The sequence below is a fragment of the Aythya marila genome (genome assembly GCF_965140915.1).
Source record: "Aythya marila genome assembly, chromosome: 15".
In the NCBI taxonomy this organism is placed as follows: domain Eukaryota; kingdom Metazoa; phylum Chordata; class Aves; order Anseriformes; family Anatidae; genus Aythya; species Aythya marila.
In genome coordinates, this window is record NC_139056.1 from 15,176,065 (window position 1) to 15,463,786 (window position 287,722).

The following is a 287,722-nucleotide window of genomic DNA, read 5'->3' on the forward strand; positions in this document are numbered from 1 at the left end:
TAACACAACCGAGGGGTTCGCGAGGGCTGAAATAGGAAATTGTAAATGTTGGGAGCGCAGCAATAGCTCGGGTGGCTGGGGGAGCCCTGTTTGGACACAGCATGCTGCAGCACTGGCACTGCTGCAGGTGCCATTGGAGCTCCGTCCAGCCCAGCAGAGCTTTCCTTGGGCTGTTGCATTTAACAGTCACCGATGCAGCTTCGTGACCCGTTGGAAACCACAGCGTGCTCCGGGGCTGGATCAGGCAGGGCTTTGTGCCCCGGAGCAGCACAGAGCTGGGGGCTGATCGCAGGATGCTGGCTTGGTGCAGGATTGTTCCCCAGCCACGGTACCAGCGAGACGCCTGGGGATCCCCTCGTGCTGTGCCTCGACCACCCGCAGTGTTTTCCTCCACAGGTAATCATCCAACACGTTCCTTGGGTCACAGCGGGGTGGGAATGTGGAATCTGGGAAAATCAGACAAAGTGGGGCTCTGGTTGGTGTAACAGCGTTCGGCCTGGGAGCCCTCGGTCTGGTCAGGTTGGTGTTGTGCTGGGTGGTGGTGGAGGTAGGTTTTCTTCCCTTTTTTTTTTTTTAAATGTGTTCAGCAAGCCTGGCACTAACTGTAGTGATATTCTCGGAGGTGAATTTGGGTACTTAAATATCTTGGCCTGAATAGAGGTATAAAAATAGAAGCCTACAACAGTTAGGTGCTTCTGCTAATCTTCCTGCTGAAGGACAGGAGACCAAATTGTTTGCACCCAGCCAGGAAAGCCGCCTGCTCTCACCATACCCTTGCACCACAGCCCCCATCCTGGGGTGCTCAGGCCTGGTTTCAGTGGCCAAAGGATGCTTCCTATCAGGATTTGTGCTCCCAGGACATGCTCAGCCCAGTGGTGGGAGCCTGTGGCAGGGGCTGCAGTGGGGTCTCCAGCCTGGCTGGACTGGGGGGGTGCTCAGGAGGGCTTCACGGTGCTCCTGCAGGGGCTGGGATCCTTTGTGATGGGCTGAGAAGCTGCTGGTGATGAGACCAAGTAGAGTCGGAGCTGAAGCTCTGACTTTCTTCAGATCTGGCTGGTTTGTTCCTCTGTGGTTTTCTTCATTCTTTTTCCTTCCCTTTTTGGAGCGTTTCACAGGAGACTCCTGCTCCTTAACTGCCGGGGAGCAGTTGTCAGCTTGAATTCGTCTGCAAGACTCTAATTCTCAGATGGAGATAATTTCTGGCTGCTGCAATACTCCCGTTGCAAAGTAACCTCGGCAGCCTGAGGACAAAGGCAGCTTCTTGAATGCTCGCAGATGCCCAGATTTCTGGCTCAATCCTGCTCCCTGCAAGGCAGCTCAGGTGGTTCCTCGCACTGGCAGGTGTTTGCCCCGGGGTGAGGAGCAGCAGCAGGACAGCTGGCACCGTTGTGCTGAGCAATTTTCCACGTAGGAACAGGAGGGATTTGGGTGTCCTTCACAAAATCTTGTTAGCTAATTGTTATTAGCAGTCACCAACATCCTCCTAAGGGCTGGAAACTGCCACGAGAGGGCAGAAGCTGTTGCTGCTGTTCCCAGTTTTGGTAGCAAAGGCTGCAAATACCAGTTCCTAAGGGTTTCCAAACAATTTTCCTTTTCCTGACAGGAAGAGGACACTGTTCAGATCACGTCCTTTGCTGCTTCTTCCCAGGTTGGCTCCCACCCCCATGGCAGGAAGGCTCTCTCACAAGGTCTGTCTTGAGCCCCTTCCACCTCAGCCACAGGAGCTTGTTTCCAGGTGAGATTTCTGCCCATCATGGCCTCTGCTCTGCATGGAGCAGCAAGAAGGACTTTGGAGAAGCTCCATCCTCCCTTTTTTTTGGCATTGTTTGCCCGGCAGGCACAGTGGGAGCTGTGTTGTGATCTGCACCATCACCCCAAATCCCTGATACTGCTGTGTGAAGTGACAAAAGCCAGTGTGCTAGCACTCACAGCCCTCCCACGATGGCCACGGCCTGTTTGCTCTGCTCTCTGGAGCACTCCCTGCAGTGACATGATGATCCTGCTCCTCTGTCACCTCTGTCCCCGTGCTCTTGTACACAAGGCCACCTGCTGCACGGCCACCAGCTGGGGTGACACCAGCAGCTGGCTGCATCAGCCCCTTTGTGTGTGTCCTGCGAGGTGGCACTGCCAAAGCTCCTTGAGACCACGCTGGCAGAGGAGGGAAGGCTGCTGCAATGTCCTCAACTATCTCAGAGGCTTCGTTTACCCCTAACAGGTCTCACCCGTTGCGGTGGTGGTGATGTGTCTCCTGACACACCCTATGGCAGCAGAGCAGCAGGGTGCAAGTCCCAGATGAAGAGTTTTTCCTGGTGAGTTAGGAGGTTCACAGCCAATTTCACTGTCTGGGAGAGACTTAAGCGTAACAAACGGGAGCTGCCGTGCCAGCTGACAGCCCCGTGCCACCATCTGTGTTACAGGAGGTGGGGAACTCAGTCCAGTTGTGAAGTAAAAAGGAGAATGATGAACTAGTAGATGAGTAGGGCGGTAACAGCTGCTGTTACTTTGGGATTGCACTATGGTAAGACTTTATTTTCCCTGGGTCTTCACTGTTCTTTAAGTATGGGCTCTTTAACCTTTCATATATTAACAGTAACTGCAACAAGCGCTTACAGATCGTTAATCCCTTCTTTCTTAATGTCACTCACCACAGCACAGCATCGTGTCTGTCTTTATTCCTTTGTCATGAGAGCAGAGATTCTCTCCAGTGTGAAACAGCTGCAAACCCTCTGCCATGCCCGAGTTCCAAGACTTAAAGCTGAGACAGTTGTCCAGAATATTGTAAAGGCAGCAGCAGCAAGCCTGTCTCTGGGAGAAGAGCATGTTTATTAGCTCTATCAACAGTTGCCTTGCTGAACAAACGAACGGCATTGAACTCGGGAAACAGTTATTGAAAACATCACCCCCACACCTGCCACTGTATGAGGAGCAAATTGTGTCAGGTTGAAAAGCTCCTGCAGCAAAACACCCAGAAGCCAAACACGTTTCAAGGCCTTGAAGAAGGTATGGGAGATTCTTAACAAATGTGCTCAAAACGCTTACGAGTCGAGAAAAAACAGACAATAGGCAAAATGCCCCAGTAATACAGGCAGCAGCGTGGGGTCAGCTTGGAATCAGATGGTCTTTACTGCAATATTGTTTGTGATTTCTTTGAGCACTGCTTTTCACTAGCTTTTTTTTTTTTTTTTAACCAGTTTTTCTGAGGGTCCTTGCACCTTGGCTCTGAATAATGAAGCTATGCACACACACGTGTTGGTTTTGATCAGGCTCGGTGTGGTAAGCATCCAACTACTCATTTCAAACAGGCAGCAATTCAGATTGGCAGCAGGAGCACACTGTAAAGCTGTACGTGAATAAATTCACTGCATCCCTCTGGGCATGAAGTTTGGACTTTATCTGGGTTTAACAGGTTTTTCATGACTAGAATCTCTGTTGTGCAGTTTTGCTCTAATTAGAATGGGGGCAGGTAAATGTGCTCAAGGGAAAAAAGATATTTAACCAATGGCAGGTTTAATGTCTGGGTGTTTCAGGTTTTTCAAATACAGATATCTATCCCGCTACTGTAGCTAACTGCTTCTCAAATACTTTTAAAAAGGAAACAAAATTCCTTGCATCTCTTCTGAGCCAACAGGAAATACTTATTAATTTGGATTCCAACATGACTCAGTTGAGAGATTACAGCAGTTGCCAAAACAACTGGTGGAGCAGCTTACTGGAAGTGTAAAACCAATAAAAACCATGACAGGATAAAAGCAGAGATGAAAAAAATCTGTAACCATGTTTGGGAAAGTATTTATAAATACTACAAAAGATGCTAATGCACAGTGATCACAATATCTTTTTAGAAATTACATTTATTTATTCACACTGCTCAGTACAAAATAACTGTACCTACTGGATACTTTACATCTGTACTGGAGGCTCTGCAGTTCAATACTGTGGTCATTATTCTTTATCTTTATAGTTTCAAGGTCTTGGTAGTTTACTTGCAGGGTGGTATCATGTTAAGTCTGTCTCACAGTTCTCTCTTGGTATTTGCAGTCAAAACACATGAGATTACATGCCCAAATTTAAATATGAAAATGACTAAGCAACTAGTTATTTCACGGTAGTATATGCTTTGTTCTTTTGTACCTGTAAGAACAGCATATCTTGGATGATTCAGGACTTAGAAACATCCATGCTGGCACAAACAAATAAAAACCCTGGGCAGCAGAAAGACAAAAACAAAAATATTTAGACAATTGGGTTTATTCATCCTAAAGGAAGAGCGCTAATGTTAACTTAGGGGGGTATTCAGTGAAAGGCCATGATAAGACAGCAGAAAAGATGTTTAGACCGGGGGCCAGCTTTGGGTCATCGTGCTGAAGACATCTGAGAATAGCAAATTAGCTTCAGAGCCTGTGTTACACTAATAACAAACAACATTGTTTCGGTCATTCTCTGAGGTTATGCAATGGGAAAACCTAATTATAGCTGACATGAACATCAATATGTTGCTTTTTTAATGCCTTTCTTCTGATAAGAAAACCAGCTAAGGAAAGCCACGGTACATTATCTCCGTAAACAACCATTTTCCTTGCACGACATTCTCTCTTCTTTGAACCCGTACTACCACACATGATCTGATTATATTGGCAGAAGCCTGCTAAAATTGTTGCAAGTTAAAACCTCGGCTACCCAAAGCATCAACCATCAGGCTCTGCTGGGCTGGAGCGACCTACTTAAAGGAAGAGATGAGGTCGTTGCTGCTGCTCCTGACTGTTGTGTACAGCTCTGGTAACATGACTTGAAGCTAACTACAGTATATGAGTTGGTTTACTGAGACTCTGTGTACTTTCATTTCAGCTCCTTCTCTAAGGCTTATTTTTTTAGTCAACAGCTGCACTTAAAAGTCAAGTTGTTCTATCAAAAGTTAAAAGCACACAGCATGCATATACCTAACACTACGGTCTCTCAAACTCCTGTAAAATAAACTGCTGTCCTTTTTCTTTCTCCTGAAGCTGGATGTAGAATAAAATCTACACAGAGTCACAGTCTTGTTCTTAAATGCAAAAGCCTCGGTTGCTTCACTTAAAAATGGGGAAGGGTTTGTTTCTACAGTGCATAAACTATTTTATTTAGTTGCACAAACTCTAGAGGACCATGGGGGACAGTAACAGATACCTGCTGTGATTTTGCAGAGTGAAGCTGGTAGCACAGAGAAGGGTGTGTGTGTTTCTAATGTCTCCTTTTCGGAAGGTGCAATAATTTCAATTTCCCATTTCTGTCACAAAAACATCAGTACAAATCCAGTCCTTTTTTTTTACTAATGTTTTAAACAAAGGAAAACTACTACAACTATAAGTTGAAGTATATAACATATAAAAAAAGAAGCTGTTATAAAAATTCTTTGTAGGTCTTCTCTTGAGAAGTCCAATATTACACATAAAAATGCAAAATAGAACTGATGATATAAATTTACAATTTTTAAGCTGTGTACTTACTGAAAGAATTATACTCTAGAAAATTACTCCAAAGCCCCAGGGGCTTGAGTTTCTTTTTCAATAAAGGTTTCACATGAAATTTTCTTAGTTCAGTCAGATGCTCGTTCTCCGTTTGAAGAAACAAACAGTAAAAGCCTGTTAAACATTTAACTTCTATGTGAGCCTTTGCAAGTCTCACTTCTGAGTTCAATACTTATGAATCCCCTCTGTAATAGGCACGCAGGAGGTCTGCATGTCAGTCGGGCTCACATCATAGCCCAGCTTCTTTATATCTTTGGTCACTACGTTGAAGGAAATGGTCACAAAGCCTTGAGATCGCACCCTCGTTACTAGAAGAAAGAAGACCAGAATAACACTGGTTAAGACAGGATTTTGAGTTACTGTTGAACTCTTCACATACCTGGGTAGGACTGCCTTGTTGCCAACAGGAGAAATGGGTGGCCAAGCCACGGTCTGCTGCCATGCAAGGGCTGCATTCGGGAGTCTTTGGGGCCTTACCTTCTCTTCCTTCCCCCTGTGCTACCACTTTGGGGTCAGTAAATTCTGGACGTCTCCCTGTGAACCAACTTGAAGAAGAAAATAGAAAATAAATAACTGGATACACATGGTTGCATTTAGATTTGACACAATTTATTATATGCGATTTTTTTTAAAGAGGGGTAATAAGTCTCCCAGCTTTTGTTCACAGCATAGAGTTTTGGACACTTATTCACTTTCTTTATTGCTATTCTACTTTGATCAAAGATAAATTTTCCTCTCTCTGAGGGAGAAAAACAAAGAAACAACTTTCATACACGTTATATTACATTCAAGCTATATCTGAGCTAGACAAACTCTCTCTACAGCAAAGCAGTTTCAAGACCAGTCTGATTCAAGGCCTGATTACCCAAAGTAACAGAGAGGCTTGGATACTTCAGGTACATCAGAAATGCACTTAATACAAAGGTAGATAAACTAGCATGCAGATTCTATGAGAAGGAGATCATAAGCGAAGAGATGGACATCAGCTGAATCCTGTCTGTGGGGCACAGATTCCCACACCAGCTCTGACCCAAACCAGGCTCAGCTGGTATATGCAATCCACAACCTGATAATCAGCTCACAGGTCAGCAGCCCTTCAGTACAAGAATTCAGGTCTGCTGTTAAAATTTGTTCTTTTTCAAACATGAAGATGACAAGAAGACAAAGCATTGCGGCAAGCAGAGAGTTAACACGTTCTGAGAAAGCACTTCAAAAAACCCAGACACCTGAAAATGTGTCTTTGCCTTCAAAACCACCTGGTTATGATAGAAAGTGTACACAGATATGCATCAGTGAGTAGCTGGATGGACATCTGCAAGTAAGAGCAAAACTTTAAAAATAAGAAGCCTTTAATCATTACCTTGTAAACTTTTGCAGCCTCGATGTGGACTCTGGAACAAACATAGCAATGGTTCTCTTATGCCTAAAACAAACACGAGAGGTACAGACCTTCAGAAATGAAGCAAACAGCACTGGCAAGTCTTATATTTGTGCAAGCAGCGGAATTTCAGACACGTCAGACCACTGAACACCTCAAAGTAAAACAATACTTTCCCTTTCACAAAGAAAGTGTTTGCTTGCACAGGAAGAGCATAATTTCAAGCGGCAGGAATGAAAGCTTAGCGTGTGCTGAGAGAGATGGGGAGAGAGTGATGAGAGCTAACATACTGCACTTCATACTTGGGTGGTCTTTATAACAGTTCTAACTTTAAGGAGTAGCTTACGGGATTGCCAATAATAATAATAACAACCAGAGACTGCTGCTAGAAAATCCACACCCTTTGTACCAAACGGACAAGTCATGATAAGCAGATATAGGGACAGTTTTGTCCCTGCAATAAAACTGCAACTTGGAAATTAATCTTTTAGCCCTGAAAGATGGCAGGGCTGTCTGCTCACCTTCCAGGTGTGAAGGGCACGTGAACAGCTCCGTAACCTCTCACCACGTCGTTTCCAAAAAAATCAGGTCCGTAGACGCTCACGACAATCTGCGGCCCTGCCAAAGAAGCGGGGATGAGGGAGGCACCTCGGTGTTGAGCATCCCCCCCTCCCCAGGCACTCACAGCCGGACGGGTTGGTGCTCTTGAAGGTAATTTCGATGGGGAAGTTCCAGATGAGCGTGGTGGGCGAGACATCGCTCTTGGAGGTGATCTGCGAGATGCCCTCCTCCAGGCCCTGTGGGGGGGAGAAAACCACATAAATGGGGCCCTGCCCTACGGCTGCCACACACGCTCAGCTGCCCGGGCAGTGCTTCAGGGGCAGGCAGGGAACCCTTACAGCGGTGGGAACCCAGTCCTGGCCGTAGACGAAGCAGAACTTGCAGTAGAGATCATCAAACCCGGGGAACTGCGGGGAGACGGGCGGCGTCAGCGGGACGGGCCCACGGGGACCGAGGGCCGGGGCGAGGCCGCGCTGCCGGGGCTGGAGCCGAGGCCGGGCCGGGGTTGAAGCCGGGTCCGGGCCGCCCCTCGCCGCGGGTCCCCCCTCACCTCCCCGCTCTCGATCTGGCCGTTAACGGCCACCAAGAAGACCCCGGGGCCGCCAGCACCGGCCGTCATGGCGCCCGCCTCGCCGCTAGGCCCCACGCCCCGGCCAGTTGCCATGGAGACGGACGGAGCGGCGCGGGGGACAAAAAGCCGCAGCGGGCGGCGCTTCGCGGGGGTGCCCAGGGTTGCCAAAAAGCAAGGGAATCGCCCCAAAACGCCGGCAGTGACGTTCCCCTCGTTCAGCACAGCGCGTTCTCGTCACCCCCACGGTCACTGGGCTGAGGGGCTGGGGCTGAGTCCTACAGGAACCTGCCTTCCGCTGCCCATCTCCCCCTTAATCCTTAAGCCGCGTTGTGTTGTGAATTTTATACATTTTTGTTTTACAACGTTTCCATAAATCACTCCTGGTGAGCTCTTTATAAGGCATTCCCAGCCCGTGGGAGGGAGCAGCACACACCGAGGAAATGGCCACTAGATGCTGCTGCCGGCCGGGCTGTGGCGGCTGCACCCGCAGGGAGCCCCAGGACTGGGGTGCCCATGGGGGAACATTTGGGATCGGCAAGGATGGGGGCACCCGGCAGCTCTGGTGTCCCCATGGGGTCACAGTCACAGCTACACGAGGCCTGTTACAGGCCATGAGGTGTCAAGTTTTAAGGCTTTGTAATTAGCGTCGTGTAATGACATATTTGTTTCCCTGGCCTGGCGGGAGCAAGCTGCGCCCCGATAAGTGCTGATACCTGGATGCGACTGCACGTCCCGTGGGAAGGTGAGGATATGGGATTGTGCTCGTCTGATTAGCCTGCTCTAATTAAAAGGGGAGTGAATTCTGTCTGTCTTTTTCAGAGTTGAAGCTGCTGACTCTGGCCGTGCTGCCTCCCTACAGAGGCCATGAGGTGATGGTGCCGGGAAGCTTTGCCACTGCCACAGCCGCTCACCCCACAATGTCATTCTCCATCTCAGACCCTGCTGCCCTGCCTGAGCTGTCCTGGGGCATTCAGTCAGCACTGGGCTCTGGGGAAGGACGTGAGGAACAAACAAAGCTCTGGCCACCAACTGTTTGGTTTTCCCTTGCTGCGACAGCAAGGAGTTGGAGGCAGCCTCGGTCCCCATCAGCTCCATTTTGCCTCCTTTTTGGCAGCCACCCTGCGAAGGCTCGCGTTGCTGTTCTGGCTCTCTGCAGTGCCACACTGTGGACTCTTTGTTTCGAGTGTTTTTCCTGAGGGTAAAGGGGCATCCTGAGATACTGCCTCTTGCCTTGTGAGGGGTGCTGTGTGTGTTTGGGCTGGACTGAGAATAAACTACTAAATCACTACTAGCTGAAAAATGCCTTTAATGTTCCTGTGGATATATTCTCTGCCAATCTTTATTTCAATTAGATTTGTCGAGTTTTCTTTGAGTTTACTTTTTTTCTTTTTTAAACATTCAGCAGACAAAACTTGGCCAACAGGGGAATGGGAGAAAGGCTCCTGGGATGGGAGGGAACGACTGAAATTTTATCCTTTCTCCCCTGCCCCTCAGAAATGCTTCAAAGCAAATCACTTATTTCAACTGAAAATTATCCAGGGGAAAAATAAAGCAGCTCTCAAACAACTGCCCTTTGCAGCTAGCAAGGCCATTTAATTAACACTTTTTTTTTTCTTTTTTTTTTTTTTTCTTTTTCTTTTTTTTTTTTTTTCTTTCCATTTCCTTGGCTACCAGCTAACTCAGATCTAGCTAAGAGCCAATTTAAGTGTTGTTTTTTTCATGCCTGGCAAGTGATATACAGCTGCTGGAGGAGTTAATACCGGCACCAAGAGATTTTTCCCCGTGACAGAGAAAAGGCAGCGGGGTTATTCTACAGCAATGAGTCATCTGTACCTGCCTGTGGAAGGCCTCTGTCCCCTTCCAGTTGTAAGGAGACCTTTCTCCCCCCCGCCCCCTTACATGCCAATCTTGTTCTAATTAGCTGCATTTCTGCTCTTTATGATTAGAATGAAATCCCAAGCAACGAAGCAAAGAAAACTTAATTAACGGTCCATCAGAGATTTCAATTTTCAAGCGTAATGAAAACTCACAGATCAGGGCTATTCTGTGGGTGTTATTTAATGATGTTGGCATCTCTCTTGGCCAAGTAAAACATTAGTTTTTTCTTCCAGCCCTGTCCTGGTCCTGTTGTTTGGTGTTCCCTGCGTGAGGCACTTTCTGGGAACCTCCCCGGGGCATTTGGGGCACCCAGGGAAGGAAAGTGCTCACCTGATGCTCGCTGGCTTGCCATTGTGTGCGGGACAGGTCCCATCTCTGAAAGAACATCTCCTGCTCTAGCAAGCACTGACCTCTGTGCACAAGGCATTAAACAGCTAAGGGAATTGCATTTTTTTTTTCACTTCCAGGAAGAGCCAAGGCTGAGAAAAATCTGTGCCAACTCTCCCAGGCTCATGTAAAGGACATTTTTTTTAGGCTCCAAGCTTCCAGGAAAGTGCTTTGGGAGTTGCTGCCACTTGTGATCCAGCACTCAGTGCGCGTAGGTGGATGTTCTCACCTGTGGCAAAGAGCATCCTTGTGGGAGTGCGGTGGAAGAAAGAGGCTGGCTAAGAGAAAATGGGGTTGCACGGGGCGAGATTACAGTGAGAAAAAGGAACGTCTAAGGCAAAAGGAGCCTGTGCAGTCCTTCGCCTCTGCCAGACACAAAGTTCCTCCCTGGGGGAGCCTGCTTTTTGGGAGAGGCACAGGAGAAGGGCTCCTTTGCAGAACTGCATAATTGCAATAGTGAGATGGAGCCCTTGGTGCGAGCAGCAGGCCCAGGTGCTGCTGCTTGCTGCTACCCAGGTGAGAGAGTGCTTTAAAATCTGCGCTGGAGGCTGGTTTTTTGTCACCATTACATTTTCAAGTATGATTAAACCAACCCCGAGGCTGATTCATCGCTTCCAAAAGGCACTCAGGGAGGGTGGGTGAGAGAGGAACGACAATACAGTGGCACAACAGAAAAGTTTATTTTTAATCCCAAATATTTACGATCAACACCTGCTAAATGGCCAGTGAAATACATTTTATGGTGTCATTAATCTGCAATAAACCAGCTTTATTTTTAGAGTGTTTGCACAAAGTTGCCAGTCTGACTCATCCCTGCCTGCATTTTATCTCTGCGAGGAGGCTACAGAGAGCTTCCCTGCCCTTTGTCTTAGCAGCCTTTTTCTTCTGTTCGTAGCGCTCTTCCCACCCGCTGTTCAAATCGAAGAACGTGGAAGTACACGGAAAAGCCTGAGCCCAGACAGCGATATTCTTGCTGTAATTCTTGCTGAATGTATTTACCCAGAGATTTAGTTTGGTGGGAAAGTAATTGGGCGGCGACTGGTGGGGTGAACTGTTCTGTTACGTGCTGACTTGCTGTGAGCCAGCCAGGAAACCAGTGCGAGGGGCTGCAGCTGCCCCAGGAGGGTCCCCAGCACCCCGGGCACTGCGGAGCAGTGGCTTTGCAGGGACTGGGGGGGACACACTCCAAAAACCTAGGCCATGTGTGACTGCAAGGAGACTTGCATCATCCTCAGCCCAAGCACAATTTGGCCTAATCCCCCTGGAATAAAAGAGCACAGCAAAAAGACAAAGCAGGGGTGTCAGTACCCAGTGTTCTGCCCCTCACCATTACACTGGGTGATTTATCAGGTTGGGATCCAGCCCTGAGGCCAGTTGCAGAGCATCACTGCGTGCACGAGGTGCTATTGCCAGTGGGCTGTGAGATGTCTGGTCTTCTATGAAAAATTAATTTGTTTTGGAACTTGTTACCATTTGTTAGATTTTTTTTTTTAATTTTTATTTATTTATTTATTTATTTTTGGTTAATGAGGAAAATTAATTAGTGCCTTGATCTGAGCCAGTCGGAATAAATTAACATGCAGGCAGGAAGGGGGAGAGGGCGAGGAGGGCTGGAGGAGCTGTGTCACAGCAGGGCCATCAGGTTTGGGAAGGGCACGAGGAACTGGAGGCTCTGTGGGTAGAGGGGGAGGGAAGGCGAGCTCCTGCCTTTTCCAGACACGAAGCCCTCCTGCTTGTCGGCCACCGTGGCTGTATTTTGGGGGAAGACAGGCTCAGGTGGGAGAGCCTCTGCTTGGGCATCTGCAGCAAACCCGGGCAACATCGCAACAGCCCTTCAGCAGTTTGTGCCTCTGAGCGGGCAAAGCTGAAGCAAGAAACATAAGTTGCTCTTTTTTTATTTTTTCTTTTTTAATCAAATAGTTTAATAATTAATCTGGTTTCTTTCCTGCGGTGTTAGATAATGAGGGTTGCTGGCGCTTTTCCCTGCAAACAGATGTTTTCCCTGTCTAATCCAATGGCCACAGCTGGAAAACCCAACCCCTGGCTGGCAAGTGCATGAGGGCAAGTCGAGGGGTCCTGGCACGAGGCGCAGCCCCGGCTCAGCCCAGCGGGGCCACGGACCCAAACCAGGGCTGAAACCCCCCTGGTGACATCTCTGTGAGCAGAGATATCGATCAGGGGTGTGCTTATGCCACCGCATGTCCTGCAGTCACTGCAGAGAGCCCACACTAGGGCTGCACACACAAAAATAAAAGGGTTGAAAAAGAAATCATCATCAAGCGGGGCTGCCTCTGTTAACACCATTTTGTACGAGGACTGAGCACCCACCCGGTGCGAGCTTGAGTTATCACGGGGCCTGAGTGGGGTTGCAGCAGATAGCCACGCTGAGCTGCTTGGAAAAAAAGAACGTTTGGAGATTTCAGCCCCTTGGCCCCCACTGCTGATGGCTGAGGTGCTGGTGGGAGGCAGTAAAATTTCTAATTAAGGCCCCATAAGGAAGAGGCGATGGCCCCAGACATTAAAACAGCCATGTATTTAATGCTTAATTGGGAATGTTTAATGGATAAAATCAATTTAATTATTCAACCTAAGAAAGCTTGTACAAATATCAGTCCTTATTAGTATTCATGCCACCTGTATGATCTCACAACATTGGCAGATTAAAGGTTGTATCTAATTGCGCTGAGGATGGATTCAGATTAGAGACTTTTTTTTTTTTAAAGCTTTTTTTTTTTTTTTTTCTCCCCAGCCTAACAAAGACAATTTCACATTGATGCCATCTGCGATTCGACCTTGAAGCAGAGACCAGCTGAAGATGCTTTGAGGTGGTTTCCTCTGCCCCTTCCTCCACGCGCTGCTGGCAGTTCTCCTTTATCCCCACTCTCCAGGGCTGCCCGCAGCAAGGCCAGGCTGATGTTCCTGCAGGCTCTGCTGCAGTGGGGAGAGCTGGGGCAGCGTTGGGCTGAGAAATGCATGTGAATGAATCGTCATTTAAAGTGCAAAACAGAAATAAATCTGGTTAAATGATTTGCGTTTGTCTGGTGCTTTCCACTTCTAACCTCGAGCGATGCCACCCTTGCAGGCAGCCTGGTGGAAATTGCTTAGCATGATAAGGGCTCAATCAGCAGGAAAATGAACACGGCTTAACGAAGTTCGGCTGTTTCTCCATGCCGTTGTTAATGGCCAGGTTGGGGGCCTAAGACCCAGCTCTCCTCCATGTAACGTGTGGGTTTTAACAAATTGCTGCATTATAAAGGAGCTGGTTCATAACACAACCCCAACCCCCAGCACTCGCTGCGTATTTTGGGTGATTTCCATCGCTTTGTCCTGTTTCTCCAGCTGCAGCTGTGCTGGGTTTCTGGCTGCAGTGGAGCACGAGACGCCCGTCGTGTCCCATCCTGCTCCTACTCCTGGCCGGGTGGCAGGCAGAGGCACTGTCACCTGCACGGCTTCTTTTTATTCCCTTCACATCTTTGCTAACATAAAACCAAGTAACCCCTGGGCTGCTTTTTGGCCTCCTGGAGGCTCACTTCATGTGCTCCAAGCTCTGCTTCCTGCTTCAAAATTAAGGCTTTGGTACTGGGATCCTGATACCCTGAATATTCAGCCGTCTCCTATGGATGCCTGACCCTGGCCCACAGCTCAGAGCCCCTTTGGACGCTGCCTTCCCAGCAAAGCTCAGTAACAACCGCAGCAATCATTACCTTTATGGTGTTTTTCTGGAATTCCCCACTATCCCACCGAGGCGGAATAATTACAATAATCCTGAACGACTTCATTGTGGCGGCACAGGTGCTCGGAGGCAGCTGGCACCAAGCCACTCGACACAGAGAGGCTCTGGGGCAAGGACTCAGCGGGCAGCACCTCGGGGGCCAAACACGCAGTGTCCCCGAGCCCCCCAGGGCAGGGGACATCTGGAGCCGGGGCTGTGGCAGCGGCGTCCCCGTGCCGCGGCACAAAGTCAGGCCACGCTTCCAGTTTATACAGTTTAATACATGTGAAACAAGATACATTTCCTTTTGAGTAATGGATGCATAAATAACAGAAGATATATGTGAATGCATAAATATGAGGCGGCATGGAACGAACCAAACAAAAACGGTTGTTTTTTAATTATTATTTTTTTTTCCTGCATGTCTTTTTTGCTGCTGTTGCCCGGCGCTCGGGTTGACGTCGGCTTTCCGTGGTGAAGCTGTCCCGCGGGGAGGGCCTGGATGAAGAGTGGGGAAGGGGCAGGGAACGGAGGCTAAAAACGAAAAATCAACCCCAAAACTGAAAAATAAAATAATTAAAGTGGTGTTGACAGGTGCCTCGAATGCCTCGAGAGGCTTCTGGGTCTGCGACGGCAGCAGAGGGGCCTTCGGAGGGCAGCGGGTCCACGTGGGTGCGGGTGTGCGGAGGAAGACGAACAGAAAGAGTGCAAAGGGGAGGTTTCGGCTATCACCGAGCTCTCAGAGGCATTCTGCGATGAGAACAAATCATTAGCTTAAATGCTCACAAAGAACATCACCTAAGACAGCTCTTTATACCTTTACAGACTGTATCAATAATTTACTCTGAACTGCAGTAAACAAAATACATTTCTTAAATAACTTACTATTTATTTGTTTTTCTATCTCTCTGTAAATTTAACTTTTTCTTTTTTTTTTAGTCTTTTTTTTTTTTTTTGCAATGCAAGAAACCTTGTTTGTGCACGTTAGTTCAGATTATTGCGACATTTAACCTGAATATCCATTAAAAAAGGAAAAAAAAAAAAAAAAGCAAAAGGACAATTGTACAGACAAGAAGAATGAATAACTTATTATTGCACTGGCTACAATTCAGTAGTGATTTGTTTTTTTTTTTTTTTCTGTAGTTAGGACAACCTCTAAAGTACAAAAGAAAAATGAGAGAGACGGCTAAAGCATCAGCTGTGAAAAGAAGCTGCTAGGATGATGGTGGAGGAAGAGAGGGAGGGGAGAGGGGAAAAAAAGGAGAGCAAAGAAAGAGGAGAAACATTTGGAAAACGCATGGCCGTAATAATTAGATCCACATAAAACCCAAGGAAACACCACCCAGTTGCGGAGTCACATGTAATGCAAAAAACAGTATCGTTTCTGTATAAAAATATGTGCATTATGAAGAGAGAGTTTTCGTGGGTATATATTTTTTTTTGTCTTTTTCCTTGTTTTGTATCTCACAAATACATTATTTCTATTTATATAACTGCTGATATACAGACAATGTACAGCTCCCATCTCCTGGGCACTCCCACGTAATGTGACATCTCCAAAAGGTGCCTTTTTAAAAGTTGAGCGTCTTTTTTTTTTAAAAAAAAAAGAAAAAACAACAACAAAACAACAAAACCCAAAGAGAATCCCCCAAACCCCAACCGCCACCACCTCGCACCCGAATCAATGTGATCGAGGCCACGGAGGGCGGCGGGGGGACCGAAGCCACCCCCCGGCCAGCTCCACCTCCCCTTTAGAAAAGAAACCCCCCAAACCCCTCGCAAAGCCGCTCCCCCCGCCCCGAAACACCCGTCACCGTTTCGTCCAGCCGTTTGTTTGGTTTCTTTTTAATTTTTTTTTACGTTTTTTTTTTTTTTTTGTTTGTTTTTTTGCAAACCTCCACAGCGCTTAAGAACAAGTGACTGCGAGAAAGGAGAAAAAAAAAAAAAAACAACAAAAAACGAGAGAAGAGCGGCCGCGCACCCGCCGCCGCTCAGTCCCTTCGGTTTCAAAACCCACATTGGTGTCAAGCCCTTAAGACCCCCCCCGTTCCCCCCTCCCAGAAAGCTATACTGGCTCGTCGATGTCTTCTTCTGTTGCGACAGTCACGGGCCCCAAGTCCTGCTTGCGGAGGGGGCTCTTGGCGGGGCCGAGGAGCTCTTTGCTTTTCTCAGCGCTGCCCCACTGAGTTTTTAAGTGATCCGCTTTTTTCAGTTCGGGGGCCGCGGGGTCCGGCCGGGAATCCGGCGTGGATTGCCCGCTGTCCAGGAGATCCGAGAGGCTGCTCAAGGAGCTGCCGTCTGACTGCTCGAAGGAGAAGTTGGGGATGGCCAGGTGCTCCCCGCGGCACGGGGGCTGGCCCCGGCGCTCCGTTTTGGAGGCCGGTTCCCCCCCGGGCTGGCTCTCCGCGAGCTCCAGGGACTCTCTGTAAGCCGGGAACTCGCAGGACGGGGTCCTTCGGCGCAGCATGCTGTTCTCGGAGGGTTTGGTGCGCGAGGCCGCCCCGCCGTCGTCCTCCATGGGAGGATCTATAGAAATGCAGGGCGGGCTCATCTTCTTCTTCCTCCGGGCTCCGTGGATGTACTCGGACTCCGGCTGGATGTGGGCAGGGGACCGCTGCTTCTCCTCGGCAGGGTCCTCAAAGCTACAGTCTCCGTCGCTGACGGAGGGGCAGATCTCGATGGAGTGCCGCCTTTGGTCGTCTGCCCAGCTGGGCTTGTTGAGGAAGCCCTTTGTGTCGATGCTGTAAAACTTCTTCAAGTCCTTCTCCTTGCCGCCTCCCCCGGAGAGGCTGCTTGTGCTGCAATTCTTGAGGGGCACCGGCGACGGGGCCGGGGAGATGAACGGCGAAGTCGAGCGGCTCCCGGCCTCCGAGTGCTCCCCCCAGTCTTTGGCTGAGCTGTTGATGTGGCGAACCTCCTCGTCGGCCAGGTCGGAGGGCTCCACGAGGCAGCCCTCGGGGCTGGGGGGGCTGTCAGCGGGGCTGCCCGGCCGGCTGGGGACCCCACGCTGGCCGCAGCCGTGCTTCCGAGCCAGCGTGCCGGGGTGCCGATGTGGGGAGGATGGAGGGGAACACGGAGGGGTGGCCGGCAAGGATGAGGCTGTGGGGTGGAGAGGGCTGGGGGTGAAGGTGCTCTGGGGCTGCTTCGCTGATGGTAGAGTCTCTCCCGGCTCCGCTTGCAGGCTGTCCTTGGGATCCGGCGTCTGCACGTCCACGGAGTCCGTCCGAACGGCCTCCTGGAAGGGGAGGAGAGAGAGATGGGAGCGAGAGCCTGGGGATCTGCCAGGCTGGTGGCACTTTTAGGGTGAAAGCTGGCCCGTGGCAGAACAGTTGGTGGGTGTAATGATTCCCTCACCGTCCCGTCTCCACCCCGCAGTGCCAGCCCCCATAGGACCGCCTCCAGACAAGTTTTGCAACCAGACCTGGGACCTTTTTGTCCTAAAAAGGGGAATTCTGCTCTCAACTCCAAAAAAACAAACCCAGGAGAGGACTGGAAAAGAAGAGAAGGGCTGAGGTGACCACAAGGGAGTTTGCCTCTGCAGGCTCTTGGCCTCTTACCTGCCTGCACAGCAGCTTGTTGAGAGTAGGAGATCGAGGAACGACGTGGGGGGGAAGGATCTTCCAGCGGTGCCGGCCGTCGTGGTTGGGAGAGCGCACGGCCAGCTGGAGGGACTCTGTGGGGACTCTCAGAGAGGAGGAACACGCTCCCACGGGCTGGGAGCGGATGGAGGTGATGGACCCTAGGAAACAGAGAGGGAACAGTCACCACCATGGGGCTGAGAAGTCTGGAGGCTGGGTTGGTGCCTGCAGGCTCCAGTGTAAATGCTGGAGAGGAAAGGAAAAGCCTGTCAAGTCCAGCTGAGATCCCAAACCTCACCACAAGCCTTGGGCAGTGCCAGGATTAGAAACCAGGTGCCCCTTGTCCTGTCTCCTGCCCTAAATACCTGGCCACACCTCATCAGGAGACGAAAGAAGCCTCCTCTGCAATCCACCTGCATCGCATGCAGCTCTGCCCTCCCTGGAATACCACCCATTACAAACTTCATGCTCACAGCGTCTGTTTTCTGTTCCAGGCAATAGAAATTTTCTCTCTCAGTGGCCGTGACGCTCAGGGTGTATGGCAGCCACCAGCCCCACACAGCAGCAAGTGAAGGGCAGGACCAGGGTTGCATTGGAAGCCTGGCCATTGCCACTTTCCCAGCAGCACTGCCTCAGAGGGGTTTATAAAAGGACTTGGAGAAGGTGGCTGAGGGGAAATCTGGTGGCTGGGCTGTTTTTTCCTGAGTCCACCTGCAGGGCTCACAGCCCTGTGCTGCTTTGCCAGGGGAAGGCGAGAGCAGCGCTGTGCCACCGCCTCAGAGCCTCCGGAGCTCGCCTCGCCTTGTGCAGCCACTTCGCCAGGAGGAGACACTGCTGGCATGCACAGGGCAGTTTTTCCATTTCCTACAACGCAAATCCTACCCCCGATATCTATCCACGAGGCAGCCTCTGGCTGATCCACAGCACAGAGGCAGCTTCAAGTGCTTTGAGAGTCCCTGAGCTCATGTATCAGGCAGGGAGTGCGCTCTTCCTGAAGGCTCCCAGTCCCTCTGTGGTGCTGCTTTACTGCATTTCTGTGTTGTTTGAAAGATCTTTTGCTTTTTTTTATTTTTTTTTTTTTTGGCTGCAGGATTTATTGTCCTCATTAGCTTGAAACCCAACGTCTGTTTCTACATTGCTGCTCCATGTTAAAAACACAGCTATCCATCACTTCAAGAGATCTCGCCCAAAGGTCAGGGAACTTGAACCTATGACAAAAGCCATCCAGACAGTTTGCAGTTTCATTTCAGAAAGAGATTTGTTGTTGGGGAGAAAGAAAACTTAGCGTTTAATCATTTTTCTTTTGGAGCTTTTCTCCAGAAAGCTGCGGAAGCAGCAGAGCAGTGAGGTTCCCACCCCACAACCTGCCCCACTTCTCCCTCTTTTGTTTTTGGGCTCTCCTACAGGCAGAGTTTCAGGCTGAGTCTGTGCTATTCATTGTGATAATCCAGGCTTTACGAAATGTTTTTTATGATGCAGAAAAATGTTGTCATAAAATCTTTTACAAACACAGTCATAAAATCAAAACCTTACGCTTTCCTCCCCATCCGTAGCTGGAATTTCCTTCTGTTGGAAACTTTCCATCTAGCTGTCCTATAGGAAACCAAAAAACCCTCTTAACTGCATGGTCAGGAACCCTGAAGGGAGCCAAATATCCCTGGATTTGTATGTTTTTTTCTTGTTTTTCTAACAAATCAGGAAACTGCACCTAAGACCAAAATAATACAAGACCTGGTCATCTCACATTTTCAGTGTGTAGACACCAAAATGTTGGGAGAAGAGCAGACATCCTTAACTGACATCGAAAAGTCAATGACAGCACAAATGCTAATGCAAATCTGTGTGTGTAACTTGTGGGACTGTCACAAATCGGAGTTTGGTCAGCTCAGGAGCAGCACAGCTCTGGGTGATGCTCCTTGGATGGATGCACCAGCTCAGAGAGAAGGTAAGCACCTGTCATATCCATTACTCGACTGTTCCTGGAGAGAAATTTGGGAAAGATGAAAAATCCTTGGCCAGTTCTACCCACCTCTGCCAACATCACAGCAGTTTTATACTAGCATAAATCCTGATTTACACCCACTACAGAGATGAAAATCATCCCCAGTAGTCCAGCCATGAAACTCAACCTCTGTTTTCTTTGCTTAGCAAAGAATTTGCAGGTGAAATAATAATAAATACTGAGCAGAGAACATTAACGGGTATCCAGACAGCTTAAGCAAATAGAGAGTTACTTCACCCAAGGAAATCAGAGCAGATCTTGCCAGCCCCACCAGGGTCTGCAAACCCACCACTCCTCTGTCCAAGCAGTTCTTGCATTTCAAACAGCGTTGCATCAAAGGAAACCATACTGGTAAGTTCTTGGGAGCCACTCAAGAAGCACATGTGCTTTTAGGGAGGCAGGTATTTTCTTTCTTATTGATTTCCCCTTCAAACCAATTTGCGCAACAAAGGAGAAAGAAAGGCATTTTAGGGGAAATGTATTTGGATGCAGTTGGGTAAATGTATACTCCAAGGCTCTGTGTAGCTCGTGATTCCCTGGCTGCGGGGTCTCTCCACAAGATTCATTATAAGGCCAGGCTACAGAGGCACTGGAGAGCGTTTTCTAATCTTTATGCTCCCAAAGAAACTCCTCCATCTGTGAACTCAATGTACTATGCTAAAACGATAGTGCTCTGAGACTGAAGACTGCCTGAAACAAGAGCTGTACAGGAGCTCTGTCAGGAAGCAACGCCGACGCCAGCTTTTATTCATGTTGACTTTATTGATTTGTATTCCTGATGTCAGGGCCGACCATTTCAGAAGAAATGTGCAGCTAATACCCTTTTCCTTGGCTACCCGCCTGTGCTCTGTGCCTCTCGCACTGCTCGGGAGCCCCACTTCTCCCCAGTCAAACACCCAAACCGCCCACTTGCTCCTGACAAAACGCAGTGACGTGATGAAAACACAACACTGCAGCCCGTGGGATGGTATCAAACCAAACAAAGCAAGCCCTAGCTCAACCCACACGCGGCGCTGGCTGCGTATTCCCCATCTAACCACACGTGTGCAGGCAGGAGTTACTCTGCTCGGTTTTGGCTGGCTGTGCGAGGAGGAAGGGAAATCTCCATGAGTGGTAGGTACCTCGCTGGGATTTGCAGGGATACGTCTCCATCTCCACCTCGTGGAGGGGGAAGGGGGCTTTGGCTGGCATGACGGGCCGGAACATGTAGCTGTCGTTGGGCAAGGAGTGCATGCGGGACACGGAGATCTTGCGCACCGTCAGGAGGTTTTGAGAGTCCTGTGGCCGTAGACTGGCCGTGCCAACCTGCAAAGCAAGGAGACAGGGAAAGGGGTCACTCAGCATCTTGGTGAATTTACAGTGGTCTCCTTCACGTCTGTTTTTTTGTTTTAAAACCCGGGCAGATGTTCCTCTTGGCATCTTACAGGGAGTCAGCAGCCCCGGTGACTGCAACAGAACACCAAAGCCGCAGAAAGAGCTCAAATTGCGGCTCGAGTAAAACGAGGCATCAATGAGCCACCGCTAAGCTGATTCTTGGACACAGCAGCTAAGGAGTAAGGTCCAGGAAAATGGGGCCCACCCTCCGAACACAGGAGAAAGCCAGCATTTCTCACACTGTTCTGATTTTCCCAGGGATGTTTTCAGCCCAGCCTGGGTGGTGATGGGACAGACGGACAAAATCAGACAGTCCCTGGCCACGTGGACCTAGGGTACCAAGAGCTTCTGGAAATTCATGGATTGTCCCCCCAAACACACACACACACACACACACACACACAAAGGCAGACGTTTAAACACACACCCACGTTAAGACCACTGCAGACCCTGGGCCTCTCCCTTACAGCATGGGGCCTGTTGGGCACCGCTGGCCCCGACAGGTGGCAGCCCCACCACAGGGGGCAGAGGGAAGGAGAGGACATCGTGGTGTGGCACTGCCTGGGTGTGGAGCCTGTTCTGGGGAAGAAAAGGGATTTTTCTGTGTTTGTATGGCCTCTCTGTCAAACAGGGCTCTGGTTGGAAGTGCCCAGACAGAGCATCTCCCATCACAACCCTTAAACCGGAGCCCTCACTGCTTCTCTGGGGCTCTCTTCACTTCATCCACCTTACAGTGAATTCATCCCAGGGTCTCAGGAAGCTTTATGTCCCCAACAATGTCCCCGTGGTGCTGATGGAGCAGCGGTGAGAGGTGGTGCTGTGACCAGGCCAACCGGGCTGCGGGACCCCTGCACCTGCAGCCTGGCTCCCGGCCCCAAGGTTTTGGTCCTCAACACCTTCCCCTTACAATTTACCACATTATCTAAGGTACAACTAATTGCCCTGCTTTGCCTTTAATGTCAGCCTCTCAGTGACTGATTGAAAGCATTTTCCCAGCTGCATGTCTTAAATTAAACGTATTTTGCTTCACTCCACTGGACTGTTTTCCCTCTGTGCTAGCAAAAGCTGGGCCCGAGATCCCTTGCTGGATAATTTGGAAGTCACCAAGGATCTGTTTGAAACTGTTTTTTCCATACGTTCCTTGCTCATGAATTTCTTTCCTCAGATCCAACAGAGATACATCCTGAGACGAATTACTCAAGGCTTTTACCCTCTTGAACTTGGCTGAGAAGCCGAGGGGAGCAGCCTCGGGTATTTACAGGTAGCTGGCATCCCGAGCATCCCTCCGGGTCTACCCAGGCCTCTCTCCTGCTATATTGATGCAGCGGCAAGGCGGCTGTGCCAGTTGGCCTTTGGCCATTGCAGCTAATGAGCTACCAGCATCCCGGCACCTGGAGCAGAAGGTGGGCAGGCAGTTGTTGAAATCCTGTGCCACACGGAGAAAAAAAGGCCTCACCCTGCTGTCTCAGCAGACTAACAGAAGGAGCACGGCATTTTTCTATTAAATCCCTGTTCGTCGCTGAGGGATCTCATATCAATCTGCTCCGGCTGGGACAAATGGACAGAAATCCCCTCTTGACACAAACAACGGTGATTTTGAAGGTTTCAGCTATTGAGACCCAATTGACTGAGGGACTTGGGTAAGTTCCAGATGGCTCAACGCCACCGTAAGAAGTACTTGAAATATGAAACGTGTGCAAGAAGTTTGCTGGCTCACACCTGGCGAGCTGCTCCTGACAGCTAGGAAGGCTTGGAGACACAACACCGTGCTGCTCCTCCTCTGTGCTGGGAAATGCACTCAGGAACCAGACCCCAGGCCTTGGAAATCAGTGAAATCCTTCTAAACCCATGAAAACCCAACCTGAACAGCACTGCCAAGGCTGTGCGTGGTGACCACTGCCTGCACCAAAGCTCTCCGACAGCAATAAAATGACCCCAGAGGGCTTTGGGGATGCAGCTCAGAGGCTTGGTTAAACATCTTTAATGAGTGAGCACAGCTATCTCCTCTCGTGTCTGGGAACTGGTAACCTGCTGGAGCTCTGATTTTGTTCTGGTCCAAAGGGAGCTCGAGAAGAAACAATCCTGCAAATACCTCCACAGTGCATGACCCTTCCTGGGTGATTAAACCAAGCCTAAAGCAGATTCATTCTGGATGGCTGCTGCAAGTTGTCTGATGGCAGAGGATGTGCTCCCCTGTGCAGCACGCACAGCTTCGTGGCACTGCACCTCCTCATTTGTGCCAAATGCCTGCAGCCCATCCAGCAGCACATTGATTTAGGAGGGCACATTCCAGGTTTGGGCCCGAGAGCTCCTGCCAGCTGAGATCTGGGGCAGGGTCACTCCTGCGGGCACATTTGGTTCTGTGTGGTCTCAGTAGGAGCAAGGTGGAGAGGTACAGCACCTGCAGCTGGAAGAAGGGGTCTCTAGGAGGCAGGATGAGTGAAGGAAGAGATGGAAAGATGCTCACCAGCTTGCTCCATCATGCTTCTAACTGGGGACTGAATTTCAGGGCAGATGACGTGCAGCAGTGCATAGAGCATCTCCCGAATCCACAGCTCTGGTGCTTGCTGAATGCCCAACAGGTAAATGTGCTGATCTATGCACACCTTTCTGTTTTCTCAATACTAGATCATGAACAAGGCCTTACAGTAACAGTAAGAAAACCAAGCTGGGCCATGTTCTCTCCATAAACCAAGAAAAGAATCTGCCTGTCTCCAGCTCTCGATATATGATTCGAAGACAGACAGCTTACACATCACATTGTACATTAAATATGAGACTCCTTTTTGGCTAAAAAGAATATTTCTCTTGTGTTCCAGACAAGACTGCAGGCAAAATCAGCTGGGACACATTCCCTGCCCAGCTCCTGCACAGGCAGAGGCAGTACAGAGGACAGAGGATGGAAACGACTGTGGCTGTGAAGCGACAGGCTTAGGACGACCCGGACACCACCGCCAGCTGCACAGCACTAAAGCACAATGCCACAACGCAGAAGCAACGGCGCGGCGTCATTCACCTCAGCCTCGTGGCCTGGGGGGTGGTGGGAAGGAGTCAGGACATGGTGGGAAACAGAGCAGGAGGACGGGATTTCCATCACGGGAGTCTCTGCCCCCTCCAGCGTGTCTGGGATGGCTAAAGAGACATTCTCACAGCTCAGCGCTTCCTTAAAATCAGGGAGATAAAAAGCATCAGTAGCAGAGCAAGGTGGTTTTAGTGCTCCACACAGACCAGGGCAATATAGAGCATCCTGTAACACCTTCCTGGGTGCCTGTGCCACCATCAGAGGCAGGATTTGTTGCACGGAGCCCTGTGTATTTAAGCCCCTCAGTGCTGGCAGGTTTCTAGGGCTAAGAAGAGGCTCTGCACATGAAGTGAGCAACCTCCCGAGGAACCTGTGGCTCCTGATCTGCTCAGGAGCTACTCATGGATCAGGAAAACTCAAGGAGAGAGAGCTCAGTTTGCAATCAGAGCCTGTGTAAAAGGATGTGCCCTCTCGTCTCCAGCTGAAAAAAGCAACCTGGGTGTTTATGGTGCACTTTCCTGCAGAAATCTCTATTAGAAGCTCTATTTAAATAGTGAATTCCCCATCGCTATGTAACCAAATTCCTTTTTACTTGATTTAATAGAGTCTGATGGATTTCACAAAAATCTAATTTAATGTAATTTAATCGGAACCCCTCTCATTGATTTTGCAGTAGATTTATTTGCAATCAGAGTGACAAAGGTACTCCATCTTCACTCTTAATCATACTCTGCTGACATGGGATGAGACAATTATCTCATGCCCTTCCTTTATTTCCCCCTACTTCTGATTGCCCTCATTTTCTAGAGGACTAGTAAAACTCAGATAGAAGGTAGCTTCTGGAAAATCAGCCCCAGAAGCACCACTTTCTTGACAGGGGACCTTGACAATTCCCAGGGCCGTGCCCTGAGCAGAGTGTGAGCCAGCAGAAAGCTGCATGTTTACAGACAAGCCCTTCTGAGCTGCATGCTACAATTTGCTTGAGGCTTCTCCGGAAATCCCCAAATGGGGCTAAAAAGAACCTGAGCAGGATTTCTGTGTCTGTGTGAAGGGAATTTGTGCCATCCCTTTCGTACGTGTCAGGGTTGTCAGGGCCAGAGAGCCCAAGGCTTTAGGAGATTGCTCCCTGGTGCTGCTGCTTATGCTAAAATGACAAGGACCAATGTGCTGCCTGGGGAACAGGACAGGGACATGTGGCTCTATGCTTCTGAACTTAAAATTCATGATCTTTGACCTTCAACTCTTCCCTACAACAACAATCAGGACAGTGTTAGCCCTGGAGAATGTTTCTAGTGGCCTTCCTCCTCGGGGAACCCTCCTGAGATGACTCAAGGTGTGGAAGTAGTGGTGACATCTCTGCTGGAGGGGGGTGCAGGAAAGCTGCCTTCCTCCCACTCTGCCTCATCTCCCGCCTGCTTGGCTCGGTGTCACTCGGGATCAAACAGCAGTGGCTGGCAGGAATTGTCCCCTCCCTACCCCAAGCACAGGAATAGCAGACACCTCGTGTGAACCATTACCAGGGCTTGGTGCTTCGCCTGCACTGCTGACTCCGACTTCACAGCCTCCTGACTTCTGTAGGGTGCCCTGCTGTCCGGGGCCACCCCTCCTCCCCTGCTCCCAGCAGTGGCCGAGGTGGTTGCTCCTCTGGACATCTCCAGCTCGATCTCTGCATCCATCTCAGCATCCTCCTTGGCCTCCTTGTTGCTCTCCTCCAGGTGCTTCATCAGCACTGCCACCACCACGTTGACCAGGACGAACTGTGCGATGAGGACGAAGGTGACGAAGTAGACGGGAGAGATGACGGGCAGGTAACTGAGGCAGTGCTTGTCTTCCCGGGTGCACTCCCGGAGGGTATCCTGAAACAGGGAGCCAGCGGTGAGGGATTAATGAAGTCTGGGGCTCCAAATACAGAAACAACCAAAGACGACCAGAAAAACATATAATTACATAACCCAGACACAATGACTTGTGTGTACAATCTAAATGAATGGAAGGAAACATGGACACCATGAATTACAGCATCTACAAAGAGGAGGATCATGTTATGTCCCAAAGGCACAGGGCAGAGTCCATGGCTACTTCTCCCAGCTACAAGAACAGGCACAATTTGCCTGAAGTATAATAAATCTTAAAAAAACTAAGCTTCAGGTTGAGCAAGACTTAGGCCAAATGATTATTTGAAAATATTTGACTTTTAAATGGAAAAGTTTAATTTTTATGTTTTAAAAGGAAGCTTTTTTTTTTTTCCCCACACAAGAGGTACCTCAATTTGTTTGAAGTTTGTAACTATATATCTAGAGAGAAAAGAAAGAACCCGGAGAGAGCTTGCACACACCTTCATGATGCCATTCCAGTTGTCCCCCGTTGACACCCTGAAGAGGGTGAGGAAGGCCATGCCGAAGTTGGTGAAAGTTGCATGCCGGCTCAGACCTTCGCACGGATTTTCTTCACTGCAGTCTGCAGGAGAAAGAAGTGGAAGCACGTCAGTAAAGCCAAGTTTGGCAGCGCTCCTTCAGAACTGTACCCATGGTCTGCAGCAGCAGGGAGGATGGCTGCGTGGTGATCCCACGGTGGTCTCGTGCAGCCACACTCGTCCTGGTGCAGGCAGATGAGAAAATGGGTGGTAACACAGTGTGGCTTAAGAGGTCCAGGCTGACATTAGGCAAGGTGTTTTTACATGGAGGGAGGCAGGGGAGCTCCATCCTTGGTGTTCAGGATCTGGCTAGACAGATGAGGCTAGATGGAGCCTCAAGGAGAGGATGGCTGGGGGCCTCCAGAGGTCCACCAACATTTTCCTGATTCTCTTGACTTAGCCTGAACAGGCAGAGCCAACACAAGGTGATCTAACAGGAGGTGGAAGCAAGAAGGCTTTTGCTGGGGTGTCTCAACAAACACTGCCCTATGGTACACTTTGTCTGCTATCCTCTTGATTGCATTCCTCGCCTTGATTATTTTTTAAAGGGCACATCTACGGCAAGGGATATTTCTCTGCAATAAAGTAGAGCAATTTTGTATTTTTTTTCCTGAGAGTTAATATACTAATGAATGTAAATTGAACACATGAAATATCCCTCTTTCCATAAACCACAGGTTCATTATATTTTCATGATGACAGGCAGCAATGGCTCCTGCAAGGGAGTTTCACTACTGAGCGTTTATTTCAGAAGCAAAAAAGGAAGGAAAATGAAAAAAGCAAATAGGAAAATCCCCCAAAAGACCAGTCCTGGAGGAGTGAGTGCTGATGGTTCTTGCAGCTGACATGCACCAGCAGTGATTGGGGAAAAAAAAAAAGAAGCAAAAGTATTTCTCATTTGAAGTCCGGGTGGGAAGCAGTGTGCTGACTGCCTGCTGTTTGCCCCAGACACAATCAGGGCTTTCCCAGTCTCTGACCACGTGCTGTGGTTACCCGGGGGCTGGCACTAGCAAGGTGTGTGCGTGGAAACACAAAGACAAAGAGGACTCAGAGCAGCAGAAGGTGCCTCTGTGAATAAGACATTTTTTCAGCTCTGTGGCTGAATAAATACATGCCCATATATCTAGACACGCAATATAAAACATACAATATTTCATTTGGGGTGGATGCTGAACTAATTTTTTTTCCAGAACCTGTGGAGACTTAAAAATAATTTGTCTTGGGTTGAAAGAAATATTCTGCTTTCAGGCATTTGTAATCTGAGCATAGGGCTGGACTCATAAAGGGGATTAATGACAGCCATAAAATCACCGCGGAGGACGGGCCCTTCTGATGCTACCAGGGATGTAAGCATTGAGGAGGCTGCAAGACGGCAGGCATGTCTCCTCTGAACAGCACGTTTAAAGGCAGTGGCTGCCTTGCCCAGCTCATCCAGGTTCGTAGTGTTTTCTCTCTGCCTCTGCCTGATGTTTGGAGTGGTGGACACACGCACAAGTGGCTCTGCAGCATCCTTGAGCTGGAGGAATAAATGATGCCGGACAATCAGGAACCAGGGGATGCTTCCTGATTTATGCAGAAAAAGGAAGGTGATGCTGAGAAGAACAATGGACAGACAAGACTTGGGCAGCTGGAAGAGCAACGTCAGCCAAGTGCAGAAAACTAATAGAGTGTAGTGGAAGCTCTGAGGAGGGACATGTTTATGGTGGCATCCCTCCAACATGAATCTGACTACCATCCAGCTCTGCAGGCTCATGTGCTGTCTTAAGTAGCAAACTTCCATCTTTGTGAACATAACCATGCTAGACAATTATATTTAAACAGTAAATAGTTCCTCTACAGCCAAGAGTGGTGTTGGACAAACCTCTAAATGTGTGTGCACATTAGGCAGGTTCTGTATTACATCCTTATGTGTCATCTGCGACCCTGAGATCAAGAGAAAGCTTTAATCTTCAGAGTCCGAGCTGTGAAGCTAAGTAAGACCCAAGAATAAGAGAGAAGAAAGGAAACAGCTAGATATCAAATAAATATCAACCGGATGAAATAAATCGTGTCAGGCACATTACTCACCTAGCTTGCCAAACAATTCCACTCCCAGGGCAGCATAGATAAAAAACAGGAGCATAAAAAGTAGGCCAAGGTTCCCTACCTACACAAGGAGAAAGCAGAAGAAGGGTCAGGCAAGTTGAGGTCACAAATTAAATTGCTCCATCACATATTAAATATAAGCAAAAGAGGGACACTGGTAGCCAGAGGCTAATCGTTGTCTCCCCTGGCTTCCAACACCCTGGTCTCCTTCCACGAGTCTGCTTTAAGAGACCCAGAGAAGCCTCCTGAGTGGGGAAAGGAGCAGAAGCAAAGCTGTTTCTGTGCCTCTCCATCCTGCTTGCACTTACCTGGGATGCTGCATGCAGTTGTACCGTGGCCAGCCTCAGCGGCACTCAGCACCGCACGTCAGGACGTGGCAGTTTAAGTGTCCTGGTGCTCTGGTCTGAGCTTTAAGGCCTCACCCTTCTGCTTGCCAGGACTGATTCTGAGCACGAAGGCAGAGGGTTTCAGTACCGTGACATTAATGAGACACGTCTCAAGCCACAGGAGGAGCTGCCTGGTTTTCTAAGGTTTTGCTGGCCTGGAGGGCTTTTGGAAAAGGAATACGTGCAAGAAATTTACATCTTACTCTAGAGTAAGATGCCTTGCAGAGACATTTACAGCTTTTTCTCGACAACTACCTGAATTTTAGCTTTTGGTGTCTCAAAAGAAAAACCTCATTCCACATGCTACCACTCAGGCACCTTGCAGTCTGAGCGCTGCGTGGTGTGCTGCCATTAGGTATCCACATGCATTTGCAAAGTGGCTGAAGGGGATGGTAATAGAAGTGCAATGATACTAAAGGGAACACAAAGGTTATTAATAACAATGGCATTACAGTTATCTGCACTGGAGTCTAAGCCTTTAAAACATCTCAAAGAGCAGATTAGGAGTGATTCAGGCAGAGAATGTGAGGGGCAGAGTGGCCTGACCAGCTAACTACCTGCATTTTACCTGCAACTAACTCTGCCCCCATTTACCTTTCCTGTCCCTTTTAAGTGTCGTGTGTCTATTGACTCGTAATGGAGGTAGAGTGATTGCTCTCCCATTAGACAGGGTGTCATGAGCTTCATTTTATCTCTAAGGAAAAATGATCAAGGTGGTGATTCAAGTAGAGAGGCCAAGGGATGGATGATCTCTAAGGTATCTTCTAGTGAACTCTTCAGTCAGAGAGAGCTTTCTTCTCTAGGGCAGCACAGCCACAGCACTGATGGTTATTTTGACCGTGTTGCTTAATTTCATTATTGTGGTTATCAATACGATATCAGTTATTATCAAATTAACACAGCTATCACTTTTATTTTTTATTTTTCTTGTATTAAAGAAGTGGCAATAGTGAAATTATCCAGCGGAGACTGTAATTGCTATAAAGTCTAAACTGTCTACTACACATAGAGCTTTGCAATTCCACTAACATTATTACCATACTCCAGGGAATAATAGAGATAATACAGTGATGTGGATGGCTGGTCTGGATTATTTCTTTGCATGTACTGCCTTCTGGAATAACGCTTTTTAGCTCAAGCCTGCTGGACCACTGATGGTTTGTACGACATTAGGAGGCAGTCTGCAAAATGACTGCAAATCAGAAAATATGGGAAAACAGGCAGAGGCACAAGTGTACACACACCCTGCCAGGGAGGCAAATGAGCAAATAATTAAAGGGAAGGAAATTAAAAGTGATAAACAAGTTTTCTAGGTTGAGCGTAAATTAAAGCCTGATGTTGTAGCACTGCAGAAGAGGGTCTTGGATTTTTTTCAAAGCAGCCTATAAGCTGAATATTTTACTGCTATTTTAATGTTTAATAAATCAGCCTGCAAACTTTTGGCATTGATGAAATTCCAAGGAATTTAGACTAACATCAAAGTTATTACCAGGTTATCAGTCAAAACTATTGCCTACCTCCCCACATTCAAAGCATGACTGCCTTGCACGCATAAGTACTGATAACTGGTAATTCTGAACTAAGCCAACATTTGCTCATAAACAATTTGCCTTGTGTGCATTTGGAAAACATTCTGTATTTAAGACTGTGACTACGTACTTTAGTGAACCAACATGTCTCATAACTAGTCCTTCAAAGACCAGTTTACACTCATGGGGCTGCTGTACAGGCTGCTCAAGGCAGCTCAACCACAGGCATGCTCTAGAAATGCTTAGCAGTGTGTCTGTAAGTGTGGTGTTTGCTGCTGCTTGAGGTTGCTTCTGCCCTTGGCTGAGAGCAGCCCCAGGGGCAGTTTCAAAGCTTGGCTGATGCACAGGATCTCCTGGGAAGTGACTGAAGTCTGACACTGAGGTGGAAACGTGGCCACGTGGAAGAGAAAGGTGGGAGGTAGAGGCAAGTGAAAGGCTGGTGGCACCACGTGTACTGTCATTAAACTCCATCCCACCTTGCACCAGACATCTGGAGCTGCTCTGTGGTGTAAGGCAAGAAGCAGGTTGTTCCCTTGTGCCCAGGAACACCCTGCTGCCCTGACCACCCCTGCAGATGTAACAGCCACAGGGATGTGTGGGCAGCTCGTGCCTCCTGCAGCTGGACAGGGCACGAGCTTCTCCGCAGCACAAGAACACCTGATGCTCAAGAGAAAGAGGCTGAGCAAATGGCTTACCTCTCAGGCACCCCAGCAAAACCATTTGGTCTGTTTGTGCAGCTCCTGGCTGTGCTGAACCAGCACAAGTCAGTGCCAGATTTAATATTTTGTCTGTCTTAGCCTGTGCCTTTCTGGTACTTGTCCCTCAGGATGGGAAGGGAAAGGAAGGTTCTCTTCAGCCCGTGGCCTTCACCAAAGCATGAGCATGGAGAAGGACCCAAGGCTTGCTCCCAGAGATGGGCTGAGGCAGAGGCAGCGAGGTCAGCCAGCGGCTGCTGAGCCGCCGAGAAAGCAGACTGCATGTGTGTCTGTGACCTTGAGTGAGTCATTCCCCTCCTGTAACTCGACGTACCCATTTGTAATACCCTTGCGGATAGGTAATTAATGCCTGTAAAGCACTTTGAGATCTACTGAGACCAGACAAGAAAAAGATTGCGTGTGAATCATGTTGCTGTGAGGAACGGGAGGGAGCAGGAGCGCATCCAGGCTCTCTTCCCCAGCATCCAAAGGCTGGGATGCCTGTGCTGGACTCTCCATCGGGGACAGAGATCCAGCTCTGGTCAGCAACCTCAGCTTTGGCAGCCAGGCAGGCTCTGAAAAGTGGTTCTGCTCTAGCAGCTCCGAACAGGTCAGCCCATGCTCTGTTTATCCATCAAACTCCCCCTGACTTGGGCTGGTGCCTTTGGCTGGGCAGAGAAAACTACAAATAACCCCTCTCCCTGTCAGCCAGGGGCTATCCATCATCTGCCATGGCTCCAGTGCTGGGGGGAGGCTGGGGCCCATAGGGAGTGAAGCAGAGATGAAGAACGTCTTGGAGATGTTGTTGGTGCCCTGAAGTACCCCAGAGAAGCCACTGCTGCAAAAGACTTGGAGTAACCCTGCTTAGCAGTAAGGAAAGCAACTCCATTCTCCACACATCCAGCAAAACCCTTTTCCCACTGCTCCTGCATGGTCTAGGAGGCTGTCTCTGCCTTAGCTATTGCAGACTTCACTGCCATTAGCTTTTTGCCTCTCCCTAAGGACGGCTGCAGTAGCGAAGCACCACCACATGTCCCATCAGAGCCCAGCCTCGGACCTATGCCAGTAAAAAACTGGTATCTGCAGACACAGGAATGCAGAGAAACTACAGCAGGTTGTGTTAGCTTGATATGTAAAGTGTTGTGCCTCCCAAGTGATAAAAAACTGATGCCAAGCTACAGGAGGTGTGATGTACGTTCCCTCTGGGCACAGGCTGGTCCTGCTGTCAGTGGGATGTATAAAGGATGAGATCTGCATGATTCTCCCATTTCTCAGCTTCCCTCTGTATTAGATCACACCGCTGTGAGCAAGGCCGTTTCCCTTGTGGATCACCGTGCCCCTGCTCCTCATTGGAGCATCACACGAGGCCAGTGGATCTCACCCGCTGTGGGAAGCCTCTCGGGATGCTGAGATGCCAAGGGCTAGAGGCAAGTTACTGCACTTGTTATTAATGTGCTGATCACGTACAACAGGACGCCAGCCACCTGGGCACCATCACTCCTCTGTCGCACTGTCAGCTGGGCGATCCTGCCCAAATCCCTCAAGAGCCTGCTGTCCTCTGCTCTCCCTGCTCTTGGAGAGGCATTGATGAAATACAGGTCTGCTGCTGTCCTGCTCCTGCAATGGCTGGCTGAGGCACACTACAGTTCTTCTTGTGCCTCTTCCTGCTCTGACATCAATTATTTCTGCATCGCTGGCCCACACCTTGGCATTTCAGTTGTCCATGCAGGCAAAGCACACACAGCTCCCTGGGATGCCTGTCAAGAACAATTTCTCATAAAACTAAGCCTCTGCCAATCCTTTCCAAGGACATGAGTCCTCCTCATCTTCCTTCCAGCACTCTTGAGCCAAAGCAATAATCTTGGAAGCAAGAAAACACAGGGTAATTTATGCATTAAACCCAAGAGAAAATGGGCACGTTTGTCTGCTTGGAAAACAGAGGCCATCTGTGTGAATCCCAGGACTAGGGGAAAGGGCCAGACAGACACCCTTGAGGCTCAGATCACCTTGTTGGTGCAAACACAAGGCCACTAGCTGACCTGAACCAGCTCCCCTTTCTGTGTATCCCTTCAGCCCCACAGAGACCAGTGCTAAGAGCCAGCAGAACAGTGGTTTCTTAGTGATTTCTGTTTCCCTTCTCTGCTGACATCTTGCAGACAGCTCTGCAAAGCTCTCTGGTGTGCAGCACAGCACACACCTACCCCTCTTCCAGAATCAGTCGCACCTGAAACACTTACTGGTAAGACATTTCTATTCTTGTTCTCTGAGCTTTGCAGTCATTGTGGGTTTTCAGCATCTGGCAAAAGCAGGCTATTGTTTGTGTCCCATAACTGCTGTTAGACAATGCCAGAATATGTCTTCAAGAGCTGGAGATAAGCACAGGAACTGCACCACCAAGAAGAGCTAAACTCCTGGCTAGGAGCAGATGAGAGACTGTCCTTCAAGGGACTAATAGGACGAGGAGTTCTTCACTTTTTTTCTTGGCACAGACTGTATGTGGGGGGAGTTCCAAGCTTTGAAGACAAGGAGGAGGTATACTGTACAGTCCTGCATTTAATTAATGTGCTGTCCACAGACCAAGTGAGAAAAAAGAAGAAGAACCCAGATGGTTTAAATAGATGGGCTGGATTTCACTCTTAGTCACAGGGGTGCAAAGCAGGAGTCACTTTAACAGAACTGGAGTGGTGCAAATGAGCATCAGGAAAAAGAGGATAAAAAACTGCGCAGACCACCCTGCAAAACAGGCTCTCTTCAGCTGTCAGATTGTGTTTTGTCTTTGTAAATGTCTCATTTACTTTAGAATTAAAACCTCCTTTATTTGCTGAAGTGAAATCATAGCATCAAAAAGGCTGATGGAAAACCAACACGCTTTGCTCACTCTGTGTTTGCTGCTATTCCTGCTAATATGACTTGATGGGAAAAGTCCACATTTTACTATGGTTGGCCCTGCACAGTGAGGGTGGCAATTGGCCTGGATTCCTCTTAGTCCTCGCTGTCAGGAGCAGCACTGGCAGCTCAGCACTGGCTGTAGGCTTTCTTACTGGCAATCGATACCAGAAGTGCTGTGCAGAGCGAGCGAGGCTGCTCAGTACAGAGGATTCACTTACACAAGGAGCATTTTAATCCAACCAAACGCGAAGTTGCAAATCCAAGAGTCAAGTGTGGGCCATGCTACAGAAAAGGTGAATTGTACTTTGGAAAGTAGGGGATGTGAAAGAGACTAAAGGATTACTGTCGAATAGGAGTCCTCTGGAGCAGACATTGCTTACAGAACTGATGTAACCACCAGATGTATAAGCAAGTGAACAGACAGCTGAAGCATAAGGGTGGTATAACTCATTACACAGCCTTAAAGGAGCCAGAGATCATAAAGAGGAGGAAAAAACTTGAAACAGATCTTGAAAACCTGCTTGATACTGAGAGATTAAAAGATTTCAATGTTCTTCTATTTGTGAGAGTGCAAGAGATTATTTTTTCTCTTTATTACCTCCACAAAGGAGAAGTTCTAAAAGAAAAAAGCGAAGTGACATCCAAGGAAAAAATAAACTTGGCTAATTCAGACCAAAAACACCACATTTTTTTTTACCAGAAGGAATAAACACCTACTGGAAGAATGTATTTCATCAGCAGGGGATGGTTGATTCCTTAACACTTCCCCTACTTAAAAGAAGATGGGGTGGCTTTTAAGATGTGTTGGAGTTCAACCCAGAGCTCTGGGGCTTGTGTTATGCTAGGAGCAGGCCTCTGTGGTCACAGGGGAGATTTTGATCTGTGAACAGCAGGACTGAACTGGCTGAACTGGGCCTGGCAATTTCTAAGCGATGAAGTCAGAGCTGGTCACGCTAGCCCAGCTCTGTTTTTAGCTGCTATGTTTAAATCAGAGGATCTATTTCAAGTTTACACCAGTGCAACAGATTTTAGCACTTCATGCTTTAGAGCCCCTGACAGGTTTCTTTCATCCTCCAGAAGGGAACACCGTGGTTCAGAGTTGAGGCTGATGGTGCCTTTCTGGGTGACCCTGGCCCCACTACCAGGTCAACCAGCTGTGAAATTAGAAAACTTGTGTTCCTGTTTGAAAAGGAGATACTGCCTCAAGACCTTACAGTAGGGGGTAAAAGAACCCACACAGCACAAGCGCAGATGGTCTATGGCAGGAATGTGATGATTCCTTCAAACTATCCCAAATGCTTGCTCGGTCTAAGAGGGCATGGAGATAGTGGACAAAGACGGTGCCATTTTGAGACCTTTCCCTGACTGTTCTTTCTATCTCTCTTGCTTCTCCTTTTTTTGTACTCCTTTATTCCATTTCCTGATTTTCAGATACCTGGTGAAGGAGAAGATCACTGTGAAGGGGCAGACACCAGGTTACTAGACAAGAAGGCTACAGTAGGGTAGGAAGTCCTCCTGCACTGAAAACAGAAGCTTAAGGTCAGCCTGTATTCCAAGAGAGGGGGCTTAGCCTGTACTGTGACATCCTCAATATTGGATCAAAATGCTAACATTCCCCAAGGCTGGCGATAGTTGGTTCTCTAGGTGTTACTCAAACTCTCCCTGCTGCTGAATAGAAACAAGTAAGAAGCTGATGAAGATCACCCAAAAGAAAAAGAAAAATATGTGCACTGTAATGACTATCTTATTATGGTAAGCCCATAAATGGACATTCTACAAACACCAGAGAATGTTTTTCTTTTTTTTTCTCCCCAAAAGTTAATGAATAAACATGGAATTCAATTCTGTCACTTAGACACATTCAAGGAGGATTTTCCAGCTGTGGCTCTAGGCCGCTAAATTAATTGCAGTAGGAACTCTTCCCCTCCCTTTGAAATGAAAACTGTAGCTTTATGAAAAGTGATCATTGTGGGAGAGGTGTCCCCAAGCTTCCCTTCTTATCTTCTGAATTACATTGAGGGGCAAAGTGGCATTTTTATCAGCACAAGATCTGTTTGGAATATCCCTCAGGATTTCCCTTTAAAAGAGACTTTAGTTTGAATGTTAACTGAAAAAACACCCCAAGGAAACAAAAAGCCTGGCCTGCAGCCACCCTATTGTTTTTGGATGAAAAAAACAAGGCAAAAGAGAAAATATGCTCTATAATCACAATGCTTTCGAAAGAAAAATAATAGACACAAATCAAATGCTTTTTTGAAATGCCAAAACAGGGGTCAAGTTGGTAAATTCCATACTTTAGTCTCAGCCAAGATCCTTCACTGAAAAGGAGATATGAATACCAAAGGGCAAATGTCTCAGATTAGAAACATCTTTATGGCAGTGATGAAAAGTAGATAGGCCTTTCCAAGAAAAAGAAATTCCCCTTGTTTCCCAGTTCATTTTCAATAGATCATGGGCTTCTTGTACTCAGCAACTAGCTCACAGAGGTATATTTGGGTAATTACATACACTAGTTCTACTAATTCTCATGTGGCCTCTCATATTCTGGAAGAGATGTCTACACGGTGTGTGCTTTTGGCCAAGCCTTTGAGATGTGATCCCTCTGCAGACAGCTGAAGCTCATCAAGATGTGACCACCCACCATGGTGTGCTGCCATCTCCTCTGTGCTGATGGGGCTGTGCTGGGGAGAGGGGAGGCCTGACTCTCCCAGTCCATCCCAGGGCACACCACGCTGGCTTTTACACCAAACAGAGCAGGTCCACTCATACATTTCCTTCCAGAACTTCCAGCTGTGAGATGTTCTGGATGGGTTGAAAACTTAGAACTTGTCTGCCCATGCTTCTTGAAGTGTTGCATCTGAACTGCCAGCTCACAGAAGAACACCGCAGAGTTCCCCTGCCTGACCCTCAGTGGTCTGGCACCTCATGTTGCCAGCCTCTTCTGGGCAAAGCAGAGAAGTATTTCCTTTCTAATCTCAGAGCATCTTGTACAGGGGTGAGTGAGTCCACAAGAATCTACAGTCCCCAACTCCAGTGCTGTCTGGTTCTATGTGAAATAGGAAAGTGTAGGCAGCTGAGCTGACTCTGAAGACTGAAAGATTAAGAATCAGATCGCAAAACCACAAACTAGCAGAACAAAACTTAAATAGCACAAGATTTTAAAAACAAAGGGGCCCTAAACTTGGAATTCTTCTATGTGCTTTAGATTCTTTTGGGGTAAGGGTACAAGTCAGCAAAATTTCTATCCTTCTCTTTTCAAATAAATTGACCCACATAAAAGTGGTCCCAGGAACTGAACACTTGAAGTATCCTATTAATTATCATTAAGATTGGCAGAATCTTTCTTCCTCTTGCACCACATGAGAATACAGTGATTTGAGACCCCACTTCAAGCTTTTAACACTCAGAAACGTCTCTCCTATTTGGCTTTTAAAGTCTGCAGCTCCCCTGTCAATGCATGTCAATAACTGTGGCTGCTCGTCTCTCACAAAGAGAACTGCTGAGCTGGAAGCTATCTACTTCCCGTGCTTTCACTAACAGTTTTCTCATTCTGTTCTGGTGTTTCCCAAACTCTCCAGTGAATTCTGCATTTTAAAAGAGCTCTATCTACAGCAATATACTCTCTGTTAACTCTTTTTCCATCATCCTGGTTCTCCCATCTAACACAGGCTATGTGGGCAGGATGTACCGTGCAAAACTTCTCTACCAAAGCACTGGTGGCAGTGGAGAAAGCTGATATCCTCCCCAGGTGGCTTCCAGTGCCCACCAAACACCATGGCACAGAGCTATCCCCAGGCCCAAAAGGTGCAGTCCACCAAGAGGAACAAGCTGGGCATGGATAAAGTCTGGAGGCTTACCTGGGGAAGCGCTTGTACCACTGTGTCCAGGAGAGCTCGCATTCCGGTGGCCATTTTAAGCAGTTTCAGCACTACAACGAAAACCAAATCCCGGTCAGCAGGGCTGGGAAATATCTCAAGCAAAACCCATAAAGGAAAAATACAGCTTCACATCTTGTAAGAGAGGGCTCACATCTCTCTTGCATTCGTTCACACAGATGGCAAGCTCACTGCACCCTGGTAGGGCCCACAGAACATCCAAACATCCTGACTACATCCCACACCAACTAATGTTAATGACGTAAGTAAAAGAGATTAAAAGCCACAGAACTCCAGCATGCCCTAGCAAGAAACTAGGCGACTGATGGGGAGACACTTCCTCAGGGAAAAGCATCGTTTTTAACTCTGATCCTCCCTTCTCCACCAATTCTGATCTCGTCTAGTGTCAGTACAAAAGGGCTGTGATCCTGGGTATGAATCAGAGACCAATTTGAGACACTTCAAACACCCACAGTACCCCACCTAGCTGGTTTCTGGTTTGACATTCTGCAGGCTTATCTGCTAACTGTTCTCAAATCAAACTGAAACAGCAGGACTAGAAGAACAAATGGCCAAACCGTTTCCTGACGTGTCTGGAGGGATGGCTGAAGACCTATGGAGCAGGCCGTACCTCTTGCTATTCTCAGCACCCGCATGATGCGTATTATTGTGGGATTGATAGGCAGTGCAGCATTCATCTCAATTTCCTCCAGTGTGATTCCCACAATTGATAAGAGAACTATGGCCAAATCCAGCTGATTCCACCTAACAAAGAGAGGAAGGACAATAAAAAAAGAATTGTATATTGACAGACATCCAAGAGCAGAGAATTAACTGTTAAAAATGATCACAAGCAAATTCCAAATTCCCCTCTTCTGTCAGATCTTGTGTGTGGGATAAAATCAACTCACTGAAGCTGGCACAGCCAGTCCTTAGCTACAAGCTGCTGCTGGCTCGGATTGTACTCTGGGATGTTCCACTTCCCAGTCCCTATTGTTCCCCCATATCCAGTTGGAGCCACTTTCAGGGACAAGATACTAGCAGAGGAACCTTTGATGCGATGCAATACAGCTGCTTGCATGTTATGTCACCTGCCCCTTCGATCATTCCACTGGAATAACTTCACTGATTTATAGCCTAACAATCGTAGAGGTCCTTCTACAGCAACACTGAAAGACAGTGCGATGTAGAGAAACCGAGTGACTTTCCTACACAATTTCCCCATTAAACAATCCTGCTCATAGCAGCTTCCAACTGTTCAGTCAGGGTAAATGAGGCAAACATGCTGGTTTTCTGGAAAAGCATCTGATCTCACCCTGCTCCCCAGCAAGTTGCCAGACCGCAATGTGCTCTCACATGCAACCGCTTCTGGCTAACTGCGTGGCAGAATACGATCTGTAGGTCTCTGAAGCTGGGATCTGAAGGCAGTGGGGCTTAACACAACTACCTGTACCTTTGCCAAGGGCCTTTACAAATGCAGCAGTCTGTCAATGGACTGGTTTGGTCCACTGGCAAAACAGATTTGCTTTTGGGACTAAGTTTGTGAGGTTAGGTTGCCAAAACTAATCTTCTGAGGACTACATTGATATCCAACAGGAGAGCTCTAGGCTGAGCTAGTCAGATCTGGCAGAGAGACAGATACTGCCAGAAGGAAAGTATCTAGAATTTTTAAACATTTCCTGAATTCCCTCTGCAAAGCAGTACCAGCAGTTCTTAGGATTTTTAGTTCCTACACAATAAAGTTTGCACCTATGGAGAGACAGCCTTTTGCTCTCTCCTGCACACAGTATGTGGTACTACTGTAGTGATGCTACATTTACTCAGCATCTGGCTTTGAAACTGGGTCAATACAGCTCTATCCCAAATGCACAGGAGTTTAAAATACTCTTACCTGTCCTTAAAGAACCTTCGAAAACCAAATGCCACCAACTTCAGAACTGCCTCAAACACAAAAACTATGGTGAACACGTAGTTGCAGTACTTCAGGGCTTCATCCAGGGACTGAAAAGAGAGGCACCAGTTAGACCAACCACACTGTCCTTTCCAAGAATCAGTGTAGAGGGACTGGCAGAAATAAGGGTGACATAAGCACAGAGATGTAAGAAGTAAAGTCATAATAGATTGCAGAGCTTTGTAACAAAATTGCACTAAATCACACAGCAAAACTCAAATAAAAGATTAGAAACTGATGTAAACAAAAACTTCATAAGCACTAATAGTTGTTGTGCTAAAAACAATGAGAGCCATCTATTCTCCAACTTCACCACATAAATTGTTCAGGGTCTGGGGCAGAAAGAAGGCTTTACCCTTTCCCCATCTAATCAAGTTTACTTTTTCTGAACTGTGTAGCCTTGGGTAGAATAAAAGACTTGATGGATGATTTCTTCATTCCAACATGGCAATCCTGAGGACAATGGCTTTGATTAAAACACTCAGAAAAATAAATAATGTTGGGAATGGATTAAGTCTTGCCTTCTTGAAAAATGTTACATCTCTAGAGCTAGGCAAAGTATATCCATATTTGGTGCAATGTTCACTCTCTCTATAGAGCTGCTCTCGGAAGTCAGGAATCCACAGTGTTTATACTTTAAGATGATGAGTGTTTATAATGGATTTTGTTGGAACTGGAGGCCAACAATAGCAAAAGAATCTTGCTTGGACCTTAAAATAGATAGTTGCAGAGTAAAACAGCTCGTTGGTTGAGTAGGGATTTGGAGACAGAGAGGGAAGGGAAGGGAAATTTAGTTAAATGTTGGATAGGTGTATTACAATAAAAAATGACAACAATAAACTTCAAAATAGACACTGGAAGAAAAAGCTTTTCTGCTTTGTTGACAGAAGAAGCCTCAGGCCATAGGAAAGCTCTCCTTTTCACATTTGTGGGTCAGTCCTAGTAAAATTTTAGTTCATACTCCATTAGCCTTATTCATTTGTTGTTGTAGTTCTGTTTTGTTTTCATACAAGAGCAAGGGAATCAAGCTTTTGGCTGTGGCAAGTGACTGAATGGCAGAGCTGGCCTGTTGGAAGATGGATGTGTGACACTGAACCTGGAGCCTGCTGAGGGTCTCAAACAACAGGCAACGGTGCCAGGGAAGTGGGGTTGGCTGCAGACCCCCACGCTGCTGTGTTTCACAGCCCACATTTTGCTGGACGGCTCTTACCTTTGGCTGGTTGTAGTGCTCCATTGACATGGTGATGACGTTGACGCCGATAATGAACGTGATGAAGAGGTCGAGGTAGTGGCTGGTGCAGAGGCTGTGGATGTACTTCCGTGCTGGAGAATAGTCTGCATAGTAAGGCCTGCGCTGGGCTTCTGCAGGAAAAGACAAAAAGGCAACGCAATGAGCGCAGGCCCTGCTGCTCGGTTGGCAGCCGTCACAACCACACCGTGGCCTTGCCACGTCTTATACACACACGGATGCAGGGCAAAGTCCCTGGGAGAACTGCTTCAAGCAGGCCATGTGCAATGGCCAAGTGCTTCTACCCAGCAGCAAAGTCTTCAAGAACCATGGGGGGGTTATCAGGCTGAGCCAAACCTCTTGTGCCTGCAGAAGGGACCTCCACACCTTTGACAACCAGGTCCTCTTCTCTCTCAAGTGTTCTCTGTTCTTACCACTGTCTCAGGCTAGAGGACAGCCTTTTCACATAATGGGCCTCTGCCACAAACCAGGAAGGGTGAGAAGTGGGATGGAAATGAGAGACCCAAAGCTCCAAACCCAGCAAAGCTTCAACTCCAGTTTTGAGAAAAGGCCCAGAGTAGGTCTTGTCAGGCTGGACTCTGCCACATCTCTTCTAACCCAGCTGATGTCAGGTATGTTACATATAAGTAGAACATAACCTGAGCTCAGCATCTGCAAGAGAAGGCTTTTGGTGTGTTACAGAGGTCTAGAGAAAACACAGCGATGCCTGTGGCAAAGTAGGGCACATGCGTGAGGGTTACGAGCACACGGGGTAGCATCAACGGCGATGGAGCGGGGTGCTCAGCACTTGGCTCTACAAAGACTATCAGCACAAGCTCCTCTGCAAATATAAGGGCATGATTGCATCTAAAAAATATGTGGGCTATGACCACATGAATTTTGTATCTCTGCCTCTGGGCATGACTCCTCTTTTCTTCTCTTTGAAATAGGGAAATTTCTGCACATGACCAATTTTCCTGGGCTGTTCCAAGGCGAGTGTTTGGACACTGCCCTGTGATTCAATTGTATTTATTGCATGTGTCTCTCTTAAATTAGACTGACCACAAGATAGCCAAGGGCACTCTGATGGAGTCTAATTCTTTTCAAACTTAAGAAATATAAATATTCAAAGAGGGTACTTAAGGCCAAACTGAGCATTACTGTAGATTTTGCAAGTGCAAGAGACAGGTCACACTAAGCCAGGGTAGGATTGTTCTGTATAAAGAGTGTTTTTTTTTTTTTTTTTTTTTTTTGAGCAAATTCAGCTTTAAATGCATTAGGAGTTGGGAAAAAGTAGTTGTTTCACCTTAAAAATAAGGAGGAAAATAAGTTCAGAAGTACTCAGTGCCCTCCTGAAATACATCTTCCACTCCTCTCATCTTGTTAATATCTTTCAGATGGAGTGACTCTTTTAATGTTTTTTTCTTTTTTTTTTTTTTTTTTTTTTCTTTTCGGTAGTGCAACTAAATGCCAGATTAGAGTCCAAGACACTAAGACACTAAAATAAATTGGATAAAAGGAAACTGAATCTGCTGCTCTCTTTCAATGGCTATTTTTTTTTTCCTGGTAGTTAAAAGTGGAGTGAAGGCATTTTGAAAACATTTCCTTCTGATTGGGGTCACCTGGCCTTATTTTTTTTCTGCTAGTGGGTGTGGAAAAACAAGATGAAAGGAAACGCAATTGTCTTTGAATTCATTTCCATGTTGCTTATGTGCCTAAGTCCTACCAGTCATCTTGGACTGATAATGCTGTCTTTGCTACTGAGCTCGGCTCATCTTCTGGTATGTCTAAAAAAAACAATAATAAAAATGTTGCAGTAAATATTACTAAAGTCTGTACAATGTGCTTTCATGTGTATTCAGGATTATGACATGCTCTTCTCTTTTTGCTGGAAATGTCTTCTTGGGAATGCAAAAGAAAGCTTCTGGGAAGGTCTGAGAATACCCTAAATGGCCAAACTTTAATATAAAGGCCTATTTATTACGGACTAATGATCGATTAACAGATCTCAGAACATTAGCAGTGACGGGCAGTGTGTGAAACCTGGCTGCACAGTCAGTGACTGCAGCTACTCTCTAACCTGTACAAAGGCAGCCAGTGATTAACTATTGAGTAGCAGATAGATGTTTATTGCCTTTTGTAGGCTATATAAAATTCTAAAGAAAAATCCCAAGAAGACATCTTCCACGTAAAGCTGCTGAGCAGAAATCCTTCTGCACTGCCTGTCAGCAGCACAGCTCCCTTTTTACTTGGACTGGACATTCAAACAGTAAAGAGGAGCCACCCAGCCATATCAGAGTGCGTGCTTTATTGCATTAAAGTGTCTCGGAGGTCCGTATCTCTACTCTGTCAGGGCTTAGTGCTGGCTATGTCTGGTCATTGGGTCACTCAGAAAGCTTGTGACAGGTTTAGCTTGAGCCAGGATGAGGGAGCTCTAGGAAATTTCTTTCTTGGTTAGTACGCCCTACACCCCTGAAGCCAGATTAACAGATGAAGAACAGGTCTCCTTGGGGGACACATACAAGGACAGTCTGGGATAAAGTTGACAACGCTTGGAAACACATGCAACAACATGCGGAGTGCAGCAACCCATGCAATGTCCATTAGAGGAGATGCTGCTCATGCGAGGCTAACGGTAATGAGCAGGGGTGTGCAGGAAGGACGGGTGAGCTTCTGCTCTGGGTGATGCTGGTGTTAGGCTGGGGCCATCCCATGAAGGCACAGGGTTTGCAGCAGGGTGAAAGCAGTGAGAGACCAGCCACACAGCTTCACTGCAGCTCTGACCTCCTCTGAGAAGGAAGGGGGGCTGCATTTCAGAGCTCCAAGGTTCCCCAGCTCGGCTGGGTCACTTCATTCCTGGTCCCCTTAGGATCAGGAGCTTCACTTCAGTTGACAGCACAGCAAGTAGCTCTGGCCTTCTCTCAGTTCAGACACAAATTTGCACCACTTATGAGATTATACCATCTTATTCTCACCAGTTTGGGTGTAAGTGTTCACTGCACACACCTACTGCTATAGCCTGCTCAGCCAGAGACCTGGGCTTGGCAGGAGAACTGTATGAGGAGAACACCGGACCGTGGGGACAGCAAACGAGGGAGATAGAATGCATCCTTAATTACAGTAGGCAGAATGCAACCTGTGCCTGGTTGCTCCAGGGAAATGGTTCCTGGGATGAGACTCCAGTCAGCCAACTGGCAGACATATATCAAACACAGACGAGCATCCTCTCAGCTGCAGCTGACAGTTTGAGTTGGTGGAAACACGGGAGGCAAAGGAGACACCATCAAACACAGACAAAAGGAAAACCACAGTCCTGTCTCGCCCCCACTTCTGGATGCTGGCTAATGCTTGGATCTCACCTCTCTGAAGAATATTTAGACTTCTTTGCTTGTGATTTTGCTGACATGAAAATGAATGAAGCACTGTCTCCTAGCTAAAAAGCATTTAGGTTGGCATTACAATTGCTAGCTAAAGCTCCTCCATTATTCTCCTCTGCATGAAACATTAGAAAGCCCTAATGGGTTTATAAGCATGCTTGGCACAGAGTAGCTCTGTACCTGCAGCTGCCTGGAAAAATAAGCAAGATGGTTTGATAATTCCCTAGTTGGAAATATTAAACACTAAGATATGCAGCGCCTGAATTTTTAGTTACAGCTCAAATGTTTCTGCTGGCTACAGAGATGGCTGTGGCATTGAGAGGATGGGCTAATTTAAATACCACTGTGTGCTGCCCATGATTGCTCATCCCCAGAGAGAAAGGCTTACAGTCAGTGCTCTGACAGGCAGCTCTGCTGGGTCTTAAAACAAAACCAGCCTCTTCCTTCTACAGTGCCCAGATGCTCAGCTCTGTGTTGGGAAATGCCACGGTTGGAGGAACATGGCTGTGGCCACACTCTTATATGGAGTGGAAATCAGGAACTTTCTCAATTCTCAGCTTTTGGGGTCTTCCCATGAACCCATGACCCACTGTCAGTCCTGCAAGACACTCTCTTCTCCCCAGTTGGGGCCCCTCTGGGCTGTGACAGATGTCTGGAGTTTCCAGCACTGTTTTCAGCATGCAGTGTCACCCAGACCCCACTCACAGCCCTTGAAGCCCAGGGTACTGCCTGCATCTGACCTGACATCAGCGACTGCTGGCTTCCCAGCAGATACAGGCGGGTTGGGTTTGGCCCCGTGTCCTGAAGGCAGAGAAGATCAAGCTGATCCACGTGGTTTTAATCAAAAACTTTAATCTGGGGAGGCTGCTTTCAGTCTGTGTCTTCTGAGACCTTCATTAAAAGGTTAGGAGCTGCAGGATGATTAAATTACAGTTCACTTATTTATGCGGTAGATTTAACTGATGGCGGTAGTGACTGTGTCAGAAAAATATTCTACTTTATCTTCAATTTTTACCTTCACAAGAAAAACTATGCCATGCAGTTCTGCCTTTAAAAACACATCAAATACATTTGTACAGCATATCCTACACCCTGCCCTCCTTTTTCATGTGATCACAGTTAACCTGACAAACCCACTGCCTCACTGCAGTGCTGGAGTGCTATTTTATGTTCCTTGCACACCAATGGTGCCTGCAGTGCGTGGACTGCAAAAGCAAATTGTGCTAACAAAGATCACTTGATGCTCTCCTTGCCACATCACTGCAAGAGGAGGGTGGGACAGGGACTGAGACACCCACGTCACCAAGGAGCACTAAAAGGGCACTGCCAGGACACAGGTAACAAGCAGTGGGGCAAGCCAAGGGCACCAAAAACTGAGAGTGTGACTTTTTGACTGGCCAAACCCATGCAGTGCGGGGCTGTTTGGCCATGCCTTGCTGCTGCCTGCTCTTATCACTGGCCTTGGCTGCTCTCAGCTGGGTTTATCACGGCCAGGCCATGAAAGCTGGGCCACGCAGCCCAAACCAGACACAGATATAAGGGACTTTTGATTTTTGAGCTCCACAGGCCTGCTGCCTCTGGCTGAGGATAGACTGAGCACTGTCTGCTCTCTGACCCTGGACCAGACCTTCACAGCCTATGATTCCTACCTTGGATGGGGCTCTCAGGGCACTGACAAGCTGAGGTTTAAATCATTTCCAGGCCTGAGCTGCAATCTACTTTGCCTAAATGATGCATTTCTCTGTGTGGAGGTACCTATAGATGCCCAAAGACCTAAAATACAGAAATGGACGGGGTTGCTACACACACAGGACATCATTACAGATAGGTGAGAGGACAAAACGACAAGGTGCCAGGCAGACAGAGAAGTCCAGATGGGTGGATGCTGCTCAGATGGTAAATTTGCTAGCTATGCTGGATTTTACTCCTGTTAACACCCTTATTTCTTCCTTTCCCTATGGTTTCTTCAGGCTAAATGCTAGAAATGATAGCTGAAGGAAAAGCACGGCTTTCTACTAGGCTTCCAACTGCAGTTTCCTTGCTCCTCCGAAAACCACTTGTCTCCTGTGCATCATCCTGTCCCACAGGATGGTGCACCCATCCCTCTCGCCCACTCCTCCATGTGGGTGATGAACACAGCGCTGGGGCACATGAAAGGCTGCCCAGCATGCCCTGTGTCACCACAGCAGCACGCACACACCAACACTCCAGCAGAGACTCACTACCACACATGGCACCAACCATACCTCCCATCTTTCTGAGTCTGCCGCATTATTTTATTTTATTTTTTTTTTTTTACCAAATCCAATCGTTTTCTACACCACCCAGGAGGTGAAACACCCATTTAAACAAACAAAAACATTAAAATGTAAATAATAATCCTCAAATATGTGTATCTGATATTTGATTTTGCCCTGCTAACAACTCAGGTTTGGATGCCAAGCTATCCATGGTGAACAGAGGCAGGTAGGAGACAGATGCTCTGAGGTAACCTCCTGGAAGCCCTGCACTTGACCAAATGTTTAGACTCTCATTTGCTGAACAGGACTTGATCACCTTCCAGAAAGCTGTCCTCCTCCCTGTGTGCTCTCAGTGAATTCCTACAACCCACATCTGTGTAGTGCCTGGGTCTGCAGCCTGAAACACGTCCTTGACTTGATCCTATCTTTATCTAGCTGGATAAAGAGGGACAATGTAACCACGTCCATCACTTCAAGAGGGACTGGCTCTGTTCGGTGTCTGAGCAGTGAGCCACAGACAGGCTTGTAATAAGATTTACTCACTAATCAGGAACAGCAATGAGCTGTGGTTAAACTACCCCTCTATACCTGTGCTTCAATCTATTTCTTCTAAGGATGCTTCATGTTCTCTGTTTGCATATAAGTTATTTCTTTGCATATAATGTTTGAGTTTATCTGAGCATCTTCTCAGGTCAGCACACTGGGGTAGAAATACTACACAAGCAGGAGAACTCCTGAGAGCCTGAAACTGATTTCTCTTATTGTGCTTGAAATGCTGCCTTCAGGGTTTCCACTTCTAATCCTAGCTGGGACTTCAAACTCAAAAAATGAAACGGGAAAAAGGAAATTAAATTGCATTTCAACTCTTCTAAATCTCTGAAGAGATTCAATGTCTGTTTGCAGCTGGATAGTTTGATCTAGGCTTCATTTTAACCCACCTACTTAACTCACAACTAGCTAAAATGAAGTGGGCTCGGCCTTTAGTCTGGTGTCAGGTCAGTCAGTCATTAAGGCCCTCTGAAGACCAGGGTGCCGACATTGGTGCTGAGGTCTCCCATGACTCTAATAAAAAGGAGCACAAGAGCAGAAGTGGAGCTGCAGGGGACACAGCTGCCTGCCTTCTGATTCGAGTGTGGATGGATGGAGGAAATTGGCTGGGGATGAGGTTTCTACCAACAAAACCTCTGATTGCTATGTCTTTACAGCCAGACAAAAGACTATTCAAGCTAACTGCAGTTTTCCCTGCTCAGAATGGATACCTAAGGCCTGATGTCTGGGAGACAACCAGCCATTTATCACAAGGAGATATTAGGTCCTTACAACAGATTACACAGAGCAGCACAGTGCTAGGCAAAGAGCCACAGGGCTTATGTGGCAAGTGGGGCCAGAAGTACTCAGGCCCCCATCCCTGACTAAGCTCAGCTTTGATCACAGTGGCTAGGCTGTGTTCTCTTACTTACTTCTGCAAAATACTTGCCAGCATCTAACACCAGCCATCCCTGTTTGCTAAAATGGTCTGGGAAGTTACAGTGGCTGTTTTCCTGGCAGTTCCCCTGGGAATACCCATGAGAGGTTATAGGCCTGTTCTTGGTGAAGCCCACCATGGAGCAGTGGAGGTGAGAATCAATACATGAGAAACTCTGCAAAGGTTTGGGTCAGGAAAGGAGCATATGCTCCAGTGTTTCTCTGGTCTGGCTTGAGCATCCTACTGGGTCGGTCCCAGCACACTGAAGGGCTCCCCCCAGCCCGTGATGGGGCAAGCATCTCTTGTAATGGACATCTTCCGAAGAAGGCTTTTCTGGACAGCCCCATCTCAGGGCTCAGTTCCTTTCCCCAGGGCTGCTGGTATGTTCATGCCCTCATGCATCATGTTTGTGGCATGCGGGGCCATGCGCTAGGACTCTAAAAGGCATCGCAACTACTTGGGCTAAGAAAAGAATAAATCAAACCACCACCATCCTCAGATGCAAGCGGCACATTAAGCCTCAGGGCTACCCTCAGGACTGGCCTTCACGTGCACGGCAAGCATTGCAGCTGTTTACTCACTGCATCCCTGAGCCGCACCATGAGCTCCTGCTTGGTGCTGGGGAACCTTAGGGACACCTTTGCCTTGCAGAGCGCGTTAGTTCCTGCTACAGGACTCTGCTACAGGAGAGGATTTGCTCTCCAGCCAAGTAAACAGGTAATGCTTTACGTCAGGCTTGTAGAGGACAATTCCAGGGTGTTGGCAACCCGAGACTTAAGGTACCGCCAACAAGGTAACGAAGCAAAACAGCCTCTTGAATCCCATGGAAACAAAACCAAAGGAAAATGAAAGTCTTGCTTTGGGAGCAGGCAGGGCTCAGAAAGATTTTGGTTTGTAACACAGTCTACCGACCAGACAGGTATATCTCCTTACTCCTGCGCTTTTTCTCCAAGCGTCTCAGACGCTTCTCCTCCCGACGCCGGGCCTCCTCTGCCTCCTGGTGCTGTCGGCACTTGTGGAAGTTCTCCACCACCACCCCCACAAACATGTTGAGCACGAAGAAGCTGACGATGAGCAGGAAGGAGATGAAGTAGAGAAGCATCCAAGGGTTATGGTTCTGGATGGGCTGGTGAGGTGGAGAAGAAAATAATGAGAGAGAGAAGTGGCACAGATAAGATGTGTATACATCAGGATATTTGGCACTGTGTAACAAGACAGCACTCTACACTCATGTGGAGAGGAGGAGAGGGCTGGGAGGAGTTAGGAGATTTTTCTCAAAACAGTTTCCTCTCATTCATTTTCTCACTAGCTACATTTTACTTTTGTTGTGAAACCTGCTGTAGTCCCCATAATTTGGCTTATGGGATTTAATTATTTCAGCATTTATTTCATAGCTTAAAATAAATCTCAGTGGATCTGTATCATCCCACCTGGGTTTTAGGTAAGGAAAGGCTCCAGCTTATTTTTTTTTTGAGATGAGCATTCATTGTTTCTCACTTGTTATGAGATCTTGAGAAGCAGAAGAAAATTAAGCGCAAAGTGTTACTATAGCTACAATGGGGTAACTACTACTCATTTAAGACTCTTGATTTACCTTTGCATGTCTCACAGCACACAACCTTAATGTCTTTTTCATAACAACCCTGATTGTTTCCCTTCTCATGTGGGTTTGCTCGTATTCATCATGCCTTCCACGGAGTTACAGTGCAATGGCACACATGGGCCAACTCAAGTGCCATTATTTTGAGTAAAGTCCCCATCAGTAGCTGTGTACTACAAGGGGTGCAGCCACTGTAAAAGCTACTCAGTGGAGGATGGAAACACTTGGCAGTCTGGTGGGCAGTCAGGACCTCAAGTAGGCCCCATAACTCTGCTTCTCCCTGGGACTTCAAACACCGATCAAGTATGGGATTACTGACAGCAACACTTCTAGACTCTGCAGTACATTACCTGTTGGTCAATACCCACAGCATCCAGACCATCATACATGATGTTCACCCAACCGTCTTTGGAGGAGAGGACAAACAAAGACATGAGGGCCTGTAAATGAAAAGCAGAGAAGACTGGTCTTGCATTTTCCCAGAGAAGAAACTACTAACAGGCAATGCTCAGCAAAACCGATCCACAGCTCATAACACATCATCTGCCCTGGAGTTGGTGAAGAAACACAACATGTGGTTTGATTTACTTGTTTGCCTGTGGCTTAAAACTAGAGCTGAGCAACCTATGGTCATTAACAGTCATTTTCCCTCGCATATAGGCTCATTTTTGCTCAGCCACATCAGGCTGTCTGGTCACCTAAGCATGATTAAAAATCAATATGCCAGGCTGGACAAATGTCATGAGGTTTAATAAAGTTTAACAGATCCCAGCTCCTACTATGGACTGTCTCACTTTTCAGCCAGTATAAAACACCTCTTTTTTTTTTTTTTTCTTTTTTCTTTTTTTGGCAAACCTAACAGCTAGCAGCCAAGAGATTCAAAGTGACAGTTGAGCTCCATACACAAGGGATCACATGCAAAAGCAGTGTTTTTAAGACAAAATTCTCCTACAAACAAGGAATTGTATAACCCTAGGAAGTCTGTTTGCAAGACACATTGAGAGGTGACCTGATACATTCTTACCCTAAATCAGAGTTGTTTCTGATAGATGAGTACCTATGTTCTTGGATGCTTCCTCTGATGGAGGTTCTACACCCGCTTCAAAGAATATGTTTCAAATGCTCATTCATTAAAAACTGGTAAAGAAAATTCCTGCAACGAGGACTTTACCTGTCCCAAATTGTCAAAATTGTACTTCCGTCGAACCCATTTGTAGCGTGCGTTAGTACAGTCAGTCTTCGTAGTGATGTTTTTCACATCAGGGCCATCACAGTAGTAGAATTTGCCTTTAAAAAGCTGTATTTGAGAAGCAACAACAACAAAAGAAAAAAACAAAAAAGGAGCAGCTATGGAAAGTCTGTTCCTCTGATTTATCTTTCTGTCCCTTGGTAGAGTTTTTTTCCATGTTCAAATTCCTTTTCTTTCCTCCCAGCTTAGATACCTGTCTTAACACACACAGCAGGAAACCACCTCTGGTGAAAATTCAGGTACTGAGACATACGTGCTTATTGCCTCAGATACAACAGAAGAAAGGCGATCCTGCAGGCCTGCTCTGTCTTGATGGGAGGATGAGAATCTCCCCTATAGAGGAAGAGCTAACATAGAAATCCCAGCACACAGAGACATGAGACTCAGAATTTGGCTTTTCCTTCCCCTTCCCAGGGAGGTCTGTTATTCTAAACTTGTGGATCTTCTATTGAGAAGATGTCAACCCCACCCCAGAGCATCTCTTCTAGAGCCTGACTCTTCTTTCCTAACAACTAACTGAAATGTTCCCCTGGGGAGACTTAAGCTCATTATTTCCACCTTAACACCAGGCGGTGAGAAAAACCTCTCTTTTGCAGCAGTTGCTTATATAAGGCAGTGGTGAGGGAAATACTCTACCTGCACCCCTAAAATCCCAAAGATAATGAAGAAAGCACAGCAGATGAGAACGATATTCCCAATAGGCCTCAAGGAAGAGATCAAGGTTTCTACCACCAGCTTCAGACCTGGGGCTCTACTGATGACTCTGAAAAAAGCCAAACAATAAAGCTTTTAATTTTTATTAAAATTTCCTGTTACTATATGGTTGCTTTTTCACCTCTGCTTGAGCTTCAGTGAAGATACCAAAATCCCCCTCTACCTGCAGACAGCATTCAGAAATGATTACTGACTTATTTAGACAATCAGAACATCCACAGTTAGATGGAATTAAACATTTTAAGACATCCTGTTGGTAGGCTGTTGGGCAACTGCTTACTAGCAACAGTGAGGAGGGAATACTCTGTATGGGTAGAGGGTCATGGAGGTTCCCGCTATAGGGCTGTTTGCTCCTCAGCCAAGAGGGCTGGGCCCCTCTGAGGTCTCTGTGATCCAAGCAGAGGGACACACTCCATGCAGGAGCCTGCTTTCTAACACAATGAGTGAACAGCTTTGCAGTGGCACTAGAGAGCATGTTCTCTTGGTGTAGAGGTAGAAACGGAGGCACAACTGATGTCCCTGAGAAGGGCTCCTTGGAAAGGCAGGTGAATCGCAGGAGCCGCGGCCCTCAGGGAAACAAAGCCCTAAAGCACGTGTCTGTCTGCCTTGCCATCAGTGGGATTACACAATCCCACTCAAAAAGTAAGGTGTAAGTGCTCACCTGCCCTGCTGGCCTGCGCCCTGTAACATTTCAAACAAAGTAATTTCAGTTTGTTTCCTAATTAGTTCCTGAACTGACTCTTTGCCAACAGGGACTTGCGACCAACAGCTCCACAGCCAAAGGGTCATCCCATTAAAGAGCAGTGGTGCTTGCTTGCTGTAAGGCGATGAGAGGCCAGGCATGCTCTGAGCACAGCCTGAAGCAGGTTTTGGGTATTATGGAGAGCAAGTGTTTCCCTTTTCTGTTCAAGTGCTTGGAGAACAGCTCTCCCATGGGTGTCTGAAAAATGTGTTTGCACACAGAAGTGTAACTAGCATGAGCAAGCTTTTCTGGGAAGCTGTGTGTTTTGACTGAAAAACATCAATTTTTTTTTTTTTTTTTTTTTTTTTTTTTTAGGAGGGGCCTGTAGAGGGGAGAGAGTACAAATCCTTGCAGATAGTCTGAACTTGCATGGCTAATGAGGCTTTAATGCCTGCCAAACAGAGAAAATAGCAGAGACGTATGCTGCAGGGACAAAAGGTTTCAACAGGGTCTCATTTGGCAGTACGTAACGTGGCAGTCTGAACTGCACCTACGAAGTGTTAGGAATGGTCCCTGGAGGAATCCTAGGAGAGGCTGTGATAAGTGAAGCCAATGTGAGGGGTGATGAATTCCCCTCTATTAATAGGTTCTGCCCTAGTTATTCTGAGACCAATTCCCCTTTTTTCCCTTACGTATGCTTATGAGCTGCCCGTGCCCTGATTTCTGTTCCCAGTTATGTGTGTCAGACAGATGCCCCGAAGCCCTGCCAAGCCATGGCTTGTCCAGGGTGACCCAGAGCAGCTCCATTGAGCCAGCACTGCAAGGGAACCCCCATGCCACCAGCAGAACAGTGTGGGAACAAGAAAGAGGACAAACACTCACAAAGCTACTTGTCAGCAAGGAAATGCAGAGCAGCAGACAAATAGCTCTTGCTCTGGCAGTCATAGGCCTAAATAAGATTGCCTCTTCCTATTACTCTCATAAGCAAGCAGCAAGTAGCTTTTCATCAGAAAGCCTACAGGCCTCTGGAGGTGCCTATCTTATTTCCACTGAAATTTCATGAAAACAGGCTTGTGTTTCTTGCTGAGCGGGATAGAAATAGAACAGGAGCCGTGAGCTGATAAGAATCCCCCAAGCATTAACATTCTTTGTTACTGCATCATTGTAAACAAAATACAAATTCCTTTTCTTTTTCTCAAATAATGAAAGCATCTTCCCATCCTCTTCCTAACTGAGAGCTAAATTGTTTTGCAATGATCTTAGATATGCAGGCACGGGAGAGCGGGTATAGACGCTGGAGCTTATCAAATTATCATCAGCACCTGTTCAATTGCAAATTCTTTCTCAGCCAATACGACCTCCTTGCTCGGGAACGACTATGAGGTTGCACAGCTTAACAAGGAGCCAGACTGATTTGTAAAACGGTGATAAAAATGCAGCGTGGAGGAGGCATTCAGTGCACTAACTGCCTGAGTGTGATAACACCACTCGCTCCAAACTCCATCCGCTCTTCTCCACACCGGAGAAGACAAATTATATTAGAACTAATTTCACTCTTTTCAAACAGTTTCACTAGATAAAAGCTCCCCAAAGATGATTCTACCCATACCGTGTTTCAGCTTTTTGTGTTATTAAGCAAAGTCTTGAGGGATCATATGCATTTTTTCAAATTCCTTGATTTATCAACACAAAATAAAATTAGTCACCCCATCCATGAACATACCGGAGAGGTCTCAAGGTCCGCAGAAGTCTCAAAACACGAAGGACACCCAGGATCTTAGCTCCGCCTGCTGATGCCATGGAGACAATAATGTCAATGATAGATACGAAGACCAGGACTCCATCCAGAACGTTCCAGCTGCTCTGTAGATAGGTGTTCTCCCCAGAGAAAAAGCCAAGAGCTACTACCTACAGCCGGGAGAAGAAGGATATTTAAATCTGCACCCAGACTGTAACTATGTCAGATTTTCAATCTTTGTCAGGCCTCACCGTGTGTCATAGGATGGAGATATAATTACCTTAACCATCATTTCAGCCACGAAGATTGCAGTGAAGATATAATTAGAAACACTCAGGAATATCCTTTCCTTTAAAACATAAGCAACAAAAAGCAGCATGTTATGTAAAGAGGTTAGAAAACAAACATCTTTTATTTTACAGGGTCTTGCACTGACAAGACTAAGATGTGCTTATGAGATCAAGGAAGCAAATGACTCAGGTGCTCACCGTGCTGTGTGGGTCTATGTCTGGTCTCTCCAGCGCTATAGTGATGCAGTTGAGAAATATGAAGACCAGCACCACATGATCAAACATTTTGTGGGCAATGACCTTCTGGCACATCACTCGGAACCTGTAGATATGGTGGAGAGAGATGCTTGGATTGGCAAGAGACTCCCACCTTAATGGCACGTCCTTGAAAGCCACCAGCATCAGCCCAGGTAGTGAACAAGTCTCTCTCTACAAGCACAGGCTTCAAGCATTACTACCAATGGCTAATGTAAAAAAGATGTAATAATGGCTATTATTAATGATGGTTAAACCATCCTACTTCCCAGACAGGCATAGAGTGACCCTTGCAACAATTCTGCCCACAACTTACAGAAATGTTACTTAAAAATCAGGAGTTAAGATTTCTAAAGCTCTCAGTGCTTCTGCATCAGAGGGATCTTTCCCAAGGGAAGGTCAACTAAAAATGTAATATTCCTTTACTGCAAAACACAGTGGGCTGGCCTTTCCCTAGAATTTCTTACCGATTCTGTGGGGAAAACAAGTAGAGGGACCAATCTTCATGAGTCTTGCACCACTCTGGTTTGTAGGGCTCGAGGACTTTACGAATCCGGTAGCAGTAACTCTGGATAGAAAACAAGAAACACCTTTTCTTCCTCTTTTATTTTCCTGCCTCTTCAGCTTCCACAGTTTTTCTGTGAAAGGGGGCAGTACCTGGCATTTCATAGTCACAGCATTTGGGACAGAGACAGAGCAGGCATGGTAAAGGGTTGTCGTATTTTTAGTGAAACAGGGAGAAAAGGAGTGGAAGAAAGGGGCTGTTTTTACAGCGAGATAGATATGAACATGAGAAATCAAGACTTCTAGCAAGGTATCATTTTGAGATCTAAAGTTTTGTCAAAACCAAAAAGGCCTCAAGCAGTCAAAAAGTTAATAGTGTAGATAACACTCTTTCTATACTTTCAAGCTTTCAAGATACCAGTTAGCTCCTGTGAGCAAAGACATTAGCTAGCTTTTGTGACCTACAGCTAATTTTTGTAGGCATCCTGACAAAGAAGACAACCTCAGCCAGTCAAAAAAAAACAACAGGCAAATGACTGCACAGCCCCTTGCAGTTTTACTTTGTTAGAGACCAATGCAATGTAACAGACCACACCATTAGCTTGAAAGCCTTTTGGGAACCAGAGGCCCTTCCCTCAGGTTTAGATTCATTTTGTTTATACCAGCCATTGGGCACAAAGACATCTGAGTCTGAGCTGGATTTTTAATCCGCCTTACTGGAGTGGAAAAGCCACTTAATGCATGAGCACCCAATTTCCCCTCAACTCACATCCTCCATGTCATCCTCATAGTCCATGGCCTCCTCCTTATGGCCATCGATGCGCAGGAAGAACTCGCTGGGGACGTGCACCATCTTGCCGTTGCAGTCCTGGTACTCAGCAGGCAGAACAGCCATGGGGCTGATACTGAGCGAGTGGCGCATGGTGGGCAACTGCAGCAGCTCAGGCAGGTCCAAGGAGCTGCGGTAATCCAGGGACTCTGCCCGGCGATGCAGGGAGGGTCTGCTGACCGTGCTGGACTTGGCGTCGTCCGAGTCATCGTCTGTGCTGCCTTTGCCCTCCCCGGAGAGCAGGGACTCTCTTTCTCCCGACTGGTTCTTCTTCTTGAGGCTCGGGGCTCTGCCCAGGCTGTTCCAGCTTGAGCGTCGGCTGCCCCAGTTGCTGCTGGTGCCCCAGTTGGCACAAGGGGAACTGCGGAGGCTGGACTGAGAGAGGAGAAAGACATTTGAGGGTGTGCTTGCAGGAGGAAGTCACAGAGTATGGCATTTTGCCCAGACTGGAAGACCCTTCTTGTTGCAAGGCATGTCTTCCCCTTCCAATTTTACTGCTCCAATTTTACCATGCCAATGCCTTGAGATGGGAGCCAAGCACCCAGCTGTGCCCACACTGAAGGCACTCTTTGAACTACACCCGTAGCACAGATACCAATCCTCTGTGCTGCCTGATTTCCTGTTGTCCTGTCAACATCAATTTTGCATAAAAACCGAACCCAAAGACACTAAACACCAAAGCAGCATTTTCTTTCCTCGGGTCCAAGTTGTTTCAGGACACAACTTCCCTGGCTTCCAAAAGGGTGCTGGCACCTGAGTCACCCAAGTGTCTGTTGGAAACTGTGCCCAAATTCACATTACTTTCTCTTCAATTTGCTGCACAAGGAGGTGGAATGAATGTCTTTCTCACAGCAAATTTCTGGCAACGATCAGTGTGTCAATGCACTTTGGTTGGCAGGTGGTTGCCACGATAACAGCACTTAAGGTCAGAGCAGAAAAACTAGAAGGAACACTCTTTTTCCCTCCATGGCTTCCTCCTAGCACAGAAACAAGGCAAACTGCCTTCCCACTCCCCAGTGCTGGCCAGCTTTCCTTTGATTGCTTCATCTTCCTTTGGCTGGTGGCACTGACGTGCTCTCAAAGAAAGAATTCAAACCATGAACCGCCCTCTCTAGCAACTCACAATACCATTAAACCCCAAGGCAAATAACAGTCATCTCTATTTTCTTTTCAAAAGCATTACCTTGACTAAGCAGCTTACCAAAGGGGATAGTGGCTCTGTCTCTGTGTGAAGTACCTTCACGGTCCACTGCCTTGATTTGAACATGATATTGCAGTTACAGAGCAGAGGAATAGGATAGATAAGCAGCAGCAAAAATCCACTTTGTCTATTAAGTCTGCTCCCTCTGTTTTCACAGAGCTGCCCTCCCGCTCCCCTGTTGCAGGCAAAATGCAATCAGTTGCCAAAGCAGGCAGTTGCAGCCAGATCTCTGCTCCGTGAGCTATGCCTAGTGGCAATCAGTCTGAGTAGTACCAGAAGCACCAGCAAACATCAAAAATCACTATGTATATATGTATATAAATGTATACACACGTCACTTGTGCTGCTTGCAGGCACTCGAGAGAGAGTTGTTAGCCATGAACACCTACCAAGGACTTCTGATCGTAGCTCATGGGATCTATTGAAGCGTTACTCCCTCTCCTTGAGTCCACGAAAGTGTGCACTGAATCCATGTGTGGGGAACACTTTGGCGTGGGCATTGGTGTGGCAGCAGTGCGCATGATGATAGGAGGTGGCATGCTTCCCCTGCCCTCCAGGTGCCCATTCGGGGTGACGGCAAGTGAGTACATCTTCATCTCTGGACAGAAAACACATGGCGAATGTAAAGCTAGAGCTACAGAAACCACTCTTCAAAACAGACATTACTCCTTGGGACATTACTCCAGACATTACTCCTAGGAACTCTGCCAAATGGGGATTAAATTTTGTGGGCAATACTAAGATTAGCCCATCACTTTGAAAGGCATAAAGCAAATGTCACAAACTTTCAAGAGGCTTTCAGCCCTGCCTTCTTTTGCTCAGTCTTTCTGGGGATTAGGAGATTGGAGTTGCATTTTTTGGGGTCTGGGAAAGAGTTTCCAAGGAAAGGACACTGAGGACTGGCTAAATTCACCTTATGAAGTTAATCTCTTCTCCTTGACATAGCCTATTGGAAGGAGATTTTTATGTAGTTCTGATGTGCTCTGAGTTCTGTCATGTGTCAGGCACTAAGCAAACATCAGTCACTGTCTTTAGTCATCTGTTCAGAGGATGGGAAATGGAAATGGCTTCTAAACTTCTACATGCCTAAAGGAGTAAATCTGTAACAGAAAAATGTGATGACACAGCTCTGTGGCAACTGGAGAAAGCATCTATTTTAGCTGTATGGCAAGTATGGACCACAGCAACTGCATTCTAACTGAAGACAAACCAGATGTAATGCCTGTAGCTCTATGGATTGCAGTACCACCCCAAACCAAAAGCCTAGTTTCATACACATAAGTTAAGCTGAACTATCCTCAGTGTTACCGGGCTTAGTGGATTCTAGTTTAATAACTGCAGAATCACAGTCCTAGGGAGGGGAAAGGATGGGACCATCTGTGATCAGCAGGAAAGATGAAAGTCTGCAGTGAGAAATCCAAGTAAGCACATTACCCCTGCTATTTTTCCTCCACAGGCTGCTTTTGTAATGCAGCGTGCTTCTATTGTATCATCTGTTTAGTTGCTGGCTTGGGCACAGATATCTGAGCTGCACCACAGAAGTCCCTGGGAACATTGCCACTCACTTCGAGGGGTGGAAGATCCAGCTCAAAATTTGCTAATCTGCAGTACACGTTCCTCTTGCCAGTGTATCTGTTTACAGACCAGTGGCAACGTAATAGAATTGTTAATGTCCGTATGCTCTCCAGTCACCGGTTGGCACCTAGGAGGCTTATGGAGACACAAAATTATTCAGAGACATTGACTGACAGCGAGCTCAGCCCTGTTTTCTATTCTTGTACTATCTGAGAAGGTGAAAATATTTCCTTCCCCTAGAACTCTGTTATTAGTTGAAATTGTCCAGCATATAGTTGGTGCAGAGGAAATTTAAGCTGTGGATTTTCTTGCCAACTATTTGCAATGGATATTTATCTTGTCATTTGGTGCTTGGGATTTGTTGCTTGATCTGCAGATCCAGCAGCTCCGTCACCTTCCTGTGATCTAGCTCTGTCTCATCTTCCTCACCAAATCACTTCTGCCCCTTCCTCAGCTGAATTCCATCTGCTCACCACAATCAATATAATTTCCTTAGCTGAAATGAACCCTAGTTGGGAAGCATTTAAAGTAATCCTAACAAAAGCCCAAGATGAGAATAAAAATACAGAGGAACTAAACTGGCTCTTGTTTACCATTGTGCCATTCACTCTGTTTAAATATCCAATCCCTTCCTTTCCCCTACCTAACTGCAAACTCTACAGAGTGTACAGCTTGTCACCTACTATTCCATGCTTATAATGCAGTAGTACAACGTGGACTTATATACTATCAATCATCAGGCTCGCCTGTAACACAAATAAACTGCAACACTTCCATCAATCAAACCTCACCTAAGTGCATTTGTGTGAAACCAAAAGAACAGATGAGAAAATGACTGATTTGAGAAGGAGACTTTCTGAGAAGTCGTGTGAGAATATTGCTGTCAGCAAACCATTCTGTGGTAACGATGATACAGAAGAAACGATGAGACATAACTAAATATTGTACTATAGCTGAAATTAGAAGAACATCTGTTTAAAGGAAATATCAGTGCTCATTTAGCTTCCCAACACATTTTGCGTAGTGACTCTGTTAACATAGCTATCAGATGAATTCTGAAATGAAAGGTATTCTTCTGATTTCTCCCATAAATTTCCAGGAAAGGATGATTGCAGAGGCCAAGTGGTAGCAAAACTCAAATTAATGAGAAAACACAGGACCAAAATCCTACCAGTTGCTCGGAGGTCTTTCAGCTTCTCAAAATCATCATCGAAGTTGGCAGATGTCTTATCCTCATCTGTGTCTGACCTATTGGCATCCCCCTGCAGAGAGGAGAAAGGAAATTAACAGATCTGATTCATTTACACTTCAGCACAAAAGCGTTTTGGATTATTTAGCAGCTCAGATATACCTCTGCTTCTCATGGGTAATTAGAGCATGGCCCAAGACCCAGGAGAGCAGAATGCAAAATTCCCTCTACATTGCCCTGGGGAATGACCCCAGGTAAGTTCTTCTACTTGTTTAGTTTTGTTTTCACACTTAGACGGAAAGGATGATGTTGTGATTGCAACTACTGTTCCTGCAGTGTTGTTGCACTTCCTTCCCTGTGCCCAGCCTCACCAGACAGTGTGTCCCAGGGGAGAACATGAAAGTGCAGATGCAATCAGAAGAGTGACGAAGCAAAATGGCATTGTGGGGTTCCATATCTACTCTCTCCATGATTCCAGATGGAAGCACCTAGGTTTTAATGTCAAAGGATGAGAAACAATTTCTCTTCTTTATCACGTCTTTGTCATCACTGTAAATTTGACTGAGATGTGAAAACCCAGCCCTAATTTGCTTCCTTCTCACTGGCCAGTAATTGAGATTATATTGGGAAATCTCTTGGCAACGTTGAAGCTGGGGTAGAAGGGAATGAGGCCAGTTTGCCTGGAAGCACAGCATCATCTCAGGACAGACAACAGCCAATAGCCCAGCTAGACTGGCTTTCCTCCTGGAAGCTCAATTATGTTTCTCTTTTACAAGTATCTGCTACCAAAAATGACCTAAATAATGTACAAGCCTGGGACAGAGGACCTATTGTCAGGTTCTCCTCTGCTGATGAGTCTGCAGAGAGAAGGGATTCCAGCAAGGCTATTTGCATGACTGGCTTGAGCCATCAAGACTGCAGAAAAGCTGTGCAAACTGGTAGCAAACGGTTGGACTAAAGCAACTGGTCCTAGAAGAAGCAGAGTTCCTTAACTGATGCCTGAACAAATCACCACTGTTTCTAGAGATACAGTGCTCAAGTGTCAGCGAACTTAATTTCATCTGTGATGTATTGCTGCCTGGTGCAGCCAAACAGACAGGATGACTGAAAGGCTTGAGCTCCCTTATCCATCTTCTCTGTTTTGGAGCAGAAGCACTAGCACTGAGTAGCTGAAAGATTTGCATAATTTTGGAAGGTTTGTTTGCTTCTCCGGAGCAGCTCTGGGGTAGATTTCAAAATGACATGGGAACAATGTAAACACAAATATGCAATTATAGTCCCCTTTGAAGTCTGGCTGCTTGTTGTCCTAAGCACAAATGAGGAATAGTCTGTACTAAAAATGGTTCTGTGGCCATTTATGCCTTTTCTTTTAGGGATATGCCTGCCAAACTTGCTCCACAGGCAGCTTGGAACCTGAGATCCAGCTGAGACTGTGTACCATGATTCACAGGATAATTTTTACTGTCCTTGCTGAAATACTGCTGATGGTTCAGAGCTTCAAGCAGCTCTAATATACACCCTCTTAGCTGCACAAGTTTCCCACGAGTTGCTCTCCATCTAAATGGAATGAGCACCTGAGCAAAGGAAGGAGTAGTGCACACCAGTGCCTGCTCTACCCACTAACAGCATCATCTTGCAGGAGGGAGAAGTCAAAGAGGTTGAAACATGAATTTCTGCCATATTCCCAACATACAAACAGAACCAGGGATGACAAAAGAAAACCCAGCTCCATCAAGCTTCAACTTCTTCCTGGGAGTTCTCCAAGAAGATTGTAACAGTCCTTTGTTTACAACCAGAGCTAAGTTAGGCATTTATAAGTGCAAGACTTGAACCAAGACCTCGTAGCTGAAATACAGCCCCGAAAAGGGTTTTCTGTGGCACAGCTGATACCTCACTATGAGACATTTGACAAGCCCATAGGCTTGATGTCAAAATATAAAATAAATGGTAGTGGAGAGCAAAATGTGCTCTGCAAATGTCATGCCTGTGGTTGCTGGCCTTTTCTGAGGCAGCGCCGAGTGAATAATACAAGCTTTTGAAAAGTACTGCTTACACATATTTAAATCATGCTCCATAACAGCTCCAAAAGGAGCCATCAAGCCTAAGCAAGAAAGTGAGAGCTAGCTCTGTAATCACGCACTCAGAGAATATTGCACGAGGCTGCCAGTTTCTGGCTTCACATCAGCATGTGATTCAGCCTCCAAGAGGGCAGGCAAGGAATGGGTCTGTGCTACGGAAATGTACCTGCAGGCTGCCAGGTCGCTGGATGGAGAGAACTTTTTTCTGCCCTAAAGCACTCAGTGACAAACTGCTCCTGCGTGTAACACAGCAGCAGGGCACTCTGCAAGGGTTCTCTGTGCCTAAATGCAGATTGCTTGAGCTCCAAAAGAAGTCTCCATGCACTAAAGAGGCACAGCCAGACATGGGAATGGATGGTAAATAAGAGAACTCAGATCCCAGATGTCTCCCCTCCGCTAAAAGCACCAGTGGTACCGGCAACAAGAGGAGCAGGAGCAGTTTCCAGTCATTCAAGTTGCACTCGATGGTTATCTGTTTGGGTTTCCCTGGCATGTCCTCTTTTTCCACCCAGGTTTGGTGGAATCAAAGGATATCTGACACGTCTGGCCACTGAAAAGCCTCCTCCCTTAACAGCCAACTGCATCATTTGCTTCTGCCTTCAGTGGAGGAAAATCTACTACTGTAGCACAGACTTTGTACAGTCAATGTATTTACAAAAACAATATATTTACAACCAATTCTGCCATGGCCTGTGCTGTTTACCGAGGTCAAGCACAACCACTTGGCACACAGCTAACAAGTCTCTTGGAGGAAAACCTCTTCTGGTTGGGAAGGCAGCCACTACTACAGAGCCTGCAGGAATACTGGTAATTCCTTGAATTGGTCTTACTACGTTAGGGGCTAAAATGTCCACCTCCATCTGCCACGGGCTGCACCAGCACAGGAATATGGCAAAGGGGTGAGGGTACCCAGAGGAGAGCCAGCAGATGCTGAGATTGATGAGACTGAGAAAAGTACCCAAGTTTGGAAATAAACAGCATCAGCTCAAGGCACTGCCACATCGAGTGTAGCTTGGAGAAGGACCTCCCTGCTCTTTGTGGTGGATCTTCAGGGCATTGGCACCACTGGACAAGACATCAGGATGTCCCTAATGCAGGGCAGAGCCATTCATTTTGAAAGTGGAAAGCTGGACTACTCCTATCTTCTCTGTGTGGGCAGGTGGCACTCACTGCCCCCAGGATCCATGAAACAGCCCCAGGCAACGTACATCAGGGTTGTTTTTCTCCAAACTGGGCCTTGGCTCCTGTTGTTTCAATTAATTTTCCTCTACTAGTGCTGTGAGGAAGCTAGGAGGGATGTTTTAATAATGAATCTATGCAGACATCCTTGAAGGACATAATGTGGCTGTGCTGGCTTGAGAGAAGGGAATTGTTGGTCCATGAATATTTCAATTATATTCCATGGTCTGTGATGGTTTGTCCAAGTCTGATACAAACATAGCAAATAAGAGCATGATGCCATTTCTGGGGAAAAAATGAAAAGTGAAAAAAAAACAACAAAAAACAAAACAGTATAAAAATAAAGTGTTTCTTTCTCCTCTTTCCCTTGGGAGCTAAGGCGGTGAAAACTGAAACCATTTTCTCATTTTGTTTCTTAGTCTCTGTGTCTCTGAAGCCAATCCAGCACTAAGCAAATTTTCCCCTTCTTGATGGTTGCAGAAATAAGAAGTAATAATTAAAAAATTCCAAAGCGTGACATAAGCCTTTTTGATACCACTACTCCTAGCTTCAACTAAGTCTGGATGATTTTTGTTAAATCTCAAATTCATTTCCATTTCCATTTGCACTGGGACTTTGAAAAAAGTCCCCCCCTTTTTTTTTTTTTTTTCCTTCCTGGATAATATGTATGTGCATATATATCAACGTATTTACAACCAAAATGGATCGTCCTTATTTAAAATAAATCTCCCCCAGATGGATCTGCTGTGATGAAAGGAAGATGGTGAAGAGCAGGATAGGACAGGGGATGGTGGGTTTCAGCTACTCTGAGGATACTGAAAGCAGATCTGGAATGGACTGGAGGGAGAGGGAAACTTAGGGGCAAATTCCTTGCTCACTGACCTATTACAGACATTAATTTCAGGTGTGGGCAAAAATCTCTTTAGCATTTATATGCCCTGTATCATCCTAAGTTCCTCCAAATTTAATTTTTGTAACCTTGCAGTACAGTTTTTCTAACAGCTGTGCTACCAGCCTCAAATAGCACGTAAGGGGCAGTCTCCAGGAAAGGCTTGGATTGAGCCAGCTCACGTCCTACCAGCTCCGCATGACAAGTGTTGACCAGACATATGGTCTTTATGTGGTGGGCCCTCCATAAAGAAACAAAACACAGGACATAAGTGAGATTTAGGCAAGTGAAATCCATCCTAAGTGATTTCCTCAAAGTCACACTACACACTCTGCAGCAGATCATTCCAAGTGCTGATCACCCAAGTCCCAAAGAGTCCAGGGGACCTTATGTGCAAGGACAGAGCTTCACATGCCCAACCCAGCTCATCTGCACCTCTTAAAGTCAAATTTAGGGCTGCCTGCATGGCTGGATGTTTGCACTGCTGCAGACTGGTCTGTACAATCTTACCTACACATCACAATTTTTTCCCTCCCCCTGCTCAGATCTCTTACCTCTGCCTGGAAGCCTTCTACCAGAATGGCAACCAGAAGGTTGAAGAGCACGTAATTGCCAAAGGTCATCAGGGCCACGAAGTAGAGGGCTGCCCATGAGGATGTAGATGCCATCCCATTGTACAGGACCACGTTCCAGTCCTCTTGAGTGAGGATCTGCAGAGAGGTGAAGGGCGAGACTCTGATTACTCCACTCCTCTCATGCATGGCAGCTGCATTCAAATCCTCACTGACATACTCATTTCTTCCTCTCCTTTTGACCTTTTCTAAGCATAATCATTAGCAGGTCTCATGAGATAAGACATCAAAACATTCCTTTATTCTGAGCTTTGCACATGAGAGCTCTCTCCTGGCCAAACCTCCCCTCCCTGCAGGAGGATCTAGCGCACTGCTGCCAATAAAAATGACTAGTTCAGATCCTAGATATGGCAATGTAAAGGGTGTGCTGGACTAGGTCCTATTATTTGGTGTGTGGGGGGTATTGTCTCCTTTGATAACCATCAGTAGATAACAGACCTGAGGCCAGGGCTGTTGTCCCCTGTGGAGCTGCTCTTTATAAGGCATCTGGACCTGAAGAAAAGGGTAGGATACATTATATTTGACATGATAAATGCCATAGGGTGGCTTAAGAAACTCAGGGAAGCAAAACGGTTTCCATTGGGTAAAAGTACTGACAAACTGGGCAAAAAAAAATACACTTCTTCGCAAAGCCTTACTCTAAGGGACCTTCCTAAGGGATTTGCACTCTTCTAGCTTCACTGGAGCTCAAAAACCTAGGGGCCTATGAAAAACAGATGACAGATGCATGCTCCACATTAATTCAGGCTTACAACGAAAGTGGCTTCTAACCCTCCTGAAAACAAGGTAGCTTTGGGGATAGGAATGCGGTCGGCGGCACCGAGCCGTGTCTCTCATTAACCTTCATGGGATGCAGGGCTGAGCATTTGTGCTCTGTGCCAACTCTATTTCCCGCGGGACTGTTAGAATAAATGCAGAAGTCTGTATTTATGTTGGAAAAAAACCATATGAACCTGTGAGACTAATGCTGATTTCTCCTTGCTTCTTTGTAAGAAGGAAAACTTTGCAAGAAGTTATATTCGTCCCACTGAAGACTCTGGACTGCTTTGTACCTTGAACAATACTGTGGTGAACACCTACTCTGCGCTGAGAAACTTCCCTTAACATTGTTTACACTGTGCTCCATTTGGTGCACTTAGGCTGTAAGGACTGAGCTTTTAAACAGAAAAGCCTAATCTTTATATTTAGAATGTCCTGGAAATAGCAGCTTATTGCTCCATTATGGAATAGCCAGTAATTTAAAATATATAACAGACCTTGCCTGCAGAGGAAACGTAACTTTTTACATAAAGACTTTCCCAGCATATAGAGCCAGCAACTCCTGCTTTGATTTGTGAAACTATTTTGTCACTCCCCGTTAAATAAAATTGTTTGGAAGTGCATTTTTGGGGCAGTAAAAGCAGGAAAGGAGATAGAGACTCACAGAATAGGAACAGAATGGACAGTAGACCGTGGGTCTTGATCTTAATGACTATATGAAAGGAAAGTAAGAGCGAATTTCCAAGTCTTCCCAGACTTTACTTTTGCTAACAACAGATAGGTATAGGGATGGTTTTGAGTAGATTTCTCCATCAGTGTTTGTAGAGACCAACTAACTGACAAACACAATCACTTTGCCCTAATAACTCTGTGGTGTGGTTTCAGTCCAAATTTGACACCTATTGGAATGTTTTTTTTTTTTTTTTTTTTTTTTTAATAAAAGTGAAATAACTTGTCCAGGTGCTCTATTTTAAAACTTCACGGAGGACTCAGAGCTTACCTGAAACACTGTCACAATGGCCCAAAGCAAGGAATCAAAATTCTTTCTATCTGGAACTGTGTCTCCTGTATCAGTTTTCAAGCTGAACTTGCATCCAAAAAGATGCATGCCGAGAATACTAGAGTAGGAAAAAAGGGAGATGGAAGAAATATATTATTGCATGAAATACGGTTGCAGTGAGGACTGCAGTGATATTTGGGATACTTTTTTTTTACCCCAGTGTTTTGTGTGCCAGTGGTATCTCTCAAGAAGATGGGCTCTGCACTACCATTGATGTGACCACTGATCAAATCCTGCCATTTAGTTCTTGTGTGTCATGTTTCGTAATAATTGTCTACACTGAAGTCAAATCAGGGATCTCATTTTTCTAGAAAACATCAAACTACATTGCCAGCTGCCTAATCCATCTGGTTTCCAAGATCAGGATCCCAAGGAGCATTATAAGGTCAAGCAGACAGAGGTCTTGGAAATCTGTATAACCTCCCTCTCAAATATGAGACCGGTAGAGTCCTGTTTCTGACAGCTTACTGAGACACAGCTAAATGAGCCTCCCAGGAACTCCAGAACAATTGTTTGACTGTTGTTGCCTGTCTGTGTTTTTCATTCACCTACAGAATTACAGTATCGCATGAAAAACTGAGGCCGCAAAGAAGTAAATCATCTGTTGAGCGTCTGCTTGTCAGTCTATTGTGAGAACTTCTGTCATGTAGGCAGCCTAGCAAACACGCTGCATTGTTATTCTGATCTATGGATTATTTAAGCGAGCCGAACGATTAATTAAAGGAGAGAAGCCGCAGAAGCCTCTGGTACCTGAAGATAAAGATGAAGAGCATGAGCAACATGCAGAAGGTGGCTACGTTGTCCATTGTCTTCATCAGGACCACCAGCTGGCGGCGGAGGGCAGGCATGAAACGCACCAGTTTCAGCACCCGGAGCAGCCGAAAAGTTCGCAGCACGGACAGGCCTCCGTCTGACTGGCCGATGATCTCCCAGACGCTGCAGGATGCAAGAAAAAAGCTATTAACAGCAGCGCTGCACTGTGAAAGCCCAGAGCAGGCAGGCTTCTTACAGGATATCACACCATTTAAGCCCTAAAAGGGTTATTTGCTGCTGCTTTTGAAAAACACCTCCGCTTCCCAGTTGTGCAGGGCCATATGCTCGTGCCTAACCTCTAGCCTTTACAGCTGGTTTCCTAATTCTTTAATTCCCTTACTTTCTGTGGCTCTTCATAACACACCATGTCTCCTGCTAGGCTGCTTTCACTATAGGCACAAGCCTAGCCACAAAAAGTGGATCGCAATTTTGTACCGGGCTAATATCCAGAGGGATTTACATTTGTGGGGATGGGCTGGTTTGATCAGTGTTTAATATTTAACAAGCCACAGACTGGCCTTTGTTTCCGGACCTTTTCCCTGTTTCTCCTCACTTGTCTGCGGCAAAAGGATGGGCCAAGTGAAGCCAAGAGAGCTTCTGTGTCTGCCCCAAATTACTGACCAAGGGCTGAATGGTGTTGCTAGAAAGAATCCCAGCCTAGAGAGGAGCTGCATGAGCTGCTGCCATGCACGTTGTGACATTCCCAGCGTAGGCTGGGATGGTGGTGCCTTGGGAAGGGACAGCAGAACACGGCCCTCTCTTCCCCTCCAGCTTGCCCTGTTCCATGTTAATCTGGGAGAGGAAGGGCACGCTGCTGGGATATGGACACTCACAGTACTCTTTTCCCAGGACCAGCCGTTCTGCACTTCAGTGGAAAATTGTCCACCGTGCCAGACATGTGGCGTAAATAGACCTTGCTCTCCATCTGCCAGGTCCATTTACTTTGGACGGCCCTTCTACTGGGGGGAATCTAAAAGGCCGGCGTAATTATAGCCCATGATAACCAGCGAGCCCTGGATTAACGCATGCCACGTCATTCCTGCTCCCCATCCCACTCCCCAGCAGGCCTAAGCCCTTGGCAGAAAAGCCACAGCGGAGAAAAAACTGGCAGTGACCTGATGACAACTATGATCCCATCAAAGATGTTGTACGGGTTCTTGATGTAGCCGAAGAGGCCAAAGGCAAGGAGTTTCAGGAGCATCTCCAGGGCAAACATGCTTGTGAAGACGATGTTACTGATCTCCAAGGCGTTGGTCAACTCATCCGGCTATGGGGCAAAAAAGGAACATGGTCAAATAGATGTGCAGAGGAAATAGCCATGGGCTGGTGTGTTCCTCCCCCTCTGGGATTTGTGCTAACAATGCACAAATGCTGTGGCTTCCTGCATTCCTCCTGAGAGCCACAGAGGCAGGTAAGTGTCTGAGGGGGACAGCAAACAACCATCACAGGCAGTCCCCTAGGAGGCTTACTGGAAATACAGAATCCCAGCCCATTTCTGGAGCAGCTGCAGAACAACTACACCAAATATGTGCGCCCAACAAATTGAAGCTACACAAAGAAGAGCACTTGTGCATTTTTGCAACAGCAACTACCAGGGGTAGCATGGCTTGTAAGTCTTGTGTTTAGACTTGCATTGGTCAGGCTGTTTTTATTGCAGAGCTTTATGTGTCCTGCTATATCCAAAGCAGGAGCACTGTCAACACAGCGTAGCTTTATTCACATACAACGAAAGCACTTTTCCTGCAGACATCTCTTAAAAGAATTAAGAAAACAAATATCTGTGAAAGTCAATCTGATCAATAGTTTTATCTCCCTTGAGTGCCTTTGGAAATCACCCCTGAAAACAAAACAAGATGATTTCTCCTCCTGGAATCCTGGTCAGTGACTTACAGCAAATCTTGTTAGAGTGACAGCAGTACGGCTCCAGGTGTCAGGACTCCCTCCGGGATGGGAGTGGGTTTCTCTGGTTGAACCTGTCTGCGCGCAGCTTACCTCTAAGATCTGATCTTTCCATTCCTCTCCTCCATCAGCAGCACCAAATTACCTTGGGCTACAACCCTGTGTTTCAGACACAGCCCCTGAAGTTCCTTTCCTGGGGAGCACAGCGATGTCTGCCCAGCACCTGGGCTCGATTCATGCAAAACTGTGGCACAGCAGGACACGCACAAAAGGTGGGCTGGGGTTTGCTACTTACTCGAGCTACTCCCTCCGACACCACCGAGCTCTGCAATGCGCATTTCTAATGCTCACGACCCATTCCTTTGTAAAAGAAAATGAGTCTTTTTCATTTCCTTGGTGTAATAATATTGTCTAGAAAAAAAGGTGTTATTTTCATATCTGACTCATCTCCTGACTGATAATAGCTTCCTTTATTCCCCATCCGTCATTAGACGCTATGTTAATAGATGGCAGTTTCTTGGGGCTGTTGCTGCATTATTTGTGGCTCTGAAGGGACAAGACCATTGTAACGCTATGGCACAGCCACGTTTAACTCCACACCCTGCAAAGCAAATCCCCAGCAATTGAAGGAGAGGGGGAAAGAGTTAACTTGAAGCCAGGAAGAGCCTGCACATCCCCTACTCGGCAGGGACAGTCTGTGGGCTGCTAATGAACCATCATTCATAGGCTAAATTACTTTATGCAATAGACTGTCTTGTGCTCAACCATTTATCCTAGAGAAAGAGCACTAAGAGCCTCAGTCCTCATGATTATAATCCATATACACTAATTACTAAGGGACACCAGGGGAAGGACTGTGCAATTCGCAGTTCTTTAGTCGCTAGCAAAGGGTGGCCCAGACGGCTGCAGGCCCCTGGGCTGCTCTCCTTCCACCTTCCTGGCTGCAGGGACAGCAATTCCCTCTCCAGCAGGGATCAGCCCATGCCCGTTCCCTGACAGTGCCAAAACATCCCAGGCAGAGGGCTTTCCTTCGCAAGGGAAACCCAGCTGAAGGAGAGGACTGCTCAAAGATGGCATCTCCCCAGCTCCCCAGCGGAGACAGCTCCTGAAATAGCCCCGCTGGCTGCCAGCCGCCGGCCCCGCTGCAAGTGATGGCGGTGACGGGACACCGCGCTGGCGGCATCCTCCAGCCGTTTGTCAGCATCATTATTTTTGTCAGACGTGGCTGGCACGTTCGGTTTCCCCTCGGCTGGGGTTATGCAAGAGCATTCTCGACAAGAGGCAAAATAACTTGCTAAATTCCTGCGTCCCTCCCGGCAGCAGAAGGAGCCTCCCTGGGACGGGATGTGCACGGCAGGCCAAGGATGGCTCGTTAGAGGGCTGAGGCTGGGAAATTAATGACAATCCACAGCAAGGAAGATGCAGCTGGGGCAGCTTTGATGGGACAGAGCGGTTCTGTAGCCCTGATTCTATCCAGAAACACAGGGAACCTGCCCACTGCTCCCTATGGTACCTTGCAGCCTGCAGTACGGTGGTTGTCTCATCTGCTAGAGCCAAACCTGATTCTGTATTCTCCCAGTTCTCCTCGCTGCTGCCAGATGTGCTGCCAAGAGGCACAATTTTATCATGAAAACTGGGATACTTTGGGATCTTTTCAAAATCCCTAATCCTGGAGTTATATGAGTACAATGAGACAATTTTGGGAGGCCTTACAAAAAAAGTTCAGTGTCCAGCCTGAAAAGCCCAAGTTGGACAAACCAAAAAAACACCCTCAGGCAAATAAAAAGAATTTGCAAGCTGTTATGCTCTAAACCATCCTGTTCTGTAATCCAACCCCAACATTTTTGTGGCCTGTTGAAATACTGGATTGCGACCGGTTAATGTATTGATAACTGCGTAATTGCTAGAACTGATTTGCCAATTTCCTTCAACAACTCGGTGTCCTTACTGCTTCCTCCCCAGCACCATGACTTTCGCTTCATATACGAGTTCAGGGAGTGCAGAAGAAAAGCTGCAGCGATCTCTCATGGGCAGTGAGAGAGGGCACGAGGAAGAGGGAGAGGAGAGGACACGGAGGAGATCATCCATAGCCGTGATGAGAGGCTGATCCCACGGATCAAGAAGGATGACAGGGCAAAGCCTGATGCTGCAAAGCCTCTCGTGCTTCAGGCGAGATCTTCATCATCCTTTAGTGCTCCCATTTGGGGTAAGGCAGAACTAATTTGGTGACAAGGACTGCTGTAACGTGGGATGTTTGGAGTGCAATCCCGCCGTGACCTGGAGGCAGGACTCACTGGGCAGAGACAAGGATGGATAGCCCTGCACGCTGGGCGAGCTGCTGATGTGAGCTTTTGTGTTATTAGAGTGGAAGCTGAACAGCAGACGAGCCAAACATCCAGTGATGCTGCCTTCAAATGTAATTACCTTCTTTCAACACCAACTGGAGCCTAGAAAACAGCCTGCCATGGATATTTTTATAGCTTATGAAACGGTTTGTTGCTCAGAGCACAATTCATTTCCCACTTTTCTCACTCCCCGATGAGCGAAGATCGAGGAGGAGGGTTAAGGAAGAGACACTTGGAAGCCAAGATGGATTTGGCCATTCCCCTGGAGTCAGCCACTAGGAGACACTGTTGTTTTGTTCAAATTCAAGCCAACCCCAGAGCACAATTTTTTCCAGGAGCCTTTTTCTCTGGGAAAAACAAAATGTTGATTTGCTGAAAACAAAACTTTTCACGGCAAGGTTTATTTTCTGTCAAACTTCCTGGCTGGAAGAAAATGAAGTTGCAACAAAGCTTTAGAAATGCTGTGATGTCTTGTTTTGACCTTCTCAGAAAAGGAAATTTCAGGTTTTCTGCTTGAGATGTGGTTGTGTTGTGAAATGCAACTTCCTTCCTTCCAAGGCATGGCTAACAAAGGTTGACATCAAAATGATGCACATCCAACAGAGTATTTCTAAAGCGGGGTTTTTTGCTTTTTACCAAACACTTTCTAAGCCTTAACAACTCTGACAAGGAAACTACTTCCCCACCTTAGGGCTCCAAGCTGTGTTAGTGAAATGTTCCTTTTTCAACAGCCAGTGAGGGAGCATGACCCCTTGTCAGCTTAGGATTTCTCCACATTTTTTGCTGCTGCAATGTCTGACCTTTACAACGGTCCAGGTTTCCAGAGACAGGCCAGGCCAAAGCATAGCCAGAGAGAACCCAGATGGCATTGCACGATGCCACAAAACGCCCAGGAACCCCTGCAATGGATGTGATGCAGGAGATGGTGGGCAGTGAGGGACATGAGGGACCACAGCACCAGTCCGAGAGGCTGGGATGGGAACTCGCTGGGGACATTCAGCAGAAATGAGCCCAGAGGAGGGTTTAACCTGCCCCTGCCACCATCAGGTCCCAGGCAACATTCATACAGGGTTCAGATCTGAATAGAAAACTTACAGATTTAAGATGCAAATGAAAACTCACACTGCAGGAGTAAGGTTCCCACCATTAAAGAGGACAGAAACTCTATGGGATCAATTCGCAAGATTTCAGCATCTTTGAATCGAGTTTAAAGTAACAGCCTTGACTCCAAGCAAAACACGTCCCAGGAAAGCACGACCACCTCTGCTCACTTTTAGGCCCTAGTTATGCTGCAGAATATTTCAGTGATTCAAAACCGTGTTTTTATTAAGGAGAAACCTCAAACATTTCAGCAGTTCACTCCAAGTTCAGATAAACAGACAAAAAAATCCTTTTCTAAATAGTTTGGGTCTAAAAACCTCGGAAGACTAGTGTCTTTCTGAGAATCTGATACTTCTGGTTTTAGCGAGATGCAGCACAACCCCAGAGCCTTCCTGGAATCAGGAGAAAAATCAATAAAAGAGAAACCCATAATGGTCAAATTATTGATGGCCCCTACAAAGAGAGGATGAAGAAGAACAGGAGTAGGGCTTTGCAGCCTTAGATTGTCGTAGTGCAGCTGAATTACCGCATTTCTTCAAGCAAGTCACTCTATCTCTTTGTGCCTTTCCTTATCCTCTTGCCCATATCCTACCTTATCTCTCTCGACTGCAGCATCCACAAAGACCTTATTCCACGTCGCTGAGGTTCAGCCACCAGCAGGATGGCACCGTGCCGTGGCACCTTGGAGCACCTTTTTGCTCTGATACTGAGAATAAAACAATCATGCCTGCACCACGCTGGAGAAAAGGGCTGTTAGACACCTGGTCCCTCCTGGTGAACGAACAGGGAAGGAAGTTTCTGGAGTAAAGGATGTGCTTTGCTTCAGAAATCCCCCCCCCGCCCCGAGCCCAAAGCAGCCGTTTGACTCCTGAACAGGGAGAGCTGGGGCTGGCAGAGACGCAGAGGAGTGGTAAACAAATCCAGAACATTTAGTCTCATAAACATCCTTTGCGCTTGTGTTGTTTTTTCTCTAGTCCTGGGCCTAAAGCTGTCAATGGGATTTTGAACACGTGCTTATCTTCGCTTTTCTGCTCTGTATTTTTAAGCTCAGTCTGCAGAGACTCCAACAGGAAGAGGAGACATCATAAACTGTCAATTTACCTTTTGCTTCTGGACACGCTACATTTTCTTTCTTCACCCCATTTTCAAGGGGCTGTCATTTTCCATCTACCAGCTACTGCACTGCAATGGATCTCACCTGCCTGCAGGCTTTGGCATCATCCTCATTTCATGGAATTAAAAACCAAAGGGAATGCAAGAAAGAGACAGAGAGCAAGGGAGAGGAGGATTTCAGGCTAACTATGACGAGGTGGTAGAGAAAGGGAAAATCCCACCCACAACTTTTTGCATTAATAAACCCAACCCAAGGCAATCAGTGCAATCCGGGATAACCCAAGCAGCACTAAGCACCGTTCCTTTTTTTTAACACGTCTGCAAGTTGCAAAAGCACAGTCTCTGCCACAATGTGACCAGCTGCAAAAAGGCAAGAGTCCCAGGAAAACCATGCAAAGGGACAACAACCCAGTCCCAGGCTCCTCTCACTGCCTGGCCTCTGGCTCCAGCCTCCAACCTCCACCACGAGGAGCACTGCGACCCTCCAGGCTTCATCCCTGCCACGAGAGCTGTGAGGAGGAAGGAAGCTCTTTGCATCCCATCGATCGCATGCCACAGAGCCATACTTGAGCCAGCTTTTCCTCTACGGGGGAGATTAAAGCCTGTCTGCTTTACGCACAGAGCCACGCAGCCTCCTACATAACTAATCTGTTTAACTGATGGATTACTGGGCTCCATATTACATTCGTACAGTTTATGTGCCACTGTGAAAGCAATCACGAGATGAAAGTCAGTTTGCTGGGACAGATTAAAGCGATGGTTGGGAAGGAATTAGTATTTTTTTAAATACGAAATAATGTTCAAAAATGGTGGAAAACAGCTTAAATGAGTTTGAAGCACAGACACCGCAGGAGGGGAGCAAATCAATGAAATTGCTAAAGAGAGCTCAAGATTACAATATATTCCTCTAACTTTTTCTGAGAAAGCAGAACATGTGGGAAACGTCTGTACAACACTAGTATTATGGGTGGACTCCCACAGTCAGCACCAGCCTGGACCCATACGCCTTCCAAATATATAGGGAGAGGGGTTGGGTAAAACCTTGCGTGGTGCTGCTGGAGGCTGGGTGTAACCCACGGAGCGGTGCTGGGATCTGTGAGCTGCAGCCTGGCTCCTTTCTTTCCTCTGCTCGGAGTTTGCTGCTGATCCCAGCACCCAGCGCTCCCCATCCTCCCCGTGCACCACAGCTCCCTGCACCCAGCATCATCCCCACATCCTCGCACTCCCACGAGCTCAGGTTTTATGTCTGGGACCCTCAATTGCATTTCTTGCACTCTCAATGCTTCGAAAACTTGCATCAAACACCAGTTTCTTGCCCAAAACCTTTTCCTACAGCAGGTTCAACCAAGGAAGAGCCCCAGCCTCCTCAGACAGGCTCTGCTCATGGACCAGGAGCTATAATAAACAGCCACGTCACAGGCATTTTGACATGATACAGAGCAAATTTTGGCCAAAGGACACACAGACAGCGGCAGCATCCTGCATGAGGGCTAAGCACTGGCAACACCTTCACTGAAAATCAGGGCATGTACCCAAGAGGCTGGCAGGATTAGGAATAAGAGCAAGAGTGATCGGGCCCATGCACCGAGAGCAGATGTGGGTGCTGCTAAAAGGCAGCCCTGGCTGGGCTGGGCTGGGGAAGGTGCTTCACACACCAGTGATAAGATGTAAGGGTGTAGCATGGCCGAAACGCAAAAACCCTAGCACCAGAAATGGGTGAGGGAGGGATGCTGAGACATCTCGCATGCCAGGAACCCATTCTGCAGCAGAAGAGACGAGGTTGCCCTAAGCTCCGCAAGCTGTGCGTGTGTTTTTAGTTACAGCTTTCACTCCAGTGTCTATAAAACACTTTGGGAAAAGGACCTCTTGGAGGGGGTTTGAAGAGTGAGGAGCTCGCAGCTGAAGCAGAGAGCTGTCAGGGAATGTAAGTGACATCTCAGAAAGCTCCCAGCAAGTGTGAAGGCTACGTTTTGACCTTTTCTCCCCTTTATTTTTTTTTTGCTTGTCAAAGACCAAAGTGGATAGTACTGATATTTCTAAGGTTTAAAAAAAAAAAAAAAAAAAAAAGGAAAGCACTTCAAGACTTGGCTTCTTTCCTCCTCTCCATTCCCTGCCCTTAATTTGACCTTAAAAAAATAGGAAGAATAATGCAAGTAGCAATTGAATTTCTGCATTTGAAAATATTTCTTTTATAAACTGTTCTGATGTAGTTTATTGACCACAGCATAGGACTCTTATTGTATTACCATCAACTTCAAACCAGCTTAATTGATCTAGACTATGGCACAAACCACGGAAATTGCCTTACCTTCGTATGACATAGCTTCACTTAGTAGCAAAAATGGTTCGGTTGGTGCTTTCCCATGCACACAAGTGCAGATGCAAGCTATTTACGCTCTCTGGCCTTGGAAAGAGACCAGGGACTTGAACCAGGATGCCCCAGCTCCAGAAGTCTGCGCTGGTCACCAGGATGTTTGCTATTCTGGTGTGCCTTCTGCCCTGCGTTTGACAGCCAGACATCACCACCTCGCTGAGCCAAAAGCCCTTCTCTGGGAGGGCTGCACTGTTGTTAATGTCTCTACTAGAAGCTGGGACTTCAGTGAACTTGTGCTTTCTGATGAAAAAAAATGTTTTGCTGAGAGATTCCCAAATCTACTACTTAATCCCTACTTAAAAGTAGGCTGGAAGGAGAAGGAGAGAGAGATTTCTCCTCCTTGTGTGTCCTGATGAATGTTCCCTCTCTGGCTTTGGAATTAGAAATGGCGAATTTATTCTCTTAGTCACCTCCACTCTCAGGTTTTATGCCTTCCCCTAAATGGGATCCTTCATGTGGAGCGATAACAGTTTAATTGAAGGTAGCTGATGGTAATTTTTCTTCCTTTCAATTGACCTACTTGATCTCCTAATGCTCCATGGAATTGCTTTTACCTCTCTGCTCTGTGGCATGAAAGTCACTGCTAATAATTACTTACCCAACTGCATATGGTCAGACATGCAAAATGCACTGCTCCTTTCTGGGGCTGCGCATGGGGCATCAGTGGAGGAGCGAAGAAAGCTGCACGCGCACCTGACGTACTCCAGTATTCCAAAAAAAATGCCATTAGAGCCAATGTTATCCAGCAATAACCACAGACTGAAGTCATAGACACTGGGCCATTTGTGTGAATCCTTCATGGTCACTGGGTACTGACCCCTGGGCATGCTTTCTACAGAAGAAACCTCGGCTGCCATACTTCTGTCTCTTGCAACAAGAGCTTTGGATCAGGGTGGTTTTGTTCTCTGGGATAATCAGCTCCTCTCTGTGACCTCCTTATGAAGCTTCCCAGGCCCAAGGTCCCACATGGCACAACAAATTTGCTGTATTACTTTCCCGTTTCTCACTTTCATCCAGCAAAATGCAATTTCACTTCAAGTGGCATAAACGCCAAGCTGGATTAGATCAATTGCTGTCTTCTCCACCCTCAGGAGGAAAGGACCTGGGCGATCTGAAACGCTATCAGCAGCCGCATGCAAAACCACTGCTATTATCACCGAAAAGTAGGCCAATCAGCTGGATTATGTCTTGATGGAGGATCACTTGGTCTGACAGATGGCTGAAAAGATAAGACTTAAATGAACTAAATAAATAAATACGCCCCCCCCCCCCCCCCCGCAACAAGGCCAGAAGCGTCTAGGTTTAGTTATTAAAGGAGAAGCCTCAAGTGGTGATGCGTGAGTCCCACCACACATCAGGAGATGGCTCTAGCAACTTCCCGACATGTCAGAAGCAAACCTGCTACTTCTGCCCCTTCCTTCTTCCCTTAAGCAGCCGTTGAATATCCGCAGGGTTCTCTCCAGGAGCAGGCTGCCATCCCACCCCACGTCGGCTTCGCTTCTCAATGAGCGTCTGGCGAAAATCCAGGGAAGTTGTACGGACTGAATCATCCCCATCCATATGCTGGTGGAGACCTTCAAAGAGCCAGCAGATCTGCGAGGCGTGACATCGCTTTGCAAGCCCTGTGTTGACTCTCATCCAATATATCTGGCTTATCCCTCGCCATAAAAAAAATTATAGCCGCACAAGGAATTATATTCACACAGTTCTTGCCCGTTGCAAAGCTTTGTGGTCTTGACCACTGTCTGTGCTGAAGGCAACAAAAAATGGCCCAAATTCATCAGCCTAATGCCCCAAATTGACTTCGCTGGATAATCACAAAGCATACATTTAAAAAAAGATAATGCATCATGGATACCGATTAATTTATTAATATGTAGGCATTCCAAACCCTTAATTAGAAAGAAGAGCTGCATTCTACAGTTTCCTTCTGGATATAAACTGAGTCACAGGATTTCAGGAACTAGAGAATTTAAGAAAAAAAACACATGACATTGTAGGACATGCTGTAAAAGGATAGACGTGAAGAACATGGAAATAAGCTACAACCCCTCAGAGACAAAAATGGACATATAGGCTCTGCCTCAAGGAGTCTGCATAAGAGATCAAGGTTGATTTTATTTGCTAAAGTCTTGCAGCCAAACTGGAATTGTGCGTTTTTGACTGTGCACAGAGACTCTGGTTATAGAGTGTTCATCAGGGAGGCTCTGCCCATGTCCATTAAAGGTGGTAGAAACATGAAGATTGAGAGAATAAAGAACCGCTTCCAAACAATTTGACTGTACTGCAAGAGGCACCTTTCGCAATGATTATATGATCTTTTCCCACATCCCAGCAACAGGCTTGCTCTCTGATAACAGAGAGATCAAAGGCCTTTGGGTTGTCATTAGCAGGCAAACTCAATAGAAGTTGTTTACTTCACCCAAGCTAATGGCACTGGAAATATTTAATCAAAAAATGGACACACTCTCTCTATTACTGCCAAGATGATTCAGAAGGGGCCACTTAAATCTATTTTGTCAAGCCATTACTCATCCCCTGCTAATAGACCTTTATGGAGAGTCCCTTTGAATAATGCACATTCGTGATTTGCGGGCTGTGTACTGGTATTAGGAGACGAGAAAACACGACAGAGGACTGCTGATGGGAAGAACAGGACGGGGAGTATGTTTAGTCTACAGCTGACACAGACCTTGTCGCTGTCATCTCTTAAGCCCAAGGAGAGGAAACTGAAGTGGACTGATGGGGAAATATGCTCAAGGAGAGGATGGTTCTCCAGAAAAGTTTGAGCAATCTGCTGTAATTGACCTCTGGCAGCTGAGTGGAGAAAGGAAGGATGAAGGAGATGAGGAGAGCTTTTCTACAGAGGTTCAATGATCTTCATATAGAAAAAGAAAACAAAAATGTTGGGTGGTAATCAGGAGAAAATGCGGTGGTGTGGCTCCCACTACAGCAGGGATTCCTACTTGAACCTTGATTCTTGGGGTCACAAAGAGAAGGTTCAATGTCTCCAAGATGCCAAATGTTAGGACTCCCAAGCTCTTCTCCTAACTCCTAGCTTTGTAACTGTCCTGTTCCTCACATGGTCCTCAGCATGTATCGGACATTGGGGCACAGGCAGTTTGTTCCTCAGTTTGTTAGGATCCAGGCCACCGATATTGTGGGAGCTACATCTTACTGCTCGTTTTGTATGCTAATAAAGGTCTATCCTCAGGGACATTTTATAGGGGCAAGAGAGTTAGGGGAACCTCCATCCTTTTTGTTTTCCAAAGCAGAACTGTGCTTGGTACAGACTCAGTTTTGGTATAATTTCTCTGCAGCTTCCAGAAACACTCATGAAGAGCTTAAGATTCAAAACCTTCATCAGCATGGAAATGATTATCTGCAAATCCACATCTGTAACACAGGCAGCAACTCCTCTCCTCTCTGCATCAAAGACATATGCTGGGAGCTAGCAGAACAAATTCAGGGAAAATCCACCTTTCCTCCCTTCTAGCAAACCTAAAGCAACCCAGGCAATTGTTACAAGCTTATTTTTGTCCCTGAGAACACAATGCTGCAAGCAGCCCAGGGTGTTCTCGCCTGCAGCCAAAGCAGGCAGATGGGAACTTTCGAGCTGCCACACTGTTCTTGCAAGTGAATTATTGATACATTCTTCTTAGCCATGAGCATCACGCTAAAGTGGCAATTAAAACCATCTACGATGATCAAAACGAAAAAGCAAAGATGGGAAGGTACAAAACCAGAGCCTGTATTTGCCAGCAGTCTGCAGTGTGCTATTCCAGCTAGCAAGGGAGGCTTTGGGTCCTGCTCTTTCTGATAAGTTTTCAGTAACAGCCCACATCAGGACCAGTGAGCAACACAACACTGCCATTCCTGCTGGAGGCAAGGGCATGAGCTGCTCCCGGGAGCTCACTGCCCCCTTTTAGCTTACACTTGTGTGCAATACGGACCTTCAAACTCATACATTTAAAAATAACAATGACAATCACCTTCATCCCTCTTGCTCCCTGACACAGCAGCCCTTTGTTTTACAAAGGCAAGAAAGGACACACGAGGTCAGAAAGGAACTACGAGATGGAGCTGCCCTTCAGCATAGCAGCATCCCTTGGACATGGGATGAAGAAAAGCTGGGAATTACTGAATACAAGCACAAGCCAGCTGGAGAGCTCAGAAACTCTCAACCCTCTTCACATTCACTGTTTCTATATTATAGATAACTATCAGATTTTCACGTGTTGGAATTGCTCGACTTCAGTGGAACCACCATGGAGTTTAAAGTTTGTCCATGTTTTCACCTTATTGACAAAAAACAACAAACAAACACACCACAAAACAATAACTGTAATTATATTAAGCCATTACTGATTTTCAGAGATGTCCAAAGAAAAAAATTCACTTAAATTAACCGTGCTGGCTTTACAATGTGTAGCAATATTTCTATTTAATACTGGGGGAAGAACACTCAAATCTGGAAAACAAGACTTTGAAAACAAGGAGGTGACTTTCCATTGAATTTTTCTCTTTCCTTTTACATGAAGTATGTCTTACACGCTGTCATGCCCCAGATAAACAGTATGTTCTAGATGATCTTAGAGATCGTTTCCAACCTGAATGATTCTATGTTTCTATCTTGATGGGAAGAAAATGATGCGGAAAAAAAAATTAGTCATTCTGATAGAATATAATGGAATAAAATCATTGCTAAAATAGAGAAATAACAATTATATTAGCCCTAATAGCAGAAGCACTAATTAAAATTATTGTAACTCACTAGTTTTACAAGACTGCTGTGCCAAGCTGCAGATGTAGGGCTGCTGAGCACCTGAGAGCAGAGGCTCTCCCCCCAGGCTGGTGGAGTGGATGCATTTGGTTTTGGAGGTCGTTAGTTCAGCCTTGATGCGTCGGGCAAAGGGAACTGTCACGCTAACGCTAATTACAGCGCTAATAGCAACAACAACAACACCTCTCCAATCATCAGCACTGATGCGAACGCCGAAGCGATGCAATTATGCACGGCTGTTGTTTCAAGTGGAGCTGCGAGGCAGAGAAAGCAAAGGTGGAAGAGGCAGCAGACGCCTCCTGATTTACCATCTCGCAGCACTTGCTCTGTGGAAGATGCTTGGTCGGGGTGAAGAGCCAGGCAACGCTTTCCCTTCCTCCCTCCCCGTGATGCCACGGCCGTGCCTGGCCCTCAAGCTCTGCGCAGACCAGGCTCTGTGCTGCTTTGCCCCCAGATTGATTCCTTTGCTGTGTGCAGGAACAGAGTCAGGAGAAACCCTCCAGGCGCAGGAGATGAGGTGCAGCTCAGTGACCTCCTGCTCCTGAGAGCACTGGGGCAGCACCAACCAACCTCACAGCTCTACCGAGCTCCTGCCCACCACCACGTTCACCTGGGGGAGATCTGTCAGACCGAGCGACAGCTCAGACGAAGCAAAACCAAAATGGATTTCGTTTGCAACCTGCCTGCGTGCCACATGCAAGCTTTCCTCCTGGCAGTGTTTGGCATCCTGCCGTGGCTCTGATGAGCAGGAGCGACGTTCCTCCTGTAGTGAGAGCCCTGAGGAGCGGGTGGATGAAGTCTGCCCTGACCTGCTGCCATAGCTGGGGTTTCATGGCCACACCGCTGCACAAGGGCTTGCACCCACTGCCTGCCCTGGGAGGATGGCCGAGCACCCCCTGCTGAAAAAACAACCCCAGGAAAAAGCCAAACTGATCCGTATCCTCTGAACAGCTACGTCAGCTGTCATCTGAAGCAGGCAACGCAAGGCTTTATTTGCAGAGAGTGGGAGTGAAAGAGAATTTAGATGCAATCTCCAGCGTGGTGGCTTTAATAAACGAGCAAAGCTAAAACAACCATGTGCAAGCGGAGAGCCCTTGAGAAAGCAACGGAGCTTGCAAACATTTCAGCCCCAGTGGAAATCCTCCTCCGGCGTTTCCAAAGCGGATAGACCATGGCGAAAGCTGTCAAATTATTTTATTGCTTAGCCCCCCAAAGAGTCCAGGGGTGAGATACACAGTGGATCTCAAGCAATTATTTGCTAAACATCAGGACTTGCTCAAATGCTCTCGCTGGAGAAGGTGGCGAGTGTTTCCATGGCAATCAGCTATTGCCTTGGTGACCGCAGACCCGGACGGGTGCTGCTAAACCACCGCGACCTTTGGACATCTGAGCACAGCGAGGAGTTTCCCCCTTTGCTGTCTAATGATGATTTTTTTTTTCACTTCGGAGTTCAGCCCTGTCTAAAAGCTGCCTGAGGTGGTTGTGCTAGAGACGGAGAAGGTGCTGGGCTCTCCCCGTGCCTGCCTCTCTGCTCCCCAGCCCCGAGCTGCCTTCTCCAGCAGCCGGGTGGACATCACGCCTGGGTGCAGTGCCAGCTGCTCCTGAGCTGGCCCTCTACCTATAAAGTTTAGGATTAAGAAAGCAGAGAGGCTCAGGACTTCGTTAGCCCAGGCATCAGCAGTACACTAATCTATAATGCATTTAAACCTTTTAAGGGAGGTCAAACGGGGAGGCAGCTGGGTTAACACGGGGAAGGAGTGGACCTGCACATAAAAAGACAGCTTTACGCAGAAACTGGTGCTCTCCTAGGCAAGAAGTTCACCTGGATTTTAATGTAAGAGCAAAAAAAATATGCGTGTCTCCCTCTAAATGAACTTCAGGTAAACTTCACGCTATCATAAAACGTTAGGTTGGGCTGAAAAGCAGAAAATTGTTGCATCTATGCCTTTGAGAATTTCCACTGGTTTTCTTCCCGTTTATCACTGAAATGCACACTCCTTCCTAGCGACTGGCAGCCCCAAACCCGACTGACCTGAACGATTACATTAGTTTCTTGTTAAATTTCTATAAACCCCGCACCTTGCAACTCCAAAGTGGTTTCTATGGTGACGCTAAAAAAAAAAAACAACACAAAAAAACCACACCACAGAATGACACCTTCTGGGTGCTGAATTTGGCACAGCAAAAACTTGGGTGAGCAGTGAACGTGGGGTGAGAGGAGTGGGTTAGAGCCCCGGGACCGCAGGTTAGGGGGTGGGTTACTGCTCTGGCTGGCAGGCATTAACCAAACCGACACGCGGCACTCGGCATCACGCAGAGTTTAATTAACTGCAGGCAATGGGGCATCAGCACGGGGGAGGACAGCCTGCCCAGCCTCCTTACGGTGTGGACGTGATGGGGAGAGGCAGGGACGTGAGCATTTGCAAGGCAGAAGCGATTCTCCTGCGTTCAGAGGTTTCTGGGAAGCGCACCGAAGCCGCGTCTGGCTGCCTCGCAGAGCAGCTCCATCCCCTTCATCTGCAGAACTGGGCAGAGGAGTCCAAAGCCTGCAACTTCCTACACAGTCTATTTTAGAGCCTTAAAAACAAAAACAACGCACAACAGGAAGGATGTGATTACTAGAAATGTCTGAACTCTCCCACACCCTGGCCCCATCAATCTTGACAGCTCCATTTGCTCCGTTAGAGCTTTCCCATCCCACCCAGCTGGTCCTGCAGGAGCAGCGCGCTCTGCTCGGCGGCGATGCCCAGCTCCCCCAGCACCCATGCGAGCTCCCAGTTTGGCTCTGCCCCGCTTTTCCCAGGCAGGCAGACACGGAGAGGCAAGCAGCATAGCTGAAACATCCCTTCCTGTGCTGGCACAGCTGCCCTGAGCCACGCTGAGCCCAAACCTGAGCGCAGAGACCCTAGAGAGAAACAACCGCGAGCCCTACGGCTCTAACAAGACCTTCTACACCTAGCACACTATGCCAAGCACATTTAAGACACCCAAAGTGCTGCTTAAAATGCCAAAAGCCATTCTTTAAGCAGATCTCTGTTAGAATCGAGCAAAGTTCAGACTTCAGCCCGTGGACACGCAGCAGTACGGAGCATGCGGCGGGCAGGGCACCGAGCAGCGTGGCGTGCCCTTGCTCCTCGGAAGAGAGGCAGAGCACCTCCAGCCACGGTAATTGGGACATCTGTTTTGAAATGAGCACAGAAGAGATGGCATGTAGCACTGTCTACCTCCCGGTGAGCGCTCACCCCTGGGATTTGAACATATGGCTGCACAGAGTCTGGCTAGTGCCAACCTGAGTCTTAAACTATTAAGCCATCCCCTCAGGCTCTGTATCCTGTGCTGTCTGTGTACATTGTACAAGGGAAAAAGAATTTGATTTGGGGTTTCGAGAATTTCAAACAAGGACATACAATTAGAAAAGTATTTGCTTCGGATGATGATAAATAACCCAGGACTGGAGAAACTCAGAAAATGTCTGTTCTTTGCTCTGGTGTGATGACATGAAGCCCTCTGCACTGCTGTTTTACATGCTTTCCCAAGAGCCCAAGCTTGTTAACCTTCATTCTACTGCATGTTGTCAGAGGAGTGACAGCTGCAACAATAAATATGGTATTCAGATTTCATGCTATAGTTAAAAAATCAAATATGTATGAACCCCTCTGCTATCACACACTGCCTAGCAAGGGAGAAAAAGGAACAGGAGGAAATCTATAGCATTAAATCATTTCTGAAACACAAAAGGACTTCTGCAAGCTCAGGTGGGAAGCGTCTGCTGCAGGGTCAGTATCTGTTGGTCTCAGCATGCCCATCCATCACTCACTCACAGGTTAAACAGCCTCAGGAACAGGGAGAGTGTGTGAATGAGTAAGGATGGAGCAGAGGCAGGTCCTCAGCCATCCAATTCCCTACACTAGAGCACGGGAGTGATTCCTGCTACTTTGGGAGGTACCTGTGTGTGCTGGCACTCTGGCAGCGGGAAGGAAGGCTAATATGAAATAACCTAAGTCCAGCCTGAAGCTTTGGAGATCCCAGTGACACCCTAAAGAGGGGACAGAGCTAGGGAAAGAAGAAAGGAGGACAAGAGGAGGAAAGGGAATGCTCTTTCGGTTACCTTTGCAAAGTGTCGTGCCAGTGAGCTGTCCCTGCTCCCACCTTTGGCTCTAGGGGCTTTCAGAGGCATTTGCAGCTCCCATTTGTCCTCGGCATAAACTGGGATTTCTGGCATTTTATCCCCCTGCACTTCCATGCTCTGCAGCCCAGTCCCTCGTACCTTGACAACAGTAGCAGCTGGTACCTGCCAGCATTCCGCCATACCACATTAGTAGTTCTGTTACAAGACATTTAAGATGCTGATCTCTCATCCTGGCAGCTTCAAGAGACCTTAGCACAAGTGAGAAATACAGCCCCCTTAGCACAGGCCATTGGCGAGAAGATAATTGCCCGGCAACCCACACTGCTTTCAGGCTCTGGCTGAAACGAGTTTACACATATGACTTCAAGCTGTGTGCGCTCCCCGGCAGTAGTGACCAGAGACGAGCAATGGTAACAGGGCTGATGGCTCCGAATCCTTCACCAACAGAAGAAATAAAAAGCCTGATTCTTTCTGACTTACTTCTTATTGATTGGATTTGGGGCAGGTTGGAGCTGGGAATTTTCTGCCTAGCTCTGAGAACAAGGGGCACAAGGGGAACTCCAGGTGGGCACAATCCGACTCCAGAAGAGCATTTGTCACCCAACAAAAAAGCCTTCCCAACGGGGGGAGTCACACCATCTACTGCAGGGAACACCCAACGTCGCTGTGAGTTATGTTTGAGCCAGGTGGTTAAATGCGAAACGTGAGCACAACCCCAAATTTCCATAGGTAGAGCTGCTAGGAGCAGCCAGCACACTTTCTTCCCAAACCACCTCAATCCAACCTAATTTTAAAGCGCAGACAAGCCCATGTATAGTCATGCCTAGAGCCAGAGAACTACATGATCCGTCTGTCTGCAGCAACCCCAATTCCCCTCGGAGTACATAAAATAAATAAAAGCCTTTTTCTCTCTGCTGCTTGCTCCCAGAGCACTATGGTAAGAAGTTTTGGATTCATCTGCGCATGGGACAGGAACAGGCTAGGGGGAGAGGATGTGTTCATTTGTACGAGCATCAGGCAGCAGAGACAGCTCCTGAGAAACGAAATGCCTTCATTTCAGGGTGGGGAAAGGAGCCACGGGGTCTTCCTGCCTCTGTCCCCCTCGATGGTAGATCTGTGGCCGTAGCAAGCCCCTCCACCGGTGCTACACGGCCCGTGCACAGCGTTTTTCCCAAATTGGGAGCCAGGCTGTCTTTAAGGCTGTAAACCAGACAGAGCAAACAAAAATAGAGCTCTGAAAGAATGCACGCAGGCATGCCAAATCTCCCTTGTTTTGGAGTAACAGTCTCACTCCTTTCAGATGCAGCTTTCTCCCCCCACCTCTCCAATCCATTTATAAAAAAAAGCCTCCTGATCTTGTAACAAAAAAAAAAATCAGGAGGAGGTTTCAAGGAGACATTTAAAGCTTCATTCATAATTCTGGATAATCTCACTGTCCCAGCTGGAGAACCCTGGTTAAAACCTGAGGAAAATTCATGACTCAAGTTGGCAGCAGCACTAAACATACCTGTTTAGTTCCTCACAGTGATTCTCCTCCGGTGAAAGGAGATAGACTTCTACCCTGGGCATCTCTAATCCTCTGCCCGGGCATCTTTAACCCTCTGCCTGGGAATCCTCAGCCCCGAGGACCCAGGCAGTGTACAGTCCCCTTAGCAATACTACTGGATCATCACCCAGAACTCACAGACTACATTGTCAGCATTTCATATGCACTGCCCAATACTAACCTCACTTTTCTCTTAGGTGTGCACGACTGTCTTCTCTACACCTTCCTAATATTTTCTCAGCTAAATGTATTTTTGAGTCTTTCTCTATTTTCCAGATCTACACAGAAAGCAATCATCCACAAGGAGTGGTTGGCAAGGCACAAAGATATTAAATTAAACAGGACCACTTCTTTTGCCTCCTGACAGTTGGGTACCACCAATCGACACGCACTGCCCACCCTCTTCTCTGCACATCTCCTTGTGCTACACTCCTGTTGTATCTGCTTTGAATCTGGGCTGTAAACTCGGTTTTGCAGGCTCTATCTCCAACTTTCAGGCATAAATCCTGGTGCTGGGAGAGGCACAGCGCTGTGCTCCCATTCCTGCTGTTATTATGACTTGTAATCACATCCAGCAAGCCCTGCCCGGGAGCCCCACGTGGCTGGGCGAGGTACACAGAACAAAAAGCAATCCTTGTCTTGTGGAACAAAAAAATCCAAGAAAAGAAAAGATGGATGCAGGCAGAATGGGGGAGTGGAAGGAAGCAGAGACAGCCTCGGCTGATGTGGGAGGTTCCTGCAGACAGTCGCATCTTCCCCAGAGCTCCTGGGTCAACCCAAGCTGCTCCTTGCTTCCTGCCCTTCTCTGAGCCTGGGAAGTGGTGGCAGAGCCAAAGCAGGTTTCCTGCCCCCATCAAATGTCTTGCTCACTTACATTTTCTCCCCTGCTGCTGTCCCTGCAGCCCGTCTGCCTTTCGTGGAGGCAGCTGGAAGGATGGCAAGCTGCTGCATGCTGTACCAAGACCAGGGGGCTGCTCGGGGGAGCCTGCGCTGGGCTCTGCGTGCTGCCTGCAGGCACCACGACCTCTCCAGAGCCACTGATCACAGCTGCCTCGAACCAGATGCTTGAGCTCATCCTCAAACCTGCCTCTTGCTGTCGCTCAGGCAAAGGACTACCAGGTACGCCTGCTTTGGAGCACAGAGCACTCTCCCCAGGGCTCACTTAGGCGACGAAAGCCAGCCTCCCTCCCACGAAACCCACTCCCAGATGAAAAGCATTCGCTGACAGCCAGCGGGAGGGCACAGGCTCAATGCAGCGCCACGCTCTTTGTTTGTGAAAGCCACCTTCTTCCCTCCAGGCCGTCTCTCGTTGCAGTTTCCCTTTGCAGAAAGCGAGCACCGCACCGTCCAGCTGTGTCAAACCTCCCCGCCTCAGAGCACATTAGGGCCATTGTCAGCCTAACATTTGAAGCCAGCCGCCCAGGGCTGTGATTTACGCGCATTTTTTGTGATGAAACGCAGCTGGCAAGTGCGCTCTGCTTTCATTCTTGGGGCTCCATTACACTTGGTTTATTTTACCTGCCAGTCGAAATGCAAACAAGCTGTCCGCTTGCTATATATAACCACCCGCTGCCATCAGGCGTGCTCGTGAAGCGTGAGGGTTTCATGGGCTCGGCCTGGGAAGCCTCGGAGGGCACCGTGACCGCCTCAGCTGACTCGCTGCGTGACCCAGGTGGAAGAAACACAGCCCCTGGGTCCTGCCTCCTCGTGACAGCTTGTGCTGGGAAGCACGTTACTGTCACCTGCTTACGAAGTTTGTCATCCCGGCAGGGAGCGGAGGGGATTTATACGGCCAGTCCCTCCCCACGCGGAGCAGCTAACGGCGTGAGGGGAAGGAACTGAGCCATTGGTGGTAGTAAAACGTGCCTACAGCTCTGTGGGGAATATCCTAATATTATTCCCCAGGCCAATGAGCACATCCATCGGAACCAGATCAGGCTGCAAGCTCCCCTCGGCATGACTGGCTCTGTTGTTCTCCTGGCTCTCCCCTGGCTGCTCGGCGTGTCAGCACTCCAGTGAGTTATTACACTCAGTTTCTGCACTGGAGAGGTGCTGTTCCTGTCTGGTAGCAGTCAGAGGAATGGAAGGATCTCTAGTATGCTTTCCCTTATATAGTAAAAAAAAATATACCAAGAACATACAATCCAACAGAGGAAAACAGAGCAGCAGAGGAGTCGGTTACATTACAGAACGGGGTAAGTAAAATCCCCGTGAACACCACTCACGGTAGGCTCCCCATGGAGGGATGTGATTTACACCCTTTGCCATGAAGGCTGCCGAGGTCCAGCAGATGGATGTAGCCCTGAGCCAAGACTTTGGGCTGCCAGCATTTGCCATCCGTCACGTTATGAAGTAGCACCTCACTTCTTGCCTCTGGTCCTCAATTCCCTCCAACACGGGAACAAAAAATCCCTTTGCCAGGTGTATGTGCTCACCCAAGAGCTGCTGCTGGCTCTGAGCAGAAGCCTTGCAGCCTGAAGCGTGCAGAGGGGACAACAAAGCTGGTGGCACTTTTGGGAACGTCTTGGCAGAGTGGACCTCAGAGGGGGAGCAGAGACCCCCTGGGCTGGGGGAACCTGCTTACTTCAAGCCCAGCCAGTGCATCAGTTTTTAAAATTGGATCCAAGTTTGAGGAGTGACCAAGCTTTACTAGTTGAAAGTGAGAATCACAGATCAGGATAATATTTTATTGACACACAACTCAAAAGGAATTTAAGCAATTTGCTTCAAACGCTTCTGAAAGATTCACCTCTGCTTTCTGAGTAAGTGCTGAGCTTTCCAGGCCAAAACAATTTTTCAAGACAAAATCGACAAACGCTGAAATAGAGCGTCACTAGAGAAGCCGGTTGCTACCTTAAATCACACAGAATTACTTTTACTCCAGAATAATAAAATGTGCTACTCAAAACCAATACTTCTCATATGCTGATAGGCCACGGACCACTGGGTACCACTAAGGTCAGCTCCAACCTACTCCAAAGACAGCTGCTCTGAACGAAATGTGCCATGGGTGAGAGATCTGAAAACCAATTAAAAGCTCTTTGAACAGCAATAGCTTGGAACAAATACTAATTTGTACTTCTCTTCTGAGAAGTGAATATAAAATAGCATTTCTAGTGCCATTTGATGTAAATTGAGCCTTTTATGTGGAATCATTACAAGTATCAGCAGCTACTTCTGCAAATTCCTCGGGGAAGCCAAGTAGGGGTCTCTCCTCACAATTTAAAAACACCAGAGGTCCCTGGGGATGAATTCAGAGCTCACCCTTCTGCAAGGATATCACCAGCATCTCTCTTGGACAAATGAACAGGACTCTGTCCTTGTGGGACAATTGGGCAGCTGGGAATTGAGCTCTCCTAGCAGGAATAAGCTCGTCTTACTCCTTCATGGCCTTGATGGAAGGATTTGAGTCCACCACCCTCTAGCAGGGCTGAAATAGCCCAGCAGCAGAGGCTGACTGACGACGGGAACAGGACTTGTCTGTGACAGGCACCACTCCAAAGGCATGGCAGAGGTCGTGCTTTTGGAGAGCACTGCTCCTGTGTGGTTGCTGCAGTACCATGGCACATTCTCAGACACTCTGGATCTGTCAGCTGCAATGAATGCACAAGAAAATCATCCATTTCTTGAAACTGCCTGGAAGATTAATGCAAGGATTGCCTTCTTCTTTGTGCTTGGCTTTCCTCATCTGTGGGAGTGCCTATTTGTGCCTCGGATAGACAAATGCATAAAGCATAAGAGGAGGGGAAGAAAAAAAAAGGAACTCCAAAGCAGCCAATTAACCTTTGAAATACAAGTTGTGCTGATGCTAACTAAGAGCATCCTGTAACCTCCTAATTACCAGCCATGTACGACCTGGCAGTTGGAGGCAGTGCTGGCTGGCAAGCCGGCGGATGCGCTGTGCGGGAGGATCCATTCCTGCTGATGACTGAAATCCCAAAGAAACTCGCTTGCCATCATCAGCTGCCTCCTGCTGCGTGATTCTCCAGCCACAAACTGTCTGTGCTGCCATGAAATCCCCAGTCTAGCTCTGAGAAGAGCAGGCCTGCTAAAGGACAGCTCTGTGCAGAGGTGCTCTGGCATCTCCTCTTCCTCCCCGTGAGTCAGCTGCTGCTGCCTCAGCTGTGCCTTTAGCCACGGGACAGGATCCCTGCCTAAAAGAGTGTTATAAATGGGCTGCATGCATTAAATGGGGTGGTGCCAGCCGTGTTAGCCAAGAGCAGTCAGAGTAATTGTGAGAGCAGACTGCTGTGAGCTTCAAATTCCCCTAAAAATGCATATTCAAGCCTTGGGGGGATTTGGATGTGGACAGGTCGCTCTCAGACATCTGGAGGCAGCACCGTGGGCTGCTGCAGTGCAGACAGAGCACAGCTGAAGGATGCTGCCAAAGCACTGCCCAGCACAAGCATCACCTTGCCCCGCAGCTGTGATGAGGGCCAGCAGATAAACGCTGAGAGCCGTCGGGTTTTGCCTCCAGCCTGGCACCTTGCAACCTCGATTCCTCATCCAGAAGTTAGGGACAATAATGCTTGCTTGCCTCAAGAGGGCTCCGTGCGACTTCTCCGCCGAGCCCTGCCATGTCCCGGGATGAAAGGCGAGGTAACACCAGGACTAGTGCCGCTCTCCTCCATGCCATATGTTGCTCAGCACCCTCCTTCCCTCCCACGCACACAGGATTGATGCCTTGGCTTTCAACAGCACCCCGAAATAAAAATGTATACGGTGTGACCATCTATTTGCAAAGCCACCGATGTCCGTATGAAGTCTGAGAAGCCAGAAAAGAAAAGCAAGCAACCGCTAATGATTTTTTTTTAAAGGGGATTGGGCATTTCCTTACAGATGGTGAGGTCTGGGGAGGGCTTCCCTGTGGGCTGTTGCAATGATTGCAGCCCAGTTTAATAAAACCAGTTGATGGCTGTTCAGCAGAACAAGCAGCAAGAATCACGACCAGGGAACTTGCTTGAACTGTTCCATCCAGAGCAAATGTCTCCATGGTCGGTGATTTTTTTGCAGGGCTTCAGAGCCCATACTGCTGTCTGCAGGCACAGAGGGCAGGAGGTGTCCCCATGAACCTCAGGGAGAGAGTAAAGAGGATGAGAGCCAGGAGAAAAACAGAGAGTAGCTAGCAGGCTCCTAAAACCTTGGGGAAAGGCAAAAGGAGACAACAGTAATGCCCGTGCCTGGTTAACAGCCTGGGGAAGGCTCACACCTTCTCGCCTTGTAATGCCTGGTCTGAGCAGAGGTGTGCTGTGACTGAGCAGTGTCTGTCACACGGTAACCAGAAAGCTGTGATTAAACGTTTTTTCCTGGCGTGGAGCATGGCATAACCAAAACGAGCCTGTCTCACCTCCCACCATCCCAAAACCATGCTGTGGGTTCGTGACAGCTTTGCCCAGGCATCTGCTCCTTATCTCCGCACAAGACCAGCCCCCCACCACGAGCCTTGCAGCCAATTCTCACACGAGGGGGTCTGTGGGTTCTGAAATCGCCACGCCTTGCTTGCAGAAGCCCCCAGACTTTCATGCCAAACAGTTTGGGAGCCCAGAGGCTTTTTCTTTTGCTTTCGGATGGTGTCTCAGACTTGGGCAATGCCCGGGAGGTCATTCTGTTGATAGGAGAGTGCTTGCACGAGGTGTTTCGAAGCTGGGCTCTGACAGCTCCATGGCTCGTTATAGCAGAGACACTTTGCAGTCAGGCACGTGGAGGAACTTTTACAAGTTTCACTTCAAAATTCCTCCCTTTTTATTGGGCCCAAGCTGGGCCATGCCTGTGAGCAAAGCTGGCAGGAGTCTGACGTTCCCTAGCCAAAAGCCTTGGGATCTGTATTGCCATTGGCTTTGAGATGGTTTAAAGCAAATCTTTTACAAGGTAAAATTCAATATAAACCTGCTAGCTTGAGTTTTCCTTTGTTAGCAGCAAGGATGCAATTATCACAATTTGCCTTTGTACGAGTGATTGTGGACAGACTCCATGCGATCCCTGGGCTTTCTTGCTGCAGCCTGCCTAAAGTTTTCCCCCAGCACCCATCAACGGCAATATCCAAGGACTGACAAAGCTGTATCCGCCTGACAAAAGAGTATCCATGCAGAAACACAGCCGCTGTGAGGAATGAATGGTCTATTCAAAGGTGACCGACAAGGTGTATTTCCTAATTTTAAAACTTGTTGTGGAACAGCTAACCAGACAGAAAGCTGACAGCGACAGCTCTTTCTTTGTTGGGTTTGGACCCTTTCTGCTGTAAACGTGAACTAATTTATTGTTGTACAGCCGAGGTTCACGTGTTTTAGCTGAGTACTCGCTTTTCTGAAAGAAAATATGCCTCAGACAGCATAGAAGATGGCATATGGCAGTACAAAACACCTAAGTGGGAAGAAAATAGAGGAGTAACACTTTGGAGGATTGTTTGCCATAGTTCTGAGAAGGACTGAATCCTGGGAAATGATGGAGAAGAAAATGCAGAGCTTCTTGTCCTGTCTGCCCTTCCTCCTGAGTAGACAGACTGTGGCACAGAGAGAAGGAGTAGCTTTATAAATACTGTCTTGTTCTTTATTCTGCAGGGGAGATTTGGGGGAACGTTGGTGAACCTTTGGCCAGAAAATCAGTATGAGGATCTCCTGGCCCTTCTAGGAAGCATTTTCCGAACCCAACATAGAGGCAGCATGAGAAACTCCAGAGCACATCTTCAGGAAACGGTTGAAAGTAACCAATTTTTCAGATAAAAAAGCATAGCTTTCCCCAGAGTGACCAACTGGAGCTACCAGATGACTCACCCCTCTCTCCCATCCTACAGCCCCTTGGCTCCCATCAGCCCACAAGGACAAGCTGTCCTCCGCTGCCAGCACTGCTTTCTGCCATCACCACGTTCAGACTAATATTGGGAACAGCATGATTTCTCTTTCCTCCCTCCAAGCACTTAAAAGAAAGACCTACTTGCACCCTAGGAGATCAAATTAAACAGTTTGGAGCCTCCAGGGAGAAACTCAATTTTTTTTTTTTCTATGTTGCTTTTAGCATTGCCTGACAGTTGAAGTTTTTATTTAAAGGTCCAGGATCAAAGGAGAAACTTCGACATGGGTTATCTGCACAACGAGGTGCAGCTCCTGGGGAGGTCAGTTTCATGCCCACATACCACCATGCACCGCCACCATCGGACCAAAGGATCTGACTTCCCCTAGAACAACTCACGCCTGTATGAATAATTCACAGCAAATAACTTACACCGTCGGGCTCTGAGCTGCCAGGTCCTAACACACACATTTAAAACTCTCCACACCTCAGTGGTGCTGACAGCCGCCTTCCAGGCTTTTCACACACAGAACAATGCTTCTGCTCAACACACGCCATCAGGATCAGCCCCTTGATCCCATTTGGTGCTTCCCACCTGTATGAAAACCTCTCACTCCTCCTCTGGCATGGCTTTGCTGGAGCCAGCCCATGCCACCATGCGAACAGGGAGCACCCCAGGCACTGCAGGGAGCCAGCACACAGCGAGCACCCAACACCACAAACCCACAGGGCTCTCGAGGCCATCCCCACAACTCACCTGCTCGTGGTACTCGATGCCCATGCTCAGCGTGTTGATGAGAATGGCGATCATAATCCCCCGGTTGAAGTACTTGCTTTCCACGATCCTCTTCAGCTTGCTGCCGAACGCCTTCCACAGGTGGGTGACCTTGTTCCTCTCCTTGGGCTTCTTCTTCCTCCTCCTCCTCCTGCTGTGCTGCTGCTGGAGCTGGTCCCTGTGGTCGCCGTGCCGCAGGTCCTGGGTGAACTCGTAGACGCCGTTGCTGTCGGAGTCGCAGCTGTCGGACTCGCTGAAGGCGAACTCGGGATCCTCCAGGAGGCTGGCGCAGAAGGGGCAATCCTGCAGCTCGCAGGTCAGCGTCCCCCCCGGCGGGCTGGGCAGCGGGCAGGCCGCACTCAGCCCTGACAGCCGGCTGGATGTCCGCCGCAGACCTGCAAGGGGAGATGTGCACCGTGAGCCCTGCACACCCACGGCCTCCCCTCGACATGGTGGACAACCCTCTGTGTCCCTGCACACCCTTGACATGGCGGACTGCCCTCTATCCCCCCACACAGGTGGTGCTGGTCTCCCAACACATGCTCAATTACACCTAATAAACCCTTCTAGCACTCTATCTAACCAAGCAATTCTCATTTTGCCTCAATTTTCCCTTCCATTCCACTCTGCCCAAGCCCTGCCAGCCACCCTCTAGCCCCCTCCATGGCTGTGGGGCTGAGGGACCTCTCTCCGCGCAGCATGGAGGCCGTTTTGTGCTCTGCTGCTCAGGGAGGACTGACTGGCACACCTCTCATTTCCAATTATTTTTGATTATATCTGACCAGGCTAATGTCATTAGTGGTGATCTGAGCACTATCAAGCTGTTACAAACGATTTAGGTAGAGCTTCCATTTAGATAGTAATGAGGTGGGAGAGGGAGAAATGGACCAAAGGTGGCTACAGACCACGGATCACAGCTCGGAGGGTCACGTAGTCCCTTTAGTCTCCTTCATCCCTCCTTCAGCCTTTAATAAAGCTCAGGTGTATTCGTTGCTTGAGGCACATGACTGAGTGTGCAAGGTATTTTAAAATCAAACAAACACATTACCACATGGTTTGTGGTGTGAGGAGAAACGCTGGCTGCCGTCACAGAGCCAGGGCACACAGACGATGTGGCCAAGTGTAATGAGGATGAGTCAGGTGGAAATGGAACCAGATTTTGTTTCCTCATATTCAGGAACGAAATTCCTGATTTCGTGATATTTAGGAACCAGATACTAATGACAGGGAAAAAAAAAAAACAAAAAAAAAAAAACAGGAATGTAATAAACACCACTTGAATGTGATCCTTCCAACAAAATGCCATCGAACCATTAATGAACATCTTCCTTGATGGAAAATAAGGTGTAGGTGACACTTTTCCCCTGGTACATGCCCCTGCCTGGAGGTTGGATGGAGATACAGACACATTTTGGGGGGGACCAGGCACAAAGGCAGTCAGTGCTCCTGGCTCTGGGCCCAGGAGCTTGGAGCTCACCCAGCAGTAACACTGCTGATTTCAGCCACTCCTGGCTGACACTCGAGGACATCTTTAAAGAGAAGGCAGCAGCAAACAAATAAAGCACCTTGTTAGATTGAAAGCTGGGTTCTGACAGGAGACAAAATATATTTTACTTGCCTGAATGTCACTGAGATATCACTGGCTTTCAAAACAGTCTCGCAGGAGAGAACTGTCCTCCTTCTGGTCTTTACATCAAAGATACCAGGAAAAATATTTGCCCCCTTACTCAACCTGCAAGCAGCAGTGGTCAGCGCTGCACACCAGCTTGGTGTTTCTGATTGGGACCGGTCAGATGAGGAAACACTGGAACATGGACCCAATAGTGCAGATGGCAGAGGCAGTGGGCTTGCCAGATGTCCTGAATGCTATCAAAGTGTTAAAAATTATATGAAAAACACTGGCGCCGCAGATGTCTTCAAAATACCAGAGTCTCCTTGGCTGCCTGCTAAAATAACCTCACAGCATTGCAGGGCACGAGAACGTGGAGGAACAGGCTGTACTTTGTGCTGTTCAATTCCACAACAAAAGAAGGGAAGAGAATACTCTCTCCCACAATTACATCTTTCCCAGCGGACACCAACCTTGCTTCCAGCTGGGCCTGAGAGTGCCCTGGCTGCTAATGCCTGCTTAATGCTCTCAATTATCACTTGTGTGCTCCCCTTGCACAAATCTTGCAGTGAACAGACTCTGCTTGTTGTCTGGTGAGAGTGGAGAGAGAATTAAGCGAAACGGCCCTTTGTTTGCCCAAAGGGGCACAGGAGGGCTGGGGGGTGCTTGTGAACCCACCTCACCTTCCCTGTCTAGCACAGGGTGGAAGGGAAAGGCTGGGCATGGACACATTGAGACAGGATCTCCAGATGGATTTGGCCAACTTGCTTCCCATCCTAGCCCCTGTGCTCCTCAGGGTGCCACATAAAGCTGCTGCTCACCAGCAAAGAGCTGCTGTGTCCACCTACTTCCTCTAGATAAAACCACATTTCTGAGAGAGACAAAAACAGTTTCAGGAGATTTGTTTAAAACATTTTGTTATCCTTTGGGCTGAATTGCCTCTGTGAAAAGAGGATACTATAATTGTGTTATTAACAGCAATTCCATCTAACCTCAAGCTTCTGAAGAACCACCAGAGGCCACGTGAAAATCTCCAAAGTCACTGGAGTGGCCCTGGGGTGTTGCAGGTGTGATTGAGATCTGGGGCTTCCTTTGCTGGGATGAGCCCCAGCAGCAGATCCCCGTGAGCACGGAGAACCAAACCTCTGACTTGAGCGCTGCCTTCCAAGCAACAGCTCTTCTGCTCGTCCTTGGTTTCCCAGTTCCAGACTTCTGTGGAGCCTGGGCTTTTATCTCAAGGTAAATACACAGTCTCATAATAACCTTCATTAACTTGCATAGTTAAAGATGTAGCAGTGATTCATATAAAGCCCTTGCTTAACAACGGAAGAACATTGCAACTAACCTTGCCCCTCCTGCCCTCCTGCTAAGCTTCCAAAAGTACAGAAATGTCTGCCGAAGGCAATTTCTCTATAAACAATCCACTTTACCCTTTTGTATGGTCACTTAAAAAAAAATATTAACAAAGACAAGCCACCCAACCTCTTTGGCAAGCAACCTTTACTGTGACCTCCCTCAAGCTAGGCTTGGTATTTTTTCAGCACATTCATCACTAGGATAAATATTTGTGTCCATGCACACACAGATAAACAGTTTTGGAAAACACAGGCATTGATAAAAACAGATGATGAGTTTGGCTTAAAGAGATTAAAAAAAAAATTGGAAGCTTGATCTTTTTGACTTTTTACTGTTTGAGGGCTTAAAACTATTTTTTAGGTGTTAGCTCCAGCCATGAGGACTGGAAAAAATTTGCAAAATAGAAACCTAAGTGTTGCATGTAATCACTACACCAGCACTGGATGATTTATATGAGAACAGAGATAAAACTGCACTAACTAGCAATGCTGATGTGGCTGCAGTCTGTACAGATAAGAATGGGACAGAGAAACACGAGTCCCTCACATGTTTTTCATTCAGTCAGACTGAAGGGAGATCCAAATCTGCAGTAACACTCAGTTCTACATTTCTTCTGCACATGGTGAAAGAGGAGAGGGGAAGCATCTAATGGGAAAGGAGCCTTCAGCAGTGGCCTAAAGGCACTCATCCTGCATCTTGCTTTACTCAATGACTGCAAATACAAGGCTAGAAGGAGCAGAGCTCTCAGTCCCTCAACCTGTCCTACTTTTGGCTTCTGCGCTTAGCTCAAACATCATTCACAAAACAGCTGCCACCTTCAGCACACTCCTTGGCTATCATTAACCCCTTAACTCTTGAGCTATTTGCCCTATGCCCAGTTCTCCTAAGCAAAAATATCTGCTCATTTGTCCTTACCATGCTCTCCTACCAGTTGCTGCAGCTTCCCATAAGAATCCGTGCCCAAATTTACAGGGCTGTTAACCACCGCCACAGGTGAGTTGCCGTTCTTCTTTCCTTTGGGAACTGGCACAGAACTGCCTTTGCTCGTTGGAGAAGGCAGGATGGTAGGATAGTTGCTGCCATGGTTGGAGAGTCCGGCAGTCAGTTTAATGCTTGCAGGGGCATTGGAAGACTTACAGTTCACCTGTGGTCCTTCAACGTGACAGTCTGCGTGGTAAATGCTGTGCACAGACTCTGAATCTGGAGGAGGTGCGGGGCTCTGCAAGTTGGGTGATGAGGAAGGAAGCATCAGTTTGCCTCCGGGCTTCATGACCTTGAGTTCCAAGTCACAAATCTCAGGGTTGGAGCGCGGCCCCCGAGGGCTCCCGTTGCTGATGTGGTAGTGGTGGTGATGGTGGTGGTGGTGGTGGTGGATGAGGTGATGGATGGAGGTGATGCGCTTTTTGCCTCGGCGGCTCTGCCCATTCGTGGTGCTGTTTGGGTTCACTTTTTTCCTGCGCTTGCTCTGCCAGTTATTGTACAGGCGTATTGTCCGCCGTTTCACCTTCCTGAAGATGTGGCAGATGTACTTGAGCAGCTCCTCGTAGCAGCTACCTGGCTCCGAGAAGCTGGCGATTGTGCTGTCATTGGAGAGATAACGGGCCCGCTGCTCCTGCATCAGCTGGTTCTCCCGCTGCTTTGTTTCAGAAAACTGTGTTGCTATCACAACCAGGCACAAGTTAATCATGAAGAAGGAACCAACCTGGAGAAAACAAAACAAAAGGAGTTAGCAGAGACTCTACGGAGCAACACGTGCGCTTCACCACCACATGCTGTCTGGACTTGAAGCATTGTTCTTAGAAATCCCGAGATTTCCAAATGTGCCAAATCTCAGGGTCTGCTCACCAAATGTTATGTCAACATGAGCCTGAGCTGCTAAATTTGCTCCTAAACCACGTTAAATTGTTCTGGCGATGGTGAAGAAAGCTGTTAACAATAGCCTTCACCACTTTCCTCCCTTCAGCGGTGATGACATTTGCCACTAACGCAGGGTGCATGAAACACAACGTGATCAGTCACCACAGCAAAACAGATTACTAGGAACCACCCGGCCAACCCACAAGGAAAGATGGCCTGCAGTCCTGCTTGTGCTGAACTCAAACTGCCTCCTCCTCCAGCACTTCACGCCCTGGCACAGGCACCCTCATTTTGAGGAGGACAGTCAGGGTCCTTGTGTTGGTACTCTTGTACCAATCTGGCACAGGGAAATACATCTCCAGGAGACTCAGTGCTCCTGCAAGAGGCCTGATTTACTGCCTGGGTGAGCTGACGTGCTCTTGGGTGATATCAGGTTTTCAAAATGAAGTCCCAAGGACAAGAATGCGAAGTGACCTAAGACTACATCCTTCCCTCAGCTGCTGAGTCCACAAACTGGCTTTTCATCACTTGAGTTCATAAATCAGCCAAAGGAAAATGTCAGATATTCCCATCAGAGGATCTCTGTCCTTAGGCGTGAAAGGGACTGACGTCAAGAAAGTGCCACTGCCTACATAGCCAAACCTCTGTGCTGGGCTCAGTAGGAGACGTATGGATTTAATCTGGGCCATTGTCTGGAGAATCCTCGGGGGAAGCTGGTGGGAGATGGTTTGCGGTGTTATTCCCCAATCTGTAATATCAGCCTGGAGAAGGCTTGAGAAGCAGCAATTCCCAGCTCCAAGTGACTTGGGGATTAGTCACCTGGCTTTTCTGCAGGGATCCGCATGCAGACAAGAGCTCAAAGGAGTGGAACGTAAATCTCCACCATGCATGGCAAGTTGCTAAAGGCTCAAAAATCATTGACTTCAGAATGCTATCCATTACTGGGAAACTCTCACACTGCCCTGATTCACACAGTGGTTGGAGCTGTGGTGGTTCGACTTTCCAAGGCCTTCAAAACCACAGAGATGGACAGAATTATATGCAAAAACACCCATCCACAACAGCACTTTGAAGTGCCTCTGTCCCACGTCCTACCTGACATCTGTACAGAATTTTTCTCCCTGCTCTCCTCCTGACTTAAGCATTTCTTTTCCACAGATGTAGACCCCTGGGGAGGGTTGTGCCCTTTTTTTTAAAAAAAAAAAAAGAACCCTGCTAACCTGGGATGACAGCTCCTGAGGGAAACCTCCAGTGAATAATACTTTGTTTCTAGGAACAACAGCACCATTAAGATCTCAGAAAGGTGTGCTGCTATCATTACCATTATTTCAAAGGCTCACGGGAAACTCAGCAACTGTTTGAGTGCCCTTCATTGAAATAAGCTGTATCTTTGCTTTTTGTTCTGATCAGCAGTTGCTTGGCAAGGCACGATAGTTAGGACACACCAAGGTGACAAGACCAAGACTGGGGGACTAAGAGAGAGGGAAGACCATATGGCTTGACAAGCTGTGACTATGCATCACGTGTGACACTAAAAAGTGCAGAGCCTGTTGTAGCCAATAACCTGTCCTACAGCACTAATCACAACCTGCATGATTACCCTTTATGATGGGAGGAAGGTCTCATTCTGAATCCCAGTTAGCTCTGTGAAAAGCCCAGGAAACAACTGTACCCCATAAGGACAAGGAATGGGAGCATTTCACGGTTCATACTTACTATTATAAGTAATATAAAATATATAAAATTGTAAAAAGAATGTGCATCCATCACATAATACATGATGTCAACCCATCCTTCCAGGGTTATAACCTACAGAAAGACAGAGAAAGAAAGCGTGAGAACAGGAGTCAACCAAAAAGTTAGTCAACATCAGTCTTCTGGTACTGGTCACTCCACAGCATCTCTCAGCATCCATCCAGACCCGCTGCGCTTCTTTTCCTAGTTGGCTTAGGATGGCAGCAATGTGCGACCAAAGGACTGGCCTGAGGTTTCCACAGAAATCTGGCACAATTAAAATGAGAAAACAATACAATAAAACACCTGAAACACTGGTTTTGAGCCAATGCAAAGAAATTCTAAGGAAGGTTTATAAACAAAGCAGAGGCCTTCCTGTGCAGTGCGCTGGGCTTTTACCTTAGGATCCTGGTTTTGTAATGCTACCTGCAAAATTCTTAAGTTTTTAAACCCAATTTTGTTTCTGTAAAAACTGATTTCTTTGTGATACTTACTCGCTCACCATTGCAACTACATCACCAACATCATAGCAGGAAAACATCTGAATGGAAGACAGTTACTTTAATTAAACGGAGAACTGATTTCATACTTGTTTTCTCAATCTTCCTTCTACTAAAAAAGAAGCTGAGGATTTAATTAACACCACGCAGGCTGTGTACACAGCAAAGCAAATGATGCCATGTAATTTACACTTTTTATTTAGATAAAACGTACCAAACTTCTAGTGCCATTTTGCTACTGGTTCTAGAGCTGAAGCTCCAGCACAATTTCCAACCAAATCAAAGCTCCTTTCTGAATGAATTTGCACTGATGCATCCTGTTTGCTATGCCTGATGCCAGCCTTAGTGGCCCTAGCACAAAACCCAGAATTGCCTGCTGCCTTCAATTTCAGTGGCATCATTCCCAAGTTTAACCATGCCTGCAGCAATGGAACTGAGTTACTGAGCCTGCCTGAGACTGTCAGAGCTCACGAGTGCTGGAAGAGAGACACTCCTTACTCCTAATTCCTCTCACCCTAAAGTCAAACGTGGCGATAACTTACCGGCAAGTTTTCAAACCCATTTCCCACGTTGAAGCACACTTAACACCCACCACTCAGCAGGGTGAGAGGGAGCCATCGTCAGTGCTCGCACCACCTCTGCAGCAAGGCAGCACATACAGGCCCACACGAAAACCAATAAACCTGATCTGCCATGGAGCGGGTAAAAATTGTCTCTGCAGCTGTTATACTCTGTCTGCATTGCTAAAGACTTGGAGCAATCAGGTCTGATGACGTGCTGAGTGCATTTACACAAACTGCACCCACCTCTCCTGGTCCTCATTACGTGCATTAGGTATTCTTTCACATCACATCCTTGCTGCTGGTTAGGGATATACAGATGCCAGAGAGCAATGCTGTGCTTCCAGTAGCGTGGGTTGAACAAAAATGAAGAGAATGCTTTTGGTCAACGTGAACTCCAGAGACTGATCTCTGGTGGAAAGCATCCAGCAACAGACACGTTCTGTGCTGTTATTCCCCCTCAAGTCTGAGAACGGGTTAAGCTGTCTGGGCAGACACTGGCAGCAATCAGTCTGTTCAGTGGTATGAAATGGACAGGCAATCAAACTCAAACTGCCCTTTTCTGCCTTTCTTTTAACACGGCTGAAACATTTACAGAGAGCACAGTTCCTTCCAGCCCCTTCCCTTGTGTGTGTGAGCAGTCGATGATCCCTCTTTTCTCTGCGGTGCTTTGTAGGTTCACCAGGAAAACGGAGGGATCATATGGGGGGAGGAAAAAGGCTAAACCAAATCACTGCCTAAGAAATTGTCTCCTTTGGGCTGTCCAAAGTCCCATCCTTCCATCCCCTCTGTTTAGACGGGTGTCTCAGAGTGAGGCCACCCCAGCTGCCACGGCAGGTGCTCCATCCATTTACACTCAGGGAGGAAAAATGAGCCCAGGGACTCTGAGCATATCAGCTACACCTCCTCACCAAATAAATGTACGAAACAGATTAAACACAGAGCCCTCTCTACAAAAGGAGTTACCTGACGGCTGCTGTTGGGCTTCTGCAGGCACTGCCAGCCCCCCATCTGGGAAGCAGCTGCTGAGACAAGAGTGAGGGCCAACCAAACATTTAGAGAGGTATTTTTCTTGTATGCTAGACAGCATTTTCAGCAAAAATTAATCAACACACCACATTTCTCCTCTGGAGGGCTGAAAAGGCTCATCCAGCTCGCAGAATATTTAAGATGCAATTAGAATTTGCATTATTTACTACTCACTTGTAAAGCACAGGGACACAGGAGGAATAAACAGACGGCTGGGCTTTTGTTCTCCTGTTTGACATCTTTGTGGGTTCATTCTTGGGCTCATCACCCAGTATAAATGCAGCAGTACCTAGGGGAGGATTCCCGAGCTGCCGAGGATTAGAGAGTACTAACAATCCTGGAAGAGAGCGTGCTCACAGACATCTGTCTTCTTTTTTTAATCAAATAGCTCTGGAGAAATGCAGGACAACACACATGCATGGCCACCTGTCTGGACTGAAACGGTCTCTATGACTTTTATAGCCTGATTCTTGCCATGCTGAGGACTTCTTTCAGGCTGTCCTTTAAAGCACTCCAAATGACTTTACATGTGCATTTTTATCTACTCCAGGATCCCGTTGCATATCCCCAGGAAGGCCTGGGTGTAAATGGGAACCAGACCATTTGAATTTGCCAACAGCTGGTCTATCCACCATGAGCTAAATTCTTTAACTATTTTTGGAACCAAGTCAGAGGCATCTGCACTGGTGCAAGGTTCCCCGCTGCAGTACAGCATCTGATCCTTTACATTTATTCTCAGAGCAGAAGAACTCAGAGGGAAAGCTAACAACTCCTTCTATTCTCCCATGAACACTGATACATTTCTTCAGTACTACATGGACTACTGTTCCTCCCTTGAGGCATCCTGGATGCAATATCACCTACTTTGCTAAGCAGAAATGACTTCTTCCACTCTGCAGTTTCCAATCTGATTAATCTACTTGACTGCAGCGCCAGCATTTGGCCCTCCAAGCTCTTTACAGATGTCTTCCAAGGACCTGGAGCACCTTTCTTGTGCTTTCCAATCTCGGCAATCCATTCTCAGTAATTAAATTCTGTTCAAACCACGATTGTTCACAGACAGACATATTAAACAGCCCCTCCAAATGTACCAGTTCAAAGCTTCCAACAAACGCAACATACAATTATTTATCAACAGAGATAAGATGGCAAGAAACACGTTTTCTAATTCTGCTCTGATAAAAAAGATGCTCGAGATATGTGGCCCACTAAAATCATCAGCTGCAGGGAAGTAGCTGAAAGATTCAATTAAGATGATTGGCTAGCATGCTCTGGAGGATGCTGCCAACTGCATTCACATGCTGCAGACCCAGAAGGAAAGGAGGCATTGCCCCCTTAGCATAGCAAAAGGAGCTTGGCCTCCAGAGGACTGAGGCTCTGGTCAGAGAACAGAGACGTCACCTATCCATGAGAGATCCTGTGTGATGCTCAGTGCAATTCTTGCCTGCTCATTCAGCCCTGTACATCTTACACAGCAAGGAGAGGAGAAATTGTTTTTTCTCCCATTAATACCTTAGAGGCAAGACTGAGTGCCCTGACTCTTGCACCTGATTCACTCTCCCATCAGAGCAAGGATTTAACTGAAAGCTCACCGAGGTGAATGGAAATACAGATTTTGACTTCATCGACCTTTGGCTCAGACACCATTCATGCAGTCTCTTGTCCAGCAGCCCCTGATCAGGTGAGCAGGATGGGAGCAGACAGTCAGGTTTCTTAAGTCTCCTGTTTTGTGATTCTGCTCCTCTGGGTTTGCTCACGCCACAATAATCTCATCAGCTCTAACAACGATGCTCATCTGATTTATGGTAGCGTAATTGGGGACAGAATCAGGTCTTCCAGTCAAGCTAATCAGAATCAATCTAAAACTCCAGAGTGGAAATCACAAGGGAGATGTAGATTAAAGACACTGGCAATTAACTCAGACCTCCTCATTGTTCCCAGGGAGACAGGAGGTTTACATTGTTTTTTTCTGGGGTCACTTGAAAGGTCTCTGCAGAACAATTTCTTTTATTATGTCAAGAAGTTTTCACCATAAAAATCCTTGTCCTTGTACTCTGCCAAAATTTTTGCAAGTTCTTGGCTATACTCCATTCCAGAGCAGGTTATTTTTTGCTTTAGTGTCACTTAAGAAAAAGGAAAAAAAAAATAAAAAAAGAATCATCTGGGAAAGAAAAAAACAAACCCAAACACCACAACACCCAAACTCCAACCCAAACAACTTTACTTAATAAAGTCAAACACTGAATTATTTTCTGTGTATTGAAAAGCACTAATGGTTGGTGCCAGATAGATCCCTGCAGACAAATCAACCTTGAGATGCCACTCCTGTGATTAACTGAACGAACTTCATGTGCAGAGACAACATCCTCAGGTATGGGAACCAAAATTAGTGTCTCACACCTTGACCAAAACCCCTAAAATGCATAGCTCTGGTAATAAAAAAAATCCTTAGCTGTTGATTTCAGAATTGCAGGTGCTTGTTCAGCTCGGCACCTGGCTGAAGCAGGAGGTGATATATAGAGAAACCCAAGCGTTTCCAAACCATTTGAAGTGTTCATTTTAATTGACACATATAATTTGCACTCAGTCTCTTTTGGCCTAACCTGGGTCCTCTGGGGACAAGATGGGCATTATCTGCATCAAAATCAATTACGTTAAACTGAACAGCAACTGAGTACTGCCACAATCATTATTAGTATTATTTTAACCTCTTATCTTATTTCCCTGGCTGTGCTGCACAATTTTTCTTTTTCTTTTTCATAAACTTCATCAAGACAAGATACAGTGATATAAATTGTGAAAGGTATTAATTACTATGATGTTCTCAGTGAATTCTACAAGGCTTTCAGTATTCATTTCAGAAAGCCTTATCTCTGTATTTTGCCCTCTCAGGAACACTGACTTGGCTAGCAAGTGCTGACCAGTGCAAAATGAAGTATGCCTTTTCTGTATGCAATGTGCTTGGCAGCTAATCAAATCACTAACTATTTTTGAAGCCAATTTCATAATTTCAATTATTTTCTCATGACACATGTTGTTAAGTAACCTCCGCAGTCAGAAAAACAGGTTTTATTGTATTCTGAGTAAGGTCCTTTGAAGAGATTCTCCTTTCACTTTGAGGGCCTGCTTTCTTTACACGCCTCTGCTCTGAAAAGCAGCCCTGCAAACCGGAAGATAAAAGGAAATGGTGCAACCTTGCATTTGTCTTGGATTAGAGACAACCTCTCAAGTTTGCCCCATGCAAGTGTGATCCCTGGTTAGCACTACCAATGGTGGATCCTGAAAAGCAGAGTGCAGCCAGCGTGCAATAAGGTTGGAGAGGTCGCTGATGCTGTTACTGGTGGCCCTGAGCATCACGAAACTGAATTTAAGAGCTTAAAATTACATCAAAACTCAACAACTTCTTCTGCAAAAGCAAGGTTAGTCGCTGTCTCCCCATTTTGCACTAAATAAAGCAAGATCTTCATCTGATAGCAAAAACATCACTGATTTCAGATGACTGCTGCTTATAACAAATCACATCTCAGTCCATATTCATGAGGTTTGATTTACGGTGATAATTATCCTGTCTTCATTGTTTGTGTAAAGTATCTTATGCACAGGGAATGTATTTAACTGTTTAACTTCAGCAATAATGAGTCCATTATCACAGAGAGACATCAATCAGTTTTATAGCTGAGCAAAGCTGAAGGATGAAGCATCTGCAGCAAAAAGGGAACCTTATCCAGGCTGAGAGCCCTGTTACAGCTGGGTGTGCCATACAGGGACAAACAACAGCACTCCTCCAAACACTGCTGTCAGGATCTGTATCAGTTTGGGGTACTGGCCCCAACGCAAACAGCAAGGGTTTTTGTTACTATCATTTTACCTTGCTTCAAATTATATTAGAAACTATTAGGGACAAAGGGTGCACAGCTTCAAGTGGAAATAGCCCTCTGCAGGACTATGATGTGAACGTGTTCCAGGTGTCCCAGCTTTACTCATTGATGCTAATCAAAAGGGGGGCTCATTCTGCAGGATGGATTTGCCAGCTCACAGTCTGTAGGCAGTGGTGTGGGGACTGTGGGACAAGAGAACTGAACCCTGGGCTTGGTATATGGGTTTCCCCTCACACTATAGAGTGTGACAGCAACAACTGATGATGGAGCAGCTTTGGGGCAATCAAAGCAAATCAAGATTTCCCTGTAGGAAGCGTTGATGCCCCCTCAGAAGACTAGCAGTTTTTTTTTTTTTTTTTTTTTTTAAATCACCTAACTTGACACCCGTATTACGTGATGCCTTGCTGCAGGCACCTCTCTTTCTACCCTGAATACAGAAGCCTGATTCTTGAGGTAGGATGAAAACACTCCAAAGCTGCAGAGTCTGTAGCAGGTTTCTGTGCAATCCTGGGTCCCTCCAATACCTCCCCCAGGTTAGTAGGCCCAGTCCTGGAATCAGAATGGCCTCTCTGACTTGTGCTATATGGGACAATTCCTTCTGGCCTTCAAAAATTAGAGTTTTTTTTTTCAAAAGCATCTAATCCTCTTGGATGCACACTCTGAGATGCTTTAAAGGGGCTGGATATTTTTAGATTGGGTATTCAGCATGAAAGCTCTTCAACTGCAGCAAGTGATGTTTAGTTGGCTGGCCAAATTTTAAAAAACAAAACCAACAAACACCACCAACAAAATTCAAACCCTATCATTTAGAATGAAATATTTTCAGAGATCTAAAACAAACCCAATTCAAGTCTAGTGACAAAGCATCATCTTGAAGCAGTGGAAATGCAAAGCTTAGATGATCTCTTTTCCCTTTTTCCCTCCAGCCAAAACTTCTTGCCAAATTCAGCACAGATAAGCGTTGTTGACACACATCTCTAGTTTAAAGAATGAACCATTTGACCTAGAAAAGTCCCTTTTTGGCCAAAAAAATTATCTAGTCAAACTCTGAAAACAAGGGCACCCAACATGACAGCTGCTTCTGAAAAGCACGGTCCACAAAACTACGTGTTGCACGCACAGATACAATTGCAGTTGGAAGCCTCAGGCTTTTTCTTCTTCCTTCTGTTTCAGTGTGCCTTTTTGACTGTTCCCAATCATATTTAAAACTGCTGAAAGCAGAAGAACAGAGGTTGCAGCAGACAAGCAAGGAAGCATATCAGTGGCATCTCAGGCACAACAGACTTGAGAGCTTTTTGTAACCATTCCTGAGCTGTCATCTTGTAAGGAAATTGGTTGATGTATTCCAACATGTAACCCAGCATCCCAGCAACAAAATGAGAGAAACAGGCTCAAACAAACAAACAAACAAACAAACAAAAAACAACCACCAAAACCAAAAACAACCAGTCCTAATTAACACTTTTAAGCAAAACCCCAGCTAATAGGAATACGTACAAGTGGGAACCAAAAGGAATTGCCCTGTCAGTAAGTGTCTGGGTGGAGGTTTGTGCTTACTGTAAGGGAAAGCAGCATTAAAGCTTTGGGTCTTGTCTCACTGAATGAGATCTTTTCTTAATTGAGTGACATTAGAATGGATGAGGAACTCCAGCCTCATTCTTGCATTTGGCTGTAGCAGAAGTGCATTGAAATGCCTGTCATTTTTCCTTTCATTTGAATGGAAGATGTGGTTCCCATTATAGATCTGGCTGAACGACTTCCAGGCAAGTGAAAAATCCTTGGGGAAGGCTTTCAATCAATGAACAGAGGCTGAAACAACGTGAAGTGGGCAATGGCTGTGGAGCAGATATGGGCACTGGACAATGGCTTACAAAGAAATAGGGCAGATGAACCTTTCCCCCTTCCAAACCTGAAATCTCACCCCAGGTGTGAACCTCTGTGCCGACACATCCATGGGCACTCTGAGCAAGGGTATGTGTCTTGGCAGAAGCAGAATCAGCAACACAGAGGCAAAGCAAGCTCACCAGCACGCCGTGAAGGGTCAAAATGCCTAAATCCTTGATTAGATGCAGAGAGCTCTAAGGTCCCAGGAGCTTTTCTGACATGCTGGAGCACAGCAAAGGGAACCTCACGTCCAAACAAAAGGGCCATCCCGGCAGGTGGCCTGCAGCGTTTGGCTGTCACTGCCAGCTGTCGTACCTGCTCAGGCAGCCTGCAGCTAGCCGAGGAGTGAAGTATCCGAAGGACAAATGAAGGGGGAAACGGGTGGCATCAATTCCCATTTCCCATCCCAAACTTGTTTTCTTCCTCAGCAGGTCACTGCACCTTGATGGCTGTGACATGCTTCTAGCTTCTGTGAAGCTGGGCGCAATGAAAAGTTTTCCATCTAAGCACACAATCAGGATAACACCTCAAACTCCTGTTGCAGCTGACAATTCCTATAATGCTGCTATATTTCCAGACATCTTTGAGAAGGTGATTCAGCTTTTCCTTTCCTGGGCATTCTCATCATGCTGTGTGCCTGCCGGGCTGTCTTCAGCTCTCATGAACACAACCAGTTTTGTTTTTTTTCCTTCCCTCTGACAGCAGCAAGGGGGATGCTGAATGCAAAAGAGTCTCCTCTGAGAATTCCCTCGCTAGGGCCTTCTGATGATGGGCCAGAGATGTGTTACGTGTTTGACTTGATTAACTTGTTAACAGAGATGTCTTCTTACAGCAAAACCTTGTAGAAGCAATATGCACTCAGAATAACAACGGCAGAAGCAGAGTCATGAATCTGAGAGCTGCATCCAGATATTAATTTCAGGATGGACTTTCATTGGAAGCCTCTTAGAAAATGCAGCTCTTCATATGCTGCATTTGAGAAATAGAAGGCCACGGAAAGGGTAAATCAGCCATCACCAGCATTATGTTAGCCCCTCCTAACTGCCAGACAAACCTGTCTTGTGTTGGATGGATGTTTCCTTGAAGTCCATAAACATCTGCTCTCAAATTTAAGTCCTTCCACCTGCATCCTAAAAGGAGGCATAGAGGAACAGTCTGTTCCCTTGGTCTCTTCTTGGTTCCATCTAGCTGACAGTTATTGTTCCTTGAGCTTTGCCTTGCTGGTTTCACCAAGAGCCCTGCCTCCTGATGCAAAGACTGCTGCAAGTCTCACTCTTCTGCAGGTCAAACCTGCAATGGTCTAGGCAACAGTTTTGTTATGTACAAAGAAGCCTAGGTCATCTTCCTGCCTCCCAAGCTGTGCTTCTGAGAAACCACCCAAAGCCCTTGTGTTATATCAGGGTTTCTGCACTCAAGCCTGGCCACACCAGGACTGGTGGTTGGGGAAGTGGCAGTGTTTTGGTTGTTCCCCTGAAACTGTCAGTAATTCAAATTAAATTGGACTTTGGTTAGGTGGGTAATTCATCATCTGCAGTGTGACAACAATACCTGTAATTACTGCTCTTATTGTTACGGCTGAAATTTGTGAGCAATAAAGGGATCTTAATATCATGCCAAACCTCACAGTTAATTTAGGTTCTATCTCCTTTCATTTATTCTGTAATAAGCTAATTAGTTCACATAATTTGCCATTGAACATGCCTTTGTAACAAATATATACATGAATTAGCTTATTACACAACAAATGAGGGGAATCAAAACATGAATCATTTTCAGGATTACATAAGGAATTATACTTTCTCTAGCCTCCTATATTGGCGTACCACACACAAGTATATTTGGAAGGAGAGACATTCAGACTTCTCTGTCAGTCTGCTTTTGGGTTTGTTTGTTTGCAGGCTGCACAGTGTAAGACTGCCCTTGAAAACTCTTGGGCACAACTTGCAGTCACCATACGTGGAAGATTCCTTCCCAATCTCACCTGTGGGGCTCATTTCACCAATCTGCCTTCTGACAGCTCTTAAACCATGCTAGATTTCAAACTCATTTGGGATAAATCATAAGGGATGCTTCATCCAGCTGGGTCCTAAGACTACCATTATGCAAAGGGAAGGCTTGCCAGACCTTGAGGTTCAATCCTCCGTTACAGCCCTTGCAAAGTACCACATATCCATTAGTCCCCAGAAGGGATCAGGACAATTGGATCTGTCTCATCCAGAACACAGCAGAGTGCTTTCTGCCCAGTAATTCAATACCAATTCACAGGGAAGCTCCCAGGCTACTAAAGCCATCAGTTCTACTTTCTGCACCACTTCCTTTGAGGCCTCATCTAACTGATGACCTGGTGCTACCCAGTTTCAAATATTAAATGTAATGAGAGCACAGCTCAACAGCTTTATTTGTTAAAAGTCCTCTGCTTACAGCAATTGTTTTGATTTAGCATCCAACCTCTTGCAGTAATGATTTACTGTTTCCATACCAAAGTTAAGCAGCCACCTCACTCCCAACAGCTGCTTCTGTACCTGCAGTTACACTGCTTTCAGTTTCAATTCTAAAAATCTAAGAGAATAAAGAAATAATGATGTAAGAAGTCTATTTGTCTGGAAAAGGCTTTTTAGTGTTTGGATGGCCTAAGCAGCGTTATAACCATCTATAAAGCCTAGCATCTGTTAAAGTGATCTATGGATACAATATTCAACTTTGCCAGACCCCCTGCTCTTTCCAAAGAAATCAGCTGAAGCCTCTGCTGTGGCCAGTGTTTTGTGGGTTAAACTTGTACATTTGCAGACCATGCACAGTGAAGAAATGAAATACCAACATGAAATGAAAGCTTGCAGCCTGCAAATATGCTCCGGAGGTAAAAGGGAAGCAGAACCCCTTGACAAGCACCTGTTTGTTTTCAGAGCACTGTCACAGGCACCCCGCAAACACGCTGGCCTCTGCCCTTTCTCTGGAAGGAACATTGCTGCCACGTGGGGGGAGCCAGACAGGAGCTCCTGGGCACATCCATCAAGCCCTGTTGAAGAACTGTGTGAAAAAAGGAGAGTGCAAGTGCAGCCAGAGACCTACCAAACATTCTCACTTTGATTTCCCTCTTTCCTTTGTGCTACTCGCACTACCAGTCATGCTCCTCTCTTGACATACTAATTGCAGGAGAGAACCAAAGCGTTTTAAAAAACATAACCTAGAAGAGGCTTGGGATCTGTCTGAACCCTTCTGGATTTGATTTTAAGCTTCTGACACCAGCGACAGTGCGATTCAAGGTATGCTTACTGCCACAGCATGAGAGAGCAAACAAGATGCTCAGAGCAAACAAATCGCCCCTTTACAGCTCTCAGATGAAAATTATGTTATTACATTCATATTAAAGAAAGAATGAAATTCAGAAATGTGGAGCTGTGAATGGGTAATTACTTGTCATTAACAAAACTAAAAGGAGATTGTTTCTCATTTAGGACTAGATGTCACCTACACTACAGGAAGGCCAAATAGAACAGAGCATCTAGATGAAAGCACAAAGAAGTTTGTATTAAAAAGAAAATGGAAATTAAAGACTGAAAACCACACATGGATCATTACAAATAGACTAGCTCTACGAGACCATTGCCTCATGACTGTGTAGATGAGTTATCTAGTGTTCCAGAGCAACAAACACTGAAAATGCTTTGGATACTAGAGTTTTGTTGTGCTTTTTTTTTTTTTTTTTAATCACCTGTAAAGTCTCCACAGTCTGAGCTAGAAGCACTTTTGTCTCCAGTGAAGAGCTGTAAAGGAGTTAATCAAGAGAGGCTCAAACCCCACACGAACAGGCATCGCTTCACAGGTATTCTAGCCAGCACGGACTGTTTGGGGTATTTATTCCTCTGTGTGGCATACTGTACTAACCAGTATAACCTTGTAATTCTTCATTCAAGCCCAAACCATACCATCAAGCTAGTTGCTGTATTTTAGACAAATAATCATTCTTGCTTAAGGACTTGGACAATGCTCTCCATTTCCTGTACCACAGCAATAAATAAGTATCCCAGCTCTCAAAATGATTTCCTCCCCGGGATTAACCCAGGTCTGATTTCAGTGATAGAACTTGCCATACTTTTGTCTGCCTTCAGCAGTATTTCCTCCATCTTCTATACCACTGAAAAGCAGCTATTTTATTTTCTCCAAATGCTCTCTTAGAGCATTTGTGCAGGTTTTTGTCTGATTCATTTACTTGATGCGTCTTTATTTGCAGTTTCATGCAGGTGCAAGCAAATTCCTTTCTCCACTGATGCATTGATCAAAATCCTCCCAAGCAAGAGAGGACAAAACAAAAAGAAATAGAAAACCTTGAGGAGAATCATACCTGAAATATAGCTATCCAGGCATAGCCAATATTATCAAAATTGATAGCTCCATTGTGTGGGTTTACATCCCCTGCCATGCATACGTTGTAATACTGGTTCCAGTTTATGCAGGCATTCCTGCTGCTGAAGTCAGGGTTGTATAAACTTGGGGTGTAGGAGTCCATGCTCAAGGTGCACTCCACCTTGTACTCCTTCCTGTTTGGGATGTTGGAGCATTTCTGCATGCCGTTTTCACGATGGGATGAGCAGATGAACGGATTCTCCTCCGCTTCGTCTGTCCGGTAGTACGGATGCAGGAAGGTGAGGTTGTACGTCCTGGAGGGGGAAGAAAGAAAGAGGGATGAGAACCAGTGCTACAGCCCTTGTGACATCTGTAGCAAAAGGCACCAGTTCCTGTCCCTGCTTTAGGTGTTATTTCTCTGTTGTCCTTTAAATTGGGCTGAACAGAGCAAGCACATAAAAAGGGGCAGACTGTATTGTGAAGATCTTAGAAATGAGGCGCTTTAAGTGCAGAGCAGGCTGAGTGGAAACAAAAAAAGTGATCTGAGAAATCTGGAACCAAATGGTAGAGGGTGTGTACCTAGAGCTGAGTATAGCACGGTGGCAAAACTGGCCATGACACGGTCACAAAGAGGTCAAAAAATATTAAATAGGAATTTCTGTGTTCAGTGTTTAAGAGCTCTGTCCTAGCCTGCTGCATTCACTGGTGGTTTTGTCGCTGCCTTCCACAGAAAGCAATAAAGTGAGGGAAAAGGGAATTGGCACCCCAAGGAGGGAAACCCAGGCACCTGGGAACACTAAGGAACACTTCACACAAAGCATTTGGAAAATGCCTTTGTTGCATTGCACAAACACCTGAGCAGTTTGGACTTACACGCAGCTAACAACAGGACTAGCAACAAGAAAGGAAACTTAGTAGGACACCTTTAGGAAAAAAGCACTTCTTTCCTGGAAGTCTCCACCTGCTTTACTTTGTTTCCTTCAGAAGATTAGCAAAGAATATTAGTGCCAGTGCTTCTTTCCATGGCCAAAAATAAGACCCTGAATCAAGACCCTTATCTTGATAGCAAGAGAACAAGGTCCCTGCAACCTCCCTGCTCTGAAAGCATCTCTCTTCCACTTGAAAATCCCAAAGCCTAGAAAGTTTGTCTCATTTTTGCCCCTTCAGACTGGGGACAGCAAGTCACAGCTGAGACATCAGCCCCAACCTTTGCCTACAACCCTTTCTGCTTACAGCATCCCGTAATCTCCAGGGATCTTTCAGTTAACAATCAGCCTGAGCTCTCCAAGCGAGCAAATGAGGCAAGACAGTTGGAAGTTGAAATGAGAGAGTAGAGGAAAACACTGTAAAAGCAGCCCAGATGCTTCCCAAAACTTGAGAGCCAGATCCTCTGATGCTCAGAACATGCCTCACACAAGTTGAAGGCAAAGCAGCTTTCCAAGAAATTTGCCCCCCGGCACGTCTCTGGGACGAGTGAGCTGAACTTTAACAAGGAGAGAGGCAGCCGCAGGCCATCTCAAATTCCTTCTGTTCTTGCATAAGAAAAGAAAAGAGCCCACATTAATGGGAACTGTATGCTTACTGCAGATCTGATTTAATTGGCCTGGATAGAGTTTATGGCTCTGTTAGAGCTCCGATAAGCAAGTACTCTAATTGCAGCATGGCAGGGATGTGCCTTTTCCCAGGCTGTGCTCTGAGGCAGATGAAGCAAGCAGATCCCTCGTCTCCTTGCAGCCTTTGATCAGCGTCCGTGGGGCCCACCAGTGCTCGCTGCTGAAGTGCTGCTCAAAACACGAAGGTGCAAAGTCCTAGGGCAGATTGTCTGCTGTGCTCAGAGCTGCAGGGACCTAAGATGCTAAACAATCAGTCGGGAGATGAGGGAAAAGGCAAGACAAATTACACGACCAAGCAAGATGTGGTGGAAGATAAGCAGGTAATTCCTCGAGACAGGACAGATGCATTTTTATCTGTTTCTGAATGTTCCCAACTACCAAATAAATTTGGCTCTAAGGATCGCCGAACAGGTGTTATTCTATATGATTGTTTGAAATTGCTCCCCTAAACCCTTGAGTAACGCAGAAGTCAATCAGCACCTGCCTACTTGAGATAGGTGTTGAGGATTCATCCAGCTACAGGAATAACCAAGAGGAGCACGCCAGAGGAATTGGGCATTTGCTGGTGACTGAACTTATTCACCAGTTATTCCCCTTCCCTCACACAACATCCTCATTCCCCCCAAACACGAATGTAAGATCTCCCTCCTGGTTTCCAATGCCTTATATTCAAAGAGAAGAAACACTTGAAAAACTGTCCTCCAGGACTGCCTAAAAGCCCTCTCCTTCCCCTCCCACCAACTGGCTTCGCTGGGAGGAAATTTCCATATAAAACGAGCTGAAGAAAAGGCTGAGCGCCGTGTTTGCCAGGAGATCAGATACTACAAGCAGCAGAGTTTGTCACACAGAGGGGGGCATTGTGGAGGCTTGCAAAGGATTACAAGGCACAGAGGCACAGGGATGCGCCTGGGAGTGCTACAGACTGTGGGCAAAGACAGCTGAGGGACTTGAGAGAAGAAACAGAGGGAGTAGGAGGAGAAACACGAGGAGCAACTTTTCCTGACTCACAAGCAGCGCACAGAGCCCCTGCAGAGCTGTTTTGGCCTCAGTGGGTATACAGAGGGTATAATCAGCTTGGATGCAAAGGGCTCCTGCACCCTCTGATGTGGTGGGGCTGGAAGGTGCTGAGAGCTCTCCCAAGGGACTAAGCAGCGTGTGCTTGGCACCTCTGAAACCTTTCCAAGGGGACCAGGTCAGGGCTTTCTGCACCTCGTGGTGTTGAGAGGAGCACAGCCCAGAGCCCAGGCACTACGGTGTGCCCTTACCAATTCAGCAGGGTTACAAGCAGCTTCCCCAGGGCTGACTCCACCACTCTTGAAACCAGGACCCGGTGGGTTACAGGCAAAGCCACCCTATGGGTCCCTACCACAATGTCTGGAGAGATGTCTCACGTGTTACCTCTTTGTCAAAGCACACAGACCTCCAGCTTGGGCAGGTTTCCATGACTCGCATCCACTCCTGATGTGATACCTCACATAAACCCATAGCTTTGGCTCCAGCTGGCGGCTCAACACCCAGCCCGGTGCTTGTAGCAGGGAGAGCTGCAGAAAGGGGTCTCACAGAGCATATCCTGCAACACTGAAGCTACACGTTGAACTCCTTGCCATGCAATGAACCCACGTGCTCTCAGAACACCTCTTGCTCTTTCTTGCACCCTCAAAGCAATGCTGGCTGAGGCTCTTTGATCTGGGTGTGCCACTCCAGACAGCATTATTTGAACCTACAACTGGAAAACTTGCTCCAGAGCTGGGTGGAGCAGTGGGACACCTCAAAAACTTATTTTCTTCACTTCCCTGGAGGCAACATCCCAAGAGCAACACCAGCAGCAGGCATTTCCTGATCGCGGAAGGCTTCTGGCAGCGGGCAGGATGGGAAGGCTCAGCACACCGCAGCTCGTGGGCCAGTGTAATTAGGATTCTACCCAGAGCAAAGCTGGACTTGCAGAGGGAGACGGACCATCTGGAGGGATGATTGGGTAATTAGCGGCTATGGCTGCACAAGCTCCTTTTCCCGGGAGCAGTTTTTGCATTCGGATGCAGACTCGCAGCCTGTGCCAAGAACGCTGCCCATGGAAGAAGCGCTCAGACAGAAGGGCTGGTGCGTCAGCGTGATGCTCTGCTCCGAGCTCACACCCGAGCCCCCTGCACGCTGCCTCTCCCACCGCAGCACAATAACACGGCACACAGAGCCACAGCTGCCTGTCCTCCCAGCTGTGGGACTGATATGCATCAACCCACATTAATCATCAAGGTTTCAGCCCCCAGAGGTGATCTCCCATCGCCTGATGTGCCCTCCCCAGCTGGGAAGGCTGGATGGGGACACGGTGAGCTGGAAAGCCACGTGCCAGCCAGTTCTGTGGGAGCCCACGTACCCAGCTTGGTTGGAGGGGGGCACGCAGCCAGGCTGGGGATCTGCAGGACCAGTCCCCTCCGTGCAATGCCTCTCTTCACTACACACTGCAAGTTGAAAGGCTCGTGATGAGCCACCGGCAGATTTCAGAGGCTGTTGCCTGTGAGTCACAGTTTAGGAAGCCTTGGGCTGAAAGAGAAAAAAACTGCCTGCAGACATGCTGCCTTGGGCTGTGATCTGAAGAGCTGCAGAGAGATCTGGGCATGGACCCTCTGGGGGAAACGACACACTTTGGTGGCTGTGGGAAGAAAATAAAGCCAGGAAAATAAAAGCACAGCTTGCGTGCTTTGCGTTGCAAAGCATGGATGAAGCTCAATTTGGTTCTGATGCTAACTGGGGTTTTATCCTACCTTTTCTCTGCCTCGCTCATTTCTGCAACTTCCCCCCCCCAATCATTCACAAACCAAGAGTCCTGCCCTTGACAAGTCAAAATCAACTGCACTGGGTCCAATTCCTGCCCAGCCCTTTTCAAGTCTCCCTTCCATGTGCATGGGATGCCACAAGCACTTGTCTGGCCAGGGCAGCAGGGACGGGACACACCACTGGGCAGCATGCACTGCAGATTTAAAACCTCTTTCTGGTTCCTCTGTTTGAAGGCTGCGTTGGCAGAACCGAAGAGGGGAAGGAAGGAAGGAATGGCAGGAATGAGAAGCCAAGTGTTGCAGAAAGAGAAAATCCTCAATATCCACAAAATAAATGGATGTGCCCTGCCAAGACCACCTACCTCCATGTGCGCAAGAGGTCAGACTTCCCTGTTCCTTACTGACAGGCACAGTCCAAATAACTCATTAATGGTAACGAATCCACTAATCGTGAGACCCTTGTGCTCCAGGGAAAAGTCACGAGAAACTAAGCCCCAGAATGGATCTTGTTATCACATTAGAAAGGATTAACACCCCTCTCTCGGCCAGCTGCCCAGCGCACATCTTTCTCTGGGCTCGCAGCAGCTTTCCTATGTGTTCCTCTCTTTCAGTTTCTGGGCAAGGAGCAGGAAAATCTGCTCTCTCCCATGCCAAGAGAGGCTGAACAATAATTCCCTGCCCCATCTGCCCCCAGGCTCAGCCCTCCCATGCAGGACAGCACCCACAAGGGCTGGAGCACAGTGCATGGTCTGCGCACAATCCTGCTTCAGCTTCCCAAGGAACAGAGAGGGAAAGGGAAAAGGCAGAGACTCGGCACCAAGCAGGATCGGTTCCCTCAGAGAGGAGGCTGTTCTCTGGAAGAAACCCTGCTGACAGCCCAACGTTGCAGCACAGAGTGATGCCAGGAGGAGCAATTAGGCAACACTCAGAAGTACCTTTCAAACTCAGAGCTGTCTGCCTTGGCCGAATGCGCCTTCAAGTAGCTCTGTAAAAGCCAAGGAGCCAAAGGCAGTACAATGCCAAGCAGGTAGAGTTAATTAAGACTGAAGTGCTCACATTATAACTGTCCTGCAGCATTAGACAAATACAGAGTGCTTCACAGCTCTCTCCCCTCTCCTGCTTCCAAACCACTGAGTTCCCTGAAAGGATCTATGGGGAGGAAAACGTTCCTCTGCCTAACACCCCAGCCCCAGCAGCAGCAGCCCAGCTGAGCTGGGGGTGACCCCGTTCCTTATTTACCACGTCAGCAGCTCGTGCTGGCAGCAGGCAGCCAGAAGGGCTGTGTGGCGGAGACACACCACAGGTCTTACGCTCACCCTTCACACACAAGCGTGCCGAGCCCTCCCCTCTCAGGCCAGAGCAACCCAAAAAACCCCACATGAAATTAATTCCCTTTCCAGTTCCTACTGTTGAGGACCTCCTGCACTTGCTCATAAAGCAGCAGAGGCCATCCTGGCGCTGCCATTCCCCACTGCTGTGCAATAACAAGGGAAACAGCCTGGCCACCAAGGTCCCCAGGGGGCTAAAGATGTCTCCAAGCCACCAGAGCCCCCCATGGGACACAGCAGTGCCCCACTCCACTTTATTAGCCTTCAACTCACCGGAGTGCAACAGCACAGAAACTCTCTACAATTCCTTCAAAGTCACTGCTGAAAGAACCCTTAACAAAACCACCCCCTTCCAGCAGGACACTGCGTCAGAACAGTGCAATTCTCAAAGGGGGGGAGGCAGATATTTCCAGCACACCTCAAAGAAGTCCCCGGATTTCAATTTGAAGGTACCATGTTTAAAAATAATTTCTTTACTTGAAGCAGTTGTCTTTCAAAAGGGATTTAAAAGGGTTTTCACAGGAAGAAGAATTATGGCAAAATCAAAGTCCCTCCTGCATCTGATGCCTGCTGTAAAGCCACGCGGCCCAGAAAGCTGCTGGCAGCAAGTGGGCAGAGAAGCACTAAAAACTGCATTTGAAGCACTGGTCTCTGAGCTCACATCTGCTGCACTCCCCAAAAGCTTTGGTGCTGTGACCCTTCCTTGCCTGGCACCTGCACCGTGTTCAGATGCTCGCCCTCGCTTTAAAGCAGTGCTGGTCTCGTCTGGGGGGGTTTGACACCACCACAGTGAGCCCTGCCTAAAAGCCAGGTCTTCCCCTTCTTGGGACTATAAGAAAAACTGGACCAGGACCACCATCTGCTCAGCCCCCAGCCCTACCCCACCCTCCATCTCCTCACAGCCTGCTGAAGCACTGGTGGACATTATTTTGGGCTCAGGACAACAGCACTGGGATTTAGCAGGACTTGGCAGATGAAACTAAATGGCCAGAGTCTCATTCCTCCTTCCCCGCAGAGCTCTCTTCTGTTTACTTCTATCCAAAACCAGAGCTTTACTTTAATCCTACAGCCCCTGCGTGAAGGTTTTGTTGTAGTTTTCATTCTCTGGCAGCTCTCCCTGGAAGGGGACGGTGGGTCAGGGCTCTCCAGCAGCGATGCCAAGCGCAGCAGCTCGGTGCAGGGATGGAGCAAGCGATGGATCCTCTGCAGCCCAGCCCCAGCCACGACCTCGCCTGCAGCTCCACGCTGTCTTGCGAGCAGACAGCATCTCACTGCTGGGCAGGAGGAAATTGCTGTTTTGGGGCCAGCGCTGTAAATTCGGGGCTGTTTGCACAACAGCTTTCCCTGCTGTGCCACAGCCCAGCCAGTCCATGCCTTTTCCCCCACAAAACTTGCTGTTGGGGTGTTAGAGGCTGCTGCAGGGGTGAACCGGTGAACCCTACCTCGATGCCTGGAATGGGGATTTCCTGCTGGGTTTCTCAAGTCTAAAGCTGACTCCGCAAAACACAGACCCAGGCAGCACCTTCAGCCTGGCTGACAGCATCAGAGCACATTCCGAGCCTCTCTGATACCCATGAAGGCCCCAGGAGCCAGCATAAAGCTGCAGCAAGGAGAACACCCCACAAACCCCCCAATTCCTCAAACAGCTCCCAGGGCTTAGCGCAGGTAGCCCAACTTCACTGCAGGACAGGGCTGAGACCCTAATAAGATCCCACGATGCCTTTGATGCTGATAATGGCCATTACATAACGGCCTGATTTCCTCCCCGGCCGCTTAATATCTGTACTTAGCAAACAATCACTCCGTGGTTAATTTAAAAGCTCCATTTTGCAGGAAATCACACAGCATTTTAAAAGCCTGGTCAGCTTTTAAAAGAGCTCAGGCATGTCCCTCTCATCTAAGGACAGCTCCAAGGCTCTGCCCACACGGGGCCAGCCCCCTGATAAAGCAATACGAGCATCCCAGCCCAGCTTTACGATGACAGCCCCTGGATTTCTGCAGGTGACAGAGGGTCCCGGTGAACAGCAGATCCCTGCCACGGATGCAGGAGAGAGCTCGCCAGCTTGGAGCATGGAGATGTGGGAGTGGAGGCACACGCAGATGGCAGGCTCATTGATTTTCTGCCTTTCAGCATCGCTGATGGGATGAGTAAGTGTCATCAGGGATGGTCTGCAGCAGAGAAAGAGGCTTGGAGAGCTGAAAGCCACCAGACTAATCAGGGAGAGGCAGGAACAGGACCCGGGGTAGAGCTGGGGGATAATATCTGCTCATTTTCTAGACACAATGCAAGCACTAGGCAGCAGATGATTACAAACAGACATAATTACAGGTTCTCTCTTCTCCTACAGAACTAGAGCTGCCCTGATTAGCTGGTCTCCGGCACTTCCTCACCTCTGAACCACTGACATCTTCAGCAGCCTCTGACAGGAGACCTTCTAGGAGGATTTTCTCAGGCCCACCTCCACGCCTGCAGGAGCTCGCAGGGACGCTGGCAAGCTGCACTTGGCTTTGATGTTGGTTGTGCTGAGGGTTTTTATGATGATGCGTTTTAAGTTGTGGCCATACAAGGCACTGCTGAAGGGGCACACCAGGAGCCAAGGGTCATCCAGTGCCAGCCCAAACCCTGGTGAGTGCTGAACCAGGTCCAGAAGCCACCCAGGGAGCCCAGGCAGGAGACAAAGGGGCCAGGGATAAAAAAAAAAAAACATGCCCACCTACAGCACTGCTCAAACCAGATCCAAGGCCTCTGGGCTGACTTAAATAGAGCTCCTGGGCCATGGCAAGGGTGGGGATGGGGTCCCACGTGAGGGTCATTGGGGCAAGTAAGGCCTATTAGCACCCTCAGCACCTGGTAGGGGTGTTGGTCCATGCACTTGCCAAGCTTGGAAGAATCCCTGATGCCTGCTCTGACAAAGCAGTGTACAAACATCCCTAATGCCTTTCATATCACACTTTTTACTGCTCCTACAGGGACATATTGGGGTGTTTCAGCTGCACCTCTGTCTGTTCCAGTGGGCAGAGCACTGAATTAACCCTGTTCCAGCAGGTATAATGCACCAGGTGACCTCCCAGACCAACACAACTTCAGGAAGTGGCAATTTTCAGAGGTTTAGTTTGTTCCAGATCCTCAAATTCCCAGAGTAAGGGACCTCAGCTTCCTTGGTCAGAGATAAATCTAACCACTAACCTCCTTGTCCTTTGGGAAAAACACGAGAAAGCCACTGCAAACCCTCAGGAACCTGCCAACAAAAAGCACCTGGGCTTAGAGTCCCAAAACCTCGAGAACTGGGGGCAGGACCACGGTGTCTGAGTGCTGCAGCGCCCACTGGCTGGGGAAACGGAGCTAGAGGTGACGGGGGATAGCTCCAAGCACCCCCTGAGTGACAAAACCCACACCACCAGGGCTCTTCCACCAGGGCAGAGGGAGAAAAGACAACGAGGAGGGGACTTCTGCGTACTTACGTTGCCAAATTCCTGTCTAGGAAACACCTGTTCCTCAGCAGCCCTGCCCAGAGCTGCACACCGACGATCCCAAAGATGAAGAAGACAAAGAAGCACAAGAGGAGGACGTTGCCTAACATAGGCAGAGTATCTAACAGCAGGGTGACCAGTATTCGCATACCTGCGGGGAGAAGGAGAAGATGGGTTAGAGGAGCCCTTCGCTGGGGTGTGCACGAGTGCCCCAAATTCCCATGTGCTGCCAGGCTCCGTCCTGCAGCCAGGGCATCTCAGGCAGAGGATCTGGGATGTATAGATCAGATCCTTGTGAACTTTTCTTTCAAAAGAGCAGGCTCCTGTCCCTTTTGAGAGGTTACCACGTGCTGGCAGAGCGAGGCCAGAGGCACAGCCACGGCTCCTGAGCCCCCACACGCTGATGGCATGGCCATTACAGTGTCTAGCTTTGAATTTTATATTTCCCCCTAAATCTTAAGGCTGAGAAAGAAGGTAAAGAGTACAGAGCAAGGGGACAAATGGCCAATGTAACACAACTCCAAAGGGAGGGCCTAGGGATGGGATTTTCAGATGTTCTCAGTGACACGGCGCTCCGCAGCACGCAGGCACGGGCAGAGCTGCAAGGCAGCCGCTCGCGCAGCAACGCCCCCGCAAACCGTCAGCCTCTTGAGGAATTGTCAAAATATATATTTATAAACATATTGAACGCCTCCCATGAATCACACAGATTGTTCCCCTAAACAATGCGGAGCCTCGTGTAGGATGATAACCGCCGTTACTCTCCACGGGCGATTCCGCTTCCACCACCGGCAGCTGAGAGCAGCTCACGCTCCGAGCAGTGGGGACAGAGCAAATTTGGACTTTTTTTAATGCAAGAAGCAGGATGCAAATGTTTCTTCCCCTAGGAAGTGCTCGCAGCTCTGCTCCCTTCTCCTGCCCAGTGCTGTTGGGACCTGCCTGGACGGTCCCAGACCACTGCAAGGCTCCCTGTGAACCTGCAGGCAAAGCAGGGGCTGCCCCAACCTTTGCTGCCAGGGACACGCTGACTTCTGTGCAAGGACTCCCAGGGCTCCTAAATAAGAAGACAGAGCACTGAGTAAAGCTTGCAGGGCCCCCCTTAAACTTTGTGCCCCCATCCAGCACGCTCCTGGTGCTCCCTGAGGACTGGGCGGGGAGGCAGGGACCAGGCAGAGCACATCAGGACACCTTCAAGGAGAAAACAGGAATAAAAAGGGAACAACGACGCGCTGCTCAGCCGTTCAGCAGAGGTTACATGAATCTCTGAGACACCGACTGGCCATCATTCCGACAGCTGGTAATTGATGAGAGGAGAAATAATGAAAAGAGCAACTGATAAAGGCAAATGCTAAATTACAGAAGGGATAAAATGAAAAACCGAGCCTCGGGAGCGTGGTGCTCTGCAGGGAGCAGGGCTCAAGTTTATGGCACGATGGCAATCAATGCGCCTGCTGGGTAAGGCTGGTGACCCTGCTGCCTTCACAGGCATTTTGTCCTGCTCAGGAGCTGTTTGGCAAACTTCTCTCCCTGCCTGTGCGGGGCTGTTCCCCTCAGCTCCCCCTAGCAGGATGCTGCTCTCCACTAACCGCTGCAGCTCAAGGGAGAGCATCATTCCCACCGCTGCGGTCTCTCTTGCCCTCCACTAATTTCCAGGTTGCTTTTGCCCCCAGCCAGCCCCAGAAACAGGTTCTGGAAGGAACAGTGGCTCCAGGAATGTGGTGACTCCTTTCCCAGTGCCTCCGATGCCGTGGGCAGCAGCACTGGCAGCAGCCGTGGCCCCACGCCGCGCCGCCCCCCTCCTTGCGTGGCTCTGCCAGCGGAAACGCGGAGCAGCCAAGCGGGGCCGGGGCCGGCGTTACCTCGTCAGCACGGCACGAGTCTTTAAAGCGCCTCTGCCAAGAAGTCTGCGCTAATAAATAATTAGGTGTGACTAATGACCTCTGCATCCCGGGGCAAGAGCCTTTCAAGGTCTCCGTGCCCAGCTGCGCCTTGGCTCCGGCGCGGCTCCCCGCTGCTGGCGCCGGCAGCGGATGCCTCTGCCGAGGAGCCGCGGTCCCGGCTGCCAGCCCCGTGCCAGCCCTGCCAGCTCCAACCCAGTGCTGCTGGCACCCTGCAGGGAAGGGACCCAGCTCACATCCCTGCCATCCTCGTGACCGCAATGCCGGTGCTGGCCGTGGGGACGAGGCAACAGCGGTGCCGGAGGCATAAACCCCTGCAAAAAGCACATCAAACAGCACTGCCCTTCAGGCTTCCCTGCAAATCTATCTTTGGGCAAGCAGAAAGGACTCAATTCCCACTGGAAAGAGGATGATGGACTTTTCTTTTTCTTCCTTTTTTCCTTTTTTTTCCCCCTTGCCAATATCCTCACCCACTTTTTCCCAAAAATGGTTAAAATTCATCTTCCCGTGCCAGACAACTTTTTTCCGCTCAGCTACTTGTGGTATTTCGGGTTGTTTAGTGGCACCATCCTCGGGATTGAATCCATCTGTTCGCTATCCGCTCAGGGTGCTCGAGGCTCTCAGCAGAATGTCAAGTGTGCCATGGGAAAAGTTTGTGAGCACCGGTTGGGCTGAAACGAGGATCAGGATTTCTTTTTGTTCCCATTTCATGTGATGCCCAGTTTAAACCACAGAGTAGGAAAATAAAAATAAAACAGTGAAATGGGCTTGAAAAAACACTGACTGCTACTAAAAAAAACCCCAAGCTACAGCCCCAGATAAATGTATAAATTGCAGAAATTATATTTTTTCCAGTCATTTCCAAGGAATAATTTCTAATAGAGATGATGTTTTTGTTGGCCGGGGTTCTCCTTTCTTTTCTTAACAAATAAAATAAAAACGAAATAATCTTGCGGGTGAATTTATTATGCCTGGAAGCGCAACACTAACAGCACTGGCTGGAACCCAGGAAAGTGCCCAGGCATCACGGGGATAAATCGCTGGGCAATTTCTCATGGATTTCTCGTGGGTCTCTGCTTTCCTGTGTTTGTGACTGGATGCCAGGCTCGTCTCTGCTGACCCAGCCCTAATTCATATCTGCTCGATGTCGCCCTGTGGCTGCCACCGAGCTGAAAACCCTGCTCCAGTCAGCATTATCCCGGCACTGGGGATGTGGGGATGGTGCTGAGCAGGAGCTGAGGCTGTGCTGTGGGCTGGGACGCGGGGGATGTCCCAGGTAATCCCCTGCTAAGCTGCCGCATCCCCACGGATGAAACACCGGAGATGTAACTTATCGCTGGGAACTCCAAAAATACAAAAAATAGAGGGTTATCGCTATCCATTCTCTGCAGACCCTGGATTATGTCAGGCATCGGTCTGAAACAGTGCAAGTACCGAAGTGAAAAGCGGATGGAGTTGGCGTCTCATAAACAAGTAAAGTCTGTGATTATCTGCCCTCCAGGAACCGAGATATTTCCAAGAATACTAATCCCAGCCTGGCGCTTGTTCAGGACACCGGTAACGCTGCAGGACCAGCCTAGCCTCACCAAGCCCTGGAAATTCCAAAAATGGGTTTAGCTCTCCGGATTTAATCTCACATATTAGTAAAAAAAAATGAAGATTTCCTATCATAGCCTATCTTCTGACAAAAAGAAAACAATCTAAGCATCAAAAATGGCTTCTGCTCGCAGTCCAGCCGAGTTTTGTGTTGTGCTGCCGGGCTGCTCCAAAGCCCTGTGAACAAAACCTCATTGGGAAACCAAAGATCCAGAGGGTTTCGAGGTCCTTTTTAGCTTCTCATTTCTTTTTTAACTCCTAATGACATCACTGCTGAATTTACAGATTAAATATTTTTTTTTTTTTTAAAGAAAAATCCCAGAGAATTTGAGCTCAGAGAGAAACTTCAAAGATTCCCATGCGTAAACACCCATCTGTTCCCTTGCATGTTCATCTCAAGTACTGGAACCGAAACCGATCTGGGGGAGTTTGTTTTGGTGTCTCTGGATGTGCCGACATAACGGGCAATTAATCTCGGCAGGATGTTCAGCGAGGACTGGTGGGGCTGTGTCATTTGAACACGCTCTTCAAAACACCAAAAATGGACTATTTTTTTGGGTGAGGAACCTATACGATTTCTACACAACGCTGCTGCATTTTGTATTGAGTGGATTTTGGTTAAAAAGTGATGAAAGAGCTATGAAATTAGTACCTTGCAAAGGTCGCTCAGCAGACGGCTGGTACTGGCAGGAAATTATTTCAACTTGTTGGTTCGTCTTTCAAATTGGATTTAGAAGACAAGCAGCTGAAGCCACTTGAAAATGGATTTAGGGGCCACTTGAACTTCCTATTGTGGATGAACCCAATTTTGTTCTACATGACAGCAAACCCTCTGCGGTATTTTACCAACAACAGAGACTGCTGTGCTTCTAATCCTGAACACAAAGAGACTGAAAGACCTTAAATAGCTGAGAGGAAAAAACTAACTTATCCAGGGCAAGAAGATCTTCCTTAGAACCGATCTCTCCCCTTTCTTTATGGGAACTTTGTTATTTACTCGGCCCTCGGAGCTAAGAGTTACCTGCCTGAGAGTTGACAAAAATGTTGGAAAACAGCCACGGAAATTTGCCCCCCAGGTGTACACTCTATTCACCTGCCCTTTACTAGGAATAATAAAAAATCTCTGACTGCCCGTCAAAAAATGAAAATCCACGAACTTGCTCCCGGCAGCAGGAGAAGGGGCTGTGGCAGGGCTTCGGGTGCTTGGAGCCAGCTGGGGGGGTTTTGTCCCCCCTTTTTTCCTGGGGCTGACCCCAAAGCTGGTAGCACGGCACAGATGGAGGCGTTACTTACTTGGGACCCTGTTAATGGCTCGGAGCGGCCGGAGCACGCGGACGGTGCGGATCGCCGACAGGCTCACGTTGTGTCCGTCCAGGGAATACTCCATCATGCTGTGGGGAAAGAGGAGAGGCGTCAGGGTGTGGGGGGATCCGTGCCTGGGTGCCGGGGCTACCTGGGGTTGGGGAGCAGCTCACACTGAGTGATACGGGCTAGCAGGGCTATTTCAGCCTCTGGAAGACTGCAAATCCCCCCCCCCCCAAGCAGCATCAGTGCAGGGATGGCTGGCGGGTGTGCTCTGGGCACACCAGGGAACTGCAAAGCGTGGGCCACAGAAATTGGGGGGTCCCAATAGCTGCTGAGGTCCTGCAGGCACACATCTCACCCTCCCGTTAGCTTATTGTGCATCCGCAGCCTTCCTGGGGGGATGCTGCACAGCTCCAAGGCAATGAGATGCTTCTGCTCTTACACCCCCTGCTAGCACCCCGGCGCATCTTCACGCCAGCTTATCTATCCTCCTGTGACACAAGTTTGAATAACCAAGCCGACAAATGACATTAAAGTAGTGTGGTTTCCATTTTATTATTAAGAATAGGGAACATTTTCTTTTTCATGCTCCGTCTCCGTTTCACATTAACATTTCTCTCCCAGGCTGGGAAGGACGTTAAGTTTAGTCAGTTTTCTTGCTCTTTTATAGCAATGAGTGGCAAATGTGTGTAGTGTTGTTTTTTTAATGGGGTTATGGCTAGTTAGCATGGCTGTAATTACAATTTATGAGCTTGACTACAGGGAAGCACTTGTAAATATGTCACAGATCTCTCACCACGCCTGTTCAAATAACATAACAGCATCAAAAGCAACCCTGCGAGTAAGCTGTTGGATGCCATGGAGTAAGAGCTTTTCCTTATATAAATAAACAAACAGATATGGAAGGAGGAAGGCAAATAGGAGCAGAACTGCTCTCACTGCAAGCTGCAGCAGCTTCAGTGGGGAGATTTTTCAGAATAAGCATCCTCTAGCCAGGATGGACCAACATTATTATGTGCCATGAAACAAAACCAGCCAAATTGGCTGGATTTCAGGCAACAGTGAAGCAGGGGGGAGGCTGGTTTATGGCCATCCTTCCTCAGGCACACCATTGCTTGGGTGCCCGTGCTCTGGGTGCCTCTGAACTTTGTATTTGGTGCCTTGCCCGACTCTGCAAAGTTTACCTGGGAGTTTCCAGGTTCTCTGACGTTTGTTTCTCTGTTGTCTTGTCCTGAGCTTCTTGGTGTAACCCCACCATATCCCTGGTATGGCACCCAGGTGACTTTGCCCCTTGAGCCTTGCCTTGTCCTTCAGAGACCCTGCCTATTTTGAATTGATTTAGTGATAACCTCCCGGAGGTACTTTTTTCTGAAGTGGCTAGCATGGCTTTATAAATCAAACTGAACTTAAAGCTTGTACTGAGCCCAACAGCTTTAAAACTCAGCACGGCACGAGAACAGGTTTTAAATCTGAGGTGTGTTCATGCAGCAGCCGGAGCTGAGCCGTGGGAAGCAGCACGGAGCTGCACAAAAGACCACCCAGCAGGAAAGCCATCGGAAACGCCCGTTCACACCTGCACCGAGGGGCTGGAGCCAGCACCAGGTGCCTGCTCCGAGCAGCCCTTGCAGCAATAGATGTGCCATTGTTTGGGGTCCCTGCAATGAACAGTGCTGGAGCCAGGGTCTGCAGGCTGGCGTGGCCCCAACACAGCACACGCACAATTTATCGGGTGGCTGAGAAAGTGGATTTTACTGGAACCGATGCAGTTTTTGAACTGTGAAAGGAGCATGGACTGCTCCAGTGGGAGCTGCTTTTGTGCTCCAGAGAGCCCACGCAGCCACGTGCGTGTTGCAGGGCCAGCTCCTGAGGCCTCATGTGGAGTTTCAATGGGGCTGAAGACAGATGAGGAGTCCGGGGTATGGCCTAGGAAACAGATCTTCTGACCCTACGTTTTTGGACTTCCATGACACTCCATTTAGGATTTCAAATCAAGCGATGCCTACAACACCCATCAAATCCAATTTTATTTCATCGACTGCAATGGGTTCCGGACTGGACCTGTTAAAAGCACTGAAACCACCTGAAGCCTTCAGGAAAAAAATCAAAGGTTTCCTCAGCATGGAGAAGCTTGGGGTCCTGCTCTCATATCACACGTTTAACCCAAGGACACCCCAGAAATCCCCAATGGAAACGTGCTGGAGCAGGAAATCTGGGGTAAGTGGGGACTGGAGGTTGGGGCAGGCTGGCACTTGGTAGGTGATGCCCCACAGCCTCTGTGCTGGTGGCACAGAGGAGGCTCTGGAGGAACATTGTAGGCACTGGAGGCACACTGGAGGCACTGGAAGTACAAGCCTTTGTGATGTCTCCTGCCACGAGCAGCTTCCATTCCTTCAGCTGTCAAGTTAAAGACATCCAAAGCATATCACATGAGCCCGCAGCGTCTCCAGGGACAGGATGCACAAGGAACCTCTCTGCTTTGAGCTCTTGTGGACAACATTTCTGCTGCCTGGGAAATGCTTTCAGCTTGGCTGCTGGACAGACTGAAAGGTTGTAAGCTGCATTCGGTCTGAAATTTTCCAGGGTACATTTCTCAGGCGAGCAGAACATGAAAGGGCTTTCAGTGCTGGAACAAACTTCAGACACAATCTGTTGCTAGAGGCAGAAGATGTGTTTATTTTGTAGTTTCCCTGCTTACCCTTCTTTCTCTTTGGTATACTTGCTAGTCAGCCAAATCAGCTTATTTAAGGAGACTGAATGGGACAAACAAAGCAGGCAGCGCCGCGTATCACTTGTTTCCCTTCTTATCAGAAAAGCCTCATAATAACTGCATCACGTCCATCCACTTGCTGGAAAAAGCAACTGGGTAATTCTGGCCGTGAGCTCATTGCTAAAACCACCTCCAGTTTTAGGAACAGGAACTGGGTTGAATGGTGGAGGTGGATGAGGAGAAGACCCCCAGCCTCCTCCCTGCCCTCCATCACTGGCCACAGTGTCACAGGAATGGCCCAAATACACCCAAATCAGCTGGAGATGGCCAGGATCAGGCACAGAAGGCATCGTTCCACCTCTCCTCTTCAGCCTGAGTAACACCAGACAGGCAGCAGGGCTTCCCGTTGGGGTCTCGCTGTGTTTCTGCAGTTTTCCTTCTTCTCAAACATATGCCAGCCACGGAGGGTGGGGAAACGGCCTGGAAAGCTTCCAGACTGACTCACCAGACACCTTCCCCCTCGCCCCAGGTCCTGTGTGAGCAGATCCCCGTGCCAAAACCTTGCTCCGAGGTGTGAGCAGAGGGCTCTGCCTTTCCTTCTGCCTTCACGTGTTCCTTTCTCCTCCTGCTCTGCTGTTATGATGTGTCTGATGAAGCAGGATCCTCTGCTCGCCCAGCAGGAGAGCCCATCCTACAGCTGGGGACTGGTTGGGGACATCAGATTTCTGACCCCACGCTCTGCCTTAGCCACAGCCCCCCTCTTCTGCTACTTCTGGCTTAAATGCTGCCGCAGCAGCTTTGGAAAGAAAAAAGCAATTAACAACAACTTTCGTTGTTCTTTCCTAGGCTGCAGCCATGCGCTGGTTCAAAGGAAGCCCTGCTCGGGGAAGTCATGTTTTATTCAAGGCAGTAGGGCCAGTCCTAGTTGTATGCCAGACACACCACATGGAGCAAAACAAAACTCCATAAAAGATTGCACATTACCAACGCAAGGGTAAAAATGCCCCCAACATATTACGGGAATGTTCTAATTAACCCCAGGCTGGTCATTGCAAACGCAGGAATTCAGAAATAAGGCAGAGCTCTGTAATTAAAGCAGTCTATCCCTTCCTAGGGTACACTAAGCAGGTAAGAGAGCCTGGAGATTCTAAAACCCATTTATTTATAGAAGAAAGTTTCAGACTTGCCAAGTTTTCAGTACACTCGCTTATGGGTGTGAATGAGCTGATGTCAAAAGCAGCCAGATCCTCCTTGGGTGATTCCGCAAATAAATTATTTCTATTTATTAACACGTCCTACACAAATAAGCAGCTGTGGGAGTCGGTATTAAAATGTAAACCAACAGAAGTTTACAGGAGACGTGCATGTGCTTGTAATTTGGGAGGATCAGCAACAGCAGCTGCTGGTCAACGTCTGGAAAGCTCCTTGCACTGGGATTTCAACCTTCTGAACCAGATTTTTGGGCTGGATTCTCCCTGTTTGGCTAATTTCTGCCTCTCTGCCTCACTCTAAGGGTGCCACAGAGCAGGAGGGGGCTGAACCTCTGTGTGCTTTTCCCACCCCCTCGTGAGAGGCAGCCTTAATGGTGAGCACTGGGACGTACTGGACACTGCAAGGACGAGGTCAGCATGCACTTGGTTTGACAGATGGCACTGGCTGAAGGATCACTGCTGGAAACCCAAAGGCTTTTGCCCTGACATTGACACCCCTCTCCATAACCTGGTGTGGTTGCCAGAGGTTGAACCAAAGGAGACTCAGGACACTTTGCCTTGGCTGCAGCTTGGCAGCTTTCACCAGACATTACGCAAACCAGCCAGGACAACCTCCAGATTTGGTTCTCCGGGGTGTTCTGGCTTTCACGGCGAAGGCAAGTTTGTGAGGTTGTGTTACTGACCCCGCCATCACGATGAAGAAGTCCAGGCGATTCCACGTGTCTCCAAGGTAACACTTCTGCCCGAAGATCCCCAGAGCCACCATCTTGATGACCATCTCCACCGCAAAGAAAGCGAAAATGAAGTCGTCAAACGCCTGGAGACCAGTAAAAGATTATTACAGTCAGTTCTCTTATCAGGGAGAGGGAAAGCAGAGACACGAGCATGAGACAGAGGCTGCAAGGCCAGGCAGTGGGACCAAAGTAATCTGCTGAGCTCAGAATTAAGCCCTGCAATACCTGAGGGGTGATAGCAAGCCCCGAGTGTAGCTCCTGGGTTGGTTCACTGCCTGGGAAGCATTAGCAGCTTCTGTTAATCTATTGACAAAGACAGGAGGACATCGCCATCATACAGGCTGGGCATTTTTCTTGGCATTCAGAGCTTCTGCGATTCAGCATCAGCTCGTGGTTGGGTTTGGGAGGTCTCAGCAACTTGCAGTGGAAGCTGAGTTTCCAGGCGGGGCAGCTCACACCTCCTAGAAGGATTTTTTCCCATCTAACACAGGGGATATGCTTCACCTGTGATGCTTTCCCTAAGCTGGATGCCTAAAATTTATCTTATTCCACAATGAATGCCTAGTGGCTTCTCACTCAATTCATCAGGTTTACTTGGCTCTCCAATTAACAGATCCTCTTCTAAGGCTGGAAGAGGGTTTGATGACAAACTGCTAGTCCTGGCAGCAGCAGACAGCTCTGGACCAAGCTCTGAAAGGGGCAGGAGGTGTTGCTTGGAAGGATCCCGCTGGCTTCCCTGTACTGCTCAGACACCGAAAAGGAATTAAAGCAGCAGGTCCACGAGGGACTGGGATGCACCGGGCGCGTTATAGCCCCACGTGTCAGCAGTGCCAGCCTCGGCTGGTGGCACGAGCAGCTGCTTCCAAGCCTGCGAGCCGAGCTGCTGCGGGCAGCCCCGCGCCAAGGTGCAGCCCACGCAGCAGATGCTGCCGGGATGCGCTTCCTAAACCAACCCTGCGGGCATATGGCAGTGAGGGGACGGCCAGGACGTGGGGAGGGATGAAGTGAGAACCGAGATGCCCCACAGCAGCCTGGGCACGAGGGCCTAAAAGCTTTAATGGGTATGCATCTCCCAAAGGCCAGGTAGCCCGGCACTTGGCAATGCTGCACTCAAGCTGGTGGGCATGGACCCATCCTGTGCTTTTTAATTCATGAAGAAAGGACCGAGGTGGCCAAGTCCCCAGTGCCACATCGCCCAGGACACGCCACAGTGATCCAAGAGGTGCTAACAGCGACCTGGCTGGGGTGGGAACGGCAGCAAGGGGGTCCCTGTGGCTCCGGCCGTGCTGGAGTGAGAGCTCAGCTTACCTCCAGGATGGTGCAGCGCTCCGACTGGCACTCCACGTCCTCGCAGGGCTGGAACATGCCCAGGGTGACGCAGTTCAGGAGGATGACCAGCATGCTGACGTGCTCGAACCAGGTGAGGGGAGGGCGTTAAGGAGAGCACACGGTGCTTCAGGGGGCAGCGGGAAGGGGGAAGTGAGGGATCCGCACGATTTTCATGCCCAAGGCCCTTCGCTCCTCACGCAAACTGAAAAGAAAACACCTCCAAACATCCCAGATTTGCTGAAGTTTGAAGTTTTTGGCAACTGAGGAAAGGGCCTTGGAAAGGCATTCGTGTTGAGATGAAGGGACAAAGGATGCCTTTCATTTCCTACACAGCAGCAAAGTCGGAGAAGCCCAGCGAGGCACCAGGCCACGTTTTCCATCTGAAGCCCCCCCATCCTCTTCTCTATTTCGTGCATGCCAAGGGGCAGCAGAGAGCACAGACCCCTCTGTCCTCCCACAGCAAATTTCATCTCCAGATCTCAAATGGTTTTACCACCGAATCACCCAAAATGTCTGCTAGCACTGACTCTGTCATTGCCAAGCTACAGAAAGCAAGACGAGGAGAGAGGAGTGAATTCAGGCACCAGCAGCAGCAGAAAACAGGCTCACAGCCTGTTCCTTGCCCCAACCAGTGAGTTGCTCTCCTCGTTCCCATCCTAAAGATGCTGCAGAGTCTGACTTAGCCCTGCATTATGAAGGATGTAAGGAAAACAAAGCCAGCACAACCAGCATAAGCTGCAGGGGCAGCCACAAAGACATGCTGCAATCCCAGGTGCAGACAGGCTGCACAGCACAGACTGAGTAAGGTAAGAAAAGGGTTCAAGGCTGGATGTACCCGCAGTCACCAAAAATAAGAGGCTGTATTGTCTTACAGGCCCCACCAGTGCTCAACTGCGCTGTCATTAATAGCTTCGGTGTAGTAAGTGGTGATTTGCATCAGCACAAAGTAGGCCCAGAGCTTATGATTACTGCTGCTGGTATGACTATTAAAAATAATTAAAAAAAAAAAAAATGGGGGAACTAAACAGGAGTTTCACAAATTACGAATGAATGAGAGAACTGTTCTTGGGAAAATAACTGGAAACATCTGTGTATGAATAAACCTTTATGCTTTCAAACACACAAGTGTATGTGAACAAAGGCTCGTGGAGAAAGAACATTGTCTTGTTTCTGATAACAAAAAAAATAATCTTATTTTGGAAACCCAAACAAAACAAAACAAAAAGCCCACCCTACCTTAGTTACCCTTTCTGCTTTCACAGCATGACAGGATGGTTTAGATTGGAAGACGCCTCTGGATGTCCTCTGGTCCATCCCTGCTTCCAGGAGTACTTCACCTACCTATGCCCTCCTGCACTGGCTTCAGCAAGAGGCACCAGAAGGCAGCAGAGCACGAGGGAGAGGAAGATTTCACTGCCTGGTGCACCACTTGCTGTTTTAGAGAGGGGGTTAATTGGAAAATTCAGAGCCAGGAGCCCCCTGGAGCCCATGCTGGGGACCAGAGACACATCATGCTTGGAAACCCACTTGTCTGCAGTGAAAATGCATGGGATAAACTGAACAAATAACTGAACAAATAAATAAAAACCCAGGTTCCCCTGGTGGTGACGCAGAAGGAGCCAGAGGAGGTGAAGCCCCTGGCCACAACCCCAGAGGACTTTTGTGCTGCTGAAATGCCAGCCTCGGCTCGTTTTCATTTCTCCCTCCCTTCAGCAACTTCCTCCTGATTTTTGACATTTTTAGGGGCTGTCTGGCTCTCCTTCCCTTTCAACTAATTAGAAGCAGAGTGGTAATCCTGCTCCACAGAGAAAACAGCCCACGTCAGACCCAAACAAAACCTAACCCCTGGCCACATCCTCCTTACAATATTTGCATTGCTTGATGGGATTCATGTGGAACTCCCTGTAAACACGGCTCCTGGACTATTCCCAGGGTGCCTGCAATTGCATTCATTTCACTTATTATACTTGAGGATTTTTTTTTCCCTTTAAAGAAAAAAAAAAAAAAAAAAAGCCAACACAGAAGAAAGTGTTGATGGATTGGGTCTGCTTCTCCTAGAGGAGGGGAGCCTGTTGGCCGTGCACTTGTTTGGCTTTGACCCCACTCCTCCACTGCTGTGGCACTGGGGAAAGCATTGCAGCTCATATAACCCAGACTTCTCCCCACTGCAAGGGCGAATGAGGCTTTTGAATCCCCCATCCACCGAGGGTTGTTCGCTCTGTTGCTGTTCTCAGTCCTGCTCTCTGCCACCCCAGCCCTTGTTTCTAGCAGAACCAAACAAGAATTAGATTTCGTCTCCCATTAGAAAACACCGATTTGGCAGAAGTGAGTCATTGGAGGGGACCAGCTTTGACAGCGACGTTCGATCAGCATGGACGTTTGAAGATACAACAAGGAAAAGGAAAAGCCTGTCCCCAGCAAGGCAGAGGCACAGCTGGTACCGAAGGGAGACCTCAGGAGAGCAGGCAGACTGTCTGCTGCTCAGATCTTTCTCATCCTGATGCCAAATCACAAACACTTTAAAAAGAATACAGTCAGAAAATCTGCCTGCCATTTGGACCCAGCATCTGTCTCTGAGTTTTGGTTTCAGAGGATCAGCTGAAACCTGAGGCTGGAGATACTTGCGAAGCAGAGCCCCTCTCCTGCTGAGCCACCCAGGACCTGAAGTGCCTTTGTTCAGGTGCTCTGCTGAACCACAGCCCTCAAAATTTCATTCTTTCTTCTAAATACTCTAATTGTGGCTTTTCACTGCTGTGTGTAAATAATCACCTGCATGACAACTGTCACTGGGGCTGAAACAAGAGCCCTGATTCCATACAGACAGAAATGCCACTGTCACCAGCCCGTCTTAACACCAAAGCTGAATTCGGTGTCTTTCAGGAAGCCAGAAGAGCTGTTTCAGTTTTCTGGAGGAAAAAAGAAAGGCTCTCCCACTACTCCGTGGTCACAGATGTTTAGAGGCTTTCGGAGCTACCAGGCAGGGTCAGCCACAGCCACACGACGGAAAAGAGACATAAGAAAATTCGTTCTGCTTTTGAAGAAAAGTCTGAAGAAGCAGAAGGAAATGCACTGTGGGAACAGCTCTGCTTTCGTTGGAGAATGGGGCAGAGGAGAGAGGAGGAAGCCCCCACTCCTGGCTCAGATGCTTCCCGGATGCTTCCCCGGTCCCTGCTCCCTGTCTCTTCCCGAGGAGCTGGGGCTGGAGGTGCTGAGCTGAAGGGTCCTGCCTGCTACCCAGCTCACCTCCTCATCCTGCAGCTCCTATAAAAGCTTTAAGCCCCTGCCCTATTTATTTTCGTATCAGATTAATGATGGCGATCTGCTCCCTGATTCAAAAGCAGGATTACCCTGAGTGCTCTGCCCTGACGGGACTAATCCTCCCTCCACTATGCAGATATTCAAGGCAACTTCAGTTCAGTCCCCGGTTCCTTGCTGCTGGCTCTGAAGCTGTGCTTTAAGCCCTTGGTGACCACTTTCCCAGAGCCCCCCCTGAAGCCACCCCACCTCTGAGAGGCCCCGGAGCCCAACTCTGAGGAAATGGGTGGATGGAAACAGAAATCCCACAGCACAGAAAGGCCTCCTGGGTGACACCCAATGCTTCTGCCTTTGCTGCAGGTTCCAGGGTGATGGCACCTGAAGTATCTGGGCCAAGCTCAAATCCCCTAAAAGCCCTTCAGGAAGGCGGCTGTGGTGCTCGGGGGCTGCTCTGTGCTGCGGGGTCGAAGCAGTCTCTTGTGCCAAAATCCAGTCCTGAGTTCAGAAGCGGCAATACAGAAAGAGGATCCTGCCTTCAAAGTCTGTTGGTAGCACCTGCTGCTGGCACAGCCTCTGGTGCTGATGCTCTTTGGCAGGTTTTCACAGGGTTTTATGAAAATCCCTCCAGGGGAAGACCAGTGGCTTGAGGATAAAGACCCTCTGCCGTGCCAGTATGGCTGGTCTTTACTGGCTCATCCTTACCAGCTACACCTGATTTACAAAGAGAAGTGGGAATTAAAATGGATGTTCATACAGGCACTCAAGACAGCTTGAATATTTCCAGCAGTAAAAACTGAACTGAAGCAGTCCAGAGCAAAGAGATGGGCCAGTCACTGGCACCACATCACCTACCCATTGCCATTAATGCCAGCACATGTGTGAGGAATAGGCAAACCAAAATAAAACCATGTGGGAGCTGTGCACGTGTCCTGCCCCAGCACCTCCTGCCTCCGACAGCAGCCCTGCAGCAGGGCTCGAGCAGGCTCACCCAGCACAGAGGCAGCTGCACAGCAAGACTTGCTCCTCTCCTAAGGATATTACCAATTAGTTAAGGAATCCAGCTAGCAAACACCGAAACACTTTTTTTGTTTTGGTCTTTAAAGCAGCTCTCTGCTGGTGCAGAGTGGAACAGGACATCAGAGCTGCTTTGCACCTCACGACAGGCAGCCTGAGGTGGTACGGCATCTTATAGTGGGGCACAGACAAGTTGCCTTAATGCAGCAAGAGATACCCGAGAAAAAGTTTGTACTTGGCCTCTGATTTAACATTTCTTCCCCCCTCTCTCACTTCGGAGACCTGCCTGCACGAGCTCGTCACAAGGACGAAATGCAGCCAGAGAACTTCAGCACCCTGGGGGCCTGACCCTCTCATCTCACTTTACAAGAGCCTTAATTCCACCACGTTTATGGCAGCAGCACGAACTTAAGCAGGCACAGAAATAAGCCGTGTCCTTCCCAAGCATTGCACTCGTTTAGCTCAGCCAACTTAGCCACGGATAGAATTCAACTGGAAGCCCAGCCCCAGCTGGGACAGTCGGCTCCAGCTCCTCCGGAGATGGTTTGTGCTATTTCACACCACGGCGTGGAAGGCTGCAGGCAGAAGAAAAGAATGAGTCTGCCTTCATCGAAAAACCCAAATGCAATCCCAACCTCTCCCAGCTCCTTCCCCCCATAAACCTCTGGTTCTTGGCACAAGCAGAAACATGAAATGAGCTCAGTGATGCGGCTCGGATCTCCGCTTCATGCACGTCAGCCAGCAAAACCATGTGGATAGTTCCTGTTTCTGGAAGATTTCAAGATGCTTACACATTTGCCCAATGTTATATGGGGATTTCTTGGCCTGCAGGTGAAAGTCTAATATTTTCTTTAAAAATTTGAAGGCCTTGTTAAATGTAAAAATTAAAGACTTGAGAAGAAACTGCTAGTCTGGCTAGAAAGCAAGGTTTTCAATGCCCAGTTTAAAGCTGCGTGGGTTCACAGTGGATTGCCGTGCCTGCAGTTCTGGTTTGTATCCCGTTGCCTTTGCATCGGGTGTTTCTTCTCCCCAAATAACGAGCACAGACAAACACAGAGGAACGGGCACGGGGAGGGCTCAGACATCTCCTAATGCAATGGTCTGCTCCATGCCGCAGCACCGCCAGCGCCTCACCATCTTCAAGGGGATAATCTCCACCATCCATCACTCTAATTCTGAAAATATTTCTGCAATAAACACAGTAAAAATGCTGGGGCCGTATTTCTGCTGTGTCACAGAGTCTCTTGCTCTCATCCCGTGCCTCATGACGAAGGATGTGCTGATAAAGCCCAGGTCCTGTGGGGGGACCTGCTGCAGCTTCCCAGCAAAGCTGCCCCCGAAAGGCAGGAGCCCAGCGCCCAGCCACTGGAAAGCAGCAAGGCAGGATCATGGTGCTTACCATTTTCACATAATCTTATTATTTTTAAGCCAGTCAGGGGATTTTGGAGACTTAACCCGTTATTTTAAATGCTTGGATTTGGCAGTACTGCGATTATTGCCGTTGCCATATCTGTACGTACCGCGCACGATGCTGAGGAATAACACACAGCAATAAAAGCCAAGTTATAGTTACAAGCAGAACATATGTTTACAGAAGCAGCAGCCAACTGAAGTTTCAGTTTTTATAGCCGAAGATGTGACTAATGCACTAAATATACACACACGCACGTATATATATACACACGCATCTGAGAGACGGGGATTTTCGGAAAGCTCTTGGTGAGCTGGGCATGCACTTCTCGTAGGAAGGCAGCAGGGCTCGGGGATGTAATTCCTGCTGTGCAACATCACAGCCTTATTTTCCATTCAGAAATGAGGCCAGCTGGAAACCCAAGGACCTGCTCGCAAACCGCCCAGCCCAGCATCTGTCCCTGGCAGAGGCAGGGCTGCAGGAGCCCTTGGGAGGCAGGGGAGGGCTTGGGAGGGCTCAGTGGGACCCCGAGCAGCCCAGCAGACCCCGAGGATGCGAGGCTGCCCCTCTGCATGCAAACTCACCCCATGAGATGGCAGCTGGGCTCTGGCACAGCGCTGGAGCACCAAATTGTTTGCAGGGAAGGGTGGCCAGGATGGGGAAGAGCAGGGCCACAGGGTGGGCACCACCACTGCCTCATCCCATTGAGTAAAACCACCACATCCATCTGTCCGTGCCCCCTGACAGACAGACAGGCCACCCCAAAAGGCTCGGGCAAAGGTGGGAAGCAGCTCTGGTGTAAAAATACCTAAGTGAAGGTACCTTGGGGTGCTGTCAACATCTTGGTGAGTTAGGGTAACATTTCCCATCACCTCATGCCAGCAGTGACAAAAATAGCTTTAAAAGCCTGCAATATCCACCTCATCCTTTATGCTAAATGATGGAAAACAGTCCGGACGCGATGATATTTGGTAAATAGGAGCAGGGAAAAAAATAAAAAGGAAGAAGAAGAAAGAACAGAACTACAAGAAAAATGACTCAGAACACAAATCCCGAGAGGCAGCGCTGGCTGGTGCTGGCAGAATTTTAAGGAACATTCTTATTTTTAAAAAGTTGATTGATTAAAGCTATTTTTAGTGCCCATACTGCACTGGATCATTTGGGTTCGTTTGCTTATGAATTGTAAAACAAAATGAGGCAGCTGCACTTCAGAAATATATACCTCCCCACCAGCACCACAAACACGCAGCCCAGCAGCAATATTTCAGCCCGAAAGACACCAAGTTGGCACATGTCTTTGGAGATCGGGCTGACTGCAGAGAAATCTTGTTTAAGAAAGGATTAGCCTGAGTTACTGGAATAACTGCATCCCGCTTGTTTGTTATAAGATGTAAAATAACCATAACGAGACCCCAAACGGACCCTGGGCAACACGTGTGCAAGCCAAGCGGCTGCTGCAGGATGTGTTTTTCTTTCTCAACGTGGGGATCATGCTTTTTGCCTTGCACAACCAGAGATCGGGAGAGCTGGGCACAGCTCCTGGATCTTGGCCTCGCTGGATGTTGTGTAAAGCAGAGACCTGCTGCAAAGCCTGGGCTGCGCCGTGCCATTTGAACGCCTCCTCTTTGGTTTTGGCACTCTGGGCTAGCTGGAAATGTGTTTGCACCAAAGGTATTTGCTCTGAGCACAGAGAAGCTGGCGTTTGTCCTGTCGGGGACAGTCTCTAGCATCCACTGAGACACACGCAAATGGGCAGCAGTCCTCAGATAACCCCCCTTTGCTGACAAATCTGGGTAATGGCCGTAATGCCGACATCAGAGCTTGTTCACAGATCGTCCAGCGGCAGTAAAGGGAGGATAAATCCAACCCATTATGCACCTTAAATCATTCACCTTGCTCAAGCCAATCTTTTGGAGCCATAATGAATTTAAAAGCGGTTAACTCCAAGTCCTTGTCGCGTGTCATTTGTCAGGCAGCTCCGCTCACCCTGCCTGCTGTAGGAGACGGGCGGTGCACAAGTCACTTCTTTGGGGGATTCAACCTCCAGCTAAAAGGACGACACGGGCAGAAAAGCACCTCGAGGGGTGCAGGGTGCTGCCTTCTCCTCCCCTGTCCCTGGGGCTGTAGGATCAGGATCTCTAACAGCACAAACCTGTCCTGTTGGGGCTCACGTAGGGAAATCAAAGCAATGCGAACCATTGCTGTGCCCAAACCCACTGGGAAACTTCCCCACGCCTGCCAGCACGCATCACCTGGGACAAATCACCTCCGCTGGCTGCATTACTTGAGTGCCTGTTAGTGCCCAGAGTGATGATGGGGAATGCATTTAGCGTGTTGTGAAGGCATCCTGAAATGGCCCGGCAGGAAACGAGGCTGTATCGATTGAAGTGACATCAATGGACGCATTCCATGGGATTCAGCAGTGCATTCAGGAGTGAAGCACAGTCCTGGCAGGAGCCCCAGGAAAGCCTCCAGTCCTGCCATTCCCACACATCATGCCCAAATCCTCGGGAATTCCAAGGCGCAAGTCCTGATTGACCGTGTGCAGAGATCCCAGGGCCAGGGCTGGAGGTAAATCCTCAACCATTCACCCCAAACACACCCAAATGATCCCGAAACACATCACAACCCGTTCAGCCACCGAACCCACTAAATCCACCCAAACGAGAGCATCTCATGTTCACTGAATACCCAGCCATCATTTAAGGAGACAAGGACAGAAATGTTTTGCCTAGTCCCTGCGTGACTCACTTGATTAAAACACATCCAAGCACCTATCTGCGTGGCACCGGGCGAGGGTGAGCAATCAGAGCAGGTAATTGCCTGCGAGCAGCGGGTGCGTGGGTGAGACGCCAAAATCCCCGGGGGGGAAGCGGGGCAGCGAGGGCAGCGAGCCGCAGCCGCATCCCGGGGGCTGCATGGTGTCATAGCAACTCGGGGCTGCAGCTCCACCGCCAAAATGCTGCTGCTGGGGTGAACCCAGAGGGAGGCCGAGCTCTAAACATCTCCTCTGCCCTGCTGGTGGGGCTGGAGGGGGCGTCGCGTTTGGAAGCAAACGTCACCTTTGCTTCCATTCGCCTTTTTCCTACAAGTCCCCAAGGAGAAAGGCCCACGGCTCCTGCCCCGCCAGCTCCCTGCCTCAAAGGCGCAGCCCCGGGGATGGGAACTCAGCGGGAACCCCTGAAAACAAAGAGGAGAGGCTGACTTTGTTTTCCCTGTGTCATCTCTCCAGCCGGCGAAAAAGTGCTTTGTGAGAAAAAGCAAGCAAATAAATTAAACGTTGCTGGAGCACAGCGTGGTGGGTAAGGAGAAGCTCCTTTTACAGATGGGAAACATCAGCGGGAAGAGGCGGGCGGGCTGCGAGGTGCTCCCGCTCGTGATCCTAGCCTGAACCCAAGCAGGGCACTGCAGGCTGCCTCAGGGGGACAAACACAGCCTAGGTCTGAGCCCCGGTGGGTGTCAGAAAGCTCACAGCCTGTCCCGACCCCCCCGGCCACCTCCCAGGCCAGAACAGCCGGCACCGACTGAGTGGGGACGGCCAGACCCTGAGCCACGTTTGTGGTGTTGGGACACGGCCAGGGTTTCTCACCATGACCTCCCCTGTGGGATCATGTTTTGGGGTTACTGGATGAGCTGCTCTAAGTGCTTCTCCTCCGTGCAGGAGCACCCCGAGCTCCTCCTGCCCTCCCCACCTCCAGGTGACTGCACAGGGAAATGCCACGGGGGGGACGACTCGGGGACGCCTCACCCAGGCTGAATCCAACCCCCAGCTTCCTGCAGGTTTCCAAGAGCAAAGGAAAGGCTGAAAGATAAAAGGTGCTGGAAGAGAAACAGCTGCGCTTTTCCTTCCTCTGTCCTTTCCTTCAGCTACAGACGGAGCCGCGTGGGATGGAAACAAGCTGCGGTGCAGCCCAGTAGCTCTGGGGACAGCACGGACTGGTTGTTAAAGGATGAGAGGAGCAGAAAATTTCCCAAAGGACCAGCTATCTTATTCCCTCAGCCCCTTCCTTGCAGCCCCCCCGACCACACAGGCCGCCCCTTGGCTGAGCATTGTGCACCCAACACCCCAGTATGGGATTTTCACCTGCAGTTCCCAGTCCCTCTGTGCGAGGGGGCTGGGATGCCCCACGCTGCAGGAATTTGACTGAGAATTTTTTAATCTGATTCTCAGAAAAGAGAAAAATTGAACGTTTTTGCTCCCGGTGTTAGATGTTCCAGGTGCTTCGCATGCCGTTAGCACCACGGCACTTAGGGTTGGGATTTGCGAAGGCAGAGAACAACCACAGAATTTGTTCTTGTTTCTACGATGATTCAATTGCTTTGTGTCAAGCTGCTCACCTTAAAAAATTGGTCTGCCACGTTTTGGCTTCGTCCCCCTCCATAAAGCAGCCCTGGCCCCCAACTGTTTTTGCCACAGGGGTCACAGCTGAGACCTTGTGAGGGGTTCAGCTTCTTCCCACAGCAGCCCCTGCACCCAGGTCAGGTCCCAGCTTCAGAGTAGCCTGGGGTAATTTCAAAACACTTCAGTATTTCAGTTCTTAGCATCACCGATCCCTGTTTTAATGAGCCGAATAGCACACAGAGCCAGGGACACTTCCGTCAGATCTCCTCACTCTTCACTCAGGAGTTTGACATTAAAATCAGGTCACTCAGATTAAAACTTTGTGGTCTTTTTAAATTCAATGTGCCCTGTGGCTTCTGTGCAGGATTTCCAAGTTTTTACAATCCAGCAAGCTCAGTTCAGAGGATCAGGAGAACATCTTTTTGGAGGGGTTCTTGGTGAGCACCTGGGCTCTGATTTACCCCATCTCTGCCCATTTCCAGCCACACTCATGGCTGATACCCATGTCAGCAGGAGAACCAACATCTATTACACGCAAAAAATCAATTTTGACAACACGGGTACAGGAGGATCTGAAAGGACCAGAGGCACCAAGCCTGACCAGGGGGATCCCAAGTGTTTGCAGCTGGAATCTCCTCCCTGCACATCTCATGAGACCAGCTCATGCTTCCCAGCACTGAGTTTGCTAGAAATCTGGACAACCAAGCTTTTTGGAGCGTATCAGCATTAATAACAGAAGGTGCCCTTCTTGCCTCACACAGTTAATGCTGTGTCATAAACTTGGCTGCCACTATCGATACCAACGTGACGTTGGTGTCCATGTAAATGTCACTCCGTAGCAGTAATGTCAATGCCGCAGTCCCCAGGGTCAATAAACAACAATACCAAATGTCACCCTGCCGGAAAGTATCGAGTAATTGGGAAATGCTAATAGGAAGGTAAAAACCAGGGATGCACGTGGGGCACGGAGTTTGCCTGGAGGAGGAAACTAATTCCACCTTAGCCCCAAGCACTGCCAGCTGCTGGATTTGGCCCTGCTGCTGCTGTCCTTGTTTTTCACCGCTGCTGTGGGCAGGGGCTGCCCAGACACCCTGCAGTTAGTGCATGGGGGTTAAGAAGAGGGTAATAATTCCTTCCAGGAGCTGGCAGACGGCAGCTTGGGGCCTGGAGGATGATGTGGTGAAATGCTCCTGATGCACTGCCTGTCTGTAGCATCTGCTCTCACAGTGGGCTCTGCAAGAGAAGACGAAGAGGTCCAAGAAGCGTGGTTTGTCCACCCAAGAAACACCCTTTAAACCTAACTGGCATTCAGATGTTTTTACCAAAACTCTGCTCGAGCTCAGTGAGCGAAGCTATCTCAGCTCAATCCGCTTCCACATGCAGATTGGACAGATGTACCCGTCCTCAGGAAGGCTTCCAGCTACTGGCAAATGCCTCGAGGCAGCCAGAAGGACCACGGTCAGCCCCAACACCAGCTCCTCGCTCACAATTCCCGTTTAGGACAGCCGCATATTTTTAATTCAGCTGCAGGAAGCTGAGGTTCCCAAAGCGCCAAGCGCTCCTGCAGCTGGGCTGTCGTGATAGACCCATGTAAGCAGCAACATCCATCACGGCCAGATAAAGCTCACCTATCTCAGCACAGAGAATTGACGGATTGACCTACTCAGTTAAAAGAAAGTATTTCTGGCAAAGAGCTTTCTTTTCTACTTTTTTTTTTTTCTTTTCCTGACTGCAATATTGAAAAAAAGGGAGAAAATAAAATAAATTCCCCAATCAAACACTTCATGTTATACTTGGATCCATGGCATGTTCTTCTGATGAATAGAGGCAATTATTTTCCAGAATAATTTCAGCAGCTTTGATTCAAGGGGCAGTTTAGACTGACATTTAAATGGGCTCGAGTTTAAACCAAGCTGTATTATCAGCTAGTGATTTTCTACTCACCGCTTCAAACAACTCCGTGCCCCACATTTGCCATGTAATAACCCCCCAGTTTACAACAACCTCAGGAGGGAAAGGACCTGGGTGACTGAGTGACCTGCTCTGCCACGGGCAATGCTCTGATTTAGGCAGGTGATAAGGATGCCACGCAGCAGTCCTCCCAAAAGCATCTTGCAGCTTTGGGAGGAATGTGGAAGAGGCAAATCCCAGCGCAGAGTGCTGCTGGTCACAGCAGTGTCACAGTGTGGTTTGATGGCCTTTGCCTCTCTAACCCCCCATAAAACCCTTGTATCACGAGGGTTTGCGTATCATCTGGCCTGGCTGGATGCTGCGGTGCTTCCTCTTCGCTTTGCAGTCCTGGATTATCCAGTGAATGCTGGCGTCTCAATACAACCCACTGGCACCTAAACAAGCTTGTACAAACCACAGGGAAATAAATAACTGGGCAGCTGAAACATGAACCTTTGCCCTGACCAGGAGGTGAACACACACTGCTGCTTTTTGGGGGTGCCACGTGGCTCCGATGCCTTGGAGCATTTGCTCCCCTTTGCTGAGCGGCCTACAGACCATCAGCCACAAGCTGCGACAGCACCCAAGAAAGGACTTATTCCCCTAGTTCACAAAGATGTTCCTTGTGTCTTTTCTACCCAGGGTCTTGCCAGCCTTGCTGCTGTGGTATCGGAGAGCCTCGCGATCGTTAATGGCTTCTTTGCACGAGTGGCGCCTTTACAGGCGGCTCACCCCAAATGCTCCTTCATCCTCTCTGTGTGCCTTTCCTCCTTGGCACAGCTCTCCGGCTTTCTTCCCTGCTATCCGAGCTGTAGTCTGTGCCGGGATGACAAATGCAGCCCTTAATGCCAGAGGAAATGAGGCACGATTCAAACGCAGCACTTCAGAGACAACTGATCTGGGCTATGCCTAACTCACAGAGCAGGGAAATGGCCCGGAGAGAGGCTGAAGAAATTGGGGGCACGAAGCCTCGGGCTGCAGGCAGCAGTGGCATGGTTCCAGCTGCTTTTACCACCGCAGATCCCTGCAAAGCTCGTGGGAGCTGAACCAGAGCTTCGGTGGGTTTCAAACGGGTGAATATGATGTTAATTTAATAGAGCTGGGGAGCATGATGGTTTCCTAACAGAGCTCTGGAGGTTAAGGGAGACAGCACTTGCCCACAGACCGGGATGCTCTGGTCCCGGCATCTCCAGCCACGCAGCACAACGATCACATAGGCAGTCAGTAGCTACGTCAACATGAAAATCGGATCGATTTCCCCATTCCTCTGCTCCAGTCTGCTCTTTCACTAAAGGCATTTTGGCAAGGCTCTCTGGGCCTCTCCAAGCTCAATGGGAAAACACCCCTTCCAGCAGCTCCCTGCTGACTCAGCTATCACAGCAGGGATAGCAAAGGCCAACAGGAAGAAATATGGTTATTCTGGTCCCTGGTGACGTACACATTTGCATCACCAGTGGGCAAAACCAAGAGGCAAACAACTGTTATTACCCCCACGGTGATGCCCAGCTCCCTCTCTAGAGGGGTTGCATCCCAGGTCCCCAGGGCTGAGGTCAGACCTGCTCGGCACTCGCTGATGGGTGCCTAAAACCACCAGAGGATGCAGAAATAGAGGTGGTGGGTGTTTTACCAGGTCATACTGACTCTCATTTGGATCATGCTATCACTCTGACTGACGGCAAAATTGCCTTCTCACCTCTGCAGAGCCAGAACCAGATTTTACCAAACCGGAGTGGTCGGTTGGAAATATTTTCCTTCTTTTTTTCCTTGCAGAAAGTGTCTGGCCATGCAAGTGAACCTCACAGTCAGAAGCTGATTTCTGACCGCCTCTGCAACTTATTTCTCTGCCCCCAAGAGAAGCCAGCCCCCAGGATAAGAAAAGCAATGCGGCATCTGAACCCCACCTGCCCTAGAGATGGAGCACGGCGCTCAACAAGCGGCCCATGCTGCAGAAGTGCTGAAAATGGTATTTGTCCTCAAGTAAAAAAGCCTACAAGGCAATTCCTGGTAGTGTTAACGGAACCCGATGCACTGCCCTCCAGATGCTCACTCCTGCCCAGCCAGGGACCAAAATCCTGCAGTGGGACACAGCAAGGTTGCGGTAAGGGGACGCCCAGAGGCTCTGGGATGAGGATGCTGAAATGGGAAGGGGCAAAGGTCCCTGGAGGCGATGTCTGCAGCCATCTGCAACCCACAGTGACCCTCACAGCTGTCCTAGCTGGCCACGCCAGCACGGCTGGGCTTCTGCGAGCCAGGAAAAGCCCCTCACAGCCCTCATTTTTCTCTCCGCTCACCCCTGCTATCTCTTGCTTCTGCCTCCAACTGGAATATTATCAAAATAAATAAACAGTGGATCTCAAGATGCAGCTGACAGAAAAAAGAGCAAGTGCTGGCTGTCCCTTTCGGACAGAGGGAACACAAGCCAATTCTCAGCTGCTTTTCGGGCCACACAAGGATCAGGCATGCACTCCTCAGCCCAGACCCCCACCGCAATTGCCATGTGCAATTTGAGATTGCTTCTCCATCTCTTTGATGGAGAAGCAATCTCAAATAATTACTTTTTTTTTTTTTTTTTTTCTTCCTTTTGTGTAAAACAGCTTCAGTTTTGGGTTTGGGTGCCTTTCTTTTTCACCTGCTGTGCTGACCAGCAAAGCCTCGTATTGTGTTTGCCACTGACCGCTCTGGTGCATGCAGTCTAGGGAGCAAGCGCTCTGCACCCCAGGCTTTTCATCATGATAATGCTGATTAACACCTTCACTGCTAACGATGCAACAGGGTGAGGAGGGATGAAGGCAAAAGGAGGGAGAAGCAGGCCTCAAGGGAATGGGCAGGGTGGGTCTGCACCTGGAAAGCAGCTCCACAAGAGCCCAGATGAGAGCAGCGAGCACAAAGTAATGCTCGCTTTCCTCCCATGGGGTTGCACATCCTACCGAGGGCCTGACCCTTCCCTGCCAGCAGCGTGGTCCAGCTGGCCTTGAGCAGGAGGTCTGGGGAGGCTGTGGAGAGGCTGCCTGCCCTGCAAACCCCAAGCACCTGCCTGGCTGCAGAGACCTTCGGACTGCCGTGGGCAGCACGGCGTGCAAGGAGCGCGGTCTGTGCATCAACCACGTCAGGCCCCAGCGATGCTCTTACTTCCAAATTATTTTTTTTATTTAAAACCCATCAGCAGGCCAGGCCGTCGCCACTAAGCACCACCCAGTGCCAGGGGAAGGAAGCGAAGGCCGGGAGCTGCTCTCTGCTCTCCCTCCTGGGACAGCGAGCGCTCAGGGACCGGTCCCATCCATCTCCTGCTCAGGGCTGACAAGTGAAATTGCTTCATATCCTTCCCAAAATGTGCGGAATGAAACCGAGATCTATTTTAACACATATTCAAAGGGACACTGTCAAGTAGTTTAGATCCAAAATGAGAGATTTTGTAAACAAACCAAGCAAACAAAAGACTTACAAAGCTTTATATTAATAGAAAAGTTATTGGGCTGCTTCTGCTTTTTTTTTTTTTCCTAAACACAGCAATAAAAAAAATAAAGCTTTTTTAAAAATTCCCCCTGCAGTGTTTGCAATCCAAACAAAACAGCTTTATACTGGCACATGAGAAACGAGCCCTGGGGAGGAGCAGGCACTGCAGACAAGGTCCATGGTGGGCAGCTCTGGGAGCATCATCCCCCTGTTCCCCTTTCCTCTTGTCCCTGAGCTCCTCCAGCTCAGCCTGGCCTGGGTTGGCCATGAGGATGCACTGAGGGCTAAAAACCCAGCGGGGCAAGATAAGGCAGGGACAAGCAAGGAATTTTCCACTTTCACTGGCCCAAGGCAGCATCACCTCCACCATAGCCACATCTCCAACCTGTCCCCACCAAACCATTGAATCACTGGGGCTGGAAAAGCCCCCTAAGACCATGAAACTCACCACTGCCAAGCCTACCGCTGGACCACGTCCCTCAGCACCACGTCCTCTGAGCACCTCCAGGGCTGGTGGCTCAGCCACGTCCCTGGGCAGCCTGTCCCAACGCCTTGCAACCCTCTCAGTCCCCTGGTGCTGCCTCATCCCGAAGCATCACTGCCTTTTGGGTGCAGGTAGGAGCACCCAACACCTCTCCCAAAACAGGGAAGCCCCAGCTCTGGTATCGTACAGGCATGGGAAATGCTTGGAGAAGCCACAAACAAAGCTTTGCTTAGCCGGGTCCCAGGCTGCAAAATGAGAAAGCTGTTGCAATTTACACTTTAAATGAGTTAATGTTCATGAAGTGCTCTTGTATCAGTGCAGGCGGTTGTCAGAGCCAACGCAACAAAATGCTAATTCAGCTCTGCAATCAATGGTGCCTTTCTTAGAAGTGGCTGGGTAATTATGTCTAAACAGAAACGAGTTTTTTAAAGAGGTAAACAGCTGAAATTCATTACCTCTCTCTCCAGTTATCTGGAGTAAATTGGCGACATTGGCAGAGGCAGGAGGTTTGTAAGCACTGCAGAATATCCAGAGGTGCTCAAGTGCAACGGGAAGAGGGGCCAGGCTCTTGCCAGGCTGTCTGCAGATCAGGGCTGGGAGCAGAGGCTGTGCCGGGTCTCCAGGACAGTATTTATTTAGCACTGCCTTGCTAATAGTATAAAAAAGGTCAATTAGAAGGATTTGGAAAGATTGCAGCAAACTCAGGTCTTTCCTTCAGAGCATGTTACTCATCTGGCTTCCCTCATCTAATGAACACGCCTCGATGTTAACGAGGCCCCTCCTCAGCACCACTTACAGCTTTAAAAAGGGTGCGTTGGCAAAGCACTGGGAAAAATGATTGCAGCATGGGATGTGCATGGATATTAGCAGAGCTTTGGGGAAAATGCACAGAATTTATTTTTTTTCTAATTTTTTTTTTAAACGTGTGCAGCCAGGTAGATGCCACAACAGGGTGGCAGCACCTGGGATCGGCTCTACCCTGACTGCAGCTGGGATGTGGGGGTCCGGCCCCATCCCATTCCCAAACCCAGCAGCTCTGCAGCGAATGCATAATGCACGCTGAGCTGGATGCTGGAATGGGCTCACAGAGGGGTTTTTGCTGCTAACTACTATCCACTTGGGCTAAACAGTCATTAAACTTGGTGGATGCTTGCAATGCCTGCTGACAGTTCCTGAAAAAAAAAAAAAAAAAAGGACCAAATTGTGAAAGGGATCAGCTGGGTTTGAACTAACAGCTGCCCCCCATTGCATGCAACTCCCGGGGGTGCTGCAGCAACGAGGCATTTTGCTCCGACCACCCGTGCACATTTTAGCCTGAAGCTGCAACAACGCTCTGCAGCATTTAGGGTTTAGTGTTCAGGTCAAGCACGCCTGTAAACTCCACGAGTTTTGGCCCGAATCCAGCAGAGCACTTACACATGCCTTCTCCTGCTGATTTCTCCCAGGCTCAGAGATACTTCAAGTGCCAGATCTGGGCAGTGAAGGGGACCGTGCCCAATGCAGCAGGAGGGGAGGATGCAGAGCTCCCCATGGCTGGGGAGGAGAACGGGGTCAGCAGCGAGCAGTGGGGTGGGAATCCCAGGGGTATCATCTGTGCCTATTTCAGGGGGAAGTCGGGAGCGAGGAAGCGTGTAATGATGCTAATTGGTGGCACACAGATGATTAACCCAAATTGCACAACTTCTGCCAGCATGGTCTTCTTTACCTCGATTTCTTTTCTTCGGCAAAGAAGAAAATGTTTGCCTTGGGTTGGCTTTCCAAGAGCAAATGAGCCCGGGGCTTCCAGCTCTAACAGCAGTTCTGTTGCAGCGAGGAGATGCCAGCACGTGTGGCAGGCAGGACAGCGGGGCTGAGCACGGACCGACCCACATCTGGTGCCTCTCCCCTTCAGCAGCAGAAGGAAGATAAAACACGGTGCTCACATAAAAGCAAAAGGGAGCACACAGATGCAGAGAGGTTTCCAGGCTCAGCGCAGAAGCTGGAAAGCAATAACTAAAAGCAGCAAGCGGTGATTCCCGCCTCAGGTTGGTCCTTGGTGCAGTCCAGGCTGTACGTGCTGACCCCTTTTCTTGTGAGAGGATTGCCCATCGTGACGTGGGTATAAAAACAAGCACAAGGGCAGTAATATTCCACAGGCAGGCTGGAAAAATGAGGCAAGCAACACACACGAAGCAGCACGGGCAATTCTGAGAAGCCTTCGTGGTGCCACCACGCTGTGCCTAAGACCGCAGGTACCCATCCGTGTTTTGCTGGCTGGTGCTGTTTCCACACCGCAGTTCAGCCAGAGTAATGCTGCCTTCTCCAGCCATGTGGTTTTGGTTCCTTCACAGATTTTTGTAACACGAAGGGAAAGCCTCACTGAGCAGCACCAGCTTGTTGCACTCCTGCCAGCCTGATTCTGCAATAAATCCCCTGAGCGAAGTTATCTCGTGGATTTAGTACCGGTGTACTCGATGTGCAAGTCATTAAACTTGCACAGTAATTCCAGGGAAGTTCCTAAAACCATTTCTCTAGGTTAACTCTGGGCCTTTTTAACATTTTCTGTAACTGCAGGCCTAACGGGTACAGACCTTGCACCCGCTGTGGTTTTGACCTGCCTGTTCTCACCGATAGCCTCTGACACGCCCCATGCCCAACAAGAAAACCAAGTATTATTTATTTAAAAAATCGCCTGTATCTGGCCGTAAGCATCAGAAACCCCGGCCTCATAAAATAACTTGCCACCACTTCTATCCAGATCCCATAAAACAGTTTTCTGCACCCAAGATGCTGTACCAGGTTATGGCACTTTTCAGCACCAGACCAGTGCCGGCTGCAGGGGAAACCTGCCGGCTCCTCACTGATGGAAATGAGACCTCTCCAGGGGCAGGGGGACTTATTTTGGTGTTGAGAGCTGTAATTTTTAGTATTGTTCCCTTCTTGGCTGCGCTGGGTAAACAGGGAGCTTTGCTGGGACTTTGCTGTGCTGCGGTGAGAGGGAAATTTTCGGCCGTGCTGAACAGCCCAACAACTCCTCCAGCAAGAACAATATTTTGCTGTCTCCAGACTGCGCTGAGTAAAAATAACTTTCAATGCTCCTCTCAATTAGCTGAGCAGCAGAAGGGCTGAAATGTGCATCTAATTGTGCCCTGCTTGCCTCAGATCAACTCTGGGAAAGGGCTCAGCCCCCGCCGGTCCCCGGTGGCCATGGGGCACCATGCTGGTCCCTGGGATGAGTGGCTGGGAGGGGGACATGGGCAGCCAGCCCTGCAGGGGGAAGGGAGGGAGATTTTGGGGGAAAAGGGGAGAAAAAACTTGCAATGGCAGGGGAAGGGATGGGTCAGGGCCACTGCGGGTGGCGGGGACTGGTGCAGAGTGGGGTTCAGAGCTGTGCCACCCCACAAAGGGTGAGGCTGACAATTTGGAGGCTGCTCTAGCTCTAAGGCACGCGGGGGAATATATTTAACTTCGAAGAAATCCAAGAAGAAATTAACCATTAGCCTGTGGACTAGAATTCATTAATTGCAACCGACAAATTTAGGCTTAGTGCTTCGTTGGCCAACAAACTGCTGGAAAACATTTAATTAAAGGATTGACGGGGAAGTCTTTAACGGCCCAGGAGGACGAGCTCCTGGCTGCCGTGTGTGCCCGCGTGGAGCTGCCCCACACTGCTGCCTCCCTGGGGACCTCATCCCCGCCGGTGGCACAGTGCCCATGCAGGAGGTGGCCCCCGTGCCGCCCCCGGGGAGCCCCACGGCAGCGCTCGCTCCTGCTTTCCCTGGCTGTCACCTCCCTTTTTCTCTCCAGGCAATGAATAATGAGAATAAAACCGAGAAAGAAAGCGCTATGACAGTCAATTACTGCCTCTGTGATTAACCACCCGAAAGCAGCCCCCGCGCAAGGCACCACTCGATGCTCTGTTTAAACAGAACCGTTCCGCTGGATCCCTTGATGGACGTTTAACCAGGAAGATAAAGCACCTGATGATTTATTTTCCTGTTTTCTTATATAATCGCAGCTTCCCAAATGTTAATGGCTGTGCACTGTACAACCAGCAGCAGTATTTGCATACAAGCCTTGCTGTTGTACGGGTGAACGCACTTGGCTCTCGCTGGCAGAGGTGTCAGTGAAGCAGCGAGGCTCTCTGCAGGTAAAGGCAGGATGCTCAGCCCCCGAGGGTCTCAGAGCAGGGTGAGACAAAGCTGGGACAAAACACAAGTTGGACACCACCCTTTCCTAAGGTTTAGGAAGAGAAGCGGCTCCCAGGGTCCACATCTGAGCTGGCACCAGTCTGTCCTTCCCCTGCACAGCCACACAGCATGGCTGGGACAGGGCGTCAATGGCACAGCAGCTATAGTTGAGCTGAGCAAACTATAAAAATTCGAATATTTCACTGTTTCTCCTTCTATTTAATGCATTTCATAAGAAAATCTAATTTCTATCAACCTCATCTTTACCAAATCCACAGAACTCAGCACAGAGCACATGTCCCAGCACAGCACCGCTGCTGCTTTTCTCCGCACAGAATTAGGGGACAGGACACAGCCGACATGCTCTCCTTCACAGTAGTGTTTGCAAAAATCACTGTGCCACTGTGTACCTCAGTTTTCCCATCTCTACCATCAGGAGGAAATGAACAGCCTATTTCTCAAAGTGCTTTGAACTTAATTGATAATAAACAATAAGCAAAGCCTAGGTGTCATTGCTTAAACTTCAGCAATTTACCCACAAAGTTCTGACTTTCTCCTTTGTCCTAACTTTACCAGCTAAGCAGTCTGGGACCAGACCACCAAAGTCGCTTTAGTCCATCTCTTCCCCCTGGATTTGTTCCAAACACGCTAAAATCGCATCACAATGAACTGTGACCATCGCCAGCACCCAGCACTGCCTTGCCCCACACTGCAGCACATTCATTAACCTCATTTAGGGGTTATGTAGGGGCTTCAGACAAGGGAGGGATTCTCTCTCCTGACATTTGGGTTCTCCTTTATCATGCTTCCTTCTAGGGTTTCTCCTCTTGTACAGTCTCAGGGATTCTCACCATAACCTGATTCAGTTCTCAGACATGCAACATTTGTGCTGTACTTGTAGATCCTACTGCATCCACCAACATTTTCACACTCATCAGCAACAAAACCATTTGGACAAATGAGCCACACCTGCCTGAAGGCATTCCAATGCCTGGGGGGATCCAGCCAATGCATTTTCCTCCCAGGTCAGTGGTGCCAGGTCTCAGTGCAAAGCCACGACTGAAGCAGCCTGACTGCCGTGACGCTCAAACACAGCTGTTTTATTTTATTTTATTTTATTTTATTTTATTTTATTTTATTTTATTTTATTTTATTTTATTTTATTTTATTTTATTCTTTTTCCCTGGAGAACTGCTTCTCCGAGGAAGTTAAAGGTTACCTGAAGGTGTGCAGCACCACACCGTGAAATGAGCAAAGAGTTGTTTCCCTCCACCAGACCTTGTGTCGGTCTCACACAGCGCTAATGCTGGAGCAGCTCGGAAGAAGCCTCCAGCCTGCGTGCCACTTCCAATAAAATATTCTGAACGAAGGTACCATTTAGAAATGTTTTATGAATATGTATTAAACGATTATTAGCAGCAATGACTGCGCATTCTTTAAGAGCTTATTGTAAATCACCACGCAATAAAATACATCAAAAATAAATTCCCAACCACTGATGCCCTAATAAGCGCCAATAAAAACACCTATCAGGGCTTGTCGTGCTGCTGAGCAGAGGTACGTGCAGCTTTAATGAACTAATTTAAGTCTGATTGGCACCCCCAGCCTGCAAACGCTCACAGTTTGTAACCTTGCGGGTGTTACGAACGCTGCAGCCCACGAAACCTGCAGCACCCAAAGCACCTGGAAAGGAGAGGTTGTGTCAGGAAGGCCAAGCTCCAGGCCAGTCCATCGGCTGCACAAGAATCCTGCTTCCAGGCAGGGTTTCAGCAGCTTTTGTGCTCAAGGAGCAATTCCCTTGCAATGCAGCAGCTCTGCAGCCAGCACGGGTCGTCCCTCACTGCAAGCACACAGCAGGGCCGCTGGCATCACTCCCCCAGGGCTCTGCTTTTCCTCGTTTCTTATCTGGCAAAATAACTTTCCACAGAAGATGACTCTTTCTGTAATGATAAAAAAAATCTGGCTCTTGACTATAAAAAAAAAATGAGATGAAATTCCAAACATTTTCATCCGTTGGCAACTGGAAATCATGAGATGGCTCAGTGGGAATTTCTGTTCAAATCCAAGACATTTCATTCTGCTGAGCTGTGGGTTGGTTTTTGTTTGTTTATTTGTTTGTTTTTTCCCCTTTGGAAAATTTGCCTATGAAGTCCACTTGTAGGGAAGGAACGAAACCCACTGCCACCGACAGCCCCGTGTCTGCTTATCCCACCCACGGCTCGGGAGCAGCCCTCTCGGGCTGCAGAGCTGGTTACAACGATGCCAAATATGCTGTTTAAAAAAAAAAAAGCTTCTGGCATTTGTCTCCAAGGACTCCACAAACTCTAGGCTGCCCCTGCAACTGTTCACTGGCCATGAGGGCTCAGACAGGCACCCTGTGCCCAAGCCCCCACGCTTGGGCTATTTTCAATTCATTTATCTGCAGAACTGCAGCATCTGCCCTTGGCTGGGGGGAGAGACGAACGTGCCAAATCTCTGGATATTTTGCAATCCTTGTTTTTCCGAGTCCTTACTGCACCCTCCTCTGAAAGCAAACAGTCTGTACGGCAGAGGAGCGGGCTGAAACGCTGCCGGCTGCCTTGGAGGTGAAGGAGGGAGGAGAAATACCTGCAGGCTGCAGGTATAACCTCTCCCAGGTCACCCCGATGAGAGCGGGAGAGGCTCAGCAAAGCGGAGGGGAACGCGATGCAGGTGGCTCATCAGAGTGGCTTTCATGCTGCAAAACTACTTTGCCTCCATCATTTCTCTGAATAGGGAATTTCACCACGCAGGGAGGAGCAGACCGTGTCCGGGCACGGATGCCAAATTGCATTTTGATTATACCTTTAGTTGCCCAAATGAAAGGGACCGAAGCAGCACCTGTAATTTGGCTCCGATCGTGGAGTCCGGCTGCTGGAGAGGGCTGGAGCCGGCTGCTGGGAGCTCGCGGGGATCTGCGCTTTCGAGAGAGTTACTGAGAGAAAACGCAAAAAAGTAAATAAAATACTCTGGTGGGAAATTCTATTCTGTGTTTTTCTTGACTGGGTGGGAGGAGAAGGAGAATACTTCTTAGAGGCTGAGTGTACCTGAGGACAGCTTGATGGAGCTCAGGTTTTTATCGATGGTCTCACTCCAGTGACTCTCATAAGCTCCCTCCTGTTATTTTATCCACACACCTGCATGAGTCTTCTGTGAACCAGGAGGGAAAACATTCATTAAGGCACCAGGTGAATTTTTCCCAGTAACAGGGGGTTTATCCACCACCCACGCATGGACGGACACACGGACACAGCTGCGTGGTGCAGCCGTGTCCTGCCTGGGTGACCAAAGGGCTGAGCAGCTCCTGTGATGGATGTCATGGATGGTCCCAACTCACACGGACAACAGAAGCCACTTCTGCACTTTCTGCCCAACTTGTGCTGTGTGCACTTTGCTAAACCCGGGGCTGGGGACACCTGAAGGCATCAAGTGACCCTGACATTAAAACCAAGCGAAAAACTGAACCCAGAAATCCCTTGTGCACTGAATTTCCCGTCTTTATACAATCTGGCTGGAGTTAAGTCAGGAACCAGCAGAAGGGAGGAGCAGAGGCTCTGTGTGGGATCTCCAGCCCTGCTGAGCATTCCCATTTCAGGGTTTTCATCCACGCACACATCCTAAACCCACTCAGCCGCTCCGATAATGTCACCAAAAGCCACATTTGTCCCTGCACCATGCCTATAAACCTGGCGCATTGCAAGAATCAGATTTCCCAGCTTTCTGAAAGGAAACGCCGTGGGAGGTTGGAAGCCGGTGCCTGGGGAAGCTTGCAGAGCATCTGCTCCCCTCCGACCGCGGCAAAGCCCATCAATCCTGCGGAGCAGCCAGCGCAGAAGTGCCTCCAAATCTGTATTAACCTGAGTTAATGTGGCAGCCCCGGACAGCACCAGCATACAGCTCAATCAAAGTGTCAGGACGTGAATGAAATTAGCATTTGATGAAATTGCGTTTATAGCCCGGCAGTGACAGCAAGGGCATGTGTATATGTATCCTCTTCTCCTCTCCCATGGTCTGTTATAGCAGTCGGAGACCAATTTAAGGAAGGCTCCAGGAGCCGAGCAGTAACAACAGATCTCACTTCTCCATCTTCTGTAAGGACACAGCAATGGCTCGCTCAGGGGACCTTAGGAGATATCTGCTGCCAATTAAACCTAAATATCTGCTCGTGCTTATTTGAAACCTGCAGACAGCAAACAGAAGAGGACAGAAAAAGGACAAACTTCTCACAGCCTGAATCTTCCAGAAACTTTGGTTCTGGCTCCAGAGGTCACGCTGCCCTTTACGCTCACCAGGATGGGGCTGATCTCCATCAGCCCAGAAACTGTGGGGTGGAACTGCTGAGATGTGGCTGCACTACAGCTCACGAGTCTTGGCTTGGGAGCTTTTTGCCCAGAGATGCGTTGCCCTGCACAGGTGTACCTGCATCCTCGGTGCCGAGCTCCAGTTCTCCTTTGTTCTCATTAAAAACCTCCTGTGCAATTTGTCAGCATGCAGGTAGTCACCCCCAGATGGTGCGGAGCTGCAGACAGCGACACCTCAGCTTTTGCACCCTGCAGTTTGCCAACACAAAGCAGAAAAGGCTGCACACTGCAGAGGAAAATACATAGCACAGAACCCTCCACAGCCACCATAAATTCTTTTGAAATATTAATATTAATAATTAACCATGTTCCACTGCATTATCTCTGCTCATCCCCTTCAATGCAACTTTCTTGTCTCACAGATTTGAAAGTGAATGTGAGTGGCATAAAATGTTAATACGTAGGGACAACATAAAAGCATCCTACCCCTTCCTTTATCCGTCTCATGATTTATTCTGTTTTTACATTCTCCCTACAGTTGCTTTGCAACAGCAAAGTTGCATCTTCCACAAAACATGGATATACACGTCCACTTTGAGTCGTGACTAAGCAGTCCATTGAAGGATTAAAAATAAGGGAAAGAAAACTCCGATTCTTTCCCCACTGACAGAACCCAGAATATTAAATTTGAGACCAAGGCCACAGTACAGAAGAACATTTTGAAGCTGCAGAAAGTATATGCCAAAGGAGACAAGGCTGTTTTGGAACACGGGGCAGTGGGAAGAATGTTTTTGTTGCTTTCCTCCAGGCACAGTGGTTGCAGCTCGCTGAAGCCGTTCCTACCCAGTCGTCACATTGTCCTGCTTTGGATGTTTTATCTTCATCATCATCAGAAGGGAATGACTTTGGTCTCTCCCTCTCAGCAGCTCCCTTATCTGCCCTCTGCATTGCTTTAATCTGTTTGCTTGTTTGTTTGCTCTTTCTCCCCAGCTGGAGACAGAGCTTGAACTGAAGAATATTTGCATTCCAGCTCGGAGTGATTACAGAGGCCTTCAGACCTCTTGGTCCCAAATGGAAAATCTTTGCATTTAAGACCTAGGCAGTTCAGAAACCCCTAAGATGTTCCGCAAAACCACTTGTCCGTGGTGCCACGTGGCTCATGAACAGTGCATGAGAACAAGGGCTGGCAAACCCTCAGGGCAAAACAACCCGCCCTGCTGCATGGCAGAGCCTGGTGCTGGGTCTGCTGATCCTGATGCTTTTCTGAGCTCGTCATTTCTTTAATTAAAGTGGGATTGCGCCACTGGGGCGGGAGGGAAGCAAGAGCCTGAACCCCTTTCCAGGAATCCCGGGAATATTTGCAAGGGAGCTCTGTTTTTCGTTGGTTTGCAAGAAGCTCGTGCCTACGGAGGAATTTTACTAAAAATACTGGGAGTGTTTTGACATTGAATGGTGCCAGAAATACACCCGGCCCGCGGCGTAACGGAGGAAGCATATGCTGAGCTCCATTTCAAGGTCTTCTCCTAAAGCTGGGCTGGGAGTTTGGGGGTGGAGAACGCGCTTTAAAATAGCGTTTTGCAAAGTTCTGGGGAGGCTGCTGGCAACGGAACATGTAATTCTGGGAACGTCTTAGCAATTACAAGTGACTAAGTGCAAGAGGAGGATTTCCCCCGTTACCTCGTTGGGGTTGCTGAACGTGGCGGCGCCTCCCGCCTGCCCCGTGCCCACGTCCCTGAGCTCACGACTCCCCACGTGTGCGCCTGCACTTGTGCGGCGCCATCAATCTCGTGCCTAATTGCTTCTGACAGCCTCCCATCGCTACCTAATCACTTGTCACCTTTAAGTGACAGTCTTCGCTTTGAGGTTGTGTGTGTTGTTTTTTTTTCCCCCCTTCTCCGTGGTGCGTCACCCACTCAATTAAAGCTCAGCTGCTCATCCTGTGAAAATTAACACGGAGACGGAGCTGGAGGCAGACAAGGGGCTTCGCTCTCCAGTCTGCTGAGCAAGGCTCAAGTGGACACCTGAGGAGCAATCCTGCCCTCTTGCCATTCCTTGCCACTAAAAGCAGCAGTTTTGTTTTTTCATGAAAACAGAAAGAAAACCCCTCAAAGATGGTTTGTGGCTTTGCACCAAGCTCAGCCTCTCTTCTGCAGCATCCATGGGACCTGGGTGCAGCCCACATGGGCACGAGGACATTTTGCAAGGAGAGACAGCCTGAAGCCCCTGCAGAAGAGGACCTCAGCTCTGTTTGCAAGGATTATTAAGGATTATTACAGCCTGGCACTTGCTATTCCTTTTTTTTTTTTTTTTTTTTTTTTTTTTTTTGATAATTATGGGATGAGGGTCTTAACTTAGTGCAGCACATGGGACGGGAAACAGCAACACTGCAGCCTCCCTGGTCTAATTAGTCTTAAGATTTGGGGAGGAAAAAGGGCAGGAGCATCTGCTCTTTTGTTAGGGAACCAAGCAGAGAAGGGGCGAGGAGACGCAGAGAAGGGGACTTCGATCTCTCCAGCATTTTATCTAAATTGAAGGTTACAGACTGACAGCTCCAAATGAGGACTTGCCAAGTGTTGGCCTCCTCGTTGTCAGAGCCTAAGAAAGCGTGACAGAAGTAGTGGGTGTGAATTTTAATGTTATATTTTGCCTGATCTTGGGAAAGCTTCACTCGTTTGCATTTGAAGTTCCTTAGCAAATTATTCTGACTTGACTTCTTTTTTTTTTTTTCCAAAGAGCAACATCTGGAGTGCTACAACCACCATGCCAATTTTAGGCACCTCTGAAAGATGGGAAGGGGTAGAGAAGAACCTCAGTGGCAGACCTAAATAGCAAAAGCCATCCTTGTGCCCTGCAATCTGCTCTCACCAGCGTTACGGAGCGAAAAACAAGTGCCGTTTATAGGAGCCTGGGGCTTCAGCAGGAGCTCACAAGAGCTCCAAATGCATTAGAAAAACTAAAAAAGCTCTAGAAAAACTTTAAGGCCCCCCCACAAGAGCTGCCTGCTCCCACGGCCAGCTGTCCCATGGGGGGACAAACACGTAGCCAGGGCCAAGAGAGCAAGGTGGGCACAGGGTTTGGGGAAATGCCATTTCTCAAACTAACACCGTCCGCTGCAGGAGCCCTGCAAACCTCGAGCCCCCGCCAGTCCTGCAGCACACAGCCCTCGCTGTGCTACAAGCCCATACATCACAAATAATCACTGTATGTGTCCTCAAGATAAATCTAATAAACTTTTTTTAAAAAAGGAACACCTAGTTTCTGCAAATCACCTGTGGACAGCAAGCTGCTCTGGCTGGGTCTGACAGATCGAGCACATACAAACGTAAATGCAGCAAGCAACCCAGCAGCTTCCAGATGAATCTGGAGGGCCACCCTGCAGGGGCTACTTAATTTTTGAGTTTCCCAAGCCCACTTATAAGATCTGTTGCCATTGTAACTCATCCCAAGGAAGGTCCCAAAAGCATCCTCAGTGCTCACACTGCTTTTGGATGGAGCAAGCAGCTCCGATTCCTCCACTGCATCACCAGGGCTATTTTCTGCCTGGGCCTTTTTCTTCTTTACCTTCTCCACTGTGGTTCCTTTTGCTGGGTTAAGATTCAATGCTACCAAACAAAAAAGCGGTAGCCAGGTCTAATTTATTGAACCAAGTCCTTTCCACGGCTCTCACTGTGCACTCCGCCTCAGATGAACAATGAATAAGCTTAAAGAACAATACTCGCTCTTAATTAAATGGTGCTGCAAAAAATATGCATTGGTGTTGGCCCACGGCCATGCTGCTTAAGATTTATTAAATTTGACAGTTTAATATGCTCTGAATATCCGTGCTCCTTCATAAGTAGTGCTCAGAAAACAGTTTAAATATGCTTTCAATTTAATTATACTTCATGCCTACTTCCCTGGTTGTCAGCCGACTGGCGTGCCGCAAGCTGACCTCGCCTGCAAGGCCGGGACCGGGAGGGAGGCCGGGAAAGCAAAAGGAGTACAAAGCCACGACAATGAGAGCCGGGATGTCCCCAGGGCACGTGTGGCGGTGCTGGCTCGTGTGACCATGGCCACCTCTATGCAGCCTCGGCCCAGCGATGCCAGATCCTGCAGCCCACGGCGCCGTTTTGCTGCCAAGGTGCTGAAAGGAGTGGCTGAGCTGGGCCAGCCTCGGTGCACAGTTGGCAGGCACCGGCGGTTTCTGGCTTAGGGCCACCAGGAGACGTGTGGGTGCAAAAGGCTGTCCACATGGGACTTGCCACGAAGCCTCGCGTTCCCCGTGCCTCGTTCAGAGGGCCTGCAGCGCTGGCACACACGGGAATCCGGCCCCAGGCCTAGCAGCCATGGGGTCTCAGCCTCAATTCACCACACAATGGGGTGTACGTAGGTCCCACTTGGGTGCTGAGCCACCCACCTGGCTGCAGCCAGGCCAAGGCTTCAAAACAAAGCCCTTGGTTAAGCCGTGGGCTGAAAAGAGGCCCTGAGGAGCAGACTCAGCACTCACAAAAACCACGAGTAGAGAGTAACGTCCCCTTTCCCCCATTACTTGGAGATGTCTTGGCATGGTGACGGCGGAGTGACAAGGTTGCCAGCGCTCAAGGCACTGATAGATTAATTATTCCTGCTTTTGGAAGAGGGATATCTAATTTAATCAAACACCCTTCAAAAAGCACTAATTGCTGTGGAAGAGCCTATCATTTACCTAAAGGGCAGCAACACTCAGAGAAGCAGAAGAGGTGCCTTTGCTTTCATTCCACCACCGTCACCTTTCATTACTTCTGACAGCTACTAATGACACCACGGACACGGAGAAGCTGCCCCATAATTACGAACCATCTTTAGGGAGCCAGGAGAAGGCACACAAGAAGCTGACAACACATGGTAGTATTTCCCTTGGGTGTTGCGAGCTGGTGGCAGTCCTAGCAGTGACATGCATTGATCCGAGTCGCGTCCCTCTTTTCAAACCAGCAGTGCCCACATATTAAATTTGGGACCCAGGTCCCACCCTCACCCAACCCACGGCATGAAAAGACAAGCACCATTTGGGAAGAATTGTCAGGACTGCAGGAAAAAAGCCCTGAAAAATTCTGTGCGCACATTCTGACGGATATACAAGGAATTTGGATTTGAAGAGCTTTTAAGATTATATCCAGAGAGACGGGTGAGCTTATGGAAGCAGACATAATAAGCCCAATCCCTAGATTACTTTACACCAGTGGAGGATTTTGGCCTGTGGCTTTCCTTTGTCTGTGAATTGCTACTTACTTTTACAGCACTCTGCTATTACAAGGAGTAGTAATAATAATAATAATAACAACAACAAGTAGGCATTTTATTTTCCTAGCACCTTCTTTTCTACGTTGAATTTGCCATGCTCAGGGCTCACCGCCTGTCTGTGCTGTGGGCTCAGCTGCGGGGCACCAGCGGGGCTGTGAATGGGTTTTCTCCTCCACACCACTGAAAGGAAAGCTCCTCGGGGCAAGATTACCCACCCGCTCTACATGAAGGAAATGGGATGTAATTAGGTTGGGTGGCTGGCACGAGATCACACAGCTCCTGGGTGCTGCCTGGCTGCTGCAGCATCTCTCTGCTACAAACCCACCCGGCAGAGGAGGGCCCCTGCGCCATCCCAAGGGGTCTGGGTGTGGATGCATCCATGACTGCGGCAATCCAAATGTCACCCCGTCCTTCTCCCATCGCTGGTCACCAACAAGCCGAGCTCTCCAGCACGGGAATCCCACGATGTGATGTGCTGATGCATCATGGGCTGACAACGTTGCATGGCTTAGCATGGTAGGTCCAGAGATGGGGCTAGCATCGACTGCAAAAGGCTCTCCTTTCCCACCCTTAGCTATGGAACAGTTGCATTATTGTGACCTCACGACACACCATGGGGGTTGAATTAAGGTCTGCCCAACCCAGGCCACCAAAATTCTTCTTTTTAAGGCCCAGCAGCCTCACCCTGTGCTAAATCCAATACACCATGGGCAACCAAACGGCTCAGTGTCATCACAGCCTGGCCTTATTTAATCATGCTAAAAGCCACAGAGATAGTATTAGTCTGGATTAGAGATGAATAAGGCTTTTAAAAACAAACTCAAACCAAAACAATCTGCTTACAAAAAAAAAAGCATTACAATAAGCAGAAGTCAAATTGTTGCTATCAATTCCACTCTAAACCAATAAAACTTGTAAAGGCTGAACTGCTGGGGCATGGGAAGGCTTGTGGAGGAGATGATCTTCCCCAAGCTGCAGTGTTTCTAATCATTCACAGGGCAGATAACAGGTAATTTGGGTTAATGTTTAAGACATTAAACCATTGCTACAAACCTTCCAATTTAACAAGCTTTGTGACAAGCAAGGGATAAAGCAACTCAAGTTTATAGACTTTAAGGGACATTTGTCTCCCTCCACAGAATGCTATGCTGAGCCTTGTAAGGCAGAATCCTTTGTCCCGTTTGGGAGCTATTCCCTGGTAAAACAGAACTGCATCCCAGGCTCCAGTGCCTAAGGGCATCCTGAAGAAATAGGGCAGGTGACCCACAGAAATTATAACAACTGCACACCCAGCTTATCCTTCTGTCACTGTTCCCAGTTATTCACTATTCATTTGAATAACCAAGAGACAGCAAAAACTTCCCCAGCCCTGAAAAAGGCACCTTGAGGCGATGCCTTTACACCAGGAGCTCACTCACCCTGTACCTCACAGTGCCTATACATCAGTTATTCCAGACACAAAAGCATAATAGGCTTTTGTTTGCATTTGTTATTAGAGGATAATGGAGCTATTAACTCCATATTTTCATAACAATTCTCTTGCACAATCATCCAAAAGCTGAAGCAGAAATATTGGTTCTAATCCTCATTAAGACATTTTGTGCCCTGTACTCCTCAGGCCTCCTCGCGCCCTCCTACATTTGCAGACTTCCTCCTCTCCGGCGCCTTAGGAATTAAAACTGAATCACACATTTTGCTTGCCACGAAGCCGGGCTCATTCTGTCACATCTGCTGACTTTAAGAACACGTTTCCTAATTGGCAATTAGGAATCTCCTATTTTCTTGCTACGGGCTGAGTTTGCAAACGTGAGCTGCTGCCTCCTCCACCCGAACCGAACGTTTTGGTCAAGCTTGGATTTTCACTTCCCTCCTTCCTCATGCCCTGTGTGGCTTACCCTGCCCCAGACAGGCACACAAGCTGCCCAGCACTTCCCAATGCAGGCATATGTGCTTCCCACCTCCCCAGCACCATTGCCAGCACCCCAAATCCCCAACAGCTCCCTCTTCCTGGGGCTGCATCCTGTTCCCAGCCCACCTCGGACTCACAACACCCTTACGGTCTCCCAGCGAGAGGCTGAGGCCAGGCATAGCTAAGCATGTTGCTGAACAAACACGGTAGGGCAAGAAAGAAAAGAAAGTAAACGAAAAAAAGAATTGGAAAATTGGATTTTCTTTTTCCGCTGTGGTTTTGTAGGCTATTTTGGCGAGGCTGCTGTAGTTTCCTGGTGCAGTACTAATAGCAGCATGGAATTGCTCACTACTGACATGTGCTACCGACGCATCAACTCAAGCATTTTCTTATTTACTTTTTTAAAGTCATTATGGGCAGGCGCTACTGGGGACAGAGTGCAACACCCTGGAGCGATGCCTCATCTTTGTGCGCTGATACAGCAGTCGGACTCTGCCCTGACACTTCTGATCCAACGGCACCAGGAAACATGGGGAAGAAACCCTTGACATGAAAATTCCCTATAAAAAGCTCCAAATTCTTGGGTGAAAGTTTAACAAAACCCAATCGAGAAAAGAAAAAGGTGTTCACTTCATGAATCCCCTTCAGGATTTCCCTAACTGACATGTTTTGGAAAGGTATATATACGAAGTGAATGCAAACAAAACTGTTCTGTTCAAAAGAAGTTGATGAAAAAACTCTTACCAGCCCTGCAGTCCCTGAAATTGCCTTTTACTTCAAAATCTTGGCTCAGCCTGTGCCTGAAATACCGCAGAACAGCAGTGGTTTGATTTTACAACCAGCGCTTGCTCTGATGCTCAGATCATCAATTTAAAAGCACTTTAAGACTGTCAGATGATCTGCATCAATATTATATATTACTCTTATCAGCAATGAGCGTAACGACGCTGAAAGCCTAATGCGACGGGAGAAGAAACACACGCGACGCATCGCGGGATGCCTTCTGCAGACAAGTTCCAGAGAAGTTCGCGGCGTCCTTGGCCGTGTGGCTGGGCCAGCAGCCGAGAGCCGAGGCTTGGAGGCGACCCAGCTCCGTCACGACGCGGTGCAGCTCCCCGCGTCCCCGGACCCGCTCCTCTGATCGCTGCTATGGGCTGGGAGCCGGCAGGGAGAGGGTTTTTTAGTTCTTCAGCATAAAAGGAGAAGGTTTGGAATTCCTTCTTGGAAACGCTTTGGGTCTAATGCTCTATCTCCCTGCGCCTCGTGTGGTCCTTGCTCCAACGAGGGGGTGATTACTGGTGCTGCTCTGACTTAAAAGTGCATGCTTCCCCCTCTCCCACGCGCAGAGGGGTGGGTAGGGTGCAAATTACAAAGAGCACAGCTCTCTTCATAAAAGCTCTCAAGCAGTTGTTTGTTCAGCAGCCCAGTCACCCCTGCGCTCCCGAGGAGTCCCCCGGGTTTCAAAAGCTGCCTTCACACCAAAGGAACAAGAAAGCCAGCCAGGAGCCGAGGCCTCTGGCCGGCAGATGTGTGTGTGCCTGCGACCGCTGAGCAGAGCACTCGTGCCACCGCCATGCTCCACGGGTGCTCGCTTTAAAGCAGGTTTGCGAGGGATTCCCACAGCCCCAGCCCCTTTTCTGTTCCTGCAGACAGTGTGTACCACCAGCAAGTCCTTCTGCAGCCCTTCACACATGCCCCAGCCACCCCACCTGGCCCAGTCCAGCCCCATCGGGCGAGCAGAGCCACTCAAAGGACATTTATTCCCACTGAGATGAGCTCAGCATTTGTGATTTCTGCCCCTCACATTTCTGCACTGCTGCACTTGTGCAGGTCCTGCCTCAGGCAGGCACTAAGGCACGTGCACAACGTTCAGCATTTCATGCTGAGATCTGCTGGGCTGGGCACAAGATAAGCTAAGTGCTTTCTGAAACCATAATCCTGCCGTACTATGGCAACAGAGATGCACAGAAGCTTTTCAGTCAAGTGGATACGGTGGTGCCCGGTTACCTCATCCGTGCTCCGTCAATAACTGCTGCGATTGGAGCTGCGAAGATGGGAAATCACATTTGCAAGCCATGAAGTTAGTTATCACGGGGAAGCAGCAGTGTGCACGCAGCTGAGCACACACCTCAACTTCCCAACACCCCCGAAAGCCCCGACGCTGGCTGATGTGTGTTTTGGGGGGCTGGTGAGAAGGGGACCTGCCAGAGCATCCTCAGCTTTTGACCTGCCCAGGCTTCAAGTGCTGGCCGCAAAAGCTGCCCGGTTTTCCTGGTTGCTTTGGCAATGAGCACGCTGAGCACTGCACACCCACGCAGGAGGAAATTCAGGCATTCACGAGACGGCAACGTAGGAGGCAGAGCAACAGCAGATAAATGCAGGAAATACTGCTGAGGAAATGCCTCCTGTGTCTGTCCTTTAGTCTGAAGCTTTGCTTTAAAGCACCGAGGAGCAGCAGAGGAGAAGGAACAATTTGTGGGAGATGCAGGCACAGTTAGGGCTCCCAACTTCAAACAGCCCGAGCTGATGTTCATCTCCTGTTTCACCTGTTATTAACAGATTTCTGTGTTGGTACTGAGTTACTGGGGTGCGTGTGGGAACCCCAGGGTGCTGGCTGCCCTCTGTACCCATGCTCAGGGCTGGCCTGTGCCTGTGCCATGCTAACACGAAATGCAGCACCATCTGATCCCGCACATCCTGCCCTGGGACATCCTGCCCAGTGCCTCTGCCCGTGGCAGTGCTGTGCCTCCCCTCCTGCCATCAACTGCATCCTCACCTGGGCTCCCCCGTCCCCAAATCCATCCCTCCCCAGCCCCAAGCAGGATTCCTGCGCAGCAGAAGGGCCCTTCTGGTGCAGCAGCTCTTCTCACCAGCCCTGTGGAAAACCAGGGAAACAAAGCAACCCAGAAACCAGAAAACAACGACAAAAACTGCCTCTGTCAATGATCAGGGACCTGGATACCGAGGTGCAGATGAGGTTTTGCTTCCTGCTTGGAGAAAACATTTCTGGCTGCTTTAAGGCATAAGCACGAGAGGCACCCAGTGCCCAGGGGATGGAGATGGTGGCCACGTCCCGTGCCCCATCGGACACTGGGGGACAAACCACGAAAGCTCTCTGTGGTGGGCACAGGGACAGGCTGCTGTCAGCCACCCAACGGTGCCTCCTGGGTTGTAAACCACACATCCCAGACTTTATTCTGGCTGCCTTGAAACACGTATAGCCACTGTGCTGAACGTATAGCGAGGAGCCCACTGGTGGACTAGCAATAACACTGCCACCTTGTGAGACCTTGCAGGGATAACAGACATCCTGCGGGAAGGAGGAGGAAATCCAACTCATGGGTTTGAAGAAAGGTGCAGATAGAAAAGGGCGGATTGATGCTGGAGAGGGTGCAGAGCCACACGCTCCTCCCTTTCATTGGGGGAAACCACGAGCAGGTGCTCCTCCCTGCAGCACCCCACACCAGCTGCAGGGACACCTCCGAGCATCCTGCATGCTGTGGGACCAGGGAACCACAAAGTTCGGGGCTATCGATGTGATTAACATGAACTAGAGTAAGCAAGAGGTTGCACGCACCGGTTTCGGGGGCTGCAGGGAACCAGTTTGCATCACAGCAGCAAGTTCAGGGTTGGCAAGCAGCAAAACTCAGTGGAAACTCTTTGAGGGTAAAAAGTCAAGTCAGAGACACTGTCAGCTAAGAAATGCAGGCCAAAAACCCCCACAGGCCTTCAACTTACTGATGATTTTACCCCAAGGGCAGGGATGCTACGGGGCAGTGGTGGGTGCAGGGCCGGATGGGTACAGGTGGGTCACTGGGGTCACGCTGCTCAACCTCTGCAAGCACAAGGTCTCTGCAGAGCACGGGGATAACCAGCGCCCGCCCCAGCCCCTCTCCAGATGCCTTTGAACCACTGCAAATGGAAGCAAAAAAAAAAAAAAAAAAAAGGACAAAACGTGCAGATAAAGCTATTTTATGCGCAAGTTGCTGCTGAAGAACTATTATCAGTGTTCTCCGCTTTCATCTCCCCTCTGTGCCTGCTTGTTCCAGATGACTGAATAAAATAAAACCAAAATAAAATCAAAAGGGTGAGACCAAGAAAGAAATGGCTACTTTCAAATACGCCCAGCTTGATGGTTTCGAGACCCAGATTGTGCCACAATGGGATGGCCTACATTTCCCAGATGATTTTTTTTCCCCTCTAGTTTCCCTGACTGAAAAAAAAAAAAAAAAAAAAAAAAGAGAAAACCCCCAGTCCCACTTCTCTCACTTTCCCTCAAAGCAGATGGACAAATTAATAAAACGAGCGGCTGGTAGAAGGAGAGCAGAGCTGGCAGGGAGCTATAATGAACCCAGATTGCCACGGATTGAACATGAAGTTCATTTTTTTTCCTCCCCCTTGCTTTAAAAGCTTCTGCACAATCATTTTGCATGCTCTGGCAGTCATCCCCTGGCCGGGGAAGGCTGTGCTGAGCAGCCTCATGGCACCCCACGAGCACCTACTTGAGCTCACAGCAAGCACAGAGGGGTCCTGCCAGGGGGTCCCATTGGGAGGGACCCTCCATGGCCAGGCAGGGGCTGAGGCTGCCCTACTCCATCCCAAAACCCCAGAGCAAGCAGCAGCAGCAGCCGGTGGGGATGCCTGGGGAAATCCAGCCTCGTCCTCGGCAGCCGGGGCCGGTCTCGACTTACACGGTAAATCCCAAGGGTTCCCCCACGCGAATTCCCCGGCACCACACAGCGAGCATCCGATCCTGCAGATTACTCGATACTTGCAACGTGTCAGAGCTAAAAATAACGGCTGCCTGAACCCCTCCTGCCTTTGGGAAATAGGAAGAGCCACGCGGCGAGCGCGCCAACGGGACGGCGCTCACCGTGTAATTAAGCGGCTGGCTGTGGAGTTCAATATTTCTCCTCCACACTGGGTGATCCGCATCTCAAAGTGTTACCAAGGGAACGCTGCTGGAGCGTTTTAAAAGTACCTGACAGCAGACAGATGGGGTGGGTGGCCCGGGCACGGGGGCGAGGTGAGGCGGCTGCTGCTGCACGTCTGCCCTGGCGGCGGGTGAGCCCAACCCATGTCCCGGCAGTGGCTGGTTGTGCCATCAGGTCACCCCAGAAACTGCTGCAGGACGTGGTGCCAGCCTTGGAGAGCATCCCGACCTGGCTGCTGCCTCTTGGCTTTGCTGCCGTCCTGCTCTGCTCCACCACGGTGCGGGACAAGCTGTTGACTGCGCAGCAGTGAGCTCCGTGAACATGCCTGGATAGCTGGGGATCATCCTTTTTCCACTCACAGACAGCTCCTGGTTTTATTTCTTAAACATCAGCCCAACTCACCTGCTGTCTCCCATCTCCCCAGTTCTGTTCTCCTCCACTTGGCCCTCTTGGAAAGTCTGGTTAAAGCAGCACTTAGCTGGATCCTCAAATCATGCACTTGATGTTTGGTACTCAAATGCATCTGCTGGGAAAAGTGGAAGCAATAAGGCTCCCTTCCTTTGTAGGGCACTATGGGACCCAAAGCTGGGCTGCAGGACTTGGAGGGAGGCCCTGACCTCACCTCACATCAACAAGCTGTCGGAGGCTGGATATTGCTAGAAAGAACAAACCCAAGCAAGCGAACCCACCTGAGCCAAGCGCTTCCTTCTCCTCCATCGGTGGCCCTTTGGGTGGCCAAGTCCTTTGGCACGCGGGGATGAGAAATTCACCATACCCACAGCCTCATTCATGCTGGAGGGCTCCATAACTCCTCCCAAGATGCCACCAGCAGCAGGGCTGACCCCAGGCTGTGGCAGCCTGCAGCCTCCTTCCCCTCCGTCGTCGGAGCCACAAGTCAGTTCAGTTCTATCGCTCCACACGACGTGTTTTATAGCAGGCTGTGCTCTTCATAATAAGCCGTTCTTCAGGACTTGGCCACACAACTCCTATTAATGTTAAAGTGACTAATGGACAGAAACCTCCCTGGGCATAAAGATAGGAATTATCTGCTCCTCTAAGTATCTCTTTCCATCGCAGGCTGTCAGACGTCGTCTTCACTCATTGCTTTACCTTTCCGCCTCGCTGTCACGTTCTTATTATATTATCTTCTTCTCCCCAGCAGAGTTTCCAAAAGGGTCCCCAGTGTCTGTGCAGATGAAAGCAGCTCCTGCCAGGCCAGTGGCATTCCTTCCACCCGCTGGAAGGAAAACCATAGGTTTTCTGCCAGGATTTGGCCACCTTCATCCACCCATGCACCAGCTTCACCCCAGCCCTTCCTCATGCTGGCACTGGGGGATGGAGTCAGTAGGACAATAGGGTCCCAGGGGCTCCTGCAAACCAGTCACCCTTCTGAGCCTTTCTGCTCTTGGTGGTGTTATCTGACTCAAGGTAAAAGCGATGGACTTTGATTTGTGTCTTTAGGCAGGCACACTCCTAACTTCTGTTGAGCAGGGAGAAGAGGGAAGAAAAGAGCCTGATATTATACCCTTATCTCAGCAACAAGGGTCAGCAATCCTTTATACTTGACTAGTGACATGGCTTTCCCTCAAAGGCTGAGGGAGATATAATTTCATTTTGCTAAACAAGCCCAGAACAGCTTTGTAGTTATCTCTGTGCTCGACACTGAGAATGTGAATGTGCTCGGTGGCAGAAAGCAGCAGCAGTGATGGAGAACTGATTTACCCACCGCTTCCCCTGTGAAATGTTAACCCAGGAGATCCCAGCCCAGGGACAGGGCAAGGACTTTTCTGAAGAACACACAGTTTGGCTAGAGTCGCTCCTATGGGTCATAAAGCTCGTTATACATATAGCCCATATATGCACTTCTTACTTCAGGATAGACTTCTTCCCACTGTCCTAAATTGATAACTGACGTATTGTATTGTTTCCATCCTTATTTCCTCTCTTTCTTTATTACAAGGAGTTTGCCCTTCAGTAGCTCAGCTCTCATCATAGCAAAGGTCATACATTTTCTGAGGCAGCTTTTACCCAAATGAGGGAGAAGCGGGTTTGTCCATGAAACAAAAACCTACGTGATGAGCTTCCTCCTCAGAGAAGAGCATCATTACTCACTTGAAAAATGTGAAACCATTTTCAATTGGTTCTGCGTGATGTTTGGGGGCTCAGGTTTCTTACAGTCAGCATTTTTGCCTGAAAACCTGAAATGTTCACTGCCTAGACTCCTTTCCTTTGGGCTGCGAATTTCCGTGACAAGAAAACCACCGCGACCAACTCCATCCTATCTGGAGTGCTTGTGATGAGGCTGACTGCGAGGTCTCTGAGGAACAGGCTTATTTGAGGAGTTGATACTAGCTTTTTATGCAAACAAATTAAAAACCAGGCTTAAGCAGCTCAGAAAAACAAACAAACATCTCTTTCCTAGCACTGGAGGAGTGCGGTGGGGATGGCAGGAGAAGGAGGCACCTCCTGGGTCATGAAGATGCCCCACCAAAGGCAAATGCACCACGCAATCCCAGAAAACCCCGATCCTCCCAGAAAAGAGCACAACTCTCCCCATAAACTGCAGCAAGAGAAAACTGCAAGGAAGCCCACATCATGATGTGAGCAGCCACTTGTGCTTCTCAGCTGCCTCACAAGGCGCTGCTCATGGTTCCCCTCCCAGCCCAAAGCATGCAGCAGGACTGCAGCTCGCTCTCTTGATAACTGGTCTGTGAGAAGCAAACAGCGCTTGGGAGGCATCAGGCTGGGCTCCCCTCCTTGCACACACACGCACACACACACTTTTGTTTCCCGCAAACATGCACCAAAGTTGAAGCCAAGTCAGGTGGCTCCCCCTGCGCAGCTCAGGTTTGGGAACACGCACGAATACAACGCGTCTGCCTGGATCAATTTGTTACTCTCAAATTAGGTATTTTGTCAGGACTTCCCCCCAGCACCACTTTTTCCTTAAAAAGGGAGTCGGACTGGGACACTGGGCTTGGCAGACCCAAAAGGGACAGCTTTTGCCTTTGCTTGAATCTTGCAGGAGCTCTAGAAACACCAGGGAGCACCTTCAGTACCGGCAGCAGCCTTGGAAGACTGCTGAACTAACGAGAGAAGCAGCTAATAGGAACAGTGGTGGGTACTTAATTAAAACCTCACACACAGCCAGATGACAACAATTATTGGTGCTGCTTTTTTTCCCTCTACTTAAATAAGCCTTTAGCACCTCAAAAATCGAAGTAAGGAAGACCTGCGAGGTACACAGATCAGAAATATGCCCGAGCAGCACAGTCTCCTTCCCACGGCACAGCATCCATCTCCTGTCGTGCCATGGCTTCATGCCCTGTTCCCCCCAGGGAGGTTGAGGAGGCTGCAGGTTTGTGGGATTTGGAGAACTTTGTAGACACAGTAAAGAATCTTCTCAGAACAGCTGAGGTTTGTGTCCCCATCATGAAAAGAAAAGCAGCGGAGCCAGAGGGACACAGCCTGATAAGCAGCAATAACAAGCTGTTAGCGCGCGTGGCTAAGAGCAGGGTGCCCTCGGATACATGGAAAAAAAAAAAGCAGAGCAAGTTAAAAACAAATTTAATAGTCATTGCAAATAGGCCTCCTGGTAGATTAAAGTTCAGGGTGCGAGGAGGAGGGAAGGGGAGGTAAAGGAGGCAGGTCCTTGTTCACCAGCTCAGGCTGAGCTCGGCACAGAAACCAGCAGTGGTGCAGGGAGCACCGGGGCTTGTTAGGGCTTGAGCCTATGGAGATGAGATTGATTCTCCCAGCCTTTCCCTAATTATGCACCTCTGATGAGCTTTGTTTTGTAAACCTTGGAAATCGGTCTCCCGAACACATGAGCAATATCAGGCTCACAAAAGCCAGCCAAGCATCTCGAGCCGTTCGATTCACCACTCCCTCCCGACCTGGGCACTGCTGTGCCTGGCACTCGGCTGTCCCTGACCCACAGCTGATCGAGCAGCTCAGCCCAGCCATAAAAGAGGCAAAAAGGAAGCAATACCTGCAGAGCCCTCCCAACCCAGACAGCAATGTCCAAAAGCTACAAGAAACAGCTAAAACACAGCTGAGGAATTCCCTGGCAAAGGGCGGAGGCTGGGGAGCGCAGGAAAGCCCTAAAAGATAGCAGAGGAGTGGGAACCACATATGGCAGTGATGATGTGAATGCTGCTCCTGGAGAACAGGCCCTTGCCATTAAACCACCCCAAATTACAAGCTGCCAGAACCTGCTTCATGGATGTCGATGGCCTGATTCACACTGAGCAGTTTGTGATTATTCTGAAAGTGGCCATGGAGAAATGAAGTGCTGGGGTGCTGCAAAGCCAGAGCCTGCTGCTCCAATGGTGGTCTCCTGTTTATGAAAGCCAATTTTCTCCCTCCGTGCTTAATACAATTATAGGTTTTAGAGAACCATCTCAATCAGCATCCTGCAGAAGAGACTACCACAGTGCTACAGCCATTGTCCAGAGCTACCCATCAAGCTGGACGCAGGACTTCAGATGCTGGAGAACTCAACATGGATTTACTTAAAGCCTTTCCTCTAACTAAACCATCCCTAAATTCTTCAGGGAATCCCTGAGTCTTCCCCTCTGCCTGTTTACCATGATTTCATGATTTTCCCCCTGTTCATCAGTACCCATCGGTCCCAGAAAGCCCCAGGGTGGATGTGGTAGCTCCTAAAGGAAAACCCCAGGAGCAGCATCAGCTCCCTGCTCCCAGCCTCTGCCCAGATCTTGGAAGTGGCAGGGGCAGCCTGGGAACACCCCGGGTGGTGTCTCCCCAAGTCCATCTCACCAGACAAGCCGTCCAACATGTGATTTCTCTGGGCCGTGCTTGCGCTCTTTGATAACGTATTTTATGTTTAGCCTCCAGCAACAGTGCTCTGCAATAATTACAACTCTTCAGCAAGGCAGCTCCAGTGATGTTTAATGCCAATTACTTCATAAGCGCTGTTTAATTAATGCTCCTTCCATGCTGCTCTTGCCTCTTACCCTCTGAAGAGCTGCAAGGACCACTGCCTCCAGCAGGCTGCGTGTCGGTGTGCCTACATGGGATAATTCTGGTCACTGCTGGCACGGAAAGCTGTTGGCACTAACCTCGGGCACACATACTGGAAGGCAACATCATGGTCCTGATTTTTTTTTCAGGTGCTTTGTTGGGGCTTGTAATTAACAATATAATCATTATCTTCCTGCAAGCTGAATGTTTTTCTATTCCAGGTATTCAGAAGCATCATCTATCTTCATTAGAGGACCTCATAAAGAAGTTCCCAACTGAAGACCATGCTCCCACTGAGCCAAATGAGGTTTCTCATCATTTGATCAATTGTGTAACTGCTTCTGAGAAAAACCCGAAAGTGAGCATATTCGCTCTTCTCTTCAATCAAGGGATGATTAAACATCGCTTCCTGAGCACAGCATCTGCATCAGAACGAAAAGCCCTTCAGGAGAAACACGGAATGGGTTCAAAATGGTGCTCTGCAATCTGCAGCTCAGCCCTGTGAAAACGGGTGAGAAATGGTGGGAAATGGGAAATAGCCCTGGAAATACCTACCAACCCATAAAAACAAGGGCTGGTAGAAACAGAAGGGGAAATATGGCAGGTATCCTAGTATGAGGAGGATTATAGGGTAAGGAAGAACAAAAAAAGCCTCTCACAGGTCAGCCCTGAGCAGCCCTGTGGCACAGACGGGGAGCGCGATGCTGGTGTGGAAACACAGCTCTCTGTGGGAAGTGAGTGGATTTGCAGCCATATACACCTGAGAAAAATTTGGCCCTTCATGTGTTATTCTGTTGTTTAAACTCGGCTTGACATTTACTCTCTCTAATGTCAGATCTTTAAATCTAAACACTTCAACAAGATTATTTCCCAGCCTTTCATTTGCCTTCCTTGATTAAGGTTAACTGGTCCCCCCGGTCTGGGCCAAACAAACGTACGTGAGCGGTGTCGAGCCATAGAGAAATTCAAGGGATGGAAGAGCTCCTGGTACAGCAGGTAGCCGTGACCTCTCCACCGAGAAGCCCTGGACCACGGACACCCAATGGCTGGAAGATGGGAGCTGGAAGAAGAGGTTTGAAGCGAGCTGGGGAGCCAGGAGGCCAGCAGGGAGGAAGGGCTGCGGGAGAAGAAGCTGCACTTCCACTCCCCTGGCGAGGCAGTGGGAACAGATGGCCTTTCCACTGATAACATTTTATCATCTCTGGTTATTTAAAGAAACTGCCCGAATGCATTTACCGAGACTCTGAAAACCATGTTTCACAAGAATACAAATATATAGAAGATAACGGGTTTAACCTTCTGCCAGCCACTGCCAAGGAGATCAGCATCTGAGGCAGCTTTGCTAAGAGATACCGCAGGAACTGCACTTCCAAAATCCCAACTACACAGCAGCTTCCAATTCAGAGCACCCCCAAATTGTCTATACCACAAGAAAGCAAGAAACTTAATCTTGGTGCCTTAGAGAGAGGGAGCACTCACATTCTGGGAGTCAACTGCAGCAGAGGGAAGACCCCAATCCACTGCGATGGAGACCACAACTTTGTTTAGAACAATCCCAAATGTAAAGTACCTGAGTAACGTTTCACATCTGCACTGCACACCCATACAGAAACTGAGTCTTTCACCACAGATAACCTAGAATAAGCAGAATCTATGCCTGTTCTTTCTCCCATTTTTTTTTCTCTGTTTTTAATAAAGACTCAACAACCAAAACACCACCCTGGGAACGCCGGAGCAGGAATCAGCGGTGCTGCTGCAGAAGCCTGAGCTCTTGCAGCAGAGCCCGTTCCCTATGAACTAGTGAGCCCAGCCACACACTGTGAGCATCTTGCATTTCTGATGGCATTTGCCTGCAGCCTTGGTGCCAGGCTTTCCTTCCATGCATCTTCTACACATCCCTGAACCACAGAATTGAGTACTCCTGTCCCAGATTTAGGGCATCCCGATGACTTCTCTCAATACCTTTTCAAGGGATTTTGGTGCCCAAGTCATTTTGCTCTTCATAAAGCTGCATCCAGCTGGGTGCAAGCGGCGGTGGGTGGCCAAGGAGGAGCCACCACGTCCTGAGAGCCACCAGGCAGCTCAATGGGACCAGAAACAGGGCCGTGAGGGTCTCCTGTCTGCCCCCCAGCAGGGGTAGGGATTTCCCGGCAGGAGGTTGAGCAGGCAGGAGAAGCCAAGAGGAGATGCTGGCTGGGTTTGCTCCTGGGAGGCGGCACGGGCAAGGCCAGGAGTGAAACCCGCCACCGGCGGTTTTTAAATAGGCAATTTTGGGAACTGGCTGTGATTTTACCAGCTGGTTCCACCAAACAGGAACAAACTGTCTCCAGCCCAACCCAGAGAAGGAGCCTTCCCATGGCTTACAATGGAGCTTGAATGAGGAACCGCATCCCAGGGCCATTAACATGATTTAAGAATGTGCTTTCAATTTGGGGCCCCAATTCTGTCTGCTGCTAGCAAGTGAGAAGTCTGGTTCTCGGCATTTCTTATTTAGTCTCCTGGTAGAAACAGGGCAGGAATTGCATTCATCCAAGATTCTTTATTACTCGGGTTGCTAAGGCTGCCTTGTAGTTGCATACCCTTGTCAGTTCAAATTTCTCCACAAAAATAATTAAACCGAGTAAAAATTAGTTTGCGCGCTGCAAAAACCCCGTGTGTTTATTTTAAGGGTTCACAAACTCCGGTGCCTCGCTTTGTTCGTCAGTCCTGCGGGCCGCATCCTGCATTCCTTCTGCACCAGCGCATAGGCTAAGTATGGAGCAATATTTGCTCGCTGGATTTATCTCCTTCCTCGCTGCTCCGGCTCTGCCCCGTGCCCATCCACTCGTCAGCATGGGAAACTCGAGCCCGCTAAAAGCGCACTTTTACAAATTCAAAGCCAGGTTTGAGATGCCTGTAATTGTTTACGCATGCCGGCGGGATGGGAAGCAGAGGGCTGGATGCAATTCCCACTTCAGCGGCTGAGTCACCGGCTGAAGCTGCAACACTGACATTCCCCGAGCCGCCCAAACAGCACCTACCGGAGGAATGGGGCATCTCTGAAGTCAGTGTCACCCCCTCCTGCGTGTTTATTATAGAGTTGCACAAGTATTTTTAAAGCACTTTGCCACTTTGGTGCAAATGGGATAGGGAAATGTTGCTTCATAGCATGAAGCAGCAAGTCCCTGCAAGAAAGACCTTGGACCAAGTCCCGCACGCGTCCCCTTGCATACATGGAGCTTTGTGAAAATGCTGCTTTTAAATCGCTTTTAGGACCACCATCTAATTCCCCGAGTAAAATAAAAAATATATAAAAAATAATACATGCATCTCATTTTTCTTCTTCTCTACCATGTGACTTTGAAACTATGCAAAATATTGCAATTTAAATGACAGGCCCAATTTTGTTTAAAAGGGGGAAAAATGAAAAAGCAGGAGTTGAAAAAATAAATATAGCGAAAAATAAATACAGTGATCCCAAATGATTTACCAGGGGAAAAAAAGCCCTACAGGCTAGCTCAATCTCGCTTTTCAGCAGTTTTTCTGTTTGGGGGGTGAAGAAGCACAGTGTATGGTAGGTACTTGTCTGATGTATTGATTTAATCAAGTTTCTGTTTCATCTTTGTGTTGTTACCATAGTTGCAAGCTGCTGACAAGGTATAAAAGCAAAAAAAAAAAAAAGTCACATATGCATAACAATCTATGAAGTTCCCATTTTATTGTTTAGAGCCCAATTAAATATGTTCCCAGAAGGTTTCTAGGGAGGCTGGTTTCTAATCACTCTGCAAGGGAGGTACACACTTGCTCTCAACCTGGCAACACAGGCAGGTGAAGTGCAATCGTTAGAGCACTGCAACAAAAATCAGAGCCTGGCTCAGAAACGCCGCCGCTGCTGCTACCTCTTGATTAACCCAAACCCGCTGCATCTTTGTGTTCAAGCCTGCTCCATGGCAATGATCTACAAGCAAAGCGCAAAAACAAAATCACAGTCCTGGATTGCTTTTAGTATTATTTGTGGCTCCCTGCCTAAAACATCCTGCTGTCTCCAAGAGGAATGCCAAATCCGCTGGGAAAAAAGGCATGGCATTTTGAACTCTGAGGACAATATAGTTTTGACCTAGCTCATGGGTGGGGGAAGTTATAAATCCATCATGTGCATATATACATGCATACGTATGTGTATATATATATCTCCATATATATACATCCCTATGAACGACTGTATTTTTTAAAGTAATTAAGAATTGAAAAGAAAATGCCATATTGGTTCATATTTTTTAGTTACAGCACCTTCCCTCTGCAAATACAAAACCCAAGGCAAGGAAGGGGAACGGCTCATCGCAACCAGACCGAGTTTCACGCAATTTGTGCAAGTCTTACATCGGTGTCCCTCGCTTTGCAATTACTGCAGAGCCTCCCTGCTGTACTTCACCACACACGTCCGGTCCCTCTGAATCCAGTAGGACTATTTATGGGCGTCAATGCAAACAAGAATTAATCTTCAGAGGACGGGGACTGGCTCACATTAAAACAAATCGGGACTCGCTCCGTGCCAATGCGACTCCCATTGGAAAAGGCAACTTAATTCAAACGAAAAGTTTGGTATTTTGATGAAAATCTGGCTCTGGCCAGAGGAAGGAGCCCCCCCAGCGGTGCAGGGGAGGCAAGGCGGGGGCTGGGGGCAGCTCAGGGCTCCCCCTGCACCCAGCAGCCGCGGGCTCAGCAGCCACGAATTCTTGTTCCCCTTCCAGACCCGGATCCGAGCAGCAGCCTGCCTCACTGAAACGAGCCCAAAGAAATTAAGAAAGGGAACTAAAGCAAAGAAGTGGGTTTTTTTGTTTGTTTTTTGTTTTTTTCAGCATGTCAGTTTTTGACGGAGGAGGTATCCTTCAAATAACTGCATGGAGCCAGGCGAGCAATTAGGGAACACGTGGGGCCGGATGAGAGCCAGAAACCACCCCCCCAAAACCACGCTGAATTCAAAGGCGGGCGGCGGTTCCGATCCCGGCATTTCAGTTCCGAGCCCCCCTATTTTTAGGCACCCGGTGGCCACGTGCAGCCCCCGCCAGCACATGTGCGATTCCTTCTGCAACAACCCGGGAGCTTCCTACAGCTGCAGAAGCCCGGGGAGATAAATGCGCACGCGGAAAACCCCCTCCCACGACGGCACCTTCGGAAGTAGCATTTTGGCAACCACCCGACCGAAGCATCTTTCCACGCAAGCACCAGACTGGACGTTCGCTCCCTGAGAAAGTCACTGCGACACCTCCCAGCTGCCTGCAAAACCTCCACGCTGTGCATGGCTGTGTAGGAGCCCCAAAAGCAGCCAGACCAAAAGTGCTGAGGATGGCCCCGGAGAGCCCCTGCCAGCCCCAAAGTTTGGGGCCAGAGCTCGCTTCCCCACCCTGTTTTCAGTCACGCTCCTATTTAGTATTTTGCAGGTCAAATGGGAAGGGTTTCCCCCCTTAAATATATATTAAATAAAAAATATATTAAATTATAAAAAAATATATAATATTATTACAAAGTTATTAAATATATTTAAGCTCAGAAGCCTAAACGTGAACCTGCATTTTGATAAAAAGGGCTTTTGCTATCGTGCATCAGAAATGGAGGCTGTCTCATGCCCTTCTTGCAAAGCTCTTCATTTCACGCAGATCTCAGCAATTGCCTCTGTTTGAGAGCAGGATTTTCCAGGCAGCCTCAGAGCTCAGTGCTAGCACCGAACAATTACCAAGAAACAGCCTGGATGAATACGAAACTACCCCCTTTAAAAGCCAAAATGTTTTTAACTTGAGCATTCAGACACACATATGCATACACATTTCGTTTCATCGTCTCTCTTCTAATTCAATAGATTTTAACTTCAATTTAGGGGAAAACACTGTACTTTAATTTAAAGGATTTATGAGACTATCAAAGAGAAAAAGTTGGCAGCTGGAACCTCTGGATATTGTACTTTTTTGAAATAAATTAGGAAAGAAACACAAATGTGGCAAAAGCAGCAGAGCTTTTATTTCCTCCTTCCCTTTTATACTTTTTTTCTCTTTACTGGGTCTTTTCCAGTGAGCAGAAAAGCACTAACGCTGCTCTCTGGGCCAGGATGCTGAGCGTGCATAGGCAGTTTGTGCAACCTCCCAAAAAACAAGACGTCTGATTTTCTGACTGGCACCCAATGGAGCTGGAAGCCAATGTTATGATCATGAATCACTGGGGACTGCTGCTGGCTGAGCTCTGCAAACCCTAAAAAGGAGTTTTTGAGCTTGAAATTGTTGGGTTTCTAATGAATGGATGAGCTGGGATGGGGAAGAGGCTTCACTTGGATAACGCTGGCTGCATATTGCATGTGCCCAGGGGTGTAACAGATTGACTGTGGGCCTGGGAGCAAGGTTTAGTGACTTATCAAGAAACAAACAGGTCTTGGGAAGTCTGCCCACCACCTGCACCATGACAGGTTTCATCCCTGAGCACCACCACCAAGGTTTAGCTAAGGCAACAGCGCTCTCCTTGCACCGGTGCTCTCTGTGCTCCCCTGCGATGAATTTTCCTAATGCTTCACACATGAGTAAGTTAATTAAGTCCATCGCTGAAGGAGATGCATCTTTGTCACTGGTGGGTTGTCATCATTTCATTTCTCCTTTCTTGGAGAAACAAATAAGGAGTTTTGGGGATGCATTTGACCGATTCGGTCCGCTTTGATGCACCGGAGTTCAGAGATTTGTATCTATCGATTGCCAAAGAAAAGGGGTTTTTGTTGGCTGTAAATTGGAAATGCTCACATCCACATGAGCCTACTTCATTATTGCAACGCTATAATTATATCTTTAAAGTTATCCCTCATCAAACTGCAATTTTGCAGAGCATTAATTAAAGAGCCCAGGCGTCCGGCAGAACAGCCTCCACTGATCTTTATTCTCATCCACCTCCCAAGCCCACTGCCCGCAAGGATTAAAGCCGTAAGTTAAGGTTTACACTTAAATCTGACACAGGGCAAGGAGAGGGAAATGAAGACATCGCGGCCGTGCCTTGGGCCGTGGTTAATGAGCTCCCTTGGGAAAGGTGCCTGTGCCTGGGAGCCAGCAAACCGAGCAGGGTGGCAGCATCCGTCCCTTCCTGCCGTGTCCCCTGTGACACCGCTCCGGGGCCAGCACCAGCCCAGGGCATCATCACTCCTCCTGCCCACAAAGGGAGAAAAATCACAGGATGTGGGGTGGGAAAACGGCAAAATCGGAAAAATGCATCCGGGGGCCGGGGGCGTGCGAGTGGCTGGGCTTTTGTACCCCAAGCCTGAGCGAGGACCCTCCGGTTCCCAAAAGGCAGCGCGGGCTGGTATTTGTGCTGCTCGGGAAGGGATTATGATGAGTCACCCTTCAGCAAAAGTTCATGCCGAGAGGATGGGGGGGGGTGCACCAGGGAGATTTCCAAACATGGCAATGTTTATTTTAAATTCAAGCTGAAGTAGATATTCTGAAAGATCTATAGAAAATATTTTCTTGTGATGAAGCTCGCTGGCTACTGGATGTCACCCGTGGTCCAAGGAAACGGAGCTGCGAGTGCTGCAGAACACGGTGCGCATGGGTGCAAAAATAACCCTGGCAATGGTTTCCCTTTCTCCAAAGCATGTTCTCGCACCAGAGGCAGGTATCTCATGGGCTGTCCACTGACAAGGTGATAATTTGCCCTGCCTAAGCACGCAAGGTGTTGTGCATCACCCAACAGATGCCTCCTGAGCTGAAGCACAGGCTGCGGCCGCTGCCTTTTCGCAGCGGGACCCGTGACCCGAGCTCACTTCATTCACATCCCACCAGCACAAGGCTCCCAGCTCAGCATCCAACCATCGGCTCCAAATCGTGGCACAAACAGGGAGGACAATGATGGAAGATGCCAAACCCCAGCTGCAGACCCAGCAGCGTTTTTCTGGTGGGACGCGGCTCCCGGTGGGCACGAGACTCCTGGGGTGCAGGGAGCAGCCACGGGGCAATGTGCAGCAAAACGTGGCCAAACCCAGAGCCTCAAAGCATGAGGGGTGAAGCACAAGGTGAGCAGCTCCCCCAGGACGGGTGTGAGCCCTGTCATGCTCTTCACAGTGCCTCGACCCCGGCGTGTGTGCACACACGGCTGAGCGGGATCCAGCAATTAGTCATCCTGCAAACAGCAGGTGCGGTGCAATTACGCCGTGATACCTATAATTACTCTTAATTCATTTAACCAGGAAGTTCACTACCTGATGGAGAAAAATTACACGGTGGTGCAGTGTGGTTAGTGTACCTGGACCCTACGTGCAGGTGATGCTCAACAATCTGTTTGTGTGATGAACGGCGATCACAACTGTGGGATGCTCCAGAGCCGCTGCCCACCTGCAGCCCCACGGGGAGGTCTCTGGGATGCCACATGGCCAACAAGGTGCTAACGAGGTGCTTTAGGTCATTTGACCCCCTAACTAAAGATGTAAAAATCTCTAAAGGCCGAACCCCATCTAATTCCTCCCTGACTACAGATCCAGGGCACAGTCATCACTTTGTGCAAAACCTCTGCTTTTAGCCTCAGTCAGCAAACAGCACAAGCCCAGGCAGCAGCATCCAAACGAGCGGTCAAGGCATTTTTCATGGTTTCCAAGGTGGCTGTGGGGTTTCCTACCTGAAACCCCATGTGAGAGGTTTAAGGAAAGTTCTATGGGCTTCAGCAGGACCTCAGAGGTCTACCTCTACGTGCTGCCGAGAGCCAGCACTTCTTGGCACAGCGCTTCCCACCAAAGCTGTCCCGCTGTGTTTGCACTTTCCTACACAGGTCTCTCTGCCTGAGTAGCATTTTGTGACCCTGCCCCATGCACGGTGGCAGGGGGCTGCAAAACACTGCTGCCATCCTCCTGACTGAGGACACTGGTGGGGTTTTTATGGGCTGGGAGCGGGCAAGGAGCCCGCCTGGCATTCCTCCCTAGTGCATTCCTTGCACGAGGGCTGACAGTGACATGCCAAATCCTCCCCCCAGGCAGCTGTCCCAGCACGAGATACCTTCCCACTGCACGGCATGCACTCAGCAAGGAGCAGGGCTGCTTTTCACACTGCTTTTTGTGAGCATCACTGCGCCGGCGCAGCACGGCCCCTCGTCACCGAGCGCTCACGCTTGGCCAGGGCCACGCAGCCGCTGGGGGATCGCTGCCTCGTTTCTGGCCGTGAGCGAACGCAGCTGGAGACCCTGGCACGCAGGAGTCCCCCACAGTCCCAGCCTCGACCAGCCTCTGCACGAGCTTCTGGGCTTTGCAGAGGGGGAGTGGGGAGCCCCAATGCTGCCGGACCCCTGGGCACGTGTCCCTGGGGAGCGGCGATGCCGGGTCCTGAGGCTGGAGGAGGCTGAGCCCCGTCAGCTGGAGGGGAGCCACGCTGCCATGTGTGTCTCGTATAAAAGGAAAGGTTGGAGGAACGCGGGGGGAAAGCGAAACCTTCATGACAGTGCACATTTGACCTTGATATTTTCACTGTCTCAGCCAAGGATTAAAGCGCGCTATCGAGTTCCTCTGCCTGGGAGAGCTTCAGCGTCCCGCGGCGGGGCTGCGGGGGTGTAGGGTGTCTGTGCAGATGTCGAGGCCGCCGAGCTCCTGGCACACAGGGCAAGAGGAGAAAATCCTCTCTGCACCAGGATGCCAACGGAGCCTCGCTGCTCCCACTGTTTTGAGAAGGCATCTCCTGGCTGCACATCTCCCCCCTGCTCTGCTGACCCATCCGTGGGCACAGCTTCTGCTGCCGACTGCTCATTAGCTCCAGTTAATTACCACTTTGCTAACTGCAAACCTAGCAGTTCCGTAAACACCCTGTTTGTCTGGATGAAGGAGAAAGAAACTCAGCAGAGAGTTTCCAGGCAGAACATTACTTGGCACAACTGGAGACACGTTTCCCTGGGCTCCCATCCGGGACCCGGCAGAAGATGAGGTCTTCCTGGGAAGCCCGGAGGCACAGTTACTAAATCCATGCTGGGTTTTGGGTAAGTCATGTGCTGCTCCAGTTCTCCCATGCCTTTGCTCAGGGAGATATTTACGGGTGGCGGGGTCATTCCTGTACTTAACTTGAGGCACACACTGAAGTTTCTTACTTGCCCCATGAGGTTCAATGAATCACTGATAAACACATGCATCCCTGAGAACTTGACACAGACACCAACGAACAACCCTTGTGCTCCTCTCTCCCCTTTTAAGTCCCCGTTTGAAGGCAAATTTGACATTTACAACTGGAAGCAACTGGTAAGACAGCAGCCGGTGCTGCCACCCCCAGGGTTCAGCTCACCCTGGGCTTAGCCCTGACCCTGTGGGATCACCATCGCCGTGACCCCTTGTTTCATGCCTGTCACTTCTTCCCTGCACCCTTGTTATATTACGAGAGAGATGAGGAATGAAAGAAAAGCTGCAGCTTTCAGCAGAGAGATGCTGGCTGCCAAGCCGAGGGTGCTTCACGTAGATCGAGCATGCTCGGCATGCTTTGCTTTTCGCTCCGTTTCACAAAAGGGAAGTTTTCTCCTCTTCCAAATTTATTTCCAAATAGACCCACCCCCCATTAATGCCGCAAGGCTCAAAATGAGATTCTCCCAAGTGTTGCCTTATAAGTCCGGATTTTCAAGAAGTTTATAACTCGGCACCGAACACACGTGCTCCTGACCGACTTTTTCTCCCTTTCCCCCAACTACTCCGTTAACCGCTTCCCAGCTGTGCAGGAGGTGAATGGGGACCTCCTGCTGCCTCCCCCAGCCCCAGGGCCTAAGCCCCCTCCCGGGCACCCCAGCAGCACATGGCACAGACAGCCCTCACCTCCTCTTGCCCCCTGAGTTCTTAAAAAATTCCCTTCATTTATTTGGTTTTAATTGCCCAGGATTGTGGCAGGAGAAGGCTTTTCAATGGCATTTTTCTGGCACTTCCCAGCTTTCCACGGTGCGCTCGCTCTTTTCCCTTTGGAAAGGCAAGACTGAAGACATCAAAATGACAGCCTTGGAAACCCGGGCTGTCCTGTCATGCAATAAATCTGGCTTCAGGGCTTTTTCTATCACATAAATGCTACATCAGGCATTTTTGGTCCTCTACAGTCTGCGAGATGCCAACACAAGAGCACAACGCTGACACAAACGGTATTTCGGGCTCTGGCCAGCCAGCCAGGAACCCCTCCACATGTCCATGCTGGATCCAGCCCCAGTTTGAACAGCCAGGGGAGGTCTGTGGGTCCTGAGGCTGCACCCAACCCTGCCGTGCTCTATCTCGTGTTCACCCCCATCAGTTTTAAAGCCTCTTGAGAGCCCAGATTGTTTTCAACAGCCATCAGGCGGACGCAGGATTTAGATCTGCTGGTGATAGTCGCGGCACGCAGCATCACTTTAAACACTCGTTTCGACATCCATATTCACATCAACACGGAGGGGCCCCCACGTTACTCGCTGACACGATAAATAATATGTAAAAGCACCAGAGGAGACGTTCCTGACCGCTGAGTACCTGCTTTGTCTCCAAAACTGCACAAAGATGTTCTCCTGCAATAAATGCAGCTATCGAGCAATGCCTCGGACCTGGCTAAGGAGTGGCCGTAAGGTCTTTGGCTTCGTGTCTAACACAAAGTGACAAGGCAAATGTGTTTTTCAACACCAGAAAAGTTCCCTGTCTTCTAATGGGTGCTGAGTGGGTTTGTCTGGCCTTGCTGCAATCCGTTTTAAACCTGACTGGGACTAGGTTTGAACTCAAGAGGGTCTACGAGAAGTGGTGCAGGGTGAGAAGGTAAGGAAGAAGAGGAGGAAAGGAAGAAAGGAAAAAGCTGTTTTTTGTTTTGTTTTGTTTTGTTGGGCCCAGATAGATGCAGATTAGGGAAACCACCACAGAAAGTCCCAGCAAGCTCCCAGCTATGCAGAGCTGTGAGTCCTGACCCCAACACACATCATCCCGAAGCACGGGGAGCATCCAAGGCAGGGCATCGCTGCACTGTTGAGGGCTCATCCTTGGTGGCAAGCACCACCTTCCCTCCAGGACTCATCCAGATGCAGCCTCTGAGCACTCACAGCCTGCTCACTGCCATTTATCAGCTTAATCCCTTTGTCTTCCACACCTGAGTTACCCTGGGTAAAAACCACTACCAGCAGGAAGCCCCGAAAACACAAGCTGCAAACCAAACCGTGTCGCTCCTGCTGGTGTGTGGACACCCAGCCTATCCCAGTTACCCCCAGTGCTACCAGTTAGCACTGGTGAGGCACCCACAGTGGCAGGGGTCACACTCCTCCTACCCAAATCGCATGCAGGATGGGAATTTCAGCCCAAACCCTCCTCCCCCAGTGGGCACAGAGGAGGGAACCCAGCTCCTCCGGCACAGCTCGGTGTCATCTCGACAGGGAGGCAGCGCCGGGCTTTTGTTAAGACGTGTACGAGACGATGAGTCAATAGAATTTGATTATAAGATTAATATTGAAGAATGCGCTCATTAACCCTGCTGCTCACAATGACGGGATGTGTTGCCAACTTTCTGACAAAGAAGCGCAGGAATTAATTTAGTGACTAACTACATGGAGAATCGCATTACTCCGGTATTCTCCCTGTGTCACAATGTGTAAACACCCCTAACAACACACACACACAAAAAAAAAAGCAGGCAGGATCAGCCTGAGTTGTGCCATTTGCTTGTTAAAATGTTTTTTTTTTTTTCTGTTTCTTTTCCTTTTTAAAACCAGTTATTAGACAACTCCAAAGAACTCTACCCAAGAAGAAGTACTCCTAGATGAACCAGGGTGCAAATCCCAGGATCAAAAAGCCCAGCAGAGGTTTTTGGTTAATAACCAACACCGGGTCTGTGCCAGGGCCTGCCAACATGGGTGGCTTTTGCCTTGGTGCCATAGGAAATAGAAAAGCAAACCTGGTTACAGTGGAATAGATGGCTCGCATCAGAGCCAGCTTTGAAAGTGCTGCTTTGCTTTTTCTTGACCATATTTTTAATTCTCAGGTACCGTGGCAGTCAATAGTTCAAGGCTGCAAACTGAGTTGCTTCAAGTCAAATATTCAATAGTTATTAGATAACTTGGGCTGCGTTCGGTGCCGCGTGTAGGTGGGTTGCCAGGTTATGTGCTGCACGTAACGCCTGAAATCACATTTCATGGGGTGGGGAAAACTCTGCCATGGATAGCCCGGATCCACGGCCACGGGCTCGGGCAGGCTGCCACCAGCCTCTGAAGGTGGAGCGAGGAGTTTAAATCAAAGAGCACTCATTCTGACCCTTCTCTTTTCATCCTCATCCTCATGATACTAGAAGCAGATGTAAAGAATTGCAAGCACTGGCCCATCCACCATCACATCCCATTCCAGTTGTCATAAATCTGCTCAGCGCCAGAGACCCTGGTACAGACATTTGAGACCAGGCAGTCTTTGCTTTTCCTCTCCTGCTTCTTGGGTCACTGTGACAAGGAGCAACGATTTCTTAATGCTTAATGTGTATGAGAGCCTTGTCCCTGTGATGGCAGAGCCACGTGAGAGGGCTCTGCATGGGAAACACTCACAGACTAAAATACTGACACCGATTTGGTGGGCTTTTCCGTGTTCAGGCAATTTATTGTAGCACATTTTAATAAACTCAGCAAAGAGCAAACTGCTATTGCTGATAGTCCCCTGGCACAAAAGAGGGTGATGAGGAAGTAAGAGCTGGCTGAGGAGCCTGGCCTAGGAAATCATACGCCACACAAATGTTTGCGATAAGCAAAAACCAGGCAGAAATTAATTCTCAGGTGAAGCCAGAGCAATCTGCAAAAACAAAAACGCCGCAGACTTCCCCAAACCCAAACAAAAAATTCCTAAATTATGCACAGTGTAATTCCCATTAGTTTGTTTTACCAACTCAACGCAGAGCAAACAGTGTCCAACCAGCCCTGCTCTCTGTTCCGGAGGCAAAGAAAACAAGATAGCTAAAACCTTCGTGGCCTTGACATGCACTGGAGAGGAACAAACCTTTGGGAAGCCCCAGCAGGGCAGCAGGGTTATTTGTGCTGAGGGCATATCCGATGGCCCTGCTCACCTCCCAAACACACCACAAACCCGAGTTGTTGGGTCTCAAAACCCTTAAAGGCCGTTTAAAATGGTACTTCTCTGCTCGGTGGCGAGAAGCATGGGCAGCAAGATTTGGGGGTTGGATCCCCCAGAAATCACCACCCCTCATGAGCCAGGCCCAGGGGATGCCCCACGTGTCCTCGCTCCTGCCTCGCCTTCACACCTTAGCCTCCCGATGAAGCTGAGGACGAAGGCAGCCTGCCTACCTCCAGCTTTCCTTTTCTTGTGGTTACTTCTGCGTTTATTTTTCCTAACGCATGCTACGCTCTAGATTTTATAGCGCCAGATATCGTAAGCTTTGTTTACCTCCTATGAAAAAGCAGCCAATGAAAATAAGCAGATGAGAGGAGTATCTGCTCGCTCACTGGTAGCTAGAGAAGGTCCATTTGCTTTGCAAAGCAGTTGGCTGCAGAAAAAGCACTCATTTTTAAAAAAAAAGGGAAAAGAAAACTAATTTATCCAAGCTTTGCGGTTATTATTTTAGTTTGTTTTTCCATCTACACAAATCTGATTAATTTTAGAGCGGAAGGAAGTGTAACAAGACGTGCATCAATGCGAGGTAAGGGGCACTTCTTGGCTGGGTGCCCCCGCAACCCCCAGCCCAGCCCCTCCTGCACCGCTCAGCGACTTCACGCAGGAAGAGAGGAAGGGAAGAAAGGGAGCAGCTGCTCTCCGGAGAAATCCTGACACAGTTCAAGCAAAGGATTTCATATCTGCCAGGCACCCCAGCTCAATAAACAGCCAATTCATCTGGCTCGCTGCTGCTGCTGCTGCCTGGCAATATTTGCACTAAGCAGCTGCATCTCCCCCCCCTCCTCCTTACTCCTGCAAGTAATAAAGGTGACAGCTCTTTGCTCCAGTCACGGGGCTGGTTGCCAGCTAAAAAAAACACTCATTTAAAAAACAAACAAACAAACAAACAAAAAAAAACACACAACAAAACACCCTATCAGCCTGAGCATCCTCATTTTTGTCTGTGCCATCAGTTGGAGGCCACCTCCGCCTGGGGCTGCTGCCTTGTGCCTTGAGCTCCCTCCTTCTCTTGGTGCTGCTGCTTAGGGGCAGCCCGAACAGACACAAAAGTTCCCCTTAGCTCCTACAGCTCCTTCACCAGACCAGGTCCCAGCCTCGTCCTGGGCACTGCAGGGGTTTTGCAGGCAGCAGGCAAGCAGTTAGTGCAGGGAGCACCGGGGCAAAGGCCGCCCCTGGGCAATGCTCGTGAATGTGGAGAAGCAAAAAAATCTTAAAGAACAATTTTTTAGATTGCATTATGAATGGGAAGCTCGCAAGCTGGCTGCAAGGGGGAAGGAAAGTTAAAATTAGGATGGGATTTTTTTCCCGCTAGCCCTTATTAGGGAAAAGGGCTATTTGTAAGCACTCCCTGCTCCTCGCCATCTGAACCCAAGGCCTCTGGCGCACGGCCATGACCTTCCTCTGCTGTCATGACACGAACTCTGATGTCACAAGTTCAAGATTACGGCATCACGAGCCAAGCTCATATCCATGCAACAGTTACAACCTCCAGCCAGCCTGGCCTGGCACAGTAACTGACTCTTAACAGCAGGGAGATGAGGGAACAGAACAAACATCATTGTCCCTTCAATGTTTTTTTTCCCCCCCCATTTTTTTGTGCACTTTGGGCTCAAGACACCCTCCCATTCCCAGCACAGCCCTATTTAAGGCTGCTGTCCCCTACACCCCGATGAGAAAGCCAGTGGTGTGTGAGGTTACATGCAGCAGCACCGAGCATCGTGCATTAAATGTGCTGGGGGGTGGATCAGGGCGGGGAGGTGATGCCCCCCAGGCCACAGCTCGGAGGTGACATTTTGCAGCCTCAAAGCTCCGAGGTCACACAGACACACAGCCCCATGGATGGGTCTCCCACCTCACTGCCAAAATACGGGTGGGATTCTCTGAACACCCCAAAAACCCTAAAAATCACGTGTGCTATTAACAACGCAGAGGCACGGATGGCTGAGAAAAACTTGCCCTGCCCTGTGCAATTAGTTTGGCATCAAACACAGCAATAGGGACCTTATTCGAGCCCTTCCAAGCACTTGAATCTGAAACACACCATCCCCAAGGATGCCCCCGACACACTGGCGGCGGGCAGCAGTGATGCCTGCCCGTCCCTTCCCTGTGCTTCAAAGCTTTTGTCTCGCTGCCCTGCGAGGCTTGTGCCACTCAGAGACACGCTGGCAGCTACGGAGCTGATTTAATTGCTGCCATCGACTCATTTCCAGACAAACAGATTCATTCACGATACACATACGCTGTGAACATGTAAAACATCCTCAAGTTCTCACAGTAATGCACAAAGACTCCAGAGCTCCGGAGAAGGGCGGAGGGGGCTGCTGTTTTTTGGATGACGGGATTCGTAGGGCTGAGCACAAATTTCCCACCCAGGGCTTCGACGGTGGGGGTTGCTAAATGAAAGCATTCGTGCAGAGAGCCTCTTTTTCCCTACATCTGGCCGCTTCACCCTAAACGCACAACCCCCGGCGCAAAACAAAAGGATAAAAACAATTTTGATGAAGTCAGAAGATTTTGCAGTAATAAAATCTGCCTCTACATTTCCTTCGATGGATATGAACTGGAGCCCTGCGTTCATCCTATTGTAAAACTGCCACCCGCCTCCAAACACAGTTCCACAGCTTATTCCCGTTACGTGACAGCCCCGTGGTCTGCAGGGACTCTCCTGCCTCTCCTTCCAGCCACAGGTTCACAGAGGGCTACAAACTGCTGTCCCTGGGCTACCACAGACCTGAGTTGCAGCAGGAGAACATTTGCATCTGCAGTGTGTCAGCACAGACAGCATTTTCAGAAACTTCTTTCATCCTTTGTGCAATGATGCCATTGCAGGGAGGTAGCGTGGATAGAGCTGTCCCTTTCACACAGGTGAAAGCACGTGCAAAGAAGCAAGAGTATGGGGAAAAGGAGCAATTCTCCTTCCCCCCCTTCTCCCTATGCCCCCTTAGCAGTCTGATTGCAGACACGCAGTGCGCTCAGGATGCAGCACGGCATCGTTGTGAATGTAAGGGCATAAATGCTAAAACGCAATCTCTGCAGATGCCAGATGCTGGTCGCATCACATCAAACTAGATACGGATAGTTAGCTTCATTTACTGGAGGTGGAAGCAGAGCTTTGTACGGCAAAGGAAGAACGAGAAAACCCTTAACAATGAACGCTCAGCGCCCAAATTCCGCCAGCTCCTGCATCTCAAAACAGGCAGAGGTTTCTTCCTTTCACATTTCCACTAATGGCACGGCTACTTAGCAGCCAACTTCCAGGCGGGTTTTTATATGAAACAGCACCGCTCGGTATTCCTAATAATCTTTTAATTTTAGAAGGAGTCTGTTCCCTGCAGCTGCGAGCAGGAGCCTGTACTTGCACGTTTATGCAAAAGTACTGGGATGCTGCCACTGTTTAGATTAGAGTCCTACTGGGAGGTTTCTTCTGGAAACACCCCATATATGGATTTTGCAAAGGGAACAAAAAGAAAGAAGCGAGTGGTATTTGGGGCTCGGCAGCCACGGGCAGCCCCAGCCCCGCTGCGGGGGTGTCCTGGGGGAGCTCCCCAGGGTGGGAGTGGAGCAGAGCCTGCAGAGAGGGTGCCGGGGCCGGCTGCAGGGAAGGGAGCAGGGGAGGAATGAGGGCAATTCTCTGCCCTTCTCCAACAAATAAATCCCTCCCGTGATGTCTCGGCATCCTGACTGACCGCAGTGTCGGAAGTGAGATCTGGCAGTTGCTGGCAGCAGGGCTGGGAGCAGCCTGGTGAGCGCTACGGGAAGAGCCCAAGGGCTCAAGCAGGGCTCAAAACCTCCCCTTCCTCTCATCCCACCCGGGCACTGGCGCAATGAAACGTGCAAAGACCCGGCAAGGGGTCTCAGCAATCCCGCACTGCTGCCCCAAACCACATCTCCATCACCACGGACAGGCCCACGTCACAAAGGCTCCGGAGCCTCGGCTCAGCCCAGACATCTCCCTCACTGCCCGACATGGCTCGCTTTGGCAGAACATCCTTTAATATCTATTACCCAACTCACCCGGCGACCGAGGCCGTTTCGCATTCCTGCCAAAAGCAGAGTCAACATTGAATTTGACTGATTAGGTCAAATGCTTTCGAGTACTTGGGATTCATGGTGCTTCCTCCTCAGTCCATAAAGAGGCAAACAGAAAAGCCCAAACGATGCCAAGGAAGTCCCACTCTGAGCAGAAATGCAGCACTTTTCCCCTACGACCTCTGTAATCTCCTCTCTACTCTCTGAGTAGGAGAAATATGTCCTAAATGCCACCAGGGCCACTTTGTGCTGGTGACCCTCTTCCTATAGTGGTGAGATATTCTACATTAACAGTAATAGTTTGTGTATGATGAGGGCTAATGAAATCCAGCCCAGCCTTTGCTCTACCACCGCTCACAGCTGACCTGAAACCAGGTGCTCAGCCGTGCTCAGCACCAACAGAAGGCTCCCTCACTTCTTGTGCTGTCCAAGTGGATGCATCCTGACCCTTTTGCACCAACATGGTGCATGTAGACAGGAGGGACAAACCCTCACATGTTCAGCCCCAGGGACGAGGGAGGAGATGCTGGATCAGCAGCCAAGAGGCTCTGCCCTACAGCCTGCCCAAAGCACAGGGCTCTGAAAACGCAGCACCCTGCTCCAGATAAGCCCTATCCTGGCCTGCGTCAGCATTAATGGCTTGTGCCCCGTTACAAATTGCATTCTGATAACAAGCTGCTGAAATACCAAAGTTTTCTAATTCTTTGCTTTATCCCTGCTCTCCGCGTGAGCTATAAATAGCCCTGGCATTTACAGTGGTACAGCCTGCCTTGTTGAAATTTGATTTAAAAGTAAAATTGGCCGGACTCCTTGTTAAATTATCATTGTTATTCATCTTTACAGATGTCCTCCCCTCTAAACACTGTAGCGCCTGAACTTGAAGTCAAGAGCAGAGACGTGGGGTGAAGTCACTAGAACAGACCTCAGGAATGCCGCACGGGTTGGTGCAGTTCCTCCATCCAGCTGAGGAAGCCCTGACATCTCCTTGCAAACCCTTGCCATGGCGTGTCCTGCTCTTCCCTGCAGCTTGGGACCTTGCACAGGGGGAAAGGGCGAAGTCTGCATGAAGGAGTGTGGCTTTGCAAGAAATTCATTAGATTGTGGATGAATTTTACTCAAGTAGGGAAAAAACAAAACTTGAATTTCAGTACTTCTTACCCTGCAAAGCGTGCAGTTTCTCCCTCCTGCTGCCGCAGCCAACAGATAGCTTTAAGCAGTATTTTGGCACCTAACGGAGGCATTCCCAGTGCAGCTCTCACTATTAAACTCTTTTTTGGTCCCTACAAGAAGCCAACGCTGCTCTCCCACTCCCAATGTCCCCCACGGGCAGGCAGTGCTGTGACTCGGTGCTCTGAAATTTCCTCGCAAAGCTATTTAACAGCAGCCACTGACCAGCAAAGCCTCGCGGGGTCAGTGCCGTGACTCAGCTCTGCGGTGGCTTTCCCAGTGTCACCAGCCCTGGCAGCCACATCGGCACCCGGCCAGCAGGCAGCCTGCAGGCGGCCACGGATCGTGTTTCGGTGTCCCCCTCTTCCTAAAATACACGGCCACGAACGAAAGCACCCGTTCATGTGCTTTCCCTGGTAAAGAGTAAACCGCCCTGGTTTCTGGCTGAGGCTTTCAGCAGCATGAACAGCCCCTGTGACACCACAAAGGTCTCCAGGCTCCATCTACACACCAGGTAACCTTCCTGTACAGAAGGACGTGGGGCATGAGCGCTTTCAACCCCCAATAAATCACTTACTCTCAAGCCTCCAACCTGCCAAGGAAGGACGGTCAGACTCCCCCTCCCCAGGCTGCTGGGAAGACAAATACATTAAAAAATTGTGAGATACGGTGTCAGCGGGGATTATGAAAATACCTTCTGGGTTCTTTGCTGCTCCGAACCTGACCTCTGAGGCAGAATAACAGTAGTCAGCGCATGTGGACACTGTGGGAGACAAATGCATTTATTTTAAAGGACTTTCCAGGCTCTAAATTGCAGTCTCTCTTCCTTGCGTACATAAAAGTCACCTCTCTGGTTGGAGGAGTAAGCAGTATCAGCAGTATCACAAAGTACATACGCTCCCTTTCTTGTCTATATGTTGGCACTCGCTGTACCTTTCTCTACACACAAACATACGTGCAGGGATGAGCGTGCATTCAAGCATCACACAAGTGTCTGTATTTGTTCAATAAGAAAAGGTTACGTTTGTGAATTGCCACTCCACCTCCTTGTAGCAGCAGCCTCAGGAACTAAATTATTCTAAAGCATGCATCAAATCTTTGCGGTTCCAGCATGTCCCCGGGAACAAAGCCCACACTGCCCTCCTTCTTCACTGGAAAATGAAGGAGTGCTGGGCACAATCCGGCAGGGTCTCCCCTGAAACATCTCAGAAATGAAGATGGATTTTCCCAGCCCTGATTTTCTCTAACATCTTCCCCACCACTGCCTTTTTCTCAGTGATGTTCTTGAACTCTTGGCACAACAAGTGGGTATTTAATAAACACACACACCATGCACAGTGCTGCTCTTCTTAATGTAGATTTTTAACACGCACAAGAAAAATCCCAGGGTAACAAAATACTCTGTAATTATCAAAGTTTTCTTCCTTCCCTGAAGTCCTGTCAACTCCCAGTATTTTACTGGGATTCGTGTTTGGGTTATTACATTTTGAAGCCCAGTCCCTGACAGTCAGGCAACAACATGAAAATCTTGGTTTTCCTCCTGCTTCTTCCTCTAGAAAACGCCTTCAAGCTCCCATGAGGGCAGAGACCAATGCTCTAAACCCAGAAATCTCATACTTGTAAACTAGGCTGTGATTACTTCTTCTTTTTTTTTTCTTTTAATACCACGGTGCAGCAAGCTTACCCAATTAAGGATTAGCTCCAACAGTTAAAGATTAGCTCCAAGAGAACAACTTTTACATGCATACATATGCCTAATTCCAGACACCCAGCACATGCTCAGTTTTGGGGAGACCGAGGATGCCGTGGGGTCTTGTGGGGCCCTGGGGTGGGCTGGCAGAGCTCCTCCAGCCCGGGCTGCACCGCCTGTGCCGTGCACTCGCAGGGCGCTATCTGGAGGAGAAATCAAATCCAGCTGCAGCCCTGAACAACAGCCTTGTGCCAGGACCATCCTCCTCTCGGCGCTGAATACTTGCCTGCCACCACGTCGTGGGAGACAATGGATGGAAAGGATCAGATAAAAAGTGGTTTAATTTTATAAGGCTCTCCAGCAGCCAATTCACGTTTCAGATCAGGTGTTAATTGCAGCTCTAAGTGTCTGGCGCACGCGGTGCCAGCGCAAATATTGCAAATGTCACATTATTTTTGTTTAGCGGGTGAAACACACCACACTCCTGTTGGAGGAACCCAGCAGAGCTATTCTGCCACCAGACTTGCCGAGAGAAGAGAAAAAAATAAACGCTGCCTTTAGAAACTGTAAAGAGCCGGGGACTAAAACGACGAGCCAGGAAAGCCCGCTCAAAGAACTTCAAGGCAAGATGCTCAGAGATGCACAAAGTGCATCCGAAACAAAATGAAGAAGGTTTTAATGCTAGCATTCCTCTTTCCAGGCATATTTCCTGCTGCTGACTGCGGGCACTGCATGGGAAGGTGGTCAGAGCCCAGCGGAGCAGCAAGAGGTGCAGCCCCAGCTGTGCTCAGCAGCTGAAACTGCAAAGTGGGAACCTGCAGGCAGCCATCAGTCCTGTGTCACAGGGACAGGGCAGTTTGTTTTTCAGTTTTCTGATTTTTTAGTTTCAAATCAAACAAATGTCTTGCTTCCGTTTCATTTAAGCTAAGCCCTGTCCCACCAGGAGCAGCACAGTGACCTGCAGAGTTTTGCTGCTTCCTCCCCCAGCCTGTGGGTATAAATAGATACAGCATGGATATAACGTTGGATCATTTTACAAGCATTTTGGAGAGGAAAGGGGGACCCCTGCCCAATGCTGCAGCGGGTCTCCATGGTGCCTCCCAGAAGCCAAAACTTGGAGGCAACGCAGGGACCAGCGTCCTTTCGTGTTTCATCAACCACCTTAAATCGTGTCAGCCCAAGCTTTTAGGCCCAAAACAGGTACAACCAGACAAAAGACACAGAAGACACCATAGCCAGCATACAGAAGAAAATGACCCCCATTTCTGCATGAATTATGCAACTTCCAGTCCAAGAAATAGGGATAAAAACTACAATTTGGAGAGCTCTTTCACACCTAGGGAGCAGGGGATCCCACACCAGCAGCAGGCTGCTCCTACCAACAGGGAAGCAAAGGAGAGAAACTCTGACCTGCTCCACCTCAACGATTCATTTTTCTTTCTTATTCCTAAGTTAAAAATCCTCAAATTCATCCAAAAGCAGAGAAAAATGGATTTTATGCACACATCCCAAGTTACGACTCAATGAATTGGTAAAAGTTGCAAGGTGGTCCCCCCAGCCCGAAGCTCCGTCAGCAGAGCCCAGGGTGATGGCAGGACCAAAGCAATATCCCAAGCAGATTTCCACTTGGTTTCACAGCCAAGGGGCTTCCCCATGTCTCAGGGAAGCTGATGGGGTTTGCAGTCCACTGAGAGGGAGCCGCGGGGGCTGCCCTGCTCCAAACCGCTTCGCGCTGCACAACTCTCCCCATTGCTTTTAATTAAAAAAGGAAATTGGGATTTAGATGCCTGCTTTCCCACCGGATCAGACCTGGATTTAGAGCTAAAAAGGGTTAAAAATAAATAAATTCAACTGCATACAATCTGTAACACGCCATTTGACAGGATTAAAAAAAGGGCACATTTTAAGTTACATTCACACAATTGGACGTGACCAGGTTGGTGCATTCTGCAAAACTATCGCCCTTTAATTGACAATTAACTGGTATCTTCTCCTAGTGTGGTTCAATTTGAAGAAAACTCAACTCCTTGGTCATTTTTCCTGCTACTCCGCTGAGCAGAGACCACCCTTTGCATCGGTGCTGGGTGAAGGGTCACCTCCAGCGAGCATTTACCTGCGTCCCCCCAACCTTGCAACCTGCCCAGCCTGGCTCAAAACATCCCCAGAAATGAGCTTTCCCCATCTCTTTGCTGGGCTATGGGAAGCTGGTGCTGTGCTCCTCCCAGTACCTCTTTCCGTGCAATTTCGCTTCCATCCATTTCATTCCTCCCCTCTGTTGTCACTGCATTTCTCCTAAATGCTCAGTGGCTCCACAATTCCCTGCTGACAACGTGCCCTGTGCTCAGTCACTCACTGAGGCTCTAGATATCGGTTTCAATTTTTTTCCATTAAAAGACATAAGCGTTTTAATGAGTGCAAAATTTGATTAATTCATATGAAATCATGAAACACCCTGGATCTGCTCCTGGTCGGCAGCCTTTGCTGGGTGATATGGAGAGGCCTGACCCGGTGCCACTGGGACTGAATTCGGTCTGTTGTTTCTCCCATGCCCACGCAGCCACTTTTAATTATCTCCACTGAGCTTAAAAAGAGCAATTTGTGCGGCCACTATATGGATGCCAAGCCGATCCATTTATTCAAACATAAATCTTTCATGCTTGCTACACAAGAGAATGTATCTTCCTATCATAAAAATTCATGAACCAAAAAAAAAACCAAAAAACCACCACCATACAGATCTGTCAATTAAATTAAGACAGTCTAAAAAAATATAAAAATAAAAATAAAGCAAACTATTCCATCACAAAATACAACCAACATGAAAGGCTTTGGATAGCCAAAAATCAACACCCACGCAGGGCTGGAGGCTATCCAAGACATTTTGAGTCGGTACCTATGCGTGAAGAGTGAGCAGCACTTGCCTCGTGCTTTGGCACTCGGAACAATATCAAGTGATCTCAACCCCTGTTAATTTATTGATGGGAATCAGTGATGCTGCAACAGATTACATACCCCAGTCATGCTCGTACGCCGCTGCTGCACCGCAAATGGAGAGCTGCACCCTTGGATGGTCGGAAGCTGATGGAAATATTGTGCCTGTGTTCCTCCCGTTATGTTATTTATTTTTTTTGCCCCCATTCAGGGTGTAAAAGCAACCTTTTCCATGATGCATCGTGCCCCATGCGAGCCTGATGGCTTCTCTCGCTCCCAAATTAGCAGGAGGGGGAAGTCTGAACCCTTTTCAGGCCTTCCCAGGTTTATGGAAGAGTTTCTGTAGAAGCAGGGCCTGTGATGGGAGGAGAAGGTGCTGGGTGATGAGCCAGGAACTGCGCTGAGTCCTCTGTTTTTTTAAGAATTAGTAACTATTGATCCTTAGGTGACAAAGTTGGGAGAAGGACTGGAGGGGGGCAATTTCAAGAAAAAAATATAATTAAAATGAAGTCATGGGGAAAGGACAAATCTAATAAAAATATTCAGCATTATATTCATCTCATTTACGAGCCACTCTTATTTTCAATTCAGAATCAGGGCAACTCTGGGAAACAGCTTTAAAAAAATAACACTCAATGCAATCACCCTAAAAAAGAGAAGGGATTAGAGTCTAGAAGTACACGGATATGGATTATTTCATAGTTTTGCAAATGGAAAATAAATCATCCTATTACCTCAGAGCAAGATAAATGCAACGAGGCACCCAAGCACCCTGCAGCTCCAGCACAGGCACGGATCCACTCTCCAAAAACCCACAGCCAAAGCCTGCAGAACAGCACAAAGTACCACCAGAAAGTTTCAAGAGCACTTTTCTTGCTGGCTTTATTTCCCTAATTAAATGCAAAAATCAAACAACGGGTAATTAGTATGTGGACTAGCAAAGCTTCAATTTAGACGTCTCAAAGGAGGGAGCGCAACAAGCGGCAGTTCCGCCGAGTGCCGGGTGTCTCGGCATGTATTTATTTTTCCTCTCGCTTTGATCTCACTTCCTTGCTCGTTGGGAGGATATCATCGACAAAACTGGAACAACCGATGGCAGCAAAAAAACGATGGGAAGATCAGCTGCTCCGCTTAATGTCTCCCCCTCCAAGCCTCCCCTTCGCTGCCCCCGGAGATTGAGTTAAACAGACAAAACCGAAATTGTGGATCAAAAGGTCTGTTTGACTCTAGCAGCGCTGCACTGACTGCAGGAAGATATTTTACAGAGTAAACGTTGGGGGATAAATAATGAATCAGAGACGGGGCTGGAGTGCGCGGATTCATACCCTCGTCACGCCAAGGAGAAGGCAGGGAGCACTCAGGAATCAGCAATTAGTGTCCAGACACAGCAGGAAACCCCAAACTGGTGAATTCCTCCATAATTCCCGTTAATCCAGCAGAAATCTTTGCCTCTCTTTATCAGATGGGCCATACAAGAGATTTCTGGCTACCCCTTGCTAGGAAACCTCATTTCCCACTTTCAGTGAGGTCTAAAACACCAGCGTCCCCCATGACGTCCCTGGAGGACAGACACTGTACCCCAATGCAAGGGGCTGAGCAAGCCTTAAATCTGTTTCAGGGCACCTGGAGGTTCTCTGGGGAAAGGAAAAAACCAGGCAGAGGTGATGGGATATAAGCTCAGTTCGTGTGGGTTCCTGCCCCTTGGAGAGCACCTCCAAACCTGGCAGGAGATTGAACCTCTTGAGTCTGCAGCTCGGGAAAGAAAGCTCAGAGGAACAGGACTTTTGTCTGAATCTGACGGCAGGGAAAGTCCAGAGAGACGTGACAGCATGGGACAGGCTCCGCAGAGAGCCTGGCACGGCCGCTCCCGAAACGTCAATTAGAGAAATCGATGTCACTATCAATTAAACAGCAGCTGTACAATTCCTCTTGCCTTTCCTCCTCATTAGCTCCTCAGCCCACAGCTCAGCTTAGCGTGGCCCTGGCTGAAGCAGGGGCAGAGCCCCAGTCAGGATGACCCCTGGAAAAGCAGCAGAGCTTCGTGGCAGGTAAAGGGCTGGTGGGAAGCCACGAGCAGCCTTTGCCTGTGCCCAGAGATGTGAGGTGAGCACCAAAGGCACACAGGGACGGAGGAGTTCCCAGCTGGATAGCAGCTATGGCACCCTGCACATCCCGACCTGCTGAGCCTGGCCCAGAGCAAACACATCACAAGATCACTCAATGGAGATCTTAAGGAATAACGTCTCTCTCCTAATTTTCACCTCAGTCCCTTCCCTCGAGCAGCCAGTGCTTGTCTGCACCTCACTCCTCCTCTCTTCCAAAGACCAAGCGGTTTATTTCAGGGCTTCTACCTCCCCACGAGGTTTCATAGCTCCCCATCACCATTAAGGATCCACAACTCTCCTTAGAATGTGAGGATGTGATCAATCCCAAGGTTTAGTGGGGACTGCTAGCGTTAGGTCAGAGGTTGGACTCGATGATCTGGAGGTCTCTTTCAACCTAGAAATTCTGTGATTCTGTGATTCTGTTTGTATTTTTGAAGACCGATGTTCAAATCCACTATTCCTGAATGACTCCTTCATCTATCTACATATTTGCTTCAGAATTAACCACTCGATCCTTAATTACGTCGATTTTAAGGTGGGTCCCTGAGAGACAAAACCATAATAAATCCGTGGCCTCAAAGGCATCCTGTGGCCGACATTAGCCTGGCTGGAATTCAACCCAAGCAATTAGCAATGGCAGGAAGAGACCTGAGTCCAGAGAGCTCTTAAACCTCAGGAAAAAAAAAAAAAAGTCTCAAAGAGAGCTAAGAGCCTCTGACATCCAGGAGGACACGTAATCCTGGAGAAAATGATCTTGGTATGGCCCCCGCACACACCAAGCAGGAACAAGCTCCTCATCTCCATCACAGCCTTCCTGGCCCAAAACCGAGCTTCCAAGCGTTGCACATGCCATTACTGACCAATCAATGCTATTGATTAAGTTATAAGGGCAACTGGCAGGACAAAGAGGCGGCAGGAACTGATAATCTCATTTTGAAGCAAGCTATAAAACATCGCCACCTTTTTCTGTTGCTTCTAAGCATGTTGATGGCTTCCTGTCTCCTCTGCTGGCCAGCCCTGTGCAATCTAATCAGGTAACAGCCTGCTGTCAGAAACAAGGAATACAAAGGATTTTTCTCCCTTAACACAGGGAGATGTCCCTTCAGGACACGAAGGTTGGGGAAGGAGGCAGCAACCACCAGCGCCACGGAGCAGGCAGTGCACTGGGCAAACACCACGGGTCTCCTGGGACTCACAGCAGGACAAACAGTGCTTAGAAATGTCGAAAGTCAACGACTGGCCTCGGGACAAAAGACCACAGCAGGTCAAGAGCATGCAAAAGAGCTTGGCTAAAGAGTTAAGCTAAAAAAAATATATACATAAAAAAATAAAAAGCTGGTTTCACAAGCAGGCTCCCCTTTCGCAGTGTTCTTTTGCTCGTCCCAGGGCTCAACATGCCAGCTCATCCAGCAGTGCTCCTGACAGCTGTGCTGGGGCAGCTGAAGCTGCCAGCTTATTTATTTATTTATCTGCTGTCCCCCTGAGGCAGGGCAGCCCTACCACGGATTGAAACACCACTGTCTCTCTGAAATCCCTGGGACAACGTCAGGAATGCACCAGGAGGACGCACAAGGAGGTTTTCAAGGAATTCTTCGTGCACAGCACAAGCTTTATGGTTCAATTTCAGCCTCAAGCAGCCCAACTCACCGAAAGCAGAGCTAAGTGCACACAGCTCTTTGGGAACTCCCAGGACAGATGCCTTGCATCACCCTCGGGACACCCAGAGCCTCCTCGGGACAGCCAGGTCGAGGTTTCTTGTCTCACCCCTTGCTGCTACTGATGGTGACCTTGAGCTGAGGAGATCTGAGCAGCCCAGGAGCTTGGAATCACACCTGAGCAACACAAAGATTTTCTAACAGAGCGGCACAGCATTTCTTGGCTGCTACGTTTTTCCATTTCTTCTTCCTTTCTCTCTAAACATCAAAGTTAACATTTATTCCCCTCCCTCTGCCTCATGAAAGATGAACTGATGATGCCCGAATGGACTCAGAAGGGATGTGAGCGGCACTCTTTCTGAGGCTGGTGAAGGAAGGGACAAGGAGGGAGGATCGGTGCTTGCGCTCCGGTGCTACGCCGCAGGACCAGGAGGAGCCTGGCACTGGGATTTCAGAAGGTCCCAGCCAATTACTCCCATTTTAATGGGGAATAACCTTTTTTGAAGTTTTCTTTTTCACTGTAACTTCTGGAGCCAGGTGTCTGTCTAGAAATCTTTTTCTTTCTTTTTTTTTTTTTTTTTTTTTCAAAAAGCTCCAGTCTGCACATTTATATTCACCCAAAATGCACAGAGGCCAGGCTAAGGCAGAGATGAAAAGGAACATCTTAATGGCTGGAGGTTAGAAGGGTTTTTTGGCTTTTTTTTTTCTGAAGCTCGTTTCATGATTTTGATCATGAAAGAAAAATATGAGACATTTAACTAGTCTCTTAAAATGGGAAGGCTTTAAATTCAGCATAACATTTACTAGCTTTACTTTTCCCTTTTTTGCCTTCTCCTGATTGTGAGAGATAAAAGCAGACGGCTCCATCGGCCTTGGTCCCAGCCGTGTTCGGTGGCTGGCCCCCATCCCTGGGCACTGCTCTGCAAAGTCTGGGCTGCCCTCAGAGGGCAAACGAACAGCCAAAGTCATTGCTTCAGCGGGGCGAAGGTCTGCACAAAATTAACACTTCAGGAAAATATTTCTATTAACATTGGTTTTATGGTTTCTCTCATTAAACAACAAATGCCAATTCTGTAACACACGAGGATGTGCTGCTAATTCAAACACTGGCTGCACAGAAATTTGTTAAAGGATTTTCTAGTTACTTCTGTTTGATTAGAGAAAGTGCAGCACAAAAAATCAATTTATGAAGTCCATTAACAGGTTCACCCCCATCAAGGAACAAAAAACTCCGCATCCTTCATCTCACCCGTTCAGCACTATTAAATTTGAAATGAAAGACTGAAAAACCCGCAGCATTTAAATGTTCTCTGAAACGCACGGAAAGTCCCTTTTTAATTATATTTTCCACATTTTGGAGACAAGGCTTTGTGCTCCAGCTCACTCGCACATTTTGACAGAAGTCAAAGTGAAAAACTTGTAAAATTGGGATTACGCCAGCAAACATCACTCCTAATAATGCCACTGTCCCACAAACTGTGCGGGATGCATCTGTAGGAGGGTCTTCCTCCCAGGGCAAGGAAAAAAAAGCCCTCCTGATCACGGCCCGATGACCGTGCCTCATAAGCCAGGGTCCCAGCAGAGCACCTCCACTCTCCCAAGGCTCAGCAGGGTTTTAATCCGTCTGTTCTTGCTTTTATCTCCCCGAGCCAAACTTCTGCCCCTCCAACAAGGCAGGTCCGCTTTGGTCTACTTGCAAAGTAGGAGATGGCACAGCATGGCCCACCTGGAGCTCACTTGTGACCCTAGGAAATAACGTTTTGGAGACACCATCAGCTTTTCCTTATAGTATCTCCAAGTTCCTTCAGCCTCTTACAGAAGGTCTCAGCTCCAGGAGTCAGTGATTTGCCCGAGATCATGTAGCATGATTCAAAATCCAAGTCTTCTAGTCCAGTATTTCCAGCACTGAGTCTTGGGAGATCTTTGTAATCAAGGTGGTTGTGTGTTGTTTTTTTTAAATCCCCCTCTGCAGAAGCACCAAGCCGAGGTCGCGGCCTAGGCCCAGCCTTGCCATCTAGGCTTTAAACGTTTCTACCCGTTTCCCTTTTGCAGCTCTATCAGAAATAAAAGCAAATCAAAATTTCAGTTGTTAAACATAACCATATTGTATCGTCAGTGGAGATGATGCAGCTATTGTTATTACTTCAAAACAGGGCAGAAAGGAGTGAGAAGCACACCAGCTCCAACAAGCCTTTCTGCAAGGCAAAGCGGTTTAATCAGGGCAGAAGCAGTACATCATCTGGCAGGAGAGCATCTGGGCTTCCCAAGTACTCCACAAAAAAGGAAACACGATCAGAACCAGTGCCTGATTCCCCATCTTATGCAAAAGCAATAGAAATCACACATCTGGGCTGGTTGCGTGCTGGGGTTTGGGTGACATTGTCTAACGTGGGAACGGCACCAAAACTAATCAGCAAAATTATCTCCCTGCAAATCACTACAGTCCAGCTACAATTCTTTTATATATTCTGTAGCTTCTTCCATTTTCCCCTGGCTGTCTAGGTTGAATAAGAAAAAATATCTTTGTAATCCACAGCTGCTGCTCCACTGGCTGGGGGGAGAGAAGACCTCCACGGCAGCAGAGACCTACCTGAATCTCCCTGCACCACAGCGCTGCATTTCTCTATGGAAATAATACAGTTGGAACATCTCCTTCTGAATTTGTGTGTGCACGCAATTCACATTTAAAAAAAAAAAATTAGCATTGACACCACACCCCGTGAATACTAATGGCGCATCTCCCACCGCCTGCAGCGAGGATGTTTCTGATGCTGCTCCTTTTCCAAGCCCCTGGGGGGGGAACAGGGCCAGCCCCTGAGCTGGGACCTGGCACTCGAGGTGGGCACAGTCACTGTCACTGCTGGAGTGGTGGCAGGCTGCTGTCTGAAAGGCAAGACGAATTTGGGATGTACAAAATCCTGCTGTTGTACTAAAAAATGATGTGCACTTCATCTTGTGACCACAAAGGGAAATCCCTATTGCTGTAGATTAAACAGATTTTTATATTTTTTTTCCACATAAAGGTGTTTCCCCCTGTGCCTTGCCCAGATCCCTGCGTAACGCTGACTATTCACAGTCTCTGAACTTGCTGACCAAAGAAATCATTCTTCCCCTGTTGGCTTAAATCAACCCGTCAGCCTGCCCTGTGCAAACACTCAGCGCTTCACCCCAGCGCCGGCTGCGTCCCGCGAGCTGGATGATGGATAGCCCTCTTCTATAAAACATGTAGGAAAGCTGTGCTGTTGATTCAATGCTTGCTCGAGCAAGGACTGAAAGCAGCTTTCCAGGATTTGACCTGGTTCAGGATGGCAGCACCGAAGATTTTGGATTTGTTGGGATTTTGCTGGGTTTCTTTTCCCAGCCTCAGCAACTGACCCACTCCCAAGGCACGTGCATGGACCACAAATAATTCTTCTGAGGGGCTGAGAAAGTGCTCCACGTGGTATCTAATTGCTGCGAGAGAATTAGTTGGGTTTAATCAGCCTTCATCAGGAAAGGCAAGCTCTGCGTGCATGACTTTTGTTTTTATTTGCTTCTCAAGTAATCAAAAATAAATCACAACCTCAACTTCAGGCGGGGAAGGATGGACAGGAGGGAGAAAAGGGGTTTTCCAAGAGCCTGGCCCCAGTCAGACCGCCTTTCCTCATGTCCCCACAGGCATTTTGCTGCTGGTGCTGTGTTCAGAGGGGCTGTGAGTGCTGCTCAGAGCCTGCGATGCTGCGGCTGTGTCCCATGCCACAGGGCTGAGCCAGGCGGACAGCCCAAGGACAGAGATCTGCAGGAAAGAGGCTTCTGTGGGAAGAGGGGAACCCTCCTCTTGCTCCTTTCTGCTCTGATTTTGCAACATTTTCTGCCCTTGCCGCTGCTGTGCTCTGCTCGCTCCGCTTTGACTTTCCGTAGAGGACGGGCACCAACGCAGAGAGACTCTGCAAGAAGAGCTCCGCAAACTCCATTAGCCTCACAAAACCTGCCTTTCAATCAAAGTAGCCTGAATACCTAAATAATAAAATCTCCTTTCAAGATGATGTGATCAAAAATGACATAAGAGAAATAAAGGGGGGGAGGGAAAAAAAAAAAAAAAGAAAAAAGAAAAAAGGGTTGTCCTGGCAACTGGCATACCTTTCGAGCACTCTCAGATTATTGGATGAAATAAAACAAATGTTTTCTAATCAAATTCATAAAAGGTGGCATCTATCTGACGGTGACCACTTTACATTTTGTTGTAGAAATGGTTATTTCTTGCAACTGAAGGACTGAATAATGGCCTAGCTTTGATCTAAATGAAATACTTAAATTCTCTTTTAATTGAACCGAAGGGTTTGGTTTTGTTTTTTTTAAAACTTTAAATGATAATAGCAGAAATCATGAATAAAACCTAAATCAAAAGGCGGCTCAGCCACAAACAGCCTCTCATGTGCAATGATTTAATTCCACTGGAATTAGCCGGATTTATAACAACCCAGGTGAGATAAAATCACACCCACTAAATTGAAATCCGAACGGCTCTGAAATCATCAGCACTTCCACCAAGTTTGACAGGCCGGGGACTTGATGCGAACAAGCCCACTAGCAACCCACAGTCCTGCCCATCAGACTCCTGTCCAAGGTCAAGGATGGCAGAACTGGGACGACAGCCTTGGAGAAAGGCTGCCAGATTCAATAAATCCTCCTCGAACCTGATCTTTCTTCTCTAGGCACTGCTTGGAAGCGAGCAACGGAGGGGTGGGAGCTGTGCATCAAGGGGAGAGGCAGCGTTGTGCTGGCTGCTGTGCTTTTCCAAGCAAATTTTGGAGTTCCAGAACAAAGAAAGAGCAAGAAAGAAGTATCGGGTTGGGTTATCAGACTGTGAAGAGGAGAGAGTCCTACTGCAGATGGGTTGGGATGCTCTGCTCTGCTCAGGCATCCCAACATGGTCAACCTGCAGCACGCATCTGTGCTACGAAAGGCAGCTGCTGGGAAGAGAGGGAATGGCTTCGGCACATCTCTTCGGCTTTGAACTCCAAGACCTCTTGAGATAAACAGTCTAAATTAAGCAGCAAAACATTCCAGGCTCCCTAGCAAAGCCATCCGTTGCGGAGGAGCCCTTGGAAGGCAAAGCATCTACTGGAAACAACTGCAGGACATCAAAACATTTTAGGTGACTCCAAGAGGCCTTCCACAGATTTAAACACAAAATGACCAGCCTACTCCAAAACTCAACTTTCTTTGGGCAAGCAGACAGCTCCTTTGAGTGCTGTCTAATCTAAATAAAGCTATTTAGATCACTGCATGTGCTGTACTGGAAAGCGCTGAAGGAGGACGCGGACAAGAAAGCAGGCATTTGATGAAATATTTATCATTCCAATCCAACTAAAAACAACAGCAAAGAGGGATTTTTTTTAAAGGCTTCTTTGCAATGTGCAGTTATGAGGAAGAGCATCAGGAACACAACAAAAACATATCCATGAGATGTTAAAAAAAAAATAATAATGGGAGCAGACAGGGAGGCAGATGGAGACCTCAGGACAGTAGTGGGACACAGACCTCTTTCCACGTCTTCGCCTCTCAAAGGCAGATATTGCAAAGCTCTGAGCATCACCGGGCATGTGGGGCAAGGGTGATGCCACCCAGGAGCAGTTTTGTCCCCACGCCCATCCTTCTCCCATCATGTCACAGCACACAAGTACAGTGAAATTACAACTTTTGCCATTTTGGGGAATCCGGGCAGACACCAAGACTTACTCACTGAATTGAACCCCACTTCACCTGCCAACCACTTGGTGGGCTGCATTTAATTTTCCTTCCCCTGCATCGTGGTAATCTCATGCTGCCAAGAGCCTACCCCCTCTTTCAGATAAAAAATATCAACAGCAACATCCTGTATTACAACACGTCCCATTTATTTATGATCTCTCAAAGACTCAATTAGCTTCAGTTTACTCATCTGTGAAATGGGTACAGGATCTCATATCTACTTCAGAGCTACCATCAACCGCTAGATAAATTATTCATCGTTTTACAAGGTATCATTAGCCATGCTCTTTCATACCTCAGAATACACACGCACACGGAAAGCTTCAGATGATCGCTGTTAATGCTTGATAGCTTTCATCCCGGTGACAGCGATCCTGGGAGAAATGCCCTCTGGTATCCTGATTTTATTACGGAGCTGAATTGTGATCATGGAAGAAGGGTTTGGGACTTCTCGGTGCTACTTCTCTCCCTCATAGGACTCTGGCCCTCTCGTACCTCACTACTTCCACCTCGATCACAGCGGTTTGATTTATTCACACCTACAAAGTGCTACCAACAAAAAATATCACTGCGAGAGAGGTGCCACGAGAGGGAAAAATATCATCATGCCCAAAGCCCGCGATGAGAGGTGACTTGGCTTTAACAGATTAGTCAATACTGCCTGGTGAAAAATAGACCTTCTGATGGATTTCGGTGTCTGCTCTGCCTTGAATAGCAAAAGCACTTAAGTGCTTACGCACACCGCTTCGTTGACAATTTACAGCCAGGGCTAGTGGCTGGAAGATAGCTGGCATGAGCAGATAAACTGCCAGGCCCCTAAGACACTAATCATCTATTATATGCCTTTCTACTGCTTGCCAGTGAGACACTGCTGATACAGAAGAGATTTTGGTCCTGTTGCATTCATGCCATCATTTAAAGAAAACCACCTTTTTTTTTTTTTTTTTTTTTGGACGGGGGAGGAGGGATGTACATTATCGGATCTTCTCAATTGCTCCATTTTTGCTTAAACAACTAATTCTCCTGCTGAAAACCACCGTTTAGATGAAAGGAAAAATTTTGGCCAGACTGACTACCGCAAGCAAGGCCACACGTGTGACTCGGAGGACAACCTCTGTTAAGGACTGCCATTACAGCTGTGGTCTCATAACGAATTTCCCATTAATGAAATGCCCCTCATTTACCTGCCTTATGAGAAAGGTGGTACTAAACAAGAACATAAATGTTTTGTTCTTGCCTCAAACTGCCCTTTGCATACGCACAGTTTGCACTGGGACAGGGCTGCCTGAGTACCAGGCCTGGGGCAGATAATCAATCGTGCTCCAAGAAACTTGTTTTTAGCAGAGAACTGCAATCACATAGACAGCACAGAGACCTGGTGCCAGCCTGGCACCCTGACAGCCCACCAGGATCCAGCTCTTGGGGCGAGCTGTCACCAAGGCACCTGCACTTGTCCCCTCTTGTCCCTTATGGAGGAGCCAGCTCCCAGCATCGGTGCTCCCACCGATGCAAGATTGAAACACTTCAAAGCCAAATCTCAAAAAAAATAAAGGAAGGGGGCACAGCTGCACAGACCATGAGAACAAGGACTGTCCCCATCCTGTGACACCAGGCAGTGGGGCCACGTGCCTGCAGGCACGGTGATGTCCATGGAGTAAGCTTGGATCAAAGCTCCTGAGCTGATGCACTTCATCATGTCAGAAACAGAAGTTAAGGTCTAAAGCTGAGCAGCTTCTATGCATCTAGGACAGGTGATGGAAGCTGAGCATCAGGGAAAAAAAAATAAAAAAAATAAATAAAAACTTGTTTTAGGGGAAAAATCACCTCCGGCAGCAGGCAGCCAATTCCCCCGTGCAACTCCTTCAGCTCCTGCCATCTCCTGTTGTCCCATCCCTCTGCCCTGGGATATTTTGGCAGGCAGCAGCCTACAGTGCAGGACTGCAGGTTTGCCAGCCTACCCAAATGGCACAGAGCCCCCCGGCTGGCACAGCCAGGAGCTTTTTCTGCCCTTTTTCTGCCCATCGGCGGCGGTGGCCCGGGAGCCAGCCGGGGTATCGGTGACACTCGTTGCCATGGGAACGCTATTACCAGGAAACTCAAGGTGGAAAGGAAACCCCAGAGATTCATTAGCAACAGGTTCCCATGGTAACCGCTCCAAACTCATTAATAATTCTCCCTTCCCCCACCAAAAAAAAAATTTAAAAAATACCAAAAAAAAATCCTAAACTTTTGGTGCGTGGGAGTGATGGGGAGGCTGATGAGCCAGGGGGGACACACAGGTGGCACAGCCCTGCTGCCCGCCCGCCCCCAGCATTTGCCCAATAACCCATGAAATAAAGGGAAAGCAAGCGGCCAATCCCCCTTTGCAGGGCAGCAGCACGCTAAGGGACATGCCGTGGTCTGAGAGCTGCTGGGGAGGGGAAAATTAAAAGATTTCCCCAGTGAAACGAAGAAAGAGCAGCGAGTGGCCCCGGGGGCTGCCGAGTGTCCATTTCTCCCTCCCACCCACCCCGACGGGTGCTGCCACATCCCCCTCAGCCCCCCCAGCCCTCTCCCACAGCCGAGCCCCGTGTCCTGCTTCCTAAATTTGCTCGCCCCGGATTTGAGACTGCTATTCTCTTCTTGTCCTAAAAACCCAGCTGGGGAGGGAGAATCATGACACGAGGGAGAGAAGCAAGAGGCAGAAAACAGGGGGGAAGCCGGACCCAGACCCCAACCCCTGCGCTGCCCCCCTGATTTTCCCAAAAAACGGCTCCGTGCAGCCACGCTGCCCAGGTGGGGAACTCCCAGCTTGGGCAGCCCTTGCAGGAGACTGCGCAGCATTACACGGTGAGCCCAGGCTGCTCGAAAGATGCCAGGGAAGGAGACACAGGCACTAAGTCCAGGAAACTTCCACGTTCCTTGCTGTAACCCCAAATTCCCTGCGAACAAGGCGACACCTGTAACGGGGAGCAAGCAAACACCGCCTGCCACTCAGCACCTCGCTTTGCAAAGTGCGTTCAGAGGGGATGGGGAAAGGGGAGGCACTGCAGGGCAGTGCCCTGTGTTGATGTGCCCCATCCCAAGCCCAAATGCTGCCATTTAATGGATTCAAGGCACCAGTTTGGGTCTGGGCATGAGCCAAGCACCACAGAGCAGAGGGGCGCTCCCACTGCCCCTCACCAAACACCAGCAGGAGCTGCAAGAGGGCAGAGGCAAAGACCCACACCAAAAAGAGCACCTGCTGTATAGGTACCAGCAGAAGATATGCTAGAGGGTAGAACAACATAGAAGAATCCCCATTTAATTTTAATAAACGTTCATTTTTTTTAATTTTTTTTTCCCAGCTGAGCTGAAGTTTCCCTCCTTTACACCTGCTGTTCTCTTGCATGGAGTAACAACAGTTTCAGGAACAGCAATTTTGGTCCCTAAAGTACAAATACTCGTGGGCCAAGCTATCACCTTCTACACCCTAGTGCATCTTTCAGTTCCCAATCGATTCCCAAAAACCACGGGCAGACTTCCACAAACAGAGCTTGTGCTGGACACAACCCAGCTGAAAAAGAAATGCAAAAAGCATCTGCTTAGCTCTCCTTTGCTGTTATTCTGCATGCCTTCTCCAAATGAGAGCTTTAGCATTTCAAAAACTGTCCAAGAAGTACAGGTCAAACCAGAACTAAGATCAACCCTGCTCCTTTTATTTTTATTTATGGATCTCAGTGAGATTGCTCACAGGACAATTAGGTAGCGTTCGTAGTATTAAGTGTTCTGCAGCACCTCTATAACAAATGCTACTCCTTTCAAAGCCACATAATATTGAATTAACTGTAATAATAGCATAATAACTGAACAAGCCTGGGGAAAGAATATATAGCTTCTACTTTTTCATATTTGTTTGCTTTGTGTAAATGAGATATTAGTTTATCAGAAGAGATTGCATGAATATCAAACAAATCAAGCCATCTCTATGGTTTTTATCCTCTGCAGTGACAATAAAAAGTCTTAGGCAATATTAACCAAATACCTTTCACATGCAAATATTACATCCCAGCCTACTGCTGTCAGACTTTCAAGAGAGGCTTTATTTCCTATAGCTCCAGCCTAATCTCTCATTTAAATGTCAAACAGTAACACTGACGTTTTGGGTGAGAACCTCCCACTCCAGAGAAACTGTCAGATAGTACGGATTAGCACATTTGGGATTTCTATTTATAGTACATAAATTTTAAAAAGTGTTTTGTTTACGTAAATAGCAAAATGTGCTCACCAAACTAGCCTGCTGATATGAGACAGAAATCTGATAAAATCAACAAATATTCAGGTCCACAGCTGTTTCTCTCTGCTTGATAGTGCTAGGACAACACTTCCAAAATTTTCCACCTGCAGCATCACCTCTAGATACAGGGACCCCCTGGGGGAATCTCCAGGTTGTATTGTTGGATGAACATCTAACACATCTGTCAGAAGATTGCTAAGTTTTAAATAAAGTCCTCTAAAACCTTAAAGTCCTTGAAATGGCAACAAGTGTCAGTAAATGCACTGAACAGTAAGATATTCGTAATGCAGAAGTACCCACGAGCCCAAGAGAGAGCAGGATCCCATCACACCAGGCACTGCACAAACAGACTAGAAAGACAGCCCTTCTCCCAGAGAGGCTAGGAAGTCTAAAATTGTTATTTCCATTTTATTAAAGCAAGCCCCAGATATTATAAAACCTGGCATCTTAACTGTTTTCCCATGTAGCAATTAAATGACAATGGCAAGAAGCTCCGTCAGTGCTTCTCTTTAATACAACTGCTCGGGATGCTGTTAAGGTTCATCATAACACAGGGACTGAAAAGAGAGACAGCAGTCAGCAAATTAACAAGCTGCCAACAGGAAAGCCTTCATCTGGATACATTCTTAAAACGGACTTTCTTTTAATTCTGTCGGAATAGGACAGAGTCTTTTTCCCATCATGTGACGGGTCAAAAATACACATACTTGTTAGAATGCAATTTGGATAGAAGGGGCAAAGGTCAGGGAAAATGCTTTCATTATTCACCATAATAAGACTGTGAGACTTGTAGAAGAAGGATATTAATAGCACTCAAGAGGGAGTTGCTTGGCTCGCTGCTGCGGGCAGCCCGGCTGGGCGGCACGGAGGCAGGACCGCAGCAGGAGGCACAGGCTGCGGGCACCCAGGACCACGAGGGGCAGGGATGCTCGTGAGCTGGTTTCTGCCTAACAGCATTGTATATGGCTAATCCACCGCTGGTGGGAGGTAGCTGCCTCATCTTGACTGAAGCCAGTTCTTCAGTTCCTTTGATTTCAGCCAATGTGGCAGAATCAAGCACGCAAAGCTTAATAAAGCTCACGTGCATACATCTTTTTGGGGTGAAATTCTTCTGAAATCTGAGAAAAAATATCCACTGTGTATCCATACATACTTAGTCAGCCACTGAAGATGCAGGTTTGAGGGGACACACGTACATCCTCCTAGCCACCTGAAGCTTAAAAGATGTCCCATCAGGAGCATCTCACCTACAGAACTCACTCAGCATCTCCCTGCTGCTTGAACTTACGAACGGACTCGGGCTGCTGACGTGAAAGGGACTGTGTTTGATAACCACCATGCTGGAGAAGCTGAAGGTTGAAAGGCTAAAGACTCTTGAAACATCATTGTCATAAAGCATTGCCATAGGAAAAAAGAAAAAAACATAACTTTGTGGCTTTCTGACGAAATCCACGCTTAATGACAGTAACATCCTCCCAGGGGACTAGAGCTCAATGATGCTCCTGGCTTCAAGACGGTCAAGATGACAAATGATTGGGATGATGCATTACTGCTCTGCAGATGCCCAAACCACAAAAACACAAAGCACCCCACTGCTACTGGCCCTGGAGACAAGGGAGATGACCACCCCTCTCTCCTTCCACCTCCAGCAACAGGCAGCAATGACCTCTCACGACTCAAGGACAGAAACACACTTTAAAAGATGGCAAAAAAGGCGAAATACTCCTGGCAATCAAGTCACCACACCTCTCTCATCTCCGACATGCCCGTGCTCGAGGCACATCATAAATGCCACCTACAACAATGCGCCCTTCAGAAAAAAAAAATGAGGTGTAGAATTACAAGATGTGTTTAGAAACGTCTACAGCTTTAGCCTAAATTATTACCCTAACAGTGCTGCTTAATTGACTTAACAAGCAGAATTAAAAACAACTTACCCTGGGTAGGATTAGACTAAGGATTTTAAATGCTACTTGTTTTGTCCTATTAAATGCTGCTGTTGGGTTAATGTAGGCCTTTAAAATTGCAATACTGCAATGCTACCATGGCCTTGAAGAGCAAAGCTTTCCACAAAGCCGTTTAATGTACATGATCCTCAGCAGCTCAGAGGGCAGGATGTCACTTTGAAGACGGGCCGCATGGACAGGTTGGACTATTTCAGCGCCTTTTCAGCTCCAAGTTATTCGAGTTATCAAAGTAACGCAGCCTGGGAAGGTCATTAAGGGGGTGAAGGAGGGTTGAGTGACCCGGGACACATTGCAGAAGCGCCTGTTCTGACAGAGCCCTTTCCCCCCGCCATCCTGCAAGCACATGTGCCTCGATGAAGGCACACAGAACCATCTCCAAAGCAATGTCACTGTGTCAAGGTCGGCTGGTAGCAACAGCTCTGTCCCCAGGTTGGTTTTCACACTGTGTGGGGCAGCCATTGGGTAGCCACGGCTGATGCTGAAGAGCTGCAGGTGCTGACACCACGACAGGCAGCACTGGGGGCTTGGCCCGATGAGGGACTTTGCCATTAACTGCTTCCAGGATTAGACCCAAGTGTGCTGCAATTACTTGTCTTCGCTGTCAAACTCACTGACTCCAGGCTGTGGAAGACCCAACCTCTTTAGATGCTCCTTCAAGGGTAGGGGCTGAGACGGGTCAGCAAACTGATCAGACACCTTGCTCCATTTCTTGCCCCATTTTTGCCCAAGCTGTGCTTTTCCGTATAAAACAAAGACTTCATTTCCAGTGCCATCATTCCAGTACCTATCACCATGGCCCAATTTCACATAAGCAGGCTTCTAGAGAAAAGAAGAAACGTAGGTATTTTAAGTCGCATAAAAGAGTGATTTCTTTCCTCAAGGACACTATTTTATCCACTGCATAACAAGATGCAGAAATCCCATCAGACTAAAGCAAGAGTTAAAAGCACTGTGAAAACTGCTCCAGGTTCCCAAAAAAATCACTCTGAATCTCGACAGCATAGCTTCAGGAGATGGTTTCATCTTTCAGCTTACAGAAGGCCTACAGGCCTCTTTCAGTTTATAAATGGCCTAAAAACGTAGGGAAAACCATGTCCCTCTGAGCTCACACACATCTGACTTCGTTAGCCATCTGTACAAGGGAAATTTTTCAGACCCCCAAAACAGCAGCAGGTGAGCAGAGAGGGGGGAAGCCGGTGCCTTCTCCATGAGCTGCTCCAGGGAAGGATAGTCCACCAAAATGTATTACCTTGCAGATTACTTTAAATGTGAAGAATCCAAATGTTCCCACTTCCCTCTAACTTTAAGCAGAGCCACAAATGTTTGCCAAGACCTGAGCTCAGCACTTGGCTGCGTGAGGAAGCAAACCCAAACTGGAGAGCAGTCAGAAGCGGGTTATGGGGACCTTGAAATCCTCTTTCTTCAGTAACAGAAATAACGGCATCCGGAGCCTAAAACTCCCCAGTCTGACACCCTGAGGTATCCAGATGAAGACTCTCTGTACCCAATTTTCAGCAGCCCTGGATTTCTGTAAGACAACTGCTGTGGTCATCCCGGTGTTCAATTACCCCCAGACAACTAGCTCTGGCTGGCCAAAACAGGCACCTGACCATGGTTAACATTAAAACTTGTGGTGTTAATGGTCATCATTCACACAGAGCTTTAGAAAGCCATCAAGTCTGCAACACTGGCACAAACCCAGCCTCCTGCAAGGTCACCACCGTGTCCTCCCTGCAGCAGCACCGCACCTCTGATGCCGAGTTAGGTGTAAACCCCATGTTAAAAACTGTGGCTTTGTGAAAAATACTGGTTCTCCTTCCTGCTACTGCTTTACTACCAGAGTCACCACAGATTACCAGGGGCTGAATTTGGCCCAGGGAAGGGAGCAGCCACACACGAGCCCTGCTCGCTGCAAGCTGCAAAAAGCAACAGTCAGGAGCAGACGCGTTCTCCTTCCCAGGATCTTCATGGGTAATTTGCATGCCAGTACAAAAATCATCAGCTTTTGTATCAAAAGTTGCGCGTTTTCCTCAAGCTATGACTCTGAACCCAAAAAAGCTTGATATGCTTTTCCCCCATACACATTCACTTGCCCCAGAGAGCGCTTCCCGCAGCCTTGCCCTGCTTTCATCCTTCACACCACGACTGCATCCGCACTCCCCTTCAACGCAACAACTCGGCTTTCACAAAGCAAACAAACATTCAGATTGACGTGCTGAAAAAAACAAAACACAAACTGAGAAATTGCAGATGCAGCAGCTGCCCTCAAAGCACCGGAGCAGCAGACCGCACCAGAGCAGCCTGAGCACAGGTCCCGCGGGCTGGCCGACGGCCACCTCGTAACCATCCAAGGAAAATCAATGGTGCATCGTGCTGCTGCTGCAGACACCTCCACCAAAGAGGGAAATGCGAGCTTCCACATTTGGGCCCAGACAGGACTCTCCTTGTGACCCCCAAACCACCGCCAGCTCCTCTAGCTTTGACTCCTGGTCCCACTGCCTTGGCTCAGCCCCATGTCCTGGTGGCTCTGAGGGGCCACGCAGAGACCTGTGAACACCCAGCCCTATATCAAGGTCCCCAGGTGTGGGGTTGTTCCCTCTGCCCCACTCCACAAACCAAACCCATCTGGGGCAAGGACGCAGGGAGCAAGAACGAATGTCTGCTGAGGCTGTGGGTTTGAAAACTCAAGGTGCTTTTGGGGACAGCTCAGGGGAGAGGGACAGATGAGCTCCTATGGGGACAAGAGAGTAAGGGGATAGTCCTGAGAGCATCCTGAAGGCGCTGCGATCTGCAGCAGCTCTCTTCTGCCCACGATACAAGGCTTCTCTTAGCCTGGGTGTTTATTCCTGGTTTAGAAACTTAAAAAGAAAGAAAGAAAGAAAATTCTCCTCATTCTCTTGATGATGCAAAAGCAGCCTGGACCATATCCGAGCTCCATTCTAGCAAGGCAACACATAGACAATGCCTTAGGTCCCTTAGCCCCATGGAAAGCGTGCACACTTTCACACTTTTTCCCCCACACTCTCTAAGCTTCCCCAGAGCGTTCAGGTCTGCTGGAGGATTTACCAGCCCCAAGGATGGAGAAGGTGACAAGGCTTGGCCATGCCTGCTGCTCCCTGCCCACAGTGCTGCAGCCTGGCTACATCCCCACGGCACTGCCCAGCGTTAAATACAGCTACAAAGTTGGTGTTAAAAATAATAGCCCGGAGAGGAAGAGTGAGAGTTATAGGGAAGGAGAAAAACTTCTGCTTTCAGCCGAGATTTAAAGCGAGCTGCTGAGTCAATGAGGCAGAGAGGGAGTGGAGGGAAGCGCTGCGGTGCAACAGCCACTCTGTCTTCAGCCATGAAAGGGAAAGATGAACAAATTGGCTCAAAATTGCCCTCCTTAGTTTTATAGCCTGCTGCACATACCTCATCCGTCTCGCCGCTCTGCTCGCCCTGCCTGCACTGTGCCTGCTGCCAGAACCTCCCTGCCCCACACAGGCGGCCACATCCCCTCCTCAACACCCAGGGAATCTGAAACACCGAGGGGCAACACCAAACTCTGCATGACACCCACACAAACGGCCTCCACTCCGCTCCTCCAACCTTAATCCTCCTGCTTCGCAGAGATATCCATCCTTTTTCTATTAATTTGCTCTCCCAGTGCTCTTATTATTTAAGCTCTGCATTACTTAACTCTCCAACGTGTTTTGAGACGCAGTTTGCAGAAAAGGCACTATGTAAAATAAAATTGTATCTTCTGCTCTAATTTGTTTCAGGGGCTAATTACCAGTTTTATTGGGTTTTTGAACGTGAACGTGTGCTGCATATTATGTACAGCACAGCTGCATATCCGAAAGTGATCCTCCGAGTATTACAAGTTCTGCACTTTGTTTTTAAAACAGTAAGGGAAAGGGAAATAATAGGTGGTCATTAGGCATTAAATAGGTTCCATTTTTCAACGTGGTTTTCTGGTTTTAGTGTCAATACATGAGTTTTCCTCACGGTCCTTCAGCAGAGCAGCTCCCCCAGCAGAGGACTGCTCCTGAGCACATCCCACCAGTGTTAATCCCGGGGTTAAACGGGGATGCAGGAGTTTCAGCAGCACTTTCTGAGGAGCGGCCCCAGGCTGCTGCAGCCTCCCAGGAGGTGAATAAACACCAGCAGGGAATGAGAGGAAACCCCAGCCTGCTGCAGCAGCTTGCTCGCTTCGAAGCCACGTGCAGGTTCCTGCCATAAGCACACTGAAACAAGCTAAGCTTAAAAGAGGACACTATACTATAACTGTTACAACACTTGGGTTAACCTGGAATTAGTCTCAGCACAGCCCTAGGCATCCAAAGTTTCTGAAAGGGTAACTTCTGAAATGATAAATACATAGCAACATGCTGTTTTCCTTGTTAAAAATCTGTTTTGTTGACAAAAAGCAAGAGATGCTCTAAAAGATGTCCACAAAAAGCCTCATTTAAGGAGAAAGTGGAGATAAAGGCCATGTTTTGAGGCAGGCAGAACAATGAAATAGGTCCTGAGGGGAGAAGACGCACACCCGGACACTGCCAGGACCCCCTCTGCCAGCAGACATCCCCCTCCTCGCGCCATCGGGATCAACTCATGGGGCTGGAGACAACAAAAGCCCCGGCGGAGCTCAGGCACCACAGAAAAGCCTTCGTGGAGCCGGCTGAAGGCATCTTGGCACACAGAGTGCCAGGGGAGAAGCGCATCCCGCTGGCAGCTGGCCCTCCAGCTCTCCCTTTCTCCCTCCTGTTAACACACCGGCCCTTCACTGTCCAGAAAGCAGAGGGCAGAGATTTATTTTTACAACACGGGCAGCATTAGCCTTTCACGGGGGAATAAAAAGAATCAGCAAAACAAGTCTGCATATAAAAACGCGATTTATAGCCCCCGAGAAGTTTGGTGCCAGAGACCTGCTACTCTGCAAGAGCCCAGGGTGTGCATGGGATGGCATTGGCCCCAGGGACAGCGAGGGACAGCTCCCCATCTCAGGCACTAGGAAAAGTGACCAGAAGCAAAGGACAAAACCCCAGCCAAGGTCCCATGGTGGCATCAAGCCCTGCTTTCCATTGCTGCGGGTACCTCAGAGTACTTTGGGATGGTCTTTGGGGAGGCAGCTCCTTCTGGGATGATGCCTCCTCCCCAGGCTGCCCTGCAGCTCGTCACCCCCTGTGCGAAGCCCGTCCCTGTGACAGCTCACCCAGACAAACACCATATTCCCGGCAGAATTTATTGCCCAACCCACAACACTCGGCTCTGCCGCTAATTCCGGTTAAACTCCCGTGACAGACGAAGCACGAGCTCCCGCCTGCCCTCCCTGGCTCTCGTCCTTGCCAACCCAAGCTCTGCTGAGGAGCGGGAAGGAAGGAAGGAAGGAAGAATTTGGGATGCAGGGAATCACGGCCAGTCCTGCTGCAGTGGGAGAGGGGACACACTTTCCTCATCAGCCCTGCTCCCACAGATGCTTGCAGAAGGCTGGAGGGCTCCTCCTGAGCAAACTGGGGCTGGCTGGCTCCTGTAACCACGGGCACCGCGATGCAATTACATGGTGTCTAACAACGAGCGCTTTTGTCCCTTGTGGAGCTCCTCAAATTACCAATTTCATGGTTGGTTTTTCTCCCTGCCCGTTTCTGTCTGTAACTCGCTCACGTTGCTCGCTCCCGGTGAGAGCGTGCAGGGCAGTGGGGACGGGCTCAACAAGCTGCCTGGGGCCTTGTGACAGGAGATGGGTCGCTGGTTCTGTGCCTGTCCTGGTACCCGCTCTGTTCCCTTCCAGGCACCCTGGAGATGTACCAATGCCACCCGCACGTGGGGCTGGGGTTTGCAGATGTGGTGCTGGAACCAGGAAATCACCGACTGCAGGTGCCAGGGCCCAAGGACATCAGGTGTCCCTTGTTGCACCACATCCTCACCACACAGCCAGCCCAACACCCAGCTGCAGCTCCTTCCCAAATGCTCCCTGCAGTCCTTCCAGCCCAGATGTCCCTCCAAGTCACTGGGCTTACAGAGAACTCCTTTTCATGCAGGATGCATTAAACTTGAGGGAAAAAGATGAGCCAAATAAGAAGTTTCTAACCTGCCATGCAGCATTTTAATTAGCATTTTACTCTCTAGACCTGCTATCCAGGTATTTTACACCCCTGTAACAAGGGATTGATGCATTTGCATGGTTATTTTTCCACTCATAAGAAGGCCCTTCCGTTCCCATTCCGGTGCCTGCATATAAAATGCCTTGGCGCACGCCAATGAAGCTCTACCCATCCCATCCCCTCACCAGAGCTGTGAGGTTTTACCCTAGCACTGTACATTTCTTTCCCTGCTTGCCACTTCACATTAATTTCTTCAAACACCACACAAGACCCATACGGAGCACAAAGCTGGAATACCAAGGCCTTACCAGGACCCCAGGACACCTAGCCCATGCCCCTCACCTTGTGAGCTCTTTGAACAAGATGTAAAAAAAAATTGGAGTCTCCTTAATCTTAACATCAGACATTCATTTCTGACCAAGAAGCATCTATATGGCCAGTGGGGAATGGGTCTGATCAATCCTGTGCTGATTTCTCACGTCAGGTTAGTTTTTATTTAACACTACGGCTCTCTGAACTCATACATCTCCGGCAGCTTCAGCTTAAGGAAGCGTAGCCTGATGTTTATAGTAACAAATCTAATAATCAAATACAGTCTGGTAAATGACAAACTGTTTATTTTCCCTCACATGAGGAATTCTTATAAAACTGCTGAAACATTCCATTTAAAAGTCATTTACATGGCGATGCGCTGGGTACTGTCATAAATCAGGGAAAGCAGCCTCATGAATAATTTCAGAGACTTAAAATAATCCCAACCAGGAATCTTCTCTTCATGCTTTAACTAAGGAACACACTAGTATAGATGTACTTTTCCTAAGACAAAAGGAGATATGGATTGATGGGAATTTTGAGACAAGTTGAGCAGCATGTGACAGGGGCTGGATGCATCAGGACCCCTGGTGTGGTGGGATCACAGCAGACTTTGGGCTGCTTGGAAATCTGCAGAAGTCGCCATCCTTCCTTCCATCAGGGCACCCAAATGTGGAGCCCAGCCAAGCCTTCAGGGGTCAGACACATGCAGGGGAATGTAAGTGATGCTCCAAACTACAACCATGTCTGCGGGGACGGCTCCATCACAGACAGGCAACCAGGCCAGCCCAGAAGTTCATCTATCTCCCATCTTGTGGGCAGAAACAAACAAGCAGAGGAAGAAAGAGAATAAAAACCAAAGGAAAGTAAAACATCATGATAAACGAAACATCAAATTCCTGCCACAAGTTGTTAAGCACCACCAGAGCAAGCAATGGCACCAGAGACACGCAGCCTGCCTGTGAGCAGCAGTCCTGACTGTGCTCCTTCCCCATCCACTTTGCAACAGCTCGGGGAGACTTCATTTCTGCTCCAAATCACGCTCACGATGATCAGTAGCTGCTCATGTTAAAGCAGGTGTTTCCCATAAAAACAGGCAAGATACAATCACAAGCAGGTCCCCAGGGAAAGCCAGCTGAAATCCCACACGTTGTCCAGTCTGGCAGCAAGGCCATCAGTGGCCATCCGCTCGTGTCAGACCTCAAATCCCATTGTGCTCCTGACACTCTGGCTGTGGTTGTGACCTCCCCTGCGATCTGGAGCACCCTTTCTGCAGCAGAGGTTTGACATCTAGTGGACGGACAGGTCCTGAGAAGCCGTCGTGCTGCAGCCAGGGAACATCTGTGCGGAGCCACCCTTCCTGCTGGAGGGGACCCAAGGAAAACCACATGATGGCTGAGGTATTTCTCCAGACAAAAGACACTGAGCACCACCAGAGCTACAAAGATCCAGCCACGTTGCTAGGAGAGGTTACCCAGACCCAGCCAGGAGATACAAGAGCAAAGTTGGAGATGCCCAGACACTGAGCAAGCACAAGAGCTGTAGGACGCTGTTTTGGACAGCTATGTGATGCCCGAAACACAGTGCTGGAAAAAATGTGGAATCCAAGGGACTGCATGGTCCCACCAAGGGCTGTCAGATGTAGGGTTTTGGGTCCAGAAGTGGCAGCTCAGTGGGGTCACCCATTATCATCCCTTCCAAAGGCTGGTAGGAGGCACTGGGAGCCAATGGGTCCGTCCTGGGAGCTGCAGCATGGCCTGGGCCACCAGCCCATCAACTTGTGTAAATCCAACTGTTTACACCCACCAGGAAGACAAACCAGACTCTTTCCACAGCCAGACAACTTCATTACTTAATTTAGACAATGCTGCTCAGACACAGAGCATTATCCTCCTGAAGTCGCCAGAGTCCTCTGCAAACAATGCCTTGAAATAAACGGATCAATCATACTTGGAACAAATAGGCATGAGATATAAACCCAAGCATTAAGGGCCATCCCAGGCACCCAGACAAACAAAGGACCTTTTTTGGGCTTGAGGAAGTGTGATTCAATTCAGAAGATTTGCATAGCCAACTAGAGATTCAGCATGCCCAATTCCCGTTAAAATCCATGGACTGGAGAGGACAACAACTTCCCCAGGAAGTTTTTGCTCAATCTTTTTGCTCAAACTTTCTAATTTACCAACTAAAAAAGCTTGAGATGGAAGCCTGGACAGGCTCTGAATCAGAAACTGAAGCTTTTGGAAGGCTCTCAAGCTCTCCAGCAAGGGCAGGGTGTCACAGTGTACCAAAGGAAACAATACTGCGGGATGAGAGTCAGGGAGCTCGTTCTTCTTGGCAGCCCAATTAAATGCAACACGGCCGTGCACCTCTTTAAGGATGCTGGTCCGGGTGTTACGGCGCAGAGGGCATCTCGTGGACAGCCAGTTCCCTCCCCACAGCAGGTGAAATGCACCGTGAGCCATCTAAGTCGCTTAAAACCTGGACAGCATCCAACATGAGATTGGATGGGGACATGTCCCTGGGGCCAGACGCATTCCTTGACTCACGGAGGTCTTTGTGGGAGGACATCTCCCTGTTTTATGGTCTGATGACCAGGTGCCCAGCCTGACCCCAGGGCATGCCATGCAAACAAGGAGCAATCGCCCCGGAACCAGACTTTCTTGAGACCTGCAGCATGGAAAAAAAAATGCAAGCCTCGTTTCTCGGGGCTTATTCACTACTAGCTGCTCCCAACCATAGCGCTATGTCAGCCCGCCGCTCCGTTTTGCTGATACCTTATCCTGTTTTGCACGATGTGCTTTTCTGCATCGTGACATTGCTTTGGCTGCCAAGGACGTGCATGGGCGAAAGGAGGACTCGGCGATAAGGGAGCTTCAGAGGCTCTTGCAAGGCGCTTGGAGAAGGAGAAGCGAGCACCACAGGCCAGACTGGGAAGGCGCATGACTGGATTTGTAGAATTACAGACTCAGTCATGTCTACAGACATCACAAGACAATGCAATGTGGAGCTGTATTGTCTGGGGAATGCTTTAGAGGAACCCCAGCATCCAACTGTAGAGTCCCATATGTTTTGATAAGAGACTGTTAAAGGCACACTTCTATAAACACAAGTCACATTTTGTATAGATACGGGCTGTAAATGTTACGCTAAAATACCTCAATTGCCTTGAAGCCGATTCATACTCTGCAACTGCCAAGAAAAAAAAAAAGCGAGCCCGGGATATTTCAGCTTGCTATCTGAAGTTATTTATAATAAACTCTGACTGAACTGAACATAACGGGCCAAAAGAGAACAGGAAGCAGCGATGAAGGGTGGTAAAGCTCACGCTGCAATCCATCACCCCTGCCGCAAAGCCAGCGTTCAGACGAGGCAACGGCTCTGGCTTACATCAGGAAACGCAGGGTTAAGGGCAGCCTGAACACGGTCCTTACGTGACCCCCAGATGGGACATCCAGGGACCCTGTGCAGCACCATCACCCCAAGGGGACAGCCTGGGTCCTGTTTGCCTTGGTTCTGCCCCAAGCATGGTCGTGGAGTGGCTCGAGGGTCCCCTTTGTGTCCCCCTCTTTCCTCGCACCAGGACAGGGTTCAGCCCACACCCAGCTGGCAAACCAAAGCTCCTTTCCACCCAACCTCATCTGCACCTCCAGCTCCTCACCGCCACAACCCGCTATTAGCAGCGGCATTAAACTGCAGGGCTGACTCAGAGGTAGCCGAGGATATTTTATCCGAGCAAATTTCTCTCCAACCTGTGAAAGATCACAGGCTGCCAAGGAATGATGCCTCAGATGTAGCTCCCCTTTCTTGTGACGAGCTGGTGGCTTAAATCCATCCTTCAGCTAATACTGCTGCTGACACTGACCCATCCTGGAGAGCAGCGATGTGCTTTCAAACGCAGCATTTAGAGCTAAACTGACAGCTTATCAGGACAAAGCGATACGGAGCAGGCAGGGGATTGATTTTGCCTACCTGATCCTGCCTGTCTCGCTTAAGGGCAAACTCTACAGCCCTTGCCGAAGCGAGCAGCCCCGCTGGGGTGCAGTGGGACTACAGGAACGCAGGAACACGGCAGGAAAGCATCCTTCCGTGGTGGGAGCTCCCAGCCCATGCGCTGGAACTGGTCTCAGATAAGCAATAGTAAAAAGCAGAGAAGGTCGCAGAAAGACAGGACTGCTGATGCCCATGCAACATCCAAAGCTTTCCATGATTTGGCTGAGGTTATTCCTCCTCCATAGTCCACCTGCCTGCCCTCCTGAAGCCTACACCGGAGGGATCAGAAGTTCTGGAGCATTTGGAGAGCACCAACCACATGCAGCGCACAGCTCCATAAATCAGTACTTATCTCTCTTAACTGCTTCCTAGGTGAAGTTAGTGCTCAGAAGGAAGCAAGCTGCTTTGGAGATGCTTCACAGGAGGAATGGCAGCTCCTAGGGAGACAACATCCATCTCTACCCTGCTGCACAGCTCCTCACAAGTCACCTCATAACTTCTTGGCTTTGGTTCCCTTCCTGCTTTCTGCAGGAAGACAGAAATTCTTCCCTCCCTGAAGCTCCCCAAGCCCCAAATTGCCTCTTACCGTGCCCTCTGCAGCACTCGCAGTGGTGCTGGGCTCAGCCTAAGCACTGCCCTGATTCAAACGTGAATAAGGAGAACAGCAAATGGGCTCCATAATTGATTGCCTGTGCACACGAGAAGCAGCTCTGCGAGCTCCATCCCTTGACAAACACACACAGGAAAGCCTAGTAGGTTCTTGTCAAAAACTCAACGGAGCTACAAGAAAACAGCCATGACTCAGCAGGGCCTGGGAAGTTTCAATGAGACATGTTTAAAAAAATTTTTTGAATGTAAGAACAGAATAAATACAGCCTTAAGAAGACCCTCCATTTTGCTGTGGCTGAGCACTGATTTTTTCCAGTCACAGCACACCCTGCTCCAGCAGGGTGAAGATTTCAGTTCATCCTAACAGGTGCATGGAGCTGGAGGCTGGGGACGGAGGTATCAGAGCAGGGCTGGTACACACGAGACTCCCCAACCCTCGTCTCAATGAATGAGTTGCCCACAGCTTCAGCAGGCCAAGACCCCCTCCTAAAATGTGAAATGATCAATTCAAGAGTATGCTAAGTAGTGGAAGCAAGCTATTGTTATCAGAAAAGTCTCCTCCAAGCCCATATGAAATACTGCATCTTTTCTGCCCAGAGCAGGTAGGCACCAGATCACACCAACACCAAAAATAGGAATTTCCAAAAGCAAGTATTTTACCTATCCTTGTCAGAGAAGCAGGGGAAAGCAACGTGCAGAAACCAAACCAGCTTCTGCCTTGCAGAGCCACATCAGGACTTAACGGGGCACAGAACAAGTGCAGGGCACGAGGTGTAAGACACAGCCCTGGGCGCTCACAAGCCCTGCACGAGGCTCTCTGCATACAAGAATCACGAGTGGGTTTTCCCTGCTGCCCCATAAACCCCACGGGGTCCAGGTTTGCACCAGGGTGTCTGGTAGAGCCCCCGCGGACGTGAGCATGACAGAAGTGTTTATGGCCCAGGCACACGCTTGGAATTGCAGAAATGATGTTTGGGATCACTGGAAAAGGGAAAACTCTGCCTCCATTCCATTGCCAGAGCTGACAGCAGCGAGGTGGAGGAAACCCCAGCGTATTCACAGGCATGGCGTTTACCAGTGCCCTTGGGAGCAGATCCAGGCCTCTTTCCTTGAGAGCCTCTTTCACGGCCCAGCAACCATCCCAGTGTTTGCCCCCCATCCCTCTGCCCCTGCCCAAAAGTCCAAGCCTGTTCGAGAAAAAAAATCATCCTAGAAAAGAAATTCAGGAGAAATGGATGGGGTATTTTTTATTTTCTTCCAAGAGTTGCTCTGTGCGGTTCAATCCCCCAGGCTATGAAATTCAATAAGCCCTAATGTTCCAATCGCTATAAGCCGTCTAGTCCTCACCATGCCAAAGTGGCTCAGATTTAACAACAAAATTACAGTGTACATTATACCATTACAGGCTCTGCACAAACACACTTACAAAAGGGCTTGGTAATAAGAGGCTGGGGATACACTGTGTGTTTAGGGCTAAATCCTGCTCCTGGACCCGTCAGCCTTGCTGGCACTGAAGTTACCTCACCTAGAGCAAGGGGTGAAAGAAGAACAGACTTGGGTTCTTTTCCAAACCATCATCGCTGCTTCTCCACAGGTGGGAACCCAAAGTCAGTGACAAAGCTGTCGTGGATTCATTATTTCACCCCAGGGCTCCAGGCAGCACCCCCAGATCCATCTGACCACATCCTCATGGAGATACAGATACGTATTATGTTGTACACACAGACACACACACTGTATTTGTGTGTTCCTCTGCTTTTCCATCATTTGTTCCTGCAAACTGTGCCCAAAGAGTTTCCCTTTGCAGCACCAAGAGCTGTGGTTTGCTGTCTCCCTGCGAGCTCTTCATCCCTTCCCCTATCTGTCACTGCCAACGAGGGAGGTGTCAGCTTATCCTTCCTCTCCTTAACCACGTCAAGAAGAAACCTGGGCTGCAGCTCCTCTGAGACAGGCGCAGATCTCCGTGCAAATACCTGCGTACCCGCCGCAAACCTCAGAGGGTTTGAGCCCTGCACAGCTCAACAACAGAAAAATCAAAACAACTGCAGGGGCACAGGGGAGAGCAATTGGGATGGAAGAGCTGGGAGCACTGAGCTTCCTGAGGGCCCCAAGGGACAGCCCTTCCTGAGACACCCCTGCTTGTCCCGAGCACCAGGCATCCCAGCCTTCTGGAACACGACAGACGTCCCAGGCACCAAGTACCACGATTTGTGGCTTACTTTCTGCAGGAAGGTTTAATGGGATCTTAGAAATCGAGGCAAATCCTCTTTCCTACTCTGCAGGACAAAGGGGAGGAAACAGGCGCGGAGCAGCACCGCGGCTCGACCTCTCCATCTAAAGGAACCGCGGTCACAGAGCCGTACACACACGCAGGGCTGGCTGATTTCTCCGGATGGCTTCCAGAGGCTCTGCTTCTGAGCAAACTCGCGAGATACTAGTAGCATTGTGAGAGCACACAATTTCTATCTGTCAGTTGAAACAGGCAAAATTAGATCTCGAAGCTGCGCATTTAATCCATTGCCAAAACTAGTCTGCCTGGTACAGCGCTCAGAACAGATTTTTTATTAAGGGAAAGAAAGAGGGAAATTGTCTTTTACAGCTGCATCTTGTCAGGCCCCTCTGGAGTGACCGCTCCAAGGCTCCGCTGCGGCAGGAGGCTGCGAGCAGCCCTGGGAGCCCTGCACAGAGCTCATCAGCCTCTAATTCACTCCCAATTTGTCTCTATGCAGCCTGATGACTCCTAATTGCTAGTTCAGAAATACAGCGCGTACCCTGATGATTTTAAGTTGTTCCCAGTTATCTTAGAATTAACTATTAGGGGGAGATCATGGAATAACTTCCCTCCCATCCCAGGGAGCTAAATATTCACTTAAAAGTATGCCTTATTTAAAATCACAATGCTGCTTCGACGGCGGGATTAATGGATTGGACACGAATGCCAGATGCTACCTTAAGAATTAAGGGCAAAATCCGAGCTCAAGTTCCCTTAAAACATCTGTGCAAATAGAGGTAACATATTTCTTGCACGAGTTTCGATGCCAATAGCAGAGGTTGCTGCGGCACAGTTTGGGGGCCCAAGCGGGTTGAATTTACGGAGGAACGTGGGGCAAGAGCGAAGCCCACCCGCATGCTTCTGGGCATGCAGGCCACAGAGCTGGGGACCCCTCCTGATTTACACCAGCACAAGGAAGGAGCAGATCACGAGCTACGTGCTCGTGAAATCCAGCGGAAAACTAATCGGAGCTCTGTAAGTAGGCAGCTCGCAGTGCTGCTTGTCTGCAGAAGCAATTTAAAAATAAACAACACAGAAACATGATTCAGAGTTCATTCACTGTAAACTAATGCGATCCCAGTCGCTCTAATGGAGTTACTCCAAACATGTCATTTACAGAGAGCATGTCAGATAAATCTCCGATCCTGCTTCCAAGCAAGCTGGGTGGAGGCTGCCAGCCCCAGCCCCAAAACTGTGGTGACAAAAGCCAAGGAGAAGGTAAACAAGGGCTGGCTGTCACAGTCCTGTTGTGGCTCTGCAAAGGTACTGCTCTTTACCTAAACTCAATTATTTGGAAAAAAAAAAAAAAAAAAGAAACACTATTAAAACTACTCTTCTATTTTAAAAAGTGCACTAAAATGCAGTAAAAAAAAATCTTAGAAACAGCTGTATGATTATCAGGAAAAGATCTACATCCAGTCTGGGGCTCCACTGAGTAAAATTCATCTACAACAAAGAAAAAGAGACACCAACTCTGAGCTCTGATCTCCTGCTCCCATTAACCAGCAGAGTGCAACTCCAACAATACTTTACTTCACATTTCTAAGGATCTGGCATCTAGACGTGCTGGAAAAAGGACATATGGTCTCAATACGTAAGGCAAACTTGTAAACAAACTGCAAATTGAAACTGCATTTATTGGTTCCCACCAGATTTGAGAGGTGAGAAATCTGAAGGCAATTGAAAAACTTTACAAAGTGCAGTCTGGGATGCATCTCGTAAATGCCATGAAAAGTAGCAAATTAATGGCTCTGATGTGTTATAAATTACAGCCTGAAAACAAAAAGTGAATTGTAGATATTTCACAGATATTACAAGTAATTTTTACTAAGATGTGATGCAACAAGTTAGCATCTCTCTCAGCAAGAATATCCAATACAGACTGATTAAAAAAATAGCAGAAAAGGAAAAGCACACACAAACACATTCTAAAACTATATTAATGACTACCTTCTGTGAAACTATAGATACTGTAAGTTGCGTGTGGATACAGAGAGTTAATTTTTGAATCAATTGGCTTTTGTAGAAATAGAAGCACTCAGGAAATTCAGGAACAAGGAAGAATTGGGGAGTAAGTGCATTTGCAGATTAAAGCTGCTCTTACACACCTGTTGCTGTTCTGACTTGGGACAATGCTGGGGTAAACTCATACAACCCTGACACAGCGCACACAGCCTGTAAGGAAAACCCAAATCCAAAAGGACAGAGATCAACTGTCCTGGGAGCAGCCCCAGTGGCGCTCAGCAAGGCTGCAGCAGATCTGGGTTGGGGAGGAAAGGTGCAGGGGTAAACACAACTTGCTGAAAGTTATTTTTTAAAGTCTAAAATCTAATTTTCATTATTTATACTCCTGATTTAGTTTGCACACTTTGGCCAGACTTCCCCCCCATCCCCAACAATTTCACGTTTCTCTTCTGGGACACCAACGCCAGATCTCTGTCTGGTTTCCCCACATTCACACCCCTGAGTTCATACAGGTGTCACCACTCACCAATCTTCACTGCAAAGAACCACAGCAAAACCCCACCTGCTCTACAAGCACTCCTCCAATTAGCTCTCTGACCTCTTTTGTTGCAGAAGTTCCTCTGAAAACAGGAGCCAAGCACCCACTAACACCTGCAGCCCACCCCTGGCTCCCCAGCTGCTTCATCACATCCTTCCCAAATCTCAAAGCTTCAGCTCTGCACAGGGAGGGAATTTCCAACCCTTATCCATGAGCTTGGTTAGAAGGTGGGAATAAAAGGCATGTTATGGCAGTACAATGAGCAGTGCTTCAGAAATTAGGGGGTCAGGGCTGAAGGGTTTTGGTGGTGCCAGGGGGAGAGGCCAACTGAGACGCTGTCTGTTGATCCTAAACAGGAAACCCAGGACTAAACTCTTGATTAGATGTATTGAGCCAACACAGAACGCTGAAATGAAAGGAGCTAAAAACACATGTGGACAGCATATTTTTAGACGAGTTACAATTTGCAAGACTCCTCTTACTTGTGTTTCCTAATTGCTTGTCACTCAGTGGGAGCTGCTGCTGGGTGCGCAGCACCTGCGCCTCTCACCACGTTCAGTGGGCGTCGTGGGTGCTCAGCAGCTCCCAGGATGAGGCCAGAAATACAGCTACTCGGTAACGGGTTTTTCCACAGCACGCTAAATATTTTCACTGCAATATTTATATTCAGAGATGACAAATTATGATTTGGTCAAAGCCTCCCAGTGCACTTGTCAGGATACAGCCTGAATAGGGCCAGATTAAAAGCAAAGGCTTCCTGATAAAGCTCCTCAAAACTGAAGCATGCCAGCTACGAAGCAGAATGCAATCAAATGAAGTTGACCAAACTGACGGGAGCCCAGACACTGCCACTTTTATCCACACCTCCACGTGCTTGCAGTACAAAGCCCAAAGCCACAAATTGCAGCACTGCAGCAGAAGCAGGAGCCGGTGCACAAAACTTGTGCAACAAGGGATGGAAACAAGCCAGCCTCGAGTCAGAGCACAACTCACGACAGTGCTGAGCATGCAGCTCAGCCCCGTCCAGACATGGCACAGGCTGGAGCCTTAGATGCAGATCATTTGCACCATTTTGCATTAAATATGTTTTTTTCCACCACCCAAGTGTACTTCCAGACTCCTACACCAAGGAATGGCTGGAAATAACAGGCAGGACGTGAGTGTGAGTGTTAGGGCTGCCCCAAAGTGCTTGTAAAGGCAACCTGCAAGTGCTGCAAGGGGACGTACTTCAGAAAAAAATACATAATAATACAAAAAAAAAAAAAAAAAAAAGTCAGGTTTGATGCATGCAGACACTCTACCCGAATAGGAAAACAGAGCCAAGTCCCACAGAAACCCGCTGGCACCGACGAGCTCTGTAGCCACTTGAGAAAATAAATCACAGGAGGGTGTTTTTTTTTTTTCCCCCGACTAAGGCACACAGAACTGAACCTATTATGAATCACGAAATGTTTTTATGAATCATGAAACAAGCAGCAAAGTTCCTCTGGCCTTATGGATGTCCCGCTGCCCAGCTGCCACTCGGAGCTGTGATGGGAAGCAGGTCTCCGTGCTGCTGCATGCAGCTGGGGTCACAGCACGTGTCCCCTGCCAGCCACACAGCAAAGACCCCCTCAGCCATGTGCTGGCAAGGGCCATGGAGTCAGCATTCGCTCCTCCAGCTGCTTTACCTCCTGCATGCTGATGGTGCTCCTGCCAGCACAGCCCAGCCTTACGCTGCTCGAGCCAGCCCCTGGTACCCGGCCGGATCCATCCCAAGGCACACGGACAGCCAGCGGCCACCTGAATGTCACTTGGCATTGCATGGGACTAAACATCAGCAAGAGCAACAGTCTATGGGAAAGAAAAACCCAAAAAGAGCATCTCCATGCACACGGTGCTTCTGCCGAGCTGCCAGCTGCCTGCTCGTGAACAGCCAGGGAAGGACCCTGTGGGATCTCAACGCCAAAATCCTGCTCTGTGCACCCAACGTGCACAAAAAACCCCACCCACAGGCCTCTATAAATAACCCCACGTAGGAGATCCGGGACTGGAGAAATAAGTAAGTGCACTTCCAATTATATACCTTAAAAAAAAAAAAAAAAAAAAAAAGGCAAATAAAAATGCTGCTCCTAACTGAAGGAAAATACAACATAACTTGACGGTGAAGGATGATTCTACTCCAGCCACTGCCCCTGTCACAAGAACCACATCCAAGCTGTCCATTTGCTCTAAACCAACAAGTGCAAGTGAATTTCTGGTTGAAGCCGGGTTTGGAGATAACCCTGGAGCTTGTAAGGAGATTCCTGTGCCGAAGTCATCGCTTTGGAAAGCCAAATGCAAGAGTGACACAACACAGCAAACAGCTTGACAAAAAATCATCTGTACAGCAACATCGCACGAATCAGACCCAGAGCAAGCCCGAGCGCTTTCTGTTCCTTTGATTAAAGTTTAATGGGCACAACTCTTTGATTACTGCTGCCACGTGTGAAAATCAGCTCCTCGCAGCTCTTTTGCTTTCTGCTGTTTGAGAATTAAGCAGCTTGTCGTTTTTGTTAATACAAAACCATGCAAATGTTTTTTGGGGAGGGCAACGGAGATTTTTACAGGTTCTTCCTCACATTGCCGAACAGCACAGCTATTAAAGCCACAACCTTGCACCTTCCCCATCTGCCAACTCCCCAATTTTCCCCCTTCCCCGCAGACCTCGGGCAGGCACGTGCCTACAGCCAGGCTTTCTCCCAGCCCCGAAAGCTGATCCCCACCCCACCTGTCCCCCCGGGAACCAGGCAGCAGCTTTTTATAGCCATCCCTAAGCCCGGCAGTAACCCCCTCTGCTTAAGCCCCAGAGGCAAACCACACTTTTGGCTGGGAGGCGTAGGACTTCCACCTGCTGCAGGGCACAGGTCTGTGCTATCTCTGCTAACAAGAAATATTCAGAGCGGCTGGGCTGCTTTTGCAATTCCAGCGATCAGGATTGATGACGTTCAGCCCTCCCCGTGCTGTGGCCGCATTTGTTTTTTAGGATGCTCGTGTACCCAGGTCCACAGGGGCCCCACAGTGTGGCTCCCTGCCTCTGCCAGGAGCATCCCGCTGCAAATGGGACTCCAACCACACTGGACGGGACACCCTCTGTACTCCCTGGGGGTACAGAGCCAAAGTCTTTCTGCCTGGTGGCAGGGGGAAGAGTTTTGGAGCAGAGCATCCCATGGGGGATACACAGAGATGTGCTCCCACACCGGGGAACAGTCCACAAGCAGGGGGAAAGGAGGGACGCAGGCATTAGGGGCGCAGAGGGAGAGTTCCCCCAGCTTCCCCCCCACCAGTAAATCCCAAAGGGAGCAAAGGACAGCAAAAAGCACCACTGAAGGAGGGAACTGTACAGAAAGGTTTGGTGCTTCCCAGACGAGCAAGCACCTCAGTGAAGCCCTTCAGACACAGATTTTAAGAGACACCACAGCTACACCCCTCTCTCCAGACAGAGATTGTAATGCAAACAAAGCTCGTTATCATGCTTTATAGATCTCTGCTTTCACATAGGCAGAAAGAATCACCAGAACTGCACGAGTGGCCAGAAGCCACCTTCGTGTCTCCCTCCTCTCTTCCAAGTGACTCTGTCTCTGCGGGACAGGCACTCGGGGAATCTCTGCCCTTACTGCACTGATCCGCCTGCGCTCCTCCTCGAGCTGCCTGCCCAGCTAGCTGCTTTCCAAGCTTCCCAGCCGTCGGCAGCAGCATTCAGCACCGAGATGCCAGCTGCCCGACACACACCAGCACCACCCGGGCACAGCACCGGCTCCCCAGCGAGACCACATCTCGCTTCGGGGTCGCTTGACGCAGCTTCAGAAAACACAAGCAGCAGCAAGACGAGCGCTCTCGCCAAGAAACTTCAGAGCAGCCTCAAGAGATAATTCTCACCGCAGCGTGCGGGACTGCCAGCGACCGGGAGGGGAGAGAAGGGGAAAAATCCCAGCCAGGAGCTCGTCCCTCTCGCTGCGATGCGTCGCGAGCATTGTTCAGCTCCAGCCACAACACGCCAGCTCCAACAGCAATAACGCTCTAAGACGGGGCTTATGCGGTTTTATTAGATTTCTGCCTCCCTCTTAACCAACCGTCACAATTTCCATCTAATATTATGTCATACGGGGAAGTTTTATGAAGGAATCTGGTCTCCCGTGAATTCTTTGGCGAGATGCTGAAACGCAAAGTTCTGCCCGACGATAAAAACAGCCTCACCCTCCAGCGGCACGCGCACACCTGACTCCACTTCTCCAGAAACCTCAGCGGTGAGGCTGCTTTGTTCTCCTCCAGCTGCGGGGTTGCTTTGCGACCAGCTTGTGGGGACACCAAACCCAGGGCACCTCCCGGGGTGACGAATCGCTGCCAAAACCCCAGGCTTCACCCTCCTGCATGCCCCCAAAGTTTGGGAACACAATAACCCACACTGGAAGGAACAGATCAGCCTCAACCCCCACCTCTGACATAAGAGGAGCACAGTGCCCTCCCCCGGGCCCCTCGAGGACCTGGTATTTCACTTTTTTGGTAGGGAACCATCAGCTACATTTAATATTTCTACGGCTGAAGCATCACCGCGGAGAGCCGCTACTTGTTTACTTCTCCCTCCCATTCACACATGGGAGAGCCCAGTTCTCCTCTCGCAAAAGTGGAGAGCAGAAATCTCCCCGTGGAAGCCGATAGTTCACGTAAACCTAGTTTAATCGACGGGAGACTCAAGGCCATAACAATTGGGGGGTTTCTCCCTCCAAGGATTTCTCCTAATAACGGATTAAGGCAGCTTTCTGGGGAGGATTGTGCAATTCCTCCTAATGACAACACTCGGCTTGGTGGTGTTGCTGTGGAAAACAGTGATCTCAAATGCACACAGGTTTCTTTGGTTAACTGAAGGGAGATCAATAATAACCATATTAATAAATAATGCTCTTAACAGCAGCGGCAGGATACAGGCAGCAAGCTGCAGGCAGGTAGCAGGGATAGGTAAAAGCATTAATTATCTGCACAATGTCAATGCTGCCGAGCTGACGTGCGGAGCGCAGCTGAAAGCTCACTTTTTGAAGATCACCAAGACAGACTGACAACTCTGCCTTCGCACGAGCATTTTGGGTAAAATTCAGTTTTCCGCATGTCACAACCGAGAGGAACAGGCTGCTCTTTTTTTTTTTTTTTTTTTTTTCCTTTAACATTAATAAACTAGGTAAAGGACACGGGGGAGGGGGAGATTTCGAGGTCTGGCCGTCCTCCTCCTCCCCCGCCAGCAAGTTGGGAAGGAACAAAAGCCAAGGGGAGTTTTTGGGACGAGGCGAGCGAGGCATGTGCCCTCCAAAGCCAACTCCAAGCCGCTCCATTTCCCTGCGACGAGAAGGCGCACATGCACTCCCGGCTCTTATATAAACAGCAGAAGGGGCAGCGCCTGTCTGAAATTCCCCACCGCGTCTAAAATAAATACGAGGCTGGCTCCAAACTTCGCTCCCTCCGGCCCCACCGAGGGCGATGCGAAGCTGAAGGGTTTCTCCCTGATGTGGGTGCAGGGGGGGGGGTGCGGCTCGGGACACCCCATATCCCCCTGCCCCGGTGCCACCTGGGGGGTGATGCTGGGTCCGTGCCATGCCCCCCCCGAGGCCAGGGGGTAGCAAACGTGGGTGCACACCCCCTGAGCATCCCATAGGGATGACGTGGGGGCAGAACCCCCTGTACCCCCCAGGAGATTGGGACTGGGACAGCACAGAATGGGGATGCTGGGGACACCCTGGGGACTTCAGAGCATCCCAGGGGTGGCGAGCCAGGGGACGCAGACCCCAGGGGAGTGCTCCAGGTACAGAGGGGTGGGGGTCTCCGGGTATGGGAGGGGGTGCTGTCCCCCCGGGGAAAGGATATGGGTTACAGACCAGCCTGAGGCACCAGCTGCGCGGGCGGGTGGTTTGCTTGAGGCAGAAGAAAGCGGTGGGTGCCAGCGCCGGGTACGGCACCTGCTCCTCCTCCTCGGAGGCCAGTTCGGGCGGCGGGTCGCGGCCGGGGGAACCGCCGGGACCGGGGGAACCGCCGGGACCGGAGCCGGCATCCTCCGGCGGCAGCTCGGTGGGGCGGCGGGGCGCCACGGGGATGGGCACCCGCACCTCGCCGCCGGCCGCCCGCGGCTCTCGGCTCTCGCCATCGCTCATGGTAGCGGCCAGGACCTGCGGGGCAAGGGCAGGGGGTCAGGGGGGAGCCGCTGGCCACCCCCTCCCCCAGGCAGCGGGGCGCGGCTCCCACCTGGCCCCGGCGCTCACAGCCGCCACAAAGCAGCCCCCGGTGTGTGGGGGGGGGTCCAGCCGCCACCGGGGCGCGGCCGCTCCCACCCCCCTGAAAAGCCTGATGTGTGTCCCCCCCCTCCTCTTCCCCAATCCATCCATCCTCCCTTCCCTCTCTCCTCCCCGCTCCCAGCTTTTAATTTTCGGGGATGGGTATCGCTAAAGGGGGTGGGGGGTGTTCGCGAGGAGGCGGGGGGGGGGGGTCCTACCTTAGTTCGGCGGAGCGCGGTGCCCCCAGGAGCATAGCCGTGCCTTTGGGTTCACATGGGACCGGGCTGCCGGGGGGTTGTGGGTTTGGGGGGGGCGCAGGGAGGCGGCGGACCCCCCCTCACACACCCCCAGCAAGGCGAAGGCAGCGGGTGGGGGGGGGGGGGGCCGGGACTCGGCGTGCGGCGCCCGCCCGCGGGGATGGAGGCTGGGGAGGAGGAGGAGGAGGAGGAGGAGAAGGAGGAGGAAGAAGAAGAGGAGGAGGAGGCGGAGGAGAGGTGGCGGCGGGGGCGGGGGCCCTTCCCCGAGCCGTGCCCGTGCCGTGCCGTGCCGAGCCGAGCCTCTCCCGACGGTAATCCCAAGGAGCGAGCGGGCAGCCCCGCAGACCGCTTTGCAAAGCTTCGCCCGTGCTTAACAGGAAACTTCGGATTTACCGGGGGAGGAGGGAGACGAGAGGGGAGGAGAGAAGCGGGGGCGGAGGGGGCTGGGAGCCCGCCGGGGGCGGGCAGCCGGGAGGAGCCGGGGCAGCCCCGGAGGGGAGGGAGGGGGGGGGCGCCCGCATCTGCCCGTGCCCCCCCTCCCACCGCTGGCCTCCCCCTGCCTTTGTTCGGGCGATGCAGGGCGCCCACGGCCTCTGGGGAGCCACCCTCACTTGGGGGGGGGGAAGGCGGAACCCCCTTTCCTCCCCCCCCCCCACCCCAGGACTTTACGATGCCGCTGGGGGGGCTCCGGCTTTGTCCCACGCCCCGTGCCGCGAGGCTCCAGCTCCGCCGGGCTCTCCGGGGCCGCGCATCCCAAAGGGGGCAGCTGCGACCCCCCCGGGACCCTAAGGAGGCGGTAGGGCCCTGCTGGCCCTGTGCCCCCCCCCCCCACTATTTCCACCCCCCCACTCAGGCTCTGCCGCGTGGGAACCCGCCCGGCGCTGTTCCCACGGGGATGCGGGGCTGCCCCAGTCCCCCGCCCACCCCCGCTTGCCGCCGGGGCATTAATTCATTAGTTTTAATAAAGAAATGTATAAGCCCGAGGTAGAGGTCGGAGCGTTTTAATAAATAAAGATCGGCTCTGAAAACTGCAGTGATTTTTAGCTGAGTAGCTAATCTTCTCAAGGGCTTAGCTCGGAGGGATCAGAATAAACAGATAATAGAAAGTCGTTACAGGCACCGTCCCCTTAAACTCTGCTTAGGAAGTTTTATTCTTTTAAGTTATTTCAGATTCTGCGAATTCTATCTGTGCGTCGTGCAGGTGGAAGGGGGGAAAAGAGAGATTAAAAATGTTAGCTAGATACATTCCCCTCCACTGGAATCTTTTAAAAGAGTGAGTTCATTATATACCACCACATTCAATTTGCAAATGCAGTTCCCAATGCTATTCTTCATGGTTAATAACTGGGAATTGATTGAAAAGGGAGGTCATGCAGCTTTCAAAGCAGAAAGAGCCGAGCCTAATGGGGCTAGTGAAGAGATGGTTTTACATACACACTTTCAATGGTTGTTTTATTAGATGTTTGCAGGTTGTGATTAACAGTATGTGGCAATTTTATTATTGAACAAACAATGCCTCTGACAAGCAGGACACAGCCTGCAAGGCGAACGTGAACCATGCAAAGAAGAGATTGCACTTGGAGTTTCCACACGTTTATACCAGCTAATTAGGGCAAATCATAAATTACTGTGGGAAGGGAAGATTTGTGTGTGAGTTGGTGTAGTTCTCCTTGAGCGAACCATCTTCCACTCATAAATTATCTCGCGCAAGAAAATGACCTCTGCAGGAACAAAAGGAGCTCTCCTAAACCGGGAAGCGGGAGGAGAGGCCAAGCTTTGAGAGCCACCGGCGCCTCTTGACCCTCTCCCAGCAGCAGAAGCTGCCCAGTCAATAAACTTTCCCCCGTGCCTTCCCTCCAGCTCCGTGTCAGGGGATGCTGCTGCCACGACTGACAAATCCCTCTTCAAAGCCGTTCCCCCGCCAGCTGTCCGTGAGCACCGGCTCCTGTCCTTCGGCGGGCGGAGGCTCGGAGCTGTCGTGGGCTGCAGACATCCTTCCCAGAGCCAGACAGAGCACACGGGGCCTGGCATTTTCCAGGTTTTAACCTGTTGCCTGATGGAGAGAGTATTTAAAGCCAAGAGCCTTATTAATAAGCCCCGTGCAGTGATGGATGCTGAGGACTTCTGTTGTAGAAGGGAGGATTTTGAAAAAGCCTGGCAAAAAGTAGGCCCGATGCTGGCCTCGGAGGGGGTTTTGGCTTGTTCTCCAAAGGATCAGGATTAACTCCAAAGGTGGTCGTGGCAGAAGAGAGACAACATTTTGTTGGCAAAAGCATTCTCTTCCTCCCATAGTTCCTGCCTAACCCATGTGTAGTGGCTGGAAGGAGTAGGGCAGATTCTGCTCCCTTTACTCCAGCAGCTGCGCTGGCAGCAGTAAGGCTTCCTCAGCTTTACACGAGTCAGAAGGATCTGGCCACAGTCTTGCTTTCATTAATAAGCCACCAGAAATTTTAAGATCAATACTGATCTGAGGATACACAGTACACCCTGAATGGGCACTTGGCTTGCAAAGTCACAGCTGACTTAATGGGATGTGTAATGCTCTTAGCTGGCCCTGATAAATTATCCCCCACTGGCATGCACCTGGGTGTATTCCAGACTGCATGCAAGGTGGAAAGGCTGGAGATGTGCACATCTGCCCCAAAATCACACAGATAACCCCTCGCAGACCAAGGAATTGGTTAGCGTTCATTGAGGTGGGAGCTCAGCAGGGCAAACTCCTGGAGCTCCTGAAGTTCCAGCAGCCACAACACCTTCAGCTGCAGGCAAACCAGGTTTGCTCCCACCATCACATCCCACACGTGGGCTGTGGACACCCAGCCTCACCTGCCTAATCTTCCCCATTCCGTGCTCTTCAGGGTGAAGCTGCCATTTGCTGCTACAGAAAGACAAGACAGGATGTTAAGAGAAAATCCTCAAGTTGTCTCAGGTATTCTACATAAAGCCAATGTACTTAATATTCCTCCCCCAAACTTGCCTGCAGCCTCTCAGGGGCTGTAAACCTTCTGGCAACCCCGCTGAAGGAGCATCCCCAGCCCTGCAGCCTCCCTGCTTGGGGGGGACGGCTGGATTCTGCTCCCAGATGCTGCGCCTTGAGCCAGGAGAGATCCAAAGGAGACCCACGGTGGCACCCATCGGGACTGAAAATCAATTTGCTCAAGGTCGTGGGCATGATGAAAGCAGGGCCAGGCATCCCCTGCACGACACACGCCCTGCTCACTAGCGAGGCTCCAAGCGGAGCCCTGCCAGCATCCATGAAATGCGCGGGGCGTGCCATCGCGGGGCACTGTCAGATGAAACCCGGGCAGTAAATCAAACGGCGTAGCACAGCTTAATGCCCTGTCTGTGACTGTACGTGATACACAGCCTCTTCCCACAGAGTTGTAAGGATCAGCTGGAAAAAAAAAAAATCCAGTTTGACTTTTGGTGTTTGATGCTCCAGCGTTTCCCAGGCTAAGATGAGATCAGTAGGTTGGACCCATAGCCAAAAGCTTCTTTGTGTTTTTATGCCTATTAAGCTGACCTCTTATACATGAAGTCTGACAGAGGTGCTGAATAGTTTATGTAATTTTTATTTTTTTTACTGGATCTAATTCTAGCTGACTCAAATCTGGGTTTTCTGATTGCAGAAAAACCTTCAAACAAGGAACAATCTAGCTAATAGTGCTTGCATAAATCATCCTCAAAATAATGAGTATCTGCGGAGTGAATTCATTTAGCTAAATAGATGGAAGACCACTTTAAAGTTATTTAGAAAGATTAACAAAAGAGAAGGGAAATGAAAAACAGATAATAAATTGACGAGAGAAGGGGAAAAATTGTATTAGAAACAATGAATTTGTAATAAATTCAAAATGCCAAGGAGAAATTTCCAAAAAAGGAGATTGGCACGGTGGTAGTTTGGCTGTGCTGGTGCTAAAATGTATTTTTAATTAAAAATACACGGATGTTAAAATGCATTTTAAAATGGATAGATAAATAGGTCCCCAGCCAACATTACATTTTTACTTTTATGACTTTCAAATTCACCAATAATTTGTCATTTCCCCAGCACAAAAAAACCCTTACCTACTGCAGGGCTGTTTCTTCCCTTGCACTCAACATACCTTCACCAGCCCTCCCTGCAGCAAACCACTTATGTCACCCTGGCCGATGGTGGGACTTAGTCCTTTCCACTTGGAGCCTGCTCCATTTTCCATCAAAATCCCCAGAAATCCTTCGATCAGTTTGAATCTGAGCAAGATTAGGACTTTTTTTTTTTTCTTTTTACTGTCTTCAGCTCCTGGAGATCCTCACAGCAGCAGCCCTGAAGCCCACAATCATTCTGCTGTTGCTGAAGTTCATTCAGAAGTTGCTGAAGGAGACATGGAGCCATCCAAAGGTGCCTCATTCACACGCCACCACGTTTGGTGATTCCTTCCAGTGGTTTCAGATGAGGCTGAGGGTGGTGAGGGTGGGAGAAGAGAGAGGAGTTGCATCAAGACCCAAGATAATCGAGCATGAAAACTATTTTTTCATTGATTTTCAAAAAAATCAATTTTTCTTTCTTCACCAACAGCAATTTAGGGAATATTTGCCCCCTCCCCAAGGTCACATGCTAGGTTTTAATGCCTTTATGGTGCAATGTTTAGGTTCTAGGTCACCGAGCCTTAAGAAATCCAACAGGAGGCCCACATGAGGAGTACAAAGTCCCACCTAAATCCTGAGAACAGGGCTGGAGAAAAACTGGTGCAGGACTCCATGCGATGCTTCTGAAGTTGGCTCTGCCATTCATGCTTTGTCTTCCAGAAAAACATCATTTTTCAGAAGAAAATGTCCCCTATCAACTTTCAGCACTGTGTTAGAGAAGCACAAGGCTACCTTCCTTCAAAGCCTTTCGCCCACCTGCACTCTTTCCAGTCTCTCGGCTGAATGTGCAGCATTTTTAAATACATCACCGAGCATATTTCAAACCCACACATTTTGGACAGGCTCAAAACCTGCATTGTGGCTTCTTTCTTTCTTCCGTTGTGTTTGCCGCTTTGATTTATTTACTTCTCATATCATGTTTAGACTTGCTAAATATAAAAACTGTTTAAAATAACTGTGCAAAATATTCTCCAAGTCCTTGAGAAAAAAAAAAATACAGCGCTTAAGACTGCCTTCTCATGTTTTATGGTTTTAGCACATGTTGCAAATAGAATATTTCCACAATAAATGTTTGTTAAAAATAATTTCCACGTGAAGAAGTTAGTTCCAAGCCAACAACCCCAGCGAGGCAGAAGAGGAGCTACCAGGTTGGCAGTGACAGGTGGTGCTTTCCTGAAAAAATTCCCCAAAATCACTGAAAGATACAACTTTGAATGGGAAGACAGGTTTAGTCTCCATATTCCCCCTTTGCTTAATATCTTCATTTTCTCCTTGATGCGGACACCCGCTCAGTGAGAAGGAACCAGTGTCAGAGAGCCCAAGAGCTGCAGATGTGTGTTCCCTGCAGGAGTAGACACCCAAAGGCATGCCAGCATGGCTTGCTTGTTCATTGCCCTGCCTTTGCATAACTTACTGGTCCCTGAGCTCCATTTCCTGACTGCCTTCTGAGTGTTCCTGCTACAAGCAATCACCATGGCCATGATTTCCTCAGCAAGAGTGTTTCCTTTCACAGATCTGGAATTTCACGTCCCTTAATGTCACTGATTGCCCTGTAGCCTTATGCAGTGAGAATGAGGGGAGCTTCACTTTTGCCCAAGCCTGCTGCATTGCCACTTGTTTATTAGATGGGCAAGACAAGACAAAAATAATGACTCTTCAATTTGTTGCCAGTAAAGAAAACACTTTTGGTGCAGTTCTAAAGCCTCAAAGGCTGCAAGAGTCTGATTTCTTGCTGAAAATTTATGCTTCTACTCAGACGACAACAGAAAATTAAAGACAAATAAAACAATTTAACTAAAGACCTACCTGAGTAGTTTTAAAATGAATTAAAATTAATTTGTTCATTTAAGGGGCTTCACTGTAGGTCAGACCCCATCAGAGGTAAAATTATTCTAATTGATTTTATTGTTGGTAAATGCATTTATGGTGCGACAGAATATTTGAAATCACCAAGGCAAACTGCTGATGGTACAGATTCACTAATTTACTGGACAAAATGACCTTTGTTGCACTAAGAACCGAATCTTATGGGACAAAAGTCCTTTAAATAGCTGCTAATATTTTAAACGAATTACCCAAGATGATGATGTTGAAGAGCTGAATATATTAGAGAACTTAACATACATGGGGATATACACAGAATATGTATGGGTTGAATATATTAGAAGATGCTTTGCATGAGAAATAACTTAATTTGGGACTGTTACGTGTCCACAGAGGGGAAGCAAGCAGATGCCTTTTATACACACTAAATGGTTTGACATTTTTCTTCCATCCCTCAAAGACAACTGTTGGATGGCAAGCGCAAGGTAAGGGAGTGAAGCCAAAGGGACCAAACATTGCACTGCTGCAGAGGTTCAGCTATCAGGCAGCAAATCCTTGAGCTGCAGCAGGTGGGATGCATGCAGGTAGTGAGAGGGATACCTGTGTGTGGCATGGCCAGGCTCCTCTGCCTGCCCTGGGTGCTGTGCCCTGCAGAAGGACAGTGATGAGCCAAAGATCTTGTTAAATGCAACAGGAAACAAGAACTAAGCAGTGCTGCATCCTGCTCATGCTATGAAACTCCTATAATGTTCTTTACACAATTTATTGTAAATCACTCATGGCTTGTTTAACGCTCTGCTGATTTTATCTTGATTTATTGTGTTGCCACCCTGCCTGGTGAGGCAGCAGCCGTGGCTTTATGGTCTTTAATCAAAGCCCAAGCACCTGTAGCAGCACGTGTAAAGCCCCTGCATGGTGCTCAGCATCCCACGAGCTCGTCTGCAATCGACTGAGCCCGGAGCCCTCGGCCCTACCTAGGGACATCAGCACTGCTCTGCTCCCCTCTCTCCATGAGCCCACCAAGGTCCAGCATGTCCCAGCTCTGGGATTTCTCCTCCCTGATGCTTTGTGGGGGGCACACAAGCCCACCTGCCCTTCTGCTGGCTCCTGTTATCCTTTACCTTAATTCTGTAGGTGGCTTCTGTAGGTCTTGGGTGAGAGCGTAGACCCACAGCTGTCCACAGCACTGAGAGTCTGTGTTCCTCAGACAGCCTGCTGAGGCAGAGATAAGGAAAACAAAACCTTTAACATCCTCAGAGACAACATTTTACCCCAAACAATTTATCTGGGGTCACACAAGAAGCCTGCAACAGAGGAGCACATCCAGATTTCCCAAAGCTTTAATTACAAAATTAGCTTCCCCTCGTTGGACAACAGTGTGCGTTGGATGACAGCCTAAGCTGGTGACATCTGAGTGGTCTCCAGCTCTAAGGAGGTCAGCAAAGGGAGGCTCTTTTTGAAGGCATAACCCACAGAGAGCATCTGAAGGTCAGGAGAGCATCTTTTCTCCCTTTTCGTGGGGCAGCCGACTTCACAAGATGTAAAGAACAGCTGCCTGAAAGAATCCTTTCATCACTGCAGGCAGCTAACAAAGCCAAAAATAAATATTTCAGCTTCTGCAGTATTTAAAAAGACTTTATTGCTGTAAGGCCCAAACTTCAGTGTGTCAAGGCCTCTTTAAGCAACTCGACTTAAACAAGTAATTGCTTTAGGACTGTTAGAAAGAGTTAGACCAAACGCTCAGCAAAAATAGAAACCGTTCCCATGAAACTCTGCTAACACCCCCCAAAAAAGCTGAAATAACTGCACAACCAGCTCTGAGGGCACAGCTCAGACAGCAGCACTCTGTGGGTCCCCAGTATCGGCCCTGACTGGTAAAGGAGCCACACAGTGCCCTTGGTGTGGGGCTTGCCCACAACAGGGCTGCAGCACAGGGCTCTGCTCTGGGGTTTTGCGCAGGCAAAGCGGAGAGCTGCAGGACACGAGGGGCATGCTGGCTATTTTAATCCCGCGCCGTAGACACCGAACAGCTGCACGTGCCGGGCGCAGGCCGGGCGCAGTCACGTCCTGGTTTGCAAACCTTGCCTGAAACACCTGGCTCTCTGCTCCCCAAAGGGCTGTGGGGCGGCCCTACAACCACACAGTAGGGTGCTGAGCTCACTGTCCCGGTGAAGGACACCCCCTCTTCATCACCTCCAACACTTGGGATTGTTTAGGGAATCCTAAAGGGAAGGAGGGTGCTAAATGTCTTTGCTGGGTAACTAAGAAGCGGAGGCTCCAGCGTCTCTCTTAAGGGACAACCCTGTGATGACACGCTGGAGTTTTCCATCACCATCGTGTATTCCATGTGTTGCAGGTTTCCAACAGACATGGGAAAAATACAAAAAGACATATGCAAGCCTGAAAATACAGTGTATGCTTTTAGAAGTAAGGCTCTTGCTAGCTTGAACGGGAGCCATGCGGCTCAATCAGTATCAAAAATTTAGCAGGAGCACAAGTCTTCCGCAAACTAAAGGCAAATGAATGTTAAAAGTCCAACTCCAGCTCACCTTTGCCCTTCCATTAGCTCTGTATGTGAAAATGTTCTTATTTATAGACCTATAGAGACTGGCAAGTAAATAAAGGAGCAAACAAGCTAGAAGCAATAGGTTAAACTTATCTGCAGGACAAAGAACAGCGCGGTGAAAGCAGCTAAAGAGACATCGAGACGCATAAGAAAGACATATTTCTGAATAATTCAGCCTGGATGCCCGGCAGCACCAAGAGACAGAGGTTGATTTCTGTTGGAAATCCCTGCGGGTGACCACCCCAGGCTGCACTATCAGCTGCCTCTTGTGCTCGTCTGATGGATGCTTTTGGCAAACGTGTCCCAGTCCACAAAGTGCTTGCTGCAGGTGGGTGTCGCTGCACAGCTCAGCACGGGGTGCACCCAGGGTCTCCCCAGCCCCGCTGTCACCCTTCATCCTGCTTTGCTGCTGGATGAAACCAGAGCTGCTCCAGCCTTTGTACAGGGATGTGGGGAAGGAGAAATGGCTCTAGCAGAAGCAAATGTTTTTGCCATCAAGATTTCCCGTTAAGGGAAATCCAGTTTGCTGAAAAATTGAAAATTCAAAAGGGGTGGTGATTTATAGGATAAAAGGTGCAGCGTATATATTGGGAGGGGAAAAAAAGGGCATTTACAAAGCAGCTGAAGTATGTAAAGATTTGCTTTCACATTAGCTACCATCTGGGTAATTCACAAGAATAAAGCCGCTTCTTATCTCGCTTGAATCTGTAAACTTCATTCTCATTCCCAGCATGTCCCATCACACAGGGTACAACAGATTATTCCTCCCCAAGCTCTGCCCATGTGGGGAGAGAAGTGGGCACATCCTGGCTGTGGCCACGCTCCCTCGAGCCCTACCTCAAGCCTGAAAGTGAGCCACTTGGATGAGGCCAAACCCAAGCTACCAGCAGAACAATTTAGAGGAAACAAACAAACAAAAAAAATCAACCACCAACAAGAAAAAACAACCACCCCAAAGCCTTGAAGATTTGCAGACGTTTCTATTAGTTAAGGTTTTCTTACTGCTCTACATGTCAGCATTTCACATCCCTGTGGCCCCATGGAAAACATCAGACCTCTGCTCCTCCAGCTTCGCTTCTGTTCATTATAAGGGGATCTACTGGTGGGTGACCCTTCAATGCTGTTAACTGTTCCCTTGGAGTGAAGCACTCATTGTTTTAAATAACTCGAAAGGATATATTTCAATCAGCTCCTGATTGTTAGGATTTATTAGGCTGAACCCAAGGGCAGGCATGGAAGCTAATTAGAATTATTATTTTCAGGTGACAACTATAAGGAGCTCTCAGGGACATATTCAGCCCTTCATTTTAAGGCTGAGGTACAATTTTCAGGGTTATTTTCTGAGATCATTTAATGGGATGGTTCTTTTTAATAATGCAGAGGGGTTGCGGTGGGAAGAGGAGGAAAACCAGACCCCACTGAGAAATTTGGAGGGATAAACAAACAAAAGGATGGTAATAAGGGGGGTGGTTTATTGCACTGAAAGCTGCCATGGAGCCAATTTCTGGCCCAGCACAGCCACTTCAGTGCACCCAAATTCCTGAGTTGATCACAGAGGTGCAGTACAGGGTTCAGAGCCCATCACAGCTTCATTTGTGTTATTTCTGTGGGTTTTTTATCTGCCAGAGTCACAAGCACCATTCCTCCCCCTCTCTCCTTACACTGCTGTCTTGGTGCATCCAGCCCCAGCCAACGGTGAAGCAGAGGTCCACAACAGGGGTCAGGATAGTGCAAAGCCACTGCCGGGCAGGTGCCATCGCTGGAGCATCCTGTGCAAAGCTGCCACTGTGCTGGGAGGTCTTTGGGTCTCTGGAACCAACCCAGATTTTTCCAGCCATGCAGACAGACCAGGACACATCCCTTGGTGTAGGGGCATCCTCCCTTGGTGTGGGGCTTTGCGGGGTTGCTCCCAGCACCCTGTCTCTCTAGAAACCTTGGTGTATCAGGGGCAGCAGTGTCCTCATGTGCTACTGAGCCATTGGGGCTGGCACCTTCTCTGCTGAGCAGCCACCACTGCCCTCAGCTCAGGGCACGGAGAGGAACCAAGAAGCAAATTATTTACGCAGAAACAACCTACTCAGCGGTTGTTAGCCTGGCTCGGAGGAGCTCACTGCTCCTAATGACGTCTCCAGAGCCTTGCTGGGAGGGAATATTAAAGAGAAGAACAAGAAAACAAGCCGGTTGTCTTTGGTGACTGACTGATGCCAACGGACTGCAACTTGCTAAGCATTTTCAGATAACATTTGCAGTTGACGACTTGACATTTGGAAACCCTGAGGACCTGGAAGTAGGTGGAGGAAATTTCCACTCGCGAAGGCTGAAGTGCATTAAACTGCTTTTGATCGGAGCTGTCTAGAAAGCTCGGGAGGTACGAGCAGACAAACACACGTGGTTCAGGGACGCCTTCACCTCTAAGAGCAAAAAGCAAGTTGGTGTTAACACAGGACATGGAGGCATCCATGCTGCAGCAGGGTTAAGTGCCTATATTTTGGGTATCAAGCTAAGGGCCATATCCTGGCATTACCAAGGGCACTGTGAGGTACTGAGGAGCCCCAAATCCTGGCTGAGGATGGAGGAGGTCAGCAGATCCTCTTGCTCCACCACCTACACTCGCAGCCTCACAAATTTAGCTGGGAGAAGGTGGCTGCTGCAAGGTGACCTCTGTCTCCATCTCTCCCCTGACAGTTCTGGGGCAATGAGCTGAGCACCTGAAACATCCCCACTGGCTTTTGGACATTTAGGCTCTAAATGTCTTGCCATGGGACCTCGCTGTCCTTTGGTCATGCAAAAGGAGAAAACCAAAAAGCTTCCCCAAGCCCTCGAAATAGAGTCTGCGAGGAGGAAATGAAACCAAATCAAAGCTTGCTTGTGAAGAGCAAGCGAATATCTCAGTTCTGCATCACAGGACACATTCTGCTCTGACACTCACCATCTTCTCCCCCTGCCTCAGTTTCTCCTTTCAGAAAAAGGGGCTCAGCATGTGCTGACAAGCGTCAGGAGGCAGCTGCTCTCAGGACCTCTGTAGGATCTACATACCCATCTTTGGGGGCCCTCTGCTGGCAGCCTCTTTTTCCAGGAGCACAGCAGAACCCTGCAGAGATGGGCAGGGGGGACTTGGGTCTTTTTCTTTTTGTAGAAGAATAGTTAAATGCACAGACAGAGCTGCCGAAGGACATCACCTGCTGCAAGCAGTCCTGGTCTTCACCAAAGTAATTTTAGCCATGTACAAAGCCTTAGCTGTGCACTAGGAATATTTGTGTTCTTCTATTTAATTTGCATGAAAACCTGTGCAATTCCAGCAAGCTTTGCATCACTCGACCCTACTAATCCTCCCTTGCCTTCCCTTTCAGCTCAGATATCACATCAGAGGTGCCAGGGGAACGGAGGGACCTCGTGGCTCAGGTCTCCTCAAACCCATCATCCCTCAGCAAAAGCCTCTCTTCCAAATGTTAAGAACCCATTCTCCAGGTTGCATTTTTATTTTATCACCTATTAATACTTACTTCTTCATGCCTCAGCATTGTCTTTTAGCACAGATGATTCATTTCTCTTCATCCACTGAAATATCCCCCAAATGTTACTTAACCAAAAGCCAGCCAAAGAAGAAATGCATTTTTCTTTTGTGGAGGAAACCAGTTCCCCTACCAACAAAAAAAAATATCAAGACAAGCAGGTTCAATGTGCCTTTGTAAGTCTGGATTGGACTCAGTCCTATTTTCATCCCATTATTCTTTCCTTCACAATTTGTCTAAAGCTTTGCAGACTGTGAAAGGCCAGTCGCTGCCTGGATTGCTTTTCCTCCTCCTTTCATATGGAGTACTCTGTTTGCCATTCTTCAGTTATGTGAACCACTCCTGAATGACACATCTGTGAAAAGATTTTGCCAACAGAGATTTGTCTTTTTTTTTTTTTTTGCCAGCTCCAGCCCCTTCAGGATCCCTTTGCAGAGACTCCCCCATTTCCTACACCAAGGTCTGCTTCAGACTTGAGTTATTTTCATACACCTGAGTACTCTTTAGCCACACTGTGCTTCCTGCCCCTCATAGCACCATTCTTGCCATTGAAAACAGAGAAAGTTTTCAAAAACCAGGACTTCTGAAGGTTTCTGCTTGTACAACTTGACATGAGCCCTGAGCACCAGGGGGTCTCTCCCATATTGCTCCCTCCCATGCAGCTCAGAGGATTTTTGACTAAAGCACATAATCCAAAAAGGCTCGGGGCATCCTCATCCCAGGTACGTTCCTTATAAGCCTGGGTTTCCTTACCCTTTTTCCTTGAAGACCCCACTTCCAGCAGCCACACAGCAGAGCTCTAGCCTAGGCTTGCTCACCCTGCCCATCTCTGCTCCCGGTGGCTTTCGGGAGATGACACGACTTCAGTACTGAATACAGGGGAAAAAAATAACAAACCAAGAGACAAGAGTAACGAACACAGCAGAAAGCACTATAAAAAGACCTATGAAGAGACTAATGACACTGTTTAAACAAAGTTGTCTCCTGTGATAGTGCTAAATCCTTTTTATGACCTTTCAGCCTTTCAGAACAGTTTATAAGACAATTTTCTGTTTGCTAGGCTTACTGACAAACAGTCGGTAACTGCTTATGCTGGTACCAGGAGTCCCATTACAGAACAAATAAAGTCTATTTTACTATTTCCCCCCCTCTTATAAAACACGGAACCATTTCCCTCCCAAGCTGGTCCACCAGAGGAGGGGAAAAGCATTTGGAGAAAAGGAAGCGTTCTCCAAGAGCAGCATCACAGGAGGCAGCAAGAGTTGCTGGGGGAGATAAAGCATGCGATCACTGCATAAATGATGCTTTGATCACAAAAAGCAAAGAGCAAGAAGACAGTTTTAATGGTCTGAAAACACATGAAAAGCAAATGTAGGAAGCAGCTTTGATACACAAGACAGTGGCACAGTATTTATTTTGTGACCTTTAACAAGTACGGGCAGTGCAACAACAAGCTAATTTGGTGGAATAAAAAAATAAAATCAAAAGGAGATGGAAAAATTAACCCAAGAGCTTCATGGCAGAGGGAGGAGAGGAGCAGACAGGGCTAGAAGCACCTCTGCTGACTCCTGGCACGCTGGGGACAGAGCCCTGCAAAACACCTTGTGTCCCCACTGGGAACAGCAGGTGCCCAGTAGCTCCCATGGACAGGGAATTTGGGAAATCACTTGGCAGAACCCCAAAATGAAAGCACACTTACAGCAAGTGTTACAGGTTTTATCTGCACACAGCCCAAAGGGAGATTTTCCAGCAGCCAGGTGGGGAGGGTGAGGGGGAGAGAATTTGAAGGGTCGGATGGGAGCAGTGAGAACTAAGTTTTCAAAACAATTTTGAATATTATTTAAGAAAAAAAAAAAGAGCAAGATGTGCATGTGAATCTTTCAAGTCTTCTCAACAAGCTGTTTAAAGTTGACAAATTGAGAGCTATGGAATTAACAAGTTTAATTTTGCACATGTATCAGGCATTAGAGGCCCGAGAACACACACAAGCTCCTGCACTGGGGCATATGCCATTAAGGTGCCTCTCCTCAGGACTCTGTCCTGGCCATTTGCACCACTGTTATGTTCTCACGAGGATAAGGTAGAAAATCTTTCAATCCACAGTACCTATTTCTGCTTTAAACCTGCAGAAAGAGCACTTGCTGCATGCCATTATCTCACCGAGAGCACACAACACCCCATGGGAGAGAGAAAACTTCCCACACAGACCACCAAGGCCAACCCCTACCTTAGACAAATGGTCTGAGCAAGTTGCTGGAAACTGATGGATTTGGCCAAAAATTTCTAAGCAGTGAATGTCCCACATGGAGGAAAAAAAAAAAAAAAAAAAGGCATGATAAACAGTCACAAAAAGACTGTGCCCATCAGCTAATTTATGCCCCATGAATAATTCAGCCACATCTATTAAAAAAGCTTCAGCTGACTGGAAACACAGAAGAGTTGGTCTGGAGGTAGGGAGTGCCGGCCACCCCAGAGGCTTCTCCCTCTTCCTGTGGGCTCCTGAACTGCACCAGCTGGATCTGGAGGCTGAAAGATGAAGAGAAGTGGTGGAGAGGAGCCCAGGAGATAAGACCACAAGGAGCTCCTCCACCTCTAAGCATATCCTCCAGCTGATGCCTCAGGCTTTCTGTAGAAGACCTCAGCACTCACTCATTGACCCATTGCAGCCCAGATGGGGATTAAACCCCATGAGATGCTGGGATGTTACAAAATGCTTTGGGGCAGCAGGGACCTGGCCAGAAGGAATCATCCCCCGTGCTCTGGGCCACAAGCAGCATTTAACTCCCTGCGCTCGGCCTTCAGATTCTTCTCACACCACAGAAGTTGGAGGTGTTTCAAAAGCAAACCTATTTTCCAGCACTTTCTACCCCTATTTTTTCTCTTAAAATCATAACAAACTTCCAGAGACCCTGGGACTGAAGGGGCTCTCTCCTTCCAGCTCTCTTCAGCCACCTTTCAGGGTGCTCAGGCAGCTTTCCGTGGGATGCCAGAGCAGGACCCATGGCCACCCTGCGGGACAGTACAGAGCTGGTACCATGGCAATACGTAAATACTGCAGCAACCTCTTCCTCTGAAGTGCTTTTGTGAGCAGGAAGAAGCCAGAGCCCATCTGAATCATCAGGACCTCTGGAAACTTGTCACAGCCAGCAGAAGTCAAATCCCACTCTTCCTCACAATACGCAGCAAGTGATGGAGACAGTTGCCTTCTCTCATCCAAACTTTGCATTTATGTAACCTTAGAGAAAGCTCTGGGCCTTCACCTTCCTAAGCAAAGCTTCACTTCAATCCACTATAAGCAAGTTTATTTTCATTTTTTTTCTCTTTTCTTCCAGAGAGCTCAGCATTTCTCAAACCAGGGTTTTCAACCTGAAATGGGGTCATAAAACCTTCTTAGTGGGGTTACCAGCCCTTGGCCACTTTGTTTGTTCCAGATAATCTGCAAGGCTGAGTTCACGGAAGAATTTTTGTTGTTGTGGCAGGATGGTAGAGCATAATTTGATTTAAATTTATCTTTGTTAGCCAGCAAATTTATCTGCCTCCTCTGTTGGCCAGCATTATCGTTTCGTCAGGGCCAGTAGGAAATATCTGCAAAGCGTTGTGCTGGCAGCAACAAAAAAAAAATCTGTTCCACAGATAAGCGTGGGATAACAGTAGGAGCAAGAGGGGGGTCAAATGAGACAAAATTGGTTCGTGACCCTAAGAAATAGGGTGAGAGACCTGCAAGGCTGCCCCCCTTCTGGTACGCACTGTGCGGTGCAAGCTCACGTGTTCCAGCCAAAACTTTGTTTTGGCTCAGGTAACAAGGGCACAGGAAAAAGGAGGTGCAGCACCAGCCCCCCTGCAGTAAGACAAGGGACTGCCTGGACCAAAAGAACCCTCATGCTGTTTGCTGGGGGCTTGGAGCTGCCCAGGCTGCTCCCCAGCCCTTTTCCTTGCAACACCTTGGCCCAAGAAACGTCCCATACAGGTGACATTGCCAGGGATGCATTTTTCTCTCCTTTCAGGCTCCTTTCTATTGTCACTGGGGTCTAAAGCAGCGTTAGTAGGGCAGTGACAGAAGCCTCATACATATTAAGTATACGGAGGGTGAAAAGCTTAATAAACCATCACATCTGGAGCCTTCTTTCCCTCTCCACAGTCATGTCTGCCTTGACTTATTCCTGCTCTATAGAGGAAATGGCAGGATTTAATAATCTTTTATTAGTATGTCAGCTTTTTAAATGGCCAAAGCATTATTCATAGGGCAGGTTAAAAAAAAAAAAAAAAAAAAGAGGAAACGCAGCACATTTAGTTGAAATACTACTTGTTCCAGCCAATGAAAGGGTTGAGATAAATACAGCTATGTGTTCCTGGCCCCTTTCTGTCACATCTGGAGAGGAGCCGTCACACTTTCTCTCCCAAACCAGCCTCATTTTTACTTCATTTCCATGCTTCATGCCCCTGTCACTCCGTGAAGCAGCTCTCTGGGAGTTTGGGATCTCATGCCCTCGAGCTGCAGGAGAGGCTCTGGTTCCACCAGCTTTAAGACAAAAGATGGGTTGCACAGATGCAAGATGGAAGTCTCAAGCATTTCTGCTAAGTTAAGGTCTGCTCCACCTTTACCTATTACTGCTTTTACTCCCCATTTCTTTGTTTCACCTATGCCTGTTTTTTATTTTTTAAAGTTACCAAAAGCCTTTGTTTTCTCAGTTCTTTTGCCATCCAACATTGTGACCAGACCTGAAGAGTTGGTTTTCAGGCAGAGGGGGATATTTTCTCTCCACCCAGTGTCTTGCTTCCAACTTCTTTAATTAAAAGCACCAACAAGCTTGTGAAACAAAGCCTCATAGCAAATGCACGAAATTAAGTTGCCTGAAACAGACCTTCCAGAAAAAGGCATTTATATTATATAAAGATAAATGAGTAAATGTTTTTCCTCATGCTTGCTCAGAAGGATTAGAAAATATCACCCTCGTTTTTCCCCATATTTAATTTTCTGATCAACCCCACATCTTTTACTCCACCTTCCAGATTTTGGGGTCCTGCTTTCAGCTGGAAAAGCTGAAAGGCAGCATCTGCTCCCAGGTTCTAGCTTTTCCAATCCGAGCCAGAAAGAAAACCTGTTCCCATCACAGTCCCAGCCCAGACACAAGATGTTCCCTGATGCATCCATGTTTCAAGGGCTCATTAAGAACAGACCTTCTGAAACTTGGAGGCTTACCCTTCATTACTGACTACACTGTCCTGGAAGCCTATTACCTTTAATTGGCACACAGTTGCACCGAAAACACGGAGCTGGCTCCACTCTAATCCATGCAAGCACTGCCTCTAGATTTCGATGGAGGCAGCTTCTTACCCCAGAGCCTCTTAGAAGTAAATCTTATTTAGGTCAGCAGTGACATTTTCCTTTCTGAAATAGTAGGCCAAACGCCAACGAAATTGGAGCACATTAGTTGGAGCAGTCAAGGGATTTACTTTACAATACTATGTATTACACCCATGTGAACACTAAAAAAATGTGACCCTGCTGTATTGAACTTCCAACAACTTATTCATTGGTGCTGGGTGAACATAAGATTTTCCATTCCGGAGGAAACCTAGGTTACTGTTAAAAGAAATCCCCTTTAGCCCCACTTGGAACAAAGACCTACACTAAGGCTGCCCATCAAAGTCTCAATTCAGTAACAGGCATACAAGCTCTTCGGCTATCAGAATATGTCTGAGAAGACTTTATGAATGTCCAAATGGAGAGCTTAGCTGTCAAAAAGTTGCATTTCTGTAAAAATCAGCATGTTTTTATGATGTGCTTTCATGCAAATAAAAGCACCAGCTTGGATGGGGAAAAGCCCTGCCCCGGGAGGGTTTCAGCTGCCAGGACATGCTGCAGCCCTCTGTGAGGGGAGGGTGATGGCACTTTAAAGTTATCAAATCCTCTCAAACCTCATTTTTTATAACCTGATCAACAAGATGAATGAACGATACAACTGACAATGTCTTTTTGCATTAAATTCTAGAGAAACCCCACATCCTTCAAGCTTCTCTGATGGGAATCAGGCCACCCTGGCCTTAATAATAATCAGGAATGATTATCATTAATTCAAGAGATTCTCAACTTGGCCCAGGGAATGCACACCCAAACTGCTTTCTTCCTATCCTTCAGCCCAAAGAATTGAGTAGATAAGCAGGGAGATCTAGGATCAGTTATAACTGAGGGATTCCCAGGATCTCAACACAATTCACACCTACTGTTTCTCCTGTGCTCTTCTCTTTGCCTCTTTCTGCAGCAATGTCACCCACAATCCACAGCAGGACCTTCAGTGACAGGGCCTGTTCCTTCAGTGATTACCTGACAAACCCTCCTTCCAAAAGCCAGTTGACCATGCTAGCCAAGCAGAGCTGCTTGGGAGTGGGAAGATGGTGATCAGACAAGAGCTGGAAGCAGTTAATGATTGCACAGTGCTGGATTTGTGCTGGGAGCCCAATATTTTAGCAACAACTTGAACAAACACCCCTTGACAGGCACAATCCTGATGATATCCCTGCACAAATTCTCACAAGGAAATGTTCCAAAACCAAGTTTGACTTGAATGACAGAAAACAAGCTCCTGCCTAAACCCAAATTACTGACAGCAATTGATCAATCCATGTAGCTTTATTAGCATAGCCTGACTGCAGGCTTCTTCCCAACAGCATCTTGAATCAATAGCTTAATTGCCTTCCTGGCTTGTTTTGCTTCTGGTTAAATTCCCTGATTAATCCTGCAGACTCAGGGAGGATGAATGAGTTAAACCTGGACAGACCAAGCAGGATGGGCCCTTGGATCTCCACCTGGGAGCAAGCAAGAAGGCGATCAGCAGGCAGGATACACCAGGGGAACACCACAGTGCCCAGGGACCTGTCACTGCAGCATTATTGCCTAGGAAAAGAGAGAGGTGGATTTGCACATGCACGTGCCTGAAGACACGCTGACAGGCAGCATGTGCCTCACTGGAGATACTTCCCATGAAACTATCACTGCTTCTCGACTGTCTTTTCTTCCCTATTTAATCCTTGCACCTGGAAACAGCCTGGCACCATCCGATCTATCCTTGCTCTCAAGCAATGGTCTTTAAACATTGATCACTATCACCGATAGCCTGTTCCCTACTTTTCACCTATCTAAAGCACATGTTGCCTGCAACTCAACCGTGGCAGCTTTGAGGGGGCTTTTTAAACCACCCACTGGATCCTTTGTTAAGGCAGCTCTTTCCAGATAAGAAAACTGGCTCAGAAGCATCATTAATCCTGTAAATAAGATGTCCCTGTTAGACAACTTCTGTCACGTCTTAGACATTTGTTAGAAAGTGGCAGTGCTTTTGTGCCTCTCCGTTAAGTATTAATCTCCTAGAAAGGCTAGGGGAGCTATTTTAAGTGTGACCTGCAAAGTAAAGACAGTCATTGAGGGTTTTTATTACTCAGATCCAGAGAACAGGTAAGGAACTGGGCTGTTTGTTTTTCCTACTTGGAGCTAATGGAGGTGAGGATATTTGTGGCCCTTGAGGATACAGCTTTCGATTCCTGAAAGGCTACACAAAGGGTGAGAGATGGTAAATCTATTCTAACTAGTAGACTTCTAGTTACCAAGAAATTGTAACCGATTAGTGGTCAATCATAGAAGGTTAAATTGCAAAAGAGATTTTGGCGGACTAGAGAACATTTGTAAGGTGTTAGGGAAGCGGTGAGTGAAGACACCGACTCACAAAGTTGGATGTGATAAAGCCTAACAGCCGTAATGTCTAACGTTAAAAACAAGACAGAAAAAAGGTGACAAACCAAAGCAATACCTCACCAATCAGCCTTTCCTCAGGTGGCTCAGCAGGGGCCGGGGTTGACAAGCAGGGACACTTTTCATTGATCACACATCCCAACAGCTCCTAATGGCAGTGTGATCTCATCGCTCCCAATAAACCTCAGTGCATTGTGGGCACAGGTCCCAAAAGGCGACCTGAGCATCATGAACGGTCCCCCAGATGCAGATCTGCATCCACAAAGCATCACATAAAGGGTTTTATCCCTGTAATTACTCCACCACAGTCTTAGGGGAACACCTTGTGTTTGCAGCAGCCGCTGCAGTGCTGGTCAGGCTGTGAGCAGCTGGCCGCTGAGCCATGGTGAGATGAAGCCCAGGTCCCTGGTTCTATTAGCACCAAGGACAACCAAGAAAGGACCACAGGTTGCTTTCTTTGGAATACCATCATCAGAGAAATTTCTAGCCATGCCATTTGGGAGCAGAGGAAGGATTTTCAGAATGAAAGCAGCTTAGTTATGCATCTGAGAAAAAGTTCTTCCCAGACAGGAGACATGTACTTGTCTGAATGTCATCTAACTTGTATTTAAACCCTGTTCTGAGGGCATTTTATTTCAAGAGGGTTTAAACTTACAGGCTGCACCGGAGAGTATTTCATCCTTAAAATACTCCTCCAGACAGGAAGGTTTTCTTACCAAAGGTTACAAGAAACCGGCTTCTGACATTTAATCATGGTGATTTGCTTCAGCAGGCTGGTATAAAGTACCACTCAGCATAAATAAAGACATCAATCTGGCTGAAATTTCCCAACTGCTCCAATTTCATAGGGCTAAGGATGAGTAATGCTCCATTCTTGACTCCATTTGGAGCATCTCATGGACAAGGTGGTTCCTATGGTGAATTTGGGGCCCTTCCGTGCACACTGCAAGAGAAGCATCCAATTTCTCCTAAAGCCATTAAGGGGCAAGAGTCTGCTCCAGGGTGTTTGTACCACACTGTATGGGGTCACCACTTGATGCTCCCATGTGTGACAGCAGCAGTGATGGCCATGCCCAGATAGAAGAGGGGATTTAGTTGATTTAGGGCTGCTGCTTACAGTAGGAAAGGCAGTGGGACAGGGGGAGCACAAATACAGCAAGAACAAACCGAGGAGATTCTGGACTAGCAGAGCAAAATGACACATGTAAATCTGTTTCATTGGAAGAGACCTCACTATTTGAATAAGTTTAATATTAAACCGATTCAAACATTGGAACAAACCCAATTATCAAGGCAGTTCACATGCTCAGGCACATAGGGCGTGATGCACCTTCAGCGCTGTTGCCATGGTTTGCTACCAGCTCATCGTGGCTTTGAAAATTGCTCTGAAAGTTTACTGTAAAGAAAATAAAACACCAGGAAAGGTCACTAAAACAGCAGGCAGGAAGATGGTCAGGACACACTTGCTGGCCTCTGAACTTTGATCTTTTCATGAGTAAGGTGCGCCTCTCCACTGACCCCTGCTTCAGCCACTGGAGCCTCCATCCATCCTCATGTTTAAGAATATTCACTATTTCAGAGTTTTTATTGCATAACAAACTGTGAAGATCCCAGTCAGAGAAGCAGGATTACAAAACCATTCACTGTTTGTCATTTTACTGCAAAACCCCTGGTTTTTAGGCCACAGCATTCACAGGCTGCTGCCCACCACCAGACACATTAGCTGGAGGTCACAGGCAATGCTGCTGAGGTCTCAGGAAGCTCTGCAGGGCTTGACTCCAGGCAGACTTCATGTTAGAGATCTGGACTTATTTCTCTGCTGCCCCCAGATAATGGCTTACAAGCCAGAACAACCAAGGGCCCTACAATAAGGCACCTTAAACAACACCAAACAGCTACACAAGGAGCAGGCCCAAAGGATTCAGCCTTTGCCTCATTAAAAGCTGAGCACTGATGTTGCATGCAAGGTTGAAGACTCTCAAAGGGCAGCTTTTGTAGGAGAATTAAGCACTGAGAGGAACATGGAGGACCCACAGAGCCCAGGCTACATTCCAAAAAAGAGTCTTTAGTTGCCCAGAAGACAGATGGCTCTGGCCCTACTATAGAGGAGCTCCTCATGCTGCCATCATTCATTTCACAGAAGGAAGAAAACATCCATGACCAGGTGGGTTTGTCTCTCAGAGAAGCACTATGTACGACACATTAGAGTAAGCCAAGAAGAAGCGGGCAGTCTCCAGAGCATGATACAAGAGGACTGCCCCCAGCCAGCTGTGCAGAGAGGACACATAACAAGGCCAGCCCCACTCCTGGGTCAGGGTGGCTGCTGCAATCACTCCTGCTCACAGACAGAACAACTGGACAACTCCTCTTGCCGAATGATTTCTGCAAGAGGCAGTGGAAGAAGCGTCAAAGCCACCACTAGCTTAGCATGGGAGGGAGAGCAGCAAGGCATAAATACAGATGTCCCAGGAGAGAGCCAGGCAGCTTTGCAGCCCAGCTCCCTGCACAGCTCCTCAGCTGCCTCATTTAGGAGGAGAGACAAAAGGTTGCATTACCCCACTCAGCCCTGGAGCAAGAGATAATTAGTAGCTCATTGTTTTAAATCCTAATAAGTGTTCCCCAAACTAACTAGCCGTGTTGGACATAATGTAAATGACTCTGAAGAAAACACGATTTGTGGAGCAGTCTAATTAGATCGCCATGAGAGCAAGGAGGCTGTGCAGCGCTTGCTGCCGAGGGAGACCTATTTGCACAAACCCCAGAAGATTCCCACGTAATAACAGGAGCCAATGTCTTCATTTCCTAAACATCCACTAGCGAGCAGCCTACAGGCTCCATTTCACCATTTGCGAATGCCATTTAGCTCTCTGGATTTAATCCCTCCTCTTTGAATGAGGCAGGGGAAAGCAGTCATTTTGGAGTTGTGGCACTGCAGCAGCGGACCAGGGAGCACCCACAAACCCCTGGCAGCCAGCTTTTAATTGATGTAACACCTCCTTCCAGATCTTATCTGGCAGTTTGTGGCACTGAATGTGGGTTTAGCTCACTGCTGAGGAACTCAGGCTGCAGACCTTGCCCTCTCCTGTCCTGAAGGCGCAGGACAAGGGGAGTCTGCTTTCCTCAGTTGTCAATGCTTTAAATAAGAGTTCAAACCTATGTTCTTGAGAGCTGCAACAAGCAATTACCACCTGATTGAAGGTTATTGGTGCCCACAGTCTTGGCACAGCTTGTTTTCTGAAGCACCAATGGGCAGCAAATAAGTGTTTTGTCACAAATCAAGGCTGTCCTAGAAAAGCCAAAGGAGGGTCTGCAGCAGCCACAGTGCCATTTGCATTAATGGCAGCAAAGTGCGAGGGGCAGCGTAGGACAGAGATGAGATACATTTCCCCCTCACTATGAAGCTGAGTAACCTCAGGCCAGAACCTAAGCTGCGTGCAGCACCACGCTTATGCTCATGCCAGTTTAGGGACATCTGCATTCCTGCTCAAGACACCGCTTTCAATGCTACTGTGGTCAGGCTGTGCTCCTTGGAGGCAGGTTGCAATCACTGCACAGCCTCTCAGATCTGCTCAAACCATGGATTACAGCTGGGGGAGATCCCACTCCATCCCTGGCTTGATCAGCTCATCTCTGCACAAAATCCCTGAGCATTGGCCCAGCCACAGCATGATCGTTGTAACATGGGCACCTCTGCTGTGCCCTTTCTTCCAGCCACACTGGAAGTAGCCCAGAAGCATGAGATGGCAGCTAGGGGAGGCACAGCAGCATTTCCCCAGTCTGTGCTCCAGTGGCAGCATGGCCAGGACAGTGAAGGAAGACAGAAAAGCATCCTGGAAGGTGACTGAGCAGCAGAAGGTCACAGTTGACTGGATTCAAACTGCTGCAGTTTCCTCATGCTCCCCTACAAGAGGGAAATGAGCTGGAGGGATGGTGCTTTAACCCCTTACAGCAACTAATCATGGTTGTTCAGGATCAGGTGAAACCAAGCGAGCACAGTGAGAGGACAGGAGGATTTCCTGAGCAAGGCCAGCTTTTGTGCTTGGCCAGCCAAGCCAGACAGCAGCTCTCGAGAGACAGACAGTGCTGCAAAGCCAGGGAGCTCCCAGAGCAGCCACCGATCTGAAACAGGAGTCTCCAGCCCAGGCAGGAATAAAGTCACAGCAGATGAGGAGCTCAGGCCCCACAGAAGAGCAGAGCAACAAGACTCTGATACAAGAGTGCTGAACAACTTGCGGGTCTCCTTTCGGAGCCAGATTTCCCCAGGGAGCCTCGATGCCTCCCTCCGACCTTGGACACAGACACCACTGACCTGAGTGCTCCCGAGAGCATCTGGGTGACTTTGCAGCACAGAGTAAATGGGGCTTATGGAAAAGTTACTCAGGCACTTCTGGGCTTATATCCATTTCTGGAACTGGAGGTACCTGGGCTTTGTGCTCACTTCTGCCTAAAATATTTATGTGCTAATAAAGGTGGAACCAGAGGAGCCTCTGAGGTCACTTAGAGAGGTAAAATCCTCACTGCAACTGAAATAGCTGAGACAGCAAGCAAGTCAGAAGCAATCAAGAGCAATTAGAACATGCCTGTACTACATAACATTTACTTGTTATGCTACAAGGGTCCAAAAACCAAAACAAAGGGGTTTTGCTAATTCTTTCCTACTCCATTACCCTTGCAACCAGGAAAGCATATTAAACACCTCTGCTGCGCTCTCTGCTTTCTGTGTGTTCGGTTCAGCTCTCCCTTGTCTCAATAGCTTAAAAGCCTGTTTTTCCCTTTAAAAGCCAACTTGCCTGCCAGGTAGCTTCTCTTAATCTCTCAGTCTTGGCTAGAAGCCTCTCTAGGCTGCTGAAAGAGATAGCTACTTACCCTTTGTTCTTGCGACAAGAAAAGACTCAGCTATCAAATCCTTCCAGATTCCTTTGTAGTCTGAGAGACTCTAAAATGGAAAGAATAAAAACCCATGTATCAGTCTAACAGATTAATTACTACTAAGGCTACCAGTAGGACCAGCTTATATCCATGCCCCTCCTCTCTACAAAGCCAGCCTTTACCAGCCACGATGGCTACGAGACATGATAACAGGGTCATTCACCTCGGGCAACAAGCATCGCATGCTTCTTAATGTCAGTGGTTGGCCTGAAAAAGCAGCCAGAGATGAAGCCAGTGCTTCCAGCTGTGGCTTTCCCCCTAAGGCTGATGGAAGAGGTCCCTAGGAACAGAGCCAGCTGAGGGCTGTGGTACCCAGGCATCCTCCAGAGCAGGCTGGGCAGATGAGGACATCCCACCACAATGGGCAGAAGTGTGCTCCTACTGGTCTGAAAAGTGTGTTCATACTGGTCTAGGGCTGTTGCTTTCTTTCTCAGTGACACAAAGGCAAGGTTCCTTGCACACAGCTCGTCAATTAAAGAAAGCACATGGCTCCCATGGAGGCAGCACTCATTTACACAATCTGAGAGTTAATCCCTAAAGTCGCAGGCAAAAATAACACCCAAGCTAACAGTTACTTCAGTGCACACAAAGATTTTCATTATGTAGTTCTCTGTAGCTTACAGAGAGTTTTTTCAAAATGCATTTTTCAAAGTCATTTGTAGAGAGCATTCAGCATGGTGAGCATGAAGAGCCCCCAGCACCCCACACACCCTTACAATGCTGCTTTGCCCCTGGAAAGCAAACCAGCACCCAGATACTTCTGCACCAGGAGGGTCTCAGCCTCCCAGCACAGACCCCTGCACACCTCTTGCACAGCAAAAGGAAAGGGCATGGAAACTCCTCTCACATATCTAGACAGCAAGAGCCAGAGAGATGTCCCAACAGAAAAGAATAGTCAGTTCGAGTAAGCTTTTCACAGCTCAGTGTTAGATGTACTGGATTTGTGTTCCTCAATAGGGCTGTGAACAACTCAAACTGCTGTCACTTCTCAGAAAAAGCCTTCCCAAGAACAATTCTTCAGGTTCAACCTCAGTTGAGTGCACAGCAATCTCTGAAAGCATCATTCACTTTCCTGCTGCACCATTACTCACCATCAGGACCCATCCCCATGCCATTCTGCCCACAACTGCTCCTTTCCCAGTCACAGGGAAGCTTCTCCTTCCGCCTTAAGCAGCACCTTGCTCTTCTCCAGCAGTCTGAGCATGCTGCCTGGCCACATATATAACCGATCCTTTAACAGCTGCAAAACATTTCTTCTGATTTCTGCAGCAGAATAGCTTTAGAGGGGATTCAAGCAGGGTTAACAAAGTTCTCTCTGCTGAAGAGCAAGCCTAGTTCTGGGCTAAATAGAAGGGTCCCCATTATCATGTGAAAAGACAAATACTACAAGCAAGAGGCTGTTGCAACCAGTAGGGATGCAGCAGAACACAGTACAAAGGTACCAAGCTTTTGGAAGCAATTTCTCCCATCTCAGTCTTATGCAACCCATCACACCAGGTCAGTCAGAGAACCCCAGTGGTTACACTTCATCCAGTCCAGCTAGCTGAAGCAACGGGCAGATGCTAGTGTCACTGCACGCTGTAGTGAGCAACACTGGGCATCTCCACACCGAGATAACAGAGTTCTCTGGTTAACAAACTCTTTGCAATATACATCTGGACCAATGGCTAGAGAGGCTCATGCAGGGTTGGGCTCTGGAGCAGCGGGTTAAATTTCAGCATCATTCTACTCCCCAGCTTGCTGTTAGTCTCTTCTTCTGGTGCTCGGTTGAGATGCCTTTGAAATGCATATGTGGTTGTGGTCCAGGAGAAAGTCTCCAGGGAAGCAATTTGCTGCAAATACTCAGCTACTTAAAAATATTTATATATGCTAGGAAGGGATTAGACTTCATTTACCATTTTCTCCACCTTTAAACCTCATTTAATGCAGCATTAAGCTCCAGCTGCAGTAGATTGGTTCTGAAGTTGTAAAGGAGAAAGACTCATGAAACAGTAAGATGGTTCAGCACGGAGAGAAGAGTGATGGCTCACCATTTTCTAGATGGTGTTAGGGTAATCGAGAACTAAAGGATGTCCAAGATAATCAGCCTAACACTCTTTTACTTACAGGAGAGCGTTCCCAGACTAGGGAGCATCACGAGGAGACACAGAATCTAAGAACAGCTTTACAAATCAAAAGATGAGAACAGCCTGCCTAATGTATGAAGAGGTGAGGGCAGTTCCACGTTTAAGGGAAGAACACTACTTCCAACCTCTCATCAGCCCTCGAGTAACAGCCGGAGGGGCTTTCCCAGGCCACCACGGGGAGGGAAGGAGAGGAGCAGCAGGCCTGCAGCTCGGCTGCTTGCAGACACGGGTGGTCACAGCCAGCTCCGAGGGAGGGTCTTGGCACAGCCAGGGCGAGACAGATGGGATTGCACGAGAGGCTGGGAAAGGCATTAGAGGTGCATGAACTCCGCTCGGGAATGCTGAATCATCTGCTGCCCCCAGTCCTGCCAGCACAGCTCCAGAAAAACATCCTCGAAGAGTTTGGGAGTTCAGGGCACCACTGTCAAGAAGAGAGCCTGATGATGGAAACCTGCTGCTGTGATGCCCACCACATGGCGCCTGCTAGAGCTGTGCCCTACCCAGTCCCTCTGCAGGGACAGCATCTGCAGAGGATGCTGAGCAGGAGCTGCCGGAGCCAGCTAACTGAAATATGGTGTGCAGGCAACTGGAGCTGGTCCTTGGCATTTGAAATGAGATATTCGTAGTTATGGCCAGGCAGCCCGAGTCTCTGGAGACTTCTGTTTTCCCACTTCTGCCATCAGCCTTTTCGACCATTACCGAAACACACCTCCAGAAAGCAGTTAATACACTAATAGTCCGCATGCTTTTAATAAAATTATTTTCGCAGCTAAAACCCAGCATGTGTTTTCGCAGCAGTAGCCACCATCAAATATTTACTCTGCTCAAAGAGCCATCAGTGACCTGAACAAAACCATTTCTCAAATATTGAACAGAAAAATACACTTCAATCTCTTTGAGCCGGTTACATCTGGCTTCAAGTTAGCTGGCAGATGGGAGGAAAACTGGTTGCAAACGCTTAAAAATTTAAGCTTCTTGCAGTTTTGAAGCCTGCAAGCCAAGAAGATACACTCAGAGTGAGGTAAGCAGGAGCTGTTTGTAAAGGCACTCAGTTTTCAAAGGCACTGAGATAGAAACACGGCATGGAGATGCATGCAGTATGCTGACAAACCCAAACCAGGTGAGCATCTCCTCTTCCTCATTTGGCCCAGCCACAGCCTCCAGCACTATTCATTGAAGGGTCTTTAACACATAAGGCATGCCAAGGAGCTTTCTGAAGATGTGAATCACAAAATGGAAAATCAGGGTTCTGCCAGCTGGAGGGAGGAGTTGGGAGACCCTGGAAATAGGTTTATCGTATTTAAACAATTGTTGTTTATGAGCCCTGGGGTGTCAAGTGTGTGCCTCATTGTGGAAAATTGTTTCAACCATTCACTCGGTTCCAGGAAGTAAATTTCTGTGGTTCAGGAGAAACTAACTGTGGCAAATCCCTAATGTAAGGAAAGCCAGAAAGCTTTTTCTACTCCTAATTATGCTGTGTTTCTAAACTTTCCCCTATGGCATGCAATATTAGAGTTCTTTTAGCAGCTTTTCCCGAAGAAAACACTAACAAAGGAGGCATTGTTACAGTGCTGATGAGTGCTGAAATCACAGGCACTACCCTGGCTCGGAGCCCACCATCTACAGCAGATAGGACGGCTTCTTCCCTCGAGATGCACAGGGCCAGATTCAGCCTGGTCTGAGAAAATGAGCAGATTTAGAAGAGTTAAATATCACGTGAGGCTGTGCCAATGGACAGTAAATGCCTCGTGTCCCACAGTGAACGAAAAAAGGTTGCAACAGTGACCTTGGCACTCACCTCTCCTGCTCAACCTACATGAATGACTCCATCCTGTGGCATTAGGTTTTTAAGTGCTTTGTAGCCTAGCAGTCTGGTTATAGGACATGAGTGGGTTACAGCCCTTCCATTGCTCCTGAGGCAGCTGTAAAGGGGGCACCCACCAGCTGAGGGCACTGGCTGTGGGGTGTCCCTGGGCTGTGGCCATGCAGTTGTATGGTCAAGGGCAAGACGGAAGGGGAAGAGCCATGTCTGCCCCATGAAGGGACATGCAAGGGCAAGTATAAGTGCTGGAACTAAGGACCAAAACAGTTAGCTCTTCACTGTGCTGCTGAAATGCCATGATCAATTGGATGTGAATTCTGACCAAAAAAAGGGAAACATTTCAATTGAACAAGAATATATCTGGATGTGTTCTTCAGTGACAAACTCCCCCTGAAGCATTCCTCTGACCTCAGATATTAGCACTGAGGTTGCACATCTATCCCAGTGTGTGCGTAGCATCTTCTGCGCCATAGTCCTTGGCCATCCACAGTACAGAGTCACTCCTGTATTGATTACTTTATTGATAGCGTGTAGCCCCTCCAGGCAGTTTTCTCTCATCAGAAGCAGGATAGCTCTGTTACGTTGGTGGCCTGCTCATCTCCAAACAGAGATTGCTTCCACGTGGAAAATAAAATATTGCCCATGGGAGACATGCTCAAGAAGTTGGAACAAATTCATTCATGCACCACCAGATCCCTGCAAAACACCCTGGCTTTATTCTGCGCTGAGCAGAGGAACCAAGTGTTCCCTCTGTACTACTAATCTGTCACTCAGAACAAAATAATGTTAATGGTGTACTAGTGTAGCTTTGAAAATTTTATTAAATGCAGCCAGATATTCTGTAGATTGCATTTTCTGGGTCATGCACAAATAATAACGTTAACGCAGAGAGCCGTCCTGAAGTGTAGTCGGAGAGAAAGGGAGCGTTTCCTACCGCACAAGGGATGGGAGATGTGTGCACAGCCCAGCCAGCTGTTCCTCCTCCAGGGTATAAGGATGCTCTTTGTAGCTTTGCTCACTGAGTTCCCAACAAATTGTTTTCTTAGGGAACACGAGGAAACTGCAGGAACAGAGAATTGGGTTCGCTGGCTGACTCAGAGCCAGCAGCATGGAGTCTCCAGACCTTGGTTTCTGCTGCTCCCTGGGAAATCTCAGCAGTCCCAGGGACGGTCCAGGGCACCTGAGCACATCCTGAAAGCTGGCAGCTCCTCGATACCCTGTCTGCTAGCCAACCTCCCACTCTCATGGCACAAGCCTGCTTTGAGAGGATTTTTGTTACTAGAAGAGCAAGGAGCAGGATTTTCAAAAGCCAGTTCCAAAATCCAGGACTTCCAAAAGTCCTGGACCCATTTCAGCAGGAGCTTGGTATGCAAAACTCTCCCTTTGGAGCCGCTGCAGACCGGCTCACCCCGGGCAGCTGTCTGCAGGAGAAGAGGCAGATGGAAGGGGATGGTAGAGGAACAGCCACCAAGCTTTGTTCTGGGGTCCCTGTTCAGGCTGAAGCTGTTCTGGTGTTCACCAGAGCAGAGCATCACGCCGTGACCCGGGTGGGTGGAAGGACCATGGTTCTGAGCTGCACACGGGAGTGATCTGCTTTCTAAGGCTTTGCACTGTTCTCTTGCATGGTGAGCACCTGAGCCCTAAAACTGTGGACGGGGACAAGTGGAGAGACTAGAGCCAAACTTTCCACCATAAATTTGTGCTTAAAATACCTTAATGTCAAACAGCGTGATTCAGAGCTCAGGCACTTCCAGGGTTCAGCAGCACTTCGGTAGGGCTGAGAGATGAAAGTCCAGACTTGCTGTCCACCCCCGGCTCAAGCCCTTTATCTGATCTAGCCGTAAGTGTTAAAAGCTTGAAAGCAGAGACCACTTTTCCACTCTTTCTCCCTCCTTTGATTCAGATTTTTGTAAATATCAGCAGGGAAGGGAAATTTGGAATGCTTTCTGAGAGGTTTATCTCCTTTTCAGGCTCATTAGAGTGGGTGAATAAGGTGTTATTGTACATATGTCTCAGGACTGTTTAAATGCATTTATTTTTTGGCAGGAGATAGGTTTGGAAATTTGTATTTAAATGATGATTTGAATGGAGTCTGGGTTGAGGAATTCACTGTTTATGAGCAATTTCTTTTTAGTGTTTGCTTATACCAGTGCTGCTATTGCTTTTACTGGAGTTCAGAGAAGGCACGACTCTTTCTAACAGCCATGGTGGGTGAGAGCTGGGCTGGTGGAGGAGAACTGCTGAATTCTTCAGTGCTGAACGTTTGCTTTCAAAGACCTGAAAGTGGCTTGGTGTTGGTGGAAACTTCTGAATACTGAAAATTAGGAGTCTTTCATAGTGCCTCAGAGTAACCATTTCAAATTAACTATCAAGCTGTGTGAAAAAAAAAAATCCCCAACCATGCTGCCCTATCCGATCCTATCCACTCTGCTGAAATCTCCACTGGGAAATGGCAAGAAAATAAGAAGAGAAAACAAACTCCGGGTCAGCCACAGGCATTTTGTTTTAATTGAAAATATTGAAACAAGATGTTTCAGCCTTGCTCGTAACTCATTTTCATTTCCATTTGTACCTTCATTCTCAGGTGGGATGAACAACTGTTGAAAGAGCAGAAATCCCTACTGGAAGGTGCTTCCTCCACCAGCTCACGACAACCACACAGTGCTGACAGTGGTGGAAACCCTTTCCTGGTGATTAAAATGTCCCTGAGCAGGGTGCCCTCAGTGTGAGCCCTTGGGGATGAAATGGTGCCTGGCTGGAGCTGTGGGAGGGAGATCAGCCCATCACATACCTGCAGTGCTCCAGTCGAACTATTGAAATTCCTCCCTCGTACATAATTCACTTATAATTGTTTATATAAGGGAGGGGGCAGGTGGAAATGTCATTACCCTGCTTAATGACTCAACCACGGAGTCCTTCTGGGCATTTCTCTTTCTTTCTTTCTCTTTTTTTTTCTTTTTTAATAAACAAAAATGTGCTTGATTGTGAAATTTAAATATTTAACAACATTTATTCGCAGAGCATTTAGCAGCTGACTTTTCAACCTCCCTCTCTATTTCCATTTTAATGTTGTTTGCTGTTTCAGAGGAGCACTAATCCTTCCTCGATATCCCTTCCTGACTTCTCACCGTCTCCCTTCCCTCCTGCACTCCTTGGAGAAGGCAGAAACGACACATATGTCTCTGTGTTTCCAAACTCACTTGCTTATACAAGATTCTTCACTGTAATGAAAGGATTTCCATGCACTTTGGTCAGTTAAAATAATCACAGGCTGCCACTGTCCAACTGCATGTAGAAAATGAGAGAAAACCCATTAATGAACTGAGTGTTACTCAGCCCGAATGCAATTAACATCTGGACAGGAGGCTTTTGCAAAGCCCATATATTTTCTTTCTTATATATACTTTCTGCTACAAACCCATTAGCTGGTGCCTGTGTATGGCATAATTTAGACTGGGGGAAGAAGAAGGACACCAGACCAGAGCCCCACTGTCCTACAGTACCCGAGGCAGTGAGCACACATAGTGGCCAGAGATACTGCTGCAGCTCTGGGAAGCCTCACCGGGTGCAGAGAGCTTCCCCCAGGTTTTCTGGTGTGTAACCAAGAGCACTTCTGCTGCCTGTCCTCAGGAGAGAGCAGGTCCTTGGGGACATTGCCACTCCTGGCAGGGTTTGACCCTTGACTTCCAGCCTCAGTCTCTTGGAGAGGCGGATCAAGTTGGGAAAGGTGCTGGAAAAAGGCTGAGAAACTTGGCGGTGTGCATGAACGGGCACCAGAAATGTCTTTCCAATCCACTATGATGATTTCTTTCTTGCTGGATCATTTTTGACCTCTAAAAGGCATATTTTGTACTGCATGGTTCTGCTCTTGCCATGGCCAGGTTTATGCTTGTTCCTGTTTTGCTGAGATGTCCCAGAAGAAAATAAATGTCTGCTCAGCTTGCAGATCTCCTCGACTGAGTTTTACAGGGTGAACGCTGGAAACTCAGCCACTGGGGATGTGAATACAAAATGTGTTAGAAAAGATAACAGAAAGGGAAGCAGTTGAGGGTTTATTTAATTAATACATTAACGCTTACATTTAATAACATTTTTATTAAAAAAGTATCAGTACAATTCATCCAAAGTCCTTGCCTCTTTTTAGCAGGAGGAGGAGGATGTGTAATAATGCTAGAGGACCTTGGAGGTAGCTCTTTTTTTTTTTTTTTAATTTACGCAAAACAAAGAAAGAAGAAAATGAATTTTTGTGCATTATGTTCTTTTCTAATCCCTCCAGTTAATTATATTCGTGGCCAGTCTGGGGGCAGAGCAGCTCTCACAGAATGGGTTTCAAGGCCACTGGAGGTGCTCAGCAGTTGTGTTCGGGAAAGGTTTGCTGCATATAAAAACAAGGCACAACATGCCACCTCTTAAAAATGCAACCCTTTCCTTTCCCCTTGGGATGGGAAACAAGAGAAGTAAAATTACTGTGAGTAATGGAATGGGATTGGGGAAGGAAAGAAATCATACTGAATATCAAGAATAGCTTTTTAACAATGAGATGTATCAGGCTGTGGAACAATTTCCTGGGGGAATAATAAATAATCCACTGTCATCCTAAGTGCACTTAAGCAGTGCTTTTCTACTGTGTGTCTCAGAGGGCTCTAGGAAGGGTAGAAGCACTATTTCTGTTTTACTGGTGGGGAAACTGAGGAATGGAGAGCTGCCCAAGGTCAGAGCAGGAGAGGGGAACCTGAAACTGTGACAGCCTGAGGCCCTGTGACTGAAACAGTGATTGGCAGGCAAAGGAAGGGCAGTGCAAAGGGACTGGGTTGGTGCTCAGAGAGCACGACAATCGCTATTCTCTCCAGGCTGCCAAAATCCTATACTTGCATTAGTATTAGCTTGGGTCTGAGAATGCCCAGGCAGCGAAGGCTGTGAATATTAAAGGACCAGTTCAGCATCACCAAGTGCCTTGTGTCAGCATTAAAGTCATGTAAAGCAGCTGCAAAACCATCCCTCCTAGCAGTGTTTTACCTGCACTGCTTTCTCTTGCTCTGTGTGGGTGTAAATAGCTACACAAGTCACCGGGTTACAAAAGAGGCTATGGAAAATCTGCTTGTAAAGGATTATATGTTAATTTTACATGCAGTCCTCCCACATTGCAGCAGAGGTACGGTGCTCTCCTGGCAAATGAGTGAACGCAGCTCCTGGCCTTATGGGTTTCAGTGAAAATCTTCTACATCAAAGAACTGGGGGCGAGTGAAAGGTGCTTCACCCTGCCAAGGAGGCTAACTCCTCCATGGGAGCCACAACATTCATCAGCCTGGCATCTTTATGGTTGATATTCGTACTGCAAAGGAGCCTTTTCCTACCCTGTCTCTTATCTTAGGCCAAATGCCCTCAGCTGGTGTGAATCGGGCGTGCAACGAGCTGCCTTCTCACGGCACTTGCTGTATGTGGATTTCCACATGGTGAGGACTCAGCCCCAAGTCCCTACAGGAACACAGCCAAGGATCAGGGCCCCTGCTTAATCTCATTTTTGTTGCAATTGCAATATGTCACTCTTTGCATTCAGAAAAGGCTTGGAGCCAGCCCGGGAAGGCAAAGCACCGGCCCTGACATCTGCCCCAGGCGCTGTGGTGACCGTGCAGCTTCCTCAGCAGCCTTCCCAGTGACTCTGGTTTGGACGGCTAGCAAAGGCTCTTTTAAATGTTCATCGTATTTTCATTTGCAGGCTCAGGTTTGGGCTGGGATGTTTCTTTTTCTCTGTGCAATTCGATATTTGCATTGTTGCTATATTGCGAGAAACTTTATCTCCTCACCACAAGCAGGCCCTTGGGACCGGCTCCCCGGGCTGCCAGAGGTATTTTCATTCATTCCTGGCCTTTGTGCTTGTGCTTCAGCCAAGGCTCTGTTCCCCGTCTGCAGGCACTTGCAGTCCCATTGGAGGAAAGTTATTAAACACAAAAATGAATAAAAAAGAAACAACAAACAGAAAAAAAAAAAAAAAAAAACACAAAACTTTCAGTGCTGAATCTACTGGAGTCGTCTTCCCCCTGCAGGCACTGATGGTCTCTGTCTCCAACCTGCGTAAGGTCTGACTGGCCCACGACAGCAGTGCAAAGTCCTGGTGGACTTCTGCATCCTCTTTGGTGCTTCCTTGGGTTCCTCATTGCTTTTCCCGTAATGTCCAAATGGGCAGCTCCATGCTTCAGCTTCACATTTTCCCCTTCCCCTCCAGCTGAGGCAGCTCAAGAATTTATTTCTGATTTGTCCTGCCTGAGCTGGGGCTGTACCTTTGCATGGAGCTGGCAAAGGTTGTGTGTGCAGTGAGAAACGCTTGCGGAAAGCATTTTACCCACAAATTTCTATTGTTTAGGCATGTCATAGGTCCCCAGTGCTTCCTTGGGACTAAAGGAGATTTAAGACCATCTTAGCAACTGTGTCACTCAATATGTTCTTTCTAGTCCTCCAGACATAAAGGTGAAAGGTTCAGATTTAGTGACCTTTTATTTCTCATGGTAGATGTTTTAATCTGGCATCAGGACATTAGTAGCTGAAACACAATTTCAGTTGAAATCGGAAACTTCTTTAAAGGTCAAACATCCTTGAATCGATGCTCAGCGCTGACCCACATTCCTGTGCAATGGGAGCAGAAGCCCCAGATGTCCCATGCCCTGTCCTACAAGCACCTACAAGGACAGGCAGTTGGCTGTGGAAGGGCTGCCAGGTTCCTGGCAAGCTCATGAGAGACAAGATCGGAAAAAAATAATTATGATGGATAGTGACACAGAAGTTTGAAAGATGAGTGGACACATTTCAGATCTGCAGAGCAATTATAGCAATAAAAAATAAAATAAATAATTAAAAAAAAAATGTGGAACATTAAGCGTTTGCTCTGATATCAGCCATAAAAAAGACATGTTCAGGTGCAACAAAGGGAGGGAGATGATTGCTCACTATGAATACATCAGAGAGGTAAACACTGAGAAAGAGCAGTGCTGTGTAAGCTAATGGACAATTTTGGCATGAGAACAAATAAGCATAAACTGTCTAGAGGCTAAATGGATGTTTTCATCCTCCACAGAAGGGAAATTCTAGCCCAGATATTCAGCAGTGGGGATGGGGACAAACAAATGATTCAGAGTGATAATGGGGGATAATATGGGATGCAAAAGGGACTGTTGGAAGGAGTTACATCTCAAGGCCCAGGAGGTTCTTTCCAGTCCCATTCCCATATTACAAGAGCATCAGTGGTTCCTGCCTTTGTCTGCTTTGTACCTCCTTCTCTTCCCCTTGCTCTGGGCCAGCATCCACCCCACGCTCGCTCAGCAGTGAGTTGTTCCCAGGGAGACCTGTGCTCTTGGGAGCTGCATTTTCCAGGATGGGGCACCCTCAGCTTCCCCTGTGCTCACGGTGCTGCCAATGGCTTGTGCCGGGTCCTGCCACTCGTGCACATAAGGCTGTGTTGCAGACAAGTTGAAGGCTGTGTTTAATTCTAGGGTTTATTTTAAGGGAGAGCTGGAGCAGGTTTCCTTTGCCTTGTATTTAATTCCCAGGGTTTCAAGCTGTGCATAATGTTAACTCCGGTTTTATTAGGGCTTTAAAGTGCATTTTTATAACATTTTGGCTCAAACAAATTTACCAGCCATATCGCAAAGTAGATAAAGAATACTAAAGCCCCAATTCACGTGCAGTTTAAAAATTTGTTCTGTTTTATGGCTAAATCAATGGACAGCTTTTTGAAAAACAAGGTTTCCCTTGGGTAGAGACGATCTCTACTTTGTACACCTCAGTGCTGACACCAGTGTCACAATCATGGAAGTCAGATCCTTGGCTGATGCAAATTGGCACAGTCCGACTGGTTTAAATGGAGATTTAGAGATATAAAGATGACCTTTACATCAAGGAACCTCCTCAAGTTCCCTTTGTAATTAAGGGGCGAATTGCTCTTGTCTCCAGCAGAAGCTGGCTCGGGGCATTAGGTGGGAGATGGCAGTGCTGTTGCTGTCTCGCTGCGATGTGGAACAAGGTGTTTGGGAACAAGGATCATTGCCTTACCCCCAGATGTCATATCGTGTGAGCTGCCATCCCTCCTGGCGCAGGGGAGGTGGGATCTGCCAACTGGGCTGCTGGCAGAACAAGGACAAGATGCCCCAGACAGGCACTTCAGGAGGTGATACAAACCCTCAGCTTGTCATCTTGGGACTTTTCGTGATTCAGATGTCATGTAGCGTCAAATCCTGAGGCTTCTGAGCGCGCTTGTAGGGAGCTCTGCTTTACACGTCCGCAGTTGGCATGCATGGGGAGCGGTGACAGAGCCTCTGCAAGCCACAGAAACGCTAACATTTCCCTTTGGGTTTCATCCAGGAGGGTTCCCCAGCGCCTGAAACAGCTCACTGAGGTTGGGGTACCATGGAGTTCTCCACAAGGCCTTCTCTAAAACCTTTTTTCCTGCATCCATCCGTCAGCGAGGCCACATGTGGAAAAACCTCGCTGCACGCCCTGCCACCCCCGCGCTTTCCTGCAGTGGGATTCCTGGGTCACCACGAACTCGTTAGTCTCCATTTCACTGGAGCGATTTGCATACATTGCCCATCTGTTCCTATTCAGCACCGCTCTCTGGCCACATGCACTAGCATAAAATTGCAATATCTCAGCTGCAAGACAAGCAGGAAAATGTTTGCTTAGGAAAAAAACCCACACTATTATTTTTTTTTTTCTATTGTGCTTACATTTTATGGAAACGTTTATTTTTCGGGAGTTCTGTAAAAGCTTGTTTTACAAGAACCTAAATGTGGCTGAATTTGCCCTGCTTGCATTCCTGCAGTGTGTGGGGGAACCTGCCAACCTTGGCTCTGTGTCACAGACCATGTATGTTATTAAATGACGAGCTGCTAACAGCTTCCTGCCACGCAGATGGCAGCTCCCTGTCCTTATTTTGATAGCATCTTCACTCCTGAGACAGACAAGCTGAAAGGAACCTGAAAGTAATGAAACCACTGGCAAAAATCCCAAGTGATGGGAAGGAAGAATGAGTGTATAAACTGCACAGCTATTGAAAATGCCACTAAGTAAAATTAATTAAAATCATTAAAAGAAATTTTGATTATTCATTACCTAATGATATCTGCAACTTTTAGACAATCTGGAGTTGTTTTCCATCTATTAGTCTAAGCCTACAAGTGTGTTATGAAAAAAAAAAAAAAAAAAAGGAAAATAATTAATGCATATGAAAACTGCAGGAGGAAGAGCGTTACCTGCTTGGGCTCATACGGCACCTTGTGCGACAGGCTGTCTGCCTGCAATAAGGATAATAGTGGATTATAATCTTAATAACACTCACGCCAAATAATTGGGATGCTAAATGGCCCAGTTTAGGGAAACAAAGTCTAAAATCACATAAGCTCATTTTGCAAGCTGTTTGGGAGGCAGAGCAGCAGTGCAGGAGCCTGCCCATGGGGTGCAGGCGGGAGGGCACCGAGGCGGCCAGGACATCACTAATGCTCCCAGCTGAGTTTGTAATTCCTCATGTTTTCCCAAGCAAACATCTCCATCAAAGGCCCTTCTGCAAGGTTTTATCATCCGCCGGCCGTACGCAGAGCAGCACAAACAAATCCTCGCTCTCCGCTTTTCGCCTTCGCTCCTTTGTGCGGGGCTGCTTTCTTGGCAGCGCCGCGCCGAGATCACAGCGTGCGTAGCTGTGCCTGCTGCCGAGCCGACGGCGTGACAAGGCTGTGATCAGGCGTGCAAATCGCTTTATTTTGACACCGCCGAGTTCAAAGCCTGCCTCTTCCCGTCGCTCTCCCGCCTGCCTGGCACCCGCGGGTGCAAATTGCATCGTGCGGCCCTGCTGGGCACCCACCCGCCCCGCCGACTGCCCTCCTGCTTGGCAGAGCTGCTGCTCGAGGGAAAAACAGGCCAAAAAGCTCGTGCGAGGCAGGGGGGGCAGTGGTGGGTAGGCTGCTCCGTCTGCACAGAGAGGAAAGGTGGAAGAGCTCCTCATTTCTCTCAGCCTAATTTGCCCGGAGTCCTGCTAATTATCCAGGAAGCTTTCCACAATAATGCAGATATATCTGAGGTTTCTACAGCAGTGTTTTCCTCTTACAGCGTTTGCACAGTTAGACACAGGGTGATTAAGGCATCTGGGCCCTGCAGCTTCCGATTTTGGGTGCTTGGAGGTTGGCTGAGCTGGAGCTGGGCAGGGGAGGAAAGAATTTACCTTCGCTTGAAGACCATGGGAGCTGCAGAGCTCCGAAAGCCTTTGGAAATGGCAGCAGTAAAAAGGGGAGACTCCTCCACACAAAGAGCCCTTGAGAAATGCATCCAACAGCTACGGGCATGGGAAGACCTGTAAGCGCTAGAAATATTATATGATAACACAAATTGTTGGAGATTTTTGCTCGTGGCTATGATTTGCTGTTAGGAAGAAAAGAAATCCTAAGTAAGCAGACTCTGCTGGAGCAGTGTGAAGTTTGGACGACCAGCAGACAGCTGAGATAAGGTGTGGGGAATCTGCAAAACCAAACACATCCCAGCGAAAAGGAGCAGTGGGGCTGCTCCTGCTATTTCTGCCCCCACACCATGCTCTGCTCTCCTTCTGTGGCTTGAAACCCTGTGCATCATGACAGCAGTTATGTGCCTTCTTTCCGTCCCAGCAGGACCAAGCCCTTGGAGGGGAGGATGCAATTAGGATCAGTGACTTGGAGGGCTTTGCCTCATTTCGGCGAACACGGAGGGATTTGTGGTGTTGTTGTTTCCCATTTGTAGGAGGAAGGAAGCCCAGGGCCCGCTGGGGATGTTGCTTAGCAACTGAGCTGGACTCGCACGCTGCTCGATACAAAAGATAAAATGCAAAAATCTCCTTTAAAATAACGCTGCAGGTTGCACCTGACAGAGACGGAGCGGGTCTGCCCGGGCGCATCTGCTTCCCTGCCAGCGAGGGGATGCCTCGCACACGGCCACGCTATGCGAGCAGGGCATCGCCCTCCTCATCAGAGCTTTGTTAACTGCTTGGCTGCCAAGAAAGTGCATCTAAAAATGCCTGCTCTCTGCTGCCTTATTTCTCACTTGGCCCCAGGAAGGGGCTGTGATGAGAGCTTGGCATGCCTTGGAGGACCATGAGCTTCCAACACAACTGACAACAAATTCTTTTTTCCTTAAGAAAAGTGCATGCACCCCAAAGCCAGTTTTGATGGAAAACATCCAGTCAGGCACAGATTTTGGGAAAAAGCTAGCTTCTTCTAAAGATGCGGTCACCAAACACTCCCTCCCCATTAAAATCCCATCTCCTCGTGTTGTTCTCCTGCAGGACACTTGTTTACTCAAGGGGTTTAAGGAGTTGATCCTGTGTCGAGGTTGTTTGCTTCCCAAACCTTACAGGCACACATGTAGCAGGTGGTGTAATGCAGAGGCTGGGTTGGATGGCAGACCCATCAGGGCAGCACTAAAGCAGTGGGAGCTTTGCTGGTTGGCACATCTCACACCAGACAAACTGGGATCATCCCTGGGTTGCATCTGCTGAGAAAACCTGCACATCTTAATAAGCTTTTTCTATCTCTAATTTCCAGGAAGCTTTAGAAAAAGTGATAGCAATAAAAATAACAATTAAAAGAATGTGGAACAGTACGGCATCTGATGAATCTCAATTGATTTCTGTAGTTTAAATGATGCGACCTCTAATCCTGCTCTCCAGATAGATCATTGCTGATGGCTCAGAGTCAGCACGCTGAAAGTGCCTCTCTCTGCAAGAAGATGTACTCAGAGGATTATAAAATAACAATAAGGATAATCCCAGACAAACAAAAGAGGCAGTGAAGCCCCTGGGTTTTGGTGTATAGCTTCAAGTGGGCTGTTGCACTTTCTGTTCTTTTCTGCTAATTGTGATGGTGAACAATCAATTCGGGACGGGAAACGGTGACCAGCAACAAATTCCAAAGGATGCAATTTGCATCTTTCAGACCTGGACAAGTCCTGAGGGACTGAGGAGGAGCACTGGAGTTCGAGCTCCTGCAAGCATCACCTACTCGTAGGGGAGCTCCAGGCTCTGCTTTGAGCCTGGCCTCTGACTTGCCTCCTGCAGGCAGCATGAAGCTACTCTGTGTGGGGTAGTTCTTCCTTTTCTTTTAAACGTGCTGTCCACTTGGGTTGAGGGGCCTCAACCACGAAGTGGAGCACATCTGTACAAAAAGAGTTGCTGTTGTCTTCCTGCCTTCTGGCGAGGAATAGGAGAGATCATTTTGATGACAAGAAGTCCTGGTGAGGGATGTTAATCCCTCTTTGCAAGGGAAGGAGGCGAACTCTGGAGGTGAGGTGCAGAATGACAAACTGAGGTTCTGCACGGGACAGAGCTTCTTTCTGCACATGCTGCCAAAACATGGGAACACAGAGGAGGCACAAATAGTTGAACGGTTTCTTTGGTGAAAATCTAGCACTGTGGAAAACTTGCACTGAAAGGAGACTTTAACACCTACTCTTTCCCCACTGAAAATGTGTAAACCCCCTGGCAGAGGAAAAGCGAATTCCCTTTCCAGTATCTTGGATGAAAACTGACACAGGGAGGCTGACTCCAGCTGTAGAAGGGATATTCTCTTTTCCACTATCCGTTTTCTATCCCCCTTTGCTGAGGCTGCTAACCAGAGTATGAGTTGGTGCAGTGGGAGGGAAGGATTCCCCTCACGGCCCCGCACAGATCCCGCGGGGATCTCTTTTCCACTACGCCCCTGCACAATTCCTGCATTCTATCAGCAGTGGCTCAGCCGTGACTCAAACACTATTGAAAATAAATAATTTCCTGATGGGGAAGATTTCCATACCTGTTTTCCGGGTCTCAGGCTGCAGCGATGGATGCGCTGCCACTCACCTGCCCCCTGGGGCTTCAGCTCAGCTGCCTTCACCTGAAGCCACCAGCCGAGGCTGGCCGGCAAATTGCAGTGTCAAGGCTTTGATTAGCTGCTTCGTTAACAGACCTAATTTCCTGGTGTGTGGCAGTTTCTTTTGCTGTGAAAACAGTCTGTGGAGGAGCACAGCACAGCCCGAGCAGAATGAACATTGAAACTCGTGTTTTGTGCAGTGTGCACACCTTTCTTCAAATAAGAAATGAAGGAACAATGTTTCAAAGCCATAAATATTTTGATTTAATTAACATTTTAAATAAAAAAGTTAATTTATTTGGGATGCTTAAGTTTAATTTGTGTCTAATTGGAATGTTATGGTATTTTAAATGGCAATTGATTATTAAAAATGTATCAATTCTTTTGAGCCCTAATAAGCATGAGACTGATGAATATTTCACTGCAGAGACGCTAAAGCCTCAATAGATGTTTTTAATAATCTCAGTTGGTGTTTAACACAGAGGAATGAGCTGTCATTTTAAATCTAAAGGAGACACATCGATCTGCAAATAATTGTGGTGGTTATCACATAATACTGAAATGCCAGCTGATTTTTTCCAGGTTTGTTCTCAACTATACCCTGACTGATTAATTAGTATTAAACCTGCATAAAGAAGCCACCTTCCCGAATCCCTATTAAATCTTAATTTCCAAGGCGGCGAAGGCTAAGCCTGCGAAGCATCAGTGCTGGAGGTGGGAGAAGCAAGCATCTCTATCGAGACTATGCTGAGAGGTGGCGTTGCTGTCATCTAGAGGGCAACATGCATTGCTGCCTCCCAGCAGAGCTGCTTCACACGACCTTCGTCCAGCGTGGTGCTGAGCGAGGCTGAGTGTGCTGCTGGGCTCCAGGTGGAGGGGAAGCAGCCCTCCTGCCCTTGCACTGCGGCAGCGCTTTGCTCTTTTCTCCCCTGGCCCTGGCTCAGTGAGGCTCAAGGCAGCATCTGCCTTTCTGAATTATGAATGTTTTTCCCAGCTGCACCAGGCAGTAAGGATTTTATCTGATTTTTTTGTAGGAAGTCCTAATTTGGGGAGAGTGCTGGACATATTCCTCCCATTTCCTGCTTTTGCTCTCCCCTAGGACATGCTACTTTATCACTGAATTCTGTGTACAGATTAAAAACTGCTTTTAAATACCCAGTCAGCTCTTTGGGGGTTCTCTGGGTTTTCTTTTTGCCTTTTTTTTTTTCTTTTTTTTTTTTTTCTGAAGACATTACACATCACCTTGAAGTGGATTGTGGTGAGCTTCTTTGTCTGCTCTGCACGCGTAGGTGTGTGTATGTATCAGTGGTGGATGACATCAGGCGATTTAAAAGTTAATGACTTCTTTTCAAAGAAAACCTCCATCTGGGTAACAGAGCACGTTGTTTTCCTTAAAAATGAAACTTGAAACTTTAAATGGTGAGTTCATCTCTAAATGCTGCTAAAGTCGGTGTCTGGCCAACTGCATTTTAAAGCCTGATTCTGGAAGTCTTCCATGCAATCTGTCATTCAGTCAGCTTCCTTGTTATGCTTGGATTTGACGTCAGGTTTGTGTCTATAACACAGCTCCTGATTGACAAGAATGTTATTTTATATATGACTCTGAATTCATATTCATGTATAACAGGATTTTAAGCCTCTTTCTGTGATTGGCAGTCTCTTTCTAGGAGATTTTTTTCTCCTTGTTAAACAATACTATATATTCTGTGAAAATGAGGCATGGAAACGATGTCAGTTTGACACGGTTTTCCCTGTCTCGTTGAAGCCAGGCATCATTCAAGGTATTTCTCATCCAGGTGGTGGCCAGGACTTGCTGCTCTGGGAGAAATGTTCCCTGGGGAAAGCCCAGAGCCCGTTCCCCAGCCCTGCACAGAGCATTTGGCACCGGCTCCACGCCCAGCTCCCAGTTCCTGTGATTATCCAAAACATTGGAGTATCCTGCATCTGCACAGTGATGTCAAGAATCTCATCTGGCAGGATTTCCTCCCAGCTTCCCCCTTCTGAAAGGGATTTCTGTTTCTGCCATCCTCCAGCAGAGCCAACACCTGCCTGCTCCTTCACTGCTCAGAGCTTTGCTTAAGGCATTCCATGGCCCAGGGCAGATTCTTGGCTGCCCTGACATGCTTTGGGTGGAATAAAGGTGGTTTAGTGACTTCTCACCCAACAATTTCACCAAATTTCATCAAAACTGACCCTCTTTGGAAGGCTTGGCTTGCTTTGTTTTGAGTTTGAGAACACGTTTCTGTCTGATTTGCTCCATTTTACATTTCTTTTCCAGTTTGTGGGTGGATCAGAAAATGCTGCAGTGACTCTGGGCTCACTGGGAGGATTGGACCTGTTGGGGGAAGCCATCCTTGAGTGACTTCTGCAATGACAATGATAATAGAAGGTCCATTGCTGTCAGGGCAGTGTGTCCGCACCTCTGTCCCCCTGATGTGTCTGTGTCTCTGTGACTGAAGAGATCTACCAAGAATCAGCAGGAAAAACTGCTGTTGGCCCTTGCAAAACAAGTGCTTTTTAGCTGCCAGATGTCCTCAGGGTTTAGGTTTTTCTCAGCCCCAGACCTCCAGTTCTGGCATGACACACGTCCTCCTGCCAGCCCAGCGCGCTCTCTGTGCTGCCACCCAGGGACGCAGAAGGAAATGGGTCAATGGGTTTGCCAATTAAAATTTCAGGAAACTTCATCCTCCCCGATGCCAGCTGATGAGAAGCAATTAAAAATTAAAGGTACCGATACTTTCACATTCCCATGGTTGAACCTCGCCTGCCTTCCCTGAGCATCCCATTATTGCATTAATCTGTGCACTGAGGTGGAAGGGAAATGGCTCCATGTGACCAGAGGCAGCAGGTTGGTGTCCCCTGCTGCAAAGTGGCCCCAGGGACCCCTGTGAAGCTTCTCAGAGCACAATCAGCTGCCAACCTCCACGAGGTGCTCATAGCAGGAGAGGTGCAGGGAGCAGTGCCGGGAGGTAATCCCCTAATCACCTGCAGGAGATGACTCTGATAAGCAGATACACTGGCTGAGCAAGCAAGCCGAGCTGTTAATCATAACCGTGCTCTGATGCGCTTACAAACAAGCACTTGAGCGATCCAAGACATGCAGAGGAGGAGGTGAAGCAGCCCAGAGAGAAGGCTCTGCTTGGTCTGAGGGCTGCCACAGCAGGATGCCCAGCCTGCTCCCACTGCCAGCCCTGGACAGTGCTGCCCAGCCATCCTCCCGCAGATAATGCCTTTCCATTTAATTTTATGTTACAGACATCACAGCATCAATCAGGCGGCTGTAAACTGGTAGAGCTGCTATTCATTTTGTCTGTAAATCAGGAGTGTGTGGCACGACTGAAGTTACGCTTTTCATGTATGCATAAAATTAAACTCGGAGCCATTGGCAGTCTCGTTAATATGCTGTGTTAAAGACAGATGTCTGGATTGACTAAACTCCGAACATAAATGAATAAACATTGTAATAACGTTTCAGCTCTGACACTCCACTGAAGCCAGTGCAGGTAGAATAATTTATACCTGTTAGAGGTTTTTCAAGAGCTGAGGAGCACACTGGCTATATTATCAAGTGCCTGCTGTTTACTTGCCAGTCTGCCCAAGAAACCCCTTGGAATGACCTTCTCCTCCTTGGTACCATGCCGGCTGGTAGCCTGATTGCATTGTGATTGTCTAGGTATGGACATCACCTAGACCCTGATATGAGAAGTGTTCCCTGTTTGCCTTTGGAAAGGCAGTTACAGTGAAATACAGAGCCAGGTAGGTGCCTTCAGCTGACTTCTGCCAGCCCAAGACTTGACTCACGTGCCCGAGGTTGTAGAGTCTGAGATGTGAGGTAGCAAATTCAGAACAGGCAAAGTGGCAGCTTTCCAGGCAGGCTGGAGCAACAAGGCCATAAGCAGATTGCTCTCGTATGTTTGTGATGCCCTTGGCTGTTCTTGCTCATGGAAAGGGCTGACCCAGCTCCACCCTTCCCGTGCAATTCATTAGAGGGAAGCTCTGGGTGTCTGCTCAGTGCATTGGTGTTGGCGGAGATTAATGGTGGTTGTGACAGAGCAGTGAGAGCGAGCGGGATTGATATAGATGAGTCTGGTATGAGCTTCTGTAACTGTCAGGGCAGAAGGCAAAACCTGCAAATTTTGCTGAGAAATTCCCTTTTCTCTTGCTGAACTGTGTGATTCTCAGCCACGTGTTTCCATTGCCCTGTCAGTGGGGAGAGTGAAACCAAAGGCCCCAACCTGAGCAGCGTCTCTGGCCCTGGCTGCACCCGGCAAGAAGTTCACAAACGGAGCATTGTGTGGTGCTGATAGCATCAAGAAAAATCAGGTTTAAATGAGAGTTGACCGTGGACTCGGGATGGAGCAGGAATCCCAGGTGGGTGATCTGGCTGAACGGCTGTGGCCAGAAATGTGACCAGGATCAATGCCAGGAACTGAACAGAGTCTGCAAGGAAGCTGGGAGCAGCTTCGGGATCCCGTGCCCTGTTGGCAAGGGCAGAGACCTTGGGTAGGCTGAAGGAAAAGCGATGATCAGGGTGTGGGCCTTTCACAAGGTTTGTGGGGTCTAGGCTCGGTCAGAATAAAAGCTGTAACCCTATCGGTGCATGTAGGTGCAGGTGGTTGTTCAGTGATCAACCCACTCACCTGAGGCCACGCTTTGCCAACCATCAGTATTTGTGAGAGTGGCACAGACTGTGAGTCCTCTGGGTGCTGCTGCCTGCTGGCTGCAAGCTCCAGCCACCATCTGTACCTGGCAGAAACTTTGGTGTGCTGCTGGAAAAAGCCTGAAGATGGACCAGTGAGCCTCGGTGCCCTGGTGGGAGGGTGTCACCATCCGTGGGAGATGACTGGAGACACTGGGATCCCGCACTGGACTGGCAGGCCTTCTCCAAATAAAAGCTGTTCCTTCCCTGCAGGTTTCTGAAATGCCTCCCCTGGGCCAGCCCACGCAGAAAGAAGAAATAGAGAGGTAGGATGGCAAATGCATCCTCAGATGTCCACAAGGTAGGCATCTACATCTGAGCTCATCCTTGAAACTCCCTTGCTGGTTTGTAGGAGAAAAAGGCATTTTTAGAGCGTGATTCATTGACCTATTTTAGACAGCTCCATAAGGACAAGATGAATCACCCTCATGGGTGCCTATTTCTCTCCATTCACGGAGGTTTTGGATGGCTGGTGCAGATTAAGGCATTTACACTGTAGACCACGAAAGGGAGGTGTGATGAGCGTCGTGAGGAGGGTCCTGTGGGGTCCCCAAGGCATGGGAGGTTGGAGTAGCCCCAAACCTGTGCCATAGCCTCACCTCATCTGCAGAGAGGGGACAAATAGTGTCCCCTCTGCTATTTGTCTATCTTAATCCTCAGACCAGGGGTGAATCAGGATCTCATTGTCAGCACTGCTGCTGGCATGGGACCTGCTGCTTGTTTCAGTCTGTGTGCCCCCTCCACTGTCCATCTGTCCCTACTCTCTCTTGGTGTGAGCTGTGCACCTGACATGGCCAGGCTGCTCCTTGAATTGTGGTTCTGCCACAGGGATTTGCAAAACCAGGCTGGAAATTAAATGCAGACAGCATTTCTGGTGAGTTCCTCCTGCTCAGTGCATCTGGGCAGGTTGGAGAGGTCTTAAAAACATTTTTCCTTGGGCATTTTGGTGCTTCCAGCCCCTGCCAGTGCACAGAATGAAAGAGGATGAGGTATTTATGGATAGAGCTGCTCTCCCTCCTCCGAGGTTGGGTTCAAGTCCTGCCTGAATGTTCATATTAATCAAGCGCTAGCTGCACACATAACACCTACCACCTTCCACAGGAGAAACACGAATTCATTAGTAGGAAATGTTAACAACTGAGGGAGTATTGTTTTTGTACTGAACAGCGACCAAAACAGAAAATAACGGAGATGTTATAATTTAGCCTTGGCAACAGGGATTATAGTTTTGGCCCTCCTCGTGCCCATGAAGCCATTCCAGCCCAGCCCCATCATCCAGCCCTTTGCCCAGCAGGGTTCCTTTTACTTTTACATTTAAATAATAACCTTTGCTATATCTCCCCAGTTTGGCAGGTCAAGAAAGGATTCTTTTACAACAGCCTTCTTACTGCTACAGCCTTGGCACAAGGAAAAGACAGGAAATTGGTTTTAGAGGCTGGTTTTGATGGACATGTCCTGGACAGGGATTTTTTTTTTTTTTTTTTGTGCAGTCAGTTGCTGGAGCTGAGCCGTGTTTCTGTCACTGCTGTTTCATGCAATATTTTGTCAATCTGAGCAAATAAAAGCAGCACTTCTGTGCGCAGCACTGCTGCCCAGCAGACCCAGTGACCCTGCAGAAAGTCTGGGCCTATTCAGACCCATTTGCAATAAAGTTATGGGGTTTCTTCCATCAAATCAGTGGGTTTTGTTCTCAATGGCAAGGTTGTGAAGAAGGCAGCAGATCAAGAAAGCACCAAGCAAGGCCAACCCAACCCCAGCTAGAGGTCTCCAGCCATTGCGGAGGTGAATCTGGCTTCAGAGCAGTGTGTCGAGGACCAGCCTGTGCCCAGGCTCTCTGCCACCAATTGCAGAGTATAAGGCCATTCCCCAGGCTTAATCAAGGCAAGATTTTAAAAGCTGGTCTCATTGGAGGTACAGAGCCAGCTTGTCTGAGCCAGTTCCACCTCTCGCCCTCCTGCACCCACCCCAGCCCTCGCATTTCCTCCAAGTCCTGAAGCCGGTGGAAACCCTGGATAAGCAGCCCAAGAGCAGAACAGGACACAGTGAAAACTGCCTCCTGCCTTTGATGTGACTATAAAGCAAATATTGCACCCACGAAAGAAACTGAAGCGACAAGGCCTTTTGCTGCACGATTTGGAGAAGTAACACTTAATAAAGCGCTGCCAACTGATGTGCTGGCTGAGGCTGCTCACAGGTGTGAATTTGGAAAACTGGACACATTAGTTCAGTCCTATTTCATTACGTGGGTTTTGCTAAGACAGGGCTTTTCCCTCTGTCTTTCACCAGCAGGTCCCTGTGCAGTGTGGCAGGAGGTGAGTGGGAAGAGTTCTGAGCAGGATGGGGCTGCCTTGGTCGCACGTGCCCAGGGATGCCCCACAAAGACATGGCAGAGGCAAGAGAAAATGAGGGAAAATTGAGCATTTCTGGGCAAAGCAAAGCATGCCAAACTCGCAGCCCTTCTGCTTTTTATTGTTCCCATAACATTTTCATGGAGAACAGTGAAAACTGAAAAAGTTGGGTTATCCAGTTGTGTCTTATTCATGCTGAGATATTTTGATTGAAAACCTTTATTCTTTGTCTTGTGTACAGCTTTTTTTTTCTTTCGCTTGTTTCCTCTGTTTAGCTGATGACATTTTGAAAATGTTTCCTTCTCTCAAACCTATTTCCTTTGGCTGGTCACCCAAACCTCTCCTCCTCTTCACCTCTGCCAAAAAATCAGCTGGAAATATTAATTTTTAATTCTTTAGAGGTTTTCACATTACAGACTTGAGAAAAGGCAAGGAAAAAAAAAAACAAAGATTTTTCCACCCTTCCTACTATGCCCTTCACAGTATCCCAGATGGCAAATACTCTCATTAAATCCCACAGGATAATTAACCTGGCTAACATGAGAGAAAGTGGTCAAGTCCATAAAGGATGGATCTGCCTCATGGCTGGTGCCCACAATTCTGAAACAAACCTTATTCCACTCTTGGAGCAAATTACAACAGATTATCTGCGCTAACAGTAGATTACCAAGAAAAGGATTCCACAATTTGGAATATTGCAGGTAGTTGCATTAGTAAAGAACTGTGTACTAGTCTGATATTTTTCACTTATTCCAGTAAAACTCTGCCCAAATATACTTCAATAAGGCATTGATTTTATTTTTTTTTTAAATATATATTTGCTTTTTAACTAGCAATGAAAGCTACAGTCCATTAGCATGATTGTTGTGTGAGTTCAGTATCTCAAGGGCTATTAATGCTGAAACACAGTATGGGCAAGGGTGTAAACAATCATTGGTGGTATTTTTCTGGCAGAAATCCTAAGAAGCTTATAATAAAAACAAGATTTTAAAAAGCTTTTGAGTAAATCATTTTTCATTCATTTTCAGCATTCCTTACTTAAGTGAAATTAAGCCTAATTTGGGCCAAATCTGTGATGCTAGGCTTGAAACATGCTTTGCAGCTGTGGTCACTGCACCCTGCTCTGCACTTCCTCTGGGTGAACATCAAAGCCTGGGGCTGGAGAGTAGGGGCTGAAGCCAGCTGCTGAGATCAGACTAAGACAAGGCTGTGCCTGCACGAGGAGGGGACATCTCACTGCCCAGCCCCTGCAAACAGCTCTCCAGGCACTGGAGGGTTTCTGCTCCACAAAAGCTCACCCCTCACTTTAAAAGTGCTTCATGTGATAGCAGTGGCTAAATGAAAGGCACTGGTATTTCTACAGCAGAATCCAGGCAATTACCTTTATAAGTGTATATGCTCATATAAATGTATTTTCTCTGCTTAGATACACAGCTAGGGTGTTCATCAGAGACCTTCCTGTAATCAAAAGACTACTTACAGCAGTGATAGGAGGAGCTGAAGATGCTCCCACAGTGGGTCTGGCATTCAGGCCTCCTCACCAGCACGCTGAGCTGCCCTGTCCACCCCTATGAAAATCTTCTCAATAAAGCAAGGGGCAGCTAATAATAAGCTGATTTAGCAATTAGCATAATGTGAAGGGAAATGTGGGTGTCTTTATTCCAGAACAACTCTAAGCAAGGAAAAAAATCCCAGCTTTAATTCCAGTAAGATTAATTTTGCATTTTAATTAGAAAGATGAAGGGGAAAAAAATGGAGCGAGCATGGATTTCATCGGTAGCTTATAAAGCATTGTAGAAATTTGGCTTATAATGGATTTCTTCCTTCTTGTTGGCAACAGCTATGGGGGAAGCATTCAAAAGGAAAGAGTTCAGCATCTTCTCGAGAGACTCATGCATGCTGCACTTCCAGCTCTCCACAGACACATTTTTAAACAGAAAAATTCACCCTAGTAGAGATCAGCCCAAGAAACCTCAGAACAAGTCCAGGCAGGTGTTTTCCCTGCTCCTCTGAGGCCTGTAAAGCCCATTTTGCAAACAGATGGGAAAGGAAATCTCTGGAAATCACGCAACTATACCTTTGACAGCAAATACTTTGTGAGTAAACTCAGACCTTTTGGCTTGTGTTGGGCAGCATCTCCTCCCCCCGGGCTCTGCTCAAGGACAAGCACTTGCAGGCTGTAGAGCAGAAATGATAAAACTCAGCAAGTAAAGGCTTTTCCACTGTCTTGAATTAATTACTACCTTAACTGCTGGCCAAAAGCCTTGCCAGGGATCTCAAGGCTCCTTCTCCCAGTTCCCACTGGTCCTGCATTCTCCCACCCCTTTACTGAATTCTGCTCACTTCCCTCTTGAAGGAAGTCTGGCTCCTTCCTCACTTTCCTTCCCCTTGCTGCTGCTGTTTCCTTTTCCTTTCACCTTCAGGACATCGGTAAGAGGAGCATGGGCAGCAGGGCAGGGCTCCGTGCTGGCCTTCTGCTGCCTGGGTCCATCCCGCAAGCCCGTGGCCGCCTGCAGCCTTCCAGAAGGGCTCACTGCAGAGATGATCCACGGGGATTTCTGTGCAGTGTTCCAGTGAGTCTTTACTGAGTGTATGAAAACAGCAATTTTTCTGGAGACTATAGCTTGGTGAAATATGAGATGATTTTCCCAGGGACAGCACAAAGCACATCCATGACATAAGTGTCATCCCTTGCCAGATTCTAATAAAAAGAATGCAGCTTGCTTTATAGATCTGTCAGAATTCGGTCAACTTCTGAGGATGAACTCAAGTGGAAGAACACATTAATTTCTAAAATATAATGTATTTATTGTAAAGAGATTTATTTGAAGGGATAAGAACCTGATCAAGACTAACTGTTGGAAAGTATTGTTAATAACTCCCTCC

At 48.4% G+C, this 287,722-nt stretch overlaps 2 protein-coding genes across 4 annotated transcripts; both read right to left on the reverse strand.

Moving 5' to 3' along the window:
* Nucleotides 1-3,872: 3,872 nt before the first annotated feature.
* B9D1 (B9 domain containing 1) lies at nucleotides 3,873-8,069 on the reverse strand. Of its 2 annotated transcripts, none has more exons than XM_082772891.1 (7): nucleotides 7,994-8,069; nucleotides 7,782-7,850; nucleotides 7,568-7,679; nucleotides 7,404-7,492; nucleotides 6,865-6,927; nucleotides 5,982-6,049; nucleotides 3,873-5,812 (listed from the first exon to the last, which is right to left on the reverse strand). In XM_082772891.1, exons 2-7 carry the CDS (start codon nucleotides 7,835-7,837, stop codon nucleotides 5,670-5,672), a joined length of 531 nt encoding a protein of 176 aa, XP_082629017.1. In that variant the 5' UTR covers nucleotides 7,838-7,850; nucleotides 7,994-8,069; the 3' UTR covers nucleotides 3,873-5,669. The 2 variants fall into 2 exon arrangements, with proteins under 2 accessions (XP_082629017.1, XP_082629016.1); XM_082772890.1 differs by having other exon boundaries at nucleotides 7,404-7,500; nucleotides 7,994-8,063.
* A 7,761-nt stretch (nucleotides 8,070-15,830) lies between these two features.
* On the reverse strand, nucleotides 15,831-236,611 carry CACNA1H (calcium voltage-gated channel subunit alpha1 H). Of its 2 annotated transcripts, XM_082772861.1 has the most exons (35): nucleotides 236,246-236,611; nucleotides 235,624-235,922; nucleotides 132,881-132,992; nucleotides 131,522-131,655; nucleotides 126,909-127,006; nucleotides 122,113-122,272; nucleotides 112,937-113,252; nucleotides 100,726-100,818; nucleotides 98,068-98,854; nucleotides 94,170-94,582; nucleotides 68,452-68,603; nucleotides 67,274-67,459; nucleotides 66,464-66,581; nucleotides 64,627-64,782; nucleotides 59,909-59,999; nucleotides 57,552-57,760; nucleotides 55,902-56,336; nucleotides 55,096-55,196; nucleotides 54,572-54,695; nucleotides 54,364-54,432; nucleotides 54,069-54,253; nucleotides 51,586-51,712; nucleotides 50,872-50,997; nucleotides 50,051-50,140; nucleotides 49,034-49,226; nucleotides 41,001-41,152; nucleotides 39,731-39,840; nucleotides 38,471-38,604; nucleotides 37,822-37,892; nucleotides 28,448-28,526; nucleotides 26,303-26,424; nucleotides 25,485-25,823; nucleotides 20,693-20,876; nucleotides 17,549-17,730; nucleotides 15,831-17,226 (listed from the first exon to the last, which is right to left on the reverse strand). In XM_082772861.1, exons 2-35 carry the CDS (start codon nucleotides 235,905-235,907, stop codon nucleotides 16,057-16,059), a joined length of 7,302 nt encoding a protein of 2,433 aa, XP_082628987.1. In that variant the 5' UTR covers nucleotides 235,908-235,922; nucleotides 236,246-236,611; the 3' UTR covers nucleotides 15,831-16,056. The 2 variants fall into 2 exon arrangements, with proteins under 2 accessions (XP_082628987.1, XP_082628988.1); XM_082772862.1 differs by lacking the exon at nucleotides 100,726-100,818.
* Between the last annotated feature and the right edge of the window lie 51,111 nt (nucleotides 236,612-287,722).

Coding starts and splice junctions, on each gene's coding strand:
- CACNA1H (XM_082772861.1), bottom strand. CDS start 235,907: ATGAGCGATGGCGAGAGCCGAGAGCCGCGGGCGGCCGGCGGCGAGGTG. Junction 94,583..98,067: donor GCAACTGGTAGGAGAGCATG/GTAAGGACAAAT, acceptor CTCCCCTTGCAG/GTCTGCGGCGGACATCCAGC. Junction 49,227..50,050: donor CTGTGGGTATTGACCAACAG/GTAATGTACTGC, acceptor CCACCTCACCAG/CCCATCCAGAACCATAACCC.
- B9D1 (XM_082772890.1), bottom strand. CDS start 8,062: ATGACGGCCGGTGCTGGCGGCCCCGGGGTCTTCTTGGTGGCCGTTAAC. Junction 7,851..7,993: donor GCCAGATCGAGAGCGGGGAG/GTGAGGGGGGAC, acceptor GTCTCCCCGCAG/TTCCCCGGGTTTGATGATCT. Junction 7,501..7,567: donor GAGCACCAACCCGTCCGGCT/GTGAGTGCCTGG, acceptor CTTCTTTGGCAG/GGCCGCAGATTGTCGTGAGC.